This window comes from Tachypleus tridentatus, chromosome 2 (genome assembly GCF_004210375.1).
Source record: "Tachypleus tridentatus isolate NWPU-2018 chromosome 2, ASM421037v1, whole genome shotgun sequence".
In the NCBI taxonomy this organism is placed as follows: Eukaryota; Metazoa; Arthropoda; class Merostomata; order Xiphosura; family Limulidae; genus Tachypleus; species Tachypleus tridentatus.
In genome coordinates, this window is record NC_134826.1 from 87,819,051 (window position 1) to 88,095,269 (window position 276,219).

The 276,219-nt window shown below is 32.1% G+C and overlaps 1 protein-coding gene across 1 annotated transcript; it reads left to right on the top strand.

Moving 5' to 3' along the window:
- Positions 1–100,411: 100,411 nt before the first annotated feature.
- LOC143244434 (glutamate receptor ionotropic, NMDA 2B-like) lies at positions 100,412–236,293 on the top strand. Its single transcript, XM_076489081.1, has 14 exons — positions 100,412–100,540; positions 151,969–152,061; positions 164,969–165,637; positions 176,970–177,151; positions 180,036–180,286; positions 191,985–192,168; positions 194,959–195,085; positions 206,359–206,579; positions 210,800–210,947; positions 213,282–213,465; positions 215,309–215,434; positions 218,716–218,936; positions 224,383–224,543; positions 234,560–236,293. The coding sequence occupies exons 3-14, from the start codon at positions 165,167–165,169 to the stop codon at positions 234,975–234,977; spliced, it is 2,694 nt and encodes an 897-aa protein (XP_076345196.1). The 5' UTR covers positions 100,412–100,540; positions 151,969–152,061; positions 164,969–165,166; the 3' UTR covers positions 234,978–236,293.
- Positions 236,294–276,219: the final 39,926 nt, after the last annotated feature.

Sequence of the window (276,219 nt, forward strand, 5' to 3'; positions counted from 1 at the left end):
AGGGTCCCCTTGCAATAACTTGACTTGAACCTAAATTGAAATCTACGTACTAGTAGCTTTAGACTTATTCAAGTACTCAGAACAGAATTTTGAGCGTTTCCATTGTTCGTTAAGTTTTTTTTGTTGACTTATAAGTTGTTTAAAAGCGAGGGCCAGGCGTGACCTTGTAGTTGGCATGCCCGGGCTGTGAATCCGAAAATTTAGCTTTGGACCGCACTACAAGAGTAACACTATTCGAATAGAGCAGCCCGAGAGTTGGCTTTGGATGATCATGAGTAGCTGCTGTCCCTCTAAGTTATAAGTTGCCCCCCTGTGACACAGCGGCATGTCTGTGGACTTACAACGCTAAAAATCGAGTTTCGATATCCGTGGTGGGCAGAGCACAGATAGCCAATTGTGTACCTTTGTGCAAAATTCATCAACAGCAAGCTATCAATTGCAAAATTAGGGACAACTTCTCGCGAAATTATTTTAAGGCAAGCAAACGAAGTTTAAATGTGACATTTAACTACAAATGTTAACGTATATACGTGTAGACCTACATGCACATACGTTTACACATATGTTTAGGTACAGGGACCAATAAGTAGGATAAAGATATTTGTTCCGTCAATTAATCATAATTAGTCTATAAGCACTTGGAGAACACTTAGTACGGTGGATTAGGAACAGAATCATCACGCGTTTCTCGTCTTTCAATTTGATGCTCGAACTTGTAACAAATCAATACGTATTGTTGAATCTTGATAGATTTCGTATGATATATATAAATATAACATTGTATATAGAATACTTGCAGCAGGTCAGTTGGTGAAAAACAATAACATTTTAATTTAAATTATCTTCAGTCGGGTTGAGAAATAGATAGCTGGCGTATTCCACCCACAAGCACAAAGACGGCAATCGTCTGTTACAAATGACACTGCACGTGTATTACGTGACACCAGATGTTATTTTTTTTCTGTCTATACTTTTAAGCCTCGTATGGCTGTTCTATTGACAGCAGTATGGCTGAGGTTTGTTTGTTTTTTCTCTATCTTATTTCGTACTGAATAAATAGATAAATAATATTACACCTATATAACTATTTAAATCTGGCCTACTTTAACCGGAAATTATTTTCAGTATTCTATCTGTCAGTCTGACCGTTTATCTATTTATCCTTTCGTTCAGTTTTTTTAATTTTTGTTTGTTTCTTTTGAATATTCGCACAAAGATACATCAGGGATTATCTGCTTTAGACGTCCGTAATTTAGCAGTGTGACACTAGTGGGAAGGTAACTAGTCACCTCCACCCACCGTCAACTTTTGGACTACTTATTCTTTTACCAACTAATAGTCAGACTGACCATGACATTATAACACCACACAGCCAAAGGGCGAATATGTTTGTAGGTGACGGGGATTTGAACCCGCGACCTCAGATTACGAGTCGAGCTCCTCTAACCACCTAGCCATGCCGGGGCCTCTTTACTTGTAAACTTCATTTTTTGTATGTCTGTCTATTTGTCAGTATTTCTTATTGTGTTTACTTGCTCGCTGTTTTATATATGTTTAAATTCTCCAATTCTACAATCTAGACTGCTGTCTTTTTTACGTTATATTTTATTTTTTTTCAGTTTGAGCAAATTATATTAACAACTCTTGGAAAATTATGTATGTTAATTGGATCAAAGATAATTAATTATTGTCGTGTAATGATGAGTTAGGACGTGGAAGTACACAGCCACATCTATACTAGACCATAACGTTAACAGCATAACCTCTACTAGACATACTTGAACTTCGGCCATACAAAAAGTAGTTTATCATATATCCTAATACCTGTATTTGTAAACTATCTCGTGCGGTACGAACAAAAATCTCTGTTTATCTACATTTTGTCTTTTTGGTGTGGTTTCTTGTTTGTTTTTGAATTTCGCGCAAAGCTACACGAGGGCTATCTGCGCTAGCCGTCCCTAATTTTGCAGTGTAAGACTAGAGGGAAAGCAACTAGTCGTCACCATCCGCCGCCAACTCTTGGGCTATTCTTTCACCAACGAATAGTGCGATTGACCGTAATATTATAAACCCCTCCAGGACTGAAAGGGCGCGCATGTTTGGTACAACGGGGATTAGAGCTCGCGACCCTAAGATTACGAGTCGAATGTCTTAACCCACCTAGCCATGTCGGGCCGTGTAGTTTCTTCAGTTGATAGGTTTCTCTTTATCTTACTATCAGCATTTCTTTACGTTTTTACTTCTACTTTTTACATGCCTGACAGAACAAAAAATTAACAAAGTTGACTTTGGCGATAGTTGGTATAAAACAATAGGTGTTTTTTTGCTTCATTTTTTTATGATTTACTTCACTGAAAATAAAAATGACGTTTGTAATCTCAATCAGGCCGGTTGAATACTTGAATATACGATAAAAATACTTAGTAAATTTTCTGTAACTAATCCTATAAAATGAAAAGAACTCTTGTGTGAAAACGGTTTTTTCCTATCTATGCCATTTACAGAACACTGTAATTGTTTGAATTAGCGAAGCGTTAGCAAACGCCTGCGCGTGAGGTTTTTAAGCATTCTGTTATGGTTGTCTCCACCAGACGTGGGCGAATATATATATATATATATATATTTAATTGTTAAATAACAGTTACTAAGTTTACTTCATATCTTCATACGCAGCTAAAGTGAGTTTTTGATAAATTGATTCTCGCCTACAAATTCTTATTTTTATGATTTTAGAATTGTAATCCTGCATCAAAGTCGTCAAACGTTTTGGGTCCGCTAAAAGAAAATTGTTAAGTCATGTGAAAGAACAGTTGGATTTGAGATCCCCGACCAAGTGGATTCTACAGGGTGTTCGGAAAGTCATTGTGCAGTTTTGTAATTATATTTTATTCAGTCTATTTCAAGCCAACAACTGATAGCGGTGAAACAAAATAAGAAGGATCCAGGCCTGTATTGATGCCAACGGGGTCACTTTCAACATTGTTTATAATTGTCATTCATATTTATCTCCTGTATTCTATATTGAAACATGTCTGTTAATAAATATATAAGTGCACAGTGACTTTCCGAACACCCTGTATATGAACATGACCTAGGTAAACATGACCTTGTTGTCCATTGAAAGTATCTGAAGATGTTAGCAAGGCCTGATGGGGGTGTATAAAAAGGAGAGTTTGCTCATTAATGAAATGTGGTCGGAAAAGTCGGCTTAGCTAATAAATAACTTGTAATTTCTAATATTACTTTCTTACATACAGGTGGTTGAAGTGAGTTCTATCTTACATTCTAGTGGTATAATAGTACACCCTCATCTTCCACTGTTATAGTAACTCGATCTTACCTTTCAGCGATGTAATATTACCGTTTTACATCCAGTGACCTAACGAACTTTTTACAACCGATGATATAATAACATTTCATTATGTTATATAATAATGTTTTTGTAGCGAATCGAATAAGATAAATGAGCAGTTTAGTTTTTATATAAGTAGAGTTTAGAGTGACTTATATGGTAGAAGTGAGACAAATTGTGAGCGTGATAGGTTCCTTAAAACATGAGTATTAACATGTTTTGCTATAGTCATGTTGGGAAAAAAAAAGGAGCTATATTTTCCTCGTATTTTTTGCTGTTTTGAAAACCTGTCGTATCGAATCACTTCACATCACTTGTGACTACATTCTTCTGTATAATTGGACATATTTTATGGTTGTTTCAAACTGAAGAAGAAGTTATTTGCCTGATTTACAATTCTGTTTTTATCACGGATCCATTCGAGGACACCAAGAGTTTGAGATGTAGAAATACGTCTGTAAAGGTCTACCCATCTTCGTAACACTGGACATCAATCCGATTTCTTTTCGATTTAATGTGATTAGAATCGATTTCTTGGCTCGTGCTATGCCGCTGCTGAGAAAACCACTGCGCATTGCATCAAAACCCAACAGTGTAGTAATAACGTGTTTAACTTTTCAACTTTCTTTCCCTTGTCTGATTTTTATTTTTCTTATATTTAAGAAATTCTATTATAGCAGCTCGTGGAAAGCTTTCCTAGCACAAATGTGTTTTTGTTTGGATTCTGAAATAACAACAACAAAAAACAACTGTTTTTGTGTTACATCATTTTGCGTTACAAATTCTGAACTTTCCGACTGAATATAGGAAACAGATTTCATTGTGAACTTACAGAATAAACACAAGTACATATGCGAAGGTAATGTGTATACATTTAGAACATATTCTTCACATGTGCGAAGTATTATGTACACGTTTATAACATATTCGTACATGTGTGAATGTAGTATGTGTAGGCTCAATGACACACGTGTGAATGTAGTGTGTATAGGCTTAATGACATACATTTAGAACATGTTCGTACATGTGTGAATGTAGTGTGTGTAGGATTAGGGACATACATTGTGCCAGAAGGACCATGGTTTAAAACTGAAATATTCACTCTTTAAGAGAGCAGTTTAGTAAACGATGGTTCAACGGAATGACACTAGAATTCCGTATTTTATAAACGCTTCATTCAACAAGTATTACACCAGCATCGAGGAAATTACTTCGATGTCATTAAAATCCATCTTATCTGATCATTGTTCGTTAAAAGTTCAATTGAAGTCTTTTTATAAAGGAACTGGATTTATCCTAGATCACTCCCATCACAACTTCTTCTCTTATGTGACGTGACTTATTCTAGATAACTCTCGTCACAACTATGTCTCTTATGTGGCGTGACTTATTCTGGATAACTCTCGTCACAACTACGCCTCTTATGTGGCGTGACTTATTCTGGATAACTCTCGTCACAACTCCGCCTCTTATGTGGCGTGACTTATTCTGGATAACTCTCGTCACAACTCCTGCTCTTATGTGACGTGACTTATTCTGGATAACTCTCGTCACAACTCCGCCTCTTATGTGGCGTGATTTATTCTGGATTACTCTCGTCACAACTACGTCTCTTATGTGACGTGACTTATTCTGGATTACTCTCGTCACAACTCCTGCTCTTATGTGGCATGACTTATTGTGGATTACTCTCGTCACAACTCCTGCTCTTATGTGGCGTGACTTATTGTGGATTACTCTCGTCACAACTCCTGCTCTTATGTGACGTGACTTATTCTGGATTACTCTCGTCACAACTCCTGCCCTTATGTGACGTGACTTATTCTGGATTACTCTCGTCACAACTCCTGCTCTTATGTGGCGTGACTTATTGTGGATTACTCTCGTCACAAATGCTCCTCTTTTCTCACCTGCCCATAGAAGCTGGCTGGCTGCTCATCTCACTGACTAATCGATCTATTTGAATTACGTACAGTTCTAGTTAATACTGCCATTTATGTAAGAATTCAACATTTTACCGAAAAGAAACTGTTGTTTTAGTCGATTATTTGCTTGTTTGTAGTTTACCACAAAGCTACACAGTAGGGTACCTGTTCTCTGCTCACCAGGGGTATCGAAACTATTATTCTAGCGGTATAAATTCACTGTGTCACTGGAGGACAATTTTTAATCGATACACATTTTCAAACCTCTCCCACCAAGAAAAGTTGTTTTTTCTTTCGTTTCTCTCTCTCTCTTTTTTTCTTACTTGTTACGATTGCTGTCATGTGACTTTAGTTAAATTGTCTTCTACATTGTTACAAGTGTTCTGCAACAATATTTGAGGGATTTAATCAGCTGGTTTAGAACACTTTCTGAAGCAAATTAAGGACTATGAACCGTTTAAGACCTTCTAAAATGTAAACGATGAAAAGATGGAACTTTATAAAAAATTCTAATAAGCCTATAAATCGTTATTGCAATGTCTAAAATAACTATTAGGTTTACTAACTGCCATGTGTTAGTTGTTACACAGTACATGGTTTCAAATATTTTTGGTTGTGAAACAAGGAATTAATTGTTAACACGTGTTAAAGCTACTATATTTTACGATACACTTAAAAGCATTGTTTGTTCAGGTAGAATCGAAAAACCATTAAAACCACACCTGTTTACTCGTTAAGTGGCTTACTATTATTAAAATATTCATTTGTCATCTAACATATTAAACGACAAACAGCTTTGATGAACCAATGACCTCTATTAATTGTTGCGCAAGATTCGATTGAGGACATCCAACAGTTATTAGGTGTGAACAAAAATACACCAGCTGTTGCGAGGTGAGGTATGTTCGTGATTCCTCAACAGGGGTTGCTCGGCAAGGTATGTTCGTGATCCCTCAACAGGGGTTGCTCGGCAAGGTATGTTCGTGATCCCTCAACAGAGATTGCAAGGTAAAATGCATTTCTGAAACTTCAACGGTTGTTACTAAGTGAAATATACCATAAACAAATCTTCACTAACTGTTGTTAGGTAAAATATATCAATAAACCAACCCACACCACCTGTTGTTAGGTAAAATCTAGCAATAAACAAACCCACACTACCTGTTATTAGGTAAAATATACCATTAAGCCAATCCACATTACCTGTTGTTAGGAAAAAATATATCAATAAACCAATCCACAGTATCTGTTGTTAGGTAAATTAGGTAAAATATACCAATAAACCAACTTACAGTACCTGTTGTAAGGCAAAATATACTAATAAATCATCCTACACTACTTGTCGTATGGTAAAATATATGAATAAACCAATCAACACTACCTGTTGTTAGGTAAAATATATCAATAAACTAATCCACAGTACCTGTTGCTAGGTAAAATATATCAATAAACCAACCCACCTTAGCAGTTGTTAGGTAAAATATATCAATAAATTATCCCACACTACCTGTTGCAAGGTAAAATATACCAAAAAATCAACCACACTATCTGTTTTTAGGTAAAATATACTAATAAATGAACCCACACTACCTGTTGTTAGGTAAAATATATCAATAAACTAACCCACACTAGCTGTTGTTAGGTAAAACATATCAATAAACCAACTCACATCAGCAGTTGTTAGGTAAAATATATCAATAAACCAATTCACATTAGCAGTTCTTAGTAAAATATATCAATAAACCAACTCACATTAGCAGCTGTTAGGTAAAATATATCAATAAACCAACCCACATTAGCTGTTGTTAAGTAAAATATACCAATAAACCAACCCACGGTATTTGTTGTTAGGTAAAATAGATAAATATATATCAATAAACCAACCCACGGTATTTGTTGTCAGGTAAAATAGATAAATATATATCAATAAACCGACCCACAGTACCTGTTATTAGGTAAAATACACTAATAAATCATCCCACACTACCTGTTGTAAGGTAAAATATAGCAGAAACATTAGGTAGATTCAAAATTAAATATAGTATTTTGTACAAAAAATTTGTTAAAAAAATTTACTGTTTAGTTTATGTAAATAGAAGAGTAAGTCTTGTACTCATTTAAAAATAATTTTAGCAATAACATTATTGCACATGTTTCATTTTGGGTATTTTTAGGTCAAACCTTATGATGTATCGAAACCCGATTTTTAGTGTTTAAACAGACCAGACATACCATTATGCCACTGGGGTGCACGTGGTTTCTCGAAACGGAATTTTAAGACAATAATTAAAAGCTATTAAAAATCAAACTAACCAAAGTTCAAGATCCAGATCAAAAGTGTATTATTACATAAATTATGAATCACATTTTACGAATTATATTACATTTCTTTGTTTTTGCATTTCACGAAGGCTATCTGCTCTGGCATTCCCAAATTTAGTAATGTCAGACAAGAGGGAAAGCAGATAGTCATCATCACTCATAGCCAACGCTTAATCTATTCTTTTACCAACGCATAGTGGGATTTACCATCACATTATAAGCCCCAAACGGCTGAAAGGAAGAGCATGTTATGTGTGATGGGGATCCGAACCCGTGGCCTTCAGATTACGAAAGGAATGCAGTAACCATCTGGCCATGCCTTGTTTGTTATGTTAAATATTATCTCAGTGTAAATATGTCGCTCGCTGGGACAGCGGTAGGCCTTCGAATTTATAGCGCTAATATCAGTGGTTCGATTCACCGAGGTGAACACAGCAGATAGCTCGATGTGGCCTTGCGCTAAGAAAACACACACATACAGTGTTAAAACTAAATTTACGTATTTATCCCTAATAGTGTAAGATAATCCAGCAACAGAAATAATTAGCAAGGATTAAACCATAGATATTTTTGTTTACTAGCAAAGGTCTTAAAGTTTCCGCAAAATGAAAATCTTATAAAGATCTAGGTTAGTGATATAAAACATTGTATTCAAATTGTTACTAAATGATAAACTTATAAAGATCTAGGCTAGTGACATAGAACATGTCTTCAAGTTGTTACTAAATGATAAACTTATAAAGATACAGGCTAGTGATATTGAACATTGTCTTCAAATTGTTACAAAATGATAAACTTATAAAGTTCTAGGTTAGTGATATAGAAGATTGTTTTGTATTTTAACTAAATGTTTAAACTTATAAAGATCTAGGCTAGTGATATTGAACATTGTCTTCAAATTGTTACTAAATGATAAACTTATAAAGTTCTAGGTAGTGAAAAAGAATATTGTCTTCAAATTGTTACTAAATGATAAACTTATAAAGATATAGGCTAGTAATATTGAACATTGTCTTCAAATTGTTATTAAATGACAAACTTATAAAGTTCTAGGTTAGTGAAAAAGAATATTGTCTTAAAGTTTTTACTAAATGATAAATTTATAAAGATCTAGGCAAGTGATATAGACCATTGTCTTCAAGTTGTTACTAAATGATAAACTTATAAAGGTGTAGGCTATTGATATTGAACATTGTATTGAAATTGTTGCTAAATGATAAACTCAAACAGATAGATCTAGGCTAGTGGCATAGAATATTGTCTTTCAGTTGTTATTAAATGATAAACTTGTAAAGATCTAGGCTAGTGATATAGAACATTTTCTTCAACTTGTTACGAAATTATAAACTTATCAATATCTAGGCGAGCGATATAGAAAAGTGTCTTCAAGTTGTTACTAAATGATAAACTTGTAAAGATCTAGGGTAGTGATATAGAACATTGTTTTCAAATTGATAAACTTATAAAGATCTAGGCTAGTGATGTAGAACATTGGCTTCAAATTATTACAAAATGATAAACTCATCAAGATCTAGGCTAGTGATATAGAACATTGTCTTCAAATTGTTACCAAATGAAAAATTCAAACAGAACTGGGCTAGTGATATAGAAAATTGTCTTCAAGTTGTTACTAAATGATAAAATTGTGAAGATCTAAGCTAGTAATATAGAACATTGTTTTCAAGTTGATATTAAATGATAAACGTATAGAGATCTGAGCTAGTGATATAGAACATTGTTTTCAAATTGATAAACTTATAAAGGTGTAGCTAGTGATATAAAACATTGTCTTCAAGTTGTTACTAAATGATAAACTTATAAAGATCTAGGCTAGTGATATAGAACATTGGCTTCAAATTATTACAAAATGACAAAATCATAAAGATCTAGGCAAGTGATATAGAAAATTGTCTTCAAGGTGTTACTAAATGATAAATTATAGAGATCTAGGCTAGTGATATGGAACATTTTTTTCAAATTGTTACTAAAAGAAACTTATAAACTTATAAAGGTGTAGGCTAGTGATATAGAACATTGTATTCAAGTTGTTACTAAATGATAAACTTTAAAAGATCTAAGCTAGTGATATAGAACATTGTCTTCAAGTTGTTACTAAATGATAAACTTGTATAAATCTAGGTTAGTGATATAGAACATTTTCTTCAACATGTTTAAATTATAAACTTATCAATATCTAGGCGATCGATATAAAAAAGTGTCTTCAAGTTGTTACTAGATGATAAATTTACAAAGATCTAGGCTAGTGATATAGAACATTGCCTTCAAGTTGTCACAAAATGATAAAATAATAAAGATCTAGACTATTGATATAGACAATTGTATTCAAATTGTTGTTAAATGATAAACTCAAATAGATCTAGGCTATTGGCATAAAACATTGACTTCAAATTGTTAATAAATGATAAACTTGTAAAGATCAAGACTTGTGATATAGAACATTGTCTTCAAATTGTTACTAAATGGTAAACTTATAGAGATCTAGGATAGTGACATGGAACATTGTTTTCAAATTTTAACTAAATGTTTAAATTTATAAAGATCTAAGCTAGTGATATGGAACATTGTTTTCAAATTGTTACTAAATGATAAACTTATAAAGATCTAGGTTATTGATATAGACAATTGTATTCAAATTGTTGTTAAATGATAAACTCAAATAGATATAGGCTATTGGCATAGAACATTGACTTCAAGTTGTTAATAAACGATAAACTTAAAGTTCTAGGTCTGTGATATAGAATATTGTCTTGAAATAGTTACTACATAATAAACTTATAAAGATCTAGGCTAGTGATATAGAACAGTGTCTTCAAGTTGTTACTAAATGATAAACTTGTAAAGATCTAGGCTAGTGATATAAAACATTGTTTTCAAATTGTTACTAAATGATAAATTCAAACCGATCTAGTCTAATAGCATAGAATATTGTCTTCAAGTTGTTACTAAATGGTAAACTTGTATAAATCTAGGCTAGTGATATAGAACATTTTCTTCAACTTGTTACTAAATTATAAACTTATCAATATATAGGGAGCGATATGAAAAAGGGTCTTCAAGTTGTTACTAAATGATAAACCTGTAAAGATCAAGTCTAGTGATATAGAACATTGCCTTCAAATTGTTACTAAACGAAAAACTTATAAAGTTCTAGGTCAGTGATATAGAATATTGTCTTCAAATAGTTACTAAATGATAAATTTATAAAGATCTTGGCTAGTGATATAGAACATTGTCTTCAAGTTTTACTAAATGATAAACTTGGAAAGATCTAGGCTAGTGATATAGAACATTGTTTTCAAATTGTTACTAAATGAGAAACTTATAAAGGTGTAGGCTAGTGATATAGAAGATTGTCTTTAAGTTGTTACTAAATGATAAACTTGTAAAGATCTAGGCTAGAGATATAGAACATTGTCTTCAAGTTGTTACTAAATTATAAACTTATCAATATCTAGGCGAGCGATATAGAAAATTGTCTTCAAGTTGTTACTAAATTATAAACTTATCAATATATAGGCGAGCGATATAGAAAAGTGTCTTCAAGTTGTTACTAAATGATAAATTTGTAAAGATCAAAACTAGTGATATAGAACATTGTCTTCAAGTTGTTACTAAATGATAAACTTGTAAAGATCTAGGCTAGTGATATAGAACATTTTCTTCAATTTGTTAGTAAACTATAAACTTATAAAGTTCTAGGTGAGTGATATAGAATATTGTTTTCAAATAGTTACTAAATGAAAAACTTTATAAAGATATTCTCTAGTGATATAGAACATTGTCTTCAATTTGTTACTAAATTATAAACTTGTAAAGATCTAGGCTAGTGATATAGAACATTGTCTTCAAATTGTTACTAAATGAAAAACTTATAAAGTTCTAGGTCAGTGATATAGAACATTGCCTTCAAATTGTTACTAAACGAAAAACTTATAAAGTTCTAGGTCAGTGATATAGAATATTGTCTTCAAATAGTTACTAAATTATAAACTTGTAAAGATCTAGGCTAGTGATATAGAACATTGTCTTCAAGTTGTTAGTAAATGATAAACTTATAAAGATATAGACTAGTGATATAGAAGATTGTCTTCAAGTTGTTACTAAATGAGAAACTTGTAAAGATCTAGGCTAGAGATATAGAACATTGTGTTCAAGTTGTTACTAAATGATAAATTTGTAAAGATCTAGGCTAGCGATATAGAACATTTTCTTCAATTTGTTACTAAATGATAAACTTATAAAGTTCTAAGTGAGAGATATAGAATATTGTCTTCAAATAGTTACTAAATGATAAACTTATAAAGATCTAGGTTATTGATATAGACAATTGTATTCAAATTGTTGTTAAATGATAAACTCAAATAGATATAGGCTATTGGCATAGAACATTGACTTCAAGTTGTTAATAAACGATAAACTTAAAGTTCTAGGTCTGTGATATAGAATATTGTCTTGAAATAGTTACTAAATAATAAACTTATAAAGATCTAGGCTAGTGATATAGAACAGTGTCTTCAAGTTGTTACTAAATAATAAACTTGTAAAGATCTAGGCTAGTGATATAAAACATTGTTTTCAAATTGTTACTAAATGATAAATTCAAACCGATCTAGTCTAATAGCATAGAATATTGTCTTCAAGTTGTTACTAAATGGTAAACTTGTATAAATCTAGGCTAGTGATATAGAACATTTTCTTCAACTTGTTACTAAATTATAAACTTATCAATATATAGGGGAGCGATATGAAAAAGGGTCTTCAAGTTGTTACTAAATGATAAACCTGTAAAGATCAAGTCTAGTGATATAGAACATTGTCTTCAAATTGTTACTAAACGAAAAACTTATAAAGTTCTAGGTCAGTGATATAGAATATTGTCTTCAAATAGTTACTAAATGATAAATTTATAAAGATCTTGGCTAGTGATATAGAACATTGTCTTCAAGTTTTTACTAAATGATAAACTTGGAAAGATCTAGGCTAGTGAAATAGCACATTGTTTTCAAATTGTTACTAAATGAGAAACTTATAAAGGTGTAGGCTAGTGATATAGAAGATTGTCTTTAAGTTGTTACGAAATGAGAAACTTGTGAAGATCTAGGCTAGAGATATAGAACATCGTCTTCAAGTTGTTACTAAATTATAAACTTATCAATATCTAGGCGAGCGATATAGAACATTGTCTTCAAGTTGTTACTAAATTATAAACTTATCAATATATAGGCGAGCGATATAGAAAAGTGTCTTCAAGTTGTTACTAAATGATAAATTTGTAAAGATCAAAACTAGTGATATAGAACATTGTCTTCAAGTTGTTACTAAATGATAAATTTGTAAAGATCTAGGCTAGTGATATAGAACATTTTCTTCAATTTGTTAGTAAACTATAAACTTATAAAGTTCTAGGTGAGTGATATAGAATATTGTTTTCAAATAGTTACTAAATGAAAAATTTATAAAGATATTCTCTAGTGATATAGAACATTGTCTTCAATTTGTTACTAAATTATAAACTTGTAAAGATCTAGGCTAGTGATATAGAACATTGCCTTCAAATTGTTACTAAACGAAAAACTTATAAAGTTCTAGGTCAGTGATATAGAACATTGCCTTCAAATTGTTACTAAACGAAAAACTTATAAAGTTCTAGGTCAGTGATATAGAATATTGTCTTCAAATAGTTACTAAATTATAAACTTGTAAAGATCTAGGCTAGTGATATAGAACATTGTCTTCAAGTTGTTAGTAAATGATAAACTTATAAAGTTATAGACTAGTGATATAGAAGATTGTCTTCAAGTTGTTACTAAATGAGAAACTTGTAAAGATCTAGGCTAGAGATATAGAACATTGTGTTCAAGTTGTTACTAAATGATAAATTTGTAAAGATCTAGGCTAGCGATATAGAACATTTTCTTCAATTTGTTACTAAATGATAAACTTATAAAGTTCTAGGTTATTGATATAGACAATTGTATTCAAATTGTTGTTAAATGATAAACTCAAATAGATATAGGCTATTGGCATAGAACATTGACTTCAAGTTGTTAATAAACGATAAACTTAAAGTTCTAGGTCTGTGATATAGAATATTGTCTTGAAATAGTTACTACATAATAAACTTATAAAGATCTAGGCTAGTGATATAGAACAGTGTCTTCAAGTTGTTACTAAATAATAAACTTGTAAAGATCTAGGCTAGTGATATAAAACATTGTTTTCAAATTGTTACTAAATGATAAATTCAAACCGATCTAGTCTAATAGCATAGAATATTGTCTTCAAGTTGTTACTAAATGGTAAACTTGTATAAATCTAGGCTAGTGATATAGAACATTTTCTTCAACTTGTTACTAAATTATAAACTTATCAATATATAGGGGAGCGATATGAAAAAGGGTCTTCAAGTTGTTACTAAATGATAAACCTGTAAAGATCAAGTCTAGTGATATAGAACATTGCCTTCAAATTGTTACTAAACGAAAAACTTATAAAGTTCTAGGTCAGTGATATAGAATATTGTCTTCAAATAGTTACTAAATGATAAATTTATAAAGATCTTGGCTAGTGATATAGAACATTGTCTTCAAGTTTTTACTAAATGATAAACTTGGAAAGATCTAGGCTAGTGAAATAGCACATTGTTTTCAAATTGTTACTAAATGAGAAACTTATAAAGGTGTAGGCTAGTGATATAGAAGATTGTCTTTAAGTTGTTACGAAATGAGAAACTTGTGAAGATCTAGGCTAGAGATATAGAACATCGTCTTCAAGTTGTTACTAAATTATAAACTTATCAATATCTAGGCGAGCGATATAGAACATTGTCTTCAAGTTGTTACTAAATTATAAACTTATCAATATATAGGCGAGCGATATAGAAAAGTGTCTTCAAATAGTTACTAAATGAAAAATTTATAAAGATATTCTCTAGTGATATAGAACATTGTCTTCAATTTGTTACTAAATTATAAACTTGTAAAGATCTAGGCTAGTGATATAGAACATTGCCTTCAAATTGTTACTAAACGAAAAACTTATAAAGTTCTAGGTCAGTGATATAGAACATTGCCTTCAAATTGTTACTAAACGAAAAACTTATAAAGTTCTAGGTCAGTGATATAGAATATTGTCTTCAAATAGTTACTAAATTATAAACTTGTAAAGATCTAGGCTAGTGATATAGAACATTGTCTTCAAGTTGTTAGTAAATGATAAACTTATAAAGATATAGACTAGTGATATAGAAGATTGTCTTCAAGTTGTTACTAAATGAGAAACTTGTAAAGATCTAGGCTAGAGATATAGAACATTGTGTTCAAGTTGTTACTAAATGATAAATTTGTAAAGATCTAGGCTAGCGATATAGAACATTTTCTTCAATTTGTTACTAAATGATAAACTTATAAAGTTCTAAGTGAGAGATATAGAATATTGTCTTCAAATAGTTACTAAATGATAAATTTATAAAAATAATGTCTAGTGATATAGAACATCGTCTTCAAGTTGTTACTAAATTATAAACTTATCAATATCTAGGCGAGCGATATAGAACATTGTCTTCAAGTTGTTACTAAATTATAAAGTTATATATATATATGCGAGCGATATAGAAAAGTGTCTTCAAGTTGTTACTAAATGATAAATTTGTAAAGATCGAAACTAGTGATATAGAACATTTTCTTCAAATTGTTATTAAACAATAAATTTATAAATTTCTAGGTCAGTGATATAGAATATTGTCTTCAAATTCTTTCTAAATGATTAACTTATAAAGTTCTAGGTATATAATATAGAATATTGTCTTCAAATAGTTACTATATGAGAAACTTGTAAAGATCTAGGCTAGAGATATAGAACATTGTCTTCAAGTTGTTACTAAATGATAAACTGATAAAGATCTAGACTAGTGATATAGAACATTGTCTTTAAGTTGTTACTAAACGATAAACTTATAAATTTCTAGGTCAGTGATATAGAATATTGTCTTCAAATTGTTACTAAATGAGAAACTTATAAAGTTCTAGGTGAGTGATATAGAATATTGTTTTCAAATAGTTACTAAATGATAAATTTATAAAGATATTGGCTAGTGATATAGAACATTGTCTTCAAATTGTTACTAAATGATAAACTTTTAAAGATCTAGGCTAGAGATATAGAATATCGTCTTCAAGTTGTTACTAAATTATAAACTTATCAATATCTAGGCGAGCGATATAGAACATTGTCTTCAAGTTGTTACTAAATTATAATGTTATCAATATATAGGCGAGCGATATAGAAAATTGTCTTCAAGTTGTTACTAAATGATAAATTTGTAAAGATCGAAACTAGTGATATAGAACATTGTCTTCAAATTATTATTAAACGATAAATTTATAAAGATATTGGCTAGTGATATAGAACATTGTCTTCAAGTTGTTACTAAATGATAAACTTGTAAAGATCTAGGCTAGAGATATAGAACATCGTCTTCAAATTGTTACTAAATTATAAACTTATCAATATCTCGGCGAGCGAAAAGAACATTGTCTTCAAGTTGTTACTAAATTATAAAGTTATCAATATATAGGCGAGCGATATAGAAAAGTGTCTTCAAGTTGTTACAAAATGATAAATTTGTAAAGATCGAAACTAGTGATATAGAACATTGTCTTCAAATAGTTATTAAACGATAAATTTATAAAGTTCTAGGTCAGTGATATAGAATATTGTCTTCAAATAGTTACTAAATGATAAATTTATAAAGATATTGGCTAGTGATACAGAACATTGTCTTCAAGTTGTTTCTAAATGATAAACTTGTAAAGATCTAAGCTAGTGATATAGAATATTGTTTTCAAATTGTTACTAAATGATTACCTTATAAAGATCTAGACTAGTGATATAGAACATTGTCTACAAGTTGTTACTAAATGAGAAACTTGTAAAGATCTCGGCAAGAGATATAGAACATCGTCTTCAATTTGTTACTAAATTATAAACTTATCAATATCTAGGCGAGCGATATAGAAAAGGGTCTTCAAGTTGTTACTAAATGATAAATTTGTAAAGATCGAAATAGCGATATAGAACATTGTCTTCAAGTTGTTACTAAATGATAAATTTGTAAAGATCTAGGCTAGTGATATAGAACATTTTCTTCAATTTATTACTAAATTATAAACTTGTAAAGATCTAGGCTAGTGATATAGAACATTTTCTTCAACTTGTTACGAAATTATAAACTTATCAATATCTAGGCGAGCGATATAGAAAAGTGTCTTCAAGTTGTTACAAAATGATAAACTTGTAAAGATCTAGGGTAGTGATATAGAACATTGTTTTCAAATTGATAAACTTATAAAGATCTAGGCTAGTGATGTAGAACATTGGCTTCAAATTATTACAAAATGATAAACTCATCAAGATCTAGGCTAGTGATACAGAACATTGTCTTCAAATTGTTACCAAATGAAAAACTCAAACAGAACTGGGCTAGTGGTATAGAACATTGTCTTCAAGTTGTTACTAAATGATAAAATTGTGAAGATCTAAGCTAGTAATATAGAACATTGTTTTCAAGTTGATATTAAATGATAAACGTATAGAGATCTGAGCTAGTGATATAGAACATTGTTTTCAAATTGATAAACTTATAAAGGTGTAGCTAGTGATATAAAACATTGTCTTCAAGTTGTTACTAAATGATAAACTTATAAAGATCTAGGCTAGTGATATAGAACATTGGCTTCAAATTATTACAAAATGACAAAATCATAAAGATCTAGGCAAGTGATATAGAAAATTGTCTTCAAGGTGTTACTAAATGATAAATTATAGAGATCTAGGCTAGTGATATGGAACATTTTTTTCAAATTGTTACTAAAAGAGAAACTTATAAAGGTGTAGGCTAGTGATATAGAACATTGTATTCAAGTTGTTACTAAATGATAAACTTTAAAAGATCTAAGCTAGTGATAAAGAACATTGTCTTCAAGTTGTTACTAAATGATAAACATATAAATATATAGGCTAGGGATATAGAACATTGTTTTCAAATTGTTACTAAATGATAAACTAAACTGATCTAGGCTAGTAGCATAGAATATTGTCTTCAAGTTGTTACTAAATGATAAACTTGTATAAATCTAGGTTAGTGATATAGAACATTTTCTTCAACTTGTTTAAATTATAAACTTATCAATATCTAGGCGATCGATATAAAAAAGTGTCTTCAAGTTGTTACTAAATGATAAATTTACAAAGATCTAGGCTAGTGATATAGAACATTGCCTTCAAGTTGTCACAAAATGATAAAATCATAAAGATCTAGACTATTGATATAGACAATTGTATTCAAATTGTTGTTAAATGATAAACTCAAATAGATCTAGGCTATTGGCATAAAACATTGACTTCAAATTGTTAATAAATGATAAACTTGTAAAGATCAAGACTTGTGATATAGAACATTGTCTTCAAATTGTTACTAAATGGTAAACTTATAGAGATTTAGGATAGTGACATGGAACATTGTTTTCAAATTTTAACTAAATGTTTAAATTTATGAAGATCTAAGCTAGTGATATGGAAATTGTTTTCAAATTGTTACTAAATGATAAACTTATAAAGATCTAGGTTATTGATATAGACAATTGTATTCAAATTGTTGTTAAATGATAAACTCAAATAGATATAGGCTATTGGCATAGAACAATGACTTCAAGTTGTTAATAAACGATAAACTTAAAGTTCTAGGTCTGTGATATAGAATATTGTCTTGAAATAGTTACTACATAATAAACTTATAAAGATCTAGGCTAGTGATATAGAACAGTGTCTTCAAGTTGTTACTAAATGATAAACTTGTAAAGATCTAGGCTAGTGATATAAAACATTGTTTTCAAATTGTTACTAAATGATAAATTCAAACCGATCTAGTCTAATAGCATAGAATATTGTCTTCAAGTTGTTACTAAATGGTAAACTTGTATAAATCTAGGCTAGTGATATAGAACATTTTCTTCAACTTGTTACTAAATTATAAACTTATCAATATATAGGCGAGCGATATGAAAAAGGGTCTTCAAGTTGTTACTAAATGATAAACCTGTAAAGATCAAGTCTAGTGATATAGAACATTGCCTTCAAGTTGTCACTAAATGATAAACTTGTAAAGATCAAGGCTACTGATATAGAACAATGTTTTCAAATTGTTACTAAATGAAAAACTTATAAAGATACAGGCAAGTGATACAGAACATTGTCTTCAAGCTGTTACTAAATGATAAAGTTATAAAGATATAGGCTAGTGATATAGAACATTGTCTTCAAGTTCTTACTAAATTATAAACTTATCAATATCTAGGCGAGCTATATAGAAAAGTGTCTTCAAGTTGTTTCTAAATGATAAACTTGTAAAGATCTAGGCTATTGATATAGACCATTGTCTTCAAGTTGTTACTAAATGATAAATTTATAAAGATCTAGACTATTGATATAGAACATTGTTTTCAAATTGTTACTAAATGGTAAACTTATAGAGATTTAGGATAGTGATATGGAAAATTGTTTTCAAATTTTAAATAAATGTTTAAACTCTTAAAGATCTAGGCTAGTGATATGGAACATTGTTTTCAAATTGTTACTAAATGATAAACTCAAACAGATCTAGGCTAGTGGCATAGAATATTGTCTTCAAGTTGTTACTAAATGATAAACTGGTATAAATCTAGGCTAGTGATATTGAACATTTTATTCAACTTGTTACTAAATTATAAACTTATCAATATCTAGGCGAGCGATATAAAAACGTGTCTTCAATTTGTTACTAATTTATAAACTCATAATAATCTAGGTTAGTGATATAGAAGATTGTTTTCAACTTTTAATTAAATGTTTAAAATTATAAAGATCTAGGCTAGTGATATACGATATTGTCTTCAAGTTGTTAGTAAATGAGAAAATTATAAAGATTTAGGCTAGTGATATAAAACATTGTCATTAAATTGTTACTAAATGATAAACTTACAAATATCAAGGCTAGTGATATAGAACATTGTTTTCAAATTGTTACTAAATGAGAAATTTATAAAGGTGTAGGCTTGGGATTTAGAACATTGTCTTCAAGTTGTTACTAAATGATAAACTTGTAAAGATCTAGGCTAGTAATATAGAACATTGTTTTCAAATTGTTACTAAATGAAAAACTCAAACCGATCAAGGCTAGTAGCATAGAATGTTGTCTTCAAGTTGTTACTAAACGATAAACTTATAAAGATCTAGGCTAGTGATACAGAACATTGTCTTCAAATTGTTACTAAATGATAAAGTTAAACAGATCTAGCCTAGTGGTATAGAACATTGTTTTCAAGTTGATAATAAATGATAAACTTGTGAAGATCTAGTCTAATAATATAAAACATTGTTTTCAATATGTTAATAATTTATAAACTCATAATGATCTAGGTTAGTGATATAGAATATTGTCTTCAAATTGTTACTAAATGATAAACTTATAAAGATATAGGCTAGTGATATTGAACATTGTCTTCAAATTGTTACTAAACGAAAAACTTATAAAGTTCTAGGTCAGTGATATAGAATATTGTCTTCAAATAGTTACTAAATGATAAATTTATAAAGATCTTGGCTAGTGATATAGAACATTGTCTTCAAGTTTTTACTAAATGATAAACTTGGAAAGATCTAGGCTAGTGAAATAGCACATTGTTTTCAAATTGTTACTAAATGAGAAACTTATAAAGGTGTAGGCTAGTGATATAGAAGATTGTCTTTAAGTTGTTACGAAATGAGAAACTTGTGAAGATCTAGGCTAGAGATATAGAACATCGTCTTCAAGTTGTTACTAAATTATAAACTTATCATTATCTAGGCGAGCGATATAGAACATTGTCTTCAAGTTGTTACTAAATTATAAACTTATCAATATATAGGCGAGCGATATAGAAAAGTGTCTTCAAGTTGTTACTAAATGATAAATTTGTAAAGATCAAAACTAGTGATATAGAACATTGTCTTCAAGTTGTTACTAAATGATAAATTTGTAAAGATCTAGGCTAGTGATATAGAACATTTTCTTCAATTTGTTAGTAAACTATAAACTTATAAAGTTCTAGGTGAGTGATATAGAATATTGTTTTCAAATAGTTACTAAATGAAAAATTTATAAAGATATTCTCTAGTGATATAGAACATTGTCTTCAAGTTGTTAGTAAATGATAAACTTATAAAGATATAGACTAGTGATATAGAACATTGTGTTCAAGTTGTTACTAAATGATAAATTTGTAAAGATCTAGGCTAGCGATATAGAACATTTTCTTCAATTTGTTACTAAATGATAAACTTATAAAGTTCTAAGTGAGAGATATAGAATATTGTCTTCAAATAGTTACTAAATGATAAATTTATAAAAATAATGTCTAGTGATATAGAACATCGTCTTCAAGTTGTTACTAAATTATAAACTTATCAATATCTAGGCGAGCGATATAGAACATTGTCTTCAAGTTGTTACTAAATTATAAAGTTATCAATATATAGGCGAGCGATATAGAAAAGTGTCTTCAAGTTGTTACTAAATGATAAATTTGTAAAGATCGAAACTAGTGATATAGAACATTTTCTTCAAATTGTTATTAAACGATAAATTTATAAATTTCTAGGTCAGTGATATAGAATATTGTCTTCAAATTCTTTCTAAATGATTAACTTATAAAGTTCTAGGTATATAATATAGAATATTGTCTTCAAATAGTTACTAAATGAGAAACTTGTAAAGATCTAGGCTAGAGATATAGAACATTGTCTTCAAGTTGTTACTAAATGATAAACTGATAAAGATCTAGACTAGTGATATAGAACATTGTGTTTAAGTTGTTACTAAACGATAAACTTATAAATTTCTAGGTCAGTGATATAGAATATTGTTTTCAAATAGTTACTAAATGAAAAATTTATAAAGATATTCTCTAGTGATATAGAACATTGTCTTCAATTTGTTACTAAATTATAAACTTGTAAAGATCTAGGCTAGTGATATAGAACATTGCCTTCAAATTGTTACTAAACGAAAAACTTATAAAGTTCTAGGTCAGTGATATAGAACATTGCCTTCAAATTGTTACTAAACGAAAAACTTATAAAGTTCTAGGTCAGTGATATAGAATATTGTCTTCAAATAGTTACTAAATTATAAACTTGTAAAGATCTAGGCTAGTGATATAGAACATTGTCTTCAAGTTGTTAGTAAATGATAAACTTATAAAGATATAGACTAGTGATATAGAAGATTGTCTTCAAGTTGTTACTAAATGAGAAACTTGTAAAGATCTAGGCTAGAGATATAGAACATTGTGTTCAAGTTGTTACTAAATGATAAATTTGTAAAGATCTAGGCTAGTGATATAGAACATTTTCTTCAATTTGTTACTAAATGATAAACTTATAAAGTTCTAAGTGAGAGATATAGAATATTGTCTTCAAATAGTTACTAAATGATAAATTTATAAAAATAATGTCTAGTGATATAGAACATCGTCTTCAAGTTGTTACTAAATTATAAACTTATCAATATCTAGGCGAGCGATATAGAACATTGTCTTCAAGTTGTTACTAAATTATAAAGTTATCAATATATAGGCGAGCGATATAGAAAAGTGTCTTCAAGTTGTTACTAAATGATAAATTTGTAAAGATCGAAACTAGTGATATAGAACATTTTCTTCAAATTGTTATTAAACAATAAATTTATAAATTTCTAGGTCAGTGATATAGAATATTGTCTTCAAATTCTTTCTAAATGATTAACTTATAAAGTTCTAGGTATATAATATAGAATATTGTCTTCAAATAGTTACTAAATGAGAAACTTGTAAAGATCTAGGCTAGAGATATAGAACATTGTCTTCAAGTTGTTACTAAATGATAAACTGATAAAGATCTAGACTAGTGATATAGAACATTGTCTTTAAGTTGTTACTAAACGATAAACTTATAAATTTCTAGGTCAGTGATATAGAATATTGTCTTCAAATTGTTACTAAATGAGAAACTTATAAAGTTCTAGGTGAGTGATATAGAATATTGTTTTCAAATAGTTACTAAATGATAAATTTATAAAGATATTGGCTAGTGATATAGAACATTGTCTTCAAATTGTTACTAAATGATAAACTTTTAAAGATCTAGGCTAGAGATATAGAATATCGTCTTCAAGTTGTTACTAAATTATAAACTTATCAATATCTAGGCGAGCGATATAGAACATTGTCTTCAAGTTGTTACTAAATTATAATGTTATCAATATATAGGCGAGCGATATAGAAAATTGTCTTCAAGTTGTTACTAAATGATAAATTTGTAAAGATCGAAACTAGTGATATAGAACATTGTCTTCAAATTATTATTAAACGATAAATTTATAAAGATATTGGCTAGTGATATAGAACATTGTCTTCAAGTTGTTACTAAATGATAAACTTGTAAAGATCTAGGCTAGAGATATAGAACATCGTCTTCAAATTGTTACTAAATTATAAACTTATCAATATCTCGGCGAGCGAAAAGAACATTGTCTTCAAGTTGTTACTAAATTATAAAGTTATCAATATATAGGCGAGCGATATAGAAAAGTGTCTTCAAGTTGTTACAAAATGATAAATTTGTAAAGATCGAAACTAGTGATATAGAACATTGTCTTCAAATAGTTATTAAACGATAAATTTATAAAGTTCTAGGTCAGTGATATAGAATATTGTCTTCAAATAGTTACTAAATGATAAATTTATAAAGATATTGGCTAGTGATACAGAACATTGTCTTCAAGTTGTTTCTAAATGATAAACTTGTAAAGATCTAAGCTAGTGATATAGAATATTGTTTTCAAATTGTTACTAAATGATTACCTTATAAAGATCTAGACTAGTGATATAGAACATTGTCTACAAGTTGTTACTAAATGAGAAACTTGTAAAGATCTCGGCTAGAGATATAGAACATCGTCTTCAAGTTGTTACTAAATTATAAACTTATCAATATCTAGGCGAGCGATATAGAAAAGGGTCTTCAAGTTGTTACTAAATGATAAATTTGTAAAGATCGAAATAGCGATATAGAACATTGTCTTCAAGTTGTTACTAAATGATAAATTTGTAAAGATCTAGGCTAGTGATATAGAACATTTTCTTCAATTTATTACTAAATTATAAACTTGTAAAGATCTAGGCTAGTGATATAGAACATTTTCTTCAACTTGTTACGAAATTAAAAACTTATCAATATCTAGGCGAGCGATATAGAAAAGTGTCTTCAAGTTGTTACAAAATGATAAACTTGTAAAGATCTAGGGTAGTGATATAGAACATTGTTTTCAAATTGATAAACTTATAAAGATCTAGGCTAGTGATGTAGAACATTGGCTTCAAATTATTACAAAATGATAAACTCATCAAGATCTAGGCTAGTGATATAGAACATTGTCTTCAAATTGTTACCAAATGAAAACTCAAACAGAACTGGGCTAGTGGTATAGAACATTGTCTTCAAGTTGTTACTAAATGATAAAATTGTGAAGATCTAAGCTAGTAATATAGAACATTGTTTTCAAGTTGATATTAAATGATAAACGTATAGAGATCTGAGCTAGTGATATAGAACATTGTTTTCAAATTGATAAACTTATAAAGGTGTAGCTAGTGATATAAAACATTGTCTTCAAGTTGTTACTAAATGATAAACTTATAAAGATCTAGGCTAGTGATATAGAACATTGGCTTCAAATTATTACAAAATGACAAAATCATAAAGATCTAGGCAAGTGATATAGAAAATTGTCTTCAAGGTGTTACTAAATGATAAATTATAGAGATCTAGGCTAGTGATATGGAACATTTTTTCAAATTGTTACTAAAAGAGAAACTTATAAAGGTGTAGGCTAGTGATATAGAACATTGTATTCAAGTTGTTACTAAATGATAAACTTTAAAAGATCTAAGCTAGTGATAAAGAACATTGTCTTCAAGTTGTTACTAAATGATAAACATATAAATATATAGGCTAGGGATATAGAACATTGTTTTCAAATTGTTACTAAATGATAAACTAAACTGATCTAGGCTAGTAGCATAGAATATTGTCTTCAAGTTGTTACTAAATGATAAACTTGTATAAATCTAGGTTAGTGATATAGAACATTTTCTTCAACTTGTTTAAATTATAAACTTATCAATATCTAGGCGATCGATATAAAAAAGTGTCTTCAAGTTGTTACTAAATGATAAATTTACAAAGATCTAGGCTATTGATATAGAACATTGCCTTCAAGTTGTCACAAAATGATAAAATCATAAAGATCTAGACTATTGATATAGACAATTGTATTCAAATTGTTGTTAAATGATAAACTCAAATAGATCTAGGCTATTGGCATAAAACATTGACTTCAAATTGTTAATAAATGATAAACTTGTAAAGATCAAGACTTGTGATATAGAACATTGTCTTCAAATTGTTACTAAATGGTAAACTTATAGAGATCTAGGATAGTGACATGGAACATTGTTTTCAAATTTTAACTAAATGTTTAAATTTATGAAGATCTAAGCTAGTGATATGGAACATTGTTTTCAAATTGTTACTAAATGATAAACTTATAAAGATCTAGGTTATTGATATAGACAATTGTATTCAAATTGTTGTTAAATGATAAACTCAAATAGATATAGGCTATTGGCATAGAACAATGACTTCAAGTTGTTAATAAACGATAAACTTAAAGTTCTAGGTCTGTGATATAGAATATTGTCTTGAAATAGTTACTACATAATAAACTTATAAAGATCTAGGCTAGTGATATAGAACAGTGTCTTCAAGTTGTTACTAAATGATAAACTTGTAAAGATCTAGGCTAGTGATATAAAACATTGTTTTCAAATTGTTACTAAATGATAAATTCAAACCGATCTAGTCTAATAGCATAGAATATTGTCTTCAAGTTGTTACTAAATGGTAAACTTGTATAAATCTAGGCTAGTGATATAGAACATTTTCTTCAACTTGTTACTAAATTATAAACTTATCAATATATAGGCGAGCGATATGAAAAAGGGTCTTCAAGTTGTTACTAAATGATAAACCTGTAAAGATCAAGTCTAGTGATATAGAACATTGCCTTCAAGTTGTCACTAAATGATAAACTTGTAAAGATCAAGGCTACTGATATAGAACAATGTTTTCAAATTGTTACTAAATGAAAAACTTATAAAGTTCTAGGTCAGTGATATAGAACATTGCCTTCAAATTGTTACTAAACGAAAAATTTATAAAGATATTCTCTAGTGATATAGAACATTGTCTTCAATTTGTTACTAAATTATAAACTTGTAAAGATCTAGGCTAGTGATATAGAACATTGTCTTCAAATTGTTACTAAACGAAAAACTTATAAAGTTCTAGGTCAGTGATATAGAACATTGCCTTCAAATTGTTACTAAACGAAAAACTTATAAAGTTCTAGGTCAGTGATATAGAATATTGTCTTCAAATAGTTACTAAATTATAAACTTGTAAAGATCTAGGCTAGTGATATAGAACATTGTCTTCAAGTTGTTAGTAAATGATAAACTTATAAAGATATAGACTAGTGATATAGAAGATTGTCTTCAAGTTGTTACTAAATGAGAAACTTGTAAAGATCTAGGCTAGAGATATAGAACATTGTGTTCAAGTTGTTACTAAATGATAAATTTGTAAAGATCTAGGCTAGCGATATAGAACATTTTCTTCAATTTGTTACTAAATGATAAACTTATAAAGTTCTAAGTGAGAGATATAGAATATTGTCTTCAAATAGTTACTAAATGATAAATTTATAAAAATAATGTCTAGTGATATAGAACATCGTCTTCAAGTTGTTACTAAATTATAAACTTATCAATATCTAGGCGAGCGATATAGAACATTGTCTTCAAGTTGTTACTAAATTATAAAGTTATCAATATATAGGCGAGCGATATAGAAAAGTGTCTTCAAGTTGTTACTAAATGATAAATTTGTAAAGATCGAAACTAGTGATATAGAACATTTTCTTCAAATTGTTATTAAACAATAAATTTATAAATTTCTAGGTCAGTGATATAGAATATTGTCTTCAAATTCTTTCTAAATGATTAACTTATAAAGTTCTAGGTATATAATATAGAATATTGTCTTCAAATAGTTACTAAATGAGAAACTTGTAAAGATCTAGGCTAGAGATATAGAACATTGTCTTCAAGTTGTTACTAAATGATAAACTGATAAAGATCTAGACTAGTGATATAGAACATTGTCTTTAAGTTGTTACTAAACGATAAACTTATAAATTTCTAGGTCAGTGATATAGAATATTGTCTTCAAATTGTTACTAAATGATAAACTTATAAAGTTCTAGGTGAATGATATAGAATATTGTTTTCAAATAGTTACTAAATGATAAATTTATAAAGATATTGGCTAGTGATATAGAACATTGTCTTCAAATTGTTACTAAATGATAAACTTTTAAAGATCTAGGCTAGAGATATAGAATATCGTCTTCAAGTTGTTACTAAATTATAAACTTATCAATATCTAGGCGAGCGATATAGAACATTGTCTTCAAGTTGTTACTAAATTATAATGTTATCAATATATAGGCGAGCGATATAGAAAATTGTCTTCAAGTTGTTACTAAATGATAAATTTGTAAAGATCGAAACTAGTGATATAGAACATTGTCTTCAAATTATTATTAAACGATAAATTTATAAAGATATTGGCTAGTGATATAGAACATTGTCTTCAAGTTGTTACTAAATGATAAACTTGTAAAGATCTAGGCTAGAGATATAGAACATCGTCTTCAAATTGTTACTAAATTATAAACTTATCAATATCTCGGCGAGCGAAAAAGAACATTGTCTTCAAGTTGTTACTAAATTATAAAGTTATCAATATATAGGCGAGCGATATAGAAAAGTGTCTTCAAGTTGTTACAAAATGATAAATTTGTAAAGATCGAAACTAGTGATATAGAACATTGTCTTCAAATAGTTATTAAACGATAAATTTATAAAGTTCTAGGTCAGTGATATAGAATATTGTCTTCAAATAGTTACTAAATGATAAATTTATAAAGATATTGGCTAGTGATACAGAACATTGTCTTCAAGTTGTTTCTAAATGATAAACTTGTAAAGATCTAAGCTAGTGATATAGAATATTGTTTTCAAATTGTTACTAAATGATTACCTTATAAAGATCTAGACTAGTGATATAGAACATTGTCTTCAAGTTGTTACTAAATGAGAAACTTGTAAAGATCTCGGCAAGAGATATAGAACATCGTCTTCAAGTTGTTACTAAATTATAAACTTATCAATATCTAGGCGAGCGATATAGAAAAGGGTCTTCAAGTTGTTACTAAATGATAAATTTGTAAAGATCGAAATAGCGATATAGAACATTGTCTTCAAGTTGTTACTAAATGATAAATTTGTAAAGATCTAGGCTAGTGATATAGAACATTTTCTTCAATTTATTACTAAATTATAAACTTGTAAAGATCTAGGCTAGTGATATAGAACATTTTCTTCAACTTGTTACGAAATTATAAACTTATCAATATCTAGGCGAGCGATATAGAAAAGTGTCTTCAAGTTGTTACAAAATGATAAACTTGTAAAGATCTAGGGTAGTGATATAGAACATTGTTTTCAAATTGATAAACTTATAAAGATCTAGGCTAGTGATGTAGAACATTGGCTTCAAATTATTACAAAATGATAAACTCATCAAGATCTAGGCTAGTGATACAGAACATTGTCTTCAAATTGTTACCAAATGAAAAACTCAAACAGAACTGGGCTAGTGGTATAGAACATTGTCTTCAAGTTGTTACTAAATGATAAAATTGTGAAGATCTAAGCTAGTAATATAGAACATTGTTTTCAAGTTGATATTAAATGATAAACGTATAGAGATCTGAGCTAGTGATATAGAACATTGTTTTCAAATTGATAAACTTATAAAGGTGTAGCTAGTGATATAAAACATTGTCTTCAAGTTGTTACTAAATGATAAACTTATAAAGATCTAGGCTAGTGATATAGAACATTGGCTTCAAATTATTACAAAATGACAAAATCATAAAGATCTAGGCAAGTGATATAGAAAATTGTCTTCAAGGTGTTACTAAATGATAAATTATAGAGATCTAGGCTAGTGATATGGAACATTTTTTTCAAATTGTTACTAAAAGAGAAACTTATAAAGGTGTAGGCTAGTGATATAGAACATTGTATTCAAGTTGTTACTAAATGATAAACTTTAAAAGATCTAAGCTAGTGATAAAGAACATTGTCTTCAAGTTGTTACTAAATGATAAACATATAAATATATAGGCTAGGGATATAGAACATTGTTTTCAAATTGTTACTAAATGATAAACTAAACTGATCTAGGCTAGTAGCATAGAATATTGTCTTCAAGTTGTTACTAAATGATAAACTTGTATAAATCTAGGTTAGTGATATAGAACATTTTCTTCAACTTGTTTAAATTATAAACTTATCAATATCTAGGCGATCGATATAAAAAAGTGTCTTCAAGTTGTTACTAAATGATAAATTTACAAAGATCTAGGCTAGTGATATAGAACATTGCCTTCAAGTTGTCACAAAATGATAAAATCATAAAGATCTAGACTATTGATATAGACAATTGTATTCAAATTGTTGTTAAATGATAAACTCAAATAGATCTAGGCTATTGGCATAAAACATTGACTTCAAATTGTTAATAAATGATAAACTTGTAAAGATCAAGACTTGTGATATAGAACATTGTCTTCAAATTGTTACTAAATGGTAAACTTATAGAGATCTAGGATAGTGACATGGAACATTGTTTTCAAATTTTAACTAAATGTTTAAATTTATGAAGATCTAAGCTAGTGATATGGAACATTGTTTTCAAATTGTTACTAAATGATAAACTTATAAAGATCTAGGTTATTGATATAGACAATTGTATTCAAATTGTTGTTAAATGATAAACTCAAATAGATATAGGCTATTGGCATAGAACAATGACTTCAAGTTGTTAATAAACGATAAACTTAAAGTTCTAGGTCTGTGATATAGAATATTGTCTTGAAATAGTTACTACATAATAAACTTATAAAGATCTAGGCTAGTGATATAGAACAGTGTCTTCAAGTTGTTACTAAATGATAAACTTGTAAAGATCTAGGCTAGTGATATAAAACATTGTTTTCAAATTGTTACTAAATGATAAATTCAAACCGATCTAGTCTAATAGCATAGAATATTGTCTTCAAGTTGTTACTAAATGGTAAACTTGTATAAATCTAGGCTAGTGATATAGAACATTTTCTTCAACTTGTTACTAAATTATAAACTTATCAATATATAGGCGAGCGATATGAAAAAGGGTCTTCAAGTTGTTACTAAATGATAAACCTGTAAAGATCAAGTCTAGTGATATAGAACATTGCCTTCAAGTTGTCACTAAATGATAAACTTGTAAAGATCAAGGCTACTGATATAGAACAATGTTTTCAAATTGTTACTAAATGAAAAACTTATAAAGATACAGGCAAGTGATACAGAACATTGTCTTCAAGCTGTTACTAAATGATAAAGTTATAAAGATATAGGCTAGTGATATAGAACATTGTCTTCAAGTTCTTACTAAATTATAAACTTATCAATATCCAGGCGAGCTATATAGAAAAGTGTCTTCAAGTTGTTTCTAAATGATAAACTTGTAAAGATCTAGGCTATTGATATAGACCATTGTCTTCAAGTTGTTACTAAATGATAAATTTATAAAGATCTAGACTATTGATATAGAACATTGTTTTCAAATTGTTACTAAATGGTAAACTTATAGAGATTTAGGATAGTGATATGGAAAATTGTTTTCAAATTTTAAATAAATGTTTAAACTCTTAAAGATCTAGGCTAGTGATATGGAACATTGTTTTCAAATTGTTACTAAATGATAAACTCAAACAGATCTAGGCTAGTGGCATAGAATATTGTCTTCAAGTTGTTACTAAATGATAAACTGGAATAAATCTAGGCTAGTGATATTGAACATTTTATTCAACTTGTTACTAAATTATAAACCTATCAATATCTAGGCGAGCGATATAAAAACGTGTCTTCAATTTGTTACTAATTTATAAACTCATAATAATCTAGGTTAGTGATATAGAAGATTGTTTTCAACTTTTAACTAAATGTTTAAAATTATAAAGATCTAGGCTAGTGATATACGATATTGTCTTCAAGTTGTTAGTAAATGAGAAAATTATAAAGATTTAGGCTAGTGATATAAAACATTGTCATTAAATTGTTACTAAATGATAAACTTACAAATATCAAGGCTAGTGATATAGAACATTGTTTTCAAATTGTTACTAAATGAGAAATTTATAAAGGTGTAGGCTTGGGATTTAGAACATTGTCTTCAAGTTGTTACTAAATGATAAACTTGTAAAGATCTAGGCTAGTAATATAGAACATTGTTTTCAAATTGTTACTAAATGAAAAACTCAAACCGATCAAGGCTAGTAGCATAGAATGTTGTCTTCAAGTTGTTACTAAACGATAAACTTATAAAGATCTAGGCTAGTGATACAGAACATTGTCTTCAAATTGTTACTAAATGATAAAGTTAAACAGATCTAGCCTAGTGGTATAGAACATTGTTTTCAAGTTGATAATAAATGATAAACTTGTGAAGATCTAGTCTAATAATATAAAACATTGTTTTCAATATGTTAATAATTTATAAACTCATAATGATCTAGGTTAGTGATATAGAAGATTGTTTTCAAATTGTTACTAAAGAATAAACTTATAAAGATATAGGCTAGTGATATTGAACATTGTCTTCAAATTGTTACTAAACGAAAAACTTATAAAGTTCTAGGTCAGTGATATAGAATATTGTCTTCAAATAGTTACTAAATGATAAATTTATAAAGATCTTGGCTAGTGATATAGAACATTGTCTTCAAGTTTTTACTAAATGATAAACTTGGAAAGATCTAGGCTAGTGAAATAGCACATTGTTTTCAAATTGTTACTAAATGAGAAACTTATAAAGGTGTTGGCTAGTGATATAGAAGATTGTCTTTAACTTGTTACGAAATGAGAAACTTGTGAAGATCTAGGCTAGAGATATAGAACATCGTCTTCAAGTTGTTACTAAATTATAAACTTATCAATATCTAGGCGAGCGATATAGAACATTGTCTTCAAGTTGTTACTAAATTATAAACTTATCAATATATAGGCGAGCGATATAGAAAAGTGTCTTCAAGTTGTTACTAAATGATAAATTTGTAAAGATCAAAACTAGTGATATAGAACATTGTCTTCAAGTTGTTACTAAATGATAAATTTGTAAAGATCTAGGCTAGTGATATAGAACATTTTCTTCAATTTGTTAGTAAACTATAAACTTATAAAGTTCTAGGTGAGTGATATAGAATATTGTTTTCAAATAGTTACTAAATGAAAAATTTATAAAGATATTCTCTAGTGATATAGAACATTGTCTTCAAGTTGTTAGTAAATGATAAACTTATAAAGATATAGACTAGTGATATAGAACATTGTGTTCAAGTTGTTACTAAATGATAAATTTGTAAAGATCTAGGCTAGCGATATAGAACATTTTCTTCAATTTGTTACTAAATGATAAACTTATAAAGTTCTAAGTGAGAGATATAGAATATTGTCTTCAAATAGTTACTAAATGATAAATTTATAAAAATAATGTCTAGTGATATAGAACATCGTCTTCAAGTTGTTACTAAATTATAAACTTATCAATATCTAGGCGAGCGATATAGAACATTGTCTTCAAGTTGTTACTAAATTATAAAGTTATCAATATATAGGCGAGCGATATAGAAAAGTGTCTTCAAGTTGTTACTAAATGATAAATTTGTAAAGATCGAAACTAGTGATATAGAACATTTTCTTCAAATTGTTATTAAACGATAAATTTATAAATTTCTAGGTCAGTGATATAGAATATTGTCTTCAAATTCTTTCTAAATGATTAACTTATAAAGTTCTAGGTATATAATATAGAATATTGTCTTCAAATAGTTGCTAAATGAGAAACTTGTAAAGATCTAGGCTAGAGATATAGAACATTGTCTTCAAGTTTTACTAAATGATAAACTGATAAAGATCTAGACTAGTGATATAGAACATTGTGTTTAAGTTGTTACTAAACGATAAACTTATAAATTTCTAGGTCAGTGATATAGAATATTGTCTTCAAATAGTTACTAAATGATAAATTTATAAAGATATTGGCTAGTGATATAGAACATTGTCTTCAAGTTGTTTCTAAATGATAAAGTTGTAAAGATCTAGGCTAGTGATATAGAACATTTTTTTCAAATTGTTACTAAATGAGAAACTTATAAAGTTCTAGGTGAGTGATATAGAATATTGTTTTCAAATAGTTACTAAATGATAAATTTATAAAGATATTGGCTAGTGATATAGAACATTGTCTTCAAATTGTTACTAAATGATAAACTTTTAAAGATCTAGGCTAGAGATATAGAATATCGTCTTCAAATTGTTACTAAATTATAAACTTATCAATATCTCGGCGAGCGATATAGAACATTGTCTTCAAGTTGTTACTAAATTATAAAGTTATCAATATATTGGCGAGCGATATAGAAAAGTGTCTTCAAGTTGTTACAAAATGATAAATTTGTAAAGATCGAAACTAGTGATATAGAACATTGTCTTCAAATTGTTATTAAACGATAAATTTATAAAGTTCTAGGTCAGTGATATAGAATATTGTCTTCAAATAGTTACTAAATGATAAATTTATAAAGATATTGGCTAGTGATACAGAACATTGTCTTCAAGTTGTTTCTAAATGATAAACTTGTAAAGATCTAAGCTAGTGATATAGAATATTGTTTTCAAATTGTTACTAAATGATTACCTTATAAAGATCTAGACTAGTGATATAGAACATTGTCTTCAAGTTGTTACTAAATGAGAAACTTGTAAAGATCTCGGCTAGAGATATAGAACATCGTCTTCAAGTTGTTACTAAATTATAAACTTATCAATATCTAGGCGAGCGATATAGAAAAGGGTCTTCAAGTTGTTACTAAATGATAAATTTGTAAAGATCGAAATAGCGATATAGAACATTGTCTTCAAGTTGTTACTAAATGATAAATTTGTAAAGATCTAGGCTAGTGATATAGAACATTTTCTTCAATTTATTACTAAATTATAAACTTGTAAAGATCTAGGCTAGTGATATAGAACATTTTCTTCAACTTGTTACTAAATTAAAAACTTATCAATATCTAGGCGAGTGATATAGAAAAGTGTCTTCAAGTTGTTACAAAATGATAAACTTGTAAAGATCTAGGGTAGTGATATAGAACATTGTTTTCAAATTGATAAACTTATAAAGATCTAGGCTAGTGATATAGAACATTGTCTTCAAATTATTACAAAATGATAAACTCATCAAGATCTAGGCTAGTGATATAGAACATTGTCTTCAAATTGTTACTAAATGAAAAACTCAAACAGAACTGGGCTAGTGATATAGAACATTGTCTTCAAGTTGTTACTAAATGATAAAATTGTGAAGATCTAAGCTAGTAATATAGAACATTGTTTTCAAGTTGATATTAAATGATAAACGTATAGAGATCTGAGCTAGTGATATAGAACATTGTTTTCAAATTGATAAACTTATAAAGGTGTAGCTAGTGATATAAAACATTGTCTTCAAGTTGTTACTAAATGATAAACTTATAAAGATCTAGGCTAGTGATATAGAACATTGGCTTCAAATTATTACAAAATGACAAAATCATAAAGATCTAGGCAAGTGATATAGAAAATTGTCTTCAAGGTGTTACTAAATGATAAATTATAGAGATCTAGGCTAGTGATATAGAACATTTTTTCAAATTGTTACTAAAAGAGAAACTTATAAAGGTGTAGGCTAGTGATATAGAACATTGTATTCAAGTTGTTACTAAATGATAAACTTTAAAAGATCTAAGCTAGTGATATAGAACATTGTTTTCATATTGTTACTAAATGATAAACTAAACTGATCTAGGCTAGTAGCATAGAATATTGTCTTCAAGTTGTTACTAAATGATAAACTTTTATAAATCTAGGTTAGTGATATAGAACATTTTCTTCAACTTGTTTAAATTATAAACTTATCAATATCTAGGCGATCGATATAAAAAAGTGTCTTAAATTTGTTACTAATTTATAAACTCATAATAATCTAGGTTAGTGATATAGAAGATTGTTTTCAACTTTTAACTAAATGTTTAAAATTATAAAGATCTAGGCTAGTGATATACGATATTGTCTTCAAGTTGTTAGTAAATGAGAAAATTATAAAGATTTAGGCTAGTGATATAAAACATTGTCATTAAATTGTTACTAAATGATAAACTTACAAATATCAAGGCTAGTGATATAGAACATTGTTTTCAAATTGTTACTAAATGAGAAATTTATAAAGGTGTAGGCTTGGGATTTAGAACATTGTCTTCAAGTTGTTACTAAATGATAAACTTGTAAAGATCTAGGCTAGCAATATAGAACATTGTTTTCAAATTGTTACCAAATGAAAAACTCAAACCGATCAAGGCTAGTAGCATAGAATGTTGTCTTCAAGTTGTTACTAAACGATAAACTTATAAAGATCTAGGCTAGTGATACAGAACATTGTCTTCAAATTGTTACTAAATGATAAAGTCAAACAGATCTAGCCTAGTGGTATAGAACATTGTTTTCAAGTTGATAATAAATGATAAACTTGTGAAGATCTAGTCTAATAATATAAAACATTGTTTTCAATATGTTAATAATTTATAAACTCATAATGATCTAGGTTAGTGATATAGAAGATTGTTTTCAAATTTTAACTAAATGTTTAAACTTATAAAGATCTAGGCTAGTGATATGGAACATTGTCTTCAAGTTTTTACTAAATGATAAACTTGGAAAGATCTAGGCTAGTGATATAGAACATTGTTTTCAAATTGTTACTAAATGATAAACTTATAAAGGTGTAGGCTAGTGATATAGAAGATTGTCTTTAAGTTGTTACTAAATGAGAAACTTGTAAAGATCTAGGCTAGAGATATAGAACATTGTCTTCAAGTTGTTACTAAATTATAAACTTATCAATATCTAGGCGAGCGATATAGAACATTGTCTTCAAGTTGTTACTAAATTATAAACTTATCAATATATAGGCGAGCGATATAGAAAAGTGTCTTCAAGTTGTTACTAAATGATAAATTTGTAAAGATCAAAACTAGTGATATAGAACATTGTCTTCAAGTTGTTACTAAATGATAAATTTGTAAAGATCTAGGCTAGTGATATAGAACATTTTCTTCAATTTGTTACTAAACTATAAACTTGTAAAGATCTAGGCTAGTGATATAGAACATTGTCTTCAAGTTGTTAGTAAATGATAAACTTATAAAGATATAGACTAGTGATATAGAAGATTGTCTTCAAGTTGTTACTAAATGAGAAACTTGTAAAGATCTAGGCTAGAGATATAGAACATTGTGTTCAAGTTGTTACTAAATGATAAATTTGTAAAGATCTAGGCTAGCGATATAGAACATTTTCTTCAATTTGTTACTAAATGATAAACTTATAAAGTTCTAAGTGAGAGATATAGAATATTGTCTTCAAATAGTTACTAAATGATAAATTTATAAAAATAATGTCTAGTGATATAGAACATCGTCTTCAAGTTGTTACTAAATTATAAACTTATCAATATCTAAACGAGCGATATAGAACATTGTCTTCAAGTTGTTACTAAATTATAAAGTTATCAATACAAAGGCGAGCGATATAGAAAAGTGTCTTCAAGTTGTTACTAAATGATAAATTTGTAAAGATCGAAACTAGTGATATAGAACATTTTCTTCAAATTGTTATTAAACGATAAATTTATAAATTTCTAGGTCAGTGATATAGAATATTGTCTTCAAATTCTTTCTAAATGATTAACTTATAAAGTTCTAGGTATATAATATAGAATATTGTCTTCAAATAGTTACTAAATGAGAAACTTGTAAAGATCTAGGCTAGAGATATAGAACATTGTCTTCAAGTTGTTACTAAATGATAAACTGATAAAGATCTAGACTAGTGATATAGAACATTGTGTTTAAGTTGTTACTAAACGATAAACTTATAAATTTCTAGGTCAGTGATATAGAATATTGTCTTCAAATAGTTACTAAATGATAAATTTATAAAGATATTGGCTAGTGATATAGAACATTGTCTTCAAGTTGTTTCTAAATGATAAAGTTGTAAAGATCTAGGCTAGTGATATAGAATATCGTCTTCAAGTTGTTACTAAATTATAAACTTATCAATATCTAGGCGAGCGATATAGAACATTGTCTTCAAGTTGTTACTAAATTATAAAGTTATCAATATATAGGCGAGCGATATAGAAAATTGTCTTCAAGTTGTTACTAAATGATAAATTTGTAAAGATCGAAACTAGTGATATAGAACCTTGTCTTCAAATTATTATTAAACGATAAATTTATAAAGATATTGGCTAGTGATATAGAACATTGTCTTCAAGTTGTTACTAAATGATAAACTTGTAAAGATCTAGTCTAGAGATATAGAACATCGTCTTCAAATTGTTACTAAATTATAAACTTATCAATATCTCGGCGAGCGATATAGAACATTGTCTTCAAGTTGTTACTAAATTATAAAGTTATCAATATATTGGCGAGCGATATAGAAAAGTGTCTTCAAGTTGTTACAAAATGATAAATTTGTAAAGATCGAAACTAGTGATATAGAACATTGTCTTCAAATTGTTATTAAACGATAAATTTATAAAGTTCTAGGTCAGTGATATAGAATATTGTCTTCAAATAGTTACTAAATGATAAATTTATAAAGATATTGGCTAGTGATACAGAACATTGTCTTCAAGTTGTTTCTAAATGATAAACTTGTAAAGATCTAAGCTAGTGATATAGAATATTGTTTTCAAATTGTTACTAAATGATTACCTTATAAAGATCTAGACTAGTGATATAGAACATTGTCTTCAAGTTGTTACTAAATGAGAAACTTGTAAAGATCTCGGCTAGAGATATAGAACATCGTCTTCAAGTTGTTACTAAATTATAAACTTATCAATATCTAGGCGAGCGATATAGAAAAGGGTCTTCAAGTTGTTACTAAATGATAAATTTGTAAAGATCGAAATAGCGATATAGAACATTGTCTTCAAGTTGTTACTAAATGATAAATTTGTAAAGATCTAGGCTAGTGATATAGAACATTTTCTTCAATTTATTACTAAATTATAAACTTGTAAAGATCCAGGCTAGTGATATAGAACATTGTTTTCAAATTGTTACTAAATGAGAAACTTATAAAGTTCTAGGTCAGTGATATAGAATATTGTCTTCAAATAGATACTAAATGATAAATTTATAAAGATATTGGCTAGTGATATAGAACATTGTCTTCAATTTGTTACTAAATGATAAATTTGTAAAGATCTAGGCGAGCGATATAGAATATTGTTTTCAAATTGTTACTAAATGATGAACTTGTTATGATGAAGGCTAGTGATATAGAACATTGTCTTCAAGTTGTTGCTAAATGATAAACTGAAACAGATCTAGGCTAAAGGTATAAAACATTGTCTTCAAGTTGATAATAAACGATAAACTTGTAAAGATCTAGGCTAGTGATATAGGAGAATGTTTTCAAGTTGTTATTAAATTATAAACTTATCAATATCTATTCGAGCGATATAAAAATGTGTCTTCAAGTTGTTACTAAATCAAAAACTTGTAAAGATTAAGGCTAGAGATATAGAACATTGTCTTCAAATTGTTACTAAACGATAAACTTATAAAGTACTAGATTAGTGAAAGAGAATATTGTCTTCAAGTTGTTACTAAATGATAAACTTGTAAAGATCTAGGCTAGTGATATAGAACATTGTTTTCAAATTGTTACTGAATGATAAACTTATCAATATCTAGAGAAGCGATATAGAAAAGTGTCTTCAAGTTGTTACTAAATGATAAATTTGTAAAGATCGAAATAGTGATATAGAACATTGTCTTCAAGTTGTTACTAAATTATATTTTTGGAAAGATCTAGGCTAGTGACATAGAATATTGTCTTCATGTTGTTACTAAATGATAAAATTGTAAATATCTAGGCAGTGATATTGAACATTGTCTTCAAATTATTACTAAATGATAAACTTATAAAGATCTGGGCTAGTGATATAGAACATTGTTTTCAAATTGTCACTAAATTATAAACTTATAGAGATCAAGGCTAGTGATATAGAACATCGTCTTCAAGTTGTTACTAAATTATATTTTTGGAAAGATCTAGGCTAGAGACATAGAACATTGTCTTCAAGAAGTAACTAAGTGATAAACTGTTAAAGATCTAGTCTAGTGATATAGAACATTGTTTTGAAATTGTTACAAAATGATAAATTTATAAAGGTGTAGGCTAGTGATATAGAACATTGTCTTCAAGTTGTTAATAAATTATAAACTTATAAAGATCTAGACTAGTGATATAGAAATTTGTCTTCAAGTTGTTACTAAATCAGAAACTTACTTCTAAAGATCTAGGCTAGAGATATAGAACAAGTTGTTACTAAATTATAAACTTATCAATATCTAGGCGAGAATATAGAAAAGTGTCTTCAAGTTGTTTCTTAAAGATGAATTTGTTATGATCAATGCTAGTGATATAGAACATTGTCTTCAAGTTGTTGCTAAATGATAAACTGAAACAGATCTAGGCTAAAGGTATAAAACATTGTCTTCAAGTTGTTAATAAATGATAAACTTATAAAGATATAGGCTAGTGATATTAAACATTTTCTTCAATTTTTACTAAATGATAAACTTATAAAGATATAGTTTAGTGATATAGTACATTGTCTTCAAATTGTTACTAACTGATAAACTTAGAAAGATTGAGCTAGTGGTATAGAACATTTTCTTCAATTTGTTACTAAATTATTAACTTATAAAGTTCTAGGTGAGTGATATAGAATATTGTCTTCAAATAGTTACTAAATGATAAATTTATAAAGATAATGTCTAGTGATATAGAACATTGTCTTCAAGTTATTACTAAATGATAAACTTGTAAATATCTAGGCTAGTGATATAGAACATTGTTCTCAAATTGTTATTAAATGAGAAACTTATAAAGGTGTAGGCTTGGGATACAGAGCATTGTCTTCAAGTGGTTAGTATATGATAAACTTATAGAGATCTAGACTAGTGATATAGGAGATTGTCTTCAAGTTGTTACTTAATGATAAATTTGTAAAGATCGAAACTAGCGATATAGAACATTGTCTCCAAGTTGTTACTAAATGATAAATTTGTAAAGATCAAGGCTAGTGATATAGAACATTTTCTTCAATTTGTTACTAAATTATAAACTTATAATGTTCTAGGTGAGTGATATAGAACATTGTTTTCAAATTGTTGCTAAATGATAAACTCAAACAAATGTAGGCTAGTGGCATAGAATATTGTCTTCATGTTGTTACTAAATGATAAACTTGTAAAGATCGAAATTAGTTATGTAGAACATTGTCTTCATTTTGTTACTAAATGATAAACTTATAAAGATCTAGGCAAGTAATATAGACCATTGTCTTGAAGTTGTTACTAAATGATAAATTTATAAAGATCTATGCAAGTAATATAGACCATTGTCTTCAAGTTGTTACTAAATGATAAATTTGTAGAGATCTAGGCTATTGATATAGAACATTGTATTCAAATTGTTGCTAAATGATAAACTCAAACAGATCTAGGCTAGTGGTATAGAACATTGTCTTCAAGTTGTAACTAAATGATAAACTTATAGAGATCTAGACTGGTGATATAGAATATTGACTTCAAGTTGTTACTAAATGAGAAACTTATCAAGATCTAGCCTAGAGATATAGAACATTGTCTTCGAGTTGTTACTAAATGATAAACTTGTAAAGATCGAAACTAGTGATATAGAAAATTGTCTTCAAGTTGTTACTAAATTATAAACTTATCAATATCTAGGCGAGCGATATAGAAAAGTGTCTAGAAGTTGTTACAAAATGATGAACTTGTTATGATCAAGGCTAGTGATAGAGAACATTGTCGTCAAGTTGTTGCTAAATGATAAACTGAAACAGATCTAGGCTAAAGATATAAAACATTGTCTTCAAATTGTTACTAAATGATAAACTTATAAAGATATAGTTTAGTGATATAGTACATTGTCTTCAAATATTTACTAAATGATAAACTTATAAAGATTGAGCTAGTGGTATAGAACATGGACTTCAAATTGCTAGTAAATGAGAAACTTATAAAGATAAAGTCTAGTGATATAGAACAATGTTTTCAAGTTTTTACCAAATTATAAACTTATCAGTATATATTCGAGCGATAAAGAAATGTGTCTTCAAGTTGTTACTAAATGATAAACTTGTAAAATCCTAGGCCAGTGATATAGAACATTGTCTTCAAGTTGTTACTAAATGATAAACTTATAAAGATCTAGGCTAGTAATATAGACCATTGTATTCACGTTGTTTCTAAATGATAAACTTGTAAAGATCTAGTCTAGTGATATAGAACATTGTCTTCAAATATTTACTAAATGATAAACTTATAAAGATCTAGACTAGTGATATAGAACATTGTCTTCAAATTGTTACTAAACGATAAACTTATAAATTTCTAGGTCAGCGATATAGTATATTGTCTTCAAATTCTTGCTAAATGATAATCTTATAAAGATTTAAGCTAGTGATATAGAATATTGTCTTCAAATAGTTACTAAATGATAAATTTATAAAGATATTGGCTAGTGATATAGAACATTGTCTTCAAGTTGTTACTAAATGATAAACTTGTAAAGATCTAGTCTAGTGATATAGAACATTGTATTCAAATTGTTGCTAAATGGTAAACTCAAACAGATCTAGGCTAGTGGCAAAGAATATTGTCTTCATGTTGTTACTAAATGATAAACCTATCAATATCTAGGCGAGCGATATAGAAAAGTGTCTTCAAGTTGTCACTAAATGAAAAACTTGTAAAGATTAAGGCTATTGATATAGAACATTGTCTTAAAGTTGTTACTAAATGAAAAACTTATAAAGATCTAGGCTAATTATATAGAACATTGTCTTCAAATTGTTACTAAACCATAAACTTATAAAGTTCTAGGTCAGTGATGTAGAATATTGTCTTCAAATAGTTACTAAATGATAAATTTATAAAGATATTGGCTAGTGATATAGAACATTGTCTTCAAGTTGATACTAAATGGTAAATATATAGAGATCTAGGATAGAGATATGGAACATTGTTTTCAAATTTTTACCATATGATAAACTTATAAAGTTCAAGGTCAGTGATATAGAATATTGTCTTTCAGTTGTTACTAAATGATAAACTTATAAAGATATAGTCTAGTGATATGGAACATTATTTTCAAGTTGTGACTAAATGATAAAACTCATAAAGATGTAGGCTAGTGATATAGAACATTGTCTTCAAATTGTTACTAAGTGATAAACTTATAAAGATATAGACTAGTGATATAGAACGTTCTCTTCAATTTGTAACCAAATGATAAATTCGAAACGATCTATGCTAGTGGTATAGAACAATGACTTTTAATTGTTACTAAATGAAAAATTTTTTAATGATGTAGGCTATTGATATAGAACTTTGTTTTTAAATTGTTACTAAATGATAAATTTATAAAGATGTAGGCTAGTGATATAGAAAATTGTCTTTACGTTATACTAAATGATTAACTTATAAAGATATAGGCTAGTGATATTGAACATTGTCTTCAAGTTTTTTCTAAATGATAAACTTATAATGATCTAAGTTAGTGATATGGAACATTCTTTTCACGTTTTTACTAAATGAGAAACCTATAAAGATCTAGACTTGTGATATAGAACAATGTCTTGAAATCATTACAAAATAATAAACTCATCAAGATCTAGGCTAGTGATTTAGAACATTGTCTTCAGGTTGTTACTCAATGATCAACTTATAAAGATTCAAGCTCGTGATATAGAACATTGTATTCAAATTGTTACTAAATAATAAACGTATAAAGGTGTAGGCTATTGATATAGAACATTGTTTTCAAATTATTTCCAAGCGCAAAACTAATAAAGATCTAGGCTAGTGATTTAGAACATTGCCTTAAAATTGTTACTAAATGAAAAAATTATAAAGATCTAGGCTAGTGATATAGAACATTGTCTTCAAGTTGTTAGTAAATGATAAACTTATAAAGATCTAGGCTAGTGATATAGAACATTGTCATGAATTTGTTACTAAATTAAAAATTTATAATGTTCTACTTTAATGATATCGTAAACTGTCTTCATATTGTTACTTAATAATAAACTTATTAAGATCTAGGCTCGTGATATAGAACACTGTCTTCAAGTTGTTACTAAATGATAAACTTATAAAGATTTTGACTAGTGATATAGAACATTGTCTTCAAATTATTACAAAATGATAAACTCATCAAGATTTAGGCTAGTGATATAGAACATTGTCTTCAAGTTGCTACAAAATGATAAACTTATAGAGATCTAGGCTCGTGATATAGAACATTGTTTTCAAATTATTTCCAAGTGCAAAACTAATAAAGATCCAGGCTAGTGATTTAGAACATTGCCTTTAAATTGTTACTAAATGATAAACTTATAAAGATCTAAGCTAGTGATATAGAACATTGTCTTCAAATTGTTGCTAAATGATAATCTTATAAAGATTTTGACTACTGATATAGAACATTGTTTTCAAATTATTACAAAATGATAAACTCATCAAGATTTAGGGTAGTGATATAGAACATTGTCTTCAAGTTGCTACAAAATGATAAACTTATAGAGATCTAGGCTCGTGATATAGAACATTGTTTTCAAATTATTTCCAAGTGCAAACTAATAAAGATCTAGGCTAGTGATTTAGAACATTGCCTTTAAATTGTTACTAAATGATAAACTTATAAAGATCTAAGCTAGTGATATAGAACATTGTCTTCAAATTGTTGCTAAATGATAAACTTATAAAGATTTTGACTACTGATATAGAACATTGTTTTCAAATTATTACAAAATGATAAACTCATCAAGATTTAGGGTAGTGATATAGAACATTGTCTTCAAGTTGCTACAAAATGATAAACTTATAAAAATCTAGGCTAGTGATATAGAACATTGTCTACAAATTGTTACTAAATGATAATCTTATAAAGATATAGTCTAGTGATATGGAACATTATTTTCAAGTTGTGACTAAATGATAAAACTCATAAAGATCTAGGCTAGTGATATAGAACATTGTCTTGAAATTGTTACTAAATCATAAACTCAAAAAGATTTAGGCAGTGATATAGAACATTTTCTTCAAATTGTTGCTAAATGATAAACTCATAAAGATTTTGAATAGTGATATAGAACACTGTCTTCAAATTCTTACAAAATGATTAACTCATCAAGATCTAGTCTATTGAAATAGAACATTGACTTCATGTTGTTAATAAATGATAAACTCATGAAGATCTAGTCTAGTGAAATAGAACATTGAGTTTAAGTTGATACTAAATGATAAACTTATAGTAATCTAGGCTAGTGATATGGAACATTGTTTTCAAATTGTTACTAAATAATAAACTTTTAAAGATATAGTCTAGTGATATGGAACATTATTTTCAAGTTGTGACTAAATGATAAAACTGATATAGATCTAGGCTAGGGATATAGAACATTGTTTTCAAATTATTTCAAAGTGATAAACTAATAAAGATCTAGCTTAAAGATGATGAACATTGTCTACAAATTGTTACTAAATGATCAACTTATAAAGATTTAGGCTGGTGATATAAAACATTGATTTCAAATTGTTACTTAATTGTAAACTTATAAAGATCTAGGCTAGTAATATAGAACATTGTCTTCAAGTTGTTACTAAATGATAAACTTATAAAGATCTAGGCTAGTGATATAGAACATTGTCATCAAATTATTACTAAATTAAAAACTTATAATGTTCTACTTTAGTGATATCGTAAACTGACTTCATATTGTTACTAAATGATAAACTTATTAAGATCTAGTCTAGTGAAATAGAACATTGAGTGTTAGTTGATACTAAATGATAAACTTACAGAAATCTAGGCTAGTGATATGGAACATTCTTTTCAAATTGTTACTAAATGATAAACTTTTAAAGATATAGGCTATTGATATAGAATATTGTTTTCAAGTTGTGACTAAGTGAAAACTTATAAAGATTTTGACTAGTGATATAGAACATTGTCTTCAAATTATTACAAAATGATAAACTCATCAAGCTTTAGGCTAGTGATATAGAACATTGTCTTCAAGTTGATACTAAATGATAAACTTATAGAGATCTAGGTTCGTGATATAGAACATTGTTTTCAAAGTTTAAGTAAATGTTTAAACTTATAAAAATCTAGGCCTGTGATATGGAACATTGTCTTCAAATTGTTACTAAATGATAAACTTATAAAGTTCAAGGTCAGTGATATAGAATATTGTCTTCCAGTTGTTACTAAATGATAAACGTATAAAGATATAATCTAGTGATATGGAACATTATTTTCAAGTTATGACTAAATGAGAAACCTATAAAGATCTAGACTTGTGATATAGAACATTGTCTTGAAATCATAACAAAATAATAAACTCATCAAGATCTAGGCTTGTGATTTAGAACATTGTGTTCAGGTTGTTACTCAATGATCAACTTATAAAGATTGAGGCTCGTGATATAGAACATTGTATTCAAATTGTTACTAAATGATAAACTTATAAAGGTGTGGGCTAGTGATATAGAACATTGTCTTCAAGTTGTTAGTAAATAATAAACATATAAAGATCTAGCCTAGTGATATAGAACATTGTTTTCGAATTATTTCCAAGTGATAAACTAATAAAAATCTAGGCCTGTGATATGGAACATTGTCATCAAATTATTACTAAATGATTTAATTATAAAGTTCAAGGTCAGTGATATAGAATATTGTCTTCAAATTGTTACTAAATGATAAACTTATACAGATATAATCTAGTGATATGGAACATTATTTTCAAGTTGTGACTAAATGTTAAAACTCATAAAGATCTAGGCTAGGGATATAGAACATTGTTTTCAAATTATTTCCAAGTGATAAACTAATAAAGATCTAGCTTAAAGATGATGAACATTGTCTACAAATTGTTACTAAATGATCAACTTATAAAGATTTACGCTGGTGATATAGAACATTGTTTTCAAATTGTTACTAAATGATAAATTTATAAAGATATCGGCTAGTGATATAGAACTTTGTTTTCAAGTTGTCACTAAATGATAAAATCATAAAGATCTAGGCTAAAGGCATAGAACATTGTCTTCAAGTTGATACAAAATGATAAACTTATAGAGATCTAGGCTAGTGATATGGAACATTGTCTTCAAATTGTTACTATATAATAAACTTATAAAAATATAGGTTAGTGATATAGAACATTGTCTTCAAATTGTTACTAAATGATAAACTTATAAAGTTCTATGTCAGTGATATAGAATATTGTCTTCAAATTGTTAGTAAATGATAAACTTATAAAGATCTATGCTAGTTATATAGAACATTGTCTTCAAGTTTTTACTAAATGATAAACTCATAAAGATCTAGTCTAGTGATATAGAACATTTTCTTCAGGTGGATGTTTACAATTTCCTCATCGTTTTAACTTTTATTCTGGAACGTTGTGTTTATCATCTCTTTTTGTGTGTGTTTTGTAAATAATTCTATTTTTCTTTTGATCAAGTACTATGATCTTATGGGCTAGGAATTTGAAGGTATGTTTGAAATAGTATAATTTGTATCAGCGGATATAGCCAATCTTGTCTCTGTGTCTTCAATGATTTATAAATCAACAATGGTATTACACAAAAGGTTACCAGTTGAACTCCATGCTTGTCATATTAGTTTTCGTTTTTCACAACACTTCTGAAAAATGTGGCTTATTTGCAAATTCGTAACATGGAAATTCCAGTAGATTGATTTGACATGTCCGTGGCATACGACGTCTTATTATGTGTCAATGTATTTTTGAAATGTCGTATTTTTATTCTAGAAAATATATAATTTTTTAGGTATAATATGGTTTGGTTTTTGAGTTTTGCGCAAAGCTACTCGAGGACTATCTGCGCTAGCCGTCCTTAATTTAGCAGTGTAAGGCTAGAGGAAAGGCAACTCGTCATCACTACCCACAGCTAACTACTGGACTTTTCTTTTACCAACGAATAGTGGGATTGATCGTAATATTATGATGCCCTCACGGCTGAAAGGGCGAGTGTATTTAGTGTGACGAGAATTCGAACCCACGACCCCCAGATTACGAACCAAGTGCCTTAGCCACCTGGCCATGCCAGGCCTAACAATAATATAAAATTCAAACGTTTTTTGGAATTTTTGAAGAAAATTCTTCAAGTGAGTTATTGCTTGGAAGTCAATTATAATTTTCCATAGATGAAATTGAGCCAATGAATAGTGTAGTTACGCTTTATAATGCAACTGAATGCGTAAGGAGAGGAAAAAATGCGGGTGCGTTGTCATTTGTATATTTATATGCACAAATGACCATAAAAATTTACAATGTCGAACATTACTTGTTGTAAATTACTGATAGTATTCATATGTGGTTCTTTCATCTGTTACATATATATAATCCTTGCTTTTTCAGAGTCATTTATCATAACTTTCTGAGAAGAACTAAAGTAAGATAAACGCTGAAACGGAAAAAAATATCTTCGTTTAATATTTGGAAAAAACACTTTAAAAAACTATCAAACGTTCAACATTCTAAGAATAATTTCACCTCTGCATCCAGAACGGTTTAGTACTGTTTAAGAAGAGTTTCCCTTATTCCTCCATTCTGACTTAGTGGAACCAGATAGAATTGATTGGAGACTTCGGTCTCGGAATCTCCTCCCACTATGTGTCTCATCAATATATCGACAGATCATGCTCCTATGAGTTGATAACGTAAGGAGGCATTGTTGACAAAAGAAAGATATCCATTGAAAATATTATAGTTTATGTTTCTGTCCAAGAAAACGGTTTGAGGTTATTCTGTTACAAGTATTGGTTTATCCACATGTATTCAAAGTATGTCCGTACACCGATAATTTCACTGAATTATACGCTAGGTTAAACGTGTATAAAAGCAAACGAATACAAAGTTTATGCATCAGTTCTACCTGATTTGAAATTTTCACAATTTTGTTTTCAAACTACACAACATATCTGTTTATACTTTTATATGTACGAGTTGAACAATGAATAGAATGGGTCACGTGACGTTGAAGGATCGCGCTAAGGAGCAGCTGAGAAGGATAAACTTGGAATAGGAGAAACCTTTCTACGTTGACAACTCATTATAGTTTCATGAGCAAGCTATTTGCTCTTCATTACTGGTTGAAAAAAAACAACAACAAATAAACAAAGATTAAAACATCCAAAGCTGTTGTAAATCTAGACAAAATCGATCATTTCAACATTCTACGTTTTATCGTTTTTCTTTCTTTCCTTCTTTTTCTTAACCCTTGTTTGAATCCTAATCAATACCGGGCAGCCCACACGTTCTCTTTATCGCCACCGATTTATTTTTATTGTTATTACTATCATTTGTATTTGTTTTGAATTTCGCGCAAAGCTACTTGAGGGCTATTTGCGCTAATCGTCCCTAATTTAGCAGCGTAAGACTAGAGGGGAGGCAAATAGTCATCACCAACCATCGCCAACTCTTGGGCTACTCTTTTACCAACGAATAGTGGGATTGACCGTCACATTATAACACTACCCATGGCTGAAAGGGCGAGCATGTTTGGTGTGACGGGAATTCGAATCCACGACCCTCAGACGGTGAGTCGAGTGCCTTAACCACCTGGCCATACGAGGCCTATTACTATCAGGTCTAGCTTGTTCATTTCTCTAATAACGTTCAAATTTAGTTCAGAAATGTTTGTAGAAATTTACGGTTAAAACCATAACCATTGATAATTTTATTTTTTAATCAATGAAAAAAAAATGACTTGAATAATTACATGGTTTTAGAATGGTAAGTCCACTTATTTTTGGAAACGTTACCTGGTAGTCCTGTTGGCTTTAAATTTATTTTTAGAAGAAACTACGTGGCTTCCCCTAACGGAATTCAAGGCAATTATTAATAGCTGTCGTAATTCAAGTGTGAACACCTTAATTTTGCAGGTCGGTAACGTATTATTAACTCTCTCTCAATAAACCCTTGCTGATATTTTGTGAAAAACGAAAGAGAGCGAGGAACAAATAATATCTTGGCGTAAACATTTAATGAAGCGCGTTCATTCCTCTTAGAACTTCGGATAACGTATGACGCAGAAATAATTAGCAAGCTTTTAAACGTAAATGTTTTTGTTTCTTTCAAAATTTCTCCCATAGCTACATAAAAGCTACCTTCGTATAGACATTCTAAATTTTGAACTAATAGATTAGGTTGAAGGCAGTAGTCGACACCACCTTGTGTGCCAACTCTTTTAGGACCTCAAGGACTGACTTGGACTGAACGTTCGACTAGCGATATGCGAATCGCGGGCTCGAATTCCTGTCTTCGAATATGCTCGCCATTTTAGCCGTGGGGGCGTTATAGAGTGACGGTCAATCCCACTCTTTGTTGGTAAAAGAGTACCTCAAGAATTAGCGGTGATGAGTGGCTGCCGTCCCTCTAGTTTTACACTGCTAAACTGGGGACGGCTAACGTAGATAACTCTCGTGTAGCTTTGCTTGAAGATAAAGCCAAATGTGACCGTATTATATTTTTGACTGATTTGAGCCTGTACGGAGTTGACTATTTCGAGATCACCCAGATTTATTTGTGTTTTAGAGCAAAACCAGAATGGATTACTTGCCGTATCTACCGTGGAAATCGAAACCCGGATTTTAGCATATATTTACCGATGTACCACTGTGAGAGGGATCCCCTTGAATCCAACTGTTAATTACACAAAGAGTTATAAAACTGTAAATCGAATTAGACATATGTGGGAACAAGTGGTCACCTTTTCAAGTCACTTTTGTTTTGTTTTTTTGTATTCTCTTTCTTGACACAAAAACAAACACTTTCCCTTGCAAGTTTATAGAGGTATTAGAAAGCTACACGATATACCAGTTTTATATCACGAAGTGATTTTTCTTAAATCTTAACCAAAACAACTTACTGTATTGTTGCCAAATGCTGCTTAATTGTCAACCAAGAGGACCTCTATGGTTAGAGCAGATATACTTCATATGTAACTTCGTAATCAATAACAATCAACCCCTGATAATTAATCCCTGACTTAAACTTGTAACCACAGGACAACGTACTTAATAGTGACTGGTAGTCCTTTAGCTATTTAATGATGCTCAGGTGATTCTGTTTAATTGTAGTGAGACAACTACATGTTATACCACAACGTTGTTGTATATTAATTTATTTCTTGATAATATTTAAATTATTGGCTGCTGATTATGTTTCATCTGGTTCTGTAAAATCATTGCAGATGTTTTGTTTTTGTAGATAGCACAGAAAGCCTACAGTTAGCCAGCAGCATGGGAAAGTCACTTAACTGCCACCAGGTGGTTTAGTTTAAATATTATCAATACTCTATGCATAGCTATTTAACCATCATTAGATAAATTTAATTATCCATGAACAGGCAATTTATTTTAAATATTACCATTATTTCACACACAGCTATTACCAGTTGATGGTATTTAATCATCAATAGATAAGTTTACTTAGTTGCCACCAGGTGATTTAGTTTAGATTTTACCAGGATTCCATACATAACTATTATAAGTTGATTGTACTTAATTATTAATACATAAGTTTACTTGGCTGTCTCCAGAAAACTGTTGGTGGTGGTGCTTTTTCCTAGCTGTCTTACATTTAGTGCGCCCGGTTAAAAATTAAAGTTCTTAATGTATAGCTTGAACGAAAATTTCTAAAAAAATAAACTCAGTAAAGTGTAACTGGCACTGTATGTACATGCCGTAGAATTTTTTTAGCTATTTCATTTTTAATATTTTTGACACCAGAGTGTTCAATACAAAAACCTTAATAAACAAAAACACATAGTGCTCCGAAAAATAAAAATGAGGTCTTACTCCAGTATTTTAAAGAACCAATGAAAAAAACCAATTATTTTAAGAAGACGAATTACTTTTATAACATTAGAAGTAGTTTATATGCTAAGCTTACTTCATTAAATTCACTGCACAACAATTTTTTGAAAAGATTTTGCTTATTGTGACAGGTACCTGGTGGGTATGCACAAATATAGTTTTGGTTTTGCATCATCACGTAGGAACTCTGAGAAACAGACAGTTAACTGTTTACCGGCAATAACGTATTTAATTGAGTTTATGTTTGTAATACACTATTAAGTTTAACATAATTAAAAGTGTTTTGCTTCTGATTTTCGTTTGTATTCAATGTCCGGTGCATCAGGTTGCAGTGTCCAACAGTAGTCAGCAAGCATTGACGGATTCCAGTTGCCCTGATATCGTTTTTCCATTGTAGCAATGTCCTGGTGAAACTGAAGATTTCGATTTAACGATACGTGATGGGCAAATTTGGATGTGATTTTCGTTATTAGCAGCCACAAATCTATAAAGAACACCCAACAGAGTTCAAAAAGCAAAAACTTTGTTGTGCAGTGTTTCCGGCCTTATTTTGCGAATGCTTTACAAATATTGGATATTTTGTATGCATGATGAAATAGAATTTTAACAAAGTTTTCTTTAAAAGCATCCAGTATAAAATGTACAAAATTAAGGTCCAAACAAGTGAACATTTGTGTTTTTTTTTTAACATGTCTTAGTTGAATGTGAAGTTTCGTCCATTGAAAGTATTTCAAGATCTTAGCAAGGCCTAACGATGGACAAAATCTCAGTTTAAAGAGGTTCTACCAGTTCATAAAATGTGGCCGGAAATTATCAAAGTAGACTTAGTAAGTGAATTATTTCTAATATAAAAAAAAATTGTCTCCCGGTGGGCCAGTGGTAAGGTTTCGGAGTTACAACGCTAAAATCAGTGTTCGATTCCCTGCGGTGGACATTTATTTACTCATTAATGCTAATAATTATTATTCTAACGAATTAACATTATTATTTCTTACTTAACCATCTTCTATCTCCAACAAATAATCAACTATACAATCTTGTATAGAGGTATCGGTTACTCAAAACGGTTGCTAAGCCTAGTTAGTATACACGAACGATAATATTGTTGGTTCGGAAAATGCTGCTTTAAGCCCTTGTTTAATCGAACACATTGATTTGTATATATGTCACGTTAATATTATAGTTACGTCCAAAGATTTATATCTACTTATGTGCATTGTCTTACAAACTTTTCTTTTTCCATACCATACAGTGAATTTTGTGGATCAACGTTTTTGTATCGATTTCTTGTAGTTTTTAGCATCTTTTTTTTGACATAATAGTTTCATTAACCTACTTTATTGTCAATATAATATATTTAAATTGCATCTAATTACAATACAGAAAACTTATTCTAATTTACTAGTTATCATTTTCTTGACCCCTGGTCACTCAACTGCTTACTTACTGCAACTAGTCATGTTTGACCAGTGAAAATTTTAATCAATTGCTATACCTTATTAGAAGTATATATATACATTACATGGCCAAATTATGTGGACACCCCTTCTAATTAGTGGGTTTGGCTATTTCAGCCGCACCCATTGTTAACAGGTGCATAAAATCAAGCATACAGCCATGCAATCTCCACAGACAAACATTGGCAGTAGAATTGGTCATACTGAAGAGCTCAGTGACTTTCAATGTGGCACTGTCATAGGATGCTATCTTTCCAACAAATCAGTTTGTCAAATGTCTGCCTTGCTAAAGCTGTCCCGATCACCTGTAAGTGCAGTTATTGTGAAGTGGAAACGTCTAGGAGCAACAACAGCTCAGCCACGAAGCGGTAGGTCACACAAACTTATAAAAAGGACCGTCGAGTGCTGAAGCGCGTAAAAAATTGTCTGTCTACAGTTGCAACACTCACTATCGAGTTCCAAGTTGCCTCTGAAAGCAACATCAGTACAACAACTGCTCGTCGGGAGCTTCATGAAATGGGTTCCCATGGCCGAGAAGCTGCACACAAGCCTAAGATCACCATACGCGACGCCAAGCATCGGCTGGAGTGTTGTAAAACACACCACTATTGGACTCTGGAGCAGTAAAAACGCGTTCTTTGGAGTGTTAAATCACGATTCTCTATCTGGCAGTCTGACTGACGAATCTGGGTCTGGCAGATGCCAGGAGAACGTTACCTGACTGAACGCATAGTGCCAACTGTAAAGTTTTGTGAAAGAGGAGTAGTGGTCTGGGGCTGTTTCTCATGGTTTGGGCTAGGCTTGTTAGTTTCAGTGAAGGGAAATCTTAATGCTACAGCATACAATGACATTCTAGAGAATTGTGTGCTTCCAACCTTGTGGCAACAATTTCGGGAAAGCCCTTTTTTGTTTCAGCATGACAATGCTCCCGTGCACAAAGCGAGGTCTATAAAGACATGGTTTGCCGAGGTTGGTATGGAAGAACTTGACTGGCCTGCACAGAGCCCTGACCTTAACCTTAACCCCATATAACACCTTCGGGATGAATTGAAATGCTGACTGCAAGCCAGATTTTCTTGCCCGACATCAGTGCCCCGACCTCATTAATGCTCTTGTGGCTGAATAGGAGCGAATCCAGTGACATGTTTTAATCACTGCCTGGTGACATGAAGACACACATCTAGTGGTATGTTCTAACCATCACCCGGTGACATGAAGACACACATCCAGTGGTATGTTCTAAGCACCACCTGGTGGCATCAGGACGATGTACTAAAGACACACTTTCACATGTTTTGTGTAAATTACGTAAAAACACCCTAAAATAATTTAATGAAGATTTCTTAAAGTTACTTGCTTGTAAAGTGGTGAATAAAGCTTTAGAAGGAAACATTCTATAACAATGAGACCTTATGGTTAAGTAATGAGTGATGTTAACGTCAACTGTAATCTCACAGTTGTGAAGTATGGCATTGTTGAATTGCCACAGAATAAATAACAACCTCAGAAAGAGCTCAACGTTACTGATATATATATACGTCAGAGAAATAGATGAAAAGTCAAATATATATGTGAAAACGGCTGGTATGGATAGACTCTATGTAGAGGAGCGAACAACATGTCGACCTTCTTCGGTCATCGTCAGGTTCACAAAGAAAGAAAGAGGTAACTGACCAATAGCTGACTACATATTTGAAGGCGGTTGTGTAATTGAGTGTAGAAATGTAGAGGGCGTGCTTAGTTGTTTGATTATATATAAATATAAGTATAAAGGTTTTCCTTTGTATTGGCTTATTTTCGGCTTGAGTTGTTTTATAAGTAAGGCTTGTTTAATTTTGCGTTTGTTTATGTTTGTTTTTTATTTAGTATTTGGGTTTTCTCTATTGTTATGTTGTGTTTATTTGATTTGTGGTGTTCGAAAACGTGTGAAGGTGACTTTTTATGTACTTTGAATCTGGTTTCCATTTTTCTACTTGTTTCTCCAATATAGAAGTCGTGGCAGTTATCACATTGTATTTTATAAATAATGTTGGTGTGGTGTTTGTCAGTGTAGTTTTTACATAGTATAGACCTCAGTTTTGTGCCTGGTTTTTGAATAAATTTGGTATTAACTGGAATGTCATATTTTGTTACTAGTTTTTACCAAATGTTGGTTATTTTTTTACTGATGTCGGGAATATATGGTATGCAGCAGTATATGGTATCGTGAACTATTAAATCGTGTGGTATATTTACTTTTGTTAGTTGATTTTGCTTTATGTCTAGGTGTGTGCGTATAATGTTTTCTCTGGTTTGTGGAGGAAACTTATTGATGTTGATGAAGTATTCTTTTATTTTTTATAATTCGTCGTTAATTTTATCTGGTGAATATAAGTTTATAGAATTAACGACCTCTATCGACTGTCTAGAAAGTGGTAAACTAGATAATAATTCCATTTTTTGTCAAACCTTTAATCACTAACTTTTGCCTTTTGCACATATCACGCTTCTCTGTTTATAGATTAGTGGTAAGGTTCGATTCGGCGCTTATAACTCTGAAATTCTGGGTTAGAGCTTCGCGGCGAAACGCAACTTAGGTAACTCATTGCACTGGTTTGTATTAAAACAGAATCAACGGCTCTTCCTCTGTGGCATGTAAGGCTAAAATTCTGGGTTAGGTCCTCCTTACGAAAACAGCTCAAGAAGCTCATCGTATTGGTCTGTACTGAAACAAAATCAACCAATCACTTTACAGCTCTAAAACTTCTAAAGTATTTGCGATTGGTATTGGTGCAGAGGCTTTCTATAAGGTAACACTTGTAAAACAACAACAACCCAAAAGGAGGATCTAGCAAAACGATGCTTACCTTGTTTTCTAAAACACGTGTAACTTTCATCACAGCTGTGATAGCTCAGGTTCTACTTATACGGGTGGATATTCGGCCCGGCATGGACAAGTGGGTTTAGGCGTTCAACTCCTAATCTGAGGGTCGCGGGTTCGAATTCCCGTCGCACTAAACATGCTCGCCCTTTCAGCCGTGGGGGCGTTATAAAGTGACGGTCAATCCCACCATTTGTTGCTAAAAGAGTAGCCCAAGATTTGGTGGTAGGTGGTGATGACTAACTGCCTTACCTCTAGTCTTACACTGCTAAACTAGGGAAGGCTTTTTGCGAAATTCTAAGAACAAAACAAAAACACTTTATCGGCTTATCTTCTTAAATACATGGGGCTATATTTATTTAACATTCTACTTTTTTTTTTAAACCGCGATTATCCTGTGTTAAATATGGAGTTTGGCAATGGACACAAAAGGAATGTAACGTGCCCTGTCGCTAAATTACGCCGTGTGTTCATCCAGGTGAATCCAAATATGCTGTCTTCTAAGTATTGAAGCAAGTTGTTCACGTAAACCTACTCAATGTGAGACTATGAGTGAATGTAGACGTTAAGTTGTGTACTTCAGCTGCTCTACATAGATCGATAAAGCCTTTGCTTTTAGAGCTAATTGGAAATACAAATTGTGTTTTTCAGGATTTATGCATGCATAATTCTTACATGTACTTTAATGTGGAACATCTAGTTAAAAAAGAAGTTGTATGCTGTTTCGTTTTAACCATTGTATTAGCAATTAGTTTGTGAGTCGATGAGACAGAATTCGGGGGACTAGGTGGGCTACAAGGAGTATTAACGTTTCCGGAGGGATTAGTTGGGCTGTAATGGGTTTCAAGATACAACTAAGTAAATGTACTGTGATAAATAATTCGATTTGTTAACCTAAGAAAACACACACACATTACGCGACTCACCTTTTAAGAAGCTAGCGTTGGGGAGTGAGAGGTGGAGTAGTGTGTTGCCCTTGCAAAAAACAGTAGAAATGTTCATGTTCAGACAGGTACCGAACTTTCAGAGACATCTTTGATCGTCGCAGTCGAGATAACTTGCAAAAAAAACTGCTGAGAAAACAGCTTAATGGAGCTGAGGAACCAGATATTATATTGCACAATATGTGCGATCCTCAGAGTGTTTTGTATGGATGAGTGTTTCGGTTTTACTTCCATGTGACCTGGAAATTAGTCCAAATTTGGTCTCCATGGTAGGCATCTCAAAGTCTACATATTATAAGAAGCTCAAATCTTCATTTATATAAAATAAATAAATAAATAAAAGAAGAGCACAGGAAAGCTTCTTTTTGGAATCAACTTATTAAACTGTTGTCCCCTAGTAGCACAGCAGCATGTCTGCAGATTTATAACGCTAGAACCCGAATTTCGATACCGGCAGTGGGCAAAACATAGATAACCCATTGTGTATCTTTGTGCTTAATTACAAAACAACACGGGAGTTCGATTCCCCTCGGTGGACTCAGCAGATAGCGTGATGTGATTTTGCTATAAGAAAACACACACACACACAAAACAACAACAATCATACTGTCAGATACTCGATTACAGTGAAAATAAATAGTAATACAAATTATGAGTCCTAAAGTATATTTTATTGGATAACTTAAGGCGAATATAATGAAAACAAAACACCAGCGCCAGGTGTTATAATGACTAAAACAACTGTTAAACATCCATCCCTTTTTAAAAACCAAAATCATCGTTACCTCTCACCCTATTGGTCAGGAGTGGTCTGATATTTAGAGTTCTAAATTGTGGATCAGAAAGTTCAAGGTTCGAGCTCAACACAATCCACACTTTCAGCAGGGGGTTCGTTATAAGTGTCACAATAAATTCTGTTTTTTTTGTTTTGAAGAAGAATATCTTTGTAGACCGGTGAGCAGTTTAAGAAATAGTAACAACTACAACTGGACCTTGTAACCTTGACTCTCGACCTTTTAGCTAACGTTTTGCATAAGAAGCGGTTTATTTAAAAAGGTTAAAGATATGGTTTGAATGAAAATTGTTGCTTGTTTTGTTACTATAACATAGGTTTATTTTAAAGTGAGGCTTTATTATATTGGTACGATAATTCTTTTTTTTTTTTCCACTTTGGCAAGAAATCTTTTTTGTACAACCACACCAACTTATGATTTTCTATCATTGAGTGTCTGGCTCGGCATGAACAGGTTGTCACAGTGTTTGACATGCAATCTGGGGGGCCGTTGTTGGTAAAAGAGTAAGCCAAGAGTTGGTGCTGGGTGTTAATGACTAGTTGTTTTCCTCTAGTCTTTTACTGCTAAATTGAAGACGGCTAGCGCAGATAGCCTTTGAGTAGTTTTGAGCGAAATGCAAAACAAGTCAGCCATTGAGAGTTTGGTTATAAAATCTTTGGAATTTTCAGTTGTGAAACTTTTCAGTTCACTGCCCTCTAGTGTGGACTCTTTAGAACTTTCTCTCTATTTTGTTGTTGTTGTTGTTATTCGTAAATTCATTTAGAATCCTATGAGACATTTAAACGAAAATAATACATGGTTCGTGAGGGTCTTCCTGGCGAGTACTTACTCAAATACAGCAGGCGGAACGTGTTTATAAGACACTGACTGCAGTATAAGTTTTTCTCACCTGCGAGGTCGTTTATTTAATAAGAGAAGAAGTGTTTATTACGTGGAACTTCTAAATCAGAGGAACAAGTAGTTATTGTTGTAAACCACACGAAAAAATACTAACAAGTGTAGAGTTATTAAATTAATCGAAGGTAAAGCTTTTGTAGGGTTGCAAAATCAACAGTCAAAAGAGGCCTAGATTTCAACTAGCGCTACTATCGATGCTAGCCCTAATATCACAAAAACAAAACAAAATCATGATCCGAATTTTCAAGACGCGTGTGCATTATAAAAATGACTGTCAGAGCTCACTATCTGGTGCAGACAATAGTAGTTCAAGCGTTGTTAGTGGTGGTTGTTGACTGTCTGTTTTCCCTGCTGTCCGAAACAGGTAGCCCGCGGGCCACATTAGGCCTACGAACATCTGACTCTTTGTTCCTCACTATGATCAGAAATTGCAGAAGTGAGCAAAACGGTATTTGGTGAATGATGTGTTTGTTCCCCGACGAACTCCAGTCTGGACCTCGGCTTTATGGGCATCATCTATAGTGGCCAAGAGTGTGAAAATAATTGATTTAAAATTAAAGACTGTTATTACAGAGAGATGTGAAATTACTAAACTCGTAGCAGAACGTGGAAGAAGCAAATAAAAAGTCAAAAAGTAAGGTTTGGTCTGAATTTCGCGCAAAGATACACGAGGGCTATCTGCACTAGCAGTCCCTAATTTAGCAATGAAAGATTAGAGGGAATTCTGGAACTCCTCTTTTACCAACTAATTATAGGATTTACAGGATTATAACGTTCTCACGACTTAAAAGGCGAGCTTGTTCTGTGATGGGGATTGCAAGTTGACAGCGTTAACCACCAGGCCGTGCAAGATCTTTACTTTAAGAATGTTAATGACATTAAACAGTTTCATAAAAATCTCCAAAACTGTAATAATTTTTGAGAACAATTTAAGGATATATTTAGCTGTCATAAAATAAATCAAGCTATTAACAATTGTTTTATTAACTACATTTAATCAACATAATGATACAGCCTAACTTTGGCTGTTTTGTCAGGGGAATTGGTGGTATTGTATAGAGAAAACAAGTAAATTCTGTTTTATTCTTTGTTTAGTTTCCAATAATAAGGTTTAAGATTGTTGACATATTTGTTGTTAATATCTTAGCTATTATTATACATAACTTTTGTTATAAGGGTTAAGATTTTGACATATTTGTTGTTAATATCCTAGCTATTATTATACATAATTTTTGTTATGAGAATAAATTTACATTGTTACCTAAGTATATGGATATGGACAGATTAAAATATGCTAGACCGGTTGAATTTCGTGAGATCTTATTGGGTTTACGACCGAAAATATCGATAACAGCAAAAAAAAAAAAACAACCAATGATTTAAATTTTGGTTTTATGATATTGTATTAATTACAGGGATACTTTCTAGTCTTAACGTATTTAGATAAACTTATTTCAACGAGAAGTTAATAAATTAATGTCCAAAAATATATTTTTCTCTAATTATTTTGGTTTCATTTTGTCTGATTTTGCATCAAAAGACCGAAGCAAACGTAACATAAAGGGGAGATACAGGAAGATACATTACAGCAGTTGAGTTGAGACAACACGTTGATCTATCGAACTTAAACAAATATCGACTAATCTGTCAGTGAAAGCACAAAGAGTTACTTTTCTGAGCCTCATGGTCAGTGGATTAATCGGGTGAAGTTCATGTGAACTCTTACAGTGATCTCTAGCTTGTGATTTCGCGTGGTTTTCAATAAGAACAGCCTTATCTACTCAGTGAAACTGCTAAAACCAGTATCAATATTTATATGTTTGTAGGAACGAAATTTGTACATCCAAACGGCTGAAAAGGCAAGTAAGCTCGATATGACAGGGATTCGAACCCGCGATCCTGAAATTACGAGTCGAGCGCCCTAACCACCTGATTATGCTGGTGGTATGTATATATCAACTTTTTTCATTCTTATATTTATATCAACAGACCTTTATCTATAAAAGTATAACTGTTCTTCAAGATGAAACTTCAAATATATCTGAGTAACAAGATAACTGTGCATTAATATATATAACAAGATAACTGTGCATTAATATATATAACAAGATAACTGTGCATTCTGTTACTCAGATATATTTGAAGTTCCATCTTGAAGAACAGTTATACTTTTATAGATAAAGGTCTGTTGATATAAATATAAGAATGAAAAGAAGTTGATATATACATACCACCAGCATAATCAGGTGGTTAGGGCGCTCGACTCGTAATTTCAGGATCGCGGGTTCGAATCCCTGTCATATCGAGCTTACTTGCCTTTTCAGCCGTTTGGGTGTTATACTGTGACGGTCAATCCCACTATTCATTGGTAAAAGAGTAATCTAAGAGTTTGGGGCGGGTGGAGACAAGTACTTGCTTCCTCTCTAGCCTTACACTGCTTAATTAGGAATTATAGACGGCTCAAATAGCCCTCATGTACCTTTGCGAGAAATTCAGAAACAAAGATTCTTCCCTTTCGTTTGACAAAATTACGAAACTCGCCGAGCTTGTCTGTCTGTCTGTTTAACTAGTTGAATTTTTTTAGAAAGTATATTGATATCTGGAGGAGCGTAAAAAGGAAGAAAACGGAAATTTGATCACCATCCACTAATGACTGTTGACTCCTAAATGTATAAAACATATTTACTTAAACAAACAAAAAAAGGCCCTTATCAGCCTCGGATCTTGAACAGTACTTGCTAGTAATGATTGCCAGAATTATTTTAAAATGAAAATAAAACCTTAAACAACATACTTTTAGAAATCAAATCGTGACAACTAATTGAAGTTTATTTATTTATTTTCGTTGTTCGTACGTTGTGCATAAGTATTGCAGTGAATTAATTGTAGAACCAAAACAACAAAGGATAACATCGAGATTTAGGGTTCGCAAAAACGAATCTGCTGACACTTATAGTTTTATTTTAAATTTGAAGGCAATTATTATAATCAGTAGTCGATTTAAAAAAAAAAAACGATTTACAGCAAACTGGTGGTGAAAATGATAGAAAAAGGCAGATGGCCCAATGTGGTCTTGCTATAAGGAATAATAATAATAAAATTGGTGGCAGGAATTTCGATTTAACACTTTGCATCTTGAGAAGAGATTCAAAGCAATCGAGAGCGCTCAGAAGAGACCTTTTTTTTTGCCCTACTCGTGAAGTAATATTTAACTGGGCTAGTGATTGATTATTAATAGCTAAACAGACAAGATTTAAGGTTAACGAATTTGTAATGCAGTCGGGTGGAAAAGGTTCAATGGTGGTCCGCGGGAGGTTAAATATTGACTCTACAAAAAAAAACATACACACACAAGTGGATAGGGATATGTATATCAAAAAACCTCAGAACTTGCTGTGGAGGGGGGACGGGAGTACCCCGAGAAAACCCACTTTCACGATCAGGGCGCCGAGAAATCAATCCTGACTGTGCCCGGAAGTTGCTGGAAAGAAAATCAGGGTTAGTAAAGCTTATAACACAAAACACTTAAAGAATATACAACGATAGAACACATGTGTTATGTCTGCGACTGATTAAAAGACCGATCTAAGGCACCAGGAGGATAAAGATAGGCAGTTCGTGGATACAAAACTGTGTGATCGATCCTATCTGTCGCAATGAGTCGTTCTATTTCAGTCTGGGACGATTGGTGTCTTCTTGTGAATCTTATTTATGTCTTCTTGCTGAACGTGATGTTGATATCTGTAGTGATTGATACGTCTGTAGTCTTAACGAGCGTGGGTTGAGTCTGACATGAAGCTGTATTCTTTGGTTTGGGTCAGTGCTGAAGGGTAACGTCAACGTTGGTCAGAGTATCTTTGTCTTTCTTCTTAGTATTAATTAAAGTATTGCGGCTTGTAGCAGAGATAACTGGCAAACATGAAGATGAAAAACTTACTGGGCGAGGGGTACTCTGATTGACAGTCTTGACATTTTGAAAATTATTTGTTCGACGTCAGGGGCGTTCGGCACTAAAATGAAAATATTGTGGGGTACATCCATGGTTAAGTATAAAATCAGCTACCTGTTTATTTTTGTCACGACTTTAACAAAGTTAGTTGGCAATCATGTGGTCTTGGAATAAATTCTGTGAGGTGCATGGAGTTTCATGGAAGTTGTTGTTTCCAGAGAATGTTGAATTTCAGCTGGAGTTATAAACAAATGAACGTTCTTGATAAATATCGAATTTCGGCAACTTGAACTTTTGGTAAGAGAGCACTGAACGTTGATATCTGCTTTCCATGGTTTACATAGATAATCATGGTCTTCGAGTGTTGAGGGCTGCATTAATATGCCTCCTCGGCGAAGCGTTCTAGTTTTTCTGGGGTCAATAGAGACGTTAGGTTTAAACTGGTCGAAGGAGGCAATAATTTGACGAGGGGAGAAATCCAGCAGTAATCCGTCAAGAATTACCGGGGGTACTGATGATCTTGGCGTCGAAGGAAGCTTGTGCGATGAAGACAACATGGCAAAGATGACTTCTTACGTCTGAACACTTCAAAGGCTAGTCGTGGAATGAAAAAAACGAAAAACGAAACGAAACATGCTACATGCTTACAGCGCCATCTAATGATATAATTGTACTCAATGCAGATTAGTCCTCTCAACCAGGACTTTGGTTATTAAATTTTAATGTTCAGTAATTCAGAACCATCGGAGAAGTGTTTGGGGAGTCGTATTGCATTGTGCCTAGATTATCTTTAATACGTGGTATAAGCAGAGCGATCAGTTAAAGTAATATTTGGGTTAATCACTGACACTCAACAGCAAATCCAACCACTTGGTAGTCGCTTCATTTGTACTTTGCACATGTAAATAGAGTATGCACACCAATAAAAAAATTGAGCATTTTTAAAGGAAGTAACTTCAATTGCAAAAATCCCACTCCCACGTCAACTAAATGGAGAGAACAGTTGTGCAAAAATCCCATCTGTGAGAAATTAAGAGTGGTTAATCTCAATACGTTATCACACTGCATTTCTAGGTTTAACTATACCATCCCGCGTTTATTTTTCTTAAATTTATTAGGCCCGGCGTGGTAAGTGGTTAGAACATTCGACTCGCAATTTAAGGGTCGCAGGTTCGTGTCCCCATCTTTTCAAACATGCTCACCCTTTCAGCCCTGGGGACGTTATAATGTGAGGGTCATTGGTAAGTGAAAGTCACTTTTCGTTGGTAAAATAGTAGTTCAAGAGTTGGCAGTAAATGGTGAAGACTAACTGGCTTCCCTCTAGTTTTACGCTGCTAAATTAGGGATGACTAGTGCAGATAGCCCTCGCGTAGCTTTGCGCGAAATCCAAAACAAACCAAACTGTAGTTTACATTCAACTTACTTGTGATAAAGGTTATCATAAAATTTATATTACTTTATTTTAAAATTTTTAAATAATAAAAAAATGAATGATTCGTGTATTCAAACACCCATAAAACTGTTAGCTGAGTTGAAGTGTGGGTAAACGTAACCAATATCAAAGTACATATCATTATAATACCTGAAATAATGCATCGCTAGGAACATTACAACTACCTTAGGTCAATTATATACAACTACTACTTCTTCTAGGAACACTTGTTCATTTCACGCAAGAGTTTTAAAAAAAGCTATACAATTGTACAGATTTGTCCAAAAACGAGTGAAACTGAAACAAGTTTATATTTCATTTTAGAACTATATAAGAATATTTCAAGTACAAGGTAAACTATTTTATATTAATTTAGAAATACCCTGACACTATTTTTAAGAACTATTGAAACTATGACATAATTTTTGATTTAATTGCACTGCTTGTAAATAAGAGTAGATGTTTCATTTAATTGGGCTACTTCTAACTAAGAGTAGATGTTTCATTTAATTGGGCTACTTGTAACTAAGAGTAGATGTTTCATTTGATTGCACTATTGTAAATAACAGTAGATGTTTGATTTCATTGGACTACTTGTAACTAAGAGTAGACGTTTGATTTGATTGGACTACTTGTAACTAAGAGTAGATGTTTGATTTGATTGGACTACTTGTAACTAAGAGTAGATGTTTGATTTGATTCTCTTTTTATTTCTATAGCTATAAAATATTGTTGTTTGTAATGCAATCAGTATATAATGTAGTTTTCTTATTAATGCTATAGTTACAAACTATTCCTTTTTTAACGCAATAGGTATATAAGGTAATTTTCTTTTTAATGTTATAATTATAAAATATTGTTGATTTAATGCTATATCTGTAATATATTGGTTTTTAATGCTATAGTATAAAATATTGTTGTCTTTAATGCTATTGATATACAATGTAGTTTCGTTTTTAATGCTATATTTAAAAAAATATTGTTGTTTATAATGCTATATTTAAAAAATATTGTTGTTTTTAATGCTATTGATATATAATGTAGTTTCGTTTTTAATGCTATATTTAGAAAATATTATTGTTTTTGATGCTATTGATATATAACATAGTTTCGTTTTTAATGCTTTATTTAGAAAATGTTGTTTTTAATGCTATTGATATATCATGTAGTTTCGTTTTTAATGCTATAGTTATAAAATATTGTTGTTTTTAATGCTATATTTGTAATATATTGTTTTTTAATGTTATTGTTATAAAATATTGTTGTTTTGAATGCTTATGTGTATAATGTAGTTTTGGTTTTTATTCTGTAGTTATAAAATATTGTTGTTTGTAATGCTATTGGTATATAATGTAATTTCATTTTTAATTCTATAGGTATAAAATATTGTTGTTTTTAATTACATTGGTATGTAATGAAGTTTTGTTTCTAATGCCATAGTTGTAAAATGTTGTTTTAATACTATAATTGAAAAATGCTGTTTTTAATGCTATAGGAATGTAATATAGTATTAGTTTTAATGTTATAGTTATAAAATATTGTCGTTCTTAATGCTATATTTGTAACATTGTTTTGTTTCTAATGCTATATTTAGAAAATATTATTGTTTTTAATTCCATATATCTAACATATTGTTTTGCTTTTAATGCTATAGGTATATAATGTAGTTTTTTTCATGCTATAATTATAAAATTTTGTTGTAGATGTTTGATTTGATTGGACTACTTGTAACTGAGAGCAGATGTTTGATTTCTTTGAACTACTTGTAACTAAGAGTAGTTGTTTGATTTGATTGGACTACATGTAACTGAGAGCAGATGTTTGATTTGATTGAACTACTTGTAACTGAGAGTAGTTGTTTGATTTGATTGGACTACTTGTAACTAAGAGTAGACGTTTGATGTGATTGGACTACTTGTAACTAAGAGTATCTGTTTGATTTGATTGCACCACTTGTAACTAAGAGTAGATGTTTCATTCGATTGCTCTACTTGTAACTAGGAGTATATGTTTGATTTGATTGGACTACTTGTAAGTAAGAGTAGAAGTTTTATTTGATTCGACTACTTATAACTAAGAGTAGATTTTTGATTTGATTGCACTATTGTAAATAACAGTATATGTTTGATTTGATTGGACTATTTGTAACTAAGAGTAGATGTTTAATTTGACTGCACTACTTGTTACTAAGAGTAGATGTTTGATTTGATTGAACTACTTGTAACTAAGAGTAGATGTTTGATTTGATTCTCTTTTTAATTCTATAGCTAAAAATATTGTTGTTTTTTATTATATTGGTATATTAGGTAGTTTTGTTTTCGCTGTTATAATTACAAACTATTCCTTTTTTAACGCTATAGGTATAAAAGGTAATTTTATTGCTAATGCTATTATTATAAAATATTGTTGTTTTTAATGCTATAGTTATAAAATATTTTTGTTTTTAATGCTACAGGTATAAAATGTAGTTTTGTTTTTAATAGTATATTTGAAAATGTTGTTTTAAATGTTATATTTGTAATATATTCTTTTATATTTGATACTATACTTATAAAATATTGTTGTTTTTATTCTCTAGGTGTATAAGGTATTTTCGTTTTTTTAATCTATAGTTACAAAGTACTGTTGTTTTAATCATATAATTATATAACGTAGTTTTGTTTTTAATGTTATGACAATATAATTTCTTTTTCAGGACGATAGGTATATGACTCCCGCTAGTATAGCGGTAAATATACGGATTTATAACGATAAAATCAGCGGTTCGATTCCTCTCAGTGAGCACAGTAAATAGCCCAATGTGGCTTTGCTGTAAATAAAAAAATACACGCCATAGGTATATAATGTAGTTTTGTTTTTAATTTTATATTTATAAAATACTGGTTTTTATTGCTTTTGGTTTATAATATAGTTTTTGTTTAGCGCTACAGTTATAAAATATTTTTGTTTTTAACGCTTATGTATATAATGTACTTTGGTATTAATGCTGTACTTATAAAATGTTGTTGTTTTTAATGATATAGGGATATAATGGAGTTCTCTTTTTAATTCTATAGCTATAAAATATCGTTGTTTGTAATGCTATCGGTATATAATGTAGTTTTGTTTTTAATGCGATAGTTATAAAATATTGTTGATTTAAGGCTATATTTGTTATTATATTGATTTTTAATGCTATAGTATAAAATATTGTTGTTTTTGATTATATATTTGTAACATTGATTTGTTTTTAATGATGTATTTAGAAAATATTGTTGATTCTAATGCTATTGATATATAATGTAGTTTCGTTTTTAATGCTATAGTTATAAAATATTGTTGTTTTTATGCTATAGTTGTAATATATATTTTTTTTAATATTATTGTTATAAAATATTGTCGTTTTGAATGCATATGTGTATAATGTAGTTTTGGTTTTTATTCTGTAGTTATAAAATATTGTTGTTTGTAATGCTATTGGTATATAATGTAATTTTATTTTTAATTCTATAGGTATAAAATATTGTTGTTTTTAATTACATTGGTATGTAATGAAGTTTTGTTTCTAATGCCATAGTTGTAAAATGTTGTTTTAATACTATAATTGAAAAATGCTGTTTTTAATGCTATAGGAATGTAATATAGTATTAGTTTTAATGTTATAGTTATAAAATATTGTCGTTTTTAATGCTATATTTGTAACATTGTTTTGTTTTAATGCTATATTTAGAAAATATTATTGTTTTTAATTCCATATTTCTAACATATTGTTTTGCTTTTAATGCTATAGGTATATAATGTAGTTTTTTCATGCTATAATTATAAAATTTTGTTGTAGATGTTTGATTTGATTGGACTACTTGTAACTGAGAGCAGATGTTTGATTTCTTTGAACTACTTGTAACTAAGAGTAGATGTTTGATTTGATTGGACTACATGTAACTGAGAGCAGATGTTTGATTTGATTGAACTACTTGTAACTGAGAGTAGTTGTTTGATTTGATTGGACTACTTGTAACTAAGAGTAGACGTTTGATGTGATTGGACTACTTGTAACTAAGAGTATCTGTTTGATTTGATTGCACCACTTGTAACTAAGAGTAGATGTCTGATTTGATTATACTACTTGTAAGTTAGAGTAGATGTCTGATTTGATTGGACTACTTGCATCTAAGAGTAGATGTTTGATTTGATTGCTCTACTTGTAACTAGGAGTATATGTTTGATTTGATTGCACTATTTGTAACTAAGGGTAGATGTTTGATTTGATTGGACTACTTGTAACTAATAGTAGACGTTTGATGTGATTGGACTACTTGTAACTAAGAGTAGATGTTTCATTCGATTACACTACTTGTAACTAAGAGTAGATGTTTGATTTGATTGCACTACTTGTAACTAACAGTAGATGTTTGATTTGATTGGACTACTTGTAACTAAGAGTAGAAGTTTTATTTGTTTCGACTACTTATAACTAAGAGTAGATTTTTGATTTGATACGACTACTTGTAACTAAGAGTAGATGTTTCATTCGATTACACTACTTGTAACTAAGAGTTGATGTTTAATTTGATTGCACTGTTGTAAATAACAGTATATGTTTGATTTGATTGGACGACTTGTAACTAAGAGTAGACGATTGATTTGATTGGACTACTTGTAACTAAGAGTAGATGTTAGATTTGATTCTCTTTTTAATTCTATAGCTATAAAATATTTTTGTTTTTAATTATATTGGTATATTATGTAGATTTGTTTTCGCCGTTATAGTTACAAACTATTCCTTTTTTAACGCTATAGGTATATAAGGTAATTTTTTTGCTAATGCTATTATTATAAAATATTGTTGTTTTTAATGCTATAGTTAAAAAATATTTTTGTTTTTAATGCTACAGGTATAAAATGTAGTTTTGTTTTTAATAGTACAATTGAAAATGTTGTTTTAAATGTTATATTTGTAATATATTCTTTTATATTTAATGCTATACTTATAAAATATTGTTGTTTTTATTCTCTAGGTGTATAAGGTATTTTCGTTTTTTTAATCTATAGTTACAAAGTACTGCTGTTTTTAATCATATAATTATATAACGTAGTTTTGTTTTTAATGTTATGACAATATAATTTCTTTTTCAGGACGATAGGTATATGCCTCCCGCTAGTATAGCGGTAAGTATACGGATTTATAACGATAAAATCAGCGGTTCGATTCCTCTTAGTGGGCACAGTAAATAGCCCGATGTGGCTTTGCTGTAAATAAAAAACATACACGCCATAGGTATATAATGTAGTTTTGTTTTAATTTTATATTTATAAAATACTGGTTTTTTATTGCTTTTGGTTTATAATATAGTTTTTGTTTAGCGCTACAGTTATAAAATATTGTTGTTTTTAATGCTTATGCATATAATGTAGTTTGGTATTAATGCTGTACTTATAAAATGTTGTTGTTTTTAATGATATAGGTATATAATGAGTTCTCTTTTTAATTCTATAGCTATAAAATATCGTTGTTTGTAATGCTATCAGTATATAATGTAGTTTTGTTTTTAATGCTATAATTATAAAATATTGTTGATTTAAGGCTATATTTGTAATATATTGGTTTTTAATGCTATAGTATAAAATATTGTTGTTTTTGATTATATATTTGTAACATTGATTTGTTTTTAATAATATATTTAGAAAATATTGTTGTTTATAATGCTATTGATATATAATGTAGTTTCGTTTTTAATGCTATAGTTATAAAATTTTGTTGTTTTTAATGCTATATTTGTAATATATTATTTTTTAATGTTATTGTTATAAAATATCGTTGATTTGAATGTTTGTGTGTATAATGTAGTTTTGGTTTATATTCTGTAGTTATAATATATTGTTGTTTTTGATGGTATTGGTATATAATGTAATTTTATTTTTAATTCTATAGGTATAAAATATTGTTGTTTTGAATTCCAATGGTATATAATGAAGTTTTGTTTTTAATGCTATAGTTGTAAAATGTTGTTTTAATACTATAATTGTAAAATGCTGTTTTTAGTGCTATAGGAATGTAATATAGTATTAGTTTTAATGTTATAGTTATAAAATATTGTTGTTTTTAATGTTATATTTGTAACATTGTTTTGTTTTTAATGCTATATTTAGAAAATATTCTTGTTTTTAATTCCATATTTCTAACATATTGTTTTGCTTTTAATGCTATAGGTATATAATATAGTTTTTTGATGCTATAATTATAAACTTTTGTTGTAGATGTTTGATTTGATTGGACTACTTGTTACAAATAGTAGACGTTCATTTGATTGGACTACTTGTAACTAAGAGTAGATGTCTGATTTGATTGGACTACTTGTATCTCAGAGTAGATGTTTGATTTGATTGCTCTACTTGTAACTAGGAGTATATGTTTGACTTGATTGCACTATTTGTAACTAAGGGTAGGTGTTTGATTTGATTGGACTACTTGTAACTAATACTAGATGTTTGATTTGATTGGTCTACTTGTTACTAAGAGTAGACGTTTCATTTTATTGGGCTACTTGTAACTAAGAGTAGATTTCTGATTTGATTGCACTACTTGTAAGTTAGAGTAGATGTTTTATTTGATTCGATTACTTATAACTGAGAGTAGATGTCTGATTTGTTTGGACTACTTGTATCTAAGAGTAGATGTTTGATTTTATTGCTCTACTTGTAACTAGGTGTATATGTTTGATTTTATTGCACTATTTGTAACTAAGGATAGATGATTGATTTGATTGGACTACTTGTTACTAAGAGTAGATGTTTGATTTGATTGAACTACTTGTAACTAAGAGTAGACGTCTGATTTGATTGGACTACTTGTAATTAATAGTAGATGTTTTATTTGATTGGACTACTTGTAACTGAGTGTAGACGTTTGATTTGATACGACTACTTGTAACTAAGAGTAGATGTTTCATTCGATTACACTACTTGTAACTAAGAGTAGATGGTTGATTTGATTGCACTATTGTAAATAACAGTATATGTTTGATTTGATTGGACTATTTGTAACTAAGAGTAGATGTTTAATTTGATTGCACTACCTCTAACTAATAGTAGATGTTTGATTTGATTGGACGACTTGTAAGTAAAAGTAGCCGTTTGATTTGATTGGACTACTTGTAACTAAGAGTAGATGTTAGATTTGATTCTGTTTTCAATTCTATAGCTATAAAATATATTTTTTTAATTATATTGGTATATTATCTAGTTTTGTTTTCGCTGTTATAGTTACAAACTATTCCTTTTTTAACGCTATAGGTATATAAGGTAATTTTATTGCTAATGCTATTATTATAAAATATTGTTGTTTTTAGTGCTATAGTTAAAAAATATTTTAGTTTTTAATGCTAGAGGTATAAAATGTAGTTTTGTTTTTAATAGTATAATTGAAAATGTTGTTTTAAATGTTATATTTGTAATATATTCTTTTATATCTAATGCTATACTTATAAAATATTGTTGTTTTTAATTCTCTAGGTGTATAAGGTATTTTCGTTTTTTTAATCTATAGTTACAAAGTACTGCTGTTTTAATCATATAATTATATAACGTAGTTCTGTTTTAATGTTATGACAATATAATTTCTTAAAGGACGGTAGGTATATGCCTCCCGCTAGTATTGCGGTAAGTATACGGATTTATAACGATAAAATCAGCGGTTCGATTCCCCTCAATAGGCACAGTAAATAACCCGATGTGGCTTTGCTGTAAATAAAAAACATACACGCCATAGGTATATAATGTAGTTTTGTTTTTAATTTTATATTTATAAAATACTGGTTTTTTATTGCTTTTGGCTTATAATATAGTTTTTGTTTAGCGCTACAGTTATAAAATATTGTTGTTTTTAATGCTTATGCATATAATGTAGTTTGGTATTAATGCTGTACTTATAAAATGTTGTTGTTTTTAATGATATAGGTATATAATGAGTTCTCTTTTTAATTCTATAGCTATAAAATATCGTTGTTTGTAATGCTATCAGTATATAATGTAGTTTTGTTTTTAATGCTATAATTATAAAATATTGTTGATTTAAGGCTATATTTGTAATATATTGGTTTTTAATGCTATAGTATAAAATATTGTTGTTTTTGATTATATATTTGTAACATTGATTTGTTTTTAATAATATATTTAGAAAATATTGTTGTTTATTATGCTATTGATATATAATGTAGTTTCGTTTTAATGCTATAGTTATAAAATTTTGTTGTTTTTAATGCTATATTTGTAATATATTATTTTTTAATGTTATTGTTATAAAATATCGTTGATTTGAATGTTTGTGTGTATAATGTAGTTTTGGTTTATATTCTGTAGTTATAATATATTGTTGTTTTTGATGGTATTGGTATATAATGTAATTTTATTTTTAATTCTATAGGTATAAAATATTGTTGTTTTGAATTCCAATGGTATATAATGAAGTTTTGTTTTTAATGCTATAGTTGTAAAATGTTGTTTTAATACTATAATTGTAAAATGCTGTTTTTAGTGCTATAGGAATGTAATATAGTATTAGTTTTAATGTTATAGTTATAAAATATTGTTGTTTTTAATGTTATATTTGTAACATTGTTTTGTTTTTAATGCTATATTTAGAAAATATTCTTGTTTTTAATTCCATATTTCTAACATATTGTTTTGCTTTTAATGCTATAGGTATATAATATAGTTTTTTGATGCTATAATTATAAACTTTTGTTGTAGATGTTTGATTTGATTGGACTACTTGTTACAAATAGTAGACGTTCATTTGATTGGACTACTTGTAACTAAGAGTAGATGTCTGATTTGATTGGACTACTTGTATCTCAGAGTAGATGTTTGATTTGATTGCTCTACTTGTAACTAGGAGTATATGTTTGACTTGATTGCACTATTTGTAACTAAGGGTAGGTGTTTGATTTGATTGGACTACTTGTAACTAATACTAGATGTTTGATTTGATTAGTCTACTTGTTACTAAGAGTAGACGTTTCATTTTATTGGGCTACTTGTAACTAAGAGTAGATTTCTGATTTGATTGCACTACTTGTAAGTTAGAGTAGATGTTTTATTTGATTCGATTACTTATAACTGAGAGTAGATGTCTGATTTGTTTGGACTACTTGTATCTAAGAGTAGATGTTTGATTTTATTGCTCTACTTGTAACTAGGTGTATATGTTTGATTTTATTGCACTATTTGTAACTAAGGATAGATGATTGATTTGATTGGACTACTTGTTACTAAGAGTAGATGTTTGATTTGATTGAACTACTTGTAACTAAGAGTAGACGTCTGATTTGATTGGACTACTTGTAATTAATAGTAGATGTTTTATTTGATTGGACTACTTGTAACTGAGTGTAGACGTTTGATTTGATACGACTACTTGTAACTAAGAGTAGATATTTCATTCGATTACACTACTTGTAACTAAGAGTAGATGGTTGATTTGATTGCACTATTGTAAATAACAGTATATGTTTGATTTGATTGGACTATTTGTAACTAAGAGTAGATGTTTAATTTGATTGCACTACCTCTAACTAATAGTAGATGTTTGATTTGATTGGACGACTTGTAAGTAAAAGTAGCCGTTTGATTTGATTGGACTACTTGTAACTAAGAGTAGATGTTAGATTTGATTCTGTTTTCAATTCTATAGCTATAAAATATATTTTTTTAATTATATTGGTATATTATCTAGTTTTGTTTTCGCTGTTATAGTTACAAACTATTCCTTTTTAACGCTATAGGTATATAAGGTAATTTTATTGCTAATGCTATTATTATAAAATATTGTTGTTTTAGTGCTATAGTTAAAAAATATTTTAGTTTTAATGCTAGAGGTATAAAATGTAGTTTTGTTTTAATAGTATAATTGAAAATGTTGTTTTAAATGTTATATTTGTAATATATTCTTTTATATCTAATGCTATACTTATAAAATATTGTTGTTTTTAATTCTCTAGGTGTATAAGGTATTTTCGTTTTTTAATCTATAGTTACAAAGTACTGCTGTTTTAATCATATAATTATATAACGTAGTTCTGTTTTTAATGTTATGACAATATAATTTCTTAAAGGACGGTAGGTATATGCCTCCCGCTAGTATTGCGGTAAGTATACGGATTTATAACGATAAAATCAGCGGTTCGATTCCCCTCAATAGGCACAGTAAATAACCCGATGTGGTTTTGCTGTAAATAAAAAACATACACGCCATAGGTATATAATGTAGTTTTGTTTTTAATTTTATATTTATAAAATACTGGTTTTTATTGCTTTTGGCTTATAATATAGTTTTGTTTAGCGCTACAGTTATAAAATATTGTTGTTTTTTAATGCTTATGCATATAATGTAGTTTGGTATTAATGCTGTACTTATAAAATGTTGTTGTTTTTAATGATATAGGTATATAATGAGTTCTCTTTTTAATTCTATAGCTATAAAATGTCGTTGTTTGTAATGCTATCAGTATATAATGTAGTTTTGTTTTTAATGCTATAATTATAAAATATTGTTGATTTAAGGCTATATTTGTAATATATTGGTTTTTAATGCTATAGTATAAAATATTGTTGTTTTTGATTATATATTTGTAACATTGATTTGTTTTTAATAATATATTTAGAAAATATTGTTGTTTATTATGCTATTGATATATAATGTAGTTTCGTTTTTAATGCTATAGTTATAAAATTTTGTTGTTTATAATGCTATATTTGTAATATATTATTTTTTAATGTTATTGTTATAAAATATCGTTGATTTGAATGTTTGTGTGTATAATGTAGTTTTGGTTTATATTCTGTAGTTATAATATATTGTTGTTTTTTGATGGTATTGGTATATAATGTAATTTTATTTTTAATTCTATAGGTATAAAATATTGTTGTTTTGAATTCAATGGTATATAATGAAGTTTTGTTTTTAATGCTATAGTTGTAAAATGTTGTTTTAATACTATAATTGTAAAATGCTGTTTTTAGTGCTATAGGAATGTAATATAGTATTAGTTTTAATGTTATAGTTATAAAATATTGTTGTTTTAATGTTATATTTGTAACATTGTTTTGTTTTAATGCTATATTTAGAAAATATTCTTGTTTTAATTCCATATTTCTAACATATTGTTTTGCTTTTAATGCTATAGGTATATAATATAGTTTTTGATGCTATAATTATAAACTTTTGTTGTAGATGTTTGATTTGATTGGACTACTTGTTACAAATAGTAGACGTTCATTTGATTGGACTACTTGTAACTAAGAGTAGATGTCTGATTTGATTGGACTACTTGTATCTCAGAGTAGATGTTTGATTTGATTGCTCTACTTGTAACTAGGAGTATATGTTTGACTTGATTGCACTATTTGTAACTAAGGGTAGGTGTTTGATTTGATTGGACTACTTGTAACTAATACTAGATGTTTGATTTGATTGGTCTACTTGTTACTAAGAGTAGACGTTTCATTTTATTGGGCTACTTGTAACTAAGAGTAGATTTCTGATTTGATTGCACTACTTGTAAGTTAGAGTAGATGTTTTATTTGATTCGATTACTTATAACTGAGAGTAGATGTCTGATTTGTTTGGACTACTTGTATCTAAGAGTAGATGTTTGATTTTATTGCTCTACTTGTAACTAGGTGTATATGTTTGATTTTATTGCACTATTTGTAACTAAGGATAGATGATTGATTTGATTGGACTACTTGTTACTAAGAGTAGATGTTTGATTTGATTGAACTACTTGTAACTAAGAGTAGACGTCTGATTTGATTGGACTACTTGTAATTAATAGTAGATGTTTTATTTGATTGGACTACTTGTAACTGAGTGTAGACGTTTGATTTGATACGACTACTTGTAACTAAGAGTAGATGTTTCATTCGATTACACTACTTGTAACTAAGAGTAGATGGTTGATTTGATTGCACTATTGTAAATAACAGTATATGTTTGATTTGATTGGACTATTTGTAACTAAGAGTAGATGTTTAATTTGATTGCACTACCTCTAACTAATAGTAGATGTTTGATTTGATTGGACGACTTGTAAGTAAAAGTAGCCGTTTGATTTGATTGGACTACTTGTAACTAAGAGTAGATGTTAGATTTGATTCTGTTTTCAATTCTATAGCTATAAAATATATTTTTTTAATTATATTGGTATATTATCTAGTTTTGTTTTCGCTGTTATAGTTACAAACTATTCCTTTTTAACGCTATAGGTATATAAGGTAATTTTATTGCTAATGCTATTATTATAAAATATTGTTGTTTTTAGTGCTATAGTTAAAAAATATTTTAGTTTTTAATGCTAGAGGTATAAAATGTAGTTTTGTTTTTAATAGTATAATTGAAAATGTTGTTTTAAATGTTATATTTGTAATATATTCTTTTATATCTAATGCTATACTTATAAAATATTGTTGTTTTTAATTCTCTAGGTGTATAAGGTATTTTCGTTTTTTAATCTATAGTTACAAAGTACTGCTGTTTTTAATCATATAATTATATAACGTAGTTCTGTTTTTAATGTTATGACAATATAATTTCTTAAAGGACGGTAGGTATATGCCTCCCGCTAGTATTGCGGTAAGTATACGGATTTATAACGATAAAATCAGCGGTTCGATTCCCCTCAATAGGCACAGTAAATAACCCGATGTGGCTTTGCTGTAAATAAAAAACATACACGCCATAGGTATATAATGTAGTTTTGTTTTTAATTTTATATTTATAAAATACTGGTTTTTTATTGCTTTTGGCTTATAATATAGTTTTTGTTTAGCGCTACAGTTATAAAATATTGTTGTTTTTAATGCTTATGCATATAATGTAGTTTGGTATTAATGCTGTACTTATAAAATGTTGTTGTTTTTAATGATATAGGTATATAATGAGTTCTCTTTTTAATTCTATAGCTATAAAATATCGTTGTTTGTAATGCTATCAGTATATAATGTAGTTTTGTTTTTAATGCTATAATTATAAAATATTGTTGATTTAAGGCTATATTTGTAATATATTGGTTTTTAATGCTATAGTATAAAATATTGTTGTTTTTGATTATATATTTGTAACATTGATTTGTTTTAATAATATATTTAGAAAATATTGTTGTTTATTATGCTATTGATATATAATGTAGTTTCGTTTTTAATGCTATAGTTATAAAATTTTGTTGTTTTTAATGCTATATTTGTAATATATTATTTTTTAATGTTATTGTTATAAAATATCGTTGATTTGAATGTTTGTGTGTATAATGTAGTTTTGGTTTATATTCTGTAGTTATAATATATTGTTGTTTTTGATGGTATTGGTATATAATGTAATTTTATTTTTAATTCTATAGGTATAAAATATTGTTGTTTTGAATTCAATGGTATATAATGAAGTTTTGTTTTTAATGCTATAGTTGTAAAATGTTGTTTTAATACTATAATTGTAAAATGCTGTTTTAGTGCTATAGGAATGTAATATAGTATTAGTTTTAATGTTATAGTTATAAAATATTGTTGTTTTTAATGTTATATTTGTAACATTGTTTTGTTTTTAATGCTATATTTAGAAAATATTCTTGTTTTTAATTCCATATTTCTAACATATTGTTTTGCTTTTAATGCTATAGGTATATAATATAGTTTTTTGATGCTATAATTATAAACTTTTGTTGTAGATGTTTGATTTGATTGGACTACTTGTTACAAATAGTAGACGTTCATTTGATTGGACTACTTGTAACTAAGAGTAGATGTCTGATTTGATTGGACTACTTGTATCTCAGAGTAGATGTTTGATTTGATTGCTCTACTTGTAACTAGGAGTATATGTTTGACTTGATTGCACTATTTGTAACTAAGGGTAGGTGTTTGATTTGATTGGACTACTTGTAACTAATACTAGATGTTTGATTTGATTAGTCTACTTGTTACTAAGAGTAGACGTTTCATTTTATTGGGCTACTTGTAACTAAGAGTAGATTTCTGATTTGATTGCACTACTTGTAAGTTAGAGTAGATGTTTTATTTGATTCGATTACTTATAACTGAGAGTAGATGTCTGATTTGTTTGGACTACTTGTATCTAAGAGTAGATGTTTGATTTTATTGCTCTACTTGTAACTAGGTGTATATGTTTGATTTTATTGCACTATTTGTAACTAAGGATAGATGATTGATTTGATTGGACTACTTGTTACTAAGAGTAGATGTTTGATTTGATTGAACTACTTGTAACCAAGAGTAGACGTCTGATTTGATTGGACTACTTGTAATTAATAGTAGATGTTTTATTTGATTGGACTACTTGTAACTGAGTGTAGACGTTTGATTTGATACGACTACTTGTAACTAAGAGTAGATGTTTCATTCGATTACACTACTTGTAACTAAGAGTAGATGGTTGATTTGATTGCACTATTGTAAATAACAGTATATGTTTGATTTGATTGGACTATTTGTAACTAAGAGTAGATGTTTAATTTGATTGCACTACCTCTAACTAATAGTAGATGTTTGATTTGATTGGACGACTTGTAAGTAAAAGTAGCCGTTTGATTTGATTGGACTACTTGTAACTAAGAGTAGATGTTAGATTTGATTCTGTTTTCAATTCTATAGCTATAAAATATATTTTTTTAATTATATTGGTATATTATCTAGTTTTGTTTTCGCTGTTATAGTTACAAACTATTCCTTTTTAACGCTATAGGTATATAAGGTAATTTTATTGCTAATGCTATTATTATAAAATATTGTTGTTTTAGTGCTATAGTTAAAAAATATTTTAGTTTTAATGCTAGAGGTATAAAATGTAGTTTTGTTTTAATAGTATAATTGAAAATGTTGTTTTAAATGTTATATTTGTAATATATTCTTTTATATCTAATGCTATACTTATAAAATATTGTTGTTTTTAATTCTCTAGGTGTATAAGGTATTTTCGTTTTTTTAATCTATAGTTACAAAGTACTGCTGTTTTTAATCATATAATTATATAACGTAGTTCTGTTTTTAATGTTATGACAATATAATTTCTTAAAGGACGGTAGGTATATGCCTCCCGCTAGTATTGCGGTAAGTATACGGATTTATAACGATAAAATCAGCGGTTCGATTCCCTCAATAGGCACAGTAAATAACCCGATGTGGTTTTGCTGTAAATAAAAAAAACATACACGCCATAGGTATATAATGTAGTTTTGTTTTTAATTTTATATTTATAAAATACTGGTTTTTTATTGCTTTTGGCTTATAATATAGTTTTTGTTTAGCGCTACAGTTATAAAATATTGTTGTTTTTAATGCTTATGCATATAATGTAGTTTGGTATTAATGCTGTACTTATAAAATGTTGTTGTTTTTAATGATATAGGTATATAATGAGTTCTCTTTTTAATTCTATAGCTATAAAATGTCGTTGTTTGTAATGCTATCAGTATATAATGTAGTTTTGTTTTTAATGCTATAATTATAAAATATTGTTGATTTAAGGCTATATTTGTAATATATTGGTTTTTAATGCTATAGTATAAAATATTGTTGTTTTTGATTATATATTTGTAACATTGATTTGTTTTTAATAATATATTTAGAAAATATTGTTGTTTATTATGCTATTGATATATAATGTAGTTTCGTTTTTAATGCTATAGTTATAAAATTTTGTTGTTTTTAATGCTATATTTGTAATATATTATTTTTTAATGTTATTGTTATAAAATATCGTTGATTTGAATGTTTGTGTGTATAATGTAGTTTTGGTTTATATTCTGTAGTTATAATATATTGTTGTTTTTTGATGGTATTGGTATATAATGTAATTTTATTTTTTAATTCTATAGGTATAAAATATTGTTGTTTTGAATTCAATGGTATATAATGAAGTTTTGTTTTTAATGCTATAGTTGTAAAATGTTGTTTTAATACTATAATTGTAAAATGCTGTTTTTAGTGCTATAGGAATGTAATATAGTATTAGTTTTAATGTTATAGTTATAAAATATTGTTGTTTTTAATGTTATATTTGTAACATTGTTTTGTTTTTAATGCTATATTTAGAAAATATTCTTGTTTTAATTCCATATTTCTAACATATTGTTTTGCTTTTAATGCTATAGGTATATAATATAGTTTTTGATGCTATAATTATAAACTTTTGTTGTAGATGTTTGATTTGATTGGACTACTTGTTACAAATAGTAGACGTTCATTTGATTGGACTACTTGTAACTAAGAGTAGATGTCTGATTTGATTGGACTACTTGTATCTCAGAGTAGATGTTTGATTTGATTGCTCTACTTGTAACTAGGAGTATATGTTTGACTTGATTGCACTATTTGTAACTAAGGGTAGGTGTTTGATTTGATTGGACTACTTGTAACTAATACTAGATGTTTGATTTGATTGGTCTACTTGTTACTAAGAGTAGACGTTTCATTTTATTGGGCTACTTGTAACTAAGAGTAGATTTATGATTTGATTGCACTACTTGTAAGTTAGAGTAGATGTTTTATTTGATTCGATTACTTATAACTGAGAGTAGATGTCTGATTTGTTTGGACTACTTGTATCTAAGAGTAGATGTTTGATTTTATTGCTCTACTTGTAACTAGGTGTATATGTTTGATTTTATTGCACTATTTGTAACTAAGGATAGATGATTGATTTGATTGGACTACTTGTTACTAAGAGTAGATGTTTGATTTGATTGAACTACTTGTAACTAAGAGTAGACGTCTGATTTGATTGGACTACTTGTAATTAATAGTAGATGTTTTATTTGATTGGACTACTTGTAACTGAGTGTAGACGTTTGATTTGATACGACTACTTGTAACTAAGAGTAGATGTTTCATTCGATTACACTACTTGTAACTAAGAGTAGATGGTTGATTTGATTGCACTATTGTAAATAACAGTATATGTTTGATTTGATTGGACTATTTGTAACTAAGAGTAGATGTTTAATTTGATTGCACTACCTCTAACTAATAGTAGATGTTTGATTTGATTGGACGACTTGTAAGTAAAAGTAGCCGTTTGATTTGATTGGACTACTTGTAACTAAGAGTAGATGTTAGATTTGATTCTGTTTTCAATTCTATAGCTATAAAATATATTTTTTTAATTATATTGGTATATTATCTAGTTTTGTTTTCGCTGTTATAGTTACAAACTATTCCTTTTTTAACGCTATAGGTATATAAGGTAATTTTATTGCTAATGCTATTATTATAAAATATTGTTGTTTTTAGTGCTATAGTTAAAAAATATTTTAGTTTTTAATGCTAGAGGTATAAAATGTAGTTTTGTTTTTAATAGTATAATTGAAAATGTTGTTTTAAATGTTATATTTGTAATATATTCTTTTATATCTAATGCTATACTTATAAAATATTGTTGTTTTTAATTCTCTAGGTGTATAAGGTATTTTCGTTTTTTTAATCTATAGTTACAAAGTACTGCTGTTTTTAATCATATAATTATATAACGTAGTTCTGTTTTTAATGTTATGACAATATAATTTCTTAAAGGACGGTAGGTATATGCCTCCCGCTAGTATTGCGGTAAGTATACGGATTTATAACGATAAAATCAGCGGTTCGATTCCCCTCAATAGGCACAGTAAATAACCCGATGTGGCTTTGCTGTAAATAAAAAACATACACGCCATAGGTATATAATGTAGTTTTGTTTTAATTTTATATTTATAAAATACTGGTTTTATTGCTTTTGGCTTATAATATAGTTTTGTTTAGCGCTACAGTTATAAAATATTGTTGTTTTTAATGCTTATGCATATAATGTAGTTTGGTATTAATGCTGTACTTATAAAATGTTGTTGTTTTAATGATATAGGTATATAATGAGTTCTCTTTTTAATTCTATAGCTATAAAATATCGTTGTTTGTAATGCTATCAGTATATAATGTAGTTTTGTTTTAATGCTATAATTATAAAATATTGTTGATTTAAGGCTATATTTGTAATATATTGGTTTTAATGCTATAGTATAAAATATTGTTGTTTTTGATTATATATTTGTAACATTGATTTGTTTTAATAATATATTTAGAAAATATTGTTGTTTATTATGCTATTGATATATAATGTAGTTTCGTTTTAATGCTATAGTTATAAAATTTTGTTGTTTTTAATGCTATATTTGTAATATATTATTTTTTAATGTTATTGTTATAAAATATCGTTGATTTGAATGTTTGTGTGTATAATGTAGTTTTGGTTTATATTCTGTAGTTATAATATATTGTTGTTTTTTGATGGTATTGGTATATAATGTAATTTTATTTTTAATTCTATAGGTATAAAATATTGTTGTTTTGAATTCCAATGGTATATAATGAAGTTTTGTTTTTAATGCTATAGTTGTAAAATGTTGTTTTAATACTATAATTGTAAAATGCTGTTTTAGTGCTATAGGAATGTAATATAGTATTAGTTTTAATGTTATAGTTATAAAATATTGTTGTTTTAATGTTATATTTGTAACATTGTTTTGTTTTTAATGCTATATTTAGAAAATATTCTTGTTTTAATTCCATATTTCTAACATATTGTTTTGCTTTTAATGCTATAGGTATATAATATAGTTTTTGATGCTATAATTATAAACTTTTGTTGTAGATGTTTGATTTGATTGGACTACTTGTTACAAATAGTAGACGTTCATTTGATTGGACTACTTGTAACTAAGAGTAGATGTCTGATTTGATTGGACTACTTGTATCTCAGAGTAGATGTTTGATTTGATTGCTCTACTTGTAACTAGGAGTATATGTTTGACTTGATTGCACTATTTGTAACTAAGGGTAGGTGTTTGATTTGATTGGACTACTTGTAACTAATACTAGATGTTTGATTTGATTAGTCTACTTGTTACTAAGAGTAGACGTTTCATTTTATTGGGCTACTTGTAACTAAGAGTAGATTTATGATTTGATTGCACTACTTGTAAGTTAGAGTAGATGTTTTATTTGATTCGATTACTTATAACTGAGAGTAGATGTCTGATTTGTTTGGACTACTTGTATCTAAGAGTAGATGTTTGATTTTATTGCTCTACTTGTAACTAGGTGTATATGTTTGATTTTATTGCACTATTTGTAACTAAGGATAGATGATTGATTTGATTGGACTACTTGTTACTAAGAGTAGATGTTTGATTTGATTGAACTACTTGTAACTAAGAGTAGACGTCTGATTTGATTGGACTACTTGTAATTAATAGTAGATGTTTTATTTGATTGGACTACTTGTAACTGAGTGTAGACGTTTGATTTGATACGACTACTTGTAACTAAGAGTAGATGTTTCATTCGATTACACTACTTGTAACTAAGAGTAGATGGTTGATTTGATTGCACTATTGTAAATAACAGTATATGTTTGATTTGATTGGACTATTTGTAACTAAGAGTAGATGTTTAATTTGATTGCACTACCTCTAACTAATAGTAGATGTTTGATTTGATTGGACGACTTGTAAGTAAAAGTAGCCGTTTGATTTGATTGGACTACTTGTAACTAAGAGTAGATGTTAGATTTGATTCTGTTTTCAATTCTATAGCTATAAAATATATTTTTTTAATTATATTGGTATATTATCTAGTTTTGTTTTCGCTGTTATAGTTACAAACTATTCCTTTTTTAACGCTATAGGTATATAAGGTAATTTTATTGCTAATGCTATTATTATAAAATATTGTTGTTTTTAGTGCTATAGTTAAAAAATATTTTAGTTTTTAATGCTAGAGGTATAAAATGTAGTTTTGTTTTTAATAGTATAATTGAAAATGTTGTTTTAAATGTTATATTTGTAATATATTCTTTTATATCTAATGCTATACTTATAAAATATTGTTGTTTTTAATTCTCTAGGTGTATAAGGTATTTTCGTTTTTTTAATCTATAGTTACAAAGTACTGCTGTTTTTAATCATATAATTATATAACGTAGTTCTGTTTTTAATGTTATGACAATATAATTTCTTAAAGGACGGTAGGTATATGCCTCCCGCTAGTATTGCGGTAAGTATACGGATTTATAACGATAAAATCAGCGGTTCGATTCCCCTCAATAGGCACAGTAAATAACCCGATGTGGTTTTGCTGTAAATAAAAAACATACACGCCATAGGTATATAATGTAGTTTTGTTTTTAATTTTATATTTATAAAATACTGGTTTTTTATTGCTTTTGGCTTATAATATAGTTTTTGTTTAGCGCTACAGTTATAAAATATTGTTGTTTTAATGCTTATGCATATAATGTAGTTTGGTATTAATGCTGTACTTATAAAATGTTGTTGTTTTTTAATGATATAGGTATATAATGAGTTCTCTTTTTAATTCTATAGCTATAAAATATCGTTGTTTGTAATGCTATCAGTATATAATGTAGTTTTGTTTTTAATGCTATAATTATAAAATATTGTTGATTTAAGGCTATATTTGTAATATATTGGTTTTAATGCTATAGTATAAAATATTGTTGTTTTGATTATATATTTGTAACATTGATTTGTTTTTTATAATATATTTAGAAAATATTGTTGTTTATTATGCTATTGATATATAATGTAGTTTCGTTTTTAATGCTATAGTTATAAAATTTTGTTGTTTTTTAATGCTATATTTGTAATATATTATTTTTTAATGTTATTGTTATAAAATATCGTTGATTTGAATGTTTGTGTGTATAATGTAGTTTTGGTTTATATTCTGTAGTTATAATATATTGTTGTTTTTTGATGGTATTGGTATATAATGTAATTTTATTTTTAATTCTATAGGTATAAAATATTGTTGTTTTGAATTCAATGGTATATAATGAAGTTTTGTTTTTAATGCTATAGTTGTAAAATGTTGTTTTAATACTATAATTGTAAAATGCTGTTTTTAGTGCTATAGGAATGTAATATAGTATTAGTTTTAATGTTATAGTTATAAAATATTGTTGTTTTAATGTTATATTTGTAACATTGTTTTGTTTTTAATGCTATATTTAGAAAATATTCTTGTTTTAATTCCATATTTCTAACATATTGTTTTGCTTTTAATGCTATAGGTATATAATATAGTTTTTGATGCTATAATTATAAACTTTTGTTGTAGATGTTTGATTTGATTGGACTACTTGTTACAAATAGTAGACGTTCATTTGATTGGACTACTTGTAACTAAGAGTAGATGTCTGATTTGATTGGACTACTTGTATCTCAGAGTAGATGTTTGATTTGATTGCTCTACTTGTAACTAGGAGTATATGTTTGACTTGATTGCACTATTTGTAACTAAGGGTAGGTGTTTGATTTGATTGGACTACTTGTAACTAATACTAGATGTTTGATTTGATTAGTCTACTTGTTACTAAGAGTAGACGTTTCATTTTATTGGGCTACTTGTAACTAAGAGTAGATTTATGATTTGATTGCACTACTTGTAAGTTAGAGTAGATGTTTTATTTGATTCGATTACTTATAACTGAGAGTAGATGTCTGATTTGTTTGGACTACTTGTATCTAAGAGTAGATGTTTGATTTTATTGCTCTACTTGTAACTAGGTGTATATGTTTGATTTTATTGCACTATTTGTAACTAAGGATAGATGATTGATTTGATTGGACTACTTGTTACTAAGAGTAGATGTTTGATTTGATTGAACTACTTGTAACTAAGAGTAGACGTCTGATTTGATTGGACTACTTGTAATTAATAGTAGATGTTTTATTTGATTGGACTACTTGTAACTGAGTGTAGACGTTTGATTTGATACGACTACTTGTAACTAAGAGTAGATGTTTCATTCGATTACACTACTTGTAACTAAGAGTAGATGGTTGATTTGATTGCACTATTGTAAATAACAGTATATGTTTGATTTGATTGGACTATTTGTAACTAAGAGTAGATGTTTAATTTGATTGCACTACCTCTAACTAATAGTAGATGTTTGATTTGATTGGACGACTTGTAAGTAAAAGTAGCCGTTTGATTTGATTGGACTACTTGTAACTAAGAGTAGATGTTAGATTTGATTCTGTTTTCAATTCTATAGCTATAAAATATATTTTTTTAATTATATTGGTATATTATCTAGTTTTGTTTTCGCTGTTATAGTTACAAACTATTCCTTTTTTAACGCTATAGGTATATAAGGTAATTTTATTGCTAATGCTATTATTATAAAATATTGTTGTTTTAGTGCTATAGTTAAAATATTTTAGTTTTTAATGCTAGAGGTATAAAATGTAGTTTTGTTTTTAATAGTATAATTGAAAATGTTGTTTTAAATGTTATATTTGTAATATATTCTTTTATATCTAATGCTATACTTATAAAATATTGTTGTTTTTAATTCTCTAGGTGTATAAGGTATTTTCGTTTTTTTAATCTATAGTTACAAAGTACTGCTGTTTTTAATCATATAATTATATAACGTAGTTCTGTTTTAATGTTATGACAATATAATTTCTTAAAGGACGGTAGGTATATGCCTCCCGCTAGTATTGCGGTAAGTATACGGATTTATAACGATAAAATCATCGGTTCGATTCCCCTCAATAGGCACAGTAAATAACCCGATGTGGCTTTGCTGTAAATAAAAAACATACACGCCATAGGTATATAATGTAGTTTTGTTTTTAATTTTATATTTATAAAATACTGGTTTTTTATTGCTTTTGGCTTATAATATAGTTTTTGTTTAGCGCTACAGTTATAAAATATTGTTGTTTTTAATGCTTATGTATATAACGTAGTTTGGTATTAATGCTGTACTTATAAAATGTTGTTGTTTTTAATGATATAGGGATATAATGGAGTTCTCTTTTTAATTCTATAGCTATAAAATGTCGTTGTTTGTAATGCTATCAGTATATAATGTAGTTTTGTTTTTAATGCTATAATTATAAAATATTGTTGATTTAAGGCTATATTTGTAATATATTGGTTTTTAATGCTATAGTATAAAATATTGTTGTTTTTGATTATATATTTGTAACATTGATTTGTTTTTAATAATATATTTAGAAAATATTGTTGTTTATTATGCTATTGATATATAATGTAGTTTCGTTTTTAATGCTATAGTTATAAAATTTTGTTGTTTTTAATGCTATAGTTGTAATATATTGTTTTTTAATATTATTGTTATGAAATATTGTCGTTTTGAATGCATATGTGTATGATGCAGTTTTGGTTTTTATTCTGTAATTATAAAATATTGATGTTTGTAATGCTATTGGTGTATAATGTAGTTTTATTTTTAATTCTATAGATATAAAATATTGTTGTTTTTAATTCTATTGGTATATAATGAAGTTTTGTTTTTAATGGTATAGTTGTAAAATGTTGTTTTAATACTATAATTGTAAAATACTGTTTTTAATGCAATAGGAATAAAAGGTAGTATTAGTTTTAATGTCATAGTTATAAAATATTGTCGTTTTTAATGCTATATTTGTAACATTGTTATGTTTTAATGCTATATTTAGAAAATATTATTGTTTTTAATTCTATATTTCTAACATATTGTTTTGCTTTTAATGCTATAGGTATATAATGTAGATTTTTCATGCTATAATTATAAAATTTTGTTGTAGATGTTTGATTTGATTGGCCTACTTATAACTGAGATTAGATGTTTGATTTGATTGGACTACTTGTAACTAAGACTAGATGTTTGATTTATTCGACTACTTGTTACTAAGAGTAGACGTTTCATTTGATTGGACTACTTGTAACTAAGAGTAGATGTCTGATTTGATTGGACTACTTGTAATTAATAGTAGATGTCTGATTTGATTGGACTACTTGTAAGTTAGAGTAGATGTCTGATTTGATTGGACTACTTGTATCTAAGAGTAGATGTTTGATTTGATTCTCTTTTTAGTTATATAGCTATAAAATATTGTTGTTTGTAATGCTATAGGTATATAATGTAGTTTTGTTTTCAATGCTAGAATTACAAACTATTCTTTTTTTAACGCTATATGTATATAAGGTAATTTTCTTGTTAATGCTATAATTATAAAATATTGTTGTTTTTAATGATATATTTGTAACATTGTTTTGTTTTTAATGATATATTTGTAACATTGTTTTGTTTTTAATGATATGTTTGTAACATTGTTTTGTTTTTAATGCTATATTTTGAAAATATTGTTGTTTTTAATGCTATTGATATATAATGTAGTTTCGTTTTTAATGCTATAGTTATAAAATATTGTTGTTTTTAATGCTATATTTGTAATATATTATTTCTTAATGTTATTGTTATAAAATATCGTTGATTTGAATGCTTGTGTGTATAATGTAGTTTTGGTTTTTATTCTGTAGTTATAAAATATTGTTGTTTTTAATGCTATTGGTATATAATGTAATTTTATTTTTAATTCTATAGATATAAAATATTGGTTTTTTTAATTCCAATGGTATATAATGAAGTTTTGTTTTTAATGCTATAGTTGTAAAATGTTGTTTTAATACTATAATTGTAAAACGCTGTTTTTAATGTTATAGGAATATAATATAGTATTAGTTTTAATGTTATGGTTATAAAATATTGTTGTTTTTAATGCTATATTTGTAACATTGTTTTGTTTTTAATGCTATATTTAGAAAATATTCTTGTTTTTAATTCCATATTTCTAACATATTGTTTTGCTTTTAATGCTATAGGTACATAATGTAGTTTTTTCATGCTATAATTATAAACTTTTGTTGTAGATGTTTGATTTGATTGGACTACTTGTTACTAAGAGTAGACGTTTCATTTGATTGGACTACTTGTAACTAAGAGTAGATGTCTGATTTGATTGGACTACTTGTATCTCAGAGTAGATGTTTGATTTGATTGATCTACTTGTAACTAGGAGTATATGTTTGATTTGATTGCACTATTTGTAACTAAGGGCAGGTGTTTGAATTGATTGGACTACTTGTAACTAATACTAGATGTTTGATTTGATTGGACTACTTGTAACTAATAGTAGATGTTTGATTTGATTCGACTACTTGTAACTAAGAGTAGATGTTTGATTTGATTGGGCTACTTGTAACTAAGAGTAGATGTTTGATTTGATTCGACTACTTGTAACTAAGACTAGATGTTTGATTTGATTGGACTACTTGTTACTAAGAGTAGACGTTTGGTTTGATTGCGCTACTTGTAACTAAGAGTAGATGTCTGATTTGATTGCACTACTTGTAAGTTAGAGTATTTGTAACATATTGTTTTGTTCTTAATGCTATAGTTATAAAATATTGTTGATTTTAATATTATATTTGTAGCTTATTTTTTGATTTTTAATGCTCTAGTTATACAATATTGTTTTTAATGTAAAGCTATAAAATATTATCGCCTTTAATGCTTTAGGTATATAACGTAGTTTTTTTTTAATGCTCTAGTTATAAAATGTTCTTAATGCTATTGGTATATAATGTGGTTTTGTGTTTAGTGTCGGCCCGGCATGGCCAAGCGCGTAAGGCGCGCGACTCGTAATCCGATGGTCGCGGGTTCGCGCCCGCGGTGCGCTGAACATGCTCGCCCTCCCAGCCGTGGGGATGTTATAATGTTACGGTCAATCCCACCTTTCATTGGTAAAAGAGTAGCCCAAGAGTTGGCGGTGGGTGGTGATGACTAGCTGTCTTCCCTCTAGTCTTACACTGTTAAATTAGGGAAGGCTAGCACAGATAGCCCTCGAGCATCTTTGTGCGAAATTCCGAAACAAACTTTTTTTAGTGCTATAATTATAAAATATTGTTGTTTTTTATGCTATATTTGTAACATATTGTTTTATTTTTAATGATGTAGTTATAAAATGTTTGCCTTAAGATTTATAAAGGCATTTCTTTTATTTCATTGGTCAAACTATGTCACATGAACACAGAATTATGGCTTCCATGAACAAGTAACATGTTGACGCCCAAGTTGTATCTGGATCTTAGGCCTAGCTGGAAAACAATCATTTCGTATTTCTTCTCATGAATAATTTTTTCTTGTTATTGTGTTAACAATTCCTTTTAGATTGTGAGTAAATGTACAATTTTTTACCAATAACATGCAATGAGTATTGCGTCTAGTTTTCAGTTTACTTATATGTAAGTCTTTTATTCCAAGGTACCCTTTTTACAGTAAAAAAACACAGAAATTTTAATGGAAATAAGGTTTGAAATCACACCAATGATAAAAACGTATATATTTGAAAAATATTCTTCCTTTATCTGAAAGATTGTCACTTGTATTTAAATAAACTTTAATAATAACTTTCTTATTTTTCAATACCTACAGACTCCATAAATGCTAGCAAAGGGAGGCACCGTATGTATATTTATTACAGATAAGGTATGGGCAGATGAGCTGTTGTTTTTTTGACGACCAGATCTAAGAATAAAACATTTGTATGCCAAATTGATTGCATTTTATCCAGGGAAAATGGGTGTTTAATATCCTATAGGAAACTTCAAATTCAGTTGTTAACAGTGATTTAATCATATTAGAGCGTGTAGTCAAACGAGTGTACAATATTAATGATTGGTGGGATATTGTCAATACAGAGTTTTAGGCGTTAAGCTTGGTTGGACTTGTAGACAATGATAGTGAATTTTCTAAAGGTACTACGATGAAATCTGTTTGCTTGTTGTTATATATGTATCCTTAGTGCCACTTTCGAAAATATTGTCGTCTGTAACAAAGATCCAGTTTGTTTAGGGCTAACAGCAAGGCATAATAATAATAATAATGAAATAAAAAGAGTATTAGATCGGCATAAACAAAAAAATAATTACTACAGTGAAACGTCACTTACGAGACAAACCTTAAGTGTGAACAAGCAGGTGCTAACGAAGAACCAACAGAAAATAATTGAAGAACAGGATTGTGATAAGGGTGATACATAAAGTTTGTCAAATGGACCGACTGAAAGGTGTGAGATAGCTGTGGGATGTACTAGTGATACTGTGAGCTTGATTTTGAAACTGGAGAAAGTTTAAGGTCTTCTGAAGGACAGAAACTGATGTCAACCGACAGAAAAGTCTCATTTATTTAAGGTCATCGAGTGTAGACTAACGATGGTGTAATTTTAAAAGCATCCCCAGTGGCACAGCTGCATGTCTTTGGACTTTCAACCCAAGAAATAGGGTTTTGATACCCTGAGTCGGCACAGCACAAACAGCCCATTGGGTATTTTATACTAATGTTTTGTGTTTATAAGTGCTTTATACAATTATTTTGTGTCTTTTGTCTGCCACAAGTCGGTACTTAATACCAGAACTTGTCGTTGTGCTGGACGATTTATTCAGTTCTGCCAATTGTTGATAATATTTGTTTAAAACATTATTACATATATATATATATAATTTTGTGTCCATTCTGAGGGCTGAAATGTCAACTTCAAAGACAGTTTTACTTCTTCTCTACTGATCTATAATACTCGAATTATTTATCGTGTTATTTTTAGCGGTGGCATAACGGCTCACAGAATGGCTCTGAGACTTTTTTGAGTACAAACCTTTAGCTTGTAGCTCCATTTATGACCTATTTGAAATCTAATTATAGCAGCGAATATTGAGGATTCCCGCTTGATTCCCTTATCATAGCGAAAATGTTATAATACCAATAATTTTTCAAGTACATGGTCGAGCATTACCTAGTGGTCAGCATGCTCCGCTGTGGATCGCAAAACCGGTGGTTTGAGCCTATGATATTGTGCACTTTGAGTAGTGAACGCTTCATAAAAACTGCACCCAGTCCCGAATGGCAAATTGTGCTTCTGATTGTTTTCACTATCTCTGGTCAGCAGTTTTAACTTAGGAACGGCTAAACCAAAACCAAAAACTTGGACTAACTTGACTATTTAGACCATGTTTTAATTAGGTTGAAGATATTTTATTCAGTCTGTGGTGGTAGTGTGTGAGGGAGGGAGGGGGAGGACAGGTTAACGTAAACAAAGAGGTCTGCTAATCGATAAACTCGGAGACGTTCGTCATACTGACAGAACCCTTACCCCCACCAAAAAATCAGTTATATAATAATTTATGACAAAAGAAAACAAAAACAATTATATTTGCGACGTTAGGGCTAATATAATGTTACAATTGCCTAAATGCTGAGTTTAAAAACGACTTATTTGAAAACCCGTTGACAGACAGCACTACAATCCATAACTATAAGACCAATAGCAACTTTCTAAACATTTAATATGGAAACATTTTTCAATTGACGTTTCTTATACTTTCGTTTTAAAGACATAATGTAATTATAGTTTCCTATTATATAAATATATGTATATAGTATGCCTTTTTTAATATCGTTAACGAGACAAGTGATTTAAAGCAACTTAATTTGTAATTGAAATACAGTCGTATTAATTGTTGTGTATAGGAAAGTCGTTTTCGAATAACTTCGTTTTGATTGATCACTTAGAATATTACACAACTGCGTTTTGTAATTGATGAAACTGGAGTTTGTTTACTTGTTAACGAAACTACATCAACTGTTTAGCTCTCGCCTTGTGTTCGTGGCGTTATTACATCAAACGTCAAAGATCTGTCGCATGTGATTGCTCACGCACGCCCTCTATGAACTGCGCGAGTGCAAATTAATTAAGTAAATAAGTTCACTTGCGAATCCTTTACGCTAGAAACTAAGAGCAGATATAAGCGCGTGCTGTGTCTAGGATACGACATAAGGCATAACACTTGTGTCCACTTAATGTTTACAAATCGACAAACTCGATATCGAGGCGAATCCGAAGGGTGAGGGCGGATGACTTATTGATGCCCCTGTCTCTAGGTGTTTGTATATATATATATATATTGTATACCCAGGAGAGTCAGGTACACTAGAACTCTTCCTCCTTCCATTACTTAGGTGGAATGGCCTGATTAATATATTTAGAATAAATACAAAATGGCTGAAGTAATAGCATAACTTTAAATCTGGTCCTTTTTAGGGCAATTTCCATGTTTATTGTTCTTTCATTTTTTTAATAAGTCTAGAACGTAGGTGGCCTGTTTTATTTAGCACTATTTTATTATTATTATTATTTTAAATTTGATTTTATCTTAAAGATCTGATGTACAAGTTTAACGGGGAGACGTGTTCAGGTCTCTCTTCATCATATATGCAATATCTGTCTGGTTCGCATAACAAGTCATTTTTTCGCCAATTTTTATCAAAATATTTTATTGTATTATGTGTTGTTTGTGTATTTGAGTAATTATGCATGAACTTTGAGAAAGTGGTTTCAGGTACTCTGTATGCTGATATAATTAGTGTATTCTGTAATGTTTGGTGCTTGGTTTGTATTTGTTTTTCACTTACATTGATCCATGCGTGAGCTACATAGCCTATTACAGGTCTAATGTATGACTTGTATATTTTAATGATGTTTTCTGGTGTTGTTCTATAGTTTTTACCAGTTAGACTCCTAGCATAGTTTATTCTTCGCCAAATTTTAGTTTTTATGTTATTTACATGTTAACTATTGTCCAGGTAAGTTTAGAATCATATGTTAACTCTAAAAATTTAGCAGATGTAGCAGTTTGGAGAAGCTCTCCGTTCATGTAGATCTGGGGCTGAACTTTTTGATATTTCGTAGATTTTGAAAATATCACTAATTGTATCTTCGCTGTGTATATTTTAATTCTATATTTTTCGCAGTATTCACATAATCTGTTTAGTTGTGGTTGTAAGTTAGTGACTGCTATTTCTGGTGTTGGGACACTTTTCCAATTGCTAATCATCAGCGAACTGAGACGCGTATCCTTATCGCTGCCCTTATGTTATTTGTTTGTTTTTGAATTTCGCGCAAAGCTACTCGAGGGCTATCTGCGCTAGAGGGAACGCAGCTAGTCATCACCACCCACTGCCAACTCTTGGGCTATTCTTTTACCAACGAATTGACCGTCACATTATAAAGCCCCCACGGCTGAAAGGGCAAGCATGTTTGGTGCAATAGGGATTAGAACCCGCGACCCTCAGATTGCGAGTCTAACGCCTTAACCCTTAGGTTATTGACTTAGCTATACTTTAATGTATTTACTAATAATGTTTCCCTTTCTTTACTAAGACGAATTTTCTACTTTAGAGTTTTATTATTAATAATTCACTAAAGGTTATAAACACATCATTAACACCACGAACAACAACACAGTAGGTAAGTACCGTACATATGCATGCATAGAATTAACTCGTATGTCTTCCTTCAATTTAGTTTCAACAGAAATATCATAGTCTGGCGTAACCTTGATGGTTAAGGCGCTCGACTCGCAAACTGAGGGCCACGGCTTCGAATTCCAGTCACCGAACACATTTTCATTTGTGGGGGCGTTATAATTTAAAGGTCAATCCCACTATTTGCTAGTAAAATAGTAGATAGTGCTTGTCACTATCTGCCTTCACTCTATCAGTGCTAAATCAGGGATGGGTAGCGTTGATAGCTTTTGTTCAGCTCTGAGTGAAATTCAAACCAAACTTTAGTCCGTAACTCATCAGAATATTTTATTGAGGGAATTGTTTTTAAAACACGACTACTATTAGTCTTAGCTTATAAGGATAAGACTGTACCTAGTTACGCCTACTTGTTTTAGGTTGATATTATTTTAACTATCGGTATTGTAGTTCTTAGGACGCAAGGAAATCGTTCGCTTTCTTTTTTTTTTTTCCTGAAATCATTTACATAGTCACTAATAGTTTGTAATAACTCATAGTTGGAAAAGAACTGATAAAGGTTTGAACTGCAAATAATTATATCAGCGTGACTTCGAGTCAACGATCCCATAATCCTACTCGAATCTTATCTCCATCTCTTTCTCTGCGAATGTCAAGATTATAGAGGATAAGCCTGGAAACGAGCCGGGATACTAGAAATGGTTCACCATTATTAAGTTGTCTACCAGAACTGACAAAAATGCTAAATTCTTGTGTTATCTAGTTCCTAATTACTATACTAAAGTGAGATTTTCTGATAAGGGACCAGTGTGAAATAATCTATTATTGTTACATAATTTAATAAACGTTTATGTATCAAATACGGACGAATTTATCCCTCCACCCTGCCCTCTCCCCTTAAGAGTATTTTATTGACGTAATGTGGTCACGAGATGTCAAGTTTTATTCAACACCGTATACAAACATTCCTTCCGTACACACTGTAAGAAGATTCAGTTCATGTGAAGCTACAATGACGTTTTCCCGACTTCGTTTTTGATTGGTCGATAAGAAGGCGTTAAACTTTACTTTGGATCATTGTTGCAAAGAAGATCAAAGTGTATTTGAATTACAATAACAAATCAAGCTGTTTTTGTTCCATGTTACTGAAGTAAAGTCATTAGGATAATGTATCATTAAAAAGTATGTCTTCACCTGATTTACTATGACTTAGTTCACGAGTTAGAAACGGTTGGTGATAAAGAATTACTCCCTCAACAGCCAATTATAATGTTACTTCTAGTACCAAAAGTGATTTCCAATCGACAATGAGAAGAAATGGTAAATTTGTGAGAATTGTAAAAATTTCGTCTGAGGCCAAATATTATGTCTGTTTACTTTCGGTAATTTAACGCTATGATAGCCATTAATAAAAGCCATCTTCCATCTCTACATCTGCAGGAAGGAGAGATAGCATACAATCTTTCAAACTTTGATATTTATTTATCAGCCTTTGATATACCCGGTTCATTCTAGCTAGGATTAGAGTCTTGGTATTTGTTTAGCAGTCTTTGATATAACCGGTTCATTCTAGCTAGGGTGAGAGCCTTGGTATTTGTTTTAGCATCCTTTCACACACCCTGTTCACTCTAGTTAGGGTTTAGAGCCTTGGTATTTGTTTTAGCATCCTTTCACACACCCTGTTCACTCTAGTTAGGGTTTAGAGCCTTGGTATTTGTTTAGCATCCTTTCACACACTCTGTTCACTCTAGTTAGGTTTATTCTTTTCTAATACTTTTAAATTTCATTTTAAATTTATTGTACTTACTTACCATATCTGTACTCCCACCTCATATGTTTAGATACCTATTGTTTTCACAGGAAACTAACTACCAAACAGCTTCATTTACGAGTTTAGTGTAAATCTGGACAAGTTTATATGTTTGAACACTTATAAAACACTTTACATGAAGAGAACAACGTTTCGACCTTCTTCGGTCATCGTCAGGTTCACCGAAGGTCGAAACGTTGTTCGCTCTTCTATGTAAAGTGTTTTCAGCCCAAACGAGCTGTTTTTTCAACAAGTGGGTTTCTCGTCATCACTGAAATCTGGACAAGGGCTATCTGTGCAGATCCGACCCTTATTTTGAAGTGTTATACTAACCTGAAGGCAGGAATAAGGGCACCCACCGGATATGCTTGAACGACTCCTCATTTTGATGGAACAGAGGAATTTCGACGTTTCTCTTATATAGCATCGACCGCCCCAATGTGAAAAACGAGAACCATGAACCTTCGCATTCATAGACTGGACAAGTTGAGCAATAAACCACGCGTGATCTAGATGTGACGTCATATATTTACTAGTGTAAAACGCTAGATATATATATATATATATAATATGCTTTTTGTACAAGTCTATACCTTTTTAATAAAACTATTTTTGTAGAGGGAGGTCATTTTGTAGTTCGAATTGTTTATCTGACTAGTTCATGGGGGTAATATTTTTGTACATAATTATTATTATTCAGTAATTAGGTGTTTTTGTACATACTTATTATTATTCAGTTATTAGGTGTTTTTGTACATAATTATTATTGTTCAGTTATTAGGTGCTTTTGTACATAATTACTATTGTTCAGTTCGTAGATGTTTTGTACATAATTATTGATTTTTTTTTCTATACTATTGGAAATTATTCAGTTTTTTTAGGTTCTTTTTAAGGATCTTTGTTATCTCACTTGTTATTCATATCTACACAATAGTTAATACAGTAACCACCAGGTTGTGTTTCTGACCCGTTTTAATAGGTTTGTAGCACAAAGATACATAACGAACTATGTGCACTCTGTCCATCGTCGTATCAACAGGTTTAGACGTTATTGTTGGAAAATATTAATCATTATTTCCTACTTATAACTACAATTAGTTTTAAATTATAGGCGATATTTCGTTTCCCAATGCCATTAAGACAGTGGTTCCGAACCTTTTTTTATGCCCCGCACCCCCCCCCCCAAAAAAAAAATAATATGTTCTCGCACCCATTACAGTAATTATTTATTTGAGAATAAAGATGAAGGTGGCCAAAACAAATGTTATCTCGCATCCCCAAGGGGTGCGAGCAACCCTGGTTGGATACCACTGTATTAAGAGCACGGAAAGGAGGGGCTTTTAAGAACATGTTCCTAAACCATAAGAAGAAAGCTCTCTGAGTTAGAAATTTGATGCAATATTTCGATTTATTTCCACACAGCCCGAAAAATCAGATTATAATCTTTCTTCGATATAAGCATCTCTAGAAAAATGAAAAGCTAAGCGTAAAGAAAAGCAAGAACTTTGTATTCGAAACTTTAGTTCAGATTAAAAGAAAACGCAAGTACAATGTGTCATAAGTAGGTCTATCGAAACATCTATATAGTTTTATTCGTTCTTATTATCACCACTAGGTGATTTGTAATTCTTTTCATAAATTTACATTTCGTCATTACGTTATGGCAGGGATAAAATAATACACTTTAGCAAATAATAATTTTAATACTTTTTTATAGATAGCTCAACTATTTCTTATTAGGTATTTCAGAAATTACATCAGATACAGAAACTCGAATATAGCAAATCAAACAAGCCAAGATTTCTGACGTAATATGCCTTTTTTTTTCTTTCTTTTTCATCGACGAGTTTTGGAAGACACACATTTACTTCTAATGATTTGATGTGACGTTGTGTTTTGTGATCAGTCTTTCACATTCAACAACTAAAACCTTACGTGAAATTTAGAAGAAGTAATAAGTAGAACGACGTTTCGATTGCTATGATGTTTCTTCGGCTCTCGAACGAAACACGAGTCCCCCCAAAAAAGCGGATATTTCAAATATGGTTCCAATTTAAAATGTCCGTTGTTTAATATGAAATATTGATGGGAATGTTTTACAGAGGCACTGAATAGCCAGGTGATTAAGGCGCTCGACTCGTAATTTGCGGGTTCGAATCCCCATCGTATCAAACATACTCTCTCTTTCAGCTGTAGAGACCGTTATAATGTTTCGGTCATCCCAATATTTCTTGGTAAAAGAGTAGCCCAAGAGTTGGCGGTAGGTGCTGATGACTAGCTTGTCTTACACTGTTAAATTAGGGACGGCTAATATGTGAGACTCTGTAACCATTTGATTTTTTATTTCTGAATTTCGCGCAAAGCTACTCGAGGACTATCTGCGCTAGCCGTCCCTAATTTAGCAGTGTAAGACTAGAGGGAAGGCGGCTAGTTATCACCACCCACCGCCAACTCTTGGACTACTTTTTACCAACGAATAGTGATATTGACCGTCGTATTATAACAACCCCACGGTTGAAAGGGCGAGCTTGTTTGGTGTGACAGGAATTCGAACTCGCGACCCTCAGATTACGAGTCGAGTTCCTTAACCACCTGGCCAGGCCGGGCCTTGCAGTAGAGGCCGAGTTCTTTACGTAAATGCTCTCTTTCTTTTCCCTTAGATATTCGTTTGGTTCAACGTTACAAATGATGTTACTCTTTTACCAACGAACACTGGATTGATCGTGACATTATGACGCTCTCACGGCTAAAAGGGCGAATATGTTTGGTGCGATGAAGATTTGAAGAACCGAACCCGCGACCCTCAGATTACGAGCCGAACGCCTTAAACTATCTGGCCGTGCCGGGCCCTTTCTAACCAAGAAGAATACAGACTCGCAAACATTTAGTTTCCTAAATAGGTTAAATTAAAGAAAACATTTTGGTGCATAGAGAAGTTATATTTAAGATGCGGTTCCTAGTGGGAATTCTGTCCATATTTCCACACACCCATATTTGTATTTAATGGTTAGTTTTTTACGTTAAGATAAAACTTCGAAATGATTAAGATTAGATTGGAATGTACATTACATGGCCAAAAGTATGTGGACACCCGACCGGGACATCCATATGTGCTTGTTGAACATCTCATTCAAAAACCGTGGATATTAATATGGAGTTGGTCCACCCTTTGCTGCTATAACATCATTCTTTCTGAAAACTGCTGGAGGATTTCTTTCACTGCGATTAATCAGATAACTGAAATGTACACGGAACAGCTCAACCAGTCATCTCTTGTGTTTCTTGTGCACCAGGAAGTGATTTTAGTTTACAAAAATGAAAAAATGAAACTGACATACTTGGAACATATCTTACCGAATTTAGTAAAGTGCATTTCGAAGGTGGCGCCAGGCCCTATGGGAGGTAAATAGATAAAATAAGGAGTAATGTAAACGTTAACGAAAATAAATGAAATATTGACAGTCAAAAATTGCACTGTACTAGTTTGAAACAGCGTGACGTTAGAGAAAGTGGAGTTTTATTTATTTTCTACAAGTGAAAGAGATAATAGTGTAGTTACCTTTAGCTACATAAACCGAATATTAATTTTCTACAAACCGTGGAGGGCTTTGTGGTGTTTTAAAACTCTATACTTATTGTTTGTATGGAAAACATACATATGTAGAAAAATACAAATTTAGGATGAGAATTACCTACATCGTTAGTTAATGCTAAAATTATAAGATACTTTAAAGTGTATTATCACAAACATTGTTGTTTGTTAGCAGTAGAATCATAAGATACTTTACAGTGTAATATTACAAACAATGTTGTTTGTTAACAGTAGAATCATAAGATACTTTACAGTGTAATATTACAAACATTGTTATTTGTTAACAGTATAATCATAAGACACTTTACAGTGTATTATCACAAACATTGTTGTTTGTTAACAGTATAATCATAAAATACTTTTCAGTGTATTATCACAAACATTGTTGTTTGTTAACAGTAGAATCATAACATACTTTACAGTGTATTGTCACAAACAATGTTGTTTGTTAACAGTAGAATCGTAAGATACTTTAGAGTGTATTATCACAAACATTATTGTTGGTTAACGGTAGAATCGTAAGATACTTCACAGTGTATTATCACGAACATTATTGTTGGTTAACGGTAGAATCGTAAGATACTTCACAGTGTATTATCACAAACATTACTGTTGGTTAACGGTAGAATCGTAAGATACTTTACAGTGTGTTTTCATTAAAACGATTTTTGACAAAGTTAAGTAAATTATGATGATGTCGACATGATATTCTTCTTAGGATAAAAGTTTTTTTTTTAATTTCATTAATTAAATTCTCACAGTGTAAGTGATTCAGTATAAGAAATAAACATTAAAATGAAGAAGGTATGCAGATTTGTTCAACCACTTGACATGTATTTATTTATCAGATTGCTTCCATGACAAAATTTATTAGAACCACTAGTTTCGTAAGTTATTCAATCATATATATTTAATGATTTGCGTATCTTCTTTTTGGTGAAAAAATTTCACACCTTTAGGAAACCATCTGAAGTCTTGACATCAATTTCTACCCCAGCACCTTCTCGTGTTTCAAGAACGAACTAGATGACTTAATAGTCGTACTTAGCTTAGCTTGGAATCTGTTTGGAAAACAGCTAATCATATGTGAATGATTGTAATTACCGTCAAATATTTCAGCGAAAAAAGAAGGATGAAGATAAGGCTTAGTTAGTTTGGTAAAATGATTATGTTGATTTGTAACCCTAATCGTGAGACAAGAGATTTAACGAAGTAAAATGGCCACAAACAGCTAATATTAAAGTCATAGCCATCTACAAGGCTTTCGTGCTTAATTTCTTTCTTTCTTTCCCGAACATTATTCGACCTGGACGAAGCACGTTATTCCTTTCCGCCCGGCTTGCCAACGCGTGTCGTTGCGCATGCGTGATAGATGCCAAAAGACAGCATTCTGATACTTTGCATTAGACTGTGCGGTTGACTACTAGATCCAAGACAGTTCGTTAGTCGCGGTTCTAAGACACGACAGGCACTTTGTTGCGTTTATTTATTTGTTGTTCATTTCGCATTGATAACAACTATGAATGAACTACGTTGAAGCTGTCAGAGTTCTGTGGGTAAGGTACTTTATTTCTTGAAATTATTTCAATGGAAGTACACAAACGTTGTTTGGGAATGACGATTCTTATATCTTTTCAACAAATTTAAGTAACACAGTCATATTCAGAGGAAGCAGGCTTAACTCTTCAAATAAAATAATATTGTAGATACAAATAACAAATTATGCTTATTTTATTAGTATGTGTCACCTATTCATAACGAACTTTTGTTTATTTTATTTATGTGTCGCCTATTCATAACAAACTTCTGTTTAGTTTATTAATGTGTCGCCTATTCATAACGAACTTCTGTTTATTTTATTAGTTTGTGTCAACTATTCCTATGATTTTTAATGGAGAGGTAAACTTGTCATTTATTCTTTCTGAGTTAGCACGAGTTCAGTTCTTTGAAGGTTTGTAGTTAAAAAACATCTTAGAAGAAACAAAAAATAAATTGATGTTAGGCACCCTGAAGTTTCAAAAAACTGTCTTATAAAGTGATGTTTTATTAAATCCACATTTAAGTAGAACTTTTATAGTTAACATGTCGTATTTTTTGATTCAAGTCATGTTCTGCTGTTTTTAATTAAGTACAGTTTTTATATTGACTAAATTTCCCTGTTTTGAATTATTTTTGTAGTTCTTTGGCTAGTTTTATTTTGTAGTTCTTCAGCTAGTTTTATTTTATAGTTCTTCAGCTAGTTTTATGTTGTAGTTCTTCAGCTTGTTTTATTGTGTAGATCTTGGGTTAGCTTTATTTTGTAGTTTTTGAGCTAGTTTTATTTTGTAGTTCTTGAGTTAGATACACTTCCTTCCTGAGGTCTTGCTAAATATATTTATCTCTTCTCCTGTCCATTAACAAGCATATTTACTACGAGAATAAATAAGGATTCTATTTCTCATCTTAACCACTCTTCTCTCGTAGCTCACGAGTAAGCTTGTGAGTTTATTATGTCACTGAAAATAAAAAAAAAACATTCACATGAGAATTAAAAAAAGGAAGTTCTAAATATCGAGAGAATGAAAAGCACTAACACAAAACGCGCATTTAGTGCGTTAATCAAATATAAAGAAATGATAACTTTAGTGTTTCCTGAAAACATCATCTGAGTGGAGAATAAAATCTAAGCCTATTCAATTCTCCGATTTGTTGATTATAATCCTTGAATAAAACCTAGCATTGTTTTTTCCCACTGTTTTATAACTGAAAACAAAAATAAATAGCAAAATAGGGGGCCATTATCGCTCCTTTTGCATTATGTATTTCATTTTGAAAAAAAGAATCCATTAATTAAAAATAAATGCAAGAAAAATAGATATTTTCAGTTTTTACATTATTTATTTTCTTTTCAAAATAAATAGGGTACAAGGAAATTCACACAAAATATAAGACCATTTTATAATTATTTTGGGCACGTAACAAGGGGTTAATTTAATTGAATTAACCAGAGAGATGATTTAAAATGCAGTCAATAATCATTTGGTAAAAAAAGAACAAATTCTGACTTTTTTCTCACACTATATATATATAAAGTTAAAATGTTTTTACCGATCTAACTAGTCATTCTAATATTACTAACTTGTAATTGTAGTTTCTATCTGAGGATATCATCTGTGTTTTAGTTAGGCGTGTAGCGTTTCTGTGCTTCCTTAGTTTTACACAAATATAAAGAGAAGAGGCTAAGTAATTATTTTACCAATATTACTTTTAATGACTTTCTCGACAGAAACTGAAAACAGAGACGTCACAGACGTCATCAGAGATGCCAGTTTTGTTCACGCTCGTTCCATACATGTTGTCGGTTTCAAATTCGCGAAAAATAAAATAAAAGAATTCGCTCTTATTTAAGTTGTTTCCTTTTACGTACACCAGAGCTGAGAGGGGAAGCGAGCCTAGCGGCGTTAACCAATAAACTCGATGCAAAATAAAAACTACCCTTTCACTTTAAATATTAAGCTTGTTAAATAAATTCAACTGTATAGAAGCACATAAAGCTGGCTTGTTGTTATGTCTTATAAAATATATCTTTCTTTGTACGTTGTCTAAGAAAAGATTGAACTAAGTTTGGTCCCGATATTTTAAACACGTGTCCGACATTCAACATACATTAAATTTCTCAAGATAATGAATTTTTTTTAAATTAATAACATCGGATTAATAACACATCACACTTTTCTGGAAGAGTAGATATTTGTACAATGTGTTACAATCGTTAGTTAAACAACACACACATTTTTAACACCCAATCCTAAAATATCTCAGAGTTAACACAAAGTTTAATAGTAACTGATTTTATCACTGAAATAAAGGTTGTATACTGCTTCCAAATGTGACAGTAAATCTTACACTTTATTACAGGGAAACACTCTAACTATTAAACCTACACTACACAGTTTCATAGTAACCTTTTTCAACTTAACTAACATTCAACTGTAAGTATAGACAACTACACAAAACAGTTTCATGGTAATCTTTCTTTTACATCCACTGTAAATAAAGACAACTACACAAAACAGTTTCTTGGTAATCTTTGCTACATTCAACTGTAAGTACAGACAACTACACAGTACAGTTTCTTGGTAATCTTTGCTACATTCAACTGTAAGTACAGACAACTACACAGTACAGTTTCTGTACCTCGAACATAATGATTCGTGGATCACTTTCCGTTACAAAAAAAAGGGAATTTTTTGGAAGGTTTGGTCCTAAACATTTATAAGAATAAATTTAGGTTCCACTGGTCTGTCAAATAAGAAAGTCTAAAACAAATAGGAGCAGTTTGAAACAAATAATGGTAGTATAAAACAAATAAAAGTAATCTAAAACAACTAAGAGCAGTTTGAAACAAATAAGAGTAGTTTAAAACAACTAAGAGCAATTTGAAACAAACAAGAGTAGTTTAAAACAACTAAGAGCAGTTTGAAACAAACAAGTGTAGTTTAAAACAACTAAGAGCAGTTTGAAACAAACAAGAGTAGTTTAAAACAACTAAGAGCAGTTTGAAACAAACAAGTGTAGTTTAAAACAACTAAGAGCAGTTTGAAACAAACAAGAGTAGTTTAAAACAACTAAGAGCAGTTTGAAACAAACAAGTGTAGTTTAAAACAACTAAGAGCAGTTTGAAACAAACAAGTGTAGTTTAAAACAACTAAGAGCAGTTTGAAACAAACAAGTGTAGTTTAAAACAACTAAGAGCAGTTTGAAACAAACAAGAGTAGTTTAAAACAACTAAGAGCTGTTTGAAACAAACAAGAGTAGTTTAAAACAACTAAGAGCAGTTTGAAACAAACAAGTGTAGTTTAAAACAACTAAGAGCAGTTTGAAACAAACAAGTGTAGTTTAAAACAACTAAGAGCAGTTTGAAACAAACAAGTGTAGTTTAAAACAACTAAGAGCAGTTTGAAACAAACAAGTGTAGTTTAAAACAACTAAGAGCAGTTTGAAACAAACAAGAGTAGTTTAAAACAACTAAGAGCAGTTTGAAACAAACAAGTGTAGTTTAAAACAACTAAGAGCAGTTTGAAACAAACAAGTGTAGTTTAAAACAACTAAGAGCAGTTTGAAACAAACAAGAGTAGTTTAAAACAACTAAGAGCAGTTTGAAACAAACAAGTGTAGTTTAAAACAACTAAGAGCAGTTTGAAACAAACATGTGTAGTTTAAAACAACTAAGAGCAGGTTGAAACAAACAAGAGTAGTTTAAAACAATAAGAGCAGGTTGAAAAAAACAAGAGTAGTTTAAAACAACTAAGAGCAGTTTGAAACAAACAAGTGTAGTTTAAAACAACTCAGAGCAGTTTGAAACAAACAAGAGTAGTTTAAAACAACTAAGAGCAGTTTGAAACAAACATGTGTAGTTTAAAACAACTAAGAGCAGGTTGAAACAAACAAGAGTAGTTTAAAACAATAAGAGCAGGTTGAAACAAACAAGAGTAGTTTAAAACAACTAAGAGCAGTTTGAAACAAACAAGTGTAGTTTAAAACAACTCAGAGCAGTTTGAAACAAACAAGAGTAGTTTAAAACAACTAAGAGCAGTTTGAAACAAACAAGTGTAGTTTAAAACACCTAAGAGCAGTTTGAAACAAACAAGTGTAGTTTAAAACAACTAAGAGCAGTTTGAAACAAACAAGTGTTGTTTAAAACAACTAAGAGCAGTTTGAAACAAACAAGTGTAGTTTAAAACAACTAAGAGCAGTTTGAAACAAACAAGTGTAGTTTAAAACAACTAAGAACAGTTTGAAACAAACAAGTGTAGTTTAAAACAACTAAGAGCAGTTTGAAACAAACAAGTGTAGTTTAAAACAACTAAGAGCAGTTTGAAACAAACAAGTGTAGTTTAAAACAACTAAGAGCAGTTTGAAACAAACAAGTGTAGTTTGAAGAGGAGTAATATTTTTCTCTCGATAATTCTTTATTGTGTTTATCAGGACTCTTACTTGGTTATCTAGTCAAAATTTGGTATTTTTTAGAGGAGTCTAGGTATGTGACATTTAACAGTAGGGAAATGACTTTTCATCAAATAATTTCTAGGTTGGCATACGATTATTTGTATAGATTGTCCTTTCAGACCCTTGAAATGGTTCGTCGTTAAGTAACCAACGAGAAACCAACTGTTTTTACAGTGATGCCTGAACTCGTCTGTGGTCTGTATATGTCAGTTAAATTTTTCCCTCAACTAATACTGATAACTACGACCCTTAGTGGCCCAGCGATACATCTCAGAGCTGATGACACTAAACCTAAATTCTGTGTTTGATACCATCTTTGTACCTAGTAACAAACAAACTAATTACCTCTATCCCTCTCCTTACACCCCCAAAGAAGGATATTCGTATTTTCAAAAGATTAAAAAAGAAGCGGTAAGTTTTTCTTATGCTTGTTTGAAATTAATTAAGCCTAAACCTTAACAATGGGCTATCTGTACTCAGTCCACCAGGGGTATCGAAATCCGGTTTCTAGCGGTATAAGTCCGCACACATGCCGCCATGGAGGGTAGAGAAGTGGTAAGCACTTTGCTTTCATTATATTTAAGAGACGTCTCGCACTTGAGATGTAGAATAGATGTGTAGGGGAATTTTGTTTTGTAAATAAATGCAAAAAAATGAGGATTTGAGTGAGTAATTAATTTACAAGAAGCCATTCGACTCATAGATCACAGTAAGAACTGTAATCCTATTCCTATTACTACATTTCCTTCAGTGTTACACGTAAGATGAATTATATTACTACATTTCCTTCAGTGTTACACGTAAGATGAATTATATTACTACATTTCCTTCAGTGTTACACGTAAGATGAATTATATTACAACATTTCCTTCAGTGTTACACGTAAGATGAATTATATTACTATATTTCCTTCAGTGTTACACATAATTATGGTTAAAAGGAAAAAAAAAACAACTTTCGTTGTTAACATCATTTGTTACGTTGAACCAAACGAATATGAAATGAAAGAGAGTATTTACGTAAACAAACTCGGCCTCTACTGCAAGGCCCGGCCCGGCCAGGTGGTTAAGGAACTCGACTCGTAATCTGAGGGTCGCGGGTTCGAATTCCTGTCACACCAAATATGCTCGCCCTTTAAACCTTGGGGTTGATATAATTTGACGGTCAATATCACTATTCCTTAGTAAAAAGTAGTCCAAGAGTTGGCGGTGGGTGGTGATGTATAGCTGCCTTCTCCCTAGTCTTACACTGCAAAATTAGGGACGGCTAGCGCAGATAGCCCTCGTGTAGGTTTGCGTGAAATTCAAAAACAAACAAACTATTGCAGTATTATTTACATAAAAGTTCAGTCGTTTATGTACAAATTATAAATCTATTTACATAATTACGATGAACTGGTAAAATATGAAGTAAAATTTTTCTTTTCTGGTCCTTGATGAAACGAACTGTTGATGAAAATAGAAGGAAAAGAAAAGTCACACACTGTTAGTCTAATTAACGAAACGCTGTTGGGACTTTCTAACTAATTAATAATCTAATTTATATTTTATTCCATGAATGACGTCACGATCAGAATCTCACGATTTTACCCTATTGGACACGTATGAAATGCTTCAGGCTGAACTCGAATATAAGGAGAACAAAGAAAATACGAGGTTACATTAATTTATCATATGAACAGACACAGTGCAGATGTCAGGGTTAGGTATTCCTATCCTAACTAAAATGATAAACATGATAGTGTGGTACAAACGTGTATTTTTGTTAAAAAAATAAAGATTAGAGGACTGAACAAAAACAGTGTTTGCTTTATCTGTTTCCACTTTTAGTTCAAATAGAGATAAAGATATAAGCAAGGAAACAGACTAATAAATCGATCGATTAGTGTTGTGTGTTTTCTGATAGCAAATCCACATCGGGCTATCTGCTGAGTACACCGAGGGGAATCGAACCCCTGATTTTAGCGTTGTAAATCCGTAGAGTTACCGCTGTACCAGCAAGAAATGATCGGTTAGTTTATTGTTGTTTTTCGATGTCTTAATTCACGAAAAATTAAGGGTAGGAAGGTTAATTTGTGTGGTGTTTATATTCCTGACGTAAATGGTGTTATGGTGTTAAGTAGGTGATTTATGGAACAGATATGTTATTCACTTAGTAACTTAGTTATTTTTTAATTATAATTTTAAATTTGTAGTTAGCGATGTGGTGTTTGCTGAAAAGTATTTCAAAAATTGAAAGAATAATGGAGGGAATTTCTCCTTTCTTCCAAAACTTCGATTCTCTTACTATAAATTGAATTTGTTTTAACCTTGTCTTACATCTACTAAAATCCCAGTTACACCAAACATGCTCGCTCTTTCAGCCGTAGGAGCGATATAATGTGAAGTCGATCCCACTATTCAGTGGTAAAAGAGTAGCTCAAGAGTTGGCGGTGGGTGGTGATGACTAGCTGCCTTCCCTCTAGTCTTATACTGCAAAATTAGGTACGGCTAGCGCAGATAGCCCTCGTGTAGCTTTGCGCGAAATTTTGAAACAAACAAACATCTACAAAGTAACAATAATAATAAACATCTTTAGTAACACTTTATTGTCATTCTCTCTTTGGTATTCATGTTCCTAAAAACCCATGAAGATGATTTTCTTATTAAAACAAGGAATCAAATTTTCTCACTCACTATTGGCCCTATTCAGTCAGAATAGATTCATTCTCGGTGCTCTAGACTTACCATGAGGTTACAAATCTGTCACGTATGAGAAATTCTCTTTAAGATATTCGCACAATCGGCGCAACCGTCTCTAGTTTTGGACACGTCAACAACAAGCATCGCTAGCTCTGATCAAAAAGTAGGATTTGACTGTCACTTTCATAACGTACTCAATATCATAGAGCTCAGAACGTAATTCTTATTTCAGGCAACAGGGCGCCAACCATAAACTCTCGAATTCCAACCCATTGACCACTAGGTCAAGTCTGATCCAAAGAGAAATTGAGGCAGTTTTGTGTTATGCTTCTTGTTTTTTGTAAAATAAATTATTCTCTCTTTGGAAAAATGACTGATTACAAATAATATGTAGTATAGAAAAACTAGGTACAGTTACTATAACAGAACGATCGCGATATTCAGGTTGTTTTAGCAATGCTTTACTGACACATTTCTCTCCGTACAAACAATTATTTTTGTAAAACAGAATAACACAGGCGGTAGACTCAGGAAGTAAGGCGACATATTATGCATATACGTTGATATATTATACTGTCCAATTAAGAGCGTGAAGTTTTAAACTGAAAATCACAATAGACAACAGACTTGAAAATACAAAGTAGTCAGGCACTGTAATAAAGAACTTTAACAGATGATTCTACAATTAAATTTGAAGTTTTTTAGTGTAAAACAATTTGAAACAGAGAACAATATTAACATAAGCTTCTTGTAGGACACATTCAATAATGTACGAACTTACACTTGCAACAAAATAATTACAATAATGTAGCATCAGGCATTTAATAAAGAACTCCTTAATAAAACAATGAATTGTGTACTGTGAAAAAACATAAAATACGCAAGAGTTTTGACGATACTGGAATTGTGTTTTACAATTTAATAGATTATATTTCAGTTAAAAAATACGTTCTAAGTAGAAGATGCTACGCTTCCCTGTAAAAGGCTTGTATAAAAGGCTTTGTTTGAGAACACAACTGTTAACTTAGTCTCATGTCATACTATTACTAAAGAGTTTTGTGTATCATTTTCAAATGGAACTGATCCTATTTAAGTTTCATTTAAAAATAGGGCATTTTCAACATTGTATTTAGCCAAAAGAAGTTCTGCACAATGACTCTGGGACTTTTAGAAGCTTCTAGAAAACCAACTGACGACTTTCTTTTTCTTGAGTTGAGGAGTGGTAGGTTTCCACCTACACAAATATTGTTATCTTTCATTTATCACCTGGTTTCTCCACCTTAACTTTCTGAACAATCAGTAACTTTTGTTGAACACACTACCTTCAACTTGTTTTTGGGGTCACAATGTATTTTAGTAATTTTTATCACTACTCCGATAACTCCCAATGGTTAGTCTTTGGGCTTAAAACACTAAAAATCGGGTTTTCATACATGTGGTTGGCACAGCAAAGACAACTCGCTGTGTAGCTTTATGTTTAACAGTAACAACAAACAAATAAAGGTTTTATGTTTCAAAAGAAACCATATAAGCGAACTAATTTTACGGTAAGAATAAACGGACAGAATAAAACATAGAGAAGTGATTTATCCACTCTAATTAATTAGCAGCTTTCAAATGGCTCATCTGAAACGGGCAGTTTGTAGTACTGTACAGTGTACTAAACATGGAAACCTAACGCAATTTAACAATTCTGTAAAGAATACGATATAGAGTTTCTCCTTGTAGTAGCTACGTTCCAGTTAATGTATTTTTAATGTAAAGACAAAACAAAAAAGTACAAATATTATAGTTTGTCGATGGTGGTAGCGAGAGGCGTTTCATAGGCCCGTCAGTGTGCTTCAGAGGTGAAACATACGAGCAGAAAAACGAAAAGTCAGACAGCAAACAAAACTTCAAAACAATTTCACGCTTCATGCGACACCGCTATCCACAATAACATTGTTAAACATGTAATATGTCAGTGTTGGAACCAGTAATGCTCTATGAAAGGTTACTCCAGAATACAAGAATAATTTAATGTAGTCTTAGATTAATAAAATATTCTTCGTCACCGAGAAGCATTCAGAAATTTTAACAGCTAAAGCAAGAAGTATCGAAGCTAAGAAAGTCTAAAACTGGAACTATAAAAAATGGGGGGGGGACTCTTCATGGGATATCTTGTTATGATGTTCCAAATTAATATAAATATTTATAATAGATTAATGACAATATTAACCAGAGCCTGAAAAATGCAAGAAATTCTAAGATTATATTTTTTGCACCAGTGTCTGTCTGCTTGGATAATTAACTGAAAATCACAGATTTGAAGAAGTGTCCATAAAAGGAATTGTGTGCATCTCAGATGAAAAGAGACTGCATTCATAACGTCCATGATTATACTAAGCAATATTAATTTAACACTTAGTACAACTTTAAGTCAGGCCTAGCATGGCGAGGTGGTTAGGTGCTTGACAAACAGTCTTAGGTCCGTGTTCACCTTTTCAGCTGTGGGAGCGTTAAAATGTGACGATGGTAAAGAGTAGTTCAAAAGTTGGCGGTGGACAGTAATGACTAGTTGCCCTCTCTCTAGTATTTTACACCTAAGTTAGACACTGCTAGTGCAGAAAGTCCTTCTCTGGCTTTACGCGAAATTCAAGATAACCCAAACTTCAAATCACACAATGGTGGCGCCCTCTTATATAAAACCTTAAGATAAGTGCTGCAATTGAATTTCTATGTGTCATCTCTCAAACTTGCTTTATAATTTTTCTGTACTTAACTACTGATACTTCTTAGACTTAAATGAAATAAAAATCCTATAATCCGAGCGCTTTCAAAAGGTGGACCTTTCTTCTTCAGGGCAAACTGGGAGGGCCAGTCCTAGACTTAAAAAAGAGGTTTCTAGTTATATTTATTACTGATTTAAACTTAATATTGTGTGCATTTTTCCCTCAATGTTTCTAAATTATCACATAATTCTTCTCAAAAGGTTTTTATAAATGAATGTACTTAAAATATTGACGAAACTTCTCCAAGCTAATAAGTTATTTATCTATTAGTTTTGATAAAGTAAAGATCAACTGGCTTTATACAGGGGTCATACGCCTTGAGGGACAGTATCTTTCCATAAGTATTCAAACTTGTACGAAAAGGGTGCTGATGTCCTTTGCCTAATACAATCAACCATTTCATGTCCCGAATAGCTACTGATGTTTTGGAACAGTGTTATATGGGTACCTGATGTAAGTTGTTTTCGTGAATGTTTCAATTATTTGGACAAATGAAACCCACTGGAAAACTCTGACCTCACATTTGGAAGTAACAATATATACAATTCTTGACAAATACATCCTATAACGTTAAAGATGTGGAAAAAGTACGGGTCATTATTGTGATGTTACGACCAGTCACAGGTCGTGCACAGTTCACAGCAGCGAGCGTTGAAAGCCCTCATAGGCACGCTGACCTAGAATGCAGAATTCAGCCCACACCATAATCATTTCGCCGCAGTCTTTCACAGGTGACACATCCGCTTGTTTCTTGGTGCACCTTGAGAATGGAAGAAGGGAATAGAAGAAAGATCTTCCACGTTTTGTTTAACAAATAAAATGATAAAACTAAATATGCTGCTAATAACGTACTTGTTTAATGTAAGTAGCTGTCCGGTGTCATTAACTGACCTATATAATATCAGTAGCTATCCAGTGTGCTAAAAACACGCAGGTCAAAAATCTTGATAAAAGTGAAGTAGAAACCCTTATAACCCGAGCGCTTTCAAAAGGTGGACTTTTCTTCTTCAGGAGCAATCTCGGAATCAGTAGCTATCCAGTGTCATAAACTGATCTATGTAATGTAAGTAGATATTCTATATCAGTAAGTGGCCTATAAAGGGTCATCAACTATCCTATATAAATATAATGTCTAATTGTCTTTTACCAGAAGCTGTTCCATGTAACCTATTGACCATTATATATATCAGTAACGTTTGATGTATATAATGTCTATATGATATCGGTACATAATCTAGGTAATTTAAATAACATTGTCAGTACAAGCTCAAATAATGCTAGTATAGAAGTCATTACTGTTCTATAAAACCTTACTAAGTGTAACTATGCTAGCGTGTTTCAGCTTTAAAAATGTGTTCGTTTTAGGTAATACGTACAGATAAGACAATGAAATATATAAGACCTATAAACAGATAACGAACTCCTTTTGATCCCCTAGTTATCAGTGGTATTTATATCTCATGTTTCGAGGCGGCATTAAAAAACAAACAATAAAAACACCACCTTTCGAGATTCTTTCCTTCCGTCAGACAGTGTTTATGGTTTCTATACGGGACACGAACCGACTTGCATGTCAGTAATCATTAGTGAATTTTATGTTTACTGAAACGGCCATTTTTCTTTTGGATATTTTAGTTATCTAAGTGAAATAAAAATGGAAAAAAATATGTATTCATCTCCTTTCACGTGAAATATTAAAAAAAAAGAAGAAATGTCTCGAGCGTTCCGTAAACCTGTTGTAGTTAGCACGTCGTATTGTTGGGCATGCTTTGCTTCTTCAAACAGTTGCCATAGTAACGCATCGCTAGATGTCTGGTTTTACGAAAATGGAGACCGAAATATCTAGAATGCCAAACCTCATTTATTGGAGGAGTTTAATGGGAAAAGGACAGCGATGGAAAGTGATACGTGTTAATAAGTATTCCTCAAAGAAAATTTTGTTTCTGAGAATTTCATCATTGTTATGATGTCATTGAACGTGACGTATCTGTGACATTTGTAGCCGCTATGTCCTGAACTCATAATCATATTTTCCATGAACAGTCAATAACTCTTCGAAATATTTAGTATTAAGATTGCTTATCTCCGCAGAGTGTTATAAAGCGATAAGATACTCATAAACTAGTATTGTATTATAAGTCCGTACGTTTACCGTACACCAAACATGAGTCTGGATTATTAGATAAAGACGTACAGTTGACAGTCTGTTGGACAGAAACATGTAAGGTAGTTAATTTTTATTGACTGAATGAAAATTGTTGTTGTTGTTTTGAATTAAGCACAAAGCTACACAATGGCCTATCTCACCACGTGCTCTACCAACCACGGGTATCGAAACCCGGTTTTTAGCGTTGTAAGTCCGCAGACATACCACTGAGCCACTGGGGGGCAACTGAATGAAAGCATTGAAAAATAATCAAACATAATTAATGGTAAATAGTCGCATTAAACGGTTTGTTAAAATATTTCCAGTTCATTAGAAGTTAATGTTTTAAAGAATTGTGTTTTTTTTTTGTTTTTGAATTTCACGCAAAGCTACACGATGGCTATCTGCTCTTAAATAATTTTAAAAATCAGAATGTTTAACCTTTTACGAGATCTCAAATATTTTGAATATTTTTATTTTCAGCAGATTGATACAGTGTTCAAACACTGTGCGTAACACACACCATTTTGCTTATGTCACTTTGTGTCCAGAACATTCTACGCTGTTGAAAAACTTTTCTTGCTGTGACGTCATCATGTAACGTTTTTAGATTTGGGGTGAATTTTTCGGTTTCTAGGTTTCAAGGTACTATTCTTTAACCCTTTACGTTATATTAGACCCCTAGTGGCACAGAGGTATGTTTACGGACTTACAACGCTAGAAACCGGGTTTGCGATACTTGTGGTGGGCAGAGTACGGATAGCCCATTGGGTAGCTTTTTGCTTAAATCCAAAGAAACTTTCCTCATATTATTAAAGTTGACTACTCTTAGACATGAATTTTGACGGTATTCTCTACAAGATTAAATATAAATATATTCCTACAAAAACGGATCAGTTACTGAGATAAATATATTTGTATGTTCGCCGTTCACAAAAAAATTTAAACATATAATTTGTCTTTAAAAAAATGATACAATAAATACAACCCGTGAGTTAACTACTTAATTAGTTCCTCTCCATATATCATCATGCCTATCTCCCTGGTTACCCCTGGACGTTCAAAAAACATCGAATGGTTTTGAGATGACCTGTCCTCGCCTGCTGTTTACTAATAGTTAAAGCAACCATTGATTTTTATTTCTGTGAGTATTTTATCTTTTATTGGTCGAAAACGTCAAACATGCTTCCATTCAACAATGTTAATATATTCCTCGAATGTAGGGTGCGATTTGCCGCTATGGTAGACTCCAGTATACCAATCAAACAAGTATGTATTAGAAAAACTTAAAATCCTCTAGAAGCATTTTCTATTTCAATAATTTCACGGCTATAGTCATATGACTTAGCGCCGAATCAATTTGTCCACGCAGAACTCTTACTCTGACGTCAAAAGTCACATGATCTACAACTTATCCCGCCATATTGGACAGCAATTGGTTTCATTTATCTGAGGTGGAAAAAATCAATTTTTTCTTCTAAAATCGTGTTATCTGACGACGTAAAGTGACGAATCAGTATATTTCTTCAAAAGCACTTTTCACATGGTTGACAGCAAAACTTGTACTGAAGTAGGTTCCTATGACTGCTAGAAAGGAATGATTGACATCGAATTAGGTAGCTTTGAATGAAATGAAAACTTTGCGATGTCGTATGCAAGAACTTTAATTATAATTAAAACAGAAATATTGTCTCTGTATTCACTTTTTATGCCAGTTTCTTCTGACAGTACTTAACATACTTCTGCAGATACTCTCCACTCCAAGAAAGTTAAATAAGGGTAGCTGTTTAAATTAGACTTGTTAGGTACCCTGCAAAAAACTCCATGTAATCCTATTGATATTAAATTGGAAGTATCCTTGCAGAAATATCGTGGAGAGGGGTGGGGAGAAGAAGCTCAGATCATACAATTCCGGTGATCTATACTGAACTCTGAACACTAAATCACACAGGGAAGTGACACTTGAGAATGGTCACCTAATCTGATCCCCATGTTAGCTCCAACGATCATTATTATGTGAATCCTGTGCTATTCTGTCTATTTACGCCAAACCTTAACGGCGTGCAACACACATTGAAGGGGTATATTATCTAATCGATACACAATCATTTGGCTCAGTACTGAGTCAGGTATCTAGCCAGTTTACTGGTAAATATAATCATGTTCCACTATCCACTCAGTTTATTGACATATAACCAAGTGTTATAGTATCTAGTGTGTTTATTGGTATATAATAATGTGGTCTACTATGATTGCAGGTATCGAATCAATTTATTGATATAAAATCATGGGACTCAGAATCGAGTCAGTTCATGTATAAAATAATTCGTTTTCCTTGCACTTTTTAGGGAATATAGGAAACATGCAAGAAGTATTATTGTGCTTTGTACATGACATTTTTCCAAAGGTGTCTTTTGCAGTGGCTATGGAGTTATTGCTAAGATGTACAGTTATCAGCTAGATGGCCAGGTGGTTTGTGCGCTCGTTCGTTATCTGAGGGTCGCGGGTTCGAATCCTCGTTACACCAAACATGCTCGCCCTTTCAGCCGTGGGGGCGTAATAATGGTAGGTCAATCTCACTATTCGTTGCTAAAAGAGTAGGCCAAGAGTTGGCGGTGGGTAGTGATGGCTAGCTGCTTACCCTCTAGTCTTACACTTCTAAATTAGGGACGTCTCGTATAGCTTTGCGCTAAATTTACAAACAAACATCAGCTAGGACGTGACTCGACGTCGTGACATGTACTGTAACGATGTTGTGAAGTTCCAAATTCGATTCGATGTATCATATCAAATTTTCTCTATACTTTGGAGATAAAAGCTCAAACGTTTGTTTGCTATAAAAGGATTAATAAAAATATCGTTATTTTAATAATGCTGTTAAAGTTTATTCATTTCACTGATAAAAGGTGCTTTTTTTGGTAATATTTTTCGCATTCCGGGTATCATTACACTTGAATAGTAGTGTATATTTCAAAGACGGATCTCCCTATCAGCGAGATAGCACATGGTCTTACGATTTATCCAGAACTGATTACATAAAGGAAAAGTAGTGCACACTGTTTCTGGATTCTTTGGTATTAACTTGACTAATGCGTTACTTAAGTATATAGCATGAGACAAACATCATCGTCTGTCCGTGGTAAATATCATCTAGTTATTCTTTAGTAAAATGAAAATTTAAAATCATTAGATTCCAGAAAATTATCGAACGCCTTTTATTCTTTTTTTTCATCAGTAGCAAAGGACGAAACGATATGATGTCAGAGTCTCAAAAATTCAGTAATTGAGGTCTTTCAGGTTATCATATACAGGCACCAAAAACCTAATAACGTATTTCGCCAACGAAATTCTCTTGGGAAACGTCGCGATGACTTTCAGTAGCTGCTTTTGAAAACAGTCCAAATGGTTTCATTTATCTCATTTTGGAAAGGTTTTGGCTGTAATATCAAACAAATAGACTTGGAAATAGCCATAAAATATTATTAATTAATAAATATACTTAGCACTCCAAAACTGTTTAATTTCGAAGTCTAAGTTCAAAGTAGCTCCAGTTCTATGTACACTTTGATCATAGTGTAGATTAAAACTGGATCTCACTTGAACTTCGAAATTAAACAGTTTTAGAACTACTAAGTTTATTGACTATTTCTGCTATTATGTAAGATGAAGAACTCAATAGTGGCCGATGATACATTTTCTTCATCGATGTTTAAGTGTCCAGAGCAACTGAAAGTTTTGTCAACTTCCTTATACCGGAACTGGAAGAATGAAACATAAAAACAAATAAGGAAATGAAATACAGCAATAATATATACGTTTATTTGTATATATACAGGGTGTTCGGGAAGTCACTGTACAGTTTTGTCTGTTAATAAATATATAAGTGCACAGTGACTTTCCGAACACCCTGTACATATATATATATCCAATTTATAGGGCTTTTTTTCTCGTAAAATGGGTTCAAGTAGTATTAAACTATTAGTCTTGGAAATGAAAAGATGTTATGAAATTATTCTTGAGAAGGAACAGGGCAGTTTCAGACAGCTAGTCATGAAATTTGCCCAAATTATGTTAGTAAGTTAATGAAAAAAAGGCTTAACAGAGAGTACACAGTCTTAAAAAAGATCATGAATTATGTTGCGACACTGTTGTTTTTAAACAATCACACGATGTAAGTTGATGTTGATCTTGCTTGTTATTCAAACGATGTTATTAAACTATTCATGAAAAAAAAAACAGGATTTATAAATAACTGGTTTTGGAAATACTTGAAATGATATCATGAAATGTGTCTTAGGAAGTTCAGTCGAGTCAGCTTGTTACAGTCGAAATAAAGCAAATAAGGTAAAGCTGGGAGAAGTTCAGGTGAAATCAAACAGCTATTCTTGGAATGAGTCAAATAAGATTGATCAAAATACTATGGAGAAAGACTCGTCTTGATTTCATTAATTAAATAAGTGCACCTGCACAAAGCTACGAAGTCTACCCACCAAAAATATCGAAACTCGATTTTTAGCGTTATAAGCCTGTAAACTCGACGCTGGTCTTTGTTCTTTCTTTCTTGAATTTCGCACAAAGTTACACGAGGGCTATCTGCGCTAGCGGTCCATAGTTTAGCAATTTAAGACCAGAGGGAAGGTAACTTGCCATCATCATCCATCGACAACTCTTGGTCCACTCTTTTACCAACAATAGTGGGATTGACCGTCACATTATAACGCCCCCACGGCTGAAAAGGCGAGAATGTTTGGTGTGACGAGGATTCGAACCTAACCTTCTGGCCATGACGAACACCCTAGTCTTTTGATTGGTCCAAATGATGCCATTAAGCTATTTCTAAGAAGGATTCATTTGCTGTAAAAAATCTTAAAAATATATTTTTGAAACGAATTTATTTATCGTGGTGTCAATATTCTTAATGATATTACTTAATTAGAATAATGTTCTAGTATTTGTATTATTTTCACTGTTGGATTTTATTCTATTTTTAAGTTTCTGTTAATCCACTCATTCCACTCTCAGCATGGCCAGGTAGTTAAGGTACTCGATTCGTAATACGAGGGTTGCGAATTCGAATCCCTGTCACATCAAACATGCTCGCCCTTTCATCTGTGGAGGCGTTATAATGTGACTATCAATCCCACTATTCGTTGGAAAAAAAAGAGCAGCCCAAGCGTTGGCGGTGGGTATTGATGACTAGCTGCCTTCCCTGTAGTCTTACACTGCTAAATTAGGGACGGCTAGCGCAGATAACCATTGTGTAGCTTTGCGCGAAATTCAAAAACAAACAAACCATTCTCGTATCATTAAGTGATTTTGTTGATAAATTGGTTTTAATTAGCTTTTCCCTGAAGGATGCTCGTCATGGCTAGGTGATTAGGGCGCTCTGTTCATAATCTGAAGGTCGTGGGTTCGAAACTCCGTCATCCCAAAAATGTTTACACGATTTAGCTGTAGAAGCGTTATAATGCGACAGTTGATCTCACTATTTGTTGGTAAAAGAGTAGCCCAAGAGTTGGCGGTGGGTGGTGATGATTAGCTGCCTTCACTCGCCTTACATTGCTAAATTAGGGATGGCTAGCGCAGATAGCTCTCGTGTAGTTCTGCGCAAAATTCATAAAATAGCTGGGGGTGTAATTGGGGATGGGGTGATCTTATTGGTATGAAACAGTACAACGTAATGTGTAACAGAATTAATAATAACACCTACAGACCAGAGTAAGCTAACTGCTTGATTAAAATGCATAATTAATTAAACATAATGTTCTTACTTATAAACTAGAGCGAACTGGTTCATCTGTTAGAAGTCTTCAGTAGTTAATGGCACAGAACGTGAAGTCTAGTTTATACAATTTTATTACTCGTGACAAATGTTTGGAAACAACTAGACTTTCTGTCTAGTAATTACGGACGACGAGTTATTTTGTGAATAGATAAAAATCTGTTAACTATTAATGGCATAAAATATCAGTTTCTCCGATAGCTGATGTGTAACACAATTACGATGCAGAAATCGAAAGAACCTTTCTTTTTACCGTTCTGATGTACTTAACTACTCTGTGTTAAGTTTGTTTGTGTTTTGGAATTTCGCACAAAGCTACTCGAGGGCTATCTGTGCTAGCCGTCCCTAATTTAGCAGTGTAAGACTAGAGGGAAGGCAGCTAGTCATCACCACCCACCGCCAACTCTTGGGCTACTCTTTTACCAACGAATAGTGGGATTGACCGTCACATTATAACGCCCCCACGGCTGGGAGGGCGAGCATGTTTGGCGCGACTCTGGCGCGAACCCGCGACCCTCAGATTACGAAGTGCACGCCTTAACGCGCTAGGCCATGCCGGGCCCTTGTGTTAAGTATAATTCTAACTAATTATCACCAGGTTTCTGCATCAGAGACACTTTCTTGTCTTAATTTTTCATGTCTGTTTCAATCAAAATGTCGGAACTAAAATATCGTGAAGGGTACAGAAGCTTAAAAAGTACTTTATAGATTCGTTCAACTTGTTGTTCCTAAGTTATTTTGTGATCTTTATTAATAGTACAATGATTCATTCTAGTTACTTTCACCAATTATTAAACAGGAACGCTGTTGTAGACACTCGTCTTTTTATCTCCTCCTGTTTCACCAGATAACGTTGTATAAATCCCTGTAGGCGGCGACATAATCGACATGAAATAGATCTAAAAAAACGCTTCCTTATAATGTCAGTTTCTTCAGTTATGTTTTGTTTTCAAGATCCTCCACTAGAGGGTATTGGATCTTCTAGATTTATGTCGTAATAGTGATAAAGTAGGGTGCGCACCACATTCTTTAATAGTAAGTCCTATAAGTGCTGTTTATCGCTATTTTTATTTGCTCACCACTTTCTTGAAATAATAAACATAGTATTGTTTGAGTGGAAAATAGGCATAGCTTTTTTTTTTTCTTTTCATTTCCTACGAAGATTATTTTCTCCTTCTGGTAATTTAATCATTTTCAACCTGTTTCGAATAGCTGGTGGTTAGGGCTCTCTACTCGCGTGTTCAATTCCCCGTCATAGAATATACTCGTCTTTTCAGCGGTGGTTATAAGGGTATTTCAAGAGTTGGCGATGTTCGCTATCTGTTTTCCCTCTAATCTATCGCTATTGTATTAGTGATGACTTGCGCAAATAGTCCACGAGTAGCTTTGTACGAAATTCAAAACAAACCAATCAATCATTTATTGAAGATTAGAAACTGATCTGAGTTTGAGAGTTGTTTAATAAAGATCGGGCGTAGCCTTGTTTAGCAGTTAATGTGCTAAAATGAAAATCTGAGGGTTTATTGTTCACGTCTCCTTATCTAAAAACGCATCCTGTATTTTGTAGCCAAGGAGCACTTCGAAGAGTGAAGGTTAAATTCAATTATTCGATTATAATGGCTGAATAATTAATGATGAGTAATTTGACTCTTTGCCTTCTCCCTAATCCTCAAAATTAGAGATGACTAGCGAATATAGTTCTCGCATAGCTTTTAAGAACAAACAATAATTGTATGAGTTTTCACCGAATCTTTTGCTAAATGGATGATTAAAAATTCCTAATGTAGAGTTTAAAATTATTTCGTAAAGACACATTGTTAAATAAAAAATTAATTTGTGCTAAAACAATTAGTGTAGTTAGTTAATTATAACTGAATTGTTAATTTTCTTCATTAATTCTATGGGGATTATTTCTGCTGTTACCTACTGATGAAAGTTACAAGACATGAGCATCATTCCTTCCCTTGTTTTGGAGGGTGGTTCTTTGCAAAGGACGTTTGAAAAACAAATGTATATATTGTACGACTAAGCAAAAGCGGTTTTCTTTCTTAAAGATCGGTAAATCAAAAGCATTATTTATTTCGTTTTATTTGCAAATTTCAGCATATCAAAATATCTTAGTTTTAACGGTGAATTTAAACAAATTAATATCATGTTGTATTTTTCTCAGAATCACGGTTTAAAACTTTATATTTATAGGTTTACAGCAATAAATATTACTTTTGATGGTTCTGAAAACTTTTAAGTAAAAAAAATCATTTTATTTTAACATGTAAACATTATGTATTTTATCGCATGTATTGGCAGTATTATTAAGGTTATAGTTATATTTTAAATACTAACGAGCTAAGAAGTATAACTCTACAAAAACTATGCTAAATATTTCTTTTCTTTCTGGTCCGACATGGCCACGTGGGTTAAGACGTTCTCATCACAGGTGAAGTTGATAAAAGAATTTGTGACGTATAGGTCTAATGCATTCTGCTCTCAATTGCAGTTTCGCCTATTCAAAGGTCTTCAGCAGCATGGACCTAGATCCTGGGGGAGATGGGGGATACATCCCCCTTCATTTTAGGTGGGGGGTATGGTGCATACAATCATTCCCCTTACAGTTTGGTCTGTTGAATTGTTTTATTGCATCACAGGCCTACAAATTGTGTTTGTTCTTGTGATTTTCGTGTTCTTACCAATCGAATTACATAACTAGACCTAGATGTAGGCTTTTTCAGTAGCCGAAATGTACATCTTTAATATAGGCGTGTTTTTAAGCTTTTCGATTTAAGCGATAGTTGGTAAGTATCAGTCAGTAGGCCTAAGTATACATGCAAGGCTTGCAAGCACTATCACAGAATCTACCTACGTCTTGTACGTAGTGCAAGATTAAGTAAAATTTTCATCACGACAGATTAAACGAGCATAAAATTTGAAAATATTACTCTCAAGCGTAAACTCCTGTGATCTAGATCTGGTAGGCCAATTGTAGCTTGTAGATGCACCAATCTTATGTGTATATTGTGCGGTTTTCCTACGCCATTTGTTTTTATGCATGTCTAGCCGGTTTTATTGTTGAATGCTTTACTCTCCTTAGCTGCCGAAGCCGCTGACCATAGCGTACGTTTAGTGTACAGTTAACGACAGGTTCGGGTCCCTCGGATCCAAACAAGCTCTACATCATCCCCCTCCGCTCCCTTTAGTCTGAGCCTCGATTTTACAACATGACTCCTTAGACCTGTGTTTGTGGCCCTCATTAATCCATGAAATTTCAGATTATCACCGCCCTCTAATAAAGTGCTGGTGCTTTATGGTAAAAGAACAATATATTCTCTTATCGTAGATAGTAAAAATATTGTATTTTCTTGTATAATTAGAATACAAAAGGAGCGATTTCAACGGCCTAAAGCCTCTACTCGAATGAGCTTTAACAGGAATGTAATATATTTGTGATTGTTTAAGTATGTTTTGAAAAACTTGCAATTACTTGTGTTGTAACTAGCACACATTATTGTCCCAGCGATGCCCAAGTGGTCAGTCGGCTCGGTAGTCACTGTGAGGTTCGCGTTTCGACCAAAATACATTGTACAGTTCAGTCCTACTTCCATTTTGTTCGATCTTCGTTCGTTGTACATTAGAGTTTTTCAATAAAGACTGTATTTCAGCTTGTTGAGTCATCTAGGAAACATATTCCAATTATGACAAGCAAGCGTCTGAAACTTTCCGATATTAGACAGTTCTGCAAGCCAGTTACTGGTACTATAAGTGACAATGCAGATGCAGATAATCCAACAACCTCAAACAAAGGAATAGAAACTTGCCATACAGAGGAATACCATGTTTATCAGAGGACGAGTCTGAAAATGCTTGTGCAACTATTGCACATCATGAACCACCAGATAATTGTGAAACAAGTTTGTGCAGTAATGAAAAATCTGGCACTCCACAGATACAGTGTGGAAAGCCATATCATCCAGACGCACAACTAATACCACGACAGAAAGCAAAATCTCAAAATATCAACTTCCAGGGGAAGTGGTTTGATAAGTTCCCATGGCTGCACTTCGACAATCAAACTCAAAAAGTCATATGCTTTCATTGTGCAAAGGCGGAAAATAGAGGTCTTTTTACAGGGAAATTGGAGAGGCCAGTAGAGTATACCTTCATATCCACCGGTTTTTGCAACTGGAAAAAGGCAAAACAGAAATTCAACGAACACCAATCCTCCTCTCAGCACAGATTCGCTATATCTCCAGAAGGTTTACTTGATGTAACTCCAGTGACTGTCCAGCTACATGATGGAAAAAAGAAGCAGCAGGAAGAATGCAAAAGAAGTCTAGCCAAAATATTCAGAAGTTTACGTTTCTTACTGCGTCAAAATTTAGCATTATGTGGACATACTGATACGGAGGGGAACTTCCTGCAGTTAATGAAGCTCCTGGAAGTGGAAGATCCTGAATTGACGGCCTACTTGTCAAAGAAAACCACATTCACATCACTCCAGGCTCAGAATGAAATAATGGAGATGTTCAGCCATCAAATACTGAGGAACATAGCACACGAAGTGCAGCAAAGGAAAATCTTTGCATTAATGGTTGATGGCACTCAAGATGTTACAGGTACCGAACAGGAAGCAATATGTGTACGTTACGAGGATGACAACCTTGACGTCCATGAGACATTTATTGGTTTGTACAGTGTTTCCAATAGAACTGGTGAAACAATATCCTCGACTATATTTGATCTACTGAGTAGACTAAATTTACCACTCTCAGGATTACGAGCACAAACGTATGATGAAGCCGCTAATATGAGTGGTGTGTACAGTAGATGCCAGGCAAAAATAAAAAGAGAAGCAACCGTCAGCTTTGTTTTTACTGCGGAGCACACAAGGCTAATTTAATAATGCAACATGCAGTTGAAGCTTGTGAATGTGTTCGAGATTCTATCAAGTAGGTAAATGAGCTTGGTATCTCGCTTTAGAGGTCAGGCAAATACAAGACAATCTTTGAAAATATTGTATCGTCAGACAGCCACAATGGTCCAGTTAAATACATCCGCCCACTGTTGTCAACACGCTGGTTGTGCCGCCTATCTGCAATTACATGTGCTAATGGTCACTACAGTGACATTGTTGATTCTTTGTCTGAATTAGCAAATGAAAAATCAGATGTAGCAATGAAAGCACGAGATCTGCTGGACAGATTTGATAAAGGAAAGACAGTTTTAGGATTGTCGATGGCTCAGCATCCATTAGCTGCATTAGAGGAACTAAACCGTGCATTCCAAGCAAAATCAGCGACAGTATCTGGCATGATTGAAGCATCTGCAATGACAGTTGAGCAATTGCGGGTATTGCAAACAGAGAAAAATTACAAGATATTTGATGACTCTGAGGAATAGGTAACTTCCCAAAATCTGGTGCCTATTGAACTACCATGTGGGCCTGGCATGGCCGAGCGCGTTGAGGCATGTGCACGTAATCTGAGGGTCGCGGGTTCGCATCCGAGTCGCGCTAAACATGTTCGCCCTCCTAGCCATGGGGGCGTTATAATGTGACGGTCAATCCCACTTTTCGTTGGTAAAAGAGTAGCCCAAGAGTTGGCGGTGGGTGGTGATGACTAGCTGCCTTCCCTCTAGTCTTACACTGCTAAATTAGGGACGGCTAGCACAGATAGCCCTCGAGTAGCTTTGTGCGAAATTCCAAAACAAACAAGCAAACTACCATGCATTCGCAGACCCCCCAGAAGGATCACAGGTGATAGCTCAGCATACCATTCTGCAACAGCTGGAAATTACTACAGAAGCCAATATTTTGAATTTCTGGACACAGTCATAGAATATCTGACCACTAGGTTCAACGCAGACAACAATGACTTGAGGCAATATCTGGCACTTGAGAACATGATCACATCTGGCAAGATTGACAACTCGGTTATAAACTTTTATCCAGAAATCTCTGCACAACGGCTCGAGTTTCAGTTGCCCATGTTCAAAGAAACAACAAAAGCAGTATCTCTGAAAGGTGGGAAGGATGCTTACTGTAAAATGCATGAAACAAGCCAGCAGATTTTTAGTGAAGTGTTTCTTCTCATGAAAATTTTGCTTGTATGTCCAGTATCCAGCTGCGAATGTGAACGCAGCTTTTCTGCTTTAAGATGGTTGAAGACGTGATTAAGGTTAACTATGTCTCAGTGCCGCCTCAACCATGTGGCAGTTTGTCACACTCACAAAGATGAGGTCGACAAGATAAATATAGAAGAGCTTATGAAAGAATTCATAAACAGATCATCACAAAGAACATTAACTTCAAATGTGAACAGGAAGAAAGCAATCAAATATCATTTCTTAACCTCAAAATTACAAGAACCGACACACAATTCAAAACAGAAATCCACCGAAAAATCACCCATACTGGACTATACATTCCTTGAAACTCAGCACATGAAACAAAACAAAAACTCAACATAATAAGAAACCAAATAAACACAGCTCATCAGATAAAATCGACGATTGGACAAAATAAAACAATACTTCATCAACATCAATAAGTTTCCTCCACAAACCGTAGAAAACATTATACGCACACACCTAGACAGAAAGCAAAATCAACCAATAAAAGTAAATATATCTCACGAATCAAAAAATCACGAAACCATATACTGCTGTATACCATATATTCCTGACATCAGCAGACAAATAACCAACATTTGGCAAAAACTAGTAACAAAATATGACATTCCAGTTAATACCAAATTTATTCAAAACCAGGCACAAAACTGAGGTCTATACTATGTAAAAACTACACTGACAAACACCACACCAACATTATTTATAAAATACAATGTGATAACTGCCACGACTTCTATATTGGAGAAACAAGTAGAAAAATGGAAACCAGATTCAAAGAACATAAAAAGTCACCTTCACACGTTTTCGAACACTGCAAGTCAAACAAACTCAACATAACCATAGAAAACACTCAAATACTAAATAAAGAAACAAACATAAACAAACGCAAAATTAAAGAAGCCTTCCTTATACAACAACTTAAACCCAAAATAAACCAATATAAAGGAACGCCTTTATACCTATATTAATATAATAAAATAAATAAAATTATATATTTAAATATCTAACACCGCCCTCTACATTCTGACACTCAGTTACACAACCCCCTTTCAAACATCTGGTCAGCTTCCGGTCAGTTACCTCTTTCTTTGTGAACCTGACGATGACCGAAGAAGGTCGAAACGTTGTTCGCTCTTCTATGTAAAATATTTTCTCAACCCAAACGAGCCGTTTTTGCACATATATTTCTCTACAAGTGGGTTTTCTCGACATCACTGATCATGTGCTACATTATATTGATGTGTTATTTTCAAGAGTTCGCAAAGACATTTTAATTATTTTTATCAAACAACATGAACAGTTTTTCAGTAGATATAAACTTATCAAGGGTAATTACTAATTTTAGTAATATTTGAAAACGTAATTCATACTATGAAAGTTATTAGTAACCTTGTCAAATATAATGACCATCTTTCATACTGTGCAGTGTGCAGGAATAAATTCATGTGGCAGTTAATTTGTGACACATTTTCTTTATTCTATTAACATTTACTGTTTTCAAAAAACTGTTTACAACACCTCACTTATACAAACCTACATGGAAACCTTGAAGTATCGTGGCAATAAGATTTCTCTGTGACTGCATGTTTACAGCTTTCAGGTTCACGTAATCAGAGATTACCAATTTGCAAATTGAACAGTCCACATAAGTGGTTGCAAAAATCATTCCCCTCATCGAGTGTAAAAAATCTACGCCCCTGTTCAGCAAAGCCTAGGTCACCAAATGAAATAAATACAGTAAGCTTTTTATAATAATGATTCGTTTGTAACAATCATATAAAATATACTTTTTTCTCTCCTTGTTACATTTGCTATATGCATTAATGAAGGCGTAGGACCAGTTCATCCAAAACAGCCTGGTATGTTATCGTTTTTGAGGGTTTCATTATAGAATAAATTTAATTATACTAATGTAAGCCTAAGATCACTTAACCTAGAATACTCCTTTCATGTTATAGCTTTTGTAACTTTCAGTAAAAAATAAATTTAATTGTACTAATGTAGGCCTAAGACAGATTATCCTACAACAGTCCTGTAATGTCATAGCTCTTGAGGCTTTCATTATAAAATAAACTTGATTGTACTAACGTAGGCCTGAGACTAGTTTACGTAAAATATTCCTAGCATGTCATGGCTCTTGCGGCTTTCATGATGGAATAAGCTTAATTATATGAATATAGGCCTAATTGTAGTTCACCTAAAACATTCCTGATATGTTATAGTTTTTGAGATTTTCATGATAGAATAAAATTAAGTTTAGTAATGTTGTCTTAAGACTAATTCAACTAGAACAGTTCCAGTATATTATAGCTCTTGAGGCTTTCATGATAGAAAAGGCTTAACTGTATTAATGTAGGCTTAATATTAGTTCACCTAGAAGAGTTTGGTATGTTACAGTTCTTTAGTTTTTTTTCACGATAGAATAAACTGAATTTTAAAGTATTTTGATTTATTTGCATAGCCGTAACTTGTTCTAATACAATAAATTGGTTATAAGTAATGGAAGATTCTAATTATTATCATTTATAGAGGGTGGTTTTCCTACTAAGATAAAGTGTTGTCAGATGAAATGTTAAAACCCATCGTTAGAGCTTTTTATATATCAACATTTATTGTCACGATCCAAGCTTTTCAAGGGCTATTCTGTGTTGTGTTCGGTGAAGAAATTGAACAACAAATATCGATGTTACGAGATGTGTTTGTTTGTTTCTTGTTAAACACGAGGCTACCCAATAGGCTAACTGTGCTGTGCCCGCCATTTGTATCGAACCCGATTTTTAACGTTAAAATTCTTCAGATTTAGTGTTGAGGTATTAAAAGAGATGGCTGAAGTGTAGTTTACTCGTGGAAACGTTTTCTAAAATAACTTATACGGTGCTGATGTAACTTTTTAGGTTGAAGTAACGCAGTGTGTGATTTAAAACACAAAATAAATTCAGTTCTTTTTTTCTTTCAAGTAAAAATTTAAACGTTAATTAGTTAATAAACAAGATACTGTAACCAAATGAAAATTTCCTTCGGTAGACACAGCATAAAGCCCGATGTGGCTTTGCTATAAGAAATACACACACTCAAATGAAATTAAATATTTCTATTTTGCGCTTTAGGCACAGTTAAAATCAGTAAAATCGGATCTAGCGACCATGGATGTTTTATTTTTGTACATAAATGTACACAGACACAGAATTTTCGTTGGTTTGTTGTTTTTGACCACAAAGCTACACAATGGGCTATTTGTGCTCTGCCCATGACAGTAATCGAAACCAGATGTTTAGAGTCGTAAAGACTGCAGACTTGCCACTGGGGACAAGGGTGGTAGTGGTGCAAACGACGCTGTTATTGATAATTTGTAATTTTTCAGCTTTGTCTAGTTTAGAACCGCTGACCATATATATTATAATTAGCGGTTACCCAGCTATTCGTTGGTAAAAGAGTAGTCCAAGAGTTGGCGGTGGGTGGTGATGATTAACTGCTTTCCCTCTAGTCTTACACTGCTAAATTAGGAACGGCTGGCGCAGATAGCCCTCGAGTAGCTTTGCGCGAAATTCATTTCAAAAACAAAGTTATTCTGTTAAAACCTTTTAAATGACATTGACGAAGAGTATTTCATTATGCACTAACTTAATTGTAATATTATTTAAACATTAAAAAATGTGGTCCTTTCAGGGTAACACCCTCACAATTTTAATGTGGTGTTTTACAGAGGTATTTGAAAACGATAAGGGCTACTTTTATTCTTTAATCATTTTATTTTATGGTGATGTAATATTACAATAAGGCGTTCCGACAATAGTGTTTTTGATCCCTTCCCAAAGCAGACAATAAAGTATCCAAGAATATGCTTTCTTGTCTTTATTCATAAGCATTGTCTTAAGTCATGAGAGCTTATGCATCATGATGGGTCCCTAAAGAACACATTTTTCTAAGGTACCATAGCTGCCCCACAATTATCAATCACAGTTCAACGTCTACCGATGACAGGATATGATCCTTGGGAATTGATCCAGTATGCTCAGCTTCGTAGAAGAGCGAAGTACGATTAGTGTTAACTCTTTCTGTATTTCTCTTGTTTTTATGGAAAAACAAACGGCACACTTTGATTACACTATTTTTTTACTGTTATATAATTTTGTATGAATATTCCAGAACATATTTGTGATGTAACATTATATGTACTTATTTATGTATATATATATATATGTGTGTGTGTATGTGTGAACACAAACGAAGAGATATATGCATATGTAAGTTTTCTTTACGATTTTAAATAATTCTGCATTATAAACATACATACACACACACACATATTACGTATGATCTTCAGGTAGGACAGAAATAAGTTTTCGGACTGACAACGCTAAAATTAGAGGTTCATTTCTCCTAGTTGGACACAGCGGATAACCCGATGTAGCTTTATTGTAGCAAAGCACACATACCTATACATTTACATGTACGTGTATATTCTTATTAAAGGCATTACGGGGTTATTTTAATATAAGTTATTTTGATGTATGAATCAATGATTGTCTGGTCTTCATGTAGCTTTGCGCGAAATTAAAAAAAAACTCCCCTCCGTCACTCTTATAGTGCACCAATGGCACTAAAGTACGTAAGGAATGCATTTTTACAACAACAGCTAGCAAACCCTAGTATTCACAGTCCGGGCACTCTAAGAGATCAGCCACGCTCCACCAAAAAATCAAGATAAAACAATAGAATATTCACTAGAATAAGGAGTAACCGACTTTAACATGGCTTTCTAGTTAATTTAACTCGATGGCGTTAACGTCATTTAGTCTCCCCGTCACGGTAGCAGAACTACTGAGATTAAGGGTAAAGCTTCAAAACTCCAATCACATTCTGCGAACCCGGAAAATCAGAAAGGGGTATATTTTATTGATGTATTCACTTAAATATAAATAACTGCTTGGACATTTACCACAGGCACGACAACTGACAAACGGGTTTCTCGAAATGATGGTGCTCAGGAGATTTTACACAGGTTTATAGCAGATAGGTATTCTGCTAAAAAAACTACGCGTAGAAAAGAAGTTTTCTTACACTAGTTTAATCTGTTTAATACAAGATGATTTGTTCATAAAAGACACCGTGATTACGATCTTCATAGCTAATTTCTAATAAGTAGAAGATTTGTTACTTTAATTAGTTGTAAGGAGTATATCCGATACTGAAGTGTGTGGATTTACATGTGCGCGAATTGATTGAGCACTTTTGTTGTCAGATAATATAGTTGTCAGTTTATGTATATGTAAGTTTGTATAACTAACTGGTTTAACCATTGTTCAATCAGGTAACGTACGTATGCGTTTATGTATATATGTGTGTGTGTTTATATAACTAACTGATTCAACCATTGTTTACTGAGATAACGTATGTATGAGTTTATGTATATATGTGTGTGTGTTTATATAACTAACTGATTCAACCATTGTTTACTGAGTTAACGTACGTATTAGTTTATGTATATATGTGTGTGTGTTTATATAACTAACTGATTCAACCATTGTTTACTGAGATAACGTACGTATGAGTTTATGTATATATATGTGTTTGTATAACTAACTGACTCAACCATTGTTCAGTCAGATAACGTAGGTGTGAGTTTATGCGTGTATATATTTCCTTCTCTCTCACACGATATCTTAACATGATCATATGGACACAATAACTTTTATTCTTATTTCTCACATGCTGTGTTTGAGTAGCGGACGTTTGAAACCATGGATCTGTTGTTTCTTCATATAACATGAAATACTCCAACAACATGAATACGACTGTTGATCCCATGAACAGGGAAGTTAAGGTAGGTCAGAAAAAGATTTGCACAAAAACAACATTAGAAAACGCTACGTTTAATTTCTGCCTTAGGCGAAATATATTCTCCAATCTGGAAAAAAAGTAGCTATTTTAAGAAGGAGTCGTTTTTACATTCTCATAATTTGCCATTCAACCTAAAATTATACAAATGTCTACATTCGTTTGTTGTACTGTAAATGAATATACATTCTGCTCTATCTTATGTTCAAATATAACAATGAGTTGGAGTAACAGTAGCAAACTGTACTAACCAATAGTGCAACATGTCACAAATTAATTTTAGTAGCTCAACAATGTATAGTAATAATTTTAATTGAGAAATTAATACGAAAAACGTGGGAATATTTCTAGTTTTAAACGAGGTTTTTGCAACGTGTCGGAAAATATTTGTTTCAAATCAAACACTTTTCTTATTGTTTTTCTGAGGTGATTAAAATTGGTGTAAAAATAACCTTCATGTTCCAAACATTATAAGCAGGATGAACACTGTTAAAATGTTTCTTCACACTTCTAAAGAAAAATGTAGTTTACATGCAGTGTTTTAAACAACGGCTAAAAGTGTAGGAAAAATTGTTACATGTGTGCATATTTCTTATATTATTGTAGTTGTTTCTATTCACGTAACGGTCAACGCCACCCTTCATTGATAATAAGTAGCTCGAGAGATGACGGTGGGTGGTGTTAACTGCCTGCCTTCCTTATATCTAGCATATCTAAATTAAGAACGGTAAGCGGTAGCAAACCTTAAATACCTTTGACATAAATTCAACTAATGATTGATACTTTAAATACGTTTGTTTCAGAGAAAATGTATTTTTTCTTCATAATATAGCATATAAAACTGATACAATTGCTCTTAAATATTTTGTAAAAACTCTGTATGTTTATTTGGGAATGTCCGATCGGTACACTGGGATCCATTCTGATATTCATAAGAAATGTGGGCGAAGGGACCTCACAGTGGATTGTTAGTGCTGTTTAAATGTACATTATCTGAAAAACTTCTAGAAAATTTCTGATGAATACAAACAGCATTTAAGATCAAGAGATACGGTAGTGTGTCGTAGAGCTAAAGAAAACTGAGGGGCACACTGTATGTTATCAATATTTAAAGTCAAGAGACACGGTAGTGTGTCGTAAAGCTAAAGAAACCTGCAGGACACACCGGGTGTTATTAACATTTAAAGTCAAAAGAAACGTTAGTGTCTCGTACAGCTAAATAAACCCGCAGGATACACTGTATGTTATTAACATTTAAGGTCAAGAGTCAGGATAGTGTGTCGTACAGCTAAAAAACCTGCAGGACACACTGTATGTTACTAACATTTAAGGACAAGAGACAAGGTAGTGTGTCGTACAGCTAAAGAAACCTGCAGGATACACTGTAAGTTATTAACATTTAAGGTGAAGAGACACGGTAGTGTGTCGTACAGCTAATGAAACCTGCAGGACACACTGTACGTTATTAACATTTAAACTAAAGAGACGGTAGTGTGTCGTACAGCTAAATAAACCTGCAGGATACACTGTATGTTATTAACATTTAAGGTCAAGAGTCACGATAGTGTGTCGTACAGCTAAAAAACCTGCAGGACACACTGTATGTTACTAACATTTAAGGACAAGAGACAAGGTAGTGTGTCGTACAGCTAAAGAAACCTGCAGGATACACTGTAAGTTATTAAAATTAACACGGTAGTGTGTCGTACAGCTAATGAAACCTGCAGGACACACTGTACGTTATTAACATTTAAGCTAAAGAGACGGTAGTATGTCGTACAGCTAAATAAATCTGCAGGATACAATGTATGTTATTAACATTTAAGGTCAAGGGACACGGTAGTGTGTCGTAAAGCTAATGAAACCTGCAGGACACACTGTAGGTTATTAACATTTAAGGTCAAGAAACACGGTCGTGTGTCGCACAGCTCAAGAATCCTGCATGAAACACTGTATGTTATTAACATTTAAGATCAAGAGACACGGTAATGTGTCGTACAACTAATGAAACCTGCAGGACACACTGTACGTGTTTAATATTTGAGCTAAAGAGACACGTACAGCTAAATAAACCTACTAGATACAATGTATGTTATTAACATTTAAGATCAAGAAACACGGTAATGTGTCGTACGCCTAAAGAAACCTGCAGGATACACTGTATGTTATTAACATTTAAAGTCAAGTGTCACGGTACTGCGCCGTACAGCAAAATAAACCTGCACGATTCACTGTATGTTATTGACATTTAAGGTCGAGAGTCAGGGAACTATATCTTACAGCCAAACAAACCTGCATGACAAACTATATGTTATTAACATTTAAGTTCAAGAGACACAGTAGTTTGTCGTACAGCTAACGAAACCTGCAGGACACACTGTATGTTATTAAAATTTAAGGTCAAAGTAACGGTAGTATGTCGTACAGATATAAAAACTTGCAGGACACACTGTATGTCATTAACAGTTAACATCAAGAGACACGGTAGTGTGTCGTATAACTAATGAAACTCCAAGGATATTATGTATGTTATTAACCTTTAAGGTCAGGAGACACGGAAGTGTGTCGTACAGCTAAAAAAACTTGCAGTATACAATGCATGTTATTAACATTTAAGAAAAAGAGACATGGTACTGTGTCTTACAGCCAAATAAACCTCCATGACAAACTGTATGTTATTAACATTAAGGGTGAAAACTCACTGTAGTGTGTCGTATAGGTAAAGGTACCTAAAGGATACACAGTATGTTAAAAGTATTTAAGGTCATGAGACACGGTAGTGTGTCGTACAGCTAAAAAAACTGCAATATATACTGTATGGTATTAACATTTTAGGTTAAGACTAATGTTAGTGTGTCGTAGACCTAAAGAAACCTGAGGACACACTGTATGTTATTAAAATTTAAGGTCAAAAGTGACGGTTGTGTGTTAAACAGCTAATGAAACCTGCAGGACAGAATGTATGTTATGAACATTTAAGGTCAAAAGACGCGGTATTTTGTCGTACAGCTAAAGAAATCTGCAGGATACAATGTACGTTATTAACATTTAAGGTCAAGGGACACGAATCGTGTCTTACAGCTAACGAAACCTGCAGGACACACTTTATGTTATTAACATTTAAGTTCAAGAGACACGATAGTGTGTCGTACAGCTAAAGATACTTGCAGGATACACTATATGTTATTAACATTTAAGATGAAGAGATACGGTATTGTGTCGTACAGCTAATGAAACTTGAAGAACACAATGTAATTACCTTGATAGTTCAAGGGACACGGTAGTGTATGATACAGCTGAAGAATCCTTTAGGATTCTCTGTATGTTATTAACTTTCAGTTAATATCAATAGTCACAGTTCTGTGTCGTACAGCTAACGAAATCTGCGGTACACACTGTATGTTATTAACATTTAAGGTCAAGAGACATGGTAGTGTGTCGTACAGCTTAAGAAACCTCCAGGTTTCACTGTATGTTGTTAACATTTAAGATTCAAGAGGCACTATGGTGTGTCGTACAGCTAAAAAAACCTGCAGGACACACTGAATGTTATTAACAGTTAATATCATTAGACACGGTAGTGTGTCGTACAGATATAGAATCCTGCGGGATTCTATATATGTTATTAACATTTAAAGTCAAGAGATCCTGTAGTGTGTCATAAAGCTAAAGAAACCTGTTGGTTACACTGTATGTTATTAACATCTAAGGTCAACAGTCACGGTATTGTGTCGTACAGCTAAAGAAACCTACAGGACGCACTGTATATTATAAAATTTAAGGTCAAGAGTTACCGTAGTTTGTCGTAGAGCTAAATAAACTGAAGAAGAAACTGTTTGTTATTAACTTTTAAAGTCAACAATCACGGTACTGTCGTACAGCCAATGAAACCTGCAAGACATACTGTACGTTATTAACACTGAAGCTGAAAAGACGGTAGTGTGTCGTACAGTTTTAGAAACCTACAGGACACACCGTATGTCATTAACAGTTAATATTATGAAACACGGTAGTGTGTCGCACAGCTATAGAAACCTTTGGGATACTATATATGTTATTAACATTTAAAGTCAAGAGATACTGTAGTGTGTCATAAAGCTAGAGAAACCTGCTGGATACACTGTATGTTATTAACATCTAAGGTCAACAGTCACGGTATTGTGTTGTGTAGCTAAGAAAACCTATAGGATACACTGTATTTTATAAAATTTAAGTTGAAGAGTCACCGAAGTTTGTCGTAGAGCTAAATAAATCTGCAGGACACACTCTATGTTATTAACATTAAAAGTCAAGAGACGCGGTAATTTGACGTACATATAACGAAACCAGCTGGACTCACTCTAAGTTATTAACATTTAAGGTCAAGTGACAAGGTGATGTGCGGTACAACTAAATAAACCTGCAGGAAACACTGTAAGGTATTATCATTATAGTGCAAGGGACACGGTAGTGTGTCGTTTAGCTAATGAAACCTGGAGGATACTATGTATGTTATTAACATTTAAGGTCAAGAGACACGGTTGTGTTTCGTGCAGCTAAAATAACCTGCAAGATACCCTGTATGTTATTAACATTAACGGTCAAGAGTCACAGTACTGTATCGTACAGCTCAATAAATACGCATGACACACAGTATGTTATAAAATTTAAAGACAAGAGTCATCGTTGTTTCTCGTACAGCTGAAGAGTCTTGTAGGATACACGGAATGTTATTAACATTTAAGGTCAAGAGACACGGTAGTTTGTCGTACAGCTCAAGAAAGCTGCAGGACATACTGTATGTTACAAACATTTAAAGTCAAGAGATACGGTAGTGTGAAGTAGAGTTAAAGAAACCTGCAGGATACACTGTATGTTATTAACATTTAAGGTCAAATGACAAGGTGGTGTGTCGTACAACTAAAGAAACTTGCTGGACACTGAATGTAATTAACATTTAAGGTCAAGAGACACGGTAGTGTGAAGTAGAGTTAAAGAAACCTGCAGGATACACTGTATGTTATTAACATTTAAGGTCAAATGACAAGGTGGTGTGTCGTACAACTAAAGAAACTTGCTGGACACTGAATGTAATTAACATTTAAGGTCAAGAGACACGGTAGTGTATCGTTTAGATAAGGAAACCTGGAGAATACTATATATGTTATTAACATTCAAGGGCAAGAGACACATTAGTGTTTCGTGCAGCTAAAATAACCTGCAGGATACACTGTATGTTATTAACATTTGAGGTTAATAGTCACGGTAGTGTGTCGTACAGCAAAAGAGAACTGCAGGACATTTAGTATGTTATTAATATTAAAGGTCAAGAGAAACGGTGGTTTGTCGTGCAGCTAAAGAAACACCCAGGACACATAGTATGTCATAATATTTAAGGTCAAAGTGAGCTTGTTTGTCGTACAACTTAAGAATCTTGCAGGAATTACCGAATGTTATTAACATTTATGATCAAGAGACACGGGAGTGTGTCGTTTAGATAAAGAAACCTGCATGACGAACTGTATGTTATTGACATTTAAGGACAAGAGTCACGGTAGCGTGCCGGACAGGTAAAGATACCTGCAGAACACACTGTATGTTATTAATATTTAAGTTCAAGGGACGCGGTATTGTGTCGTAGATCCAAAGAAACCTGCAGGAAACACTATATGTTACTAACATTTATGGTTAAGAGTCACCTTATAGTGTGGTACACCAAAAGAAACCTGCAGGACACACTGTAATGTATTACCATTATAGTTCAAGGGACACTCTAGTGTGTCGTTTAGCTAATGAAACCTGGAGGTTACTATATATGTTATTAACATTTAAGGGTAAGTGACACGGTTGTGTGTCGTACAGGTAAAGAAACCTGCATGTCAAACTCTATCTTATTAAAATTTAAGGTTAAGAGAAACGGTAGTGTGTTGTACAGCTAAAGAAACATGCAGGGCACACTTTATGTTATTAACATTTCAGGTCAAGACACACGGTGGTTTATCGTGCAGCAAACGATACTTGCATAACACACTGTATGCTATTACCATTAAAGGTCGGTATACCCTGTAGTGTGTCGTAAAGCAAAAGAAATCCGTAGGACATATTGTATGTTATTAACATTTGAGGTCAATAGTCACGGTAGTGTGTCGTACAGCTAAAGAAACCTGCAGACAAACTGTATGTTATTAAAATTTAAGGTCAAGAGACGCTGTAGTGTGTTCTGCAGCTAATGAAACATGCAGGACACACTTTATGTTATTAACATTTAAGGACAAGACACACGGGCTTTTATCGTGCAGCAAACGAAACCTATGTGACACACTGTAAATTATTAACGTTTATGGTCGAGATAACCGGTAGTGTGTCGTAGAAGAAAAGAAATCTGCAGAACATGTATGTTATCAACATTTAAGGGCAAGAGACACGTGAGTGCGTCGTAAGCTAAAAACACCTGCAGGATACAAAGTATGGTATTAATATTTAAAGTCAGGAGAAACGGTAGTGCTTCGTTCAGCTAAAGAAACCTGCACCTCACACTCTATGTTATTAATAGTTAAAGTCAAAAGTGACTGTTGTTTGTCGTGCAGCTAAAGAAATCTACAGGAATTATTGTAAGATACCATCATTAAGGTCGAGAGGCACGATTGTGTGCTATATTGCTAAAGAGATCTGCAGGATACACTGGATGTTAATAATATTTAGGGTCAAAAGACACGATAGTGTGTCGTACAGCTAACGAACCTTGCTGTACACATTGTATGTTATTAACATTTATGATTCAAGAGGCACGGTGGAGTGTCGTACAGCTAAAAAACCTGCAAAACACACTGTATGTCATTAACAGTTAAAATTATGAGACACGGTAGTGTGTCGTGCAGCTAAAGAAATCTACTGGATACAGTGTATTTTATTAACATCTAAGGTCAGCAGTCACGGTATTGTGTTGTACAGCTAAAGAAACCTACAGGACGCACTGTATATTATAAAATTTAAGGTCAAGAGCTACTGTAGTTTGTCGTAGAGCTAAATAAACTGAAGAAGAAACTGTTTGTTATTAACTTTTAAAGTCAAGAATCACGGTACTGTCGTACAGCCAATGAAACCTGCAAGACATACTGTACGTTATTAACACTGAAGCTGAAAAGACGGTAGTGTGTCGTACAGTTTTAGAAACCTGCAGGACACACCGTATGTCATTAACAGTTAATATTATGAAACACGGTAGTGTGTCGCACAGCTATAGAAACATTTTGGGATACTATATATGTTATTAACATTTAAAGTCATGAGATACTGTAGTGTGTCATAAAGGTAGAGAAATCTGCTGGATACACTGTATGTTATTAACATCTAAGGTCAACAGTCACGGTATTGTGTTGTACAGCTAAGAAAACCTATAGGATACACTGTATTTTATAAAATTTAAGTTGAAGAGTCACCGAAATTTGTCGTAGAGTTAAATAAATCTGCAGGACACACTCTATGTTAATAACATTAAAAGTCAAGAGAAACGGTAGTGTGTCGTACAGCTATATAAATCTGCCGTATACAATGTATGTTATTAACATTTAAGGTCAAGAGACGTGGTAATTTGTCGTGCAGCTAACGAAACCAGCTGGACACACTGTAAATTATTAACATTTAAGGACAACTGACAAGGTGGTGTGTGGTACAATTGAAGAAACTTGCTGGACACTGGATGTTATTAACATTAAAGGTCAAGAGACACGGTAGTATGACGTAGAGGTAAACTTGCACGATACTGTGTATGTTATTAACATTAAAGGTCAAGAGTCACAGTACTGTGTAGTACAGCTCACTAAACACGCGTGACACAGTACGTTATAAAATTTAAGGTCAAGAATCACCGTTGTTTGTTGTACAGCTGAAGAGTCTTGTAAGATACACAGAATGTTATTAACATTTAAGGTCAAAAGAGACGGTAGTTTGTCGTGAAGGAAACGAAATCTGCAGGACACACTGTATGTCATTAATATTAAGACCGAGAAGCAGGATAGTTTGCCGTCTTGCAAAAGAAATCTGCAGGATACACTGGATTTTTTTTAACAATTAAGATCAAAAGAAACGGGAGTGTGTCGTACCGCCAATGAAACCTGCAGGACTCATTGTACATTATTAACATATGAGGTGGAGAGACCCGGTAGTTTGTCGTACAGGCAAATAAACCTGCAGTATACAATGTATGTTATTAACATTTAAGGTGAAGAGACACGGAGTGTGTCGTACAGCTAAAGAAACATTCAAGATACTCTGTATATTATTAACATTCAAGATCAAGAGACACGGTAGTGTGTCGTAAAGCTAAATAAACCTGCAGGATATACTGTATGTTATAAAAATTTAAGATCAATACACAAGGTAGTGTGTCGTACAGCTAATTAAACCTGCAAGAAACAATGTATGTTATCAACATTTAATGTCAAAAGACGCGGTATTGTGTTGTACAGCTAAAGAAACCTACAGGACACAGTGTATGTTATTACATTTATGGTCAAGAGACACGGTAGTGAGTCGTAAAGCTATCGAAACCTGCAGGACACTTTGTATGTTATTAAAATTTATGGTCAAAAGGCGAAGGAAACCTGGAAAACACACTGTAATGTATTACCATTATAGTTCAAAGGAACACGTTAGTGTATGGTATAGCGAAAGAAACCTGCAGGACACATCGTATGTTATTGACATTTAAGGTGAAAAGACACGGTAGTGTGTCTTGCAGCTGAAGAAACATGCAGAACACACAGTTTGTTATAAAATTTAAGATCAAGAGACACGGTAGTGTGTTCTACAGCTAAATAAACCTGCAATACACACTGTATGTTATTAACATTTTAAGTCGAGAGTCATCGTAGTGTGTCCTACAGCTAAGTTAACTGCAGGACACATTGTATGTCATTAACATTAAGGTCGAGAGGCACGATAGTTTGCTCTCTTGATGAAAAAACCTACAGGATATACTGGATTTTTTATAATAATTAAGGTAAAAGGAAACGGTAGTGTGTCGTACAGCTGATGAAACCTGCAGGACACACTGTATGTTATTAATATTTAAGGTCAAGAGAAACGGTAGTGTTTCGTACAGCTAAATAAACCTTCACAATACATTGTATGTTATTAAATTTTAAGATCAATAGTGACAGTTCTGTGTCGGACAGCTAAATAAACACACAGGACACACAGTATGTTATCAAATTTAAGTTGAAGAGTCACCATAGTTTTTCGTAAGTTAAAGAATCTTACAGAATACATCGTATGTGTTTAACATTTAAGGTCAAAAACACGTTATTGTGTCGTAGACCTAAAGAAACCTCAGGACACACTGTATGTTATGAAAATTTAAGATCAAAAGTGACGGTTGTGTGTTGTACAGCTAATGAAACCTGTAGGACACAATGTATGTTATGAACATTTAAGGTCAAAAGACGCGGTATTTTGTCGTACAGCTAAAGAAACCTGCAGGACACTTTGTATTTTTTTAAATTTGTGGTCAAAAGCCGAAGGAAATTTTGAAAACACACTGTAATGTATTACCATAATAGTTCAAAGTAAGACGGTAGTGTATGGTACAGCTAAAGAAACCTGCAGGACACATCGTATGTTTTTGACATTTAAGGTGAAAAGACACGGTAGTGTGTCTTACAGCTGAAGAAACATGCAGGATACACTGAATGGTATTAAAATTTAAGGTTAAACGTCACGGTAGTGTGTTGTACAGCTAACGAAACATGCAGAACACACAGTTTGTTATAAAATTTAAGATCAAGAGTCACAGTAGTTTGTCGTACTGCTAAAGAAACCTGCAGGACACATCGTATGTTATTGACGTTTTAGGTCAAGAGTCAAGATGGTGTGTCGTACAGCTAATGAAATTAGCGGACACACTGTATGTTATTAACATTTAAGGTCAAGAGACACGGTAGTGTGTCGTACAGCTAAAAAAACCTGTAGGACACACTGTTCGTATTTAATATTAAAGCCAAAGAGACGGTAGTGTGACGTTTCGCTAAAGAAACCTGTAGGATACTATGTATGTTATTTACATTTAAGGTCAAGAGACACGGTTATGTGTTTCGTACATCTAAATTACCTGCAGGATACATTGTATGTTATTAACATTTGAGTTCAATAGTCACGGTAATGTGTCGTACACCTATAGCAACCTGCATGACACACTGTATGTTATTAACATTCAAGGTCAAGAGTCATTGGAGTGTGTCGTACAGCTAAAGAAATTTGTAGGATACACAGTATGTTATTAACATTTATGGTCAAGAGACATGGTACTGTGTTGTACAGCTAATAAAACCTGCAGTACGCAATGTATGTTAATTAAATTTAAGGTCAAGACACACGATAGTGTGTCGTACAGCTAAAGAAACATGCATCATACAATGTATGTTATTAACATTTAAAGTCAACAGACACGGCAGTCTGTTGTAAGGTAAAGAATCATGCAGGATACACTGTATGTTATTTACATTCAAGGTTAAGAGAGACGGTAGTGCGTCGTACAGCTAATGAAACCAGCTGGATATAATGTATGATATAAATATTTAAGGTCAAGAGACACGGAGTGCGTCGTACAGCTAATGAAATTTTCAGGACACACTTTATGTTATTAACATTTAAGATCAAGAGACACGGTTGTGTGTCGTTTAGATAAAGAAACCTGCATGACACACTAAATGTTTTTAACATTTAAAGTCAAGAGAAACGGTAGTGTGTCGTACAGCTGAAGAAACCTGCAGGATACACCGAATTTTTGTAATATTTAACGTGAAGAGACATAAGTAGTGTGTCGAACAGCAAAAGTAACCTGCAGGATGCACCATATGTTACTAACAATTAAGGTCGAGAGTCACGGTACTGTGTCGTACAGCCAAATAAACCTGCCTGACAAACTGTATGTTAATAACATTTAAAGTCAAGAGACACGGTAGTGAGTCGTATAGGTAAAGAAACCTGCAGGAAACACTGTATACTATTAACATTTAAGGTCAAGAGACACGGTAGTGTGTCGTACAGCTATAGAAACTTGCAAAACCCACCGTATGTTATTAACATTTAAGGTCAATATACACGGTAGTGTGTTGAACAGTTATAGAATACTGCAGGACACACTGTATGTTTTTAATATTTCATGTCAAAAGAATAGGTAGTGTGTGATAATGCAAAAGAAACCTGCTGGAATACTGTATGTTATTAATATCTAAGGTCAATAGTAACGGTATAGTTTCGAACAACTAAAGAGACCTGCAGGACACACTGTATTTTATAAAATTTAAGGTCAAGAGTCACCGTAGTTGGACGTACAGCTAAATAAATCTGCCGTAAACAATGTATGTTATTGACATTTAAGGTCAACAGGCGCGGTAATTTGACGTACATATAACGAAACCAGCTGGACTCACTCTAAGTTATTAACATTTAAGGTCAAGTGACAAGGTGATGTGTGGTACAACTAAATAAACCTGCAGGAAACACTGTAATGTATTATCATTAAAGTGCAAGGGACACGGTAGTGTGTCTTTTAGCTAATGAAACCTGGAGGATACTATGTATGTTATTAACATTTAAGGTCAAGAGACACGGTTGTGTTTCGTGCAGCTAAAATAACCTGCCAGATACCCTGTATGTTATTAACATTAACAGTCAAGAGTCACAGTACTGTATCGTACAGCTCAATAAATACGCATGACACACAGTATGTTATAAAATTTAAAGACAAGAGTCATCGTTGTTTCTCGTACAGCTGAAGAGTCTTGTAGGATACACGGAATGTTATTAACATTTAAAGTCAAGAGAAACGGTAGTTTGTGGTACAGCTCAAGAAAGCTGCAGGACATACTGTATGTTACAAACATTTAAAGTCAAGAGATACGGTAGTGTGAAGTAGAGTTAAAGAAACCTGCATGATACACTGTATGTTATTAACATTTAAGGTCAAATGACAAGGTGGTGTGTCGTACAACTAAAAAAACTTGCTGGACACTGAATGTAATTAACATTTAAGGTCAAGAGACACGGTAGTGTATCGTTTAGATAAGGAAACCTGGAGAATATTATTAACATTCAAGGGCAAGAGACACATTAGTGTTTCGTGCAGCTAAAATAACCTGCAGGATACACTGTATGTTATTAACATTTGAGGTTAATAGTCACGGTAGTGTGTCGTACAGCAAAAGAGAACTGCAGGACATTTAGTATGTTATTAATATTAAAGGTCAAGAGAAACGGTGGTTTGTCGTGCAGCTAAAGAAACACCCAGGACACATAGTATGTCATAATATTTAAGGTCAAAAAGAGTTTGTTTGTCGTACAGCGTAAGAATCTTGCAGGAATTACCGAATGTTATCAACATTTATGATCAAGAGACACGGGAGTGTGTCGTTTAGATAAAGAAACCTGCATGACGAACTGTATGTTATTGACATTTAAAAACAAGAGTCACGGTAGCGTGCCGGACAGGTAAAGAAACCTGCAGAACACACTGTATGTTATTAATATTTATGGTCAAGAGTCACCGTAAAGTGTGGTACACAAAAAGAAACCTGCAGGACACACTGTAATGTATTACCATTATAGTTCAAGGGACACGGTAGTGTGTCATTTAGCTAATGAAACCTGGAGGAAACTATATATGTTATTAACCTTCAAGGTCAACAGACACGGTTGTGTTTCGTGCAATTAAAATAACCTGCAGGATACTCTGTATGCTATTAACATTTGAGGTCAATAGTCACGGTAGTGTGTCGTACAGCTAAAGAAACCTGCAGGACAAACTGTATGTTATTAAAATTTAAGGTCAAGAGACGCTGTAGTGTGTTCTACAGCTAATGAAACATGCAGGACACACTTTATGCTATTAACATTTAAGGACAAGACACACGGGGTTTTATCGTGCAGCAAACGAAACCTATGTGACACACTGTATATTATTAACGTTTATGGTCGAGATAACCTGTAGTGTGTCGTAGAAGAAAAGAAATCTGCAGAACATGTATGTTATCAACATTTAAGGTCAAGAGACACGGTAGTGTGTCGTACAATTCAAGAATCTTGCAAGATACACAAAATGTTATTAACATTTAAGGGTAAGAGACACGTGAGTGCGTCGTAAGCTAAAAACACCTGCAGGATACAAAGTATGGTATTAATATTTAAGGTCAAGAGAAACGGTAGTGCTTCGTACAGCTAAAGAAACCTGCACCTCACACTCTATGTTATTAATATTTAAGGTCAAAAGTGACTGTTGTTTGTCGCGCAGCTAAAGAAATCTACAGGACTTATTGTAAGATACCATCATTAAGGTCGAGAGGCACGATTGTGTGCTATATTGCTAAAGAGATCTGCAGGATACACTGGATGTTAATGATATTTAGGGTCAAAAGACTCGATAGTGTGTCGTACAGCTAACGAAACTTGCTGTACACATTGTATGTTATTAACATTTATGATTCAAGAGGCACGGTGGAGTGTCGTACAGCTAAAAAAAACTGCAAAACACACTGTATGTCATTAACAGTTAAAATTATGAGACACGGTAGTGTGTCGTGCAGCTAAAGAAATCTGCCTGATACAGTGTATTTTATTAACATCTAAGGTCAGCAGTCACGGTATTGTGTCGTATGGCTAACGAAACCAGCTGGACACACTGTATGTTATTAACATTTAAGGAGAAATGACAAGGTGGTGTGTGGTACAATTGAAGAAACTTGCTGGACACTGGATGTTATTATTAGACACGGTAGTATGACGTAGAGGTAAACTTGCACGATACTCTGTATGTTATTAACATTAAAGGTCAAGAGTAACAGTACTGTGCAGTACAGCTCACTAAACACGCGTGATACAGTACGTTATAAAATTTAAGGTCAAGAATCACCGTTGTTTGTCGTACAGCTGAAGAGTCTTGTAGGATACACCGAATGTTATTAACATTTAAGGTCAAGAGACACGGTAGTCTGTCGTAAAGCTAAATAAACGTGCAGGATACACTGTATGTTATTAACATTTAAGGTTAAGAGTCTCGGTACTGTGTCGTACCGCTAAAGAAATCTCCAGGACACACTGTATGTTATTAAGCTCTAAAATCGAGAGTCACAGTCGTGTGTCTTACAGCTTAAGAAACCTGCAGGACACACTTTATGTTATTAACATTTAAGGTTAAGAGACACGGTTGTATATCGTAGAGTTAAAGAAACCTTCAGGATACACTGTATTATGTTATTAACATATGTTATTAACATATAAGATCAAGCGACACGGTAGGGATTAGTACAGTTAAAAAAACCTGCAGAATATAACGTATGTTATTAACATTTAAGGTCAAGAGACACGGTAAGGTATCATACAGCGAATGAATCTTGCAGGATACTCTGTATGTTATTAATATTTAAGGTCAAGAGACACGGATGTGTGTCGTAAAAGAAAATAAAACTGCAGAATACACTGTATGTTTTTAATATTTAAGGTCAAAAGTCACGGCTGTGTGTCAAACAGCTAAAGAAACCTGCAGGATAATTGTACATTATAAACATTTAAGTTCAAGAGTCACGGTAGTGTGTTGTACAGATAAAAAAATATGCAGGACGCACCGTATGTTATTAATATTTAAGGTCAAGGGACACGGTTGTGTGTCGTAAAACTAAATAGAAGGGCAGAATACACTGTATGTTATTAACATTTAATGCCAAAGTAACGGTAGTGTGTCGTACAGCTAATGAAACTTGCAGAGCACACAGTATGTTATTATCTTTTAAGGTCAAGAGTCACATAGTGTATCGTACAGATAAAGAAATCTGCAGGATACACTATATGTTATTAACATTTATGGCCAGGAGTCACGGTAGTGTGTCGTTCACCTGATGGAACCTGCAGGACACACTGTATGTTTATAACTTTTAAGGTCAAGAGTCACGGTTGTGTGTCAAACAGCTAAAGAAACCTCCAGGATAACTGTATGTTATTAACATGTATGGTCAAGAGACACGTTTGTGTGTCGTAAAACTAAATAAACCTGCAGAACACATTGTATGTTATTAACATTGAAGGTAAAGAGACACGGTAGGGTTTAGTACAGCTAAAGAAATCTGCAGGATATAATGTATGTTATTAACTTTTAAGTTCAAGATACACGGTAGTTGGTCGCACGTTATTAATATTTAATGTCAAGACCCACGGTGGTGTGTCATACAGCGAACGAAACTTTCATGAAACTCTGTATTTTATTTAACATTTAAGATCAAGAGTGAAGAAACTGGGTCGTTCAGCCAAATAAACATGCATGACAAACTGTATGTTATTAATATTTAAGGTCAAGAGATATGGAAAGTGTGGAACAGCTAAAAAAACCTGCAGGATAACTGTGTGTTATTAACATTTAAGGTCAAGAAACACGGTAATATATCATACAGCGAACGAAACTTGCAGGATACTCTGTATGTTATCAACATTTAAGGTCAAGAGACACGGATGTGTGTTGTAAAACAAAATAAAACTGCAGAATACACTGTATGTTTTTAACATTTAAGGTCAAGAGTCACGGTTGTGTGTCAAACAGCTAAAGAAACCTGCAGGATAACTGTATGTTATTAACATTTAAGGTCAAGAGACACAGTAATATATCATACAGCGAACGACACTTGCAGGATACTCTGCATTTTATTTAACATTTAAGATCAAGAGTCAAGAAACTAGGTCGTTCAGCCAAATAAACATGCATGACAAACTGTATGTAATTAACATTTAAGGTCAAGAGATATGGAAAGTGTGGAACAGCTAAAAATACCTGCAGGATAACTGTGTGTTATTAACATTTAAGGTCAAGAAACACGGAAATATATCATACAGCGAACGACACTTGCAGGATACTCTGCATTTTATTTAACATTTAAGATCAAGAGTCAAGAAACTAGGTCGTTCAGCCAAATAAACATGCATGACAAACTGTATGTAATTAACATTTAAGGTCAAGAGATATGGAAAGTGTGGAACAGCTAAAAAAACCTGCAGGATAACTGTATGTTATCAACATTTAAGGTCAAGAGACACGGATGTGTGTCGTAAAACAAAATAAAACTGCAGAATACACTGTATGTTTTTAACATTTAAGGTCGAGAGTCACGGTTGTGTGTCAAATAGCTGAAGAAACCTGCAGGATAACTGTTTATTATTAACATTTAAAGTCAAGAGTCACGGTAGTGTATTGTACAGCTAAAATACCTGTAGGACACACTGTGTGTTATTAAAATTTAAGGTCAAGGGTCACGGTAGTGTGTCAAACAGCTAAAGAAACCTGCAAGATACAATGTATGTTATTAACATTTAAGTTCAAGAAACACGGTAGTGTGTCTTAGAGCTGTTAAACCAGCAGGACACACTGAATGTTTATAACATTTAAGGTCAAGAGACAGTGTTGTGTGTCGTAAAACTAAATAAAACTGCAGAATACACCGTTTGATATCAAAATTTAAGGTGTAAATCACGGTAGTGTGTCGTACAGCCAACAAAATCTGCATGACGCACTGTATGTTAGAAACATTTAAAAAAACACACACGGTAGTGTGTCGTAAAACTAAATAATCTTGCAGAACTCATTGTATGTTATTAACATTGAAGGTAAAGAGACACGGTAGGGTTTAGTACAGCTAAAGAAATCTGCAGGATATAATGTATGTTATTAACTTTTAAGGTCAAGATACACGGTAGTGTGTCGTACAGATAAATAAACGTAGAGGACACACTGTATGTTATTAAAATTTAAGGTCAAAGTCACGGTACTGTGTCGAAAAGGTAAAAAAAAAAACTGCTGCTTAAATTGTATATTATTAATATTTAAGGTCAAGAGACAGTGTAGTGTGTCGTACAGCTAAAAAAACCAGCAGGACACACTGTATGTTATTAAAATGTAAGGTCAAAGTCACGGTACTGTGTCGAAAAGGTAAAAAAAACTGCTGCATAAATTGTATATTATTAATATTTAAGGTCAAGAGACAGTGTAGTGTGTCGTACAGCTAAAGAAACTTGCAAGATACAATGTATGTTATTAACATTTAAGTTCAAGAAACACGGTTGTGTGTCGTAGAGCTGTTAAACCTGCAGGACACGCTGTATGTTATTAACATTTAAGGTTAAGAGACACGGTAGTGTGTCGTACAGCTAAAGAAACCTGCAGTGTACAGTGTATGTTAATTACTTTTAAGGTCAAGAGTTACGGTAGCGTGTCGTGCAGCTGAAGAAACCTGCAGTATACAGTGTATGTTATTAACATTTATGGTCAAGAGACACGATAGTGTGTCGTGCACCTAATGGAACCTGCAGGACACAAGGTATGTTTATAACATTTAAGGTCAAGAGTCACGGTTGTGTGTCAAACAGCTAAAGAAACCTTCAGGATACACTGTATGTTATTAACATTTAAGATCAAGTGTCACGGTAGTGTGTCATGCACCTAAATGACCCTGCAGGACACACTGTAAGGGCCTGGCATGGCCTAGCGCGTTAAGGCGTGCGCTTCGTAATCTGAGGGTCGCTGGTTCGCGCCCGAGTCGCGCCAAACATGCTCGCCCTCCCAGCCGTGGGGGCGTTATAATGTGACTGTCAATCCCACTTTTCGTTGGTAAAAGAGTAGCCCAAGAGTTGGCGGTGGGTGGTGATGACTAGCTGCCTTCCCTCTAGTCTTACACTGCTAAATTAGGGACGGCTAGCACAGATAGCCCTTGAGTAGCTTTGTGCGAAATTCCACAACAAACAAACAGACACACTGTATGTTATTAACAGGAATGACAGTTTAGCCATATTCCATTTTTTGTAATTCGAACTGACGTAGTCCAAACTATCACATATTCTCAGTGGATGTTCTTTTCTGGACCCTTACTTCACATACCAAATTTCAAGGCCATCCATTTAGAAATACACAAAATATAACATATCCAATTTTGATTGAATTTCTTCTCCACTTTGTTTCGGCGCACGAAGGACGAACTGATATTTGAAATAGAAACATACTTACCTGTCATGTATTTTTCCCACCGCCACCACCATAATGCCCCAAATTAAGCGAAAAACGCGATCTAGCTAACTAATAAATAAGCATTTCCTAAATAATTCTTATTCATGCTATACGTGTAGCTACCAGTTTTGCCACCAATTTTCATTTCAACCCTTTAAGTTGCATAGTCAATTGTGTTTTTTTTCTTTTCTTAGACGTGCCTTTTTTCACACCTAAAGTGTTTTAATTAGATTTAAGAGCGAGGAATATTTTTGAAGAAATTTAATTACAAGTAACAAATAGTACGAACTATAAGCTGGTATTTCATAAAGAACATTTTCAAATCAAGTACAATTACTTCTTAAAATTGTGTATAAGACTCCGTGGGGTTTTACTCCATTGGAAATACACGCAAATTTTAGCAAATGAAACTGCTATAATAAATTTCAGTTAGTATAACTGTGAAAATGTCGTCCACCGCTGGTACAACGGTAGGTCTTCGGATTTACAACACTAAAATCAGCGGTTTGATTTCCCTCTGTGGCTTCAGCAGATAGCCCGATGGGGCTTTGCTATAAGAAAACACACACGTGAAAATCAGGGATGTCGAAAAAACCCACTTGTAGAGAAAAATATATATGTAAAAGCGGCTTATTTAGGGTTGAGAATTATTTATTTTTTTTACGTATAGGAACGAACAACGTTTCGAACTTCTTCCTCTAATGATGCGAGTCCTAAAGACAGAAATACTTCGCAAGTATCTCGTGGAAGCAGTTGTGCCTTTTCACAACTACAACTTAGAAAAATCCTATTATTATGTTATTTAGCAGTTATCGTAGTGTGAAGAAAGTAATAATAAGCTAAAATTAAAATTCTGTAATTTTCCTTTTAATCCAGTTGTACATTAGCCATTTTGCGTTTGAAATTCATTATTTGTTCAATTGAATAGTTTCTTAAACGTATCATGGGTTGTTTCGAATTTTTAATTTTTATTAAGTTAGAATATTATAGCATTTTGGGGAAGCGTGATTCTGTGGTTACGAAAATGGATGTGGATGTTTGGGTCCATCATTTTAGTTTCGTCACCGCTCGAAAAAAAGACTAATTCGCGCTTGCACTTTTGGGCCGTTAGTGCGTTATAAGGGTGTTCGTCAAGTCCCATTTATCAATCACACAATAAGAATCACAGAGTTAGCCCCGCACTAGTACAGCGATAAGTCTCCGGATTTACAACGCTAAAATCAGGGTTTCGATTCCCCTCAGTGGGCTCAGCAGATAGCCCGATGTGGCTTTACTATAAGAAAAAACACAATCACAGAGTTAACAATGGGTGCTGTTAACTAGTTGTTTTTCTTCCGGTTAACTAGTTGCTACTTTTCGAAATTACAGAGGGCTAGAGTAGGTAGTTCTAAGAATCATACGCATAAAATATAGTTCAATTAACTCCGGCCCCCATCCTCCTACCAATGGCTTGGCACTAAATCTAAAGACTTATAAATTAATCTATAATATTTTGGCCGTGGTGAAATACATCAGTCTGCACCGTTTGGCTTCCTGAATCCAAAATTTATTTATATCTCAAATCAGTCAACTGATGACGAAAATGTGAGCTGAAAGTTTGTACTTGAAAAACTCAGAGTTATTCTATGAGCCGCGATGCTGTAGCTAAAAAGGTCTCACAAATTAATTTACTCTAATCCTGTCTGAAGTAATTTTAAGTGCCGCAGCTATTGAGGATAGCCTGTTTTTTTTCTTATAATGCAGACATTTGGAAAGTTTATGGAAGAGTTCATGTTATGTTTTGTATGCTAAAATATGCATTAAACGTAATTATGTGTGAGTGAGTTTTTATAGAAAAGCCGCATCGAACCACCTGAGGGGAATCAATGATGGAAGTTATGTACAAAAATAACACAAAAGTTATTATTTCATAGTAGGTTTTTGAAATTACTAAATGGATTTTTGTTATTTTTTGTAAGTTTTGCTGTAGTGCTGATTGAACATTTGGGCTTACTAGCTTACTTGCGCACCTATATAATATGAATAAAAGCTATAAAACTTCATAAAGTGTTGGAACAATAAAACTTGGAAACTGTGAACAAAAATATTCAACATATAAAATACAAAACAGGAATAACAACACACAAAAACTAATTGCCTGTTGTTACTTTGTTAATTAACTGTGTTGATCGTTTATTTCAGTTTAGTAACATACTAAATATGTTGCTAAAAAGATTATCAGCCAATGGAGATGATTGGCTGTTTCTTACTTAATCATTCAGCTATGCTGATTGGTTGATGGAGTATGGTAACACACTGAATGACTGGTTATTTTAAAGATATCAGCATACGGACTTAACTGACAACTCTTTGGGTTGATTCTGATTAATTACTTCATTTCTACTCGACTGATGGCAATTTATTATTTAATAATTATTGTATAATCAAATGCTATTTTTAAGTTCTGTTAAAATTAGAAATGCATAAAGAAATAGAGAAAGGTTTGTGAATTACTTCAAAATTAATTGCCAATGTTCTTGAACTCATGTTTAAGCGGGTTCGCATGATGTATTACTTTTGATCGATGTACACCAACAACGAGGATGTTTTAGTTTAAATTGAACTATTAAGCTAGAAGAGAATCGTTACTTGTCAATCAATGAACCATTTAGATAGTATATATCATATCGTTTGACAATGTTAAGAAAGTCCTTAAATCTTCAAAATATTTCACACTTGCCATTGTTCAAGTTCCGGATGTGATATGCTGACACATCATTAACCCATCGAAGCAGTAATTTTACTGTGTGCTTAACATTTTCAGGTATTTTTTCGTAACAAGAGATGTCATAAGATCAGAGGTTATAAGAAAGACCTAATATATTTGTGGTAGAATCGGGCGCTTCCTCTCGCTTAATTTTTCTACGACCTATGGCTATACAGGTATGTGTGAAATGCAACTCGTACAGAACCTTCAGGGAATCGAATGGAGATCGAGCAGGATTCGAACCCAGGACTATGTGAAGCCACTTTACTACAAGTTTTGATCAGGGTGTCAAGTAATAGAGCTTCTGAAAGTCATGGTATTTAATAAAGAACGATTTTGTGTTCATTATAGATAAAATACAGCTAAAACACCTGGAAACAGATCCAATTTAATGAGTTAGTTTGAAGCTAAAAAAAATTGTTAATATCTATATCAGTGTGATGTCAATGTTTATATATATATATCTCAGAAATGTAAGTGGTATTATATTAATTTTTAGAAACGTGCCAGATAAATGGTAGAGAAGAATAAAAGAAACAAACCTAATAAGTGCATAGCTGACATTGGTCGTGCCTAGAGATTTAACTACCTTCGTTATTTCTACATCCACCTTGTAATTCACTAATTCAATCTGAAGAGAAAAGTACTAGAAAACACAAGAGATATTGGAATTCCGTTAGGAGTATCGGAAGAAGCATGATTGTTAGGTGAATATCACTTTCAGAAATCCACTGGGAAAATCGTCATTTTATAAAGTTCTCTCTGGACTTCATTTCATTTGTTCCATCAGTCTGGTCTGACGAATAGCTCTCATTGTCTCGACGAATTCTGTCTGTTCAGTCATTCGTCGAGGTAAACGTAGTTAAAAGTGATCTTAAATGTATTTGTTTTTACAGGGGAAACCACTACAGATAGTCTGGTGTAAAGCTCCAACTTATGACAGATCCTGTTTCCTCCAAAGGGACGTCTACTACACGTGGATTTTAAAAGTAGGTTTTATACAGAAGTTTTCTGTATACTCTCTCTTTCTTGTTTGTTTGTAAGGTATTCTTTCTTTAGTAGTACGTCAGCAGGCTTACGATGCGAAAAAATTGTGTTTCTATATCCCGGATGGGCAGAGCAGAAATAGCCCGTAGTGGAATTTTGTACTTAACAACAAGCAACTAAACCAAACGTTTGTGTTCTTATAAGATAATAGTATCTTCAGTTGTTGTTTAATAAAACTCCTATTAAGTTTGGTTTAGTTTTGGTTTGTTTTAAAATTTGCGCAAAGCTACTCGAATGCTATCTGCGCTAGCCGTCCCTAAATAAGCAGTGTAAGGTTAAAGGAAAAGCAGCTAGTCATCACTACCCAACGCCAACTCTTGGGCTACTTTTTTACCAACGAATAGTGCAATTGACCGTAACTTTATAACACCCCCATGTTTGAAAGGACGAGCATGTTTGGCGTGATGGGGATTCGGATTACGAGTCGAGCGCCTTAACCACCTGGCCATGCCGGGGCCCGTGTTAAGTAACAATAGCCTTTAACATAGAATAGTATGGTCTTTACCCAATAGAACTGTGAACCCAAGGGTTCGTGGTTCGCCTTCTGTTGCCACAAAACTGCGCTACGTAATTCTGGACTGTGGGTGCGTTATAAGATCGAAAATCAAGTCCCACTCTTTTCACATCAAACGATTGCAGCTGAAGAATTAGTGGTGGGTTCTATTGACTCTCTGCCTTTTTCATAATCTGTGTATCACTTGAAGACCAGGAACAGTTGTATCCCTTATGAAGTTTAGTGCTACTTTTCTATTTGCCTTTACGATAATGCTAATATTAGGGGTTCGATTCCTACGGTGGCTATAGCACATATACTCCATTCTTCAGTTTTACGCTCAACAACAAATAAAACGAAAGTTCTTTGTGCGTATTGCTTACAGCGGTAATAATAATTAGAAGTTTTTTGGAAACGTAGCAGACAAATGAAAGGACTTCACTAACTCTTTATAACTTAGCTATAGAAAGCAAACGTTCACACCTTCACTAAAAATGGATTTATTGTAGGTCATTGTGGAATCATCACAATAACATTTCTTGATTTAAATTACTTTGAAAAGTTTAATGTCTGTGAGAATAGAATGTGCAGAGACCAAAGGAAATCAGAAATCAATGGTCTAAAAATTTGTTGGTTGTTAAGCACAAGGCTAAACAATGGGCTATTTGTTCTGTACCAACCATGGGTATCGAAACCCATTTTTTGATGTTATAAGCCTTCAGACTTACTACTGAACCACTAGGGGCATCTGTAAAAGGAAATAAAAAAATCACCTAATCCAAACATGTGACGAGAAACCTACTCGAAGTGAAAATGTATCTCAAGATGGCTGGTATGGGTTTTAAAACTTGTACTAAAATAAAGTAGAGGACAACGTTTCAACCTTCTTAGGTCATCTTCAAGTTAACAAATATTTTGTCCTGAAATACATGTGACAGATCCTGTTACAACCATTGCAATAAAACTGAGAAAATATATTAAATCTAAAACACGAGAAACAAATCGTTTCAAAGAATCTTTCAGGAATAGGTTTTGATGGTTCACTTACTTTATTTTTTATAGTGACATTTAACGTTTACCACTAGATGAAGCTGTTTCATTACATGTATCAGGTTTATAAGAGACTGCTTGCTTGTTTGAAATTAAGCACAAAGCTACATAATGGGCTAACTTTGTTCTGCTCAACACGGATATCAAAACCCGGTTTTTTAGCAGTGTGAGTCCGCAGACATAAAGCTGTGCCACTGGGGGGGGGGGGGGCTTATAAGAGATTATAATTTTTTGTCGCAAAACCTACTGTATACAGATTGTCTTTCTTGGCGTAAGAGAACTAAATAGGATCTGTGTGTGTTGGCTCGAAAAAATAATAGACCAAACGGTACTCAGTATGAAACAGACCTTTTCAAATTTGATTTGGATCCAAATACGTATTTTGGATCACTTTGAAGTGATATATATATATAGGAAGACAGCACTTTCGTAATTTGGGGTTAATAATTCTGTAAAGCGTGATCTGAGTTATATCAAATTTCAGGGCCACATGCTTGGATCTGAAAAGGATTATCTAAGTTTTATAAAGCGAAAGTTGATGTCATTCAATCTGAACCCATGTAATCTCGAAAAGGAGTGATGGGACGTATACTATCTCTATGATTGCTGTAGTTTAAACTGAGTTGGATGACGAAAGTTCTTGCGTCTAGTACTAAGAGAAACATCCTCTTATGTTTGCCTTTCTCTCTCTCTTTCACTTACTCACTTTATGGCATATTAGTGTCATGGTTAACTTGAATTCTCAGAAACTACGTGACAGAAGCCTTTAACGTCTCCCAGAATAGTGACTCACTATATAGTATATGGCATTTCTGCGGGTTTAATGTTTTATATTTTTTATTTTTCAGATTAAGTAACTGTTCCTTGCATTATGAACCCATAAATAAACGCAGACTTTAATTAATGGTGTATTGTTGGAGAGATACTCGTAAATCTTGGTTAATTTAGACTGTAATGCTTTGTTACTGGCGAATTAGTGAAGACAACGCTCTCTTTCAACAGCACAACAGTACATTTTTACGTTAGAGCTGAGTTTTCGACTTGCAGGTAGATTTTGTATTGTCTCAACAGGAGAGAGAGCTAGGCCTAATTCGCTGCTTTATATCGTACTGCAGTGGATATTACTTCGTTTGGTTGATAATAATACAGCTTCTCCTAAGTTCCTATGAAAAATAAAAATTCGCTATGATTTGTTATAAAACACACCTTCAAAGCTCTTTCCTAATAAGAGACGTACAATTACGCAATTATTGAAAACAATCCTGACTCGAGTTACAAGAGAGACATACAACCTATGAAACGTTTGGAACGCCTGACCTTTTTACTGAAAACGCAGTTAAGTTGTTAATTTAACTGTTAAGCCGCTTCAAATTTATATTTCTATTCAGAAGCAAATAAGAGGGTTTTCTGTCATCGGCTTTAATTTTGAACTATTGACCAGATGGAAAGAGGTTTATCAGCAACATCCTACCAACGATAAAGTGATTGTTATTCTTATAACGTATCAATAGATTATAAAGTGTGGGAAACATTTTGTGGTATCTCATAGATTTGAGTCAAGCTTGATAGCTTCAGAGATATTGGCCAGTTTGTTTGTTTTTTAATGTAGCTACACGAGGGCTATCTGCGCTAGTCGTCCTTAATTTACCAGTGTAAGACTAGATGGAAGGAAGCTAATCATCACCACCCACCGCCAACTTTTGGGCTACTCTTTTACCAACGAATAGTGGGATTGACCGTAACGTTATAACGCCCCCACAGCTGAAAGGGTGAACATGTTTGGTGTGACGGGGATTCGAACCCGCAACCTTCAGATTACGAGTCAAGCGCCCTAACCACCTGGCCGTATCGGGACTACTACTGACCAGAGGAAAGCAGCCAGTCAGTCAATAACATCTTGCTACCAACTAACTCATTTATAACTTAAAGCGCTGGTATCATATGGATTTGAATGTTGTTGTTTTTTTTATTTTTAGATTGAGGCCTACTCGTGTGTAAAGATACTTTTCGTTTATAATGACAAGAAAATAAAAATTCATAATGCGTTTAGCCTCTTTTCCTTCCTTCGAGATACTGACAGTTTCTGTGAACTGTTAAAGCATCTTGACATAAATTAACAGTTAGTATGAACTGTTAACATATAATCGAGACATCAACAGTTAGTGTGAACCGTTAACATATACTCGGTACATTAACAGTTAGTATGAACCGTTAACATAAAGAACTTTCGAGATAATGTAAATGAACTAGAAAATGTAACTATTCTTACATTGGTTTTACATTCATAGACTGCACTAAATCAGTACTGTGTATGACAAGAGTATGAAACGTATTTTACGTATTTGCAATTTAAAAGATCAGGTCGGATACCTTCAAGATTTAGACAATAATACAAGTCACCTATACTAAGCCGAATAGCTGAAGTAACTGTCACTTTTATAGCGCAAAACAAATGGAAACTGAAATTCGGAGCGTGTTCGGTGGTATATCTCAGGGTCGAATCTTTGACCCTGTTATCACGAAGGGAGATAGCGCAATATGTTTACTACCATGTCTCTGCTTGTGTTAGTTTTTTTTTTTTTTTCACAACCATCCATCTATACATATACTGTATATAGTTGTTCCAAAATTTGAACTGGTTGGTTGGGCTAAGGTTATCCGACTAAATAGTGTAATTTTACTCTCAGGCTTAGCACACAACCGGCCCCAAGGTGTAGATATTTTTGCATTTCGTGAGTCTTTGGAATCCACAGAACGGGCACTATAGGCGTGTAGCCAAGCCCGACCACATTTCAAGTTTGACAGAATAATTCCTGTGTCTCTGGGAAATTTTAACTTGGTAAATAAACATATAATAAGCAAACAAACAGTTTCGTACAAACAACATAAAGTAATGCGTGAGGGGGACCGTAAAGTAATTCTCATCGAGTTTTCTTTCTCTGCCGCCTGACTTAATATTCAAAGGGAATTCACATTGTTTGAATATATCTAGAAAACCATGTAAGTCAATTATGTCACGTACAATTTGGATATTGAGATGTGCTTTTGTTTATTAGAAACTGTGAAGTTTATAATAGTATCATAAATACCATTTATATTCTCGTCTAATTTTTGACGTCGCCTGAGGAAGACGACACTGTGTTAGTTTTCTAAGAGCGGTTCCTCTTCGGTTCTGTCAGAAACTAAAAGTTCTTCCAGTTTCCCTCCCAGTTGTAGTTAAGTAAACTGTCGTGGAAGAACTTTCAGGTAGGGTAAACAAGCAGCGTGATCGGTGACTTGGTGTCAATTTCATCTCGGTGAACCTGCTCTCTGCAAGGAAAGGATGATTCTTTCACCGCAAATGGCCCACGAATAAATTACAAAATCATTTTACGGCTCAAACAAAGTTTTTTTTTTTATATACAAATTAAATGTTGTGAGTCATTTCATTTAGAAACCTAAGTTTATTAACTAACCCCCCCGTCGCACAAACATGCTCGCCCTTTCAGCCGTGGGGGCGTTATAATGTGTGGCTAATCCTACTATTCGTTGGTAAAAGAATAGCCCAAGAGCTGGCGGTGGATGGTGATGACTAGCTGCCTTCCCTCTAGTCTTACACTGCTAAATTAGGGACGGCTAGCGCAGATAGCCCTTGTGTAGCTTTGCGCGAAATTCAAAAACAAACAAACAAATTATTAACTAAATGAAACTTAGAGAATTCGATTAAAATGTTTTTATTTTCTTTTTCGGAGATCATAAGTGAACGGTGAAGGTCGAGTTAAAAAAATAACATAAAGAGAACTTTGTAATTACAGTTTGTTAGAGCTAGTAAATATAATAACGGTGTTTTCACTGACAAAAAACGTTTCTGCTCGTTAAATTTGGGGAGAAAGGCTATTTGAAGGCTACCTACGCAAGATGTCTCTAATTTTGAAGCGATACGCCAGAAAAAAACACAACTGGTTAGCATCACCCAATGCCGATTCTTGAGCTGTTGTGGTCGTGCTGCAAAGTAAAATTTTTCTTTCAATCTTATAACACACTCAGTAAAAGATTTAGTTCTCGAAGTGTTGTAGATACCGTTGGTAAACACGATACTTGGTAATTTTGTACTAAGAATATTGTATGTTTTCAGACACTGGTTTGGCATTAAATCTTCGGCTCCCCCTCACGGAATTCCAAAAATACCATGTTCTATTGAAATGTAGCAATATCTCAAGGGTATCATGTTTTAAACCAAACAATCTATGTATACCCAGGTATGTATGTTGGAGCTAAAAAATAAGTAGGATAAAAGTGAGCTTCATCGGTACACTGAGGCGTCTATGGATCATGAGCTGGCCCTTAAACCCCGCAACGTGTATTTTAGTTAGTATTTAGAATAGCATGATTTTGGTTTTCATCCCTGCTGTACCACTTTGAACTTTTCTCACTGAGCTATCATGTGACACTTGTAGAACATGCGCATAATTATTATATTACAGAACAACTTGGTTACTCTAACACTCAACTTGACCTTTAACTTTATTAAGATTATAGTTGTTTCTGTCGGGAATTGATTCGTACCAAATTTAATCTTGTTAAGTTTTTGTTTATGATTCATATTAATAACACATAAGAAAAACTTGTTTTGTTTCTAACTGAGAGCGTTTTACTTTCTTATAATGCCCTCACATCTTCTGTTAAATACCGGCCTGTTATATTACTTTTCCAAAAAGCACAATGAACATCTATTTTTCTTACAACTCCCCCCCCACATCTTCTGTTAAACACCGGCCTGTTATATTACTTTTTGAAAAAGCACAATGAACATCTATTTTTCTTACAATTCCCCCCACATCTTCTGTTAAATACAGGTCTGTTATATTACTTTTTCAAAAACTACGATGAAAGTTTATTTCTTTTACAACATATCATAATCATAAGGGACTGTAATCTTAGGAAGTTCGTAATAACTAAAGCTGTTAAACAAGAAAAGCTGTCGGTTCAGCCAGTAATTTTCTAACTACTTAGGGACTGACCCAAAGTTGGACGTTTCCTCACCTACCTCAACGTCAACCTATTTTTACATGGAACTTCATAAAATCTGCCCTAACCCTTCTTAGTTTTTAAAGCGATAGCGGCATCCACAATCAACTCTTGGGTGCTATTCTTGTTTGACCGAATAGGGGGGCCATCCGCTAGTACAGCGGTATGTCTCGAGATTTACAACGCTAAAATCAGGTGTTCGATTCCCCTCGGTGGGCTGAGCAGATAGCCCGAAGTGGCTTTGCTATAAGAGAAACACACACCCGAATAGTAGGATTGGCTGTCACTCTTTTACCTCCAACAACCTCAAAACAAGAAGCGCGTTTTTGCGGCAAAGAGACGCAAATCAGAAACTCTTGGATTCACAGTCACGTTATTCTTTCCACGAGGAGTCGTGAATGGCCTAGTGTTTAATCTGAGAAATATTGCGACCAATACAAATAATTAATAATTAAAATAACCTCCAAACATCTACTGTGTTTGTACAAGTAGGTGTAATGAATAAATTATATATATACAAATGTGTATGCATGTTAGATACTGAAAATATCAGAGGTAATTCGATTCTTATATTTAAAATTTAATTTTTGTTTAAATATTTACTTTCTAATTATTAGGTTTTCCGTTTCTTCTTAATGATTTTGATTTATTCTCTGTTAATTTTTTACAGATTTATATTTTATTTTCAAATAAATAATAAAACCATAAATACTTTAATTACCTTATTTATTGAACGGCTATGATGTATTTATTCCTGAAGAGAAAGTTCAACAGAAAAAATCGATATTCTAGTTAACTAAGCAAGGTAGCTAAAAGATCAAATGTTAGTCTTAGCTAATGATATTCCACTAGAGTAAAAAATGGCTAGTAACCTAGCAATAACATGAACAACCGTATGTTAATTTCTTTTAATTAAAACATTTTAGTTTTTAACTAAAATTTCTTTTAGAAAGGTCTTTAAAATGTTCTATCATTTGAGTTCTGAAATTGATTTCTATCGAAAAGATAAAAATACAAATTTGTCTTGTTGCACTGAAGAGTTCAAAGGGCAACTTACGTTCTGCACTTGAACATGTGTAATGATGTTTTAATTATTTAGGCCTGATAACAACTGATGGATGCAGCAGTTGAATCGCTTTCTGTCCCCCACCCTCTATCATTTTTTTCAAAAAGATACTCTGATGCGGTTGGATATACTGATGCACATGGAGTCGATACCAATTCTTTGCCGGAAGTGAATTCAGTATAACAGTACGCTATCATTAATAAGTCCCCTGTGGCATGTGTTGTTTTTTTGTATAATAAAATATTTTACTTAACAGATAACGTTTAATGAGATATATAAATAATGTTACTAAGAGACTGGATATTCTTAACACAGCGTTAGCTTTACATGTTATAATACCAGACATTTTCATTAATATTACATTTAATGTTGTCTGAAACTAAACGTTGAGTAACATTTTATGAAACCTTCCGTTTTCTGATTGGTCACTCGTATGTTTACGGACTTCCAACTTCTGGGATTAGATTACTCACAGTGGAAAAAACACGTGTAGTTTTTTGTGTCACTTTGTGCTAAAAAAAATAACAAAAATATTTAGTAGCTTGTTGTTGTTAGTAATGGTAGTAACAACACGTTATCTGAATAATTACATACATTACTATAAGATTGTTATAAAGTTTTTAGGAGCTCGGTCGTTATTTAAACGAATTTTAATCAACACAGAGTAAGAAACTTTTGTGGCCACGCCTATCAGACCGTGGGAAACACTAATCCTTGATCACTGGCAACAGCGCCCTCTAATGATGATCTGTTCACTTACGTTAACAAAGGTTCGCATTCTCCGGACGGAGTGATAGATATCTGAGCGATTTATTGGTCTATGACTAGAAGAGTGCAGTATTTCATATTTAAACACAACACATCGTTCAGCCGACTCCCCCCCCCCTCCATCCCATTGTTCAGCGATAAGCCCAAAGGTTTCTAATTTCTAGTTCGGTATCCATTGGGCACTGCACAGATGATCCATTCTACAGTTTTGCACTTAACAGCAAACAAGTGAGTAAAAACAGACAACTGTGTTCAGGAAAATGTCCCCCACCACCACCGCTGGATCAGTTTAAATTTACGAACATATAGTCCTAAAATCCGGGACTCAGTTTTCTGTGGTGGCTGCTGCACAGATAGTACGTTGTGTAGCTTTGTGCGTAACTACAAATAAACAGGGAAAAAGTAAAGTTGGAAAACTGTGATGTGTGTGTGAACCAACTTGTCCATGCTTGATTACTAAGAAACGAGCAGTTATATCGTGTGTTATGATGACTTTATGGTTTAAGAAAGTGGTCACCAACAGTTTACAACAAGCCACTGCGCTGTGTATTTTCTCTTCGGATTGAACCACAAAACAAAATGTACAACACCATGTTTTTCGGTTTCTGGAACACAGTCGTTTAAAAAGAGACTGCTTTCAAAACACCCAATATATCTTCCAAACAAGAAAGAAAGGAACTGAAAATAAAAAAAACAAATACGAAGTTATTTTGTGAATATTAACGGTTTCGTGAGGTGGTAAACATACTTCTACACAGATTCTTATGTATTTACTTTGACTATTGCATATTAATATATATGTGCTTGTCAGTAAATATCAGCTGTCTCATTCGCCATCCGCGAAACGTGAAGGTTGCTAGGATTTGATTGTTTGTTTGTTTTGTTCTTGAATTCTCGCGCAAAGCTACACGAGAGCTATCTGCGCTAGCCGTCCCTAATTTAGCAGTTTGAGACTAAAGGGAAGGCAGCTGGTCATTATCACCCACCGCCAACTCTTGGTCTACTCTTTTACCAACGAATAGTGGGATTGACCATTACATTATGACGCCCCTACGGCTGAAAGAGCGAGCATGTTTGGTGCGACAAGGATTCGAACCCGCGACCCTCAGATTACGAGTCAAACGCCTTAACCCACCTGGCCATTCCGGGCCTGTTTGTGGTTATGCACAAAGCTTCACAGTGGGCCACCTGTGCTCTGCCGAGTTTTAACCCCGGTTTATAGTGTTGCAAGTCCAAAGTTATATGGCTGTAGCATTGGGATTATTATTAGGGGCTTTCTTTCTTTTCGTTGGAAGTGTGTATTTAGGAAAATATGTTGGTTCAGGATAACTGAAACTTGCTACTCCAGTCGTTTTACGTGAAATTAGGCGACGACTTGTAAGTTGTTTTAACATTCTTCCAGTTATTGTATTTGTATGGAATATATGTATAATGTTTTCAGTTTGAACCTAATACAGATGAACAAATATTGAATTGGCTTGATTAAACAAACATACAAATAGATTAACGAAATGTATGTATTTATATATATATATATGTGTGTATGTGTTTTCTATATGTAAGTCTCGTAGAACATCTACATATTATGCCAGTGATAGACAAATATTTATTACCGTCCGTCTTCAATATAAGTTCACAGTTTTTGTTACAATGTACATCAGGTATACCAAGGATCCAATCATCATCATTCACTTGACTTCTGGCAAGATGGCGTCGGAAGCAAAAACATTACTCGGAAACATTTATTTTTTTCTAATCGCTTTAAAAGTGATTTCTACAAACATGTTTCAAAAGTATTTATATGTTTTAAACGATATTTAATGTTTTGTGTTTGTGCGTGTGTTTGAGTTAAATCACAAAGGAAAATAAAAAACATGTTTATAACTGATCAGCGCCTTTTTGACATATTTGTTTTAACGTTTTGAAGAAAGATATCATGATCACATTCATTGTTATAATTTATATTTTCACGACGCTTGCACAACTACATGTAATAAAGAATGAAAAGAAATAAAAATTACTTTAAGAACTAATAAAACCTAAATTTAATTCTGTTGGTTCAGTCTACTGGATCGATGGCATAGTTTGATTTGGTTTGTTTTGAATTTCGCGTAAAGATAGCCGTCCCTAATTTAGCAGTGTATGACGAGAGGGAAGGCAGCTAGTCATCACTACCCACCGTCAACTCTTGGGCTAATCTTTTACCAATGAATAGTGGGATCGACTGTCGCATGACGCTCCTACGACTGAGAGGGCGAGCATGTTTGATGTGACGGGGATTCGAATCTGCGACCCCTCGATTACGAGTCGATAGCCTTAACCCCCTGGCCATGCCATGCCCGATAACATAGATGTAACAATATCGACTAACAATTAGTCTCAAGTTAATGTGCGAGGACTAATTAGAAACTATATAGATCTATTACTAACTTACAATCTCAATAAAATACGAAATATTGAAACTAATAACAAACATATTTCTTAAATTGACGGGAAATATATTATGCCTGGCGTAACAAAGTTTGAGGTAAACCCTCGAAAGTAGAGAGGGTGCGTGTTTATTACTGCGTGTTTATATAATGTTGTTTCACTAAGCCTAGATGTTAATCATAGTGGTTACTCAAGCAACACGAAATGCGTTCAACTGATTCTGTTAGAAAATGAAAATATGTGAACAAAAATATTTACCACAAAAAGCACATGATCAGAGCGAATCAGTTACCAGGGCCAAAGAAAGCATGTGACCCATATATACCAGTTACTACAGAAATCATGTGATCAAAGTAGATCAGTTATCACTAAAGCAAATAGTACAAAGACAACATAAAATATTTATTACAGTTTATTATCCTTCTTATTGTGATATTACACAGGTTATTGATTAGAAATGTATGCTTCTCGCACACAAGATATATGTGGTTATCTACCACGACCTTCGATATATTGTAAATGGCTGGTAAATAGCGTTTCGATCGAGATTTTGTGTTGTTGATTTTTTTTGTCATGAAACCTGAACCTGAAATCGCATTTTGATTTCCTGGCCCACTCAAAATCTCGTGGGCGCCATTTTTAAAATTATGTTTATATTCAACTCACAAGCTTGGCGCTCGTGCTCGGGTATCACCGGTGAATGTCTTAAAAGGGTTTTTATTTGAACACCAATTGGGGTAGCCGTAAAAGTAATTGGGGTTAATGAAGGACTTGATCAGTACGTTGAGGTATTTGTAGACTATGAGGGGTCTTTGAATCCTGCAGAGGAGCGGGGGTATTTTATACCAGTGAGATTTAAACAGTGGTTCAAATATGAAAAATATCACCACTTGGAACTGATATTACTAAACAAGTGATCTACTTTTTTACATTTCAGTTCGTTTAGAGAAAAACAACGTTAAAGAACAGAAAGGGGTCTTTTTGTCCATCCAGGATGTCTTATCCAATAAATTAAACTACAACCTTAACAAAATCTCAAAGTATCCCTTATAATTCATATATTTATCAATCTTTCCCTTAAACTCCATTACATGAACTGTACCCACAACATCGGAAGGCAACCCTTTCCAAAGACCAACCACCTTCTTAGGAAGATATAGCTGTCTTAGCGGAATATGACTTCTTCTTTGCTAAAGTTCATACTTATGTCTCCTAGTCTTACAGTTCTCAGAATGAAATATGAAAAAACTGATGCATCAACATTACTGATTCCCTTAACAATCTTCAACATTTCAATCAGATCTCCTCTAATTCTTCTATTTTTGAAGATAAAAAAAAGAGGTTTGACCTATTCTCGTATAACAACCTTTCCATTCCAGGTATCATCTAAGTAGCTGTCTTTTGAACATTTTCAATAATTCAGTGTCTCTTCTGAGTTAAGGAGAACAGGACTGAACACAATGTTCCAAATGTGGTCTAACCAATGACCTATACAATGATAATATAACCTACATTTGATTTGAAAGCATTTTAATAACTCCATTCAAACTGGTCTGGCATGACCAGGTGGTTAAAGTACTCAACTCGTAATCCAATTATTGCAGGTTCAAATACCCGTCACACCAAACATGCCCGCGCTTTCAGCCGTGGAGGCATTATAATGTGATGGTCTATCCCATTATTCGTTGGTAAATAGTAGCCCAAGAGTTGGCGGTGGATGGTGATAACTTGCTGCCTTCCCTCTAGTCTTACACTGCTAAATTAGGGACGGCTAGCGCGTTGATAGCCTTCGTGTAGCTTTGCGCAAAATTGAAAACAAACCAAACCATTCAAACCAATAAAGAAAATAAAAGCTCAATTTTGTTTACACCCAGTCGGCGTTTTTATGTGCCAACAATATCTCCAAACGCAATACTGTAATCTTCGTAATGTCTATATTTATTTATATAAAAAGTAGTGCTACGTATTAGTTCCGTCAACTGAGTAAGACGTTCGTTCAGTCAAAATAAATACGGAATTTTATATTCTTTTGCAGGATAATTTTGAGGTCTTCCGAGACATAACGAAGATTTGATAACATCGAAGACGACACACTTCTTCCTATTACACAGGATAGTTATTTGTTTATTTTTGTGAGATCCTTTATGAAAAAAAAAACAAAACGTGTGGGCTCAGAGTAAAGCCTACAAACTAGAAGAGTCCGCTGGAGTTCAAACTAGCCAAGTCTTCAAAAATGACCTCTACAGCACTAGCCGTTTTTCCACTGCTCTTTTTTGCTGCAATTTTAGTGGTGGTTAGTCAAACCTACACTGACGAGAAGCAAGACCTGAAGAAACAAAACCTGTATTTTGGTGCAGTTCTTCCACACTCATCCTTCGACAGTGTTAAAAGAGCCTACAAAAAGAAACTGAACGAGGTCTTGCAAAGTCTGAAAAAGGACCGCCAGCCTCAACTGAAAGTGAACAACTTATACGATATTAACTTCAAGGAGGTGATCATGATGTCTCTTAACCCGAGTCCCACCGAAATACTCAAAAAACTTTGCGACGAACTACTAAAAAATGACGTAATCACTGTTTTGTACCTTACCAACGCCGATATTTTTGGTAGCAATGCAGCATCGGTGCAGTACTTTCTCCAACTTTCTGGTTACTTAAGATTACCTGTAATAGCTTGGAATGCAGACAATTTTGGTGTTGAACAGGTATGGATGATTACTGAAAGTTATTTCATAATCACTTGCTCTTGAAGTTAAACTAGGCGATAAATGTGTTATATAAATTAATTAATATATACAAGTTATATATAATATATACATATTGTTTTGTGCTAAACATCAATACAAATTAGACACTTGAATACATAGGCTTGTTTACTATTTCTGTTCACTTCAATGTGGTTGTGAACTTTTCTCGTGACAAGCTTTCGTCTAGAAAACTTATATTTATACAGACAAGGTGATTATAATATATATACATACTTAAAACTTCCCCTAGTGGCTCAGCTGTAAGTCTCTAGGCTTACGATACTAAAAATCAGATTCAGAATACGCGTGGGGGGGCAGAGCGCGATTAGCTCATTGAGTGTAGTGTCTTGTGTAACAGCAACACTTATGTTTGAATGGATTATATCTTAAAATAAATTAATCGTAATAGATCTAAATTTCACCAGATTTATAACTATAAGTTTGATTGACTCAGTTCAGAAATTTCGTAGGGATCGTTGTGAACTGATCGAATTGTAATAACTTCCGAAAAAAAAATTATCTGTTAACCGTTAACGAGTTAAGTTTCGTGCTAATAACTCTTATTTAACTGTCTTCTCTTGTTTGACAGAGAGAGAGAGAAAAAAGTCTCTCTTTCATTGACATCGTTAAAATAAAAAATCACTTAAAACACAACAACTTAATAGAATTACAACCAGTGCCTCGATCAAGACGATCTTAGGGCCTAGGCATCTTCTCTTCTTAGGCCCTACCAGCCGTATAAGTTAACCCAAAAGCTATATAAATTATTATAGATATATAAGTTATAAATTTTCGTTTGAACTTTAAGTATTTATATGCGTATAATGTATACTTGCTGTTTGTGTGTGTTAATACACTGTAGTTAAATATCGGCTGTATATTTATGTGAACGTGAGTACACAAATTAATTCGTATATACAAAGATATATCGTATAACTCAAAAATGTAATGAATTTTTACATTAAAATTTCCATTTTATATTTTTATGATTATTAGTTTTTGGCCTTCTAAGATTATTTATGGATCCATAGTTTTCGTAGGCCCTAGGTATCGTGTCTTAAATAATCCGGCCGTGCTTACAAAGCTAGAAACTGGGTTTCGCTACCCGTGATGGGCAGAGCACAGGTAGCCCTTTCTGTAGCTTTGTGCTTAACTTTAAAGAAGCAATCAAAAAATTAAACTAAGATAGCAGATAGAAATTAGTCGTACTTATTTTAACTCGTGTTACATGCTTCTTATGGTTATTAGTTCATGAGCTAAGTTATTCAAAAACCTCAACCATTTCTGCTAAGAATTTGTTATAATGTAATCTTAAAAATTCGAATAAACTTTTATAGAAGTGCAAATAGTTTTCTTTCAGAGATTCTAATAATTTTGGAGGCGTCAGATGCTTCGCTAAAATATAACACTAGTCTCGTTAACTCACGTTTCAACAGACGGGATCGAGAGAGATATAACGAAAGATGCCATTCGTCTCATCATAATTGGTTACTTATATCTATACAAGACGCCATCCTTTTCACGAAATCAGTTCTCGAGACGCGATTCGTCTTATTGTAGTATGTCCTTGTGTCTATAAGGAGGCATAACTCGTTTCACGAGATGAAATCACGTGACGTAATTCATTTCTCTGTAACATATCACTTGTATTCCCAAATAAGGTCACCTGCCCTCTTAATATCCAACCGCAGTATCCCAGACGTTCAGTTCAATTTCGCCGTTTGCCACATAAAAGTATCCAACCATCTCACTAGTTCATCAATTCTTTAAATAATAAAGGCCCGGCATGGCCAGATGGTTATGGGGCGTTTGACTCGCAATCTGAGGATCTAGAGCTCGAACTCTCTTCACAATAAACATGTTCGCCCTTTCAGCCGTGGGAGCGTTACAATGTTACAGTTAATTAATCAGACTATTTGTTGAATCCCCCTGCTGGTACAGCGGTAAGTCTACTGATTTACAACGCTAAAATCAGGGTCTCGATTCCCCTAGGTGGACACAGCAGGTAGACCGATGGGGCTTTGCTCTATGAAAACACACATAAACACACACAATTTGATGGTAAAAGAGAAGCCCAAGAAATGGCGATGAATAATCATGACTAGTTACCTTCTCTCTAGTCTTTTATTGATGATCATGACTGAGTTACCTTCTCTCTAGTCCTTTATTGCTAAATTAGGGACGGTTTGCGCAGATAAATTGCGTGGAGCTTTTCGCAAAATTCAAAACAATAAAATATAAATTAAATATCTTAAGCCTAACAAATTTAGCCAGTGAATTCAAAATCATTAACAGTATGTAAGTTGTGTTGTTTTTGTCGTTAATGAAAGCTTTACAAAAACTTATAGTAAACATTGTTTATATAAACATTTCAAAAGATGACATTGTTAAAGCGTATCTGGAATTAAATTAATTTCTATTATTTATACCCTAAGTATTTCACCAAGTTATCAAAACAAAAAACTCTTTTGTGTAATGTTGCGCTGAATTCAAACAATAACCAAAACAAGAAACCACGTGATAAAGAATCTCCCTCTCTCTCTCTTTGTTTTTTTTACCTATATACAAAAAATTACATATCTAACTTAAGCCTGTCTTCCGTTACAAATCCACTTCCTTTCTTCGAGGTTTTGTACATAATATTTGTACTTGTTTAATTGTATTAGAAGCGATAGAATGGCAAACAGATGAGACCGACGTCACGTATTCTGATATTGTGGATATAACCCTCGTTTGCTTCTTAGTCTTATTATAAGTTTCTCGGGACGACACACAAACTAACGTCGTTTATCTATAACTTAAAGTGTTTTCTCTCCGTCACTTTTTCATATGAAAAACAAAAAGTTGTAAAAAATGTTTGTTTATAATCTTGAGCACTAATATTCGATAGATGTAAACTGTTATAATAATTCCAAGAAATGCATTTATTTTAAAACCCGCCGAAGACAAATGTTTTTCCTTTTTTATAAATAGAGGGCGGACGAGTCGAACTTTCATTTGATTAGTGTTTCCTCGGCCCGGCATGGCCAAGAGGTTAGGGCGCTTGTCTCCAATCTCAAATAATAATACAATGCACCAGCATAAAAATGGACAATAGTCAAAGATGTCCCAGGTTTACAATCTATTTTCGAAATATCGGAAGTGAGATAAAAAAAATTATTATTTTTTTGTTAAGTCCCAAGCTACACAATGTATTATATCAGTGTTCTGTTCATCACAAGTGTCGAAACTCGATTTATAGAGTATGATGTCCTCAGAATTGGCAGTGACACAGCAGGCGGTCTGTTTAAAATGTGAAAATTTATGCGAATCTTTTCTTTGATCGGCGCAATCCTGTAAAAATGATCCTCTTTTTTTTAGAATAGTTTTCCAATTTGAGAACATACTACTGAAATATGTTAACATATCCATAAAAGGAAAGCTATATATGTTTAAACCTCATTCAATGTTAATGCCCCGAAAACAGAAATAGTCGAGATATGGATCGGTTCACGTGAATCGTAGAACACAAAAAAAACGACAATGAGTATGTTTGAACTAACCAGATCGCGAAAATAATCGAAAATGGAAAATATGTTTGTAAAGAAGTAAAAGAGAATGAGTTCAAAGAGAGGTGTTACAAGATGGACGAGTTCAAAGAGAGGTGTTACAAGATGGACGAGTTCAAAGAGAGGTGTTACAAGATGGACGAGTTCACAAGATGTGACGAGTTCAACAGAGAGAGGTGTTACAAGATGGACGAGTTCAAAGAGAGATGTTACAAGATGGACGAGTTCAAAGAGAGGTGTTACAAGATGGACGAGTTCAAAGAGAGGTGTTACAAGATGGACGAGTTCAAAGAGAGATGTTACAAGATGGACGAGTTCAAAGAGAGGTGTTACAAGATGGACGAGTTCAAAGAGAGGTGTTACAAGATGGACGAGTTCAAAGAGAGATGTTACAAGATGGACGAGTTCAAAGAGAGGTGTTACAAGATGGACGAGTTCAAAGAGAGGTGTTACAAGATGGACGAGTTCAAAGAGAGGTGTTACAAGATGGACGAGTTCAAAGAGAGGTGTTACAAGATGGACGAGTTCGAAGAGAGGTGTTACAAGATGGACCAGTTTAAAAAGAGATGTTACAAGATGGACGAGTTCAAAGAGAGGTGTTACAAGATGGACGAGTTCGAAGAGAGATGTTACAAGATGGACGAGTTCAAAGAGAGGTGTTACAAGATGGACGAGTTCAAAGAGAGGTGTTACAAGATGGACGAGTTCAAAGAGAGGTGTTACAAGATGGACGAGTTCAAAGAGAGATGTTACAAGATGGACGAGTTCAAAGAGAGGTGTTACAAGATGGACGAGTTCAAAGAGAGGTGTTACAAGATGGACGAGTTCAAAGAGAGGTGTTACAAGATGGACGAGTTCAAAGAGAGGTGTTACAAGATGGACGAGTTCAAAGAGAGGTGTTACAAGATGGACGAGTTCAAAGAGAGGTGTTACAAGATGGACGAGTTCAAAGAGAGGTGTTACAAGATGGACGAGTTCAAAGAGAGGTGTTACAAGATGGACGAGTTCAAAGAGAGGTGTTACAAGATGGACGAGTTCAAAGAGAGGTGTTACAAGATGGACGAGTTCAAAGAGAGGTGTTACAAGATGGACGAGTTCAAAGAGAGGTGTTACAAGATGGACGAGTTCAAAGAGAGGTGTTACAAGATGGACGAGTTCAAAGAGAGGTGTTACAAGATGGACGAGTTCAAAGAGAGGTGTTACAAGATGGACGAGTTCAAAGAGAGGTGTTACAAGATGGACGAGTTCAAAGAGCGGTGTTACAAGATGGACGAGTTCAAAGAGAGATGTTACAAGATGGACGAGTTCAAAGAGAGGTGTTACAAGATGGACGAGTTCAAAGAGAGAGTTACAAGATGGACGAGTTCACAAGATGGACGAGTTCAAAGAGAGGTGTTACAAGATGTTACAAGATGAACGAGTTCAAAGAGAGGTGTTACAAGATGGACGAGTTCAAAGAGAGGTGTTACAAGATGGACGAGTTCAAAGAGAGGTGTTACAAGATGGACGAGTTCTACGAGATACCAGAAACACAACAAAGTTCATTCGCACGTGACTTGTATTTTTCTGTAAGGGAACTTGTTATCAGACCATTTTCCACACTCTTCTCGTTACATGACTCGTTACGTAACTGATCGAATTAATTTCGTCCGAGGAACATCCCGACTTTAGTGTGTGCTAAAGTGAACAAAAGTCCGTTTTTAGACGACTGAACAAGTATGGGCATACTCTCAATGCCTTCTGCCACAACTGCCAGAAACAAGATTGTGCGTATCATTCAACACGTAACAGACTTTAAGTAACTTTATTGACCGAAGTAAATATTTATGCTTAAAGGCCGTTTGCTTGAATTTTGTAATTGTGATTTTTGGTTTTAGATTTGGAAGCTTACGGTAAGAAAATCGAAAGAAGACCGGGCATGGTTTGGAAGTTAGGGCCAAATCAAAACGTATTGGTTAGTTTAGGGCGCTCGAATTGTAATCTGAGGGTCGCGGGATCGATTCTCTGTTACCGAACATGGTGGCTCTTTCAGCCATGGTCTATTTATAATGTGACGGTTAATCCTACTTTTCGTTGAAAAATAAGTAGAGAAGTCCAAGAACTAGCGATAGACGGTCTTGACTAGCTGCCTTCAGTCTGTCACTGCTAAGTTACTGACAGCTCTGCGTGACTCATCCACATCTGCGAACCGTGGTGTTTGTCTTCCATTTGAAAAACTGCACGCCCAGTAAAGCTCAACATTCATCTTTGACCTGACGGGACAACCTCCATGAATAATGTTGAAACCAAATCTTATTTCGCCACCAGAATATTTTTACACTAAAATATTACGAATTAATCACACTATCATTCACATTTCAAAATGGGACGTAACTTAAATTATACAAATGTAGAATTACCGTATGTTATTGTTAAGTGGTTCTTAGCATAACTGAAATGTTCAACAATTATTTTCACCACAACCAGTGTAGGTAGCTCTAAGTTAAACGAAGAGTGCCACAGAATTAACCAGTTTAAAGTTCATGAAATAATTTAAGTTGATACATCAGCTTAAACTGGGGATGGGTACTTTTGTTAGTTTCAAATTAATCAAACCTGACTGATAGAAAAAAATACACCATTTTTTTCTGTATGACGATGTGAAACAGTTGAGATAAATAACTTTGAACTTTAAAACATAAGTACGTGAAACCAGGTTTGTAAAGAGTGAACTTGTAACAATACCTTTGTTACACATTCCTGGTAGATCAGTCATGTAGCTATGCGACATGGTGTTAAACGGTATTAACTGTAGATAAAGTTTCCTGATAATGTAGTCATCTGGAAGAGCTTAAACATCTTCAATAGCATCAAACAGTTTTAAATCAAATAGTAGACATCACGTCTGATATATAGAATTAAAATTAATTTTATTCACAAAAATCACTTCAATTACGTAGAAACTTTCCTAAACTGTATCTACATGGAACCCTTCTTGATAGTAGAAACTTTTCTAAACTGTATCTACGTGGAACCCTTCTTGATCGTAGAAACATTCCTAAACTGTATTTACGTGGAACCCTTCTTGATCGTAGAAATATTCCTAAACTGTATCTACGTGGAACCCTTCTTGATAGTAGAAACTTTTCTAAACTGTATCTACGTGGAACCCTTCTTGATCGTAGAAACATTCCTAAACTGTATCTACATGGAACCCTTCTTGATAGTAGAAACTTTTCTAAACTGTATCTACGTGGAACCCTTCTTGATCGTAGAAACATTCCTAAACTGTATTTACGTGGAACCCTTCTTGATCGTAGAAATATTCCTAAACTGTATCTACGTGGAACCCTTCTTAATAGTAGAAACATTCCTAAACTGTATCTACATAAAACCCTTCTTGATCGTAGAAATATTCCTAAACTGTATCTACATGGAACCCTTCTTGATAGTAGAAACATCCCTAAACTGTATCTACATGGAATCCTTCTTGATCGTAACCACATTCCTAAACTGTATCTACATGGAACCCTTCTTGATCGTAGAAACATTCCTAAACTGTATCTACATGGAACCAACTCTTCTTGATACAAATTCGTCAACAAAAATTTTAGGTTTAACATACTTTACAAAATTAACTTGTATTATACAAGTAGCCGAAATAAGACAAAATCTGTGGCAACGAGTAAATGATATGAAAAACACAGGAACATCCACAGAAAACACTATAACACTATTTATAAACAGTTTATCAGACAAGTGATAATATACTCGTGTCCAGCATGTTTGGATCTAGCAAAAACTAGTCCTAAGGAACTGTTAATAATACAAAAGTTATTACTAACTAGAGCTTTCAGGGTACCAATAATAACAAATATAACATTTCTAAATTGTTTTGCAAACTTACTTACTCTAAAAGACAGGCTGTTAGATTGCTCGTTCCACTATTTTAATAAAAAATTATACGAAAATGATCTGCTAAAAAGAAATAGATCGCTATATCATACGTGATGTTCATTGGACTAAGTGTCTCCCTATCTCTCCATTAAGTTTCTACGTTAGAAATAAGACCACCTGCACTAGACGTCAAACTGTATTACCGAGATTTAGGTACCACTAGAGTATTTAAAAAAGTATTCATGTATAAACAGATGTTGTTGAATATGTCTTAAGTACAAGTGAGGCCCGGCATGGCCAGGTGGTAAAGACACTCAACTCGTAATCTGAGGGTCGCGGGTTCGAATTCCTGTCACATTATAACGCTCCCACGGCTGAAAGGGCGAGCACGTTTGGAGTTGGCGGTGGGTGGTGATGACTAGCTGCCTTTCCTCTAGTCTAACACTGCTAAATTAGGGACGGCTAGCGCAGATAGCCCTCGTGTAGCTTTGCGCGAAATTCAAAACAAACCAAATCAAAGCACAAATGTGATTTAATATCGAATTGTTTGTGATCAAACACGACCATTTGAAGAGAAATACCTCGGTGAAAAATATTTATCAGTGTTTATTTGGTTTATTTTGAATTTCGCGCGAAGATTCACGAGGGCTCTATGCGCTAGCTGTCCCTGATTTAACAGTGTAAGACAAGAGGGAAGGCAACTAGTCATCATCACCCACCGACAACTCTTGAGCTACTCTTTTACGAATAGTGGGATTGACCGAAACAGTATAACACCTCCACGGCTGAAAGCGCGAGAATGATTAACATAACGGAGATTCGAACGCACAGCCCTCGTATGACGAGTCGAGTGCCTTAACTACCAAATAAAGGGAAGAATTAAAATTACACCAAATGCTTCTAGCATTATATTCAAGGACACTTCCCTGAAAATGCGAAGATTAATCAATATTTTGCGTCGCGAAATAACATTATTAGTAGTATTTCCGTTTATAATAAACAATTAAGGAGGAAAGAAGAGGTCAAAAACCCTTTCTTTTTATACCTAAGTTGGTCGTGATTAGATATATTATGAATCAAAGTAAACTGCACGCACGTACTATCAAATTAATACAGATTAAATGATACAGATGAGCACTTGCAAATGCATAATAATATAATTATGTTTATTTGAGAACCGTGAATAATTAAAATAGCCAATCTTCGTCATAATTACAAACTTACTTAATCGCGACGTCCTATCAATTAGTTTACCTAAATCTTTGTACAGTTCTTTTTTTCTTGTTCAGAATTAAGCCCAAAGCTACAAAAGGGGTATCTGTTCTCTGTCCACCACAGGTATCGAAACCCGGATTTTAGCGGTGTGAGTCCGTAGATATACCACTATGCCACTGGGGGGGGGAGTTAAATAGTTAGGCAGTGTGAATATATTTCCAAAATTGTGTTACATTATGTGTTGTCTTGGCTTTCACATTCCTTTTCATATATGTTAAGTGTGTTCACTATGGACCTTGTTTTGTGTCACATTATGATTCAAATAACACCTTTTTATTTCCGATAACACCACCAAATTTTAAATAAAAGTGTTTCTGAGAACATTTGTATGGAAAATGTTTTTTATAACATTTTGTTTAGAGTAAACACCTGGTTTATTGATAATACCATGTTTTGGATAACACCTTATTCATGGATAATACCATGTTTTGGATAACACGCTATTCATGGATGACACCATGTTTTGGATAACACCTTGTTTGTAGATAGTACCGTGTTTGGGATAACACTTTGTTTACAGATGATACCATGATTTGGATAACACGTTGTTTCTTTCCCTTCAGTTTATACTTCGAATAATATTTCTACTTGAAGATGAAACTTTGGCCAATAACTCAAACGCAAGAGGGCACGCCATGTCTATTTACAATATTTTATTAATTCGTATTAAACGTTAAATCATTCATAATGTAAACATTTCTTGATCACTTTGTACCAATATAATCTAAAACCGGCCTCTATTCTCAAGTATATAAAATTTCTAGGCTATTTGTAATCTGTAATGTTGGTGTTAAGGTACAATTAATGTAATATTTAATTGGAAATAATTAAATTATGATTACATCTTAGTATTTCCGGTTACCATAACAATAATTTTAAATTATCATTACATCTTAGTATTTCAGGCTACCATAACAATAATTTTAAATTATGATTACATCTTAGTATTTCAAGCTACCATAACAATAATTTTAAATTATGATTACATCTTAGTATTTCAGGCTACCATAACAATAATTTTAAATTATGATTACATCTTAGTATTTCAGGCTACCATAACAATAATTTTAAATTATGATTACATCTTAGTATTTCAGGCTACCATAACAATAATTTTCATTATAAGTGTGTTTATTTTCATATCTTCAAAAATGCATCAACTTCTAAACTATCGTGCACATTGAAACACATACACGACTGTTGTTGTTGCACTTCTCACGAATGTGATTAAATTTCATAATAATAAATGATAGCATCGCTCGTATTCACGTATAAATCTATAAACTGGTTTAATAGCTATATTTGTTGCTGGTGAGATATATATATATATATACATCAGAAGTTGAGATAATTATGTACTAATTACGGTAGTTAGTTGAAGTAGTTAACTTCCTCGCTTCTGATAATGATATAGAAAGAAACACCGTAAACTATATTTTAGTGCTAATTTTCTCTGTGTTTTCTTTTTCATGTTTCATCACTACAATACCATTGGATAAGAATCAGGTAAGTTTTGGTATTATCATTTTCACATTGTAACGTATTTACTAATTCTTTACTTGTCGTAGAATGATTTAAAACATTTTTTTTATCTATATAAATCCCGGTAATCCTTAATTAGGCTTAAGGATTTCGGAGCTAGCGAGGAGGGTTCGAATCTGTGCTATTTCACAAAATATTCCCCTTGTTTTAAATTTTGCGTGCATTATAAGTATGGCAATCATTGTTTTAGCATAAATGGTAATGCGCTGGTAATTGTTTCCCTTTATTCTAGTAAACAGTTAAAAATTAGGGACTGTGGCATATAGTCTTACGTTGATAAAATACAAGGCCAGATAATCTTAGTAGCTTTACCATAGATACAAAAACACACTCGGTACATCAACTACTTACAGTTCTTTCACCAAGAAAGTGCCTGGTTCTCAGTTATTTATTTTCTATACAGTAAAGGATTCCTTGATGAAATAGCTTCAATTATTTCTTGCACTATACCAAGAAGTACAATAATGTTTTTATTTATTAACGAGAAATTCATGTTAATAAACCATTGAGGACTAAGAGTGCATCACAAAGAAAAAATACGATAATTGCAAATAAAGGACAAACATTAAATCACGATTAAAGAAACAGAATATTCTGGATAAAAGATACGCACTTAAATCCCTATTAAATAAATACGATAATCTCCACTAAAGGAAGGTATTTATTTTGTTAGGGTTTCTTATTGGTATTTCGTGAATATTTCAGTTCACCTTGTCTCTAAGTATAAAAAATGAGCGTCATAGTCAATGATTACTTGTTACTTGTTGATGGTTACGTTTGGTTATAGTCCATGGTTAGTTCGCAAGTCCACAAAAGATAAACTCTTTCCCTCTTTTCTTGAAACAATAAATTTATTAGACATTATGTTTGTCACACTTGATTACAGGTTAGGTTAGAATAGGAACATTAATACATTTGTCGTGCATTGGGATAGGCTAGGTTGGTATTAGGGTATTAATACATTTCACATATTTGATGATAGGTTAGTTTAGATTTAGAGCATCAGTGTGTTTTGACATATATGATATTAGGTTGTTGATTCTTTCTAGCAAGTCTCAGATTCCCTCATCCTGCAGCTAGCATCCTCTGTTAAGCATCAATCAGCAGCCATGTTAAGTATCATGAAGAGATACTTATGGCACCATTTTTCCATCCTAACAACAATGATCGGCGGACACGACGACTTCATCAGAGCTGTCCGAAACCACGTTTTGGACAGCACAGATTTTAAGTAAGTTTACAGTAGAACCTTCAACCGCCAGAAAAGTTTACTGAAGGTATGCCTTTCTTTAAGTAAGTCGCCGGTGAATAAATCGTTTGTTTGTTTGTTGAATTTCGTCCAAAACTACTCAAATAATATCTGTGCCAGCTGCTCATAATTTTCAAGTGATACACTAAAGGAAAGGCAACTAGCCTTCATCACTCATCTTCATCATCTTTTGAGCTACTCTTTACAAGCAAAGTAGGATTGACTGTAACATTATAATACTTCCACGGCTGAAAGGACGAGTATATCTGGCACTGGGTTTTGATCCTTCAATCTCAGATTGCGAGTCGAACATTTTTAAGTCCACCAGGCAATGCAAGTCCCGCCAGTAAAACCTCAGTAAGTTTTTACTCACCGTATGCGTTTCATTTAGTACGTCTTTAGTAAAACATTGGTAAAGTTTACTCAGTTAATACCAATCGTTTAGTAATTCCTCAATGAGAACTCGGTAAGTTTTACACAAGATACGTGAGTTATAATTAAATTATTGTGTTAATAATAATTAAGTACGTGCTCCGGCTATAGCCCGAAATGTTTTGTACTTTTTAAAGTATTAAAGTAACAAAGAAATTACAAGTTTTAAGTCAGTGTTATTCAAATTCGTCTTGAAATTGGTATGTGTTTAAAGTAAGTTTTTACTGTAACAAAGCGTCTAGACTTGTAAAAGAAAAAGATGAGCTATCCAGTTTATGGATCCATATGATCCACTTTCACACGACACATAAAGCAGTGTCGCTTCAAATTTTTTTAAATTTGTTCAAGAAATTGATTGTTGAATACATAATCATAATTACAAATGTCTTATAAAAAGGTCTTGGATATTCTTATGATGATATGATAAGCTATTGTGGTTTATCTTCGTGACTTGCAGAAAAATGTCACGAAACTTTGAGTTTGATCTTAAGCTATGGTTTCAATTGGCGTAATATTCAAACTAAATAAAATGTTACTGGCGCACTATGAATATATTATTAACTGTGTTTGGTGTCATCTTTATCAAGAGACTCGGAACGAGCGTGGCCAGTGATTAGCAAGACCGGATTGTAAATTACCAGACTCGGGTTTGGATCCCTTGCCACAAAAACTCTCTCTGCGCTCTGGGAAGTGCCAAATTAAGTAACAGTTGAAATTAATTATTCAGTCAGATAAATGTGGCCCCGGCATGGCCAGGTGGTTAAGGCACTCGACGGCCTGGCATGGCCAGATGGTTAAGGCACTCGACGGCCCGGCATGGTCAGGTGGTTAAGGCACTCGACGGCCCGGCATGGCCAGGTGGTTAAGGCATTCGATTTGTAATCCGAGGGTGGCGGGTTCGAATCCCCGTCACACCAAACATGCTCACCCTTTAATCCATGAGTGCGTTATTATGTGACGGTCAATCCCACTATTCGTTGGTAAAAGATTAGCCCAAGAGTTGGCGGTGCGTAGTAATGACTAGCTACCTTCCCTCAAGTCTTACACTACAAAATTAGGGACGGCTAACGCAGATAGCCCTCGTGTAGCTTTGCGCGAAATTCATAAACAAACAAAGAAACAGATAAATGTAACAAAAGATTTAGCGATGGGAACTGTGATTAGTTGCCTTCCCTTTATTGTATCAATTCAAAAGAAAAGTTGGCTATGCACAGATAGCACTCGTGTAGCTTTGCGCGAAATTCAAACCAAAATAAACCAATCTCTTCTTCCTTTATTTCTTTTTCTAATATTTGTTAAGTGCATTCTAGCCATTGTTCTTGGTGAATTCCAGAAGACCGTTTATTTGTCTTTTGGAACTCTTTTCGGGTTTTCAAAAATTCTAATTGAAAAAGAAACACGATGAGTCCCTAACAAGGTTTAAATAATCAACATTAAAAAGTCTTTATCGGCCCTTTTGTGTTGAATTGATGTCTCTGAAAGAAAATGGCTGTTTAAAATAACTATAAGGTTTCTACAGTAAACTTTCACATGAGTTCCATTTATTAAGATATTACAGCAAAGTCGTTAAAATCTAGAATTCCACAGCTGTTTGACTTCAGGCTTGATGAGCATTGTTATTCAAGGAAACACAAAAATAACATAATCGTGGTAGAAAATTCATTGTTCCGTCTTAGTATATCTTCAGTTATTCTTCTGTAAGTTGAATCTCAGAGATTCAGTTAGATGTCTATTAGTTTTCTAAGGTTAAAGCAAATTTTGTGACATATATGTTTCCTTAGAGAGGTGAAACTCCTTAACTTAGGAGATTATTAATTGTTTATACACCTCCACTTTAGGTTGAAAGGGCTACGGAGACATCATGAAAAAATAGATGTCGCTGGCATGCACCTTTTATATTTTTACCAATTTATAAGTGTCTATACACGCACAGAGTTGAATGTGACGTTTCAGTCAAAACAAAAGTATGTTGGCTTTTCTTTTGTATTCATTTATCAAAGTATAAATATAAAGGGGTTACAATGGTCCAAGACGTCAAACTTAGCTATTAGATATGTATGAGTCTTGTCAAAATATTTTATTTGCTCATAATTCGAAACACAAAGGGAATGAGGAAATTTCCTTTAGTATCGATTTATATCATCTGAACCGTAAAGACTCCTTTGTTCCAATGAGATTTCATCCTCTGTTAAGCAGAAACTGTTGAAATCTGTGTCATTCTTTTCCTTCACACTGCTGTTGGAATGCACTGATTAAGCTCATGTCGTTTTTACAGCACTGTTCCTACTAGACTGTATGGGAATTAGTTCACTAAGGGGTCATCTTTGGATTAAATAGATATTATATTTTTGTTCATCACCGTGATCGCTACATAATGACAGATCTTTAAAAATTAAAAAAGAAAACGTATCGAACTTTGGGTCACATTTTCCAGGTACGACATCGTAGATGTAGTTGTCATTAAAAAGAAGAAACGACGAGAAATAGCCGAGGAGATCGCGTTTCTCAAGCACAACGAAGTTCGCGTGATCCTGCTGTACTCAACCAAGGAAGAAGGGGCTGAAATAATGGGAGCTGCTAACGAGCTGGGTATAACTGGTAAAAATTACGTCTGGATTGTCACACAGTCTGTTTTCGGCACAGCTGAAAATAATGCTCCGTCGGAGTTCCCTGTCGGGATGCTAGGTAAGCTAAAAATGATTCCAAGACTAATTTGTTTTGTTAGAAGCTGTTATGTGTTTATTTGAGTGTTAGGTGAGTCAAAAGTAATTCTAAAACTGGCTTGTTTCGTGGGAGAATGTAGACTGGTCAGCGTTTTGTCAGGTTATGTGAACTACACTTTTAGTTTAACCTCGTAGGATTTACTGACGAAGACTGTAACATAATCTATTCATTTGATTAATCCTATGACGATAGTGCTAGGGTGCTAGGCCTATTATAGCTTTTACCACTGCATTTATTATCTAGTCTTTATGATGAAAATGTCCAGGGGACTGTATAAAGAATGCATTGTTAAAATTATAATAGGTCTAATACTAATGTCTTATGACATGTGTGATTAACTATAATAATACTTCGACAACTTGGAAAGCACGTTCACACACCGTAACAGTTGGTATTAATCCATTTGTTTGGTCAAGAAGTGCCAGCGAAAGATGTCAAAAAAAGCTGCAGTGAAAGCCAACATGTGTAAGAAAGTTACCTTGACAACCTCGTGACAGAGTGTAGGATAGTTATCTTTATAACGTATGTGACATGTCTGGGAATAGTTACCTTAACAATCTTTTTACAGTAAAAAAGTAGTTATTCTTTCGTGACTTTGCAGTATTTGTACTTGACAGAGACACAATCTTAGTGAATCAATATTATACAGCAAATGACCAAACACGTGATGTATTACAAGTGTTCCTTTTCTTAAGGATTTTTTTGCGTTTGAAAACATCAAGTTATTAGCAGTTTCTTCAGAAGATAATACTTTAATTAAGTGTGTACAGAGTTTCAGTACTTTTTGCTGAAACGCTTTTGAAGCCTCATTGCTTCGATAAAGTTGATGTCTCCATGTCTGGTCATGCACTACCTGACGACCGTGAGTTTTGACAATAGCCCTGCAATGTAGTTTCCATTGCAAAATGCTTCTTTGTAACTTTCACATTCAAAGCACACCGTTCTTCTCTGCCGGCTTTCCATAATCAGCCCAGTGTACAAGAAATATTATTTACCATTTCACTTTTTAGCAGCCCAATCGCACACAAATCCATAGGCGCTTGAAACGATATGTCTCTATAACAAATACCATAATTATTCGATTTATTTTTCTAGTTGATTGGGGTATGCGACAGTTGAAAGGATATGTTTTAAAAGTAACACTTACGTCTTTGTAATGTGTGTCCCATTTCTAAATACAGATCATTTTTGATTATGTTGTGGTCTCCTTGAGCACGTGGGCGGCATTTGCCACTAACTTTTGTGCTCATGGATTCTCATTTATTTCAAGACGCTGCTCTTTTTTTATCATTCTGAGATATAATTTGTTTCAGGTTTCTTTCTAGATGGTCCTGATACCCAAATTGATTCATAGTCCTTTGTTTTTCAATGTCGCTAGATACAAGAAATACCGCTATCTTGGAAATTTTAAGTCCCTGATCTGAACATATCTTTATGGTCTCAGTGTATGTATATTTTTCAACTCAAAAATGATCAATTTCCGGTGACGTCACACTACCCACACAATGGTTTTTAATTTTTAGAGTTTACTTCTGATACATGCCTTTTCACCGCTACGTTATATTGGCTTTGGTTGTCACGTAACTTGGTGGTTTGCTTATGTAAATTCGTTTTAATATAACAAAATCAATTTACTGGACTCGTAAGTCCATTGTTGTTATGAGATACGAAAATAAATTATGACACCCAGGTTTTTTAGCTCGTCCATGAAGCCCCGTGTAGACATGTCCATTTCTAGAGGTTATTCTAACTCGTGGCAGATAAACATATAGCTTAATATATACCGTTTTCTATGACGTGTTTCAACTTCTTTCTGCGTCTAAAAAAGGCCGTTACTTAGACTTTCTAAACACGATTACATTTCACCAGTGTCACACTGTCTATATAACGTCAAACAATATTGATATGTACTTATGGTGCACTCCATTTCACTGTAACTTTACATCGGCTGTGATTTTTCACGTGACTTGTTGGCTTGCACATTCAAAATCGTTCTCTTACAAAGTATCCATGACCAAACTATCTAAAACGACGTCTCGTTCGTTCACTAACGCACTGTTCTATACCGACAAAAGTGACGTATAAAATATTTCTGTGCTTATAAACAAACAACCTGAACGTCTTCTTACCTTATTTGGATAACCTCAGCACGTGAACATACTGTGACAGAGAGTACAAAAATTGTATGTAAAAAAAACTTTGAAAATAGCATTACACACGCATGAAGGAACATATCATAGTAGTATAAATTGTAAGTTTTAATGTTTTCACGCTTTTGCTTCTCAGTGGCACAGTGGTACGTTTGCGAACTTATGATGCTAAAAACCGGGTTTCAACACCCGTTATTGGCGCCGCACAACAGCCTACTGTGTAGTTGTGTGTGCTTAATAGAAAACAAACAAAATTCACAATTATCATCCAAGTATTGTTTATCTATTGGTTTTGTTTTTAGTAATGGAAGTAATACCTTGCATAGCATTATTTAAAACATTTAATTCGTTGTTTGTTATGACTCATTCTGAGACGTTTTAATATTTTTGTTTAAACTAACTATTAGTATTGCCTTAACGTATACAGTTTAAAGACGACTTAATCTTTGTTTTAAACAAAATGGCCTCCAGCGGCACAGCTCTACATGTTTGCGGACTCACGCCGTTAGAAACCGAGTTTCGATATATGTGGTGGGCAAAGCATAGATAGCCCATTGTGTAGCTTTGTGCTTAATTTAAATTAATCAATTAAACTAAATACTGACTTTAACCGAATGTACACAGTGTTAAAATGTGTTAATCTTTGTTTAAGCTAAGTATGGTTTGGTTTGTTTTGAATTTCGCACAAAGCTACTCAAGGGCTATCTGCGCTAGCCGTTCCTAATTTAGTAGTATAATACTGGAGGATAGGTAGCCAGTCATCACCACCCACCGCTAACTTTTGAGCTACTCTTTTACCAACGAATAGTGGGATTGAGCGAAATATTATAACGACCCCACGGCTGAAAGGGCGAACATGTTTGGTGCGAATGGATTCGAATCCGTGACCCTCAGATTACGAGACGAGTGTCTTAACCACCTGGCCATGCTGGGCCTAAACTAAGTATGAAACCTTATAATAATATACACCATTTTAAAATGTTTAATTGTCACATGATAGTCATACAACCATACAACATTCTTTCCATTTTTGACCTCATCAATACAGCTAATTTTGAGGTTAACTTGAAAATTCTAAGAGATTTACCCAGTCATGATTAGAGTTAATTAAAACTGTTAATACAATAATAATAATACATTTCATATTGATTAGATGGTTTTTCATATTATGCTCCGCGGAGCCCTTGGGCTCCGCCATAGTTATCTGGGGCTCCGCTAGGAAATTTTAAAATATTTATATTTTTTCCTAAAATTATATACTTTTATAATATAAAATATACTTTTAATATAACACGTTTATCGCGTATTGGACCTTTTAATATTTTATTCTGCCTAGCACCAGACGATTTTATTTAACTTAGAGGAAGTTCTCGCGGTGAAAGTGTTAAAACAATCTCAGCTAACTTCGACAGTGGCACCATTGATTGCTTGTATATATGGCACCATCTCAAGATCGCATGCGTCACTGGAGATGCAAGATAGCCTAGTAATTTCCCATTAAACATTGGTCAATCTTGGATTGTGATGCCAACTGTCTTTTAAAAACTAGATCTAAATCTCGAACGAAATAAAACATGACGTCATAGCTAAAACTTTGTTCATAGTTCAAATTTGAAGCATTGTAATGCAATTAGATTCAGTATCAGTTGTTTCAATTTCAAAGTAAATGTATATGAAGTATAATTATATTTATGACAATTATAATTGGTAATTGTTAGGTTAGGTTAGATTCGTTGCAGTTTAATGAGACAAACTTGGTACCAATTAGCTCTATGACGTCATACGCCCGCATAACTTCATATTTAATTTCTTTCGAGATTTAGATGCATGTCAGATCTGATTTAATATTTTATTTGGCTTAAAAACTTCTGTTAAAATTTAAAAAAATGTAAAAATAATATGTTACCTTTAGAAATAATAACAGGTCACCCTTTTCTTTCAGAAAAATGTATTATTCTAGTGGCCTAGCCTTTTTTGCACAAATTGTTATTTTTAACTTTGTTATGGCAACACTGATATTCAGGTCAGCATGTCATTGTATGATGGTAAAACTCAAGTGCTTGAACGGGTTTTCATTAAGAAGCTATTTTGTGTCCGTGAAAATACTTTTGAAGTGCCAAAGATATAAGAGTATGTTTTTAGATAAATTAATAATTAGTTGTCACCCTTATAATGGATAAGTGGCTGAAAGCAGTAATAAATCAGATACGAGTAGAAAATCTTCCTAGGCCTAATACGAATTTATTGGCGTTATCGTCGTGTGCAAGCACTTGAACTCAGAATGATACAAGAACTACTGAAACAAGAAAGATGAAAGTTTTATTGAATATGGTTTTACATGGACAGGTAATGAAGATAGACCGAGTGAGTTGTGTGTTGAATACGGTACAGTGTTGAGTAACAATAGTTTGCATCGAGCAAAGCTAAAACGGCATCTAGAACCAAACACTCCTGATTAAAAAATCTAACTTCCGAGTATTTCAAAAGAAAGTGTTTACAATTAAATACAAGGAAAGCTACATTTTGTTTGTTTGTTCATCAGGACAAGAAAGGTGCTCTTATTGTTTCATATCGTGTTAGTTACCGTATTGCAAAAGCAGGTGAAGCTCATAGAATTACAGAAGATTTGATAAAGCCATGCGCAAAAGATTTGATAGAGTGCACAATTGATGAGAAATTTCTTAAAAACATTAACTCTGTGTCTCTTTCTGACAAATTGGTTTCTAGAAGAATCAAGGATATGTCAGCAAATTGCTTTACGTAGTTAACAAGGCGAGTAAAAGGAGTCCAACTTTTTCTCAACAGATGTCGCAGGTTATGTGATGTTGCCTGTGTTTGTTCGCTATATTCACGAAGCTAATTTTGAAGAAGACATGCTAATTTGCAAACCTTTGCCTACTCAAACAACAGGCGAAGAAATATTTAAACTGATCGATTTATTTATGGAAGAACACAATATCCAATGGCAGCTTTGGTCAAGTATTTGCACTGATGGAGCTGCAGCTATGATTGGAAAATTTTCAGACGCAGTGGCACACATAAAAAAGAAAAACCCTGACATCGAGAGTATCCAGTGCTGTCTTTATCGTCATGCACTTGCAATGAAACGAATGCCAGAAGATTTAAAAGAGGTATTGGGTGATGTCATAAAAATAGTTAATTCTATAAAATCAAGACCACTCAATGCGAGGATCTTCAGTTTAGTCTGTAAGGATATGGGAAGTTTGCATATACAGTTGCTGCTTCATACTGAAGTTCGATGGCTTTCTCGGGGAAAATTGCTTGCTCGGTTTTACGAACTGCGTGAGGAGATAGGTTTCTTTTTATCTGAATGCCATTTTGAACTTGCATACACATCAAGGGAAAAATGCTGTATAAAAAAATGGGTTACATTTCGGACGTATTTGTCTATCTAAATGAAGTGAATATTGCAATGCAGGGTACCATGGTAATGTACTTCAAAGCTCAGGGTAAAATGGAAGCGCTTCAACGTAAGCTAAAGTTTTGGGGTTAATTTATACTTATGAAAGAACGTGATTGCTTTGTAAATCTCAGTTGTTTGTTGTTTTTTTACTTATGAATGAAATTTACTTGTATGAAGATGCAGAATGATTCCTCATTTAGAAAAATTACTGTGGATTCAAAGTCTCTTTGTTGATTCTGTAAATACCAACGACATGCCTTTGAAAGAGAAAGAACAGCTTATAGAAATTTCAGTTAATTCCACCCTAAAAACAAAATTTTAGTAGAAAAAAAATTACACAATTTGGGATTCAAATGGCCATGGAATACTCTGAAATAAGTAACAGAGCTTTGAAATTTTTGTTGCATTTTCCAACAACATATCTTTGTGAGCAAACGTTTTCACTGTATACAACTACAAAGACCAAATTTAAAAAGAGACTAAGTATTGAAGATGATTTGCGCTTACCGGTAACAACAAAAACTCCAAGTATTGAAGTCCTTTGTGAATAAAAGCAAGCCCATCCGAGCCACCAGTAAATAAATAAGTACACTGTACCTTTACTGATACAAATTTTGCAAACAGAAATTTTTGAACAAGTAAGTAGAAGTAAAAATCTTTCTTTAAATATTGATATTTTAAATAACTTTATATTCTAAACACTTAAAGCACACTGGTGCTAGTGACCTATTATTTCCATTTTTAGTGTATTTATTCATTAGTGACTCCGGAATGAATTTTCTTTCTGATGTGAAGCATCGCAGGTTTAAATGTTTGGGAACCTCTGGCTCAGAACACCACAGTAGCATTTTTACTACGCTCACATTCGTATTAACACTGTTTGTTTTCTTTAAGCTCACTGAGCTATTTGCGCTGTGCCCAAGGCAGGAATCGAACCCCAAGTTTAAGATCATAATCCATAAAGCTTCCCGTTGAGCTATAAAGGGACACTTACTACTTTAGCATCATTCACCGAAAGCTATCTACCGAAAACACCACTATTAATAAAACTCGCTGCGTCCGTAAACTTCAGTGAGTGGGAAACTGTCACCGTCAATGATTACTGGTTTAAATCCCGTATAGGCGACATTATGATTAAGAATGGCTGCCCTAGGGAAGTGAACTAAAAACAAATCTATATTCTCAAAGTGGAATTTTGCGACGCTTTGGATTTCTAACGCAGGAAATGGACTAAGCAGGATGGAGAACAAACCAATGTTTTCAGTGAAGAAAACAAAAACAAAATCGATGTTTTAAAGAAGTCCATTAAATGTACTAAACGAGATGGAGTACAAACCAATAGTCATCACTACTCACCGACAACTCTTGGGTTACCTTTTTACCAACAAAAAGTGGGGTTGACTGACACTTTTTTGACAGCCCCCACGGCTGAACTGGTGAGCATGTTTGGTGGAACGGGGATCGAACACGCGACTGCGAGTTAAGCGCCCTCTAACCACTTGGACAATGCCGGGCCTCCGCTCCTGTAGTCTACATAATAACACATCTTCTACTAACTCTGTTTATGTCGTTGGTATTCCTCCATTTTCGACTATAATAATGATCATTTAACTCCGTGCGAAAGTCATGAATCTCATCAGGAAGTTATATGAAGTCATATTTTTTAGATATTTCAGACATCATGAGCTGAACAAGCATAGAAATAATTGACCATTTTAAGCAGTCATTATATACATGATGTGATTGGTTATTTGTTAGACAGCCATCTGCCGAGACTGGCAGGAAACAAAAAGAACAATTGATTGCAATGTATGTGGACTTACAACGCTAGAAACCGAGTTTCGATACGCGCGGGGGAGGGCAGAATGCAGATAACCCATTGTATAGCTTTGTGCTCAACTACAACCAAACAAACCATCTGTGCTAAAAGACGGAGATACATTAGGCATAGGCAGGAAGAAATGGTTTCTTGGTACTGCTTTCAAGTAACGAGCTAAGAAAGAAAGTACCACTAAATTAACTGATTCGGTTACTTCACTCGTGTTTAATTAAGTACGTAGACTGATGTGCAAAGATATGGTTTAATGCTTTATTATGAATAATGAAATAAGTCTCACCGTCTAAAGCATGGTACAAATTAAATAGTTTTGATTCGAATTTACTTACTAGTTAAAAGCATTATTTTATTACAAATTACAACAGGCATGGCGGTTAAAGTTATATTTTATTTAAATACTAGAACCTAATACACCATTAAATCTTGTGTTCTTTATCCCACCAGTAATCGGAACGTCATATCTCTTCTTGAAACTAATCTCACTTACTGCTGAAGCTTTAACTTGGGATATAATATGTCCATTCTTATTGAACGAGGAACAGTTTTATGGTAAGTCTCTTAAACAAAACGTCAAACATTTATTTCTATAATGAATGAACGAGTTCCACTTAATATCTGATTATGCACTTTCGTTTCAAATATCGATTTACTGGACCGGCGCGGCAGCGTTTGGTATCTTTAAGATGAGAAAATTACACGTGTTTTAGTTACGTTTAAAACATAATCGCTCGAGTTACACATTAGATGAAAATACGATAACAAAATATTAAAGTGGAAGATTTAACTAGTATAACTTATCAGATGTCAGTCATCATAAGTTTAAGCTTATAGACTGTAACATCATAACATTTACTTGTTGTGAAACTAAAGAAAATAGCAGATATTTCTATATTTAGAGGTATGTGTGTGTTATTTTGTATTTGTTTTTCTTATACCAAAGCCGCATCGGGCTATTTGCTGTGTCCACCGAACTTCTGAATTTAGAGTTGTAAATCCGTAGACTTACCACTCTACCAGTGAGAGACAAATAAAGGGGGAGTGGCACAAATTAATTCAGCCATCTATTATTGCCCATTTGTTTTTTAGTTTACGTCCAACCATCTCACTCTGTTCTTGTGTCCACCCTCACTCCCAGTGACAAAGCGGTATGTATAGAGTAGGTTTCAATACGAGTAGTGGGCAGACCATAGAGAGCCCATTGTGAAGCTTTGTGCTTAATTTCAAGGAAACAAACTGCTCTTCTAGACTTGGTAGTTAGGGCAGTCGATTCGCAATCTGCGGGTCACGGGTTCGAAACCCTTATATAAACATGCTTGCGTTTTCTACCGTGGATGCGTTGTAATGTTACAGTCAATGACACTATTCGTTGATAAAAGAATTGGTTGTGGATGGTTCTGACCTTCCCTCTAGTCTAGATATTGCAGACAGTCTTCCTGTTGCTTTATACAGAATTAAACAAACAAGTTATATTATTATCTAGTTTTGCTACCTCATCTAATCATTCGGTTATCAACAATAAAACCAACTAAATTTCATCTGCTTTCTTATTCGCTGTTTGATAGATCAGTAGTATGATGGCTTATAATGCTAAAACTCAGGCTTCGATACCAACAGTGGGCTCAACGTATATAGCCAGTTGTGTATGTTTGTACTTAACGTCTGAACAGAGTTTTCTATCTAACTGGTTAACAGCTAAAATTACGACCTTTCTCCGTCAGTTCTTCTGTTATATACAGACTCACTTCATCATGGTTCATAGCCAAAATTAATAAAAATTAAGGAAACTTTGTTAATCGCCGATCAACAACAAAAACATTTTTCTGCGACTAGAGAAAAAAACACATGTTTCTGAGTGGTTTGACGATACTGATTCTAAATATCATGTTGGAACTTATTTATCACATCTAGTTTTTCGCGTTACGATAGATTTATTTAAAATTTTCTTATGTACAGTGAAAATAACAACTCTTTCTTTTATAACTTTATTTATTTATTGAAAACTGCATTGAGGAATGTATTATCTGTTTGCTTAGATAAGTTTCTTTCATACTCATAACATGTGCTTTGTGTTCCAATTGTGCAAATCTACAGCTTTCAAACTAACTGTAATGGGGTCGATAAAAAGTTTCCTTTAGTTTGGATGATGTTCTGCACTTAATGCATCAGTATTTGAACAGAAAGCAAAGTATTTTGTATACCGCAGTGAAACTTTGTAGCACGACTTTCGTGGTGATAAATTGATAACTGATAAATTGAAACTGTTGTTCCTGGAGACAATAAATTTCATTGGTGTAAACGGGAGCCAAGAAGTACCCTATGTTTCTTTGACAAGTCACAAATCAGATCATTTAGTCTTCTTGTGTGATCAGATAAGGCAGTTTATATTGAGGTAATACAGGAATAGAACTATTAGATGAAAATGGTTCATTGTCTTCTTCACAGGATAACTCTTCTGTTTCCTAATTTGCTGGGGACTGTGGTACTGGAAGATTATCCACATGAGGTTCTGGTTTTATTGCAGATGCAATATCTGGATAGTTAATGTATTGTTTAGTTTTGCCTGAATATCCAGAAACATTAGTCATACAAAACTAACAGCCACCTAGATAATATTTGGGTTTTGGTCATATCATGGGAACTGTAAATGACATACTCGCTTTCTTCTTATTCAGCTACTATATCAAGCTAAATATGAAAAACTGTGCAACACACGCGTAGGGCCCATATGTTTTTTTTTTCTTATTCACCAATTTTGCAGCCAAAATAGTGATAGTACACTACCATTACTTTAAGTGTAATGTTCTTCCTTCGTGAAACCGTAATATATTTTCCATAACTGTAACAGAAACTGTTTGGGTGATGTCTGCTTGAACTGGAGGTAAACAGAATTTCAAATGATTTTCTAAAAAAATATATAAAATAAATATGTTTAGAGAACTAGAACTTAAAATATTTTAAAAGTAAAGCTTTGTAGAATTTAATTATATATATATCGTAGGAATGATGTGAGGAAGAAGACCGGACTTTGTTTTGACTGTGCGTAAAGTGAGGCAAAGTGACCAACTGAGTGAATGAGAGGCAGCTGAGAAAAAGGCGTCCGATTCCGCCCTATTTATGCTCAGTCAAGGGACCTCTCGAATATTCTAGCAAACTGAGCACATGAGGGTTTTTGTGCTTCCAAGGTGGAGCAGATGAGCGTAAAAATAAAGCAAAAGTGGTGCAATTTGCTATTATTATATCGAGAACAAATAGCATATATAAACAATATATTTGGAACTTTACTCCAATATAATACAGTTAATGTTTGGATTTATGAGAAGTGTATGCCTCTTACCCATTAAACTGTCCATGTAAACTACGTTTCAAAGCACATATATATTGTAAGAAGGGAATTGCAGGGAATTTCATTAGTTCTCATAAAACATAGGATTATTACAGTAAATCAAAATCTGGAAAAGATATAGTCAAATGTCAAAATTAGTACCATCAAATTCTCCTAAATCACTTGAGTTTTTTCCAGTAGCAATATTTTATTGTGTAGTGTAATTATAAAGGTACTGTTTAATTTAACCCTGTAAGTGAGGTATAAAGTTTACAATGGTATTAAATCTTAATATATAAGTCCTGTTCGTCTTATGAGTATCACATACGAATTAACAGTTTAGGTAAATGTTAATGATCTAAAATTAGCATGTATAGAAAAACGTAACTTATAGATGTATATAATATCAAACAAAAGTGTTTCACTAAAAATGCAAAATGTTTCAGTTAGAAAATGTTTAACATTATTGTTGCTGTTCTAGTTTGTAGGGAGAAAACAACAATCCGGAACGTCTCACTATGTAGATAGTATAAGTAAGAACATTGACAGGAAATATAAAAACTAAAGTAAGAACGTAGGTGGGAAATAAAAAAGTAAGAACTTAAGTAGAATATAAAAAACGGAAGTAAGAACGTAAATAGGAAATAAAAAACGGAAGTGATAACGTAGATAGAAAATAACACATACTTTGATTGGAAGTTCATACTTGTTTTAATATACACAGAAAATAGAGAGTAAAGAATGCTATTTTATGCAAAACGGGAATTTCTATGAAAGAATGGTTGAAGGAAACTACAGAGGAAATTGTCTTAATAGTTCTCAAAAACATAGGGAAACCTGGAAGAAGGGGACAATTTCCAGAACCAGACGTTTGCTCCTGCATTCCCGGCCACAACCTAAGTTAATACTTGTCTTTCTTCCTCTAGGGGTCCATTTCAACGCTACTAAGGCGCGGCTTTTGGATGAGCTCGAGCGGGCGCTGTACGTGTTCGGTTATGGCCTAGAACTTTTCCTGAACGACCCTCGAAATGTAAATAAAACCCTCTCTCCGGGTTTGGAGTGTAATGGGTCTTCTACCGAACATTGGAAGAAAGGAGAACAGTTTTTCAAGTGAGTACTGTTCAATTAGTTTGATCCCATAGACGTTAAGTGCGAAGCCGATAACTAATCAATCGCCGACATTGTAGAATTAATGTTACGTCACGTTACGGAAGCCTAAACTCATAAACTTACATCGTAGTCCAAGTTCGATACTGTTTCTTTCCTTCTTAGTGCAAAGCTTTCCAGATACAGGTAGACTGGTGCATTTGATGCATTCCTAGAACTGATTTTATATATTAACTCTTTAGCCCGTGTGACAAAATGTATGTCCTTGTTAGTGATATTTCCAGGACTGGTTCTTTAATGCCAATGGAAATAAATACATGAATACAACATAACCTCACAGTTTCTCAATAGAACATATAACCTCTGTTCTGACTACTTCTCTCCTCGTACTGAAATAATCACCTTACAGAACATATTAACGAACAACTGCTACCCCCTGAATTTTATTCAAGCCTTGACACACAAGTTCATTTCTCACAAATTTGAACCTCCAAAGGAACCATGTACTGTTGATTGATACCCATTAAGAGTGATTGTTCCTTTTTTAGGTAAACAAAGTTTCAAGTTTCATAGTGATGACACAAATTTTAAGAATAATCAAAACGCTTTGTCAACAAATTCAACTATAAATGACATTTATATCACCTTTCAAAATACAAAATATATTCCAATCTGAAGATCTATCTAAACACACACGTGGTGGCTGTAACATAAATACATTGACAAAACTATACGCCAATTACGCCTACCAACGTGTGGGAGTACCAAGCAAAGATTGGAAAAAACAAAAGCAAAAGACAATGAAATCCTCCAGTTAATAGAACTGTATTTAGATTGAATCAGAACAGATTTATTGTCAAGAAAGTTATCACAGTTATCTAAAAATGTCAAATTATTTGACTTAATGTACAGAGGAGACATTTCTGTTATCAAGACTAGCAAAGACACGAACATGCTCATGTATTGAACAGCTTTACCTATGTATGTGACCAAACACTGTTCACAACTCATTTCACAGATAGCGTTCTTAGACGTGTAAGTCATTGGTCTTAGCAAAGAACTTTGTGGGTTTGCATGAACAGGTAAGAATATACTTCAGGTTATTACAAGGTTCCTATATGATGGAGATATTCAAACCAGATCATCTGACCACTCGGTGGATACAACAGATAGTCCGATATGGCTTTGCTATAAGAAAACACACAAACACATACTGTAGTGTAAAAACAAACAAATCCCGGTTGTTTATCTGACAGTCGGTAACTTTCTAACAGTAGTCGTCAGAAGTTTTTCTAAGTCACACCTCTATCATTCTTTTATCCAATTTTACTCGAAATCTAAATGTCATAGTCGAGAAGTAAAATTAGTTCAAAGAGTTAAGAAAATGATTTAAAAACTGGTGAAAATCTAACTAGCCATTCGACTTAGTTACCAGAGAACAACACCTAAACAACAAAATAAAACAGTTCTGGTGTGTAGGTTTTTTATAAGTCCCCGAAAAATGACTTCAATTACACTTGTTATAAGATGTTATAATGAGGCCTGGATTGAGCAAAACTCGTCGTGAACTACGAATCTGATAAATATAGTATGGCTGAAATACTATTATTATATACTCTTGTAATTATTGAGAATTCCTGACGGACTAAATAAGGAATCAAGTGTTTATAAAAATGTTAGGCTTAATTCTAACTTCTTATGAGTAACCAGTTAAAACTGTGTATTAAATGATAGTTTATACAATGTACTGTTGAGATAAGAACATCTCGTATTCTTACTTTTGCTTCTGAGAGAAAGTGGAAGTTTCATAGTTAATTTATCAATAACATTTCAAAACCTACTCTGACACGGTTACACGGTAATGATCTTTAAGTGACGTCAACCTTATTCAATAACGTAATATTTTTTCTCTTTCTTCCGTTTTATAGATGCCGCCATTGTTAACATTCTATAGTTACTACTGATCTTCTGATAACCATTGGCTGTTCAGTATTGTGAGGATGATGAATACACATTTATAATAAACATGTCTTGACAGAAGTTTTTATAGTTTTTTTTTCATTATTTAACGTATATATGTATGCTTTGTTTATAACTGTCAAACAAGATGTGAAATCGAACATTTATCTCTGAATGTATCATAGGCCGTCGATAGTTCATTGTTCAATACGTGTTTGAGATTAACATGAATAACACTCAAGCTAGTCCTAACTGATTTTAACACTGAATGTGCTAGAGGTTACAGAAGGTTCATTGTATAATTCCTGTTCCAGCATGCATAACGTAAAACTCTAATCTAAAACCTGTAATGTACTGTTGAAGAAATTATCACTAAATATATTTAGATGAACTTGAAGAACCGCTCCATCTAGATGGAGATATAGAGTTCCCCACCAATAAGAATTTTTCCTCAGATTCTGTCTCAGATTAAATGATTACAAACATTAATTAGATAATTAATGAATATATTAAGTTCTGACTGTTTATTAATAAAAAGTGACTAAAATATAAGTTCTGTAGAGGAAGTCGTTTGCGGTTGTTATCCAGCGTAGTTAAGAAAAATATCTTACCACGCGAATTCACGGAGTGTATTTGTCAGACTAAAATTTTAACATTTTACAAATAGCAATTTGAATATTGTTACGAGTTTATTTAAAACCTGTTTTATTTTAAACTAGATACAATTCAGTTTGAAAAAATGCTTATGTTATTATCTCTTTAACTGTAAATATAAATATAATTATGTATGTACATATATATATATCCGTGTGTGTGTGGATATTTTTTGATAAGGTATCTTCGAAACGTCAGCATTCCCTTGAGTGACGAAGAGCCCAACTTAGAGTTCAATCCAGATGGTACGCTCAAATATGTAGAGTTGAAAGTGATGAATCTTAAAGCTCAAGGATACTGGGAAAAAGTAAGACCTGGTAACTTAATGATACTACGATAAAACCATAGGTCCTGATGCTTTATGATAGCAGAAGAAGGTAAGACCTGGTGATTTAATGATACCATGATAAAATCGTAGGTCCTGATGCTCTCTGATATCAGAAGAAAGTTAGCCCTGGTGACGTAATGGTACATTTGTTTGTTTGTTTGTTTTGGAATTTCGCACAAAGCTACTCGAGGGCTATCTGTGCTAGCCGTCCCTAATTTAGCATTGTAAGACTAGAGGGAAGGCAGCTAGTCATCACCACCCACCGCCAACTCTTGGGCTACTCTTTTACCAACGAATAGTGGGATTGACCGTCACATTATACGCCCCCACAGCTGGGAGGGCGAGCATGTTTAGCGCGACGCGGGCCCGAACCCGCGACCCTCGGATTACGAGTCGCACGCCTTACGCGCTTGGCCATGCCAGGCCTCGTAATGGTACAATAAAAAAATATTTGGTTCTTATACCCTATGACACTAGAAGAAAATAAGATTTAACAACTTATGGTATCTTGAAATAAAGTTGACAAGAATAAACAATGATGACTTACTGATGGTGGTGAACGGTAAACCCTCGTGGCTTTGTAGTGTTAGTAATACAAGTAAAAATAAGTCCTAGTGACTAGTTGATTTTGGCGAAAGATAATACATGGTGGCTTAGTTATGTTAGCAATCCTAGTAAAAAAAAATAAGTCTTGGTGGTTGGTTCATGCTGGTAAAAGTATGCCCTAGTGTCTAAGTAGTACTAATGAAAGATAAATTATACTGACTTAGTGATATTAACAAGATATAAATCTAATGCAAAACTGATACAAGTGGAAGATTAACCCTAACGGATCAGTAATACTTATGAAAGATTACCCAAATAGTTGATTGATGTTGGTCAAAGATAAACTCTGATGGCCAAATGAAGGAAAAAAAAAATTATACTTCATTTGGCCATCGGGGTTTATCTTTACCATTAAGTCTTGAGAACTTATCTTATTACAGGATTATTGCATTTATACGAATACGAACTCTTAGGTACTTCTCTTGGTATCGCAAAGTTGTTTGGACAAAGATGAATCTTGATAGTTCATTGGTTCTGGAATATTAAAGGTATGATACTGCAAGGGTACTACGAAAAGGTAGCATTTCATAACATAATAGTACTATTAAAACGTTCATGGAGATAAAATGTCCAGATGATTCGAGGGGTCTTGGAAGAGTACAAATAATGAAGTGACTTAAAGATTCTTGCAAAAGACAAGTCATGATAAATCTATGGTGCTGGCAAAAGTCACTTCTTGATGTTTGAAAAGTAAGACGAGAAGGTAAGTCATAACGAGTTAACGTCACCCCAAGAAGTTACTCAGATGCTCGACAAGAAGACAAAATATGGAGATGACCACTAAAAGACAGCAACCCTTGATCCAAAAGATATGAAGATAACCACGAAAAGACGGCAACCCTTGATCCAAAATATGGACGTTGAAAAAAAGCTATGTGAGAACAAATTTTAAAAACAAATGTTACAATGGTTTTGAGAAATAAAACACACCTTAAAAATCACGATTATTATAAAATCATTAGTTACAAAAATATCCAAATACGAGAACTAAGTTAAGCCTGAAAATCCCAGAATACCTTTTAAAAGGTTTGTCTTTTGCGCTAATTGTCTCTACTGATAGATAAGAGGGAAAGGATCTAGCCAGCACAACCCACCATCTACTCTTGGACTACTATTTTTACCAATGAATAGTGGAATTGACTGTAACATAATAACGCCTCATGGCTTAAAGAACAAGCATGTTTGGCAAAGAGGATTCGAACCCATGACCCTCAGATTGAGAGTCGAGAGCCTTAAATACCAGGTTATGCCGGTTCATTTTAAAATAATGACTCCAGACAATTTAACAAAGTCTAATGAATTATCCTAGAAAGCAAATTTAAAGCAATGAAATAATAATAACGACATGAAAAATAAGAAACCTTCAGAAGTATATTAAACTATAATCAAATCCAAACATGAAATTCGCTATATTTTATTCTCTAATTGCAAGACGCCAGTAAACTTGTTAGTTTGTGTAACTGTTAGGTCAGTTAAAGCGATTCCGTTTTATAAATTAGATTTATTTTTTCGAAGGCTGGCATGAGTGACGCGCTTCCATCTCTTATAGCCTTGGGTATTAATAAGGTGTTCAAGTAGATTTCTTCAAAATACACATTTTGTACACTTTTATACCTCTGGCTATTCGATGGGTGATTATACTGCAGCACGTGTTTTTTGAAAAATTGTCTAGAATTCCGTGGTAAACTTTATATGGAGCTCTATTTAATTTTACTAAAATGTCAGAAATAATCACTCACATCAACCTATTCATGAGAAAAACGAACTATTAGATTTATGAGTCTAAACAACGTATTCCTTCTTTAGCTGGTGCTTACATCTTATAGTACTATATTTAGAGCTGTTCTTTTACATATACTTCATTCATTTTATACATTAAATATATTTTAAAAGAGGTTAGCTGCCTTTACCTTAAACGACCCTTAAAATATTGATGGCGAAATATTTCCGATTTAAAGTACTAATAACTGAATCACTAATATTGAACTTTCAGAACAGATCAGCCCTTTAAAATCTTAGGCCTACATATAGGCTTAAAAATTTTAGCAAAGTTGTATTCTTAAGCCGGCTAGTATGGGTATTAAAACTTTAACTAAAATAAAGTACAGAATAACGTTTCGACTTTCTTAGGTCATCTTCAGGATTTGTTTGTTTGTTTGTTTTGGAATTTTGCACAAAGCTACTCGAGAGCTATTTGTGGTAGCCTTCCCTAATTTAGCAGTGTAAGACTAGAGGGAAGGCAGCTAGTCATCACCACCCACCGCCAACTCTTGGGCTACTCTTTTACCAACGAATAGTGGGATTGACCGTCACATTATAATGCCCCCACGGCTAAAAGGGCGAGCATGTTTGGCAAGACCGAGATGTAAACCCGCGACCCTCAGATTACGAGTCGCACGCCTTAACACGCTTGGCCATGCCGGGCGTCTTCAGGTTAACAAAGAGAATTTGAAACTGGCTGTAGCCACGCGCCTGTCTTAAGGACGAGAGTGTAAACGGGTACAAAATTGTAGGTGGCATCGCAGTTAGCAAAGTTCTACATTATATGCTACTAAAAGGATTATATAATATATTATTAAGCCTTTATATCGACTGAGTATAAATAAATAATTCTGAACACATCCTGACAAGAAATATTCCTTTCATTTCCTTCTTTCATCGCACTTTATTTAAGCAAGATACTTAACAAGCTGGCAAATGTGTTCCTTAGATTAGGCTTCATAGACTGTTTTCCATTTGTGTTTCCTAATGAAGTGCATAAATATAGGGTGTTTTACATAATATCAAACTTTATTATTTAAATTATATTATCTAACAAAATTATACAAGTTTCAATCAATGGCCTTTCTGGCTTGCTTATTAGAGAAACTTTCACAAACCTTATAACCCTATTTAATGTTTTCTAGAACCTGGATACAGCAATGTCTCTACTTTGCTTACTTTAGTAATGTTCCTTTAGACTCCTTACTCAAAAAACAATATATTATCCTAATTACTTTAACACAATTCTGTCTAACCTATTTATTTGAACAATATCTCTTATCTCCAGCTTATCACAACAGTATTAGTTCTGGTCTACTTATTTAAATAATAACTTTTCTATCTTTCTTGATTACCACAACACTACTATTTCTGGTCTATTTATTCTAACAATACCTTTCATATCTCTCTTGGTTAACACGACACTATTATTTCTGGTCTATTTATTCTAACAATACATTTCCTATCTCTCTTGGTTAACACAACACTATTATTTCTGGTCTATTTATTCTAACAATACATTTCCTATCTCTCTTGGTCAACACAACACTACTATTTATGGTCTATTTATTCTGAAAATACCTTTCCTACCTCTCGTGGTTAAAACAACTCTACTATTTATGGTCGATTTATTCTAACAATACCTTTCCTATCTCTCTTGGTTGACATAACATTATAATTTATGGTCTATTTATTCTAACAATACCTCACCTATCTCTCTTGGTTAACACAACACAACACTACTATTTCTGGTCTATTTATTCCAACAATATCTTTCCTAACTCTCTTGGTTAACATAACACTACTATTTCTGGTCTATTTATTCTAATAATACCTTTCCTATCTCTCTTGGTTAATACAACACTACTACTTGTGGACTATTTATTCTAATTCCACCTTTTCTATCTTTCTTGGTTAACACGACACTACTATTTATGGTCTATTTATTCTAACAATACCTTTCATAGCTGTCTTTGTTGACACAACACTACTATTTTTGGTCTATTTATTCTAACAATACATTTCCTATCTCTCTTGGTTAACACAACACTATTATTTCTGGTCTATTTATTCTAACAATACATTTCCTATCTCTCTTAATCAACACAACACTACTATTTATGGTCTATTTATTCTGAAAATACCTTTCCTACCTCTCTTGGTTAAAACAACTCTACTATTTATGGTCGATTTATTCTAACAATACCTTTCCTATCTCTCTTGGTTGACATAACATTATAATTTATGGTCTATTTATTCTAACAATACCTCACCTATCTCTCTTGGTTAACACAACACAACACTACTATTTCTGGTCTATTTATTCCAACAATATCTTTCCTAACTCTCTTGGTTAACATAACACTACTATTTCTGGTCTATTTATTCTAATAATACCTTTCCTATCTCTCTTGGTTAATACAACACTACTACTTGTGGACTATTTATTCTAATTCCACCTTTTCTATCTTTCTTGGTTAACACGACACTACTATTTATGGTCTATTTATTCTAACAATACCTTTCATAGCTGTCTTTGTTGACACAACACTACTATTTTTGGTCTATTTATTCTAACAATACATTTCCTATCTCTCTTGGTTAACACAACACTATTATTTCTGGTCTATTTATTCTAACAATACATTTCCTATCTCTCTTAATCAACACAACACTACTATTTATGGTCTATTTATTCTGAAAATACCTTTCCTACCTCTCTTGGTTAAAACAACTCTACTATTTATGGTCGATTTATTCTAACAATACCTTTCCTATCTCTCTTGGTTGACATAACATTATAATTTATGGTCTATTTATTCTAACAATACCTCACCTATCTCTCTTGGTTAACACAACACAACACTACTATTTCTGGTCTATTTATTCCAACAATATCTTTCCTAACTCTCTTGGTTAACACGACACTACTATTTATGGTCTATTTATTCTAACAATACCTTTCATAGCTGTCTTTGTTGACACAACACTACTATTTTTGGTCTATTTATTTTAACAATACCTTACCTATCTCTCTTTATTTTAACAATACCTTTCCTAGCTCTCTTGGTTAACACGACACTACTATTTATGATCTATTTATTCTAACAATACCTTACCTATCTCTCTTTATTCTAACAATACCTTTCCTGGCTCTCTTGGTTAACACGACACTACTATTTATGATCTATTTATTCTAACAATACCTTACCTATCTCTCTTTATTCTAACAATACCTTTCCTATCTGTCTTTATTCTAACAATACCTTTCCTATCTCTCTTTATTTTAACAATACCTTACCTATCTCTCTTTATTCTAACAACACCTTACCTATCACTTTTTATTCTAACAACACCTTACCTATCTCTCTTTATTCTAACAACACCTTACCAAAATCTCTTTATTCTAACAATACCTTACCTATCTCTCTTGGTTAATACAACGGTATTCCATCTAATTTGGTTATCTTAATTGATTTTTCATGCTTTCGTTACAATAATATTTTACACAGCATACTTTGAGGAAACTTTCGTAAGCGTTATTATTATAAAATATACTGTTATTATTTTAGTACACAGGGTAAAGAAGATAAATAGTAAAAAATAACGACAACTAACGTATAAAAGTACTTCATAAAATTTTGAGTTTATACATAAAGTTATACCGCTGAGCCCCTGGTGACCAGTTGATAAACGGAAAACGTTTACTTATGTAAGCTTTATATAACCACAAAAGTTTTTAAATTGATACTAGTTTAATCGAGTACATGAGTTAGTTAAGTTAATGTTTGTGATAAAACAGGTATTTAGAATTTTTTTTATTATGAAAAATCAAATATGATATTTGTTCAATTTTCAGCTTGTTTCTCAACATAGATGTTCTACATGTAATTTAGATATACAAGTTCTATAGAGAGTTTCTTTGTTGGTTGGTTTCGAATTTTGCGCAAAGCTGTCTCTAATTTAGCAGTGTTAAGACTAGAGGAAAGGCAGCTAATCATCACCTGTCGCGCCATCTCTTGGGCTACTGTTTTACCAACACACTTTGGTATGCACCCTAACATTACAACGACCCCATGGCTGAAAGGGCGAGCATGTTTGGTGTGACGGGGATTCGAACCCACGACCCTAACTACCTGACCATGCCGGGCCTCTGCAAAGATAATTTTAAATTCCAGAATTATAGAACGTATTGATATATAACTGGCCAAACATTCAGGTGTTATAAAAGTTATTTTGAAATGATAAACAAACATAATGGTTAGTTAGAGTTAAGTACTAAAATCAATATTGTAATAAATAGGTAGAAACCGAAATTAAATGAAGTGGAGAGTGCGACAGAAATACTTTTAATAATATAGATGTTTCCACCAGGCATTTCCGTTTTTATAATTGTCAACAGTTAGCATTTGTAATCAAGTTTTTATCTGAGTCCGAGAGATAAGTCATACTGACACTGGGTTAAGTAACAGTTAGTTGTCTTATTGAAAATCATAAGAAACTAGATTTTCACTCATAAAGTTTTATATGAACTACTTACAGGTGATTTCGCTCGTGTGATTTTAGAATTTTTACGTAAAGTGACACCAGCAGTATCTGAGCATGACCGTTTCCAAATATTGAACTGATAGACTAGTTGGAAAAGGAGTAAACATCCGGTGCGCCACTGGATACGTTTACCTGAATGAATAGTGGAAGTTGACCCTACCATTCCATAGGTAGCCTACACACAGCGCCAATGTGCGGAACATGTTATTTAGACAATGTGACGCTCACATTAATCCTTGTATTTACCGTAATTAGAGGGTGACGCCCTCTAATTCAGATTAACCACTAGTGATGAGCACAGCGCAGATGTCCATTGGTGTAACTCTGTGCTCAACTACAAACTAAACAAAGCAGTCCGTAAATGTTTCCGAATTTGTTATGTACATCATATTCTAGTTTCAGTGGTTGGTTTAGATCTTATTTGTATTTATATGTGAGCTGTGTTTGTGGATCTATTCTGACTTATTAACGATTTATAGTTTATCTGAGTTGTTTCACATAACGCTATCTTGAAAAAAACAAAACAAAAAGTAAAGGCGCGGCGTTCTTAGGGAGCTTTTTTTTTTTTTACTCATCCATGTTTATTTTTTAATTATACAAACATTTACTTGAACTGGTTTTATTGTTTCATGTTATTGTACAATTTTTCTGCTTGTTACAAAGGTCATGAACATCCAAAGTCTCCTGACGTATATATTGAATAATAATACAGACCCATTCAAGTTTTCTTGTCTCGACAACGACACGACAAACTGTCCCCAAGGGATAGATATCTGCCATTGAAACGCGTCTTTTCTGTAAGTCATTGAAGTCAATAAGATATATACCATCTACAATCACTCTGATAACCGAAATATCTCAATTTCGTTTGTAAGAAAAAATATTGCACAAAATATATAAGGACAGAAGATGTTTTTTGCTACAAATTTATTGAAGTTGAGAGATGTGATAGAAAAGATGGATTCTAGAATAAAAATGAACATCAAATAAAAAGCTGAGAAATACGTACTAAACCAGCGTTTACTACAAATAAAACTGATGAAATAGAAACACATTAAGGACCCTTTTCTCTTACAAATCAATCAATTTTTTTTTGCAGATTGTGCTCCATATAAAATAACTGTTTTTTAGCCAAAACTCTCTTCATTCCTCAGAGTGTTCGTCGTTTGACTGGTGTGTTTCTTGGTGTGTTTTTTCCAAATAGCTTTGTGTTAAGATACTGAAATATTACACTTAGAAAAATTATATGCTGACGATATTGTCATTTATTACACATTAACGTAACTCTTTTGAATACGTAATCATATGAAATATATATCCTTCCAGAACCGAAAAAATAGATTCTGCTCTGCTCTCTAAGTCTTTTTCTCACTTAATTGAGGCAATTTGTTTTTATTGTTATTATAATAATACAGTGAAGGGATGATTATAAGTAAGAGTTTAATGTCTTAGTTTCAAAGTTAATTTCAAGTGGAAAGATGGAATTGTTACTTTGAAAACAAGTCTGGGCCGTACTTGTTACTATGGCAAGGAACAAATACTAGTCTTCGAAGAAACATAGTTATCAGATGACCACAGAACATCACCACTCTAACATTTGTTTCTTTTAAGTTTTTCTTTATATATATATATATATACCACAGGCACCTGAGAGTGCAGACTTTTCATGAATAAGTTTTCTGACCAAAATGTTCGACGAGTAGGTTTTCTACCCAACTAGTAGAACGCAGTCAACTGTACAAACCTAACCTCACCTTTACACAAACTCTGTAACACTTCACAACTGTCATACTATAACCACAGCTAAGCCTAAGCCTATTCGCCTTCGTAAAAGAAGTGGCCGCCCTTTTGAAAGTTGATAAAGGTCTTAGTTTTTATAAAGTACTTGTGATCATTAATCATGGCTGCCATTTTGATTGATTTTATACTCAGTAAAACAATGTCGAGAGTTCTTTGTTTGGAGGTGGGTGTACAGTTCATGAGTTATCTATATTTATGTAGGTAACCACATGGTGATCGTTCACAGTTACAACAAATGAATGTCAAATTTAATAATATTTATATGTTATAGCATCAGCTTCTCAAACATTTGAAGCAATATTAAGAACAGTCGCTGGCACGTGATCAGACATCACGGTGAGAGGGTGTTTTTTGGTTTTTTTTTCTCAGTGATCCCACCCTTAATAATCCTACATCTCACTGACTATGAAAAAACATGGTTGTATGAGAAACAGTCCGATATATTTTATACTCCCATCATGAATCTCTTTAGAATATTTCTTCTCCACTGGTACAGCGGTAAGCCTATGGATTTACAACGCTAAAATCAAGGGTTCAATTCCCCTCGGTGGACTCAGCAGAGAGCCCGATGTGGCTTTGCTATAAGAAAACACACATACATACACTTTAGAATATTCAACATTTTCTAAAGCGTCCTTGCCAACATTATTTGAGTGTCTCAGTAGACTGGGAATAATTCACCACCAGGCTTTATAAAATAGAAATAGGGTTAAGTTCAACTGCGACTCCCTTGGGACATTCCCAATAGTTTATAGTGTTTACATACAAATTTTGGTTGAAATTGGCCTAATACGCTCGGAGGAGCTAGAGTTCGAATAAACACACATTTCGTTTATATGCAGATAAGCCAACATTGTTTCAACTTTACGTTCAACTGACGTTTGATCCACAGTCTGAAGTAATAAACCAGCAACAATAAAACAAAATATTCTGTTCAATTAGAAATGAACCTACTATTACTTTTATCACTAGTTTAACCTACGAGAGTCCGTGAATAAGGTAGAATAAATCATAACGAAGGAATTTCCATGGTTATGTAAAATATTTTGTAAGTTAAGTGAAATATGTTGATAGTTCTCCTTATATTTATGTTATAATGTTTCTAAAAGTTTTATTTAAAAATAACAAATAAATGTTGTTTTCTTTAATATGTTCTACAAAGTAATAGCATGTTTTACTAATATGTTTGGTCATTGTAAGGCCTGGTGGTTACGGTGGGTTGGAATCACTTACAGCCTTGGGGCATTATAATGTGAGATAAGTAAAAGAGTAGACCAGGAATTGGCGATGGGCGATAGTAACTACCTACCTCCTTTCTAGTTCATCACTAGCGCGGATAGCCCTCGAGAAACTTTATACGAAATCTAAACCAAGCAGTTTCATTGTCAGTCATTGTTTTATTTGCTATATCAGGCCTATTAGATGCTTGTGTTACAGTGTTATATTTGTTTAGTAAGTCGAAATATGCAACCAGAAAGTGTTAATATCAGCAGTAGAGGAAAGTTTTGTATTATTGCCAGTCTAGAAAAAAACCCAGTGATTAATACGCCCGCCTTGCTCAATGTAATCCACACTTGATTCTGTTAGACCTAAGTTGATTAGCTTCTTGTTTACTGTCGAAGTTGGATTCTCTACTGCTGTGTCAAGCGGACGCCGATGATGCGTTTTGCTTCTGTCTAGTAAAGTTCTAATCGATAGATGTGCGTAAACACCTGCATTTCAAGTTAGTAAACCTTATTTTCTAAACCTTGCTTCAAGAGAATAAACAATCCACTCATCTGTTTTTCACTCTCACACCAAATCAGGTAAATGACTCGCTTAATTATCAATTATCACGATTACCCTGACAGTCCAGGTTAGGTAATTAACTGTTATTTCTGTTTTACCAAATGTAAGTTTAACGAATAATTTATCACCATTACCATGATAGTCCAGGTTAGGTAATTAACTGTTATTTCTATTTTACCAAATGTAAGATTAAGGGGTAATTTATCACCATTACCCTGACATTCCAGGTTAGGTAATTAACTGTTATTTCTGTTTTACCAAATGTAAGATTAAGGGGTAATTTATCACCATTATCCTGACAGTCCAGGTTAGGTAATTAACTGTTATTTCTATTTTACCAAATGTAAGATTAAGGGTAATTTATCACCATTACCCTGACTGTCCAGGTTAGGTAATTAACGGTTGTTTTTTTTTCTTTATCAAGGGTAATATTAACTAGTAACCTATAAAGTATACTCTGTTATTTCAGTAATTAATTGTATTCCGATTTATCAACCTTTAGGTTCCTTGGTAGCTCCGCAGTAAATCTAAGTGTTTATAACCCTAAAAATTGTTTTTCAATACCCGCGATTTGCAGAGCACAAGTATTCCATTGTGTAGCTTTGCACTTAACAAATAAGCAAGATCTTAATGAGTAACTTGGTCAAGACAGTCACGTTACCTGTTTCATCAGAAGTGAGTGTATCAGACCAGTAAACAACTACATGCTTGTTCCACGTCCTGTGTTAACCATAATCTTTTATTTTCAGATCGGAGCGTGGACAGCTGGAAACCTAGAAATTAAAGACATAGTTTGGCCTGGAGACAGTCCCGTTCCTCCTAGGGGAGTGCCAGAAAAATTTAACCTGAAGATAACCTTTATGGAAGAACCACCTTACGTAAACCTGGTTCCGCCAGACAACGAGACTGGAGAGTGTAAGACAGACCGGGCAGTCCCTTGCCGCGTTTCGCCTGAGTCCGAATTGGTTGGGTAAATAAATTTATAATGATAATGTTCAGATATGTTTATTTATGTAAGTAAATTAACTTGAGCTATCGGTTTGTTAAGAACACTCGAAAACTGACAGAAGTTGTTTCTCACTGTGTTGTTGTGTTTTGTGAGTAGGATTTCTCAAAAGTGGCTGAATGGATACGAAAGTTCGTATACGTTTTGACTGTGATCAAACTTAGAAGTGTTGAGTTTGTGAAGAGTCAAGGTCACAGCGAAGTCACGAAAATCCCCAGAAAAAAAACACATCCTGTCTGTTAACGTGGAGCCGATTTTACTTTACTTTCACTCTGTTTTTGTTCACAAATGACTGGATTTCAATTAAACTTGGTGGACATGTGTAGACTATTATTTCTCATTGTCATGCTAAAAGTAGTCCGTGTACCTTCATAAAGATGGACAAATGGACATATTTTTCTAACTTTTCAAGAGCCAAATATGATCAACCCTACGTGGCAAAAGAGGACACACTGTTTATGTGGATGTCTAATAATTAATCTGGTAGTACGGGTTGTTGAGCGAAACAAACTAAAACGATTTATGAAAATAATTTACTTTAACTTTATTAAAACTTATCCCTTTTGATGAATGGAATTCATTTAATTGGAATCCCAGATTTTAATGATTTCGCAACAGTCAAGTTGGAGTGTCTCCGGAAAGTCCCCCAGTTGCACAGCGATATGTTTGCAGAGTCACATTGCTAGAAACAGGGATTCGATACCCATGGTGAGAAAAGCACGGATGGCCCATTGTGTAGCTTTATACTTAATTCTATCACCCTCAGTACATTTTGAGGAAATCTGTGCTACTCTGACTTTCAAAGTGAAATCAAACTGCTAGCATTGGAAATACTTTTGGTCAGGTAAAGAATTTACTGTTTTACTGGTTATGTTTTTGAAAATCTGCTTATTACACATTCAGTCTAATTATATTCAAATAAACAGTATAGTAGCTCACAGAATGGCTTTGAATTTTTAGCCGCGGCATAGTGGCTCATAGAACGACTCTGAATTTTTGTTTTTATTTTTTTCAAGTATAAAGTTCATAGCTCCATATCTTGACCGATTTGACATATATTTATAACCACAGCTATTGAGAATTCCCTCTTGTTTGTTTGTTTTTTTAACAGCTTGAACATTGTATAATGTGATAATTTTCCTGAACGTAATATTAATATTAAAAGCCATTTTCAATTTGAACGTTTAAAACGAAGACTTAGCTTCGTAGTTTCAAGGTAGTTTTCATTCTGGAAAAATCAATTTCCGATGGGCAGTTTTCAGTTACATTGAGAATAAAATAATAAATTATATTAACTAACAATGTTACAATGAAATAAATATCAAAGAATTTACGTTACTGATTTTATTTTCACATTTAATTCCGCCTTCCCACTGTTTATCACATCTAATTCGTTCACTAATCTACACCATATATTTTATCCATTGTCGTATTCAATGTTCTATATTTCACTGATTTATAGTTTATACTTTACCTAACGGTCACATACATATTCTTATAATTCCCTAGTTCAATCTCTATGGTTCCTTATACCAAATCAACTTAATATTCACTCTACACCCAACTAACTCAAGCTTCCCCTAAACACAACTGACTGAAACTCCTCCAATCTCAGATTAACCGTTCTAAGTTCTACCTCCTATCAAACTAATCCAAACTTATTGTTCTACATAACTGACAAAAGTCTCAACCTGAACCATAAAATTCATGTGAACTTTATGTGATTGAGTCAATTAGATACTCAACCATTACAGCCTATCACATAATGTTCATTTGAATTTTGTGGTTCTGGCTTCAATCCCCGATTTTGTTCTTTCAGTGTTTAGTCCACGTCCTCAAACACAATATTCAATTCTGTTAATTTTTACATCATTCTTTTCCGTCAGTTTAATTTCATTCCGCTCAGTAAGGCTTCCTTCTACCTATATCATTCCTTCTACCTATACCATTCCTTCTACCTATATCATTCCTTCTATCTATATTCTATACCATTCTTTCTACCTATATCATTCCTTCTACCTATACCATTCCTTCTACCTATATCATTCCTTATACCTATACCATTCTTTCTACCAATACCATTCCTTTCTATTGAAACAAATTAAATTCCGGTCTTTATCTTCTTATTTTTCGTTTGTTTTTGCGCAATAACTGTCGCTATTATCAAACATACCACCATATTTGTAGCTTTAGCCCATGACATTTCTGTGACTGAACCTGACCCCCAACAGGATCAATCTCACTGTCAACTTATACTCCACTATCTTAAACTTTGAGGTTACTCCACTGGCTCCGGCTCACCATTTACCCCACTTAATTTAACATTACTGTCTAAGGTTTCCCCATTGGTTCCGGCTACCACTTACCTCACTTACTTAAACATAACCTTCTAAGGTTATTTCATTGGTTGCATCTCACCATTTTCCCCATTTAATTAAACATAGCCTTCTAACTAGATTTTTTTCTATTAAGCTATGAAAACCACTTTCAAACAAACCAAGAATTATTTCTTTGTTCTGTTTTACAAATTATAAAATATACAGATATTTCTGAAGAAAGAATAGAGAATCACTGTAACCTTGTACAGGTTATTAACTTATGGTATATGTTCTCATGAAAAACAAAATATTGAAAATACAAAGCCCAGAATATTTTTTTCTTCTTAATACTCTCACGTGTTGATGGAAGACGTGTTTTGACAAACGAATTTTCCACGCCTCGATTGCCCCGTAATGACGACTTTTATTTAAAAACATATTTTCAGTATAGGCGGTAATCTTTTGTTACACAAGGCTTAATGAATTTCTTCTTCTCAGGTTTGTTCCTGGAATACGTTAACTTTTCAAATACCAGCAACTATATAGAGGTAACCTTTTCTCGCGAGATCTCTTAATTAATTAACACATTATCTAACGGAAAGCGTGTCTTAATGTTTCCGACTTACAATCGATTTCATAACATAATATGACAGCATGCAAGTTTCTTCTTAAACGATTAATAATGAATTTAACTCACTTCTATTTCTTTTAAATATTAACTTCTACTCCACATTCCTGTTCTTAATTGACAAGTTTTAACCGGTCTTTGAAGAATTTAGCTTCGTTAGTTTGTTTGTTTGTTTGGGAATTTCGCGCAAAGCTACTCGAGGGCTATCTGTGCTAGCCGTCCCTAATTTAGCAGTGTAAGACTAGAGGGAAGGCAGCTAGTCATCACCACCCACCGCCAACTCTTGGGCTACTCTTTTACCAACGAATAGTGGGATTGACCGTCACATTATACAACCCCACGGCTGGGAGGGCGAGCATGTTTAGCGCGACTCGGGCGCGAACCCGCGACCGTCGGATTACGAGTCGCATGCCTTACGCGCTAGGCCATGCCGGGCCAAAGCTTCGTTAGAATAACCATATTAAGTTATTTCCTATGAAAAACAGCCATTACCATCAACGGTCACCAGGCTTACAACACTAAAAAATCGGGAGTCAATACCTGTGGTCCGGCATTGTCAGGTGTTTAAGGCATCGGACTCGTAATTCGAGGGTCGCAGGTTCGAATCCCTGTCACACCAAACATGCTCGCCCTTTCAGCCGCGGAGTCTTTATAAAGTAATGGTCAATTCCAGTATTAGTTAGTTAAAAGAGTAGCTCAAGAGTTTGCGATGGTTGGTGATGACTAGCTGCCTTTCCTCTCGTCTTACACTGCTAAATTAAGGACGGCTAGTGCAGATAGCCCTCGTGTAGCTTTGCGCGAAGTTCAAAAACAAACAAACAAACAAACAATACCTGTTGTATGCAAAGTACGGAAAGCTCATTTTATAATTTAGTGATTAATAACATTCAAAAACCAAATACTGAAAAATAGGGTTAATAAAATCAAAGTTTTACATGAAGTTCGAAAACAACTAAAGAGCCCCGAAATATTTTATTCTGCAAAAGAAGTTAACTTTGTGAAAGAAGTAGTAAAAGATAGAAACCGATGAAGTTCGAAAAAGCTAAAAATGTAAGTAAAAACGTTTTGAAAAACCCACCGTTGAAGTGGATAATTTATGGAAGAGTTGTTTTTTTAATGAATAATAAAGAGTTAAAAACTAAGTCATATTGTTAAAAAACAAAACGTCGTGACTAATATAACTATTATTTTGGGAGAATGTTCTAGAATACACAGAACGGATTTGTTTTTAATTTCAGAGTCAACATGACCTTGGCCATACGAAACCCCAAGTACTACATGTGCTGCTCTGGTTTCTGCATTGACCTTCTTCAAAAATTTGCCGCTGACCTTGGGTTTACTTACGACCTTTATCGTGTGGAGGATGGAATTTGGGGTGTCCGAAATGTATGTGACTTAGAATTATTCTATGGACTAGGTTTCAGGTTTATTCGCTTTAAGATTTGAAAATTAAAAAAAAATCTACAAACCTTTGATACATCCAATTGTTATATTTCAACCTTAAGCATTGAATCTAGAGAGCTTTATGGAGCTTGCTTATTTTGGCCTAATACTTACTGCCTGAAGAACTGAAGAAGAGATAGATATTAAAGGTTATCTTCTGTGTCGAATTTTTATGTTTGAAACGTGCTATACTTACCTGACTTTTGCCAGTCGGAAAACTGGGCCTGTAGAGATAAATAAAATTGGATAGTTGTTACTGTTAGACGCAAAGCTACACAAAAGATTATCTTTGCTCTGCCCACTTTGGATATTGATACCCGGTTTTTAGTAGTATAACGCAATAATGGAAGACACAAAATGTTTAACAACTTTCATGTTACGTCACTACTATTTTACAACGTCACCTCGTTTAAATTACGTTAAAGGAAAGATTTATGAGGTCCATAAATTGGTTCTGAGAATAATTACATGAATTCAGGTGTGACATTAACAGTTAAACATAAGCACTGAACCCAACACCCTTTTCTTTCTTTCTTTTTTTTTTTTTCGATTTCACAACTACTCCACCTATAAATGGTATCGATTAAGGCATTTGGATATATTCCGCATTTCAGGGTCATTACGTGTGAGTCCCGTGGTAGAATAATGTTAAATATTCGGATTTACAACACTAAAATCAGTGGTTCAATTTCCCTCGGTGGGTACAGTAGATAGTTTATTGTGGCCTTGTTGTAATAAAAAATACACACGCATAGACATGACGTTTCAATATCCATTCTGCACTTTGAAGGCATGGATGCGTTATAAACGTGACAGTGAAATTCTATTATTGGGTCAAACTATAATAGTCCAATTAGCTGCATTCCTTTCAATCTATAAGTTGTGTATCTATAATCTAAGCACCTGTAATCTGTATGGAAGGTCAGCTTTACGGGAATACCTGAAGCAGATAAGCAATTTTCCAATCACTGGTTTCAGTGAACAAGCACGAAAATCAATAACGATCGATAACCGAAGTGGGGTAGGATGGGAGCTGTATAATTATGTGTTCGAATCTTGTCGCAGGAAGCTATCTTATGTCACATATGGTAATTGAAACGTTTCTAAATATGTGGGTAAATGTGACGATTCTTTAAGTTGATATTTTGTTGTAACTTTAGAATGAGGCGAAGTACCCCCCACACACAGAACACCAGGGAAGTGTAAGGGGGATGCAAGAGCACTGGCCTTTCTAATAACTCTACGAATGGAGAGGGCGTTATCATTTAGATGAGTGTATTTCTATACCTGTGGTATATATTCCTATGTTGATATGGTTTATATATATGTGTATGTGTGTTTGATACACCCAGTAGAGAACAAATTTTAGCCCCTTTTCAGGCACCTGGTGAAGCCTGATACAGACAGGCATACTATATGTTGCTGAGAACCACCCATCACCAGTGGCACAGCAGAATATCTGAGATCTTATAAAGGTAGAAACCGGGTTTCGATATCCACGGCGGGGTATTACGTAGCTTCTTGCTTAACAACAAACAAACGAATAAAATACATTCAATATGTCCTTTAAAGCGGAGGATATGATGAAAGGAAAATCATACACTGTTATTGAATTGTGTTTATATTATCTGTCACCTTGAAATAAGGAAACGACATGTAAGTTATAGATTAGTAATCTTTACAGTAATAATATTATGGACTTTAAAAAGGACATTGGTCTCTTCTGGAAGCCAGAGATCGTCACCAATGTAAGATCCTTTTTTAAAAAAAATATTCTCTCGCATGTATTGAGTAAAAGCAGAAAAAATAAACGTTATTAGAACCAGTCACTTTGAACTATAAGTAAGCTTGACCTCTGGATAAGTGTTAGACGAGAACAGAACACAGATAACCCATTGTGGTGCTTCGTGCTAGAATACAAACAAACAAATTATTCAAAACCTTTGATTTCGCTCAGGAAGTGTAACAAACAATGTCTGCTCGTAGTTTTAAAACCTGGATTCTGAACGTAAACGAAACTTAGATATTCAGTTCAAAAACTGAAACTAAACGCCCTTACATTAAATTATTTGTTCAGCTTCTCGTATTGAAATACAATTATATCTACTACACGTTTTTCTTTCGTTGTGCTTCAATGTTACAATACGGTTGTCTTGAGGTTTTCTAGCGCTAAATTTCGAGATTCGATCCTTTAGGTGTTTTGTTTAATTCATATAACAATCCACTTGTTAATATGAATGTCCATATACGATCATCTCATGATCTCATCGTCTTTAGAATGGCATGTGGAATGGATTGATAGCTGAGATTGTAGAAAATCGAGCAGATGTCGTCGTGACTAGTTTCAAGATCAACTCGGAGCGTCAAACAGCGCTCGACTTCACTGTTCCGTTCCTGGAGACTGGCATTACCATAGTCGTTACTAAACGAACCGGAATCATTTCTCCCAAAGCCTTCCTAGGTAATAAATTGTGAGAAAACGTTGATTTAAAAACTAACTTTAACTCTCCATGTTTACTTTATTTCTTTGCGTGTATGTTTTTTTTGTTTGTTTAGGATTTCAAAGTTTTTATTGATAGAGCGGCACTTGTCCATGTCGTCTGTTTTTCCATTGTTTATTTTCTGTTTTGTTATAACTAATTCTAAATAATATGAGAAACTATATTACTGTATTTCTCTTTATCGACGGTTGATATAGATGCATCGCTTTTTTCTACAATTTGTTTTCTTAATTTCTCTTGTTAAGAATAACGTGCATTTTTAACTTCTTAAAAATTAGTTCTGATATACCTTTTTTTCCTTAATTATTTGGCCGAATAACATCTTTTTAACGACCAATATTCTGACGCTTATTTTGTAGCCATGGCATAACGGCTCCGAATTTGTTTAGTGTTGTTTTGTTTTCCCAAGTACAAACATTTAGCTCACAGCTCCGTCATCTCTTGACCGATTTGAGATCTAATTACAGTTTTGGACTCAGGAGATTAAACTATTGATGTATTTGGCCACATCCAAGATCTCATGGACTGACTTACTTTAATCCATTTTGTTTTAACACATGCAGAAGACAATCATCAAACAAGTGGCTTCTTTATTGTTAAGTGCTTCGCTATGTCTCCTACCAAAACTTAATAAAACCTATTTTTTAAAATAAATAGCAAATAGTTCATCAATGCTATTTTATAACCATCCGCGATCGTGTTTTTCACTTTTCCCTACTCAGAGGTTGAGTCCCTTATATCCAAATGACTTTGAAACGGTCGAATCTTTTAAAAATAGTCTTGAAGTGTAACATAAAGCTATTATGTCAAAAGCATACCACTACTCCCTGATAGCTTTACATAAGCCATCTAGCGTACGAGAACAATGTTTTCCCAGCATTCGTTTCAATAATCTAATCATACAGCAATCCATATGCTTGAACGGTGTATCGTTTTTATGGAATAACAATGAATATCCGTTTTATTCTCCAGCTGCTTCAGATATGCAAGAGTTCAATAGTTATATCATGAAAGCAATTTATATACATGACTTATGTTGCTTTTTCAGACAGATATTGTTGTTGGTTATGTCGCGTTCAGATACCTGTAAAAAACTGAACAGCTTTTGCCACTGACCGTTCTGTTCTGTTACAAGATGTCACACTTTGCTTACTACCGCTGCGGTACGACTTTGTTACAGATCATTTTCTAGATGATACTGGTACCCCAGAATGATCCATATTCGTTAGTTTTTTAAATTCTTTAAAAACAAGAAATAATTCCGTCTTGGAAATTCTAAGTCCCCGATATGAATATAGCTTTACGACCTAAATATATTAATTTTTTTTGTCGGAAAGAACTCTCACACACCTATTCTCAAAAATGATCAATTTCCGGTGACGTCACACTACCTACACAGTGGTAAATAATTTTAGAGTTTACTTCTGATACATGCCTTTACACCGCTACGTTATATTGGCTATGGTTGTCACGTAACTTGGTGGTTTGCATATTTAAATTCGTTTTAATATTACAAACTCAATTTACTGGACTCGTAAGTCCATTGTTGTTTCTCAACAGATACGAGAATAAATTATGATAGCCAGTTTAGCCGAGTCTCTTATCTCGTTACGTACTGTGTAGACATGTTCATTTCTAGAGGCTGTTCTAACCCGTGGCAGGTAAACAGATAACTTAATATATACCATTTTGCTATGACGTGCTTTTAGCCATGTTACTTATGGCGGAAGTTCAGTTTTACATCACTATTTCTTGTACTTTGATAGGTTTTGTCACATAATAGTCACTTCTTTCTTCTATCAGAACCGTTCGACACAGTATCTTGGCTATTAATTCTAGTAATCAGTATTCAAGTGGCTGCCTTCTCCATCTTTCTCTTCGAATGGCTAAGTCCTTTTGGATATGACATGAAAGTCACGCCTCAAAGAGGTAAGTTCCTGCTTTAAACACCTAACATATCTGTCTTAATTCAACGAAATCACAGTTTTTGATATCTAATCGTATGACTGCTTGATATAATTATTTTGAAAAAAAAAAGGACAGACAGTAAAGAATTTTTTTTTCTTTCTAATGTGTGTGTTTTCTAACTCCAAAGCCACATGGGGCTATCTGCTGAGCCCTTTGAGGGAAATCGAACCCTGATTTTAGCGTTTTAAGTTCGTAGACTTACCGCTATACAAGCGGGGGGTTCTTTCTAGTGTAATTTACTGTCAAAATGTATAACTCTTTCCAGTATATACAGAATTTTATGAAAAGTCAACAGTGTGTTAATAACTCAGTAATAATGAAACATCTTCTAACTCAAGAACATATTATTAACTCCCTCCGAGTTCATACTAAAACATCTCCTAACTCAAGAACATATTATTAATTCCTGAGTTAATATTAAAACATCTCCTAACTCAAGAACATATAATTAACTCCCGAGTTAACTCTAAAGCATCTCCTAACTCAAGAACATATAATTAACTCCCGACCCAATACTGAAACGTCTATTATTAAGATTTGCATATGACTGAGTTGGTAAGTTTTAAGCTAAACTGAAACTATAAATGTGTGACTCATGTAAAGATCCGTTAACAAGAATTATTCTAATAGTATATTAATCAATAATCTTATGAATTATTTAATTCAAATATCAACGATTTTTAGCGTCAGCGCTTGACGATGTTTACTTTAGTGTTATACGTGGTTTAAGTTTAGATATTTTCCTTTAATATTACGTGTGTAATTTTTATATAAGGTATTAATCTTTGTAATAACAAAGTAGTTGTTTTGAATCACACGCTAGTTAAATCAAAGGTTCCAGATTTTCCGAACAACTTTCGTGTGTATTCTGATCCGTACAAATATTCTGTAAGTGATAACGAGCAGTTGTTTAATGGTAAGAATATAAAACAAGACGATCAGTTAGAATTAATGCAGGTAGCTAAGAAGTAGGAACATTTATTTAAGAAACACATACGTGGCTGTGTCTTAACAGGACGTGGTCTAGCGACTAAGAGTGTCACTCTGCAGATCAGAGAGTCTTAAGTTCGTGGTTATTCAGTAGAGGTCGTGCCACACTTCCAGTTTTAAGTGTGTTATATAGATAAACGTGACAATAAATATTCTATTCGGTCCAAAAACCTCTGAAAGCCCTTGTGGTTGTAGATGTTTCTGACTTGGCGACTTCTCTCTGGACAGATGTTCAAAAATGATGAAGGGCTGTACTTGAATCCAGAGGGATTATATGGGCTTTAGACTCACGTGGGCATAAGATGCTGTTCTGGTAAAAAAATTGACAACCTATATTTTCAGAGTTTTCGAAACATCTGGAACCCTAGGTAATATGTACCTCGAAAGTCCTTGCTTAGTTTAATAAGACCTTACCTGGACGTTGGATTAGCAGACGTCGTCTCCAAGGATGGGCTCCCAAGATCTACGAACTTGACTCCTATGGATTTCCTTTTCTGGAGACAGCTCAAGGCACGTGTGTACAAAGTGAACATCAGAGAATGAATTCGCGACGAGTACCGGACCATTGAAAATCACACAAATGCAATTCGCAATGTTCGAATTATAAGAACAGCGTATGGCATACATTCAGTAAAAGTCATTGAAGTACCTATGGTATGGGACCAGACTTCTTGGACAGTCTATAGAATAGAAAAACCAGACCAAGACAGAAATCGTAGTTCTGACTCAAAACAAAAACAATTCGTAATGGTCAAATATGAAAACTCAAATAATACGTAATGGTTGAATACGAAAACTTTCAAACAATACGTAATGGTTGAAATCTACCTATTTTCTTAACAATCGACCTCACACTATGAGAGAAATGTCGTTTAGCGATCAAAAAGTGGTATTGGAGGCACAACATTCATTCCTTTATTACTATGAATGATAGTTTCACCAATAGTATTCAAGGCTTATCACCACAGCTTGGGTCAACACACCAAAGAAATACGGTTAGGCCTCTCATAATGATAGTGCTTACATAACATTTATGGGAATATTGAGTCCTTTTAATATGTCATTCTTTTTCTTATACAAGTCCCTGTTTAAGGACAAGGTAGCTGTTTTCAAACATAAATACAACTTGTTCTTTCTCACGTGACTTAGTTTATGTGTTCAAAAACTAATTAATGACAAAAACTCATTGAATTTTTCTATTTTTTTCTTTATACGTTTTGAGGACTTTTTTCTCCATAAAAACGTTTTATTTTTCTTAAATACTTTAGTGTAAAACTACACAAGGACTATCTTGGCTGCATTCGCCGCGGATATCGAACCGCCAATCTTACCCCTGTCCTGAACCACTTGTATTAAAATAATGGTGTTTTTATTTTTGGACAAGGTTTTCGTTGCTTATCCTTTAACAGTTGAATCTAACCTTGATTCTCCCACCTTTATCCTGTAAGTGGCTTAATGATGCCGTTGTTGTTAACGGATTTGTTCTTTTTAACTTGTTTTCTATCCCCGGCACGGCCAGGTGGTTAAGGCACTCGAGTCGTAATCTGAGGGTTGCAGGTTCGAATCTTCGTCATACCAAATATGCTCGCTCTTTCAGCCGTGGGGGCGTTATAATGTGACGGTCGATTCCACTGTTAGTTGGTAAAAGCGTAGCCCAAGAGTTGGAGGTGGGTGGTTATGACTAATTGCCTTCCCTCTAGTCTTACACAGCTAAATTAGGGACGGCTAGCATAAGTAACGCTCGTGTAGCTTTGCGCGAAATTAAAAACAAACCAAACCAAAACTTGTTTTCTCCTAAAAGTATATAGACTGTTTTTTCTGCTCTTCAACGACCCACGCTTCTGCTCATTGAGCTTGTTTGTTTTAGGTTTGCTTATTTAAATTTTGCCAGAAAAAACAAACAAACATAGGTAGCTACAGTATATGATGTTCTCGTTTCAACTTCCACTCTTTCCTCACGTGTGACTAGAAATTGGACAATCCTTGATTTCCGATGAAGTTGATGAAAACATATGTTTCTCTTTCTTCTTCATAACAAGGTCGTTAGGTTTAATATCCTCTTACTATTAGTGTTGTATACCTTATTAGCTTGCCCTTTGACGTAAACATGACGTTCTCTTTCCTTTACCGAATATCTAACTTAGATAAGAAAAATCTTGATTAAAAAATGTTGTTTATTATCTACCGTTTACTAAATGTTGTTTATCATCTACCGTTTACTAAATGTTGTTTTTCTTGTTCTGGCTTTCTAGATCATAAGTTTTCTCTTTTCCGCACCTATTGGCTGGTTTGGGCAATTTTGTTTGGTGCCAGCGTCAATGTCGACTGTCCACGAGGATATACGGCGCGTTTCATGTCCAACATCTGGGCCACGTTTGCTGTGGTGTTCCTTGCCATTTACACCGCGAACCTTGCGGCTTTCATGATAACGAGAGAGGAGTTCTACGATTTGAGTGGCATTGAAGACGACCGGGTAAGATCTTGAAGTTTATGCTAAGTTGTTACTGAAAACGACTACTTAAGCCTTTGACTTACGTATAATTGAAAAATCGAAAATCAAATAAGACTTGATTTTTCTTTCAAGTTAACGGGTGTCATTGAAAATGGTCAGGTAAGAGTAGATAGAAGATTAATTCTATCAAACTTTGAGAACGATCAGGTGTATATGTAAATATTAAAGCTAAGTAGATATATACGTTTCGTAATTTAGTTATTTTCCAAGCATAATACAAAGAGCACTGAATGAAAGTGTGCCATTTAAAATAAGCACCGTTAAGAAATGAGTGCTTTAGAAGAAAAAAAATACTTACTGAATGACGTCAACAAAACCTCTACAATTAACGTAAATATACTACTCTCAAGTACCAACCTTGAAGTCCAACTTAACTTTGAATACTTTTTCGAATATAAATACCCTAACATTTATTTCAACTACTGTCCATACTCTCCAATAGAAAACACACATCTATAACAACACAAAATGCCCATCATGAACCTTGAAATTACTGTGTAATGTCTTTCACTAAAACACAGTAGAAAGCACGTATCCTTGACTTAAACGTTTATCTCTATATTTATTTCAACAGAAAACACCTCTCTGATGGGTGCTTCCTGTATTTGAGATGGAAACAGGCTTGGGTTAGATGGCATGCTTTAATGAAAGGTGTGCTTGTGTTAGATGGCATGCTTTAATGAAAGGTATGTTTGTGTTAGATAGTATGATTTAATAAAAGGTATGTTTCCGTTAGGTGGTATGATTTAATGAAAGGTATGTTTCTGTTAAATAGTGTATATTTTAATGAAAGGTATGTTTCTGTTAGATAGTGTGATTTAATTAAATGTTCTTTTTGTTTTTCCTGGAAATAATACTGTTTTTTTTTGTTTTTTGTTTACACATTGACGGACAAGTGTTACATGCATGATGCTCAGCAAATAAACTTATGCAGTCACGTGACTGGAAGGTCAGGTACAATGTTCGAAGTACACAATCTAGATCAATGATTGATCAGATGAGGCTGTTTCCGAACTTAGCTGAATACTGAAACAGTCTGCACAGTTGGTGTATTTTTCCTACTCTATGTGTCAGGAGCAGTCGTGGGTCACGTTTGTGATTTTCATTTTTCTTTAATAATTAGAAAAAGTAACACAGAAGATGTTTGATATTTCCATTTTGACAGAAACAGAAAGTATGTATGAAAGAGTAAACATTTTTTTTTTTTTTTCTATGTTGGTATCTAACGTGAGCTAACACTTCTTGTATTCCGAAACATTTTTATGGCACTTAGCTGTTACATTGAAGACGTTTGGCAGTAAACAGAATTAGGTAGCTCTGTAAAACCTAAGTTAATTTCTTGTTATAAAGGCAGGAAGTCTGTGTTAAATGCCACAATTAAGTCAAATGGTTTTTGATTAAAATACGTCATTTTATGCTTTCTCGGTTGGAGAAGAGTTATGTGTGCTATAGAAAACAAAAAAATAATAAAAATAAAATACCAGTACGTAATAAGTCGAATATTTTATCGAATAAACTGCCTGATAATTTAATAAAATATATAAACTAATTAACGTGTGTGACATAACATCCGTTAAAATATCTTAATGCTCCTTAATTAAGGTATTACAGAATAAAGATTAAAGCCAGTTTCAGAATACAGCCAGTTGTCGTGGAACTCGTAAAATTACAAAGTAGTGACGTCAGTTAACATATACTTTGATTGGACAATATCAATAGTTCATTGACGTTTGACGATAGTGCAAGCAGCGCGAGAATCGAAGTTTAACCCCCTACTGATTAATCTACAGTTTTTTTTTTCATATTCCTGAAAATTTATTCAAAATTCTTAATAAAAGGGAAAGAATGTACCTTAACACCAATTCAGTTATCACTAATCAAATATTTAGTTTATTAAAATTTAAATTAGATTTTAAGATAATACATTTTTTAAAATATGTGAAGTGAATATAGTAACGCCATCTCCTATGTATACAAAAAGTATAAAAAGTGTTTATATTATTTTCTTGACAGGGTAATGCGAATTTTAATGAGTTTAAAAACAGAATTCTAATTTTTCTTTAGCCTTATTTAATCAAACATTTGATTTACGTGGCATACACACCAGTTTAAGAGTTAAAGTTTTGACATATTATCTCCACACCCTACTGTAAATAATGTGGAATTGGTTTCCAGTTTGCTTAATTCAAAACATTTAGACAGTAAATGTTTATTGCCATATTCAATTTTAAGGTCTCCGTAGTTATTGCGTTGACGAAAGAAATTAGAGAGGTGCCCGAAAAGTAATTATTTTCCCTTCTTGCGAAAATGGTATTAAGTAACCCACTGTATGTTCTATAGGTGATATACGTCAATCCGATAGAAATCTTGCAAATGATAGCTATGAAGCTTTCCTCTTTACACATATAAGGAATTTTCAGACAATGCTTTTAAAGTTCATAAAATTTATTATTCTAAAAGTACACAAAACGTTGTTGTGTTCTTTTTAAATCACGAATAGTTTCGGACATCAGGTATCACTCTTAACTAACAACAATAGAATAGCAAGAGCTGGTGGAGTATTCTTCACGGCTGAATCCAATTCAAATAACTGGTTACAACAAACGATAGTGTTGTTGTTTTTTCCTGTTTTCGAAAGAGTAACCGTATCACAGTCTAGTTAAAACATGTTATAAAGCATGTTAGTAGACCAGCATAGTTATGGTCTTCATCTCAGTTAATGTGTAGGAAATCTACACAAAAGTGATGGCACCTTGACAGCTGACAGGTTCTTGCGCGTAATGATATTTCCTTCAGGACGAAGATTCAATCTCCAGCAAGACAGTGATCCCAAGGATGCAGAGAGCGTGGTAAAAGACATCTGGACGGAAACGACAGGCAAGTGGAAGATTCACAATCCTGGACTGGATGTTATTAAGGTTATACGATTATATAAACTGAGAATGTTTAGTGACAAACAAATGACTTGACTGGAATGTGAGAAGTAATACAAAATATAGCGAATAATACTGATCAATATATAGTGCATAGAAACAAAGTCTATCTCTCTGTTTGTATCATGTGCACAGTACCAACGCAGTGTACAACTTATTACGTTTCGTTTTGTATTTTCTGCAATAATGTACTGTACTAATGACAAATTGATCATACAGTTACAGCTAGTCCTATAAGTACATCACTTGTGCGATTCTGTAATTATTTCAGATACTGTAGCTAAAATATCGAACGTTCAATGATATTGATTTAAAAGAAACTCATAACAAATGACCTTGGGTTCAAGTGGATAAGCTCCCCAGTGGCACAACAGTATGTCTGTGGACTTATTACCAGAAAGCGGGTTTCAATGCCCGAGGTGGGCAGAGCACAGATAACCCTTCATGTAGCTTTGTGCTTAACTGTAAAATAACAAGCAAACAAATCGAATGGAAAATAAACATATAGACAAAATAGATTCCGACTTTAAAAAGCTGAAAGGCAAACAGAAGTTACTTTTAACCCCCTGCTAGTACAGTGGAAAGTCTACGGATTTACAACGCTAAAATCATGAGTTTGATTCCTCTCGGTGGGCTCAGCAGATAGCCCGATGTGGCTTTGCTATAAGAAAACACACAAACTACTTTTATCATGAAGGGCAGAAATAGATAGATTGGAAAGACCAGAGAGAAAGAATAAATGGTTTTAGAATAAACAAAAAATACGATTTGTAGTATAAGGTTTTTATCGAACATGACCAATATTTGGTTCAACAAAATGAAATATTATAATTCCTTTTTGAATGTTCATGTTTATGGTAATATCTAGAAATTGCACATATGTTTTACTCAAGCCTTTTACTTGCGGAAAATAAAATTATGTTTGTTACGCACTCTAAGTTGATTGTTTAGCACCCCTGATTGAATTTCGCCATCCAAAAAAGTGCGTAGCCGATTGTGTTGATTTGTGCTTAATTTCAATCAATCAATTCAGAGGTCCCAAAGATTTCGATATTCTAATTGTTCGTAAACACGCAATACCATATAATCTAAAATAAATCTTAGATCCATAGTTACGAAACAACAACAGATTTATACGAACACAAGTTTTGACACTTTCACGTGTCCTCTAAAGTCCATATGACTTGATGGTTAGGGGGCTCAATTTACGATTTTTGGGTTGCGAGCTCGAATCCAGTATGCAGTCATACTTGTTTGACGCGGTGAGAACGTTGTAATGTAACGTTCAATCCCATTTGTTGTTGGTAAAATAGTAGCACAGTTGTTAACGGAGGGTAGTGTTAAATATCTGCCGTCCCTCTGGTTTATTACTACAAAAGTAGAGATGGCTAAAGCAAATAGCCTTCATATAGTTTTATCCAAAGGTCCAAAAGCAAACAAATTCTTCAATCCAACATTTGTTATTTTAACTAAAATATCGAAACTTGGATCCATTTTGTGGATCGCGTTATTTCATATTTCGAAAAGCTTAGTACGTACAAGCCAAGTCCCACACTTCATAAACGTAGTCGAAACATTCACCTCTAGTAACTTAAAGTTTAGGCTAAATCGCAAACTTTTCCAGTGGGTATGACGATGATCTGATCAAAGCCTGGATGTTAGGACTTTGTACCACCATCACAGAAGACAGATCGAAGTAGGCGTATTAGTGATCTAATCTGGACTTGATAAAAGATAGTTTCGAGTTCTCGCATCCATCAAGCTACAATTAATGGAAGTTTGTTTTCTACATAGTCATTAATGCTAGACTTCCTAGCCAAGCAAACTTCTCTAATATGTGACGAAATGCCTACTAATGCTTCCTAAGCCAGTACCATAATTATGTATCATATATATGGAAGACTTCAAAGGTTTGACTTTAATGAGCTGCCTATTCAGATCGTGACAACATTTCGACCTTTACAGCCAAATCTCACTGTGTCCACACTACCAACAATATGCTATAAACAACAGTCCTTTGTGTAACTTTGCACAAAGTTCTGAAAGGAAAAAACGGCGAGTGGAATATCTTCTTTCTTAACATTTATTGATTGTGTATTACGTCTTGCTTACCTGTTCTCCAATCCAACCCCTCCCCAAGTTGACCTAAAATCATAGGTTTAATAATACAGCAGGATTTTGGCTACAATAAGTCACGCATACGCACACATATAAAAAAATGCCAAATATTGGCATAAAAATTACCACAACTACTATTAACTTACGATCAAAAACACATATAAAATTACAAACATACAAGCTACCATAGTGATCACAAAACTGGTAAAATCAAAGCTTTCACATGGAGGAAACCTCTTACAACATGTCCATCCGTTCATTTTATTATTAGTATTAATTGTAACGTGTTTTACTCTTATTCCAGTTATAATGTACATCTAACAATATTGTATCTTCCTTTTTTCTATCATTCTTAGCTTGAGTATCCGTTTGAGAAACATCCGCCGTTCCGTTACGGTACAGTTCCTCTAGGAAATACTTGGACTGTGATGAAGGACCGTAAGCCTAGGATATTTCACTACATGAAACGTTTCAATCGTTCTTCACCGATAGATGGCATCAAAGCAGTAAAAAGCGGGTAAGATTGGAACATTCGAATTTCAAGATAAATAAGAATTTAAAATTGTCTTGTTCGCTGATATCCAGATCCTCACAGGTCGCCATTAGTTCAGAATGTATTTGACTGTTAGCGTCAAAATTAAATACTATTATTTGACCATCTTGTCGAAATTTTAAAGTTCCTCAAATTGAACCTCTTGCAAAATTTTGAGATTTTTTACGTTTATCATATTATTTTTACTTCGCTAATGTTACTGGCTTAATGTTCGTAGTTGGTAATTTATTGATCAGTTCATCTACGATTTGTAAATTCTGGTTAATTTATATTTTCTCTTAAGTTAGATAAGATAAAAACAATAAGTTGGTCATAGTGCGATCCTTATAGCCTCATTTTTCAGTTGTTGTGTATTGAGGGCTTACTTTATAGTGTAAACTTTAAAAACGTATTAAATATACTTGTGCTCAGGTATAGCACAACAAATGTTGCAAATTTTATAAGACAACAAACCAACAGAAAATTTAATGTTACATTATGTATTTTTTTATTCTGTTGGAATATTTGAACAATGACTTTTTTTTGGTGGGGGGATATGAAAAAGGTAATTAGTAAGTCATGTCGTCACACTATATACCTGACACTGAACGATACGGCAAGACAAATTAAATAAACTTATGTATCATAATCATTGAAGCGAAGTGTCGGTCAGTGAGTCAGTAGATCACGTTCAGCTTCTCTTAATTTCGTAAGTTCCACTTTTTCTCCTATAACACTTCCTCCATTCCCATTGGTTGAATTTAACTACTAACATTGATATGAAAAGCTCCTACATTTTGGGCCATTTTCTGCTATATAAAAACCTATCAAGGATGCAGTTTTTATACAAAAGGTTTATTTAACAACGTGTGAAATTAATTTGTTGTTTGTTGTGAACAGAAGATATTGAACGATGATCCAGTATTTACAAGATATGTTGTTTTAATAAAACTGTAGCAATCATTCAATTTAATGTCACAATAAAACAAATGCAATCAATGTATGCTGGGACAAGAATCAATGCTGAGACACTCTTTGTGTAAGGCCTGGCTTGGCCAGATGGTTAAGGCACTCGATTCGTAATATGAGGGTCACAGCTTCAAGTCCCCGTCGCACCAAACATGCTCGCCCTTTCAGCCGTGGGGCATTATAATGTTACGGTCAATCCCACTATTCGTTGGTAAAAGAGTAGCCCAAGAGTTAGCGATGGGTGGTGATGACTAGCTGCCTTCCCTCTAGCCTTACACTGCTAAATTAGGGACGGCTAGCGCAGGTAGCCCTCGTGTAGCTTTGCGCGAAATTCAAAACAAACAAACAGTCTTTGGGTAAAGTACGTATTGCTAATGACATGTTTTGGTTTCCTGAACCTAGAAAGACCTTTGCCATCCGTCAACACACACAAGAAAAACAAAGTTGTAAATACATATGGGAGGGTTTGAGTCTGGTGGACGTTGGTTACCCGTCATTTGTAACAGGTTTTTGTACCAGTCTAATACAAAACTTATGACTCACCATGAGTTTCTAAGTAGTTGTGCACTAACTGCTCACCTCGTTCGTTCGTTTGTAATTAAGGACAAAGCTACACAATGGACAACCTGTGCCCTGCCTACCACGGATACCGAAACTCAGTTTCTATCGGTGTATATTAGCAGAGATATCGCTGTACCACTGAGGACCACCTCGTTCGAATCACAAGTGTTGTAGTGAAACCTCCGATCTAAGATACGTACGTACAACAATGAAGCTGTGATCAACTCGTTTGGATTTGTTCTCTCAAAAACCTATAAGAAAGCATACAAGGATAAGAATATTAATTAACATAGCACAAATGAGCACAGGCTCAATCAGTGTTGCTTATTAAGGTTGTGAACACAGACAGCTATCGATAACCCGAGACTGGAGTGCCATCTGGTTATAATCTGGATAGCCTCGCAGACACACTGTCTGCAGTAATTAATTTATCAGTATTCTGATATATGTTTGGGAAGAAGATTTTGTTATGTAGACGTGAGGTTTTGTGTGATGTCATAGTTCTCACCAGTTAGAAACTGTAAATTCTTATATAATACTTGTTTGTTTATTTGTTTTTGAATTTCGCGCAAAGCTACACAAGAGCTATCTGCGTTAGTCGTCCCTAATTTAACAGTGTAAGACTAGAGGTAAGGCGGCTAGTCATTGCTACCCACCACCAACTCTTGGGCTACTCTTTTATCAACGAATAGTAGAATTGATCAATACTTTATAACGCCCTCCGCGGTTGAAAGGACGAGCAAGTTTGACGTGACGGAAATTCGAACCCTCGACCTAGCCACCTCCATATGAGGCCTATATATAATAGTGATATATTCCTTGCAGTATATATATGATGTTTCCTCCTAATGCTCGAAGTGGGCACAGCACAGATAGCCCATTGTGTAGCTTTGTGCTTATCACAATACATACAACTAAACAATATATATATACTTTTCGAAAAAAGAAACGCAAAAGGCAAAATTTGAGACAAATTGTTAACATGTTTATTTCGGGTAGTTCTGTATAACATGTGTGAAACTTTGCACATTCACTGCTGAGCATCCAAAGTCTGCAAAGGCGAAGTCCACTCTCACTAGTTGAAGTTTAACGTCACTCAACGTCAATAACGAGTATGCCCCCCGTGAGCATTAATAACAGCTTGGCATCTCCTGCCCATGGAAGCGATGAGATGACGAATCACATCCTGTGGAATGGTTGTCACTCAGCCTGCAAAGCTGCTGCAAGCTGAGGTAGAGTCTGCGGTTGAGGTTGTCGCCGTCGCAGACGTCGGACCAACTCGTCCCAAAGTGGTGATCTGGTGATTTGGAGGGCCAAGGAAGAACGTTTATGTTGTGGTGTCTCAAAAAGACAGTGGTGAGTCGGGCTGTGTGAGGACGGGCGTTGTTATGTTGAAAAACGTCGTTGACGTTCACCATGATGGGTTGCACATGGGGCCTAAGAATTTCGTCGGCGTATCGTTGAGCCGTAAGATTCCCTTGAATGTGCAAAAGGTCTGTTCTGGCATTGTAGGCGATGGCAGCCCACATCATGACGCTGCCACCAACAAATCTGTCAACTTCCTGCACACAGTTTGCTGCAAAACGTTCACCTTGGCGACGGTAAACACGGGTCCTTCCATCCTGCCTACGAAGCATAAAACGTTATTCATCGCTGAACCAAACATGCCTCCATCGTCGATGAGGCCATACCCGATGTGCCCGAGTCCACTGCAGCTGTGCTTGACGATGTTGCTGGGTAAGGATGACGCCTCTGACTGGACGTCGAGGTCGGATTCCTGCATCTCGTAGACGGTTGCGTACGGTCTGATCGGAAATCCTACGCAGCCATGGTATGGTTGAGGCAGTAGACGTCGCAATGGTGGTCCTATCCCGAAGGTGACGTAACCGGATGTAGCGATCTTGTGCGGGCGTTGTCACACGAGGTCTGCCAGATCGTGGACGGTCACGAGTTGATCCATGTTGTTGGTGACGATTCCATAGCCTTGTGATGGTGCTTGGGTGGACATTCACAGCTCTTGCAACATCTGATTGAGATTCGCCTGCTTCCAAGCGACCAATGGCGTTTTTGCGTTGTGCTTCAGTCAGTCTTGGCGTAACTGTATTGCGTGTCGGTGGATTAACACTAAGCAATGGAAACCGAGAACCCGTCACTTTTATAGGGATTTTGCACATATTGCACTTGCAGAACATGCAGATCTCTCAAACAAATTTATTGGACACGCATGCGTTTTGACGAAAGATCCGATGTTTTCCTCCGTTTTCAAAGTGCACAATTTTTATTGTCATTTTGGTCTGACAATCAGTGCCTTAACACGTGTAACATCACATACTCTGAGCTTGTAACGTTATTACATATATTTCTCTTTAAAATAAAAAAAAATATCCCTTTTGCGTTTCTTGTTTTGAAGAGTATATATACAAAGAGAGAGAGAGAACAACGGCGTAATTATGCCCACGCATCTCACGCAATTGCGGGTTCAAAGTGCCTGACAAATTTAACAAGCTGCTGACATGGTGAGAAATAGTTTAATTTTTATGAACTAAAGGACAGTTGTACTGGTCCGTTATGTCGATGATATCAAATCATATCTACATTTTAGTGAAGTAAATATAGAGGGCAATTACCTTTTCATATGAGAGGAGTAAGGTTCTTTTGTGACGTTAGTGAAAGAGACGGTTCGTTTTGAATAAAAACAACGGAAAAAATGTAATAGTTTATAAATATACATTGTTGTAGGCCTTTTAGAAGTAAAGGTTTAATTTGTCAACCACACGCAATATGTTTCCCTAAAACATGTTATCTACAAGTCTACGGACTTACAACGACAGAAACCGGTTTTCCATACCCGTGGTTGGCAGAGCACAGAGAGCCAATTGTGTAACTTTGTGCTTAGTTACAAATGAACTAAAATACGAGTGAAACCATCCAGCATGAGCTATAGCTTTAATGAATTGAAAGACTATCAAAAGCCTAATGGATTGGAAATATTATAATTATATATGTATGTGTACAAATATATTTGTGTTATTCATGACCTAATGACTAACGAGTTGGATTAATGATTGGATAGTCTTAGGTTCGTGACGTAACGACATTGAAAACACTTTGTGCTTTCAGTTGCAGGTGCGTTATAAAAGCAACAGTCAACTTCCTTATTGGATTCAGAAAACCAATTAGAGCCCGTTAGGCGGTGGGTGCTGTTGGCTAGCTATCCTCCCTGAGGTCAGCAGTTGAACATAAGTGACGGTTACATCTGAACTTTAGAAGATCACTGGCCAGGCTATTTTGGCCCGTGTTCATGGTCAAAATTCTAATTCAAAAAACTTGCCCATCTTTTAAACTGATACAACTTTAGTTATACGTTTTATTCATGTCTTTCTTCATTTTCAGATTTAATTTCTCGTTTTTACCTCTTCACTTTATAATATCCCTTAAGGTTCTGATGAAGAAGTAATATTGAGCACTAACGTATATGAACCGCCATTGTTCATGATTATAGAAACAAATCTCGAAAAGATATTTCGGTTTAATTGTCATTTTGATTCTTTGTAACAAAAAAACAAACTGTTCTTTACAATGAACTTTATTTATTTAAGGAATTCACACACGCACAAACTTGCATGTTTACGTGAAAGCAGGGTTTTTGATAATATTTTGCGTATTCCCGACATCCCTTATATTACACTTGTAATACCAAATACCGAGGTATTAAACACATTAAAGTAAGTCAGTGAATGTAACTGTCATGGAGAGTATGCGTCTATTTGGATGGGCCCAGCTGAAACATTCATGAAGCGATAGATGCTGTTTTCAGATGATAATTGGTTTCAGTATTTGTTTTTGCTTCCTACAACGCTTGGGAAATAAATTCACACACGAGTAAGTTGAAGAGAATGGTCGTAAGACGACCTTCAGTGTGTAATAATAGCAGTTGGTTGCATAAAGATTATCCAAACATCGCATTAAAAGTTAGGAGGGGGTGGGAGGGGCTATGCAGACAAGTGCGCCCGTATACTTCAAAATAGGAGGCAAATAGGGCAGTTTCAGTACCAAATTACAGAAACTATCCATTAACATTTATTACTACAAGCATAAATATTTATATGACAGAATATAAAACCCCCATTAATGGTATCTCTTGAGGGGGAGCATTCAAGCCACTCCTTCTCGAGAGTTGAGCCAAGGGTATGCTATTTGTAGAAAAATTTTAAAAAGCGTACTTTATTATTTCGTGATCTCTGGAAAACCCTCTGTAGCTTCCATGGTGCTTGCAACTCAGCATGACCAGGAGTTAGGGGGAGATGGACTCATAATCTTAAGGTTTCGGGTTAGAACCCCCGTCACAACAAACATGCTCGCTCTTTCAGCTGCAGGGGCCTTACAAGTTACGGTCAGTCCCACTATTCGTTGGTAAAAGAGTATACCAAGTGTTGACGGTGGGTGAGGATGATTAGCTACCTTCCCTCTAGTCTTACTACACTGCTAAATTAGGGATGGCTAGCGCAGATAGCCCTCATGCAACTTTGCGCGAAATTAAAAACGAACAAACTTAGGAATTGGAACATTCAGTAATACCAACAAGATCTTGGTCAAGCCTTATGAACCGCATACAAGGACTGGTGACCACTCTTCTCACGTACTGAACCTATTCAGTGGCCCAGCTCAGCCACCACTCAATCCCGCGATTTAGGAAGTGTTCTGGTAAAAATTTAAAACTCAGACGAAACAACGCTTTTTGTGTTATCTCAGTTACCTTAATCCTAAGCTAACTTACAGTATAAAATATTATATTATATTTTTTTAGACTATTCGTGAAGTAAGTTCACTAGCGTTTCCATGACTTTATTCTCAATAACGTGAGAGACATAAAAACATTACCATTTATTCACTGTGTATTTAACTAATAATTAATGGTCGGTTTTACTACGTGTTTAACGTGGACCCCACCGACAGTGTTTGTTTGTTTTTTAATTTTGCGCAAAGCTACACGAGGACTATCTGCGTTATCCCTTCCTAATTTAGCAGTGTAAGACTAGAGGGAAGGCAGCTAGTCATCACCACCCACCGCCAACTCCTGGGCTACTTTTTTAACCAACGAATAGTGGGATTGACCGTCGCATTGTAACGCCTCCATAGGTGAAAGGGCGAGTTTGGTGTGATGGGTATTCGAACCCGCGACCCTCGGATTACGAGTCGAGTGTCTTAACCACCTGACCATACCGCGCCCCACCAAGAGTGAAGGGTTACAGTAACAAGTGAGGAATCTGAGAGTTATCTGAATAATCTGACCAGGTGCTAGGTTCGTGTAACCGTAAAAAATATCGGAGACCGGATGGAAGACTAGACAAAAATATCGATTGATAAGTATATCATGTATTTACTTCATACAATATAAATATATTGAAGTGTCCGTGAAGTAACTGTAAATCAACGATAGTTTCAAGAACCAAGAAAGTTTTTATTGAAGTGTGTTCTCATTCTAACTTTCCTTTAGCCGTCCCACGCATGCTCAGATGTGTCTTTATATAATACTTTAAGTACACCAATCTAAATGGATAACGTCAAGTGAAAGACCGTCCATAAAATGTTCACTGCATACGAATTATGTGTTTGATATCCCACATACAGTAGTCTGGCTTGATCATAACGTTAGTGTCTTTTTCATATTTTTTTTGTGGGAAGACAAAACGGTTTTATTAAGGACACGAGCCATCACATTCTCCTTATACATTACTCCAACGTCTAGCTTTGTCGTAAGCTGAAAGACAAGGAGACAAATCAATATCACAATAAAAGAGTAGAATTCACTTTGAAATTACATTGGAACCTTTAAAGTTTAAAGAAATTCTGCTATTGAAGCGTCCGTTATTTCTATGTTACCTTGTGTATTTTTCATTATCTCTTATTCCATTCAGACCGGAGTATTCCTGGTTTAACGATCATAGACAGAAAGTATATATAAAGCTTCCCCAAGGAAACCAGAGTGGGTGAGACTGTATTTGATCACTTAATGCCTATATTGTATAATTTGAACAGACAACCTAAAACTATTTGCGGAAATAAATACAATGAATTAAGAAGGGTATCAGCTATTAAAGATTTTGTTTTCTTTTTTGTTGTTTGATCACGCTGAAGCCTGACTAGATTAGTAATACGAGATGTAATCCTTCAAACAGTTAACTAGGTAGCTTTAATTATCTAACATGCAGCACCCAAGTTAAGAACTTTAATTTTTATCTTCTAAGACGATGTTGGTTTTGGAAATAAATTTAACGTTCGATTCACTAGCTTGAAGTTAAGCCTTTTTAGACAATATTTCTTTTTGGAAATAAAAACAAACACACGATTCACCAGCTTGGAGTTAAGCCTTTTTAGACAATGTTTCATTTTGGAAATCAAAACAAACACACGATTCACTAACTTGAAGTTACGCCTTTTTAGACAATATTTCTTTTTGGAAATCAAAACAAACGCTCGATTCACTAGCTTGAAGTTAAGCCTTTTTATATAACATTTCTTTTTGGAAGTTACCATTAACGCTCGGTTTACAAACTTGAAGTTAAGCATTATTAAACGATATTTCTTTCTGAAAATCAAAATTCACTCTGATTCATGAACTCAAAGTTAAGCCTCTTTACACGGAACTTTCTGGAAATCAAATCTAACATCAAGCAGGCTCATTCATTTTAAGTTAATCATTTGTAGACAAACCTTGTTTTGAAAAATGTAGAGTAACAGCGAATTTATCTGTTCTAATTCTAAAATAAATAAATAAAAATATGTTATAATATGTAATTCAAGTTACAATTCCCAAAGTTAGAGCTGGTGATACCTTATGCATCATACCAAGCCTCACGAACTCAGTTTAAATACGTAAGATGCAATAATAGTTCAGGTGTTTCCTATATTTGTGTGTGGCCCGGTATGGCCAGGTGACTTAGACACTCGACTCGTAATCGGAGGGTCGTGAGTTTGAATCCCCATCACACCAAACATGCTCGCCCTTTTAGCCATGTAGGCATTATAACGTGACGGTCAATCCCACTATTCATTGGTAAAAGAATAGCCCAAAAGTTGGCGGTGGGTGTTGATTACTAGCTGCCTTCCCTCTAGTCTTGCACTGCTAAATTAGGGACGGCTAACAGATAGGCCTCGTATACCTTCGCGCGAAATTCATAAAACAAACAAACTATATACTTGTGTGTGTGTCTGTGTATTCATTTTCATGAATGCCGACTGTTATGGTGTGAATAAATTTTAAACAAGCGAATTGTAACTATTGTAACTTTATTTAATCCAGTTACTAATAAAATTTTACTTTACAATTAAGAATGTTATATTATTTATTTTATTTATAATTTTAATACCGATTATTTATTCATATTTTTATTTTGTTATTTTATATGTCGTTACTATCAATCACAAAAACTGACGAAGTTTTAGTGAACTATGGTTCGTTCTATCTCACGAACTCTGAATACTTGAGTTTCACCATAGATAAAACTAAATGACGCTTTCACTAAATTCCATACATTTTTATAAAACTGTATTTTGATGTGGTTGTTTCTGGAAATTGTGTGGATCGTGTACACATATTTTATCTAGTTGCTCCGTCGTTTGACAAGTGCCACACATTACATATACGCCTCTGTTATAAAAGACGTAAAGAGCATTGTATTTCTATAATTGTGCATTAGGCGGGAAAATAAAAGAGGTAAATAAATAAAAACTGCAGTTTTTAAATGACTACTAACAACTATGTTGAAAAAACAGTAACAACATTTAAGTCATTTTCTTTTTATGTGTGTGTTGGTGGAAATTGTCTACATTAGTACTTGTATGGGATGTAATTAAAGCATGACAAGCGTTTTAATGCACATTATGTTGTTCAAAACAATGTTAATCACGCAGATTATCTATATAAACGTAATAGTTCTTTCTATTGTAAGTTATACGCCCATGTAATTAATTCGCTGAATGTTGATGGATCTTCACCAGAACTGGTGTAGAGGTTCATTAAGTTCATTCGGGAGGAGCTAAAAATTCAGTTTTGCATTTTGCAATTTTTGTGGGCTTTTTATTTCAATTACAACTCATATCGTAAAATAATCTTTCATTAATCATGAATTTACATTACTTCCGTTCCGGAGACGGATACTCTAAAATAATATAAAAAGGCTTCAGTTCACTTAACACACCATTGACAAATGTGAAATTTGATAGCAGGCTTACGAACCTTTTCACCTTCTTTCTGCAGCAAACAGACACTAGGCTTACAGTATCCCCCATACCCACCCCCGTTTTATGAAATTGATTAAACTATAGATTTATAAATATTTCCTCTTCTTTTCTACGTGGAATTAGACGTTACGCTTACATATTTTTACACGTTTTCTTAAACGAGTTAGACGTTCTGCAGCAAATTGAACTGTAGACTTGAATGTTTTTTCTCTCTCTGTTTTCTGAAGGGAATTGGACGCTTTTATTTACGATGCCACCGTGTTGGAGTACTTGGCAGGACAAGATAATGAGTGTCGCTTACTTACTGTTGGCTCCTGGTTTTCCATGACTGGTTATGGCTTTGCCGTTCCGAAGAAATCCAAATATCTTTACATGTTTAACAAGTACATGATTCAGTATAGAGAAAATGGTAAGATGTTTCATTTAATATCAGTGGCGTTATTTATCTCGTGGGGAGTGTTTCAGCACTCCTTTTATCTATGTAAGTATAATAGTACTGTGTGTCGTACATTGTATGTCCATGTAACTACTTTGCAGGGTTTAGATGAATCTACATCAAAATCGGTATGGTGGTTCGTTAGGTTCGTGTGGGGATACATAAAAAATTCTAGTGTTTCATTTTGTAGTTTTTATACGCGTTTTTAACCGCTACTTCACTCCCGAATTTAAATTGAAGTTTTGTTGGATCCATGAGCAAATGCATACAGATTTGTGGTTTCACAATTTCACATGTGATGTTTTCAATTACATACAAGGGAAGCAACTTTTCATGTCTTAATAAAACCTTACATTAATCATAAATTTACATAACTTCCATCGAGGGAAGGGGTACTCCAGCTAGTATGTAAACATACACCACGTGGCCAAAAGTATGTGGACACCCCTTCTAATTAATGAATTCGGCTATTTCAGCCACACCAGCTCAGCCACGAAGCGGTAGGCCACACAAGCTCACATAACGGGACCGCCGAATGCTGAAGCGCGTAACAATCGTCTGTCTACAGTTGCAACCAAGTTCCAAACTGCCTCTGGAAACAACGTTAGCACAAGAGCTGTTCGTCGAGAGCTTTATGAAATGGGTTTCCATAACTAAGCAGCCTCACACAAGCATAAGACAACATGTGCAATGCCAAGCGTCAGCTGGAGTGGTGTAAAGCACATTACCATTGGACTCTGAAGCAACAGAAACGCGTTCTCTGGAGTGATGAATCACGGTTCACTACCTAATAGTCTGACGGATGAATCTGTGTTTGGCAGAATACATAGTGCCAAATAAAAGTTTTGTGGAGGAGGAATAATGGTCTGGGGCTGTTTCTCGTAGTTTGGGCGAGGCTCTTTAGTTTCAGTGAAGAGAAATCTTAATGTTACAGCATACAATGACATTCTAAAGAATTATGTGCTTCCAACTTTGGGGAAACAATTTGGGGAATGCCCTTTTCTGTTTCAGCATGGCAGTGCCCCCATGCACAAAGCGAGGTCCATAAAGACATGGTTGGTGTGGAAGAACTTGACTGGTCTGCACAGAGCCCTGACCTCAACCTCATGGAACACATTTGGGATCAATTGGAACACCGACTGTAAGCCAAGCCTTCTCGACCCACATCAATACCCGATCTTACTAATGCTCTTGTAGCTGAATAGAAGTGAATCTCTGCAGCCATCTTCCAGAATCTAGTGAATAGCCTTCCCATAAGAGTTTAACCCAAGCCCATGGGTTTGGAATGAGATGTTCAACAAGCACATATGAGTGTGATGGTCGGGTGTCCACATACTTTTAGCCATGTAGTATGTCTTTGCCCTGTGTATTAATGCGTATTATGGTATGACAGCAACAAGCGTGTGTGTATTATCTAGCATTTCAGTACATCACGTAATATGTTAAAAATAGTGGTTGTTAGTGTTCGTTGTTTCGGTGTGTCTTTTAGTATGAGAAAAAAGTTTATCTATTGTGTCACATTTCGGTGCACTTTGTTATATACCAACGTGGAGTATTTATGTAACGTCCAGTATTTCGGTGCACCTCGAAATATGACAACAAAGAATGATTATCTATAGTCCTTTTTTTCATTACACTTTGTAGTATGCCAACAAAGAATGATTTTCTAGTGTCCGACGTTTCAGTGTAACTTAAATGTATCAAGAAAGGAAGTGTACCTGCAGTCAGTACTTAGAGTCCGATCTAATTGGTAAACTTGTCCGTTAAAATTAAACCACTTAACTTTCTAATATTCTCTTTCTCCTTGGCCCTCGTAAGTTTTATAATAATTTGCAATTTTGTTTTTCGTCACCTTGGGTTTGGAGCATTTATGTTTGTGTGCTTATTAGTTCGTGTTTACTCTGTATTGGACATACTCTGATATTTACCAGTTCGTGTTTAATTGTGTTGGATATCATGTTATGTTGCTTACTTCATGCTTACCTGCATGTTTTTGACAAGGAATATATTTTTATATTTAACCGTGTGTGTGTGTATGTTTACCTTGCGTTCAGATATACGGTTATATTTTCCTACGGTGATTGAACTATGCTAATATAGGTTGCCTTCTTTTCTTAAGGGTGTTGCATTTTATTGAAATATTGTGTTATATAAAACTATGAGTGTTCGCACTGTGTTAATATATATTTACTTTTATATATATCTGTGGTGACCGTGACTCCTTTATAAGAGATACTGTGTAATATTATATTATGGGTGTTCGCCCTGTCTTAATATATATTTACTATTATATCTACCTGTGGTGACTCCCTTATAACAGATACTGTGTTATATTAAATTATGAGTTTTCGCCCTGTGTTAGCATATACTTACTATTATATCTACCTGTGTTGATTTTCGTGTCTTGAGACATTGTGTTTTATTAACCTATGAATGTTTGTCCTGTGATAATATATGATGTTATTTTGCTAACAGTAAACAGTTTTATAACATTATTGTTTCCTCGAATAAATACAATATAAATTGTTTCATCATACTTATTTTCACAAAAAGGAAAATAACTTTAAATATCGCCCCACTGGTGGGTGAGCAGGAAGCAGAAAACCTTATGACGCTCAAAATCGAATTTTGATACCCACAGGGGGCAGATCACAGAGAGCCCATTGCATAAATTTGTGCTAAACAACAAACAAAACCCATTAATTTAAAACAATGCCGGAAAGTTTTCCATGTATGACAAGAAAATGATTCACTTTGGAGTTTTATAGGAATACAAGAAATACTAAATATACAGAAGAGGCTTTATTTAATCAGTGTAAAACTGAAAAGAATAATTTTTCTCAATTCCTCAAGAGAGTTTAAAAGCATAAAAGCTTTATCTAGCGATTAGGAAAATAAATAATGTAATAATGTAAAATAACTCGTTTTAGAATATTCATTATGAACGAAAATAATAAGTAAATTCTACCATCATACAACATTTTAAACAAAAGTGTGAGAAACGCTGGTGCACTTGAGGTGTCGCGGAAAACTGATTTTGTAATGGTTACGTATCCAATAAGTAGTGACCATTGAAGATAAGGTGAAGGTCAGCGAAGTTCAAGTTCCTGTAATTATTTAAAATAATTTGTTTTCATCCTTAGGTAGGGGGTACATTTTAAGAGTGACCCTCAAATCTCCGTATTCGGTCAGACCCGGGCCCGGTATCACTAGATGAATAGAGGTCGGCTAGACATATTCGTCCATATTAACGTGACGGTCATCTCATTATTCATTGGTCAAAGAGTACCCAAGAGTTGGCGGTGGGTGGTGATGTTTAACAGCAATACTACTAGGTTGTAGATACTTCATAAACTCATCTACAGCTTTGATTACAAACTATACAGTAAATGTGGTGTTTAACAACAATACTACAACGTTGTACATACTTCATCAACTCATCTAAAACTAAGATTACAAACTATAGAGAAAATGTGATGTTTCACAACCATACTACAACGTTGTAGATACTTCATCAATTCATCTATAACTATGATTACAAACAATACAGTAAATGTGGTGTTTAACAAAAATAATACTACGTTAAAGATACTTCATCAACTCATCTATAACTATGATTACAAACTATACAGTAGATGTGGTGTTTAACAACAATAATACTACGTTAAAGATACTTCATCAACTCATCTATAACTATGATTACAAACTATACAGTAGATGTGGTGTTTAACAACAATAATACTACGTTGTACATACTAGCTACCTTTTCTCTGGTCTATCATTACCAAATTATGGACGGTTAGCGCAGACACTTCTCAAGTAGCTTTTCGCAAAATTCACTAGAAAGAAACAAAAAATTATTCAGCTAGTTCTAAGGGTTGGCGGTGAGTAACCTTCTACGTACAATCTGTCATTTCAAAATTATGTCCGGCTATATGAGGCAAGCTCTCGTGTAGCTTTGAGCAAAAAACATTTAAGTGAAAAGCAAACGACGAAAAATTAGCTATCTCATACATCCAGTGGAGATAAGTTACGAACTATTATTATATTTTAAGACACTTAGATAAAGAGGTAATAACAGACGTTTAATTAGTGTTTCATTCCAATATCATACCTGACGAGCTCACGGGTACGTCTACAATAACAAACTTTACACTATCAGGGAATAATAAAACAAACGGTCAATGATTCAGAGAAAAATTCAATGGTATTAAAATCTGTTCATTGCGAACTTTATTTACTAATTTTTTACTTTTAAGTGGGTTCAACGGTCTCTATAAGGTAGAAAACAGTAAATAAATACTCATTATCTACAAGACTACTATTTATTACAGACATTTTCCATTATCTACAAGACTACTATTTATTACAGACATTTTCCATTATCTACAAGACTACTATTTATTACAGACATTTTCCATTATCTACAAGACTACTATTTATTACAGACATTTTCCATTATCTACAAGACTACTATTTATTACAGACATTTTCCATTATCTACAAGACTACTATTTATTACAGACATTTTCCATTATCTACAAGACTACTATTTATTACAGACATTTTCCATTATCTACAAGACTACTATTTATTACAGACATTTTCCATTATCTACAAGACTACTATTTATTACAGACATTTTCCATTATCTACAAGACTACTATTTATTACAGACATTTTCCATTATCTACAAGACTACTATTTATTACAGACATTTTCCATTATCTACAAGACTACTATTTATTACAGACATTTTCCATTATCTACAAGACTACTATTTATTACAGACATTTTCCATTATCTACAAGACTACTATTTATTACAGACATTTTCCATTATCTACAAGACTACTATTTTATTACAGACATTTTCCATTATCTACAAGACTACTATTTATTACAGACATTTTCCATTATCTACAAGACTACTATTTATTACAGACATTTTCCATTATCTACAAGACTACTATTTATTACAGACATTTTCCATTATCTACAAGACTACTATTTATTACAGACATTTTCCATTATCTACAAGACTACTATTTATTACAGACATTTTCCATTATCTACAAGACTACTATTTATTACAGACATTTTCCATTATCTACAAGACTACTATTTATTACAGACATTTTCCATTATCTACAAGACTACTATTTATTACAGACATTTTCCATTATCTACAAGACTACTATTTATTACAGACATTTTCCATTATCTACAAGACTACTATTTATTACAGACATTTTCCATTATCTACAAGACTACTATTTATTACAGACATTTTCCATTATCTACAAGACTACTATTTATTACAGACATTTTCCATTATCTACAAGACTACTATTTATTACAGACATTTTCCATTATCTACAAGACTACTATTTATTACAGACATTTTCCATTATCTACAAGACTACTATTTATTACAGACATTTTCCATTATCTACAAGACTACTATTTATTACAGACATTTTCCATTATCTACAAGACTACTATTTATTACAGACATTTTCCATTATCTACAAGACTACTATTTATTACAGACATTTTCCATTATCTACAAGACTACTATTTATTACAGACATTTTCCATTATCTACAAGACTACTATTTATTACAGACATTTTCCATTATCTACAAGACTACTATTTATTACAGACATTTTCCATTATCTACAAGACTACTATTTATTACAGACATTTTCCATTATCTACAAGACTACTATTTATTACAGACATTTTCCATTATCTACAAGACTACTATTTATTACAGACATTTTCCATTATCTACAAGACTACTATTTATTACAGACATTTTCCATTATCTACAAGACTACTATTTATTACAGACATTTTCCATTATCTACAAGACTACTATTTATTACAGACATTTTCCATTATCTACAAGACTACTATTTATTACAGACATTTTCCATTATCTACAAGACTACTATTTATTACAGACATTTTCCATTATCTACAAGACTACTATTTATTACAGACATTTTCCATTATCTACAAGACTACTATTTATTACAGACATTTTCCATTATCTACAAGACTACTATTTATTACAGACATTTTCCATTATCTACAAGACTACTATTTATTACAGACATTTTCCATTATCTACAAGACTACTATTTATTACAGACATTTTCCATTATCTACAAGACTACTATTTATTACAGACATTTTCCATTATCTACAAGACTACTATTTATTACAGACATTTTCCATTATCTACAAGACTACTATTTATTACAGACATTTTCCATTATCTACAAGACTACTATTTATTACAGACATTTTCCATTATCTACAAGACTACTATTTATTACAGACATTTTCCATTATCTACAAGACTACTATTTATTACAGACATTTTCCATTATCTACAAGACTACTATTTATTACAGACATTTTCCATTATCTACAAGACTACTATTTATTACAGACATTTTCCATTATCTACAAGACTACTATTTATTACAGACATTTTCCATTATCTACAAGACTACTATTTATTACAGACATTTTCCATTATCTACAAGACTACTATTTATTACAGACATTTTCCATTATCTACAAGACTACTATTTATTACAGACATTTTCCATTATCTACAAGACTACTATTTATTACAGACATTTTCCATTATCTACAAGACTACTATTTATTACAGACATTTTCCATTATCTACAAGACTACTATTTATTACAGACATTTTCCATTATCTACAAGACTACTATTTATTACAGACATTTTCCATTATCTACAAGACTACTATTTATTTTTTGACATTTTCCCTTATCTACAAGACTACTATTTATTACCGACATTTTCCATTATCTAGAAGACTACAATTTATGACAGACATTTTCCATTATCTACAAGACTACTATTTATTACAGACATTTTCCATTATCTACAAGACTACTATTTATTACAGACATTTTCCATTATCTACAAGACTACTATTTATTACAGACATTTTCCATTATCTACAAGACTACTATTTATTACAGACATTTTCCATTATCTACAAGACTACTATTTATTACAGACATTTTCCATTATCTACAAGACTACTATTTATTACAGACATTTTCCATTATCTACAAGACTACTATTTATTACAGACATTTTCCATTATCTACAAGACTACTATTTATTACAGACATTTTCCATTATCTACAAGACTACTATTTATTACAGACATTTTCCATTATCTACAAGACTACTATTTATTACAGACATTTTCCATTATCTACAAGACTACTATTTATTACAGACATTTTCCATTATCTACAAGACTACTATTTATTACAGACATTTTCCATTATCTACAAGACTACTATTTATTACAGACATTTTCCATTATCTACAAGACTACTATTTATTACAGACATTTTCCATTATCTACAAGACTACTATTTATTACAGACATTTTCCATTATCTACAAGACTACTATTTATTACAGACATTTTCCATTATCTACAATTTATTACAGACATTTTCCATTATCTACAAGACTACTATTTATTACAGACATTTTCCATTATCTACAAGACTACTATTTATTACAGACATTTTCCATTATCTACAAGACTACTATTTATTACAGACATTTTCCATTATCTACAAGACTACTATTTATTACATTATCTACAAGACATTTTCAGACATTTTCATTATCTACAAGACTACTATTTATTACAGACATTTTCCATTATCTACAAGACTACTATTTATTACAGACATTTTCCATTATCTACAAGACTACTATTTATTACAGACATTTTCCATTATCTACAAGACTACTATTTATTACAGACATTTTCCATTATCTACAAGACTACTATTTATTACAGACATTTTCCATTATCTACAAGACTACTATTTATTACAGACATTTTCCATTATCTACAAGACTACTATTTATTACAGACATTTTCCATTATCTACAAGACTACTATCTCTTACAATATTCCATTATCTACAAGACTACTATTTATTACAGACATTTTCCATTATCTACAAAACTACTTTTTATTACAGACATTTTCCATTATCTACAAGACTACTATTTATTACAGACATTTTCCATTATCTACAAGACTACTATTTATTACAGACATTTTCCATTATCTACAAGACTACTATTTATTACAGACATTTTCCATTATCTACAAGACTACTATTTATTACAGACATTTTCCATTATCTACAAGACTACTATTTATTACAGACATTTTCCATTATCTACAAGACTACTATTTATTACAGACATTTTCCATTATCTACAAGACTACTATTTATTACAGACATTTTCCATTATCTACAAGACTACTATTTATTACAGACATTTTCCATTATCTACAAGACTACTATTTATTACAGACATTTTCCATTATCTACAAGACTACTATTTATTACAGACATTTTCCATTATCTACAAGACTACTATTTATTACAGACATTTTCCATTATCTACAAGACTACTATTTATTACAGACATTTTCCATTATCTACAAGACTACTATTTATTACAGACATTTTCCATTATCTACAAGACTACTATTTATTACAGACATTTTCCATTATCTACAAGACTACTATTTATTACAGACATTTTCCATTATCTACAAGACTACTATTTATTACAGACATTTTCCATTATCTACAAGACTACTATTTATTACAGACATTTTCCATTATCTACAAGACTACTATTTATTACAGACATTTTCCATTATCTACAAGACTACTATTTATTACAGACATTTTCCATTATCTACAAGACTACTATTTATTACAGACATTTTCCATTATCTACAAGACTACTATTTATTACAGACATTTTCCATTATCTACAAGACTACTATTTATTACAGACATTTTCCATTATCTACAAGACTACTATTTATTACAGACATTTTCCATTATCTACAAGACTACTATTTATTACAGACATTTTCCATTATCTACAAGACTACTATTTATTACAGACATTTTCCATTATCTACAAGACTACTATTTATTACAGACATTTTCCATTATCTACAAGACTACTATTTATTACAGACATTTTCCATTATCTACAAGACTACTATTTATTACAGACATTTTCCATTATCTACAAGACTACTATTTATTACAGACATTTTCCATTATCTACAAGACTACTATTTATTACAGACATTTTCCATTATCTACAAGACTACTATTTATTACAGACATTTTCCATTATCTACAAGACTACTATTTATTACAGACATTTTCCATTATCTACAAGACTACTATTTATTACAGACATTTTCCATTATCTACAAGACTACTATTTATTACAGACATTTTCCATTATCTACAAGACTACTATTTATTACAGACATTTTCCATTATCTACAAGACTACTATTTATTACAGACATTTTCCATTATCTACAAGACTACTATTTATTACAGACATTTTCCATTATCTACAAGACTACTATTTATTACAGACATTTTCCATTATCTACAAGACTACTATTTATTACAGACATTTTCCATTATCTACAAGACTACTATTTATTACAGACATTTTCCATTATCTACAAGACTACTATTTATTACAGACATTTTCCATTATCTACAAGACTACTATTTATTACAGACATTTTCCATTATCTACAAGACTACTATTTATTACAGACATTTTCCATTATCTACAAGACTACTATTTATTACAGACATTTTCCATTATCTACAAGACTACTATTTATTACAGACATTTTCCATTATCTACAAGACTACTATTTATTACAGACATTTTCCATTATCTACAAGACTACTATTTATTACAGACATTTTCCATTATCTACAAGACTACTATTTATTACAGACATTTTCCATTATCTACAAGACTACTATTTATTACAGACATTTTCCATTATCTACAAGACTACTATTTATTACAGACATTTTCCATTATCTACAAGACTACTATTTATTACAGACATTTTCCATTATCTACAAGACTACTATTTATTACAGACATTTTCCATTATCTACAAGACTACTATTTATTACAGACATTTTCCATTATCTACAAGACTACTATTTATTACAGACATTTTCCATTATCTACAAGACTACTATTTATTACAGACATTTTCCATTATCTACAAGACTACTATTTATTACAGACATTTTCCATTATCTACAAGACTACTATTTATTACAGACATTTTCCATTATCTACAAGACTACTATTTATTACAGACATTTTCCATTATCTACAAGACTACTATTTATTACAGACATTTTCCATTATCTACAAGACTACTATTTATTACAGACATTTTCCATTATCTACAAGACTACTATTTATTACAGACATTTTCCATTATCTACAAGACTACTATTTATTACAGACATTTTCCATTATCTACAAGACTACTATTTATTACAGACATTTTCCATTATCTACAAGACTACTATTTATTACAGACATTTTCCATTATCTACAAGACTACTATTTATTACAGACATTTTCCATTATCTACAAGACTACTATTTATTACAGACATTTTCCATTATCTACAAGACTACTATTTATTACAGACATTTTCCATTATCTACAAGACTACTATTTATTACAGACATTTTCCATTATCTACAAGACTACTATTTATTACAGACATTTTCCATTATCTACAAGACTACTATTTATTACAGACATTTTCCATTATCTACAAGACTACTATTTATTACAGACATTTTCCATTATCTACAAGACTACTATTTATTACAGACATTTTCCATTATCTACAAGACTACTATTTATTACAGACATTTTCCATTATCTACAAGACTACTATTTATTACAGACATTTTCCATTATCTACAAGACTACTATTTATTACAGACATTTTCCATTATCTACAAGACTACTATTTATTACAGACATTTTCCATTATCTACAAGACTACTATTTATTACAGACATTTTCCATTATCTACAAGACTACTATTTATTACAGACATTTTCCATTATCTACAAGACTACTATTTATTACAGACATTTTCCATTATCTACAAGACTACTATTTATTACAGACATTTTCCATTATCTACAAGACTACTATTTATTACAGACATTTTCCATTATCTACAAGACTACTATTTATTACAGACATTTTCCATTATCTACAAGACTACTATTTATTACAGACATTTTCCATTATCTACAAGACTACTATTTATTACAGACATTTTCCATTATCTACAAGACTACTATTTATTACAGACATTTTCCATTATCTACAAGACTACTATTTATTACAGACATTTTCCATTATCTACAAGACTACTATTTATTACAGACATTTTCCATTATCTACAAGACTACTATTTATTACAGACATTTTCCATTATCTACAAGACTACTATTTATTACAGACATTTTCCATTATCTACAAGACTACTATTTATTACAGACATTTTCCATTATCTACAAGACTACTATTTATTACAGACATTTTCCATTATCTACAAGACTACTATTTATTACAGACATTTTCCATTATCTACAAGACTACTATTTATTACAGACATTTTCCATTATCTACAAGACTACTATTTATTACAGACATTTTCCATTATCTACAAGACTACTATTTATTACAGACATTTTCCATTATCTACAAGACTACTATTTATTACAGACATTTTCCATTATCTACAAGACTACTATTTATTACAGACATTTTCCATTATCTACAAGACTACTATTTATTACAGACATTTTCCATTATCTACAAGACTACTATTTATTACAGACATTTTCCATTATCTACAAGACTACTATTTATTACAGACATTTTCCATTATCTACAAGACTACTATTTATTACAGACATTTTCCATTATCTACAAGACTACTATTTATTACAGACATTTTCCATTATCTACAAGACTACTATTTATTACAGACATTTTCCATTATCTACAAGACTACTATTTATTACAGACATTTTCCATTATCTACAAGACTACTATTTATTACAGACATTTTCCATTATCTACAAGACTACTATTTATTACAGACATTTTCCATTATCTACAAGACTACTATTTATTACAGACATTTTCCATTATCTACAAGACTACTATTTATTACAGACATTTTCCATTATCTACAAGACTACTATTTATTACAGACATTTTCCATTATCTACAAGACTACTATTTATTACAGACATTTTCCATTATCTACAAGACTACTATTTATTACAGACATTTTCCATTATCTACAAGACTACTATTTATTACAGACATTTTCCATTATCTACAAGACTACTATTTATTACAGACATTTTCCATTATCTACAAGACTACTATTTATTACAGACATTTTCCATTATCTACAAGACTACTATTTATTACAGACATTTTCCATTATCTACAAGACTACTATTTATTACAGACATTTTCCATTATCTACAAGACTACTATTTATTACAGACATTTTCCATTATCTACAAGACTACTATTTATTACAGACATTTTCCATTATCTACAAGACTACTATTTATTACAGACATTTTCCATTATCTACAAGACTACTATTTATTACAGACATTTTCCATTATCTACAAGACTACTATTTATTACAGACATTTTCCATTATCTACAAGACTACTATTTATTACAGACATTTTCCATTATCTACAAGACTACTATTTATTACAGACATTTTCCATTATCTACAAGACTACTATTTATTACAGACATTTTCCATTATCTACAAGACTACTATTTATTACAGACATTTTCCATTATCTACAAGACTACTATTTATTACAGACATTTTCCATTATCTACAAGACTACTATTTATTACAGACATTTTCCATTATCTACAAGACTACTATTTATTACAGACATTTTCCATTATCTACAAGACTACTATTTATTACAGACATTTTCCATTATCTACAAGACTACTATTTATTACAGACATTTTCCATTATCTACAAGACTACTATTTATTACAGACATTTTCCATTATCTACAAGACTACTATTTATTACAGACATTTTCCATTATCTACAAGACTACTATTTATTACAGACATTTTCCATTATCTACAAGACTACTATTTATTACAGACATTTTCCATTATCTACAAGACTACTATTTATTACAGACATTTTCCATTATCTACAAGACTACTATTTATTACAGACATTTTCCATTATCTACAAGACTACTATTTATTACAGACATTTTCCATTATCTACAAGACTACTATTTATTACAGACATTTTCCATTATCTACAAGACTACTATTTATTACAGACATTTTCCATTATCTACAAGACTACTATTTATTACAGACATTTTCCATTATCTACAAGACTACTATTTATTACAGACATTTTCCATTATCTACAAGACTACTATTTATTACAGACATTTTCCATTATCTACAAGACTACTATTTATTACAGACATTTTCCATTATCTACAAGACTACTATTTATTACAGACATTTTCCATTATCTACAAGACTACTATTTATTACAGACATTTTCCATTATCTACAAGTTTATTACAGACATTTTCCATTATCTACAAGACTACTATTTATTACAGACATTTTCCATTATCTACAAGACTACTATTTATTACAGACATTTTCCATTATCTACAAGACTACTATTTATTACAGACATTTTCCATTATCTACAAGACTACTATTTATTACAGACATTTTCCATTATCTACAAGACTACTATTTATTACAGACATTTTCCATTATCTACAAGACTACTATTTATTACAGACATTTTCCATTATCTACAAGACTACTATTTATTACAGACATTTTCCATTATCTACAAGACTACTATTTATTACAGACATTTTCCATTATCTACAAGACTACTATTTATTACAGACATTTTCCATTATCTACAAGACTACTATTTATTACAGACATTTTCCATTATCTACAAGACTACTATTTATTACAGACATTTTCCATTATCTACAAGACTACTATTTATTACAGACATTTTCCATTATCACAGACATTTTCCATTATCTACAAGACTACTATTTATTACAGACATTTTCCATTATCTACAAGACTACTATTTATTACAGACATTTTCCATTATCTACAAGACTACTATTTATTACAGACATTTTCCATTATCTACAAGACTACTATTTATTACAGACATTTTCCATTATCTACAAGACTACTATTTATTACAGACATTTTCCATTATCTACAAGACTACTATTTATTACAGACATTTTCCATTATCTACAAGACTACTATTTATTACAGACATTTTCCATTATCTACAAGACTACTATTTATTACAGACATTTTCCATTATCTACAAGACTACTATTTATTACAGACATTTTCCATTATCTACAAGACTACTATTTATTACAGACATTTTCCATTATCTACAAGACTACTATTTATTACAGACATTTTCCATTATCTACAAGACTACTATTTATTACAGACATTTTCCATTATCTACAAGACTACTATTTATTACAGACATTTTCCATTATCTACAAGACTACTATTTATTACAGACATTTTCCATTATCTACAAGACTACTATTTATTACAGACATTTTCCATTATCTACAAGACTACTATTTATTACAGACATTTTCCATTATCTACAAGACTACTATTTATTACAGACATTTTCCATTATCTACAAGACTACTATTTATTACAGACATTTTCCATTATCTACAAGACTACTATTTATTACAGACATTTTCCATTATCTACAAGACTACTATTTATTACAGACATTTTCCATTATCTACAAGACTACTATTTATTACAGACATTTTCCATTATCTACAAGACTACTATTTATTACAGACATTTTCCATTATCTACAAGACTACTATTTATTACAGACATTTTCCATTATCTACAAGACTACTATTTATTACAGACATTTTCCATTATCTACAAGACTACTATTTATTACAGACATTTTCCATTATCTACAAGACTACTATTTATTACAGACATTTTCCATTATCTACAAGACTACTATTTATTACAGACATTTTCCATTATCTACAAGACTACTATTTATTACAGACATTTTCCATTATCTACAAGACTACTATTTATTACAGACATTTTCCATTATCTACAAGACTACTATTTATTACAGACATTTTCCATTATCTACAAGACTACTATTTATTACAGACATTTTCCATTATCTACAAGACTACTATTTATTACAGACATTTTCCATTATCTACAAGACTACTATTTATTACAGACATTTTCCATTATCTACAAGACTACTATTTATTACAGACATTTTCCATTATCTACAAGACTACTATTTATTACAGACATTTTCCATTATCTACAAGACTACTATTTATTACAGACATTTTCCATTATCTACAAGACTACTATTTATTACAGACATTTTCCATTATCTACAAGACTACTATTTATTACAGACATTTTCCATTATCTACAAGACTACTATTTATTACAGACATTTTCCATTATCTACAAGACTACTATTTATTACAGACATTTTCCATTATCTACAAGACTACTATTTATTACAGACATTTTCCATTATCTACAAGACTACTATTTATTACAGACATTTTCCATTATCTACAAGACTACTATTTATTACAGACATTTTCCATTATCTACAAGACTACTATTTATTACAGACATTTTCCATTATCTACAAGACTACTATTTATTACAGACATTTTCCATTATCTACAAGACTACTATTTATTACAGACATTTTCCATTATCTACAAGACTACTATTTATTACAGACATTTTCCATTATCTACAAGACTACTATTTATTACAGACATTTTCCATTATCTACAAGACTACTATTTATTACAGACATTTTCCATTATCTACAAGACTACTATTTATTACAGACATTTTCCATTATCTACAAGACTACTATTTATTACAGACATTTTCCATTATCTACAAGACTACTATTTATTACAGACATTTTCCATTATCTACAAGACTACTATTTATTACAGACATTTTCCATTATCTACAAGACTACTATTTATTACAGACATTTTCCATTATCTACAAGACTACTATTTATTACAGACATTTTCCATTATCTACAAGACTACTATTTATTACAGACATTTTCCATTATCTACAAGACTACTATTTATTACAGACATTTTCCATTATCTACAAGACTACTATTTATTACAGACATTTTCCATTATCTACAAGACTACTATTTATTACAGACATTTTCCATTATCTACAAGACTACTATTTATTACAGACATTTTCCATTATCTACAAGACTACTATTTATTACAGACATTTTCCATTATCTACAAGACTACTATTTATTACAGACATTTTCCATTATCTACAAGACTACTATTTATTACAGACATTTTCCATTATCTACAAGACTACTATTTATTACAGACATTTTCCATTATCTACAAGACTACTATTTATTACAGACATTTTCCATTATCTACAAGACTACTATTTATTACAGACATTTTCCATTATCTACAAGACTACTATTTATTACAGACATTTTCCATTATCTACAAGACTACTATTTATTACAGACATTTTCCATTATCTACAAGACTACTATTTATTACAGACATTTTCCATTATCTACAAGACTACTATTTATTACAGACATTTTCCATTATCTACAAGACTACTATTTATTACAGACATTTTCCATTATCTACAAGACTACTATTTATTACAGACATTTTCCATTATCTACAAGACTACTATTTATTACAGACATTTTCCATTATCTACAAGACTACTATTTATTACAGACATTTTCCATTATCTACAAGACTACTATTTATTACAGACATTTTCCATTATCTACAAGACTACTATTTATTACAGACATTTTCCATTATCTACAAGACTACTATTTATTACAGACATTTTCCATTATCTACAAGACTACTATTTATTACAGACATTTTCCATTATCTACAAGACTACTATTTATTACAGACATTTTCCATTATCTACAAGACTACTATTTATTACAGACATTTTCCATTATCTACAAGACTACTATTTATTACAGACATTTTCCATTATCTACAAGACTACTATTTATTACAGACATTTTCCATTATCTACAAGACTACTATTTATTACAGACATTTTCCATTATCTACAAGACTACTATTTATTACAGACATTTTCCATTATCTACAAGACTACTATTTATTACAGACATTTTCCATTATCTACAAGACTACTATTTATTACAGACATTTTCCATTATCTACAAGACTACTATTTATTACAGACATTTTCCATTATCTACAAGACTACTATTTATTACAGACATTTTCCATTATCTACAAGACTACTATTTATTACAGACATTTTCCATTATCTACAAGACTACTATTTATTACAGACATTTTCCATTATCTACAAGACTACTATTTATTACAGACATTTTCCATTATCTACAAGACTACTATTTATTACAGACATTTTCCATTATCTACAAGACTACTATTTATTACAGACATTTTCCATTATCTACAAGACTACTATTTATTACAGACATTTTCCATTATCTACAAGACTACTATTTATTACAGACATTTTCCATTATCTACAAGACTACTATTTATTACAGACATTTTCCATTATCTACAAGACTACTATTTATTACAGACATTTTCCATTATCTACAAGACTACTATTTATTACAGACATTTTCCATTATCTACAAGACTACTATTTATTACAGACATTTTCCATTATCTACAAGACTACTATTTATTACAGACATTTTCCATTATCTACAAGACTACTATTTATTACAGACATTTTCCATTATCTACAAGACTACTATGACTACTATTTATTACAGACATTTTCCATTATCTACAAGACTACTATTTATTACAGACATTTTCCATTATCTACAAGACTACTATTTATTACAGACATTTTCCATTATCTACAAGTCTACTATTTATTACAGACATTTTCCATTATCTACAAGACTACTATTTATTACAGACATTTTCCATTATCTACAAGACTACTATTTATTACAGACTATTTTCCATTATCTACAAGACTACTATTTATTTACAGACATTTTCCATTATCTACAAGACTACTATTTATTACAGACATTTTCCATTATCTACAAGACTACTATATTACAGACATTTTCCATTATCTACAAGACTACTATTTATTACAGACATTTTCCATTATCTACAAGACTACTATTTATTACAGACATTTTCCATTATCTACAAGACTACTATTTATTACAGACATTTTCCATTATCTACAAGACTACTATTTATTACAGACATTTTCCATTATCTACAAGACTACTATTTATTACAGACATTTTCCATTATCTACAAGACTACTATTTATTACAGACATTTTCCATTATCTACAAGACTACTATTTATTACAGACATTTTCCATTATCTACAAGACTACTATTTATTACAGACATTTTCCATTATCTACAAGACTACTATTTATTACAGACATTTTCCATTATCTACAAGACTACTATTTATTACAGACATTTTCCATTATCTACAAGACTACTATTTATTACAGACATTTTCCATTATCTACAAGACTACTATTTATTACAGACATTTTCCATTATCTACAAGACTACTATTTATTACAGACATTTTCCATTATCTACAAGACTACTATTTATTACAGACATTTTCCATTATCTACAAGACTACTATTTATTACAGACATTTTCCATTATCTACAAGACTACTATTTATTACAGACATTTTCCATTATCTACAAGACTACTATTTATTACAGACATTTTCCATTATCTACAAGACTACTATTTATTACAGACATTTTCCATTATCTACAAGACTACTATTTATTACAGACATTTTCCATTATCTACAAGACTACTATTTATTACAGACATTTTCCATTATCTACAAGACTACTATTTATTACAGACATTTTCCATTATCTACAAGACTACTATTTATTACAGACATTTTCCATTATCTACAAGACTACTATTTATTACAGACATTTTCCATTATCTACAAGACTACTATTTATTACAGACATTTTCCATTATCTACAAGACTACTATTTATTACAGACATTTTCCATTATCTACAAGACTACTATTTATTACAGACATTTTCCATTATCTACAAGACTACTATTTATTACAGACATTTTCCATTATCTACAAGACTACTATTTATTACAGACATTTTCCATTATCTACAAGACTACTATTTATTACAGACATTTTCCATTATCTACAAGACTACTATTTATTACAGACATTTTCCATTATCTACAAGACTACTATTTATTACAGACATTTTCCATTATCTACAAGACTACTATTTATTACAGACATTTTCCATTATCTACAAGACTACTATTTATTACAGACATTTTCCATTATCTACAAGACTACTATTTATTACAGACATTTTCCATTATCTACAAGACTACTATTTATTACAGACATTTTCCATTATCTACAAGACTACTATTTATTACAGACATTTTCCATTATCTACAAGACTACTATTTATTACAGACATTTTCCATTATCTACAAGACTACTATTTATTACAGACATTTTCCATTATCTACAAGACTACTATTTATTACAGACATTTTCCATTATCTACAAGACTACTATTTATTACAGACATTTTCCATTATCTACAAGACTACTATTTATTACAGACATTTTCCATTATCTACAAGACTACTATTTATTACAGACATTTTCCATTATCTACAAGACTACTATTTATTACAGACATTTTCCATTATCTACAAGACTACTATTTATTACAGACATTTTCCATTATCTACAAGACTACTATTTATTACAGACATTTTCCATTATCTACAAGACTACTATTTATTACAGACATTTTCCATTATCTACAAGACTACTATTTATTACAGACATTTTCCATTATCTACAAGACTACTATTTATTACAGACATTTTCCATTATCTACAAGACTACTATTTATTACAGACATTTTCCATTATCTACAAGACTACTATTTATTACAGACATTTTCCATTATCTACAAGACTACTATTTATTACAGACATTTTCCATTATCTACAAGACTACTATTTATTACAGACATTTTCCATTATCTACAAGACTACTATTTATTACAGACATTTTCCATTATCTACAAGACTACTATTTATTACAGACATTTTCCATTATCTACAAGACTACTATTTATTACAGACATTTTCCATTATCTACAAGACTACTATTTATTACAGACATTTTCCATTATCTACAAGACTACTATTTATTACAGACATTTTCCATTATCTACAAGACTACTATTTATTACAGACATTTTCCATTATCTACAAGACTACTATTTATTACAGACATTTTCCATTATCTACAAGACTACTATTTATTACAGACATTTTCCATTATCTACAAGACTACTATTTATTACAGACATTTTCCATTATCTACAAGACTACTATTTATTACAGACATTTTCCATTATCTACAAGACTACTATTTATTACAGACATTTTCCATTATCTACAAGACTACTATTTATTACAGACATTTTCCATTATCTACAAGACTACTATTTATTACAGACATTTTCCATTATCTACAAGACTACTATTTATTACAGACATTTTCCATTATCTACAAGACTACTATTTATTACAGACATTTTCCATTATCTACAAGACTACTATTTATTACAGACATTTTCCATTATCTACAAGACTACTATTTATTACAGACATTTTCCATTATCTACAAGACTACTATTTATTACAGACATTTTCCATTATCTACAAGACTACTATTTATTACAGACATTTTCCATTATCTACAAGACTACTATTTATTACAGACATTTTCCATTATCTACAAGACTACTATTTATTACAGACATTTTCCATTATCTACAAGACTACTATTTATTACAGACATTTTCCATTATCTACAAGACTACTATTTATTACAGACATTTTCCATTATCTACAAGACTACTATTTATTACAGACATTTTCCATTATCTACAAGACTACTATTTATTACAGACATTTTCCATTATCTACAAGACTACTATTTATTACAGACATTTTCCATTATCTACAAGACTACTATTTATTACAGACATTTTCCATTATCTACAAGACTACTATTTATTACAGACATTTTCCATTATCTACAAGACTACTATTTATTACAGACATTTTCCATTATCTACAAGACTACTATTTATTACAGACATTTTCCATTATCTACAAGACTACTATTTATTACAGACATTTTCCATTATCTACAAGACTACTATTTATTACAGACATTTTCCATTATCTACAAGACTACTATTTATTACAGACATTTTCCATTATCTACAAGACTACTATTTATTACAGACATTTTCCATTATCTACAAGACTACTATTTATTACAGACATTTTCCATTATCTACAAGACTACTATTTATTACAGACATTTTCCATTATCTACAAGACTACTATTTATTACAGACATTTTCCATTATCTACAAGACTACTATTTATTACAGACATTTTCCATTATCTACAAGACTACTATTTATTACAGACATTTTCCATTATCTACAAGACTACTATTTATTACAGACATTTTCCATTATCTACAAGACTACTATTTATTACAGACATTTTCCATTATCTACAAGACTACTATTTATTACAGACATTTTCCATTATCTACAAGACTACTATTTATTACAGACATTTTCCATTATCTACAAGACTACTATTTATTACAGACATTTTCCATTATCTACAAGACTACTATTTATTACAGACATTTTCCATTATCTACAAGACTACTATTTATTACAGACATTTTCCATTATCTACAAGACTACTATTTATTACAGACATTTTCCATTATCTACAAGACTACTATTTATTACAGACATTTTCCATTATCTACAAGACTACTATTTATTACAGACATTTTCCATTATCTACAAGACTACTATTTATTACAGACATTTTCCATTATCTACAAGACTACTATTTATTACAGACATTTTCCATTATCTACAAGACTACTATTTATTACAGACATTTTCCATTATCTACAAGACTACTATTTATTACAGACATTTTCCATTATCTACAAGACTACTATTTATTACAGACATTTTCCATTATCTACAAGACTACTATTTATTACAGACATTTTCCATTATCTACAAGACTACTATTTATTACAGACATTTTCCATTATCTACAAGACTACTATTTATTACAGACATTTTCCATTATCTACAAGACTACTATTTATTACAGACATTTTCCATTATCTACAAGACTACTATTTATTACAGACATTTTCCATTATCTACAAGACTACTATTTATTACAGACATTTTCCATTATCTACAAGACTACTATTTATTACAGACATTTTCCATTATCTACAAGACTACTATTTATTACAGACATTTTCCATTATCTACAAGACTACTATTTATTACAGACATTTTCCATTATCTACAAGACTACTATTTATTACAGACATTTTCCATTATCTACAAGACTACTATTTATTACAGACATTTTCCATTATCTACAAGACTACTATTTATTACAGACATTTTCCATTATCTACAAGACTACTATTTATTACAGACATTTTCCATTATCTACAAGACTACTATTTATTACAGACATTTTCCATTATCTACAAGACTACTATTTATTACAGACATTTTCCATTATCTACAAGACTACTATTTATTACAGACATTTTCCATTATCTACAAGACTACTATTTATTACAGACATTTTCCATTATCTACAAGACTACTATTTATTACAGACATTTTCCATTATCTACAAGACTACTATTTATTACAGACATTTTCCATTATCTACAAGACTACTATTTATTACAGACATTTTCCATTATCTACAAGACTACTATTTATTACAGACATTTTCCATTATCTACAAGACTACTATTTATTACAGACATTTTCCATTATCTACAAGACTACTATTTATTACAGACATTTTCCATTATCTACAAGACTACTATTTATTACAGACATTTTCCATTATCTACAAGACTACTATTTATTACAGACATTTTCCATTATCTACAAGACTACTATTTATTACAGACATTTTCCATTATCTACAAGACTACTATTTATTACAGACATTTTCCATTATCTACAAGACTACTATTTATTACAGACATTTTCCATTATCTACAAGACTACTATTTATTACAGACATTTTCCATTATCTACAAGACTACTATTTATTACAGACATTTTCCATTATCTACAAGACTACTATTTATTACAGACATTTTCCATTATCTACAAGACTACTATTTATTACAGACATTTTCCATTATCTACAAGACTACTATTTATTACAGACATTTTCCATTATCTACAAGACTACTATTTATTACAGACATTTTCCATTATCTACAAGACTACTATTTATTACAGACATTTTCCATTATCTACAAGACTACTATTTATTACAGACATTTTCCATTATCTACAAGACTACTATTTATTACAGACATTTTCCATTATCTACAAGACTACTATTTATTACAGACATTTTCCATTATCTACAAGACTACTATTTATTACAGACATTTTCCATTATCTACAAGACTACTATTTATTACAGACATTTTCCATTATCTACAAGACTACTATTTATTACAGACATTTTCCATTATCTACAAGACTACTATTTATTACAGACATTTTCCATTATCTACAAGACTACTATTTATTACAGACATTTTCCATTATCTACAAGACTACTATTTATTACAGACATTTTCCATTATCTACAAGACTACTATTTATTACAGACATTTTCCATTATCTACAAGACTACTATTTATTACAGACATTTTCCATTATCTACAAGACTACTATTTATTACAGACATTTTCCATTATCTACAAGACTACTATTTATTACAGACATTTTCCATTATCTACAAGACTACTATTTATTACAGACATTTTCCATTATCTACAAGACTACTATTTATTACAGACATTTTCCATTATCTACAAGACTACTATTTATTACAGACATTTTCCATTATCTACAAGACTACTATTTATTACAGACATTTTCCATTATCTACAAGACTACTATTTATTACAGACATTTTCCATTATCTACAAGACTACTATTTATTACAGACATTTTCCATTATCTACAAGACTACTATTTATTACAGACATTTTCCATTATCTACAAGACTACTATTTATTACAGACATTTTCCATTATCTACAAGACTACTATTTATTACAGACATTTTCCATTATCTACAAGACTACTATTTATTACAGACATTTTCCATTATCTACAAGACTACTATTTATTACAGACATTTTCCATTATCTACAAGACTACTATTTATTACAGACATTTTCCATTATCTACAAGACTACTATTTATTACAGACATTTTCCATTATCTACAAGACTACTATTTATTACAGACATTTTCCATTATCTACAAGACTACTATTTATTACAGACATTTTCCATTATCTACAAGACTACTATTTATTACAGACATTTTCCATTATCTACAAGACTACTATTTATTACAGACATTTTCCATTATCTACAAGACTACTATTTATTACAGACATTTTCCATTATCTACAAGACTACTATTTATTACAGACATTTTCCATTATCTACAAGACTACTATTTATTACAGACATTTTCCATTATCTACAAGACTACTATTTATTACAGACATTTTCCATTATCTACAAGACTACTATTTATTACAGACATTTTCCATTATCTACAAGACTACTATTTATTACAGACATTTTCCATTATCTACAAGACTACTATTTATTACAGACATTTTCCATTATCTACAAGACTACTATTTATTACAGACATTTTCCATTATCTACAAGACTACTATTTATTACAGACATTTTCCATTATCTACAAGACTACTATTTATTACAGACATTTTCCATTATCTACAAGACTACTATTTATTACAGACATTTTCCATTATCTACAAGACTACTATTTATTACAGACATTTTCCATTATCTACAAGACTACTATTTATTACAGACATTTTCCATTATCTACAAGACTACTATTTATTACAGACATTTTCCATTATCTACAAGACTACTATTTATTACAGACATTTTCCATTATCTACAAGACTACTATTTATTACAGACATTTTCCATTATCTACAAGACTACTATTTATTACAGACATTTTCCATTATCTACAAGACTACTATTTATTACAGACATTTTCCATTATCTACAAGACTACTATTTATTACAGACATTTTCCATTATCTACAAGACTACTATTTATTACAGACATTTTCCATTATCTACAAGACTACTATTTATTACAGACATTTTCCATTATCTACAAGACTACTATTTATTACAGACATTTTCCATTATCTACAAGACTACTATTTATTACAGACATTTTCCATTATCTACAAGACTACTATTTATTACAGACATTTTCCATTATCTACAAGACTACTATTTATTACAGACATTTTCCATTATCTACAAGACTACTATTTATTACAGACATTTTCCATTATCTACAAGACTACTATTTATTACAGACATTTTCCATTATCTACAAGACTACTATTTATTACAGACATTTTCCATTATCTACAAGACTACTATTTATTACAGACATTTTCCATTATCTACAAGACTACTATTTATTACAGACATTTTCCATTATCTACAAGACTACTATTTATTACAGACATTTTCCATTATCTACAAGACTACTATTTATTACAGACATTTTCCATTATCTACAAGACTACTATTTATTACAGACATTTTCCATTATCTACAAGACTACTATTTATTACAGACATTTTCCATTATCTACAAGACTACTATTTATTACAGACATTTTCCATTATCTACAAGACTACTATTTATTACAGACATTTTCCATTATCTACAAGACTACTATTTATTACAGACATTTTCCATTATCTACAAGACTACTATTTATTACAGACATTTTCCATTATCTACAAGACTACTATTTATTACAGACATTTTCCATTATCTACAAGACTACTATTTATTACAGACATTTTCCATTATCTACAAGACTACTATTTATTACAGACATTTTCCATTATCTACAAGACTACTATTTATTACAGACATTTTCCATTATCTACAAGACTACTATTTATTACAGACATTTTCCATTATCTACAAGACTACTATTTATTACAGACATTTTCCATTATCTACAAGACTACTATTTATTACAGACATTTTCCATTATCTACAAGACTACTATTTATTACAGACATTTTCCATTATCTACAAGACTACTATTTATTACAGACATTTTCCATTATCTACAAGACTACTATTTATTACAGACATTTTCCATTATCTACAAGACTACTATTTATTACAGACATTTTCCATTATCTACAAGACTACTATTTATTACAGACATTTTCCATTATCTACAAGACTACTATTTATTACAGACATTTTCCATTATCTACAAGACTACTATTTATTACAGACATTTTCCATTATCTACAAGACTACTATTTATTACAGACATTTTCCATTATCTACAAGACTACTATTTATTACAGACATTTTCCATTATCTACAAGACTACTATTTATTACAGACATTTTCCATTATCTACAAGACTACTATTTATTACAGACATTTTCCATTATCTACAAGACTACTATTTATTACAGACATTTTCCATTATCTACAAGACTACTATTTATTACAGACATTTTCCATTATCTACAAGACTACTATTTATTACAGACATTTTCCATTATCTACAAGACTACTATTTATTACAGACATTTTCCATTATCTACAAGACTACTATTTATTACAGACATTTTCCATTATCTACAAGACTACTATTTATTACAGACATTTTCCATTATCTACAAGACTACTATTTATTACAGACATTTTCCATTATCTACAAGACTACTATTTATTACAGACATTTTCCATTATCTACAAGACTACTATTTATTACAGACATTTTCCATTATCTACAAGACTACTATTTATTACAGACATTTTCCATTATCTACAAGACTACTATTTATTACAGACATTTTCCATTATCTACAAGACTACTATTTATTACAGACATTTTCCATTATCTACAAGACTACTATTTATTACAGACATTTTCCATTATCTACAAGACTACTATTTATTACAGACATTTTCCATTATCTACAAGACTACTATTTATTACAGACATTTTCCATTATCTACAAGACTACTATTTATTACAGACATTTTCCATTATCTACAAGACTACTATTTATTACAGACATTTTCCATTATCTACAAGACTACTATTTATTACAGACATTTTCCATTATCTACAAGACTACTATTTATTACAGACATTTTCCATTATCTACAAGACTACTATTTATTACAGACATTTTCCATTATCTACAAGACTACTATTTATTACAGACATTTTCCATTATCTACAAGACTACTATTTATTACAGACATTTTCCATTATCTACAAGACTACTATTTATTACAGACATTTTCCATTATCTACAAGACTACTATTTATTACAGACATTTTCCATTATCTACAAGACTACTATTTATTACAGACATTTTCCATTATCTACAAGACTACTATTTATTACAGACATTTTCCATTATCTACAAGACTACTATTTATTACAGACATTTTCCATTATCTACAAGACTACTATTTATTACAGACATTTTCCATTATCTACAAGACTACTATTTATTACAGACATTTTCCATTATCTACAAGACTACTATTTATTACAGACATTTTCCATTATCTACAAGACTACTATTTATTACAGACATTTTCCATTATCTACAAGACTACTATTTATTACAGACATTTTCCATTATCTACAAGACTACTATTTATTACAGACATTTTCCATTATCTACAAGACTACTATTTATTACAGACATTTTCCATTATCTACAAGACTACTATTTATTACAGACATTTTCCATTATCTACAAGACTACTATTTATTACAGACATTTTCCATTATCTACAAGACTACTATTTATTACAGACATTTTCCATTATCTACAAGACTACTATTTATTACAGACATTTTCCATTATCTACAAGACTACTATTTATTACAGACATTTTCCATTATCTACAAGACTACTATTTATTACAGACATTTTCCATTATCTACAAGACTACTATTTATTACAGACATTTTCCATTATCTACAAGACTACTATTTATTACAGACATTTTCCATTATCTACAAGACTACTATTTATTACAGACATTTTCCATTATCTACAAGACTACTATTTATTACAGACATTTTCCATTATCTACAAGACTACTATTTATTACAGACATTTTCCATTATCTACAAGACTACTATTTATTACAGACATTTTCCATTATCTACAAGACTACTATTTATTACAGACATTTTCCATTATCTACAAGACTACTATTTATTACAGACATTTTCCATTATCTACAAGACTACTATTTATTACAGACATTTTCCATTATCTACAAGACTACTATTTATTACAGACATTTTCCATTATCTACAAGACTACTATTTATTACAGACATTTTCCATTATCTACAAGACTACTATTTATTACAGACATTTTCCATTATCTACAAGACTACTATTTATTACAGACATTTTCCATTATCTACAAGACTACTATTTATTACAGACATTTTCCATTATCTACAAGACTACTATTTATTACAGACATTTTCCATTATCTACAAGACTACTATTTATTACAGACATTTTCCATTATCTACAAGACTACTATTTATTACAGACATTTTCCATTATCTACAAGACTACTATTTATTACAGACATTTTCCATTATCTACAAGACTACTATTTATTACAGACATTTTCCATTATCTACAAGACTACTATTTATTACAGACATTTTCCATTATCTACAAGACTACTATTTATTACAGACATTTTCCATTATCTACAAGACTACTATTTATTACAGACATTTTCCATTATCTACAAGACTACTATTTATTACAGACATTTTCCATTATCTACAAGACTACTATTTATTACAGACATTTTCCATTATCTACAAGACTACTATTTATTACAGACATTTTCCATTATCTACAAGACTACTATTTATTACAGACATTTTCCATTATCTACAAGACTACTATTTATTACAGACATTTTCCATTATCTACAAGACTACTATTTATTACAGACATTTTCCATTATCTACAAGACTACTATTTATTACAGACATTTTCCATTATCTACAAGACTACTATTTATTACAGACATTTTCCATTATCTACAAGACTACTATTTATTACAGACATTTTCCATTATCTACAAGACTACTATTTATTACAGACATTTTCCATTATCTACAAGACTACTATTTATTACAGACATTTTCCATTATCTACAAGACTACTATTTATTACAGACATTTTCCATTATCTACAAGACTACTATTTATTACAGACATTTTCCATTATCTACAAGACTACTATTTATTACAGACATTTTCCATTATCTACAAGACTACTATTTATTACAGACATTTTCCATTATCTACAAGACTACTATTTATTACAGACATTTTCCATTATCTACAAGACTACTATTTATTACAGACATTTTCCATTATCTACAAGACTACTATTTATTACAGACATTTTCCATTATCTACAAGACTACTATTTATTACAGACATTTTCCATTATCTACAAGACTACTATTTATTACAGACATTTTCCATTATCTACAAGACTACTATTTATTACAGACATTTTCCATTATCTACAAGACTACTATTTATTACAGACATTTTCCATTATCTACAAGACTACTATTTATTACAGACATTTTCCATTATCTACAAGACTACTATTTATTACAGACATTTTCCATTATCTACAAGACTACTATTTATTACAGACATTTTCCATTATCTACAAGACTACTATTTATTACAGACATTTTCCATTATCTACAAGACTACTATTTATTACAGACATTTTCCATTATCTACAAGACTACTATTTATTACAGACATTTTCCATTATCTACAAGACTACTATTTATTACAGACATTTTCCATTATCTACAAGACTACTATTTATTACAGACATTTTCCATTATCTACAAGACTACTATTTATTACAGACATTTTCCATTATCTACAAGACTACTATTTATTACAGACATTTTCCATTATCTACAAGACTACTATTTATTACAGACATTTTCCATTATCTACAAGACTACTATTTATTACAGACATTTTCCATTATCTACAAGACTACTATTTATTACAGACATTTTCCATTATCTACAAGACTACTATTTATTACAGACATTTTCCATTATCTACAAGACTACTATTTATTACAGACATTTTCCATTATCTACAAGACTACTATTTATTACAGACATTTTCCATTATCTACAAGACTACTATTTATTACAGACATTTTCCATTATCTACAAGACTACTATTTATTACAGACATTTTCCATTATCTACAAGACTACTATTTATTACAGACATTTTCCATTATCTACAAGACTACTATTTATTACAGACATTTTCCATTATCTACAAGACTACTATTTATTACAGACATTTTCCATTATCTACAAGACTACTATTTATTACAGACATTTTCCATTATCTACAAGACTACTATTTATTACAGACATTTTCCATTATCTACAAGACTACTATTTATTACAGACATTTTCCATTATCTACAAGACTACTATTTATTACAGACATTTTCCATTATCTACAAGACTACTATTTATTACAGACATTTTCCATTATCTACAAGACTACTATTTATTACAGACATTTTCCATTATCTACAAGACTACTATTTATTACAGACATTTTCCATTATCTACAAGACTACTATTTATTACAGACATTTTCCATTATCTACAAGACTACTATTTATTACAGACATTTTCCATTATCTACAAGACTACTATTTATTACAGACATTTTCCATTATCTACAAGACTACTATTTATTACAGACATTTTCCATTATCTACAAGACTACTATTTATTACAGACATTTTCCATTATCTACAAGACTACTATTTATTACAGACATTTTCCATTATCTACAAGACTACTATTTATTACAGACATTTTCCATTATCTACAAGACTACTATTTATTACAGACATTTTCCATTATCTACAAGACTACTATTTATTACAGACATTTTCCATTATCTACAAGACTACTATTTATTACAGACATTTTCCATTATCTACAAGACTACTATTTATTACAGACATTTTCCATTATCTACAAGACTACTATTTATTACAGACATTTTCCATTATCTACAAGACTACTATTTATTACAGACATTTTCCATTATCTACAAGACTACTATTTATTACAGACATTTTCCATTATCTACAAGACTACTATTTATTACAGACATTTTCCATTATCTACAAGACTACTATTTATTACAGACATTTTCCATTATCTACAAGACTACTATTTATTACAGACATTTTCCATTATCTACAAGACTACTATTTATTACAGACATTTTCCATTATCTACAAGACTACTATTTATTACAGACATTTTCCATTATCTACAAGACTACTATTTATTACAGACATTTTCCATTATCTACAAGACTACTATTTATTACAGACATTTTCCATTATCTACAAGACTACTATTTATTACAGACATTTTCCATTATCTACAAGACTACTATTTATTACAGACATTTTCCATTATCTACAAGACTACTATTTATTACAGACATTTTCCATTATCTACAAGACTACTATTTATTACAGACATTTTCCATTATCTACAAGACTACTATTTATTACAGACATTTTCCATTATCTACAAGACTACTATTTATTACAGACATTTTCCATTATCTACAAGACTACTATTTATTACAGACATTTTCCATTATCTACAAGACTACTATTTATTACAGACATTTTCCATTATCTACAAGACTACTATTTATTACAGACATTTTCCATTATCTACAAGACTACTATTTATTACAGACATTTTCCATTATCTACAAGACTACTATTTATTACAGACATTTTCCATTATCTACAAGACTACTATTTATTACAGACATTTTCCATTATCTACAAGACTACTATTTATTACAGACATTTTCCATTATCTACAAGACTACTATTTATTACAGACATTTTCCATTATCTACAAGACTACTATTTATTACAGACATTTTCCATTATCTACAAGACTACTATTTATTACAGACATTTTCCATTATCTACAAGACTACTATTTATTACAGACATTTTCCATTATCTACAAGACTACTATTTATTACAGACATTTTCCATTATCTACAAGACTACTATTTATTACAGACATTTTCCATTATCTACAAGACTACTATTTATTACAGACATTTTCCATTATCTACAAGACTACTATTTATTACAGACATTTTCCATTATCTACAAGACTACTATTTATTACAGACATTTTCCATTATCTACAAGACTACTATTTATTACAGACATTTTCCATTATCTACAAGACTACTATTTATTACAGACATTTTCCATTATCTACAAGACTACTATTTATTACAGACATTTTCCATTATCTACAAGACTACTATTTATTACAGACATTTTCCATTATCTACAAGACTACTATTTATTACAGACATTTTCCATTATCTACAAGACTACTATTTATTACAGACATTTTCCATTATCTACAAGACTACTATTTATTACAGACATTTTCCATTATCTACAAGACTACTATTTATTACAGACATTTTCCATTATCTACAAGACTACTATTTATTACAGACATTTTCCATTATCTACAAGACTACTATTTATTACAGACATTTTCCATTATCTACAAGACTACTATTTATTACAGACATTTTCCATTATCTACAAGACTACTATTTATTACAGACATTTTCCATTATCTACAAGACTACTATTTATTACAGACATTTTCCATTATCTACAAGACTACTATTTATTACAGACATTTTCCATTATCTACAAGACTACTATTTATTACAGACATTTTCCATTATCTACAAGACTACTATTTATTACAGACATTTTCCATTATCTACAAGACTACTATTTATTACAGACATTTTCCATTATCTACAAGACTACTATTTATTACAGACATTTTCCATTATCTACAAGACTACTATTTATTACAGACATTTTCCATTATCTACAAGACTACTATTTATTACAGACATTTTCCATTATCTACAAGACTACTATTTATTACAGACATTTTCCATTATCTACAAGACTACTATTTATTACAGACATTTTCCATTATCTACAAGACTACTATTTATTACAGACATTTTCCATTATCTACAAGACTACTATTTATTACAGACATTTTCCATTATCTACAAGACTACTATTTATTACAGACATTTTCCATTATCTACAAGACTACTATTTATTACAGACATTTTCCATTATCTACAAGACTACTATTTATTACAGACATTTTCCATTATCTACAAGACTACTATTTATTACAGACATTTTCCATTATCTACAAGACTACTATTTATTACAGACATTTTCCATTATCTACAAGACTACTATTTATTACAGACATTTTCCATTATCTACAAGACTACTATTTATTACAGACATTTTCCATTATCTACAAGACTACTATTTATTACAGACATTTTCCATTATCTACAAGACTACTATTTATTACAGACATTTTCCATTATCTACAAGACTACTATTTATTACAGACATTTTCCATTATCTACAAGACTACTATTTATTACAGACATTTTCCATTATCTACAAGACTACTATTTATTACAGACATTTTCCATTATCTACAAGACTACTATTTATTACAGACATTTTCCATTATCTACAAGACTACTATTTATTACAGACATTTTCCATTATCTACAAGACTACTATTTATTACAGACATTTTCCATTATCTACAAGACTACTATTTATTACAGACATTTTCCATTATCTACAAGACTACTATTTATTACAGACATTTTCCATTATCTACAAGACTACTATTTATTACAGACATTTTCCATTATCTACAAGACTACTATTTATTACAGACATTTTCCATTATCTACAAGACTACTATTTATTACAGACATTTTCCATTATCTACAAGACTACTATTTATTACAGACATTTTCCATTATCTACAAGACTACTATTTATTACAGACATTTTCCATTATCTACAAGACTACTATTTATTACAGACATTTTCCATTATCTACAAGACTACTATTTATTACAGACATTTTCCATTATCTACAAGACTACTATTTATTACAGACATTTTCCATTATCTACAAGACTACTATTTATTACAGACATTTTCCATTATCTACAAGACTACTATTTATTACAGACATTTTCCATTATCTACAAGACTACTATTTATTACAGAGACTACTATTTATTACAGACATTTTCCATTATCTACAAGACTACTATTTATTACAGACATTTTCCATTATCTACAAGACTACTATTTATTACAGACATTTTCCATTATCTACAAGACTACTATTTATTACAGACATTTTCCATTATCTACAAGACTACTATTTATTACAGACATTTTCCATTATCTACAAGACTACTATTTATTACAGACATTTTCCATTATCTACAAGACTACTATTTATTACAGACATTTTCCATTATCTACAAGACTACTATTTATTACAGACATTTTCCATTATCTACAAGACTACTATTTATTACAGACATTTTCCATTATCTACAAGACTACTATTTATTACAGACATTTTCCATTATCTACAAGACTACTATTTATTACAGACATTTTCCATTATCTACAAGACTACTATTTATTACAGACATTTTCCATTATCTACAAGACTACTATTTATTACAGACATTTTCCATTATCTACAAGACTACTATTTATTACAGACATTTTCCATTATCTACAAGACTACTATTTATTACAGACATTTTCCATTATCTACAAGACTACTATTTATTACAGACATTTTCCATTATCTACAAGACTACTATTTATTACAGACATTTTCCATTATCTACAAGACTACTATTTATTACAGACATTTTCCATTATCTACAAGACTACTATTTATTACAGACATTTTCCATTATCTACAAGACTACTATTTATTACAGACATTTTCCATTATCTACAAGACTACTATTTATTACAGACATTTTCCATTATCTACAAGACTACTATTTATTACAGACATTTTCCATTATCTACAAGACTACTATTTATTACAGACATTTTCCATTATCTACAAGACTACTATTTATTACAGACATTTTCCATTATCTACAAGACTACTATTTATTACAGACATTTTCCATTATCTACAAGACTACTATTTATTACAGACATTTTCCATTATCTACAAGACTACTATTTATTACAGACATTTTCCATTATCTACAAGACTACTATTTATTACAGACATTTTCCATTATCTACAAGACTACTATTTATTACAGACATTTTCCATTATCTACAAGACTACTATTTATTACAGACATTTTCCATTATCTACAAGACTACTATTTATTACAGACATTTTCCATTATCTACAAGACTACTATTTATTACAGACATTTTCCATTATCTACAAGACTACTATTTATTACAGACATTTTCCATTATCTACAAGACTACTATTTATTACAGACATTTTCCATTATCTACAAGACTACTATTTATTACAGACATTTTCCATTATCTACAAGACTACTATTTATTACAGACATTTTCCATTATCTACAAGACTACTATTTATTACAGACATTTTCCATTATCTACAAGACTACTATTTATTACAGACATTTTCCATTATCTACAAGACTACTATTTATTACAGACATTTTCCATTATCTACAAGACTACTATTTATTACAGACATTTTCCATTATCTACAAGACTACTATTTATTACAGACATTTTCCATTATCTACAAGACTACTATTTATTACAGACATTTTCCATTATCTACAAGACTACTATTTATTACAGACATTTTCCATTATCTACAAGACTACTATTTATTACAGACATTTTCCATTATCTACAAGACTACTATTTATTACAGACATTTTCCATTATCTACAAGACTACTATTTATTACAGACATTTTCCATTATCTACAAGACTACTATTTATTACAGACATTTTCCATTATCTACAAGACTACTATTTATTACAGACATTTTCCATTATCTACAAGACTACTATTTATTACAGACATTTTCCATTATCTACAAGACTACTATTTATTACAGACATTTTCCATTATCTACAAGACTACTATTTATTACAGACATTTTCCATTATCTACAAGACTACTATTTATTACAGACATTTTCCATTATCTACAAGACTACTATTTATTACAGACATTTTCCATTATCTACAAGACTACTATTTATTACAGACATTTTCCATTATCTACAAGACTACTATTTATTACAGACATTTTCCATTATCTACAAGACTACTATTTATTACAGACATTTTCCATTATCTACAAGACTACTATTTATTACAGACATTTTCCATTATCTACAAGACTACTATTTATTACAGACATTTTCCATTATCTACAAGACTACTATTTATTACAGACATTTTCCATTATCTACAAGACTACTATTTATTACAGACATTTTCCATTATCTACAAGACTACTATTTATTACAGACATTTTCCATTATCTACAAGACTACTATTTATTACAGACATTTTCCATTATCTACAAGACTACTATTTATTACAGACATTTTCCATTATCTACAAGACTACTATTTATTACAGACATTTTCCATTATCTACAAGACTACTATTTATTACAGACATTTTCCATTATCTACAAGACTACTATTTATTACAGACATTTTCCATTATCTACAAGACTACTATTTATTACAGACATTTTCCATTATCTACAAGACTACTATTTATTACAGACATTTTCCATTATCTACAAGACTACTATTTATTACAGACATTTTCCATTATCTACAAGACTACTATTTATTACAGACATTTTCCATTATCTACAAGACTACTATTTATTACAGACATTTTCCATTATCTACAAGACTACTATTTATTACAGACATTTTCCATTATCTACAAGACTACTATTTATTACAGACATTTTCCATTATCTACAAGACTACTATTTATTACAGACATTTTCCATTATCTACAAGACTACTATTTATTACAGACATTTTCCATTATCTACAAGACTACTATTTATTACAGACATTTTCCATTATCTACAAGACTACTATTTATTACAGACATTTTCCATTATCTACAAGACTACTATTTATTACAGACATTTTCCATTATCTACAAGACTACTATTTATTACAGACATTTTCCATTATCTACAAGACTACTATTTATTACAGACATTTTCCATTATCTACAAGACTACTATTTATTACAGACATTTTCCATTATCTACAAGACTACTATTTATTACAGACATTTTCCATTATCTACAAGACTACTATTTATTACAGACATTTTCCATTATCTACAAGACTACTATTTATTACAGACATTTTCCATTATCTACAAGACTACTATTTATTACAGACATTTTCCATTATCTACAAGACTACTATTTATTACAGACATTTTCCATTATCTACAAGACTACTATTTATTACAGACATTTTCCATTATCTACAAGACTACTATTTATTACAGACATTTTCCATTATCTACAAGACTACTATTTATTACAGACATTTTCCATTATCTACAAGACTACTATTTATTACAGACATTTTCCATTATCTACAAGACTACTATTTATTACAGACATTTTCCATTATCTACAAGACTACTATTTATTACAGACATTTTCCATTATCTACAAGACTACTATTTATTACAGACATTTTCCATTATCTACAAGACTACTATTTATTACAGACATTTTCCATTATCTACAAGACTACTATTTATTACAGACATTTTCCATTATCTACAAGACTACTATTTATTACAGACATTTTCCATTATCTACAAGACTACTATTTATTACAGACATTTTCCATTATCTACAAGACTACTATTTATTACAGACATTTTCCATTATCTACAAGACTACTATTTATTACAGACATTTTCCATTATCTACAAGACTACTATTTATTACAGACATTTTCCATTATCTACAAGACTACTATTTATTACAGACATTTTCCATTATCTACAAGACTACTATTTATTACAGACATTTTCCATTATCTACAAGACTACTATTTATTACAGACATTTTCCATTATCTACAAGACTACTATTTATTACAGACATTTTCCATTATCTACAAGACTACTATTTATTACAGACATTTTCCATTATCTACAAGACTACTATTTATTACAGACATTTTCCATTATCTACAAGACTACTATTTATTACAGACATTTTCCATTATCTACAAGACTACTATTTATTACAGACATTTTCCATTATCTACAAGACTACTATTTATTACAGACATTTTCCATTATCTACAAGACTACTATTTATTACAGACATTTTCCATTATCTACAAGACTACTATTTATTACAGACATTTTCCATTATCTACAAGACTACTATTTATTACAGACATTTTCCATTATCTACAAGACTACTATTTATTACAGACATTTTCCATTATCTACAAGACTACTATTTATTACAGACATTTTCCATTATCTACAAGACTACTATTTATTACAGACATTTTCCATTATCTACAAGACTACTATTTATTACAGACATTTTCCATTATCTACAAGACTACTATTTATTACAGACATTTTCCATTATCTACAAGACTACTATTTATTACAGACATTTTCCATTATCTACAAGACTACTATTTATTACAGACATTTTCCATTATCTACAAGACTACTATTTATTACAGACATTTTCCATTATCTACAAGACTACTATTTATTACAGACATTTTCCATTATCTACAAGACTACTATTTATTACAGACATTTTCCATTATCTACAAGACTACTATTTATTACAGACATTTTCCATTATCTACAAGACTACTATTTATTACAGACATTTTCCATTATCTACAAGACTACTATTTATTACAGACATTTTCCATTATCTACAAGACTACTATTTATTACAGACATTTTCCATTATCTACAAGACTACTATTTATTACAGACATTTTCCATTATCTACAAGACTACTATTTATTACAGACATTTTCCATTATCTACAAGACTACTATTTATTACAGACATTTTCCATTATCTACAAGACTACTATTTATTACAGACATTTTCCATTATCTACAAGACTACTATTTATTACAGACATTTTCCATTATCTACAAGACTACTATTTATTACAGACATTTTCCATTATCTACAAGACTACTATTTATTACAGACATTTTCCATTATCTACAAGACTACTATTTATTACAGACATTTTCCATTATCTACAAGACTACTATTTATTACAGACATTTTCCATTATCTACAAGACTACTATTTATTACAGACATTTTCCATTATCTACAAGACTACTATTTATTACAGACATTTTCCATTATCTACAAGACTACTATTTATTACAGACATTTTCCATTATCTACAAGACTACTATTTATTACAGACATTTTCCATTATCTACAAGACTACTATTTATTACAGACATTTTCCATTATCTACAAGACTACTATTTATTACAGACATTTTCCATTATCTACAAGACTACTATTTATTACAGACATTTTCCATTATCTACAAGACTACTATTTATTACAGACATTTTCCATTATCTACAAGACTACTATTTATTACAGACATTTTCCATTATCTACAAGACTACTATTTATTACAGACATTTTCCATTATCTACAAGACTACTATTTATTACAGACATTTTCCATTATCTACAAGACTACTATTTATTACAGACATTTTCCATTATCTACAAGACTACTATTTATTACAGACATTTTCCATTATCTACAAGACTACTATTTATTACAGACATTTTCCATTATCTACAAGACTACTATTTACAGACATTTTCCATTTTCTTATCTACAAGACTATTATTTATTACAGACATTTTCCATTATCTACAAGACTACTATTTATTACAGACATTTTCCATTATCTACAAGACTACTATTTATTACAGACATTTTCCATTATCTACAAGACTACTATTTATTACAGACATTTTCCATTATCTACAAGACTACTATTTATTACAGACATTTTCCATTATCTTACTTTTATTACAGACATTTTCCATTATCTACAAGACTACTATTTATTACAGACATTTTCCATTATCTACAAGACTACTATTTATTACAGACATTTTCCATTATTCAAGACTATTATCATTTTCCATTATCTACAAGACTACTATTTATTACAGACATTTTCCATTATCTACAAGACTACTATTTATTACAGACATTTTCCATTATCTACAAGACTACTATTTATTACAGACATTTTCCATTATCTACAAGACTACTATTTATTACAGACATTTTCCATTATCTACAAGACTACTATTTATTACAGACATTTTCCATTATCTACAAGACTACTATTTATTACAGACATTTTCCATTATCTACAAGACTACTATTTATTACAGACATTTTCCATTATCTACAAGACTACTATTTATTACAGACATTTTCCATTATCTACAAGACTACTATTTATTACAGACATTTTCCATTATCTACAAGACTACTATTTATTACAGACATTTTCCATTATCTACAAGACTACTATTTATTACAGACATTTTCCATTATCTACAAGACTACTATTTATTACAGACATTTTCCATTATCTACAAGACTACTATTTATTACAGACATTTTCCATTATCTACAAGACTACTATTTATTACAGACATTTTCCATTATCTACAAGACTACTATTTATTACAGACATTTTCCATTATCTACAAGACTACTATTTATTACAGACATTTTCCATTATCTACAAGACTACTATTTATTACAGACATTTTCCATTATCTACAAGACTACTATTTATTA

Bases quoted from the DNA above. Each gene is read 5' to 3' on its own strand.
- LOC143244434 (XM_076489081.1), top strand. From the start codon at position 165,167: ATGACCTCTACAGCACTAGCCGTTTTTCCACTGCTCTTTTTTGCTGCA. The intron at 165,638-176,969 runs GTATGGATGATT...GATTCTTTCTAG, and splicing joins ACAATTTTGGTGTTGAACAG to CAAGTCTCAGATTCCCTCAT. The intron at 224,544-234,559 runs GTAAGATTGGAA...TGTTTTCTGAAG, and splicing joins ATCAAAGCAGTAAAAAGCGG to GGAATTGGACGCTTTTATTT.